Source organism: Simochromis diagramma, unplaced genomic scaffold, assembly GCF_900408965.1.
Source record: "Simochromis diagramma unplaced genomic scaffold, fSimDia1.1 OVJJ01000487.1, whole genome shotgun sequence".
Lineage (NCBI taxonomy): Eukaryota > Metazoa > Chordata > Actinopteri > Cichliformes > Cichlidae > Simochromis > Simochromis diagramma.
This window is the reverse complement of record NW_024387305.1, coordinates 1,766,318-2,037,363: the sequence shown is the minus strand read 5'-3', so window position 1 is coordinate 2,037,363 and position 271,046 is coordinate 1,766,318. Positions and strand designations below refer to the sequence as shown.

At 40.5% G+C, this 271,046-nt stretch overlaps 15 protein-coding genes and 2 long non-coding RNA genes across 24 annotated transcripts in view; 8 read left to right on the top strand and 9 right to left on the bottom strand.

The window, feature by feature from the left end:
* Nucleotides 1-8,340: 8,340 nt before the first annotated feature.
* LOC120717082 (basement membrane-specific heparan sulfate proteoglycan core protein-like) lies at nt 8,341-12,275 on the bottom strand. The gene is made up of 8 exons (XM_040004917.1): nt 12,146-12,275; nt 10,846-11,001; nt 10,629-10,763; nt 9,876-10,048; nt 9,583-9,769; nt 9,312-9,491; nt 8,945-9,211; nt 8,341-8,851 (listed from the first exon to the last, which is right to left on the bottom strand). The coding sequence occupies exons 1-8, from the start codon at nt 12,192-12,194 to the stop codon at nt 8,847-8,849; spliced, it is 1,152 nt and encodes a 383-aa protein (XP_039860851.1). The 5' UTR covers nt 12,195-12,275; the 3' UTR covers nt 8,341-8,846.
* A 5,034-nt stretch (nt 12,276-17,309) lies between these two features.
* LOC120716887 (pre-B-cell leukemia transcription factor 1-like) lies at nt 17,310-19,079 on the bottom strand. Its single transcript, XM_040004580.1, has 5 exons — nt 18,766-19,079; nt 18,445-18,635; nt 18,204-18,339; nt 17,973-18,120; nt 17,310-17,759 (listed from the first exon to the last, which is right to left on the bottom strand). Exons 1-5 carry the CDS (start codon nt 18,937-18,939, stop codon nt 17,716-17,718), a joined length of 693 nt encoding a protein of 230 aa, XP_039860514.1. The 5' UTR covers nt 18,940-19,079; the 3' UTR covers nt 17,310-17,715.
* Nucleotides 19,080-28,432: 9,353 nt separating this feature from the next.
* mvb12a (multivesicular body subunit 12A) lies at nt 28,433-33,139 on the top strand. The gene is made up of 10 exons (XM_040004579.1): nt 28,433-28,566; nt 29,690-29,779; nt 30,831-30,914; nt 31,002-31,101; nt 31,185-31,314; nt 31,429-31,569; nt 31,755-31,867; nt 31,960-32,018; nt 32,119-32,169; nt 32,252-33,139. The coding sequence occupies exons 2-10, from the start codon at nt 29,690-29,692 to the stop codon at nt 32,336-32,338; spliced, it is 855 nt and encodes a 284-aa protein (XP_039860513.1). The 5' UTR covers nt 28,433-28,566; the 3' UTR covers nt 32,339-33,139.
* A 2,287-nt stretch (nt 33,140-35,426) lies between these two features.
* On the top strand, nt 35,427-46,662 carry LOC120716888 (transcription factor AP-4-like). Its single transcript, XM_040004581.1, has 7 exons — nt 35,427-35,922; nt 37,863-38,028; nt 38,237-38,332; nt 41,108-41,278; nt 41,900-42,046; nt 42,244-42,408; nt 44,837-46,662. The coding sequence occupies exons 1-7, from the start codon at nt 35,834-35,836 to the stop codon at nt 44,990-44,992; spliced, it is 990 nt and encodes a 329-aa protein (XP_039860515.1). The 5' UTR covers nt 35,427-35,833; the 3' UTR covers nt 44,993-46,662.
* A 1,045-nt stretch (nt 46,663-47,707) lies between these two features.
* Nucleotides 47,708-65,338, top strand: LOC120716885 (sarcalumenin-like). 2 transcript variants are annotated; one of them, XM_040004577.1, is made up of 8 exons: nt 47,708-49,234; nt 55,283-56,227; nt 59,504-59,593; nt 60,305-60,400; nt 61,942-62,058; nt 62,614-62,847; nt 63,235-63,584; nt 64,037-65,338. In XM_040004577.1, exons 1-8 carry the CDS (start codon nt 49,150-49,152, stop codon nt 64,535-64,537), a joined length of 2,418 nt encoding a protein of 805 aa, XP_039860511.1. In that variant the 5' UTR covers nt 47,708-49,149; the 3' UTR covers nt 64,538-65,338. The 2 variants fall into 2 exon arrangements, with proteins under 2 accessions (XP_039860511.1, XP_039860510.1); XM_040004576.1 differs by having other exon boundaries at nt 59,501-59,593.
* Nucleotides 65,339-69,605: 4,267 nt separating this feature from the next.
* On the top strand, nt 69,606-113,863 carry adcy9 (adenylate cyclase 9). The gene is given in 12 exon segments (XM_040004785.1): nt 69,606-72,949; nt 72,951-73,689; nt 94,348-94,547; nt 97,301-97,408; nt 97,612-97,850; nt 98,288-98,390; nt 99,470-99,678; nt 100,631-100,790; nt 104,059-104,210; nt 106,248-106,277; nt 108,402-108,669; nt 108,976-113,863. Coding segments are annotated over 12 exon segments (4,323 nt in total). The 5' UTR covers nt 69,606-71,848; the 3' UTR covers nt 109,990-113,863.
* LOC120717004 lies at nt 79,349-98,420 on the bottom strand. The gene is made up of 3 exons (XR_005692072.1): nt 98,407-98,420; nt 96,021-96,023; nt 79,349-79,459 (listed from the first exon to the last, which is right to left on the bottom strand). It is a non-coding gene; the product is annotated as an uncharacterized LOC120717004 (long non-coding RNA).
* Nucleotides 113,864-114,633: 770 nt separating the features above from the next.
* Nucleotides 114,634-156,532, top strand: crebbpa (CREB binding protein a). 5 transcript variants are annotated; one of them, XM_040004783.1, is made up of 31 exons: nt 114,634-115,557; nt 126,607-127,325; nt 135,686-135,862; nt 136,056-136,317; nt 140,111-140,224; nt 141,492-141,761; nt 141,874-141,973; nt 142,159-142,296; nt 142,444-142,561; nt 142,739-142,910; nt 144,006-144,068; nt 144,355-144,476; nt 144,639-144,851; nt 145,157-145,465; nt 145,820-145,999; nt 146,411-146,582; nt 147,025-147,143; nt 147,294-147,533; nt 147,862-147,950; nt 148,804-148,884; nt 149,450-149,506; nt 150,456-150,533; nt 150,639-150,706; nt 151,110-151,260; nt 151,896-152,042; nt 152,154-152,267; nt 152,402-152,567; nt 152,737-152,904; nt 153,258-153,419; nt 153,582-153,863; nt 154,087-156,532. In XM_040004783.1, the coding sequence occupies exons 1-31, from the start codon at nt 115,470-115,472 to the stop codon at nt 156,361-156,363; spliced, it is 7,416 nt and encodes a 2,471-aa protein (XP_039860717.1). In that variant the 5' UTR covers nt 114,634-115,469; the 3' UTR covers nt 156,364-156,532. The 5 variants fall into 5 exon arrangements, with proteins under 5 accessions (XP_039860717.1, XP_039860716.1, XP_039860715.1 ...); XM_040004782.1 differs by having other exon boundaries at nt 136,050-136,317; XM_040004781.1 differs by having other exon boundaries at nt 136,047-136,317; nt 145,160-145,465.
* Nucleotides 156,533-159,338: 2,806 nt separating this feature from the next.
* On the bottom strand, nt 159,339-161,438 carry LOC120717066 (myosin-2 heavy chain-like). Its single transcript, XM_040004880.1, has one exon. It carries the CDS (start codon nt 161,293-161,295, stop codon nt 159,508-159,510), a length of 1,788 nt encoding a protein of 595 aa, XP_039860814.1. The 5' UTR covers nt 161,296-161,438; the 3' UTR covers nt 159,339-159,507.
* An 83-nt stretch (nt 161,439-161,521) lies between these two features.
* LOC120717062 lies at nt 161,522-165,922 on the top strand. Of its 2 annotated transcripts, none has more exons than XR_005692076.1 (4): nt 161,522-161,995; nt 162,776-162,836; nt 164,187-164,279; nt 164,644-165,922. It is a non-coding gene; the product is annotated as an uncharacterized LOC120717062 (long non-coding RNA). The 2 variants fall into 2 exon arrangements; XR_005692075.1 differs by having other exon boundaries at nt 161,522-162,339.
* A 3,864-nt stretch (nt 165,923-169,786) lies between these two features.
* LOC120716878 (myosin-2 heavy chain-like) lies at nt 169,787-171,950 on the bottom strand. Its single transcript, XM_040004563.1, has one exon. It carries the CDS (start codon nt 171,741-171,743, stop codon nt 169,956-169,958), a length of 1,788 nt encoding a protein of 595 aa, XP_039860497.1. The 5' UTR covers nt 171,744-171,950; the 3' UTR covers nt 169,787-169,955.
* A 15,057-nt stretch (nt 171,951-187,007) lies between these two features.
* Nucleotides 187,008-201,941, top strand: slx4 (SLX4 structure-specific endonuclease subunit homolog (S. cerevisiae)). Its single transcript, XM_040004562.1, has 14 exons — nt 187,008-187,307; nt 187,559-188,070; nt 189,166-189,373; nt 189,819-190,049; nt 190,123-190,349; nt 191,053-191,348; nt 191,512-191,758; nt 192,127-192,296; nt 193,343-193,489; nt 193,872-194,041; nt 194,844-197,122; nt 198,173-198,272; nt 198,499-198,801; nt 200,316-201,941. The coding sequence occupies exons 2-14, from the start codon at nt 187,602-187,604 to the stop codon at nt 200,653-200,655; spliced, it is 5,187 nt and encodes a 1,728-aa protein (XP_039860496.1). The 5' UTR covers nt 187,008-187,307; nt 187,559-187,601; the 3' UTR covers nt 200,656-201,941.
* Nucleotides 200,914-206,124, bottom strand: mcrip2 (MAPK regulated corepressor interacting protein 2). Its single transcript, XM_040004564.1, has 5 exons — nt 205,549-206,124; nt 205,318-205,387; nt 204,378-204,511; nt 202,695-202,802; nt 200,914-202,009 (listed from the first exon to the last, which is right to left on the bottom strand). The coding sequence occupies exons 1-5, from the start codon at nt 205,601-205,603 to the stop codon at nt 201,939-201,941; spliced, it is 438 nt and encodes a 145-aa protein (XP_039860498.1). The 5' UTR covers nt 205,604-206,124; the 3' UTR covers nt 200,914-201,938.
* Nucleotides 206,125-208,055: 1,931 nt separating this feature from the next.
* gde1 (glycerophosphodiester phosphodiesterase 1) lies at nt 208,056-218,671 on the bottom strand. 2 transcript variants are annotated; one of them, XM_040004668.1, is made up of 7 exons: nt 218,546-218,671; nt 218,124-218,428; nt 217,223-217,398; nt 215,471-215,576; nt 212,999-213,091; nt 209,969-210,180; nt 209,496-209,643 (listed from the first exon to the last, which is right to left on the bottom strand). In XM_040004668.1, the coding sequence occupies exons 2-7, from the start codon at nt 218,376-218,378 to the stop codon at nt 209,496-209,498; spliced, it is 990 nt and encodes a 329-aa protein (XP_039860602.1). In that variant the 5' UTR covers nt 218,379-218,428; nt 218,546-218,671. The 2 variants fall into 2 exon arrangements, with proteins under 2 accessions (XP_039860603.1, XP_039860602.1); XM_040004669.1 differs by lacking the exon at nt 218,546-218,671 and having other exon boundaries at nt 208,056-209,643; nt 218,124-218,378.
* Nucleotides 218,672-218,797: 126 nt separating this feature from the next.
* Nucleotides 218,798-221,060, top strand: tmem186 (transmembrane protein 186). The gene is made up of 2 exons (XM_040004672.1): nt 218,798-218,912; nt 219,677-221,060. The coding sequence occupies exons 1-2, from the start codon at nt 218,910-218,912 to the stop codon at nt 220,340-220,342; spliced, it is 669 nt and encodes a 222-aa protein (XP_039860606.1). The 5' UTR covers nt 218,798-218,909; the 3' UTR covers nt 220,343-221,060.
* A 1,566-nt stretch (nt 221,061-222,626) lies between these two features.
* hmox2a (heme oxygenase 2a) lies at nt 222,627-225,776 on the bottom strand. Its single transcript, XM_040004671.1, has 7 exons — nt 225,649-225,776; nt 224,985-225,096; nt 224,750-224,867; nt 224,189-224,356; nt 223,719-224,042; nt 223,473-223,605; nt 222,627-223,173 (listed from the first exon to the last, which is right to left on the bottom strand). Exons 2-7 carry the CDS (start codon nt 225,074-225,076, stop codon nt 223,046-223,048), a joined length of 963 nt encoding a protein of 320 aa, XP_039860605.1. The 5' UTR covers nt 225,077-225,096; nt 225,649-225,776; the 3' UTR covers nt 222,627-223,045.
* Nucleotides 225,777-259,716: 33,940 nt separating this feature from the next.
* Nucleotides 259,717-271,046, bottom strand: part of cxcl12b (chemokine (C-X-C motif) ligand 12b (stromal cell-derived factor 1)) — a 13,003-nt gene continuing 1,673 nt past the window's right edge. The window contains exons 2-4 of the mRNA XM_040004723.1: nt 269,920-270,037; nt 264,845-264,928; nt 259,717-262,946 (exon numbers count right to left, since the gene is read on the bottom strand). Of these exons, the coding sequence (XP_039860657.1) occupies nt 262,907-262,946; nt 264,845-264,928; nt 269,920-270,037 (242 nt within the window). The 3' untranslated portion in view covers nt 259,717-262,906. The remainder of the gene's footprint in view (nt 262,947-264,844; nt 264,929-269,919; nt 270,038-271,046) is intronic.

The following is a 271,046-nucleotide window of genomic DNA, read 5'->3' as shown; positions in this document are numbered from 1 at the left end:
GAGGGAACATAAGGAAGCAGGGTTGTATCTACTGAGAAGAGTGACTGGATACAACACAAGCGTTACAGAATGGGGTTGTTTGGCTTTTAAGATTATATAATACAGCGGTCTAGGTTAGGAAACTAACATTTCTTGTAGCAATGAAGGAAGCTTTGGGAATGTGTAACCCTTTAATATTAAGCCAGAGTCATTTGATCAGAGCAGCTTTAATAGCCTTTTGTCATGTTTAAATGATTGATTAATTAACAGCTTGATTGTGAAAGAAAACCAAAGTGCAACATGAGCAATAAATAGAAGATGTTATCTAAACTTTATTTTAAATATAAAATTGTATTTGCGTTTATGAAGGATATGTGCATAGATGTATGTGAAAGACTGAAGTAGCCATTGCGACATCACCCTCTGGTTTTTGAGAACCAAAACCTTAAGAAGAGTTTGGTCATCTCCATGACAACTGCATAAACTTAGCAATTGTGGTTTACTGACAGAGAAATCTAGATAAGCAGGCAGATGAATATGAAAATAAAGTTTTAATTCATTTAAATTTTGTCAGGAAATCCTGAAGCTTGCAATTTGGTCTGCAGTCGCTATAACTGAAAAATAGAAAGTATCATAAGTATCATAAGTTAGGGGTTTGAAAGCTTTGGCAGCTCACTCATGATGATGGGAGAGTTGTATTTTAAAAACATATCTCTGAAACATATCTTATATGCTGATCACAAATTTTAAATAAAAGAAAGCATCAGCGGGCATTTGGGGTCAAAACAGAATTCACTGCCATCCAGTCTGAAAGTAGAAGCTGCTCGAGTCTTACATCACAGTGGTGTGGTGGAAAGTTTCCTGTGGAAATTTTATAACGGCGTCCACTTACTCACACACACAGACACGCACAGATGCAAGCACACACGGGATCTTTCCATATTGAAACAGACCAAACAGATCATAATCATATAGCTGCAGTTGCTGTTTGCATCCTGAGACACATATCCCTTCTTTTTTTATTTCCCACCAGTCCACAGTACCTTTAGACCAAGTGTGTCTAGTTTGTCTTCTGTTTATGAAGCTTATAGTAGTATGGTTTTTAAAAAGTGGTTCCATATTGTAGTGCTCAGCTAACAATGTGCCAGAAAGGGCATCAGGCTTAAAAAAAAAATAACGCATCAGCCACATCAAACATGCAAAGTTACCCACTGTGGCAACCTCTTGTGAAAAAGGCAGCTGCCAAAAAAGCACCGCTGCATGAAACCTGAGTAAAGTCAAGAATAGTTCAAGCTAATGTGAGCTTTAACTTTAGAGCTTATCAGACTGTGCAAATTGTTACATATTGTAAAAAGTTTGGTTTAAATACTGTAACGTTACCTGTTATGGGCAAATAAACTTGTTTTTTCACGTGTCAGTATTGTAGATGATAGTTCAGTCCATAGCCATTACTTTAATGGTAGATATTCTGATAATAGCTGTAACAGTGATTGCAAAGAAAATAGCAGATTCCATTCAGTTCTGATTTTATTTTAGTGTTGCATTACACTCAATAATCAGAGCAATTTACAAAGTGCTTTGTAGTGATTTTAAAAAGGGTTATTTCTGTCTTAGACACAAACTTGTTTACCTGAATGTTGCTGAATTGGACAAGTGCAAGTATGAAAGCATGTAATGTACTGAACACGTTGTTTCACACTGACTGTGACCATCATTCTGTGTGCCTCCGCTTCTTTTGCTTTTATACCGTGTATTTTTAACCAGAAGTGCACCAACTTTTTTTCACATCTGTGGTTTCCTTTAAGCGCCACAGACGCAAGTGAAAGGAGGCAAGGTATACTGACACATACGCACACAAATATACACACTGTTGTGGTAAAGGTTCTGCAGTAATGTTTGTGTTCGATCTCCCACTGCACACGCAACGGTTTAGCCAAGTTATTGCTATGCAGAACGAAGTGTTGTCAAATTTGATGCGATTGAGAAGACCTTTTATGTGGTTAGAGTTTCAAATGAAGACGCAAAGGTCGTGATCACGGGTTGCCTTGACACCGGTTCGTATTTACGGAGCAAAGAGCACCAGCGCCAACTTTAAAGCGCAGCCGCAAGGAGCTGGTTGTGCTTTAATTTAAACCACTGCTGGCTGCTGCTGACAACAGCGGTCTCATTTCGTGTTACACCCACCTATGGTTGCCATAGTGTTAAATCTCTTCGACAAATATAATCTAGTTGAAAAGACGTTTTAATTCATCTTCGTTCAACTAATACAGACATGTGTTTTCTGTGTTGCTGCACAGTATTTACTGAAGTCTTTTCCTTGACTAAGTAAACTGGATGACTAAATTTTTACTCTTTATGATTAAACAGAGTGGAATCACATCTTGGTCAAACATTAACAACCATAAATGCTATTTGCTTTACTAGTAAAACGATTAAAGCAGATCTCAGAGATGTGCACGTAGGTCTTGTCAGTCTTAAGTCTGAATGTGGGGTGACTGAAATGTAAAAACACTTCTAAAACCGAGAACAGGAAGCGCTAAAAGCTGAGAAGTGTGGATAGAGACAGGGCACATGCAAATTGGGATGCAAATTAAACTATTAGTCATTATTCAGAGTAACAGGATTGTACTTTATAGTCCTTTGCAGTTACTGTACAGCCTGTTCGTTAAAACCTTTATCCCTACAAACGATCGCCTCCTCTTGAAACCAAAGCTGATAAGATCCGTGAGAGAAAACCAAAACATTACATAACATTAAAAAAGTTTAGTAGAGTATGTGTTCTCTAGGCTTCATTCACCTAGTTATTCACTGAGAGGACTTTAACATACATAACTTAAATTTGCTAAATAATGATTTCTGCACACTATGAGCCCCAACAAGTCAACAGATCTACCAAAAAAGGCTACTTTTGGCTTGGAAATTACAATAGTAAATGGACTGGTTCTTATATGCCACTTTTCTACTTTAATAAGCAACAAATTAACAACAAAATTAAAGTAAATAGGCCACAGTTGCACAGTACGGGCCTTATACTGTGACAGAGAGAATGCAGAAATACGTGGGAAATCATGTGCCTGACTGGTGTTTTTGTTCTCTGACAGGTGGATAATGGAAGGAGTGAACAGAAGGATTGATTTCCTGAAGCAGGCTTGAATTAGTCTGAGGGAGAAGGAGCTCCGCCACCTCAGTAGTGTGGGCTGGAGCGGGTGAGCTGGGTGCTCCCTGATGGAGAGCAGTTTGTGACATACTGTCCCTCACAAATGCCTCAAAATTCTGACCAGTGATGGTTCCAGTCATGTGGATTAGTTTGTTGATCCTGCTGGCATCTCTGGCACTGATGATGTTCCCTGCTGTTCCCCAGCAGACAACAGCAAAGCAGATGGCACTCACTACCACAGACTTCCAAGCATGTCGCTTTTACTTTATACAACGTGTCTCATTCAACCTTTCACACACATTCATTCATTCAAACACTTTTTTAAAATATCTGATTGTTTTCTATTCAAAATTCACACTCAACTCAGGACTCATGGTTTTATTATCTTGCTCATGGATTTTTTGGCATGCAGACTGAAGCATCCAGGGATTGACCCACCAACCTTCTGATCAGTAGATGATCTGCTCCTATCCTTAAAATGTTTTAGTACCTTTTCTAAATTGGTTGGATTAAACTGCTGTGTAGGGATGGTAATCAAGAACTAGTTCTTGTAGAGAACTGGTTCCCAGTAGTCCATTTCCTTGGAATTGTTAGTCTGCTTGTCTGTTGATCCCACTTATTAGTTCCAGTCACACTTAAATCAGTGTGTGTTCAGTTTTGTGTCAAATAGCAAATGAAAATAGCAGCACAGTCTACAGCGTGATATGGACATGACTTATTATAACATTATGTATTTTTAGTGCGCAAAATGGTAAGAGTGTGATCATAAAGTGCAAACTGCAACCAGGACAAAAATATCTGCAATCTACTAAATGCAACTTTGCCTTATTGCAAGCATGTGCACAGACAGCTTTCTAACGCTAAGCTAGCCAAACAGCATGCTAACACTAAGCTAGCCAACACCCCGAGTGAATGCCGACCACAGCCGAGCAGTTAGACCTGAACTTCAACATGTAACAAACTGATGAGCAGTCAAGTTGCTGAATCTGTTTACAAACTAAACACCAGCAACATGCACAAACATCAACACAGCATGCAATCATTTTGTACAAATGTAATGTTTTCGATATGCTGCTTAGCAATGGTGGTGACTGTCAAAGCAGAAACCAGTGAGACTATAAGAGAATTGCTAAGGTGTTGGATCTATAAGTAATTTTTATAATGGAATCAGAGTCACTAAATTCTTATTAATTCCTATCTCTACTGCTGTGTAGAGATATTTTAGATGGTGATGGTGTTTACCAATTGCCTTTTCAAATTAAATACCACAGTCACTGATATAATCATTACTTGATCAGACCTCATTTAATTTGCTTCTGATAGCATTATTATCAAGACAACTTGACATTTCCTGCACAGGGAGAGCAACACTTTTCATGCTTCTGCAAGTGCTAACATGGTGATAGTCAACAACACAGCAGCCTAACGCACTCGTGTTTTTACAGCTTTACTGTTGGAACACCAAGGTCAATAAAACACAACCTGAGCAGGTAAAAATATAATGGATCACACATCGAACAACTCAACAAATTCATATATCATTCATCTGGATCAGAAAAAAAAGAATTATTATGCAGTTTACAGGACTAGTCTCTCTACAGGGATTACTGATTTTTCCTCAGAAAACATTTCAGTTCATTTATACAAGATGATTTAGTGAGATTAGCATACACAGTATATTGTTGTAACATCCTGTTGTACAAACAGGAATGTCTTATTGACACTAAGTGAGATCAGACAGCGTTTGTTAGTCTGCGCTCTGGTATTCATCCTAGCTCTGGAGCCAACACTGTACAGGAACTCCATTCATTATCGCAACATTAGTTGGCCTTCCTATGCCCTAAAGAAAATGTTTTTTGTTTATTTTTTTTCCCTTTCCTGCTAACTGCAGCCACTTTACAGCTTATCCAGGTTCACCAGAGGGAAACCCTAGCAACAAACTTGCCAGGCACCCCTTTTCCACCTATTATTTCCTCTCCCGTCATAGGTTCCTTCCTGAATGAGAGGGATTTACAGCTGGAAGATTAAATTTCTCTATCCAAAACCAGTCACATTTCTCACTGTTGAAAGGAAAACTAATATTTGGGTGTGTTTTCTTCTCTGTGTGCACTGCTATAACCTTTTTGTTTTATCCTCTACTCACCTCTTAAGGCTAGCATAAGCAATGTGTGGTCCAGGATAGACGTAGGACGCCTGTCCAAGCCTCCTCGAATGTAAACCAATATGATGCTTCTTAAATTGTGACAAACTCTCTGTTTGAATGTGTGCGCACATCACTTTGGTGGGACGTCAGCTGGAGCCCTATGAACTTCTCTGTTTATATCAGGATCCATTACGTAACATGTGTCTATGTCTATTTAGCATGTATACAAAGACATACAGAGAAAGAGAGGGATAAGATTTAATAGAGAGTTTGCACTATCAGAGTTTGCACTATTTCACTAAAGATGTCTTCTCCTCTTTTCCACCTAAATGAATCTTTATCAGCCTGCATTTGAGGGGAAAAGTCTTCCTCAGCTATCATGTTTATTGCTTTTATTTTGTCTTCTTCTTATTCCCTCTCTTGGCCTCTCTGTGAAGTGAGGGGGCGGAATGAGATGATAGAGGGCAGATGTTTCCTCCCCAGCTTTGAAGAAGCTTGTAAAGATCAGGAGAGAAACTATCACTATCGGGGTATACGCCACAGAGGCTGGGCGTTTTTACGAGGGATACCAATATAGTGTGCAGCAGATAAAGAGTTGATTCTGGCAACAGTTTTGGAAATGGTAGCTCACTGCTCAACCTTGTGCTGCAGCTGCAAAACCTAAATGTCAACCTAACACCTCATTACGCAAGAGCTGCTTTAACGTTTTTATAACAGCGCAACCACTGATGCATCCTTTTGCAACATGTGTTTGAACACACAGCACTTTGTTCAAGAGGGAGTGGCAGTCCTTCTGTACACAAAGCGCTGCCATGATCAGGCTGTCTTCTTGTAGTCATACGGAAATTAATACTGTGATAGTGCAGTGCGTCACCTAGCACTCCTTTGGCTAAGGGTGCGAGGCCTCAGGTTGCTCTTAATTGCCCCAATGGAGATGTATGTGTGCAGTAAATCCACATACTACCACATTGTGGTCAAGGAAGTGACTGGGAAGTGATACCATGGTCACAAGGCAACCTCATGCCAAAATGATGACATGAAAACCTTGTGGTTAGGGATTTACGTGAAAACCTTGGGTTTCACAATTTTTTAAAAGCAAGGTGCTGCTATTATAACACTTTCTTCTGTAACTCGCACTATTAGTGATGAAACATACACAAGTGAAAATACAAAATGAAGGCGAACAAGCCCAAAACTCCAGAATACTGAAAAAAGCTGCCAAGCATTCCAAAAGGGGAAATACATGCAAAAAAAAACACATAAACAAATATGCTTCCCTGGAAATGCTCCATGATGCACAAGGGAGTCAATGACACAATATGACCTCGTGGCAACTTAGAAACTTAGGAGTTCAGACTCAAAGGTCTATTTACAGTTGGTCTTGCAATTACGCTTTAACACAAGCTCAATGTGCTGTGACAAACTAATTTGAATTGAAAGGATCAAATGTTTTTTTTTCAGGAACTGATTTTGTAATTGACAATAGGTAAAATAAAATAGTAATCAAGTTATCCCAACATGCAGCTCCTCACAATTACAGATGTTCAGATATGAAACTGAGCATGTTTTTTGCATAAATGTTGCTAACACATGTTGAAAATTTATGTTTTTACTTTTTTTATATATTAATATCAAAAATTAAAGTAACAAAAGAGCAATTTTAGAATTTAAAAAAAAAAAAAAAACACTGTTCATGTGATGTCCAAATTAAGCACATTGTCACTTCCTCTTAGGTCCCAGAAAAAGGAGATGCAATAGTCATGCTGTCATTGCTGAGAGCATTTTTTATATAGTTGCATGCTCATTCTTTTTAAACTTATGACCATGGCATCACTGAAACAACTGTGGGAAGCTCTTTAGATCTGGACACAAAACTAAACTGATGGGAATTCACCAAGCAAAGGTCACGACCGTGTGACATTACAAAAACACATTCTTGGCCCAGACTCGTGAGAATTCATATGCTAACTATGACAAATCTGTGCCACTGGTCAAGTGGCTCAAAGAACAAATAATGACGTGAAGACATTTCATGTTTTAAAATGTTAAAAGTCCACCTCTCTCCGACTTTGTCATGGTCCCCGTGTCTGCTCGGCCAGCTCCAAAAGGCCACATGTGTTTGGTGTACATTCTCCTCTCTCCTCCCCGCCAGGGCGGAGCTCACTGCAGGTTCCCGCCCTTGGCACACACCTGCATCTCGTCAGGCTCTGATTACGGGTTGGACTCTTAAGGCCGGGACGCAGACGGCCTCACCGCTGGATGATTATGCTAGACACGTTAGTGAACCTCTGCCTTGAATCCTTAAGCTTTGTAAACTTGCTGCGATCTCTGTGTAACCTTATTTTCTCCTGTGCACAGTTTTCCCCGGACCCGTGACTAACCTGTTGTTTCAACCACTGTAAAGAAGAAGAGCTAGCATGTGTGTGACTCCAATCCCGGACTTCCCTTTCGGACCTAGGACCCCCGTTCCCCTCACTGTATATATCTGCACCTGGTGATTGTGTAAATAAACGTTGTTTTCCCCTGAACTCTGCTCTGCGCCTGAGTCCTACTACACCGCATGACAGACTTCGTAATACTATGAAGAAGAAAAAACACGTTACTGAACATTATTAAATCTTTAAACTCTGTAATGGAAGATGACCAGATTTCATATTTGGTCGGTTATGAATTAGTGACATCTTTGGTACTTACTTATGAAATTTCTTCCACACTACATATAGTATGAGTCTGGGAACACACAGATGTGAACAGGCTGCTGCACAGCTGCTAGGTTGTAATTTTACTTTGGGGGTTTTTTCAGCTATTTTTTCTGTGCATTTTGGTATTTTTTGTCATTTGTGGATCTGAATCTGAAATATATTTCCTCCCATGTGGTTGTCTTGTATGTTTTTCCCCTTCAGAAGGCACCCTAATGTCTACACGATCATTTTTACAAGCAATTTTTAAACTCGTGGATATCAAATGAGTGGTTTAACTGTTTATGATTGCATTATTATAGCTCAAAACGTGCATAGTCCTAATATAAGTACACTTCAGAAAAAAAATATTTCTTCTAATACAGATTAGACAATTTTGTTTAATATGGTATACAGTGATTTGATTCTTAACAAAGGCTTTTATAATGTTTTGTACATTAGATCAGGAACGTTTCTATCTTGTATCGTTGCATTTTGACAGTGTAAGCTAAGGAGATGACAAGAAGGGAGGAGGACAGTGTGCAGATGCATTCCAGTGGAAGAAAAAACTCCCACACATACATGCTGTTAGCTGTCAGTCGATGCAGAGTTCCAGTAAAAGCTTCCTGAAAGCTGATACGAGACAACAACAATAGTAGGAGTAAAAATTTTCTGCAAAATATGAAAATTAACCCAACATGCCTAGTAATGCCAAACGTTTAAATCTCAACATAATTTGCTTAATCAAACATCAATGTAGATGAATCTATTAATTATTTTCTCTGGTTTCTTTCAATTAAACGCCAGAGCGTCGACAGCATTACGATCCATTCTTGCACAAGGTGTAAGCACTGCATAGATGTTTACCAACGAGACACGCTGGATTTTCTTAAGCTGCAAACAAAACAAAAAAAGCAAGATAGCATTAGAATCTAAAAGAAAGAGATCATTTGTAGTCATGAAACCGCTCACTTTAACTCAGCTCACCTCTTATGATCACTCTGGTTGTAGCCTCAGTGGAGCCAATGTGGTTTGTGGCCACACATTTGTATGTTCCACTGTCGCTTTGTTTAACTTTGGCTATCAGGAGCTTTCCGTCATTTGTGAGCTCTGCTGTCGGGGACAGGCTGGGCCGGCCCACCCGACTCCATGTGAACTGAATGGGATGAGTGCCGTGGGCAAGGCATTGCAACTGCAGTGCATCTCCGGGTTGGAGCCTTACCTGATCGGGTAGGATGGTGGTGTATGGGGGTGCTGTGTGGAGAGGAGAAAGATACAATTTTGCTTACCATGAGCAGTGGCAAGGACTCTGGATGTGTGGGATCTGTGTTTAAATATCCTTATGTCCACTCACTCTCCACCTCCATATCTGAGTAAGCTTCACTGTAGCCATGTATGTTAGTCGCGTTACAGATATATTGTCCCGAGTCTTGGCGCCCCACGCTGGTTAGTGTTAGAACTCCACCATTAACTGTGTGTTTCCATGGCAGTGGAGCTCGCAGCTTGGACCAGGTAATAAGAGGAGGAGGGGAACCTAAAAGGGAAGACCAGATTTGAAGGGCAGAATGAAAACTGAGAAGCAGAACTATGAGTCATCTAAAATATGAGCATTATAGGCATCTTACCACTGGCCTGACACTCTATTGTGACTGTATGTCCCTCTACTGCCGTAATTTCAGTAGGGGTCACTGAAGCTACCGGCGTCCCGGGCTCCCTCTCGACAATGATTTCGATTTTGGCCTCAGTCATCCCCTCAGTGTTTTCAGCGAGGCAAATATAAACTCCCGAGTCATCTGGATGTATCGCAGGAAACTGAGAAAACAGAATATCATTTTCTTTTTCATTCATTTGAACTATTTTTCTATCCTAAATGTGAAAATCAGTTTAACCAAAACTTGAGCACAAGTTAGTATTTCACCTTGATGGTGTTGACATCATTTTCTTCAGCGGTAACCAGCTTCAGGGTGGAGCCTTGGCGTTTCCAGGACAGCGTGGGATTTGGCCTGCCTTGGGCACTGCATTCCACCGACACGGCCTCACCTTTCCTGACTCTCAGCGGCCCCGAAGGCGTTAGTCGTACTTTAGGTGCGTCTAAAAGCAAGAAAGGGATACACTACACATACTGAAAACTCTAAATTTGCCTTTTTTTTTTTCTTTTTTACAAAAGACTGACAGCAAACAGTTGGTTATGTATGCCTACAGCACCATAATACGTAGTTTGCTCCTATATGATGTTGGTGCCTGTGCAGAACCAGGTCTGCTTTGGTTCCTTTAAAAGAACCAGCCCACATTTCAATATAATGTTACATAGAATTCAATAGCAGAGCTTAAACTAATTTGGGAAGAAAATCATGGCGTATCTTTGAGAGAATTTGTGGAGATAGCGGTTACCATAGCTACTGTTTCCAGCGTCGGGTCCCAACGCTGTCTGATCTCACCACCAGCACCGGTCTTTTTACTCAGTGAAACCCTAAACATTTTATTTTTAAACATTATTTTTTTTCCTAAAGTTTCATTAAATACTAATTTACCCTTCATTAACAAAAGTTATAGTAAATTTTTACAGGGTTATGTGTTATTGAAAACATCTGCATATAAAATGTGTTTCCAGGGAACCCACGCTTTCTGGTTTTGCACAGTATTCAAAACTGGACTTTGAATACAAGCTCACATTTGACGGTCAGCATAACGCTGGCGGTGCTGCGGCCGGCAGCGGAGGACACCATACAGCGGTACTGCCCGTGGTTTCCAGGTACAGCGCTAGTAACCGTGAGCACAGACCCATCAGGACCGACTTTTATGTTGTCTACAGGGAAACAGGGAGACTTAAGTTAGACCTTACAAATGCTGTACAACAGTGATTGTTTTAACATGTTGTCTGTCCTGACCTGGTAATGCTTGGTTGTTGGCCTTTTTCCACTGTACCTCGAGTGGCCGTGGGTTAGAGTCTGTCAGTTTTACATTGCACCTAAAACTGACAGACTCTCCTTTGTGCACAGTAGCAGCTCGTGGCTCCACTGAGATGACGGGAGCCTGACCAGCCACTGCACAGAGAAACACAACTATCAGCACGCACAGTAAATACATACTTTAATTAAATAAACTTTGTGGCCACACACTTTATTTATTATTTTAAGTATTTTAAGTAATGAATCTGCAATGACTTATAGTTCAGGCAGTCTTTTTTCTCAGAATATAAACATAATAGTGCTTTCATTGTTAATTCAGTTATATTCTATTTAGGAAATACTTGGCTTGGACATTAAATGTAGGTTGCAGTGTTTGTGCTGCTTTGCGGTCATATTAGCAACAGGTCACTGAGGTTACTGTAGAGTTTAATGACTCCTGGCCAGTGTTAATGTTCACAGTTCAGAACACAGTTCACATTCAGTGTTAATTAAATTGCTGTTCCTGTAGCTATACTAGCTTTTGATGTAGTGTCAGCATATTGCAAAAAGCTCTAGATTTTATTACAAAATTCAAAAAATAAACCAGGTTATTTATAGTCACTTTGTGTGAACGATTAGTTGTTATTATTATTAAGTCATCCAAACTAATATAAAGTGCATTTATAAAGTGCAGATTCTCTGTCATGTTCATTTTACTGCTCAATTTAGGTAATGGCTTATTTCAATTCTTCATTCTTGCATTTTTCTAGGAACTGAGTTTGAATACTTATACTGCGTGTAAGAATACACGTACGTCTTTGTGAGCCTTTTGACACATCTGGGTAAAACACAGAGTACACAAACGCGAGCCCAAAGCAAACAACCCGAACAAATACTCAGATTGAACGGGCAGTCGATGACGAAACAACAATGTTCAAAAGATGAGGTATTTTTCTCAATGAAGACTTTGCTGAATAACATCAGAACATTGTTAGATGTGTTTAATTTATCTAAATCACACGTGGAGTTTGAGATAGCTGTCCCTTATATTTAAGTCTGGGGAGAAAAAAGTCTGTTTCAACACTTAATGCCTTTCAGTATTTTGCTTAGAAAGTACTTTTATTCCAATGGGAACTACTGCAGTCTGTGAATAATCCCCAGTGAATCTTGCAGGTATTTTTATTCCAGTGGGTTCAATCTTGTTTCAGTTAGGCCTTTAAAGTACTTAAACAGACATTGTGTTGCCATCTTCCAACAAATGCCTTTCTCCTCTTTCATTAAATCAAATGAAATGACTCACCTGAGTATATTAGAGAGAACAGGATCAGAGCCCCACGTGATAAATCCATGATGAACACAGAGCAGACTAACTTTCTCTGCTGTGCAACCTCGCTGTCTGTCTTTCTGTCTGTGCCTCTTATCACTTTCAACCTTTAACCCCTTACCAACCCCTTACCCTATTCAAATATCCTCTACAAATGCCAGTTAGCTATTAAACGGTTATATTTTTACAATCTTTTTCAGTTAATTCTTTTCTGATTCTGGTGACCTGAATGATATATCTTTTGAGCCAAGACCACGCCAACTAAAACAACTAATTTCACACAGTTGACAAGCACTGAACTTGCAGGAGATATATGGGGAAAAGCACCGAAATTAGATTTAGTGACTGTTTTATTAATTATTTATAAGTCTGTCGAACTATAGGAGGACTGTGATTTTACTGCTATGCTTTAGAGGATTATTCTGCTTTCCAAAGAAATAACATTCCTGCAGTGAAAAGCCTCCGTGTGTCTGTATTGATTGGTGAGCTTGGTGATAGTGATGAAACTGATTTTTCAGGACTGTGAAAACAGAGCTGCCCTTGTTTTTGTACTGTGTGCAGATAATGACAGTCATTTATATGAAATGTCACCAGATATCACTCATAAGAACATTATTGTTTGTCATATTAGATAAGCTCATATCAACATTTTAATATGTAACTCTAATAGAACTACTGTTGGAATAATAAGCTGGTGGTTTTTATTGGATAAAATATAAAATGCCATGTAGCAAATAATGAGTAACATATTTACAGATCAACAAATTACTGTAACTAAAGAATAATAAAAACTGTTTTAAACTACTTAAATACTAAAAAACTAACATTCCACGGTATCAGCATGGTCATTTATCATACAAATTATTGATTACACTGTGTAGCACTCACTTCATTATCAGATATTTCACAGAAACAGCCCACCCTGGCAGCTCTCACTCTCTAACTTAATCAGTTTGTCCTCTTACTCAAATGTCTTTTGAGGACTGATTTTCTAATCCTGGAAGAAGAGATTTTCACAACATTCTCCTGTTTTAAAATGAACATTAAATTAGCCAAAACATTAAAACCGGGATCAGTATACAGTTCTGATCTGGATGATGTGATTGCAGTTATATGGGAACGTCTGATTCACTTTTTCAGTGAATTCAGTTCTGCAGTTAATCAATCCGTATGCTTTAGTTTGGCACAAAGAAGTCACAACTTCTTTTTATACTAACCTGTATGTGTTCAGCTGAAATCCTTGTCAGACAAACACACTACCAGTCAAAAGTTTGGACACACTTTCTCATTTAATGGTTTTTCTTTATTTTTATGACTATTTACATTGTAGATCCTCACTGAAGGCATCAAAACTATGAATGAACACATATGGAAGAATGTAGTAAACAAAAAAGTGTGAAATAACTTAAGCATATTTTATATTTTTGGATTCTTAAAAATAGCCACCCTTTGCTTTGATTACTGCTTTGCACACTCTTGCCATTCCCTCGATGAGCTTCATGAGGTAGTCACCTGACATGGTTTTCCAACAGTCCTCTAGGAGTTCCCAGAGATGCTGAGCATTTGTTGGCCCTTCTGCCTTCACTCTGCGGTCCATCTCATCCCAAACCATCCTGATCAGGTTTAGGTCAGGTTACTGTGGAGGCCAGACCATCACTCTCCCTCTTGGTCAAATAGCCCTTACACAGCCTGGAGGTTGTCCTGTTGAATAATACATGACGGTCCAACTGAATGCAAACCTGATGGGATGGCATGTTGCTGTAGGATGCTTTGGTAGCCATGCTGGTTCAATCTGTCTTCAATTTTGAATAAATCCCCAACAGTGTCACTAGCAAAGCACCCGCACACCATCACACCACCTCCTCCATTCTTTATGGTGGGAACCATGCATGTAGAGACCATCTGTTCACCTTCCTTTTCTGTGTCGCACAAAGACACGGCAGGTGGAACCGAAGACCTCAAACTAGGGCTCATCAGACCAAAACACAGATTTCTACTCGTCTATGTGTTTCTTGGCCCAAACAATTCTCTCCTGCTTGTTGCTTTTCCTTAGTAGTGTTTTCTTAGCGGCTATTAGACCATAAAGGCCTGATTCACGCAGTCTCCTCTGAACAGCTGATGCAGAGATGTGTGTGCTACTGGAACTCTGAGTGGCATTGATCTGGGCTCTAATCTGAGTTGCTGCAATTTCTGAAACTGGTTACTCAGATGAATTATCCACAGCAGCGGTGGTGATTCTTGATCTTTCCTGGGGCGGTGTTCTCTTGAGCCAGTTTTGTCGTAGCGCTTGATGGATTTTGCGACTGCGCTTTGGGACACACTCAAAGTTTTAGCAATTTTCCAGACTGACTGACCTTTAGTTCTTAAAGTAATGATGGACTGTCATTTGTCTTTACTTAGCTGACTGGTTCTTGCCATAATATGAATTATAACAGCTGTCAAACAGGGCTGTCAGCTGTGCACCAACCTGACTTCTGCACAGAACAAGTGATTGTGCCCATCCGCTATTTTGAAGAATCTAAAATATAAAACACAAGTTTTGAGTTATTTATCAGTTTTTTTCTTTGCTACATAATTCCATATATCTTGCTTCATATATTTGAAGTCTTCAGTATCTACATTGTACAAAGTAGTAAAAATAAAAAAATAAAAAAACGTCAAATGAGAAGGTGTGTCCAAACTTTTGACTGGTAGTGTATAAGAGATATATTTCATGATTGTAAAACATATTACCATGGTTATTTTACTGGATCAGGATAAACAAAGATCACGTTTTGGACAAGATCACTAGTCCAAAATCTATATACAAAGAATCTCCAAGAATAAATAATAAGAATTTGATTTGCTGACATTCACCACAGTGACTTTTTTTTTTTTAAGTCTGAATAAATAAAGAAAAGAGACGCCAAGAGACAATAAAATTTTGTGAGTATACATGACCTGGTTACAAAGTCCCCAGATGCCAATTTAGATGCAGTGACATGTGAATGCCCTCTAGTGGTGTGGAGAGTGGATTGCGCACAGAAGCAGCACTGAATGTTCTAGAATGAGACCACAACCCCCTTTCCTCATAATGGTTAAGTAAAAATAATTACCTGTTTAAAGATGAGAGAATTTGAATTTATTTAAATCATATTATACCAAGTTTGTGTCCAAAGCGACTCTACAGAAACTTGTTGAATGACAACGGCTTTATTTGTTAAGTGATGTTTGTCTTGTGATGTGCTTTTATAAAAAGAAAGAAAGATACAATCATAGCTTCAAAACCTAAAAAGAACAGCATGCATCTTTTGCTTTATTAATACAGCGTTAAGATGAAAGGTCCACATGGTTTAACACCACATGCAGGCTCTAGTCCTTTTAAGTTATTTTCATTTATATGATTAAAAAGATAGTAGTGTCAGCACAATTAAAATGTGAGAGGTTAAAAGAGAATCCCAGAAAGAGGTGTACAAAAGCACCACAAATCCAAATAAAAGAAAAGTTTGGGGGAAGATCTGTCCGTGTTCGTTTCTGACGCCACTTGACGCTGGCCTAGTGGGGAAGGGATAGTAGTAGTAGTAGTAGTACGTAGTACCTGGTCAGGTTCACAGTTCATCACACACATCACTGATCGCTCCCCATCAAGCTAAAGTACCTATGATGAAATTCTAATCGATACTGTAGAAGGAGTAAAGATTCTTGTAAACAACAAAGGGACAGACAGCAGACGCCACTCCGCGAAATAAGTGACGTAAGCCTATCATTCATTCAAACAGATGATCTAAAAATCCTGCTTATGTGTGTTTAAATGTTCGGTCAATAAATCTGATTCTGATACAACAAAAAGCCATAGCCATGACTTTAACCACTATTAGTTTACAGCTGACGCTTCACTTTTAGTGAAATTTATAAGTACGTTTTTGGTCGATGACACACAAGATGCCAGAGAAGTGCAGACTTCAGCTTTTTTTGCAGGGTTTCACAAATATACTGCATTGACTGTTTGGAAATTACAGCCATTTTTATACAAAGTAAATACGGAATTCATTTGTAACAAAATGATATTTCAGTTTGAGCTACGATTTTTTATGATGATGACGACTTTTTAGTCTTGATCTGTAATCTAATGTTAATACTCAGGAGCTGACACAGCAGGAACGATTTTAACATCAAACCTTTTGGGGGGGCTCAGCTCCGAGTTTATGCATTAATAAAAGAAGAATAGTTAATAAATTACTTGACTTTTATGTCACAAAATACTTGTTAAGGAAGTGAATAATGCTTCTGGCCAAAGTATTCAGCCCTCTATAACTCTGGAGAAGTCAATTTAACTGTATCTGTCACAATGTTTCTTTCAAAAGCAGCCTAATTATGGGCATTGTCTAAGATTAATAACAACGAATGACATTCAGTTATGTGGCATTATTTACACTTGAAAAATCAGACTGATTGCCACCCTGATTTTTCCAGTGTCTGTGTGAGCAGCACAAGTCTTATTTATTCATGACAAGCTTCACTATTGAAGAATCCAGTGCTTATGTGTCATGAACTGGCTGTGTGGAGGCAGATGAGGACCCAAACGCAAAACTCACGGAGACAGGAACTGAACTCAAAATCACTGCTTTATTGCAGGCCTTTAAAACGAAACAGAACTAAACTGGGAATACTAACAGAAGACCGAGGGAACACAGAAAGACACACAGGTTCGGGGAGAAGACATTGACGACGCGACACTGACCTGAGGGAGACATGCACATAAATACACAGAGGGTTAACGAGGGAAGTGGGAGCACACGGGGAACACAGCTGACACAGATAATCATAACGAGACAGGGCAGGAGTGAACACAACATGACGCATACTGACGAGAGACTCTCAAAGTAAAACAGGAAGTACACAGAGGTTCAGACAGGAGGAGAGAGAGCACGGGGAGAACACAGACATAACGGGCTGGGGAAAACGTGGAATAAAACACAAGGAGAGACGAGGGCTCACAGATACACAGGGGCACACAGGAGGTAACCAAATAAGGAACATCTTAACTAAATAACCTAGGAACCAAGGCATAAATAGGGAACAAAATACAAAAACACACAAAAACTAAGAATACTGGGCCAACATGGCCCAGGACCATGACATTATGTGTGTGTGTGCCACATAAAATCAGTATGTTACGATCACAAGACATTTAAACCTGTTTTTGTTCTAACCTGTACCGTCTCCAAAAGACTCTAGAATATAACATTAAAATAAAATGACAAACAAAATTAAAATACATGATTATTGTTAATTTTAGGCTACTGCAGTTATTTTCAGGCATGTTAAAGTGAAATCTGGGGCTTCTTGAGCACCCCCTAAAATGGGTTCAAACTCGCAGTGCAGTATGGGTAAAATGTGGCTATAGCACCTGGGACACAAATAGAAGTCTCTGCAGAAAGCAAGTGGTTGTTCTTTGACCTTGTTTCATACTGTACATCTAGTAGATGAGGCTAGAACAGCAATGTGTTAGACTAACTACTCACATGGAGGCAGAGAGGATGAAGAACAGCACCTCCAGTGACTCCTCAAAGCCTCCCATCAGGTGGGGTACATATTGCTGGGTATCCTCCTGTTGGCACATCGGGGGACACTTGAAGAAAATGTTTTCCACACATGCATGAAGAAAAGATTTGCACACACATTTCCATAATCAAAAAAAAAAAACAGACACCTGGTGGCTCTTCTTTGAAAGTGTGATAAATATTTTTATTTTTCTCATCTGGCCATCTTCTGAGGGTTTCCACATTTTCATTTAGAGAAAGGTAACCTTGAGGGTGTATACCTGAGTTTGGTGTAGCTGGAGAGTTGGCTTGGCTGGAAAGCGAAGACACACTTGTCGCTGTCTTCATAGCATAAAGGTTAGCGTCCTCCTGGAACTTAGCAATATTCTTCTTATACCGAATCCTCTTGTTTCCAAACCAGTTGGCTATCTGAAAGAATTAAGATAAGAAAAGGGAGCAAGTCAGCTGGCTTCTTTAGATTAAACCAAGTGCTATATCTGGTCTTTTTTAACCTGAGCAACAGTGATGCTGCACTTCTTGGCCAGCTCCTCCTTGACTTCCTCATTAGGGTAAGGGTTGGCCAGATGGGAATAAAAACATTCATTCAAAATCTCCGTTGCCTGTTTGCTGAAATTCCTGCGTTTCCATCTGATGGCAATACATATATAAAACACTATTTAATTAAAAAAATGCTGGCAGACACTTGAAGACTAAACTTAAAGATGAGGCAAGGAAATAAATATGAAAACCAACCTTGCATCCAGGAACCTGGAACGTAGGATCATGACAGCTTCACACGTGCTCTGCTTTAACTGCGTCTGGATAGCCCTGAACTTACGGTGGATGATTGAAACCATTCGCTCAATCTCTTTGGATGAGATGGGTCGCGTGCAGGACTGCTCCCTCAGCAAGTTGATCACATGGCTGGTGAATTCATTGCAAGCCTGATTGGGATGAAGGCAAAGAGTTCAGGCGTGAATGTGACCAAGAGGGCCAAAGACAAGAATTCTAACACACCTCAGTGATGTAGTCGACACCCTTGTCTGTTCACCCTAAAGTCTCTTAACAACACACCTGTTCACATTTTTCCAGTTCCGCATGATAAATCTCTCGAATTTGAGAGAGTTTCTCTTTGTAGTCCACATGTTCTAAGCTCCCATCATCAGGCGTTCCTCCGGCTGCTGCGGCCACCACTGCTGCAGAGGCTCCACCCTTCTCTCGACCAGCAACCCCCTCTGCTAACAGCATATTGTCCAGTCACATTATCTGAGCATTTGGAGGGTCTTCTTGTTGGACACCTTGGATACTCAGGGCTATAGAGCAGAATATATGTGATGCTGTTTTTTCTGATCACTGCCCTATTGTGTTTGACATACTTTTATCTCTCCGCCATTTTACATCTCTTATTTCAACACGTCGTTGTCGTGTTTTTAACCCATCTGCAACAGAACAATTTTCTATTGCTTTTAAAAAAGTTTTAAGATCTCCCCTTGGCTTTGGTACCGAGGAAATGACAGTTAATTTTTATGATAAATGCAAAACTGTCCTTGATGAGGTCGCTCCTTTTAAAACTATAAACTCGAAACCACGACCAGACCCATGGATAAATAAGGCCACTCGTTCAGCCAGACGAGAGTGCAGGAAGGCTGAACGTAAGTGGAAAAACGATGGGCTGCAGGTGTCCTTTCTCATGTTGAGAGACAGTCTGTACAGGTATCAGGACATTGTTAAAGCAGAAAAGTCAAGGTTTCTTTCTAATGTTATTGAGAATAGCTCCAATAATTCTCGGGTTCTTTTTTCAATTATTGACTCTGCCCTGAATATTTCCCCAGCTTCTTGTATTAATAGTTCCTCAGACACCTGTGAAAGGTTTTTGAAGTTTTTTATCAATAAGATAAAACAGCTTCGATCTATGATCGCCCTGCCTTCACATGACGTGTCTAAAATATTCACCTGCTCTGCTGTTTTTGATCAGTTTGAGCCTGTGTGTCTTGATCAGGTGGAGGAAGTATGTAGTGGCACAAAGACATCATCGTGTCCAAATGACATTATTCCAACACATCTTCTAAAAAAGATTTTTAAGGTTGTCAGTTCTGACATTTTAGCTATTTTTAATAGCAGCCTTAGCTCAGGTGTTGTGCCAGCCTGTTTTAAACATGCTGTTGTACAGCCTGTACTTAAAAAACCTAATCTTGACTCCTCCGTCCTCACTAACTTCAGGCCTATTTCAAAGCTCCCCTTCCTGTCGAAAATTTTGGAAAAGATTGTGTTTGTTCAGCTGCAACCTTTTCTAAATGGACACAATGTTCTTGAGAGGTTTCAGTCTGGTTTTAAAACTCTTCATAGCACAGAAACTGCACTTTTAAAAGTTCTTAATGATCTTTTATTAGCCACTGACTCAGGTGACTCAGCTGTGCTTCTGCTTTTAGATCTGACCGCTGCCTTCGATACTGTTGACCACAGCATTTTAATCTCACGGTTGGAGCATTGTGGCGTAAAGGGCACCCCATTAGAGTGGTTCAGGTCATACCTGTCTGACAGGACCTTCTCTGTGAGCTTTGGCAATTTTATCTCTTCCTCAGCTCCCCTTACTTGTGGTGTTCCCCAGGGATCTATACTGGGGCCAATATTGTTCTCCATTTATATGCTGCCTTTAGGTCTAATTTTTAGAAAATACAACATTTGTTTTCATTCATATGCCGATGATACTCAGATCTATCTTCAATTGAAGGGAAACAGTCCTGCCTCACTAGAACCCTTACTTCAGTGTCTCGGTGAAGTTAAATCCTGGATGGCCTCTAATTTCCTTAACTTCAATGAGAACAAAACCGAAGTGATAATTTTTGGACCAAGCGGCAATCCCAACACTTCTAATTTTAACCTGCACAGTCTTGAGCCTTTTGTCAAATCACATGCCAAAGATTTGGGGGTTATATTTGACAGCAATTTCACCTTTGAAAAACAAATTACCTCAGTTGTACAGCGCTCTTTCTTCAAACTGAGGCTTTTATCTAAGGTGAGATCATTTTTATCTTTTAAAAACTTTGAACAAGCGATTCATGCTTTTATTATATCCCAGCTGGACTATTGTAACTCCTTATATGCTGGAGTCAGCCAGACCTGCCTGGCAAGGCTGCAGTTGGTCCAGAATGCTGCAGCTCGTCTTCTGACACGTACTAAAAGATGTGAACACATTTCCCCTGGTACTTGCCTCCCTTCATTGGGTCCCTGTCCGCTTCAGAATTAATTTTAAAATTTTATTGTTGACTTACAAAGCCCTGAATGGACAGGCTCCCGGGTATTTGTCTGACCTCTTGCAGACTTATACCCCCCTTAGATCTCTTAGATCAAGTGATCTTTTGCTTTTAGCTGTACCAAGGTCGAGGCTGGTTCATAGAGGTGATCGAGCATTTGCAGTCGTAGCGCCTAAGCTGTGGAATAATTTACCCCTACACATCAGACAGGCTCATACTGTCAATCTTTTTAAATCTTATCTTAAAACGCATTTTTATTTACTGGCTTTTAATACAGCATGAGAGTTGTTTGTTAATTCATATTTGGTGTTTGCTTTTAATACTCTAAGTTGTTTTATTATGTATGTTGTATTCTTGTACAGCACTTTGGTCAACGCTCCTGTTGTAATTAAATGTGCTATATAAATAATTAAACTATTAAACTATATAAACTGTGATGGCCACAATAGATTCGAAATAAATCAATCAAGTTCAAGACATGCAGCATGTCAAGCATCTCCACTCTTCACATATACTTCATTTTTTCATTTTCTGACACATTTTTGAATAGTTTGTACTGAATTTAAAAACTACTTGAACTGATAAGATCTTAATATGTTCAAAATGTGGAGCATCTTTTAATCAGTGGCAAATAGAAGGTTGACAAAAAGTCAAAAGGAGCTGACAAAAAAAATGGGAGAATCACTCCCTATCCTGCTTGTGTAATACTGACATCAGAATTTCAACCTCCACTGTGTAGATTTAGAAAACAGCATGAACAGTACAATCAACCCCAAAGACATTCAAACTTTTTAAGATTAATCTTAATCTTAATATAAGATTTGACTAATAAGTCTCCTCTAAGCCGCATGGCTTTAAGGTGGTAATGATAGTGAAGCAATGCATTTAAATGTTGCAGAAAAAAAAATTAACCAGCACAAACCAGCAATGCTGCATCAGCAGAACACTTTAATGGTTCAATTTAATTCCATTAATGCAACACCAGTTCTCAGCAGTCTTTACTTTGTACAAAGACCCTACAGTTTTAAACTGATGACCCCAACGATCAATCGCCTATGAGCAAGCATAGTTTCAATTCAGTTTGATTTATATAGTGCCAAATCACAACAATAGTTGCCTCAAGGCACTTAGTATTGTAAGGTAAAGACCTTAGTGTCTGTTGCTATGGTAGCAATGGCATCTTTCCTTATCAAGTCCAAGGAAAAGAAAATCAAGAGACACACACACACACTCATCTTCATTCACATGCTGTTAATTAATTAACACCAACTCTTAAGGAGCATCAAAACACTCAGTGAAAAAAATTAAAGCTCATTTGAGAGGTTGTTAATGTGCACAGTTATGCAAATCAGACGGCAATTACAAGGCAGTTTCAGGTAGCATCTCCCATTCATAGTGTCTAACAAGTGCTATGACAGCCTTCGTATCTTCACATCCAGCTTAACCTCTGGAGGAATTAGAGAAACGCACCGCAGTACACCAACGCTGTGATCACTTTATAAGGCACATCAGTGAACCGTATTACTGTAGAGCACTAGTACTACACTGGTCTCATACAACAGTATTTTTAAGATGTTCAGTATCGCATAATTAAAGTATAAGTAGACAGCAATTAGCAGACCGATGTGCCACACTGACAACTACATCACATGTAATCCAGAAACGCGATATTTAACAAATTTCTAATGTAGCCCACCTGAAGTGTTTCTATGTATGTGTGTGTGTGAGCTTCTCCAAAGCCAGTAGATCACAAACAGTAAAGATCAGAGTATCCCAAACCCCCAGTTTTTCTCTGTGCCTGCACTGCTCATTTATCGCCCTCTGTGATGCTCCCTGATGATACTTTACATAATTTGCTGTGTGTAGTTGTGGATTCTGGCACATATTACTAATATGATCCAAAGAAACAAGATTAAGAATTCATACAATATAATTGGTTGGATATCATTAACAGCCACAGCTGCACACAGGCAAGCATCCTAGCTGGAGTATGAATATTTAACAGCACATTTCAAAGTGCACTTTTTTTTTGACGGCCCCCAAAAGATCTTTTTTGTTCCAACAATCCTGCTGCTAGTTCTGAACTCAGCCCCGCTATTTTCCTCTCATATTTTATAAGTTTCACTTTCAGTTTGTGTTGCTCACATTCATTTAAACTACCTCTGTAAAAAAGAGCATAAAATAACAGATAAATAACAGAAGATTAACAGAAGAATTCATGCTGGTTCATTTGATTAACAAGGTCCAAAAGGATAGTTATTCATCGCAACACTTAAACGTCATTATTGTTACTATTGTTTTACCACATTGAAAGCTGTATCCCTAAAATTTACTGGTGAGGCATAAGAGTGCATCGTTATTTGTATTTAACAAAAAGCCAGTATTTTCCAAAATCTCAAACAACTTAGTGCAGTTTATACTGACTTGGTCATACAGAAGGTTGTGAGCCTAGCACCTCTCAGGAAAACTATAGTAAAAAGAAGTATCCTGTGTTTTTGAGAAAATAAAAGACATTTTCTTAATTAATTACCTTGCTATGTCGACATAAATAAAGTATTTTCTTATCTTAAGATGAGCTGATTGGAAAGCACATGATCACTTCTATGCTGGTTTCCAAATTCTACCAAACTATTTTTGTTACACACACGCGCGCGCGCCTTTCTTTATGTCATCTTTTCCAGCCCTCATTTTCCCCTCATGTCTGATTTTGTGAATCTGGGCTCTTAGTTTGAAAATAAGCAGGTGAGACAACTACTTACCTTGGAAACTCTGAATCCTTCTTGCTGCCACCCTTAAGCTTCCTGTTTCCAAGCTAACTGAGGTAATACCAAGGAGTACGGTGCAGTTTGTACTTTTTGGGGGTGTTTTTTTTCAACAAGGAAAAAGTTGCCGACTGATATTAAATTACGAATCTTTCCTGCCTAGTTAAATATAGATTTGTTCACTTACTGCAAATTCAAAATGAGTTTGGAATAAATGCAGGATAAGAAAAGCAGGAGTATTATTGTGAGTCTAAAGTCACTGAGTCAATCTTTCTTCTTCCATATAAACAATTAGACCTATTTAAACATTGCATCATCTCAACCGCTGGCACAGATTCCTAATGTCAATCACCCAGATTTGACGATCCTGTTGCTCCCATGTATTTCTCAGTCAAAAGCGTCTGTTGTTATGACGCTCCTCCTGCAGTAGCACTTCTAGCCTTTTCACCATCTGAGCATTTGGAGGAGAGCATCATCAAAAATCATCAAGAAAGCCAGCAGAGAATGAGTTTTGGAAAAATACCATGGCAAACTGTTGGGGATAGAGTATGACACACTGAGTACAAGAGCAGGAGAGGGAGAAAGAGAGATGCATTAATGACAAGTTTCATGAGGACGGGATAAAATGTAGACAAACTAGTGTACATCCTGCTTATGTGTCTCCAATCTCTCTCTCGCTCTCTGCCACAGATGTGTTATCTGTCATGTCATGTGAGTCACTACCTAAGATATGAATAGCAAATTAAATCTTCAAAAGGGATACAGTTTATTTGCAGTCTTGTTTAAATCCCTTATCCTTACACACTGACTGACTAAGAGCCATTCAAATGTAATAAAAAGTCAACTTTAAGCCTAAAATTAACCACAATAATGAATTTGATGAGAGCAGAAGTCTTGTATTAGCATGCAATGTGTCTTTACTGGTTGATAAATATAGAAAGAAAGCTACATGTGCATCTTACCTGTCTTTTCTTTGGTCTCACAGGACGCTGAAGAGGGCAGGCTTCATTCTGTGGCAGTTTAAAGCATGTTTCCTTTCATGGAAAATCATAGAATGTGGCAGAAAGACAAAAGAGTCTGCATTAAAAAACAATTCTTTGTTATTATCAGTCATTTACAACCATAAAAAAATGTTCTTATCTAACAGATAAAGCAATTTTCCACAAATGAACTTTGACCCTGGAGTCTTCTATTGATAAACCATCAGAGGTGAGAACGCAGACATACTTTGCACGGTCACCTGCCCGATGCAAAGTTTTTGCTATGACTAATTGCAGCCGTGTGACAGAAACAGTAACAACACTGATCATTTTTCAGTAAATTCACAGTAAAACAAGCACCCAGAAGACAAAACCAGTGTATTTCTGGTTTTTATTTTTTTGCTAGAAAATGCTAAGTCTTTGGAAGCCAATAAAGGGAGAGGAGCTAAAATGTCTTGTTTCAGATGGTGGAAGAACGAATGGATTGCTGCCGAAGTCCAGTATTCTAAAGATTCATGAATGGCACTGTGTGTTGAAGGGGTTCCGGCAGTCTTATAAGTAAATTACAGCAGATACACGGTGAATACACTCATATAACAAATAAAAAAATTCAGATCAAGAACTCCTTACTCAGATCAAATCCTTTCTCATTTTTTCTCTGGTTTATTTAGTCATTATTTAGCATTACTGCCACATTGGTCAATGAATCACTGGTGACTTGCAAACTCAACTTTGTATTTATAGTGAGATGATGGATCCTGTTGGTCTGGGCTATGGGATAAAGATGGAGATATTCTGAGGTGCAAAAGGATTCAGCAGTATTGGGGATTGGTAGTTTCAGTGTGTGATGAGTGAGAAGTGGAACCACCATTCAACTCGGAGGGATACCGAATCCCTCCAATCCAGTGTCTCAAATCTAATTCTCACGTTGTACCTCTGTTATTACCTGGCCTGGGCCTCATCCAGACTCTCATCTGTGATGGCCATAATCTGCTGGAGGATGTCGCCGATGTCCTGCAGCGGTTGGCAATTGTTATGGCATTTCCTATTATTGTGTGGCTCATCCACTTCCTCTCCAGTTAAACCAATATGACACAATATCTGGTGGGCTCTGTTCTCCATACCTCCAATGTGGCACCAGTGTGGAGGGAAAGATGGGAGCAAAAAATGTTTTTTTCTGCTATTTTAATGAGCAGCTTGGTGCGCACAGGTTCTGGAGGGTGAAAAATCTCAAAGAGAAAGAAAGCAGGCTGTTTACACGGAGAGCGGTCTTGGCAACAAAATGACAACAACTGCCAAACTCGCCAACTCGTTGCTGCTTTGGAATACTCAGTCTCTTTTTCAAACGCCAATGAAATACTACAGAAAACAAAACAGATACGCCAAATGACTTTCCCACTGTGTGAAACAGTTGTGTGTATTACGTTAAAGCTGGCTATCTCGTAACCTGAGAGCCTTTCTCATGCCGTCGTCTTCGCCTGCTCTCCTTTTATCCCCAAATGCCTACTCGTTCATTAAAAGCGCAAACCCACAGGGTCAGTAAACATGCTCATTCGGAAAAGACGATTTCCGCTTGTAACTGTTTTTAATCACAGTGAATTTGGTCGTCTTGGCATAGACTGCTGGCTTTTATTACTTCTGTTTATCGGCTTAACTGGAAGCATTAGAATCATAATTTCACCACAAACAGCGTTTGCAGATGTTTGGAGTCTGTACCCCGGGGCAGGTCGTCGCTGTCTTAAGTTACCATCCATAGCACTCATTGATCGCATAGAGACATTTTTCATTTGTATATGTCGCTGTTGGAAAATGCTGCAGTGTTCTTTGTGAAGAACCGAGAGGCTCAGGCGAAGCACTAGGCAAAAGGGGGCAGGGATAGCTCAGTAGGTAGAGTGGTGGCCCCACGATCGGAAGGTTCGAATCCACTGAACGGCTACGAGGTACCCCTGAGCAAGGTACCGTCCCCACACACTGCTCCCCGGTGCGCCTGCTTAGTGCTGCCCATTGCTTTACTGAGTGAATGGGTCAAATGCAGAGAGAAATGTATTTTCCCCATGGGGATCACATTATTATTAGTAGTAGTAGCAGTAGTAGTAGTAGTAGTAGTAGTAGTTGCAGTAGTAGTAGTAAACTCATTTACATTAAATTATAATTAAAATAAATTTAAAAAGTGTAAATGCAGTAAACCCACACAGAAGGGGGGTGTACAAGAAGTTAGTCCTGCAAAACTTCAAGTCTTCCAAGTTTTAATTTGAACTCTGACACTGTGACACTGACCATCTTCCGGACTTGTTCTCTGCTTGTTCTCTGTGGCTGCCTTTACGCAGCTCTGCATCAGTAAGTATGTCGGCGGGCTCCGGGGAGTGCTGCTCTTTGATTTGAAACCGCGAAGAAGTCGTCGTTTCGCTGTGGAGACCATGTTGGCTGGCGGTGGTTAAGACGATGATACCCCCATGGCTAGTATCAGCTGGTTTTGTAGGGTTTTTATTGTGGGATCATAGTTTTACTGTAACACAGGTGGCACTAACACTAAATTATTGTTGTATTCTCACAACATCTCAAAACGGAGATGTATTATGTATTATTGAAACTGCACGTCTTTGTCTTTATATATATATATATATATATATATATATAGTCTACAACATTACTCTTTACATCAGGGGCCACAGTGGGCTCTCACACACCTTCCAGTGTTTTGGTTGTGAGTGTGTGTTTAACACTGAAATAAATGTGACAGAGACTTCATGCATTTCAGCCTGAACTGCTGAAAAGACGATTGAATCCCTCGACAGTAAGCGACAGAGTGACGCTCATACTCAGTCCATCATTTTCATATTTATTTATGAACTCTCACGCAGGTGACTTCATGCACCCCCTGCAAGCGGATATGCAAATGTGTCCATGGGACACACACAGACATGCAGTTTACCTCATCTACCCCTTGTTTTACTCTCAGCAGATTACAGCTGGCTCCTTCTCATTAATTACCTACTAATTAACTGGCCAATCAACCAATAAAGCTAAGTGCACTGGATAAGCACTGACTTCCTTCCTCGTCCACAGTCCACCTGCTCAACCCACCCCCGCTCTTGCATGCACGCACACAAACACACACGCATACTGCCATCCATTCTGCATGTTGCCATGCCAACAGGGACCTAAGCCCCTCTGGTTGATGCTTGCAATCAAGGGTCTTTTTTCTGGTTTTCATACACACACACAAACCGACACAAACACACACATTAGGATTACGAGGACTGTCTGGTAGTTTCATTATATTTATATTTTCATTTCATTATTATTCACAGTTTTAGCTTCTTACTCGCTACTAAAAGCATCTAAAAAGGGCAGACATGTGTTTTCCTTTCATTAAATTGTTGAATAATTTCATTTACAACAAATAAGAAAGGATAGAATAGTGCAACGTTAGGAAGTATTCTGTAGACTGTATGTGAAGGAAAATGTCACCCAGAGCATGCAGTGTTTTCCTTCATTCATTGATTTATTAATTCTTGCTTGTGCAGAGATAGTGGATTGTAGCACAAAAAATAAACATCTATGTTCTGTTAGGCAGAGAGATTAATAAATGAGGCAAAGTGTTTTTTCTATCGTTAATTCTAACACTTTTTTTGAAGCAGCAAGTTCAATGGAAGCTTTGAAAATCTGAGCCGTATTCTCACGCAACTGCTGCCATCTAGCGTTCAGAAGGGAGTTTGTTTTATATAGCTGACGTCATGCCTCGGAGGATGACGGGAGTTGGAGTCGGGACGGAGTCAGAGTACTTCCTGCTCCTACGAGGACGTCCAGGAAAATTTCCGTTGATACTAAGAAGTTTTTCTTTCACCTCGGAGAGCCAAAAGTTAATACATATACAGAGTAAGTGTGTATTTTTATAATTATACGAATGAGCTCACGAAGCGGTGAATATTTGGCTTATTTAACAAAGAAGCGGTGGAGTTTTGTCATCGGAACAATCGCTAATGCCACATAAGCTAGTCTTGACAGGGATGTTACACGGTACTTGTCTTTAATTTAATAATTTCAGGTGTTGTTATTAATAAACGTAACAATAAACACGTGTTACGAAAGGCAGAAGTGTGATGACGTGTGTTTAAAATTGTGGATAGGGAAGTTTAGCAGCTGTTTTAAGATACCTTCATCTGGCTGGTGTCGATTTCCTCAGCCGCTTACCATAATAGAGCTCAAGTTATAACAATAGCAAGCACTATGTCAGGAAGTTTGATCGAGTAAATAGAAGTTATTACAAAAAAAATCAATGGTGAAATCATGAATTGCTGAGATTTTTTTTCATCTTCATTTAAAATCTGAGCTTTATATGCTTGTTTGTCTTTCTGTTACATTGTGACTTTGTTGTTGTTCCAATGTGCTAGTCGGTTTTGTTTAGTCAAATGTGCTTGTTTGAACAATTTGCCACGCAGTAAAAAGTCTTTACCAGTAGAAATGTGTTTGTTTATGGGTGTCATGTAGCCAAAAGTCGAGTAAATGCTTAAAAAAACCAAAGAAATTAAAATCTATATTAAAAGTGATGCAAGTGGATTAAATACTTCTGCTGCTGTTTAAGATGAACTCTTACACTGAATAGTGTCATTCTCTGCCTTAATATATATGAACGACAGCCTGAATAGGGAACGATCCCTATTCAGGCTGTCGTCCATATATATTAGGGCAGAGAATGACACTATTCAGTGTAAGAGTTCATCTAAAGGTAATTTCGATCTAATTGAGTTCCCATTTAGGAGTCACATGAACTAAACGATTTGGGTGTGACAATGCCTCAGTCTCCAAGGGAACATGTTATTGTACACGCATTGAAATTGAAAAAAACAGATAAGCTTTGAGAAAGTTTATATTAGAATGACAATCCAAAAACATCCTTGGGCAATAAGAAGACTTAATTTATGTTAAGACCAACCATTAAAGCATTTGTACCTTGTTTACCTTCCATATTTATTAAAACTTTTGTTTGTGTCTTCCTCAGATGTCTTTGATGGAACGTGGGAATGTCCGGCCAGTAACCGCTGTGGCCTGGGCCTCCAACTCTGGCACTTGCCCCAAAGATTTCACCCTTGTAAGAACAGAGATAGATTATAGATATTTCATTTTACTTAACTCCAACCACAAAGTTAGCAGGAGAATTACAATAAAATCTCTTGTCCTTGTTCTAGGGTCGCAATCACCTAGAGACTAGTTAGCAACTGCTTGGTGACCTCCAGTCTCTTGGGAAAAATTTGCATCCCCTTATTGGGTGCAAGTAGTTGCTGGAAATTGCTAGCAGTTGGTGGGAAATTGATAAGCTCCAGCAATACATGCAATCCATTGATTGCATTCAACAATTATTCGTGGTGAATCAGCTAGGATTACAAATCCGTTGCTGTCGATATACACAGAAATTCACTTGAACTACTTGCGTTTAGAGTCCAGCCAGAATCTTTTTGATTTTAAACAGAAATTCCTCCTGATGTGATGTGGTTGCTGCAGATGCTCACTGCCCTTGTTTTTCTATAGGAATATAACAAAAATACAAGCCAGTTGAGTTGAGTCCCCTGTTCTAAAGAGACACATTGCAGTTGTGCTGAGTTGCACAGACTTGACTCAGATTGATTGTTACAAATTAGATGGGATTTACTTCCAAACCTTCGCTAATCTGTCTGATTGCATTTAGTCCCAGTCAGATCACAATTGTACTGAAACAGGTTGCCTCCACCAGGTGACCTGTGCAAAGGTGTTGCACACTCAACTTCTGGGTAACCAGACGGTCGCTGCAACAAAACAAGTCAGCGTGTTAAGTATAAATTACAAGTGACTGTGACAACCACAAGCTTTGTAGTGACACATCCAACCTGGGGTGGCTGTAGTTTAGGAGACAGAGCAGGTCACCGACTAATCGGAAGGTGGTAGTTCGATCCTCATCTGCTTCAGTCCGCATGCCAAATATCAACTCTGAAGGAGAAGAGTTAAACAAATGTGCAATGATTATTTTCTGTTGAATCCAAAATCCCAACTTTTAAACTGACTGACTCAAGCTGACTCAAATTTTCATGGTACTTGCTTATTTTGGAATAAATCAAATGTGTTTGTGATGCCACAGCTGTCTCACTGCATCTCCCTTTTTTCTGCAGATCAGCCTCACAGAAGATGGAGCATCAGCAAATTTTACACGCACCTTTGGGATGAAGTCTGGATATTACCTCTGTTATAGCAAGGTGAACAAAAAATGCGAACTTATACATGTATTACCTTTATATTACCACAATACATCATTTATTTTTCTAAATTTTCCATAAATGCAGGACTCAGCAGGTGGTATGGTAGTGTCTGACATCCGGATTATTTCTGATAAGGACTCACTTCCTCATGGTTACTGCTTTATAGCCGAACATCTTGAGCCAAGTGAGCACACACACATTCATACTTATTTAGCAGAATGCATCATATTCATTCACTTCTGACCTACCGTGTGATTGTTTGTCCAGAGGCCACAGTTTCCAAGAAAAAACGTGTGTGCGTACGCATCGTCCCAGTGGGCAGTGTGGAAACAGCTGTGTTGGATATCAAGCTGACAGCCAAAAGCAAAATGATGTTGCAGCATTACACATTTGTGGGGTACATTCAGATACATGGACTTTTGTCTTGGGCCTGTTTTATCGAAGCATTTTCATGAACTTTTATGAATATTATGTTGCATATAATTTGTCATTACATGCACTTTTTCTTCAGAGACATCCACGGCTATGTGCTGTGGTACAGAAAAGGTTACTTTTCTAAACCCACGCCTCAAGCCAAGCCCCGCAGTGTCAGCCTGGACATCCGCCAACTTTCCTTAGAGCAGCAGTCTCCTCCTCTACCCCTCAGACCTAGGTATAATGCCTATGTATAATTAAAATGGAGATGTTATTATCAAAATGTCACATATGTCTCTTATTAGAAGTGTATATAGTTAAAAATTATAGCGATGTGACATTATTACAGCAAAGTGTATTATCTTGGAGGCGTTTTACTCTTGTGGTCGACATCTTATTTGTTTATCTTATTTATTTCTGCAGCAACCCTCCTCCTCCTCAATTGCCACCCAGCAGACTTAGTCACAGACGCCACACTCTTCAAACAAAGGATGAGTTAGACAAACCTGCTGATGGAAGCATCCATGGAATTACAGGTACCACGGGTCTCTCGTCACACAAAGGGCTTCTTATTTACGCTTCTCACCGCAGAGACCCACTCACCTAGGCATACTCTTATTCTCTGCAGCTCTAGATGGAGTTCCTTTCAGCCTCCACCCAAAATTTGAAACCCAGGCAAATGAGACGGTATGTTTCAAGTTTTCAGTATTCAAGGGATGGATTCCAATGCCAAATACCGCTGACTTTCCTTTGTCATCCCAATTCTCTTTGACTATTTTTGTCTTAGAACTCGGATTTGAATATTCCCATAAAATCTCTCCAAGACATTGAAAATGAGGTAAGTTCTCATCTGATACTTTTTATTGGGTATATAAATTGAGAATATTGCCACATTGTTTTTTGATTATTTTTTCCCCCAGTATAACTACACTTTCTCCGTGGAGGAAAATGCTGCCAAGAGGATCAGACCATCAGTACAGATGGCAGGGATCCCGTCAACTCAGTGATGCTTACACTTTGTCAAAGTTACAAAATAAAATGTTCTGTTATTCTGTTCTCTCCAGAGGGCATTTGCCAATCATGCTACAAGTAAAGGATAATCATCCCTACAGTTAGGTTTATATTTTCAGGCTTTAAAAGGTCTACTCTGGAGACCCCTATTTAAGTCTTGATCCAGATTTCCATTTTCAAGCGTTTAAAGTTTCTATCTGCCAAAGACATGGCCTATTTTAGCAAGGTCCTAAATGTAAGTGCCTTTAACAGTATAACGGCTCCTTTCTGGTTAAAGATGTTGTGAACATATGGCTTAAGTTCATTCTTTTCTTTAACACGCTTAATTTCCAAATTTAGAAAACGTCTGTGCCGACATACGAAGGTGCACCTTCATTTGCTCTGTTGTGTGGTGTCCAATACAGTTTACCGTTACATATTTTTGAAGAATTGTACTAAGTGGCCTTAGTGAATACATTTTCCTACAAATGATGACTCATTAGATACACTAATATATCTCAATATAGACTATGGTGCATTTCTTATATGAAGAATACTATCATTTTTTTTATTATTTCAAAAAAAATGTGTACATAAATATAAATATGTTATTTAAAGGTGAATATAGTAAATTGGATCATTTTTGAAACACTTTCTCTGTATATTAGTTACTTAAAGATTTGTGGTAATAAGGAGAGCTCATCACTTTTTTTTTTTTTTTTTTTTTTAAGACCAAATATTTCATCAGTGTATAATGTCGTTTTACTATCTCTTTAACATGTGCTACATGGGGAAAATAAAAACCTGAGAACAATAAAGCATGTGTGTTGGTTTAAATACTATAACTTACAAAAACAAAAAACTGTCCAGAGGCACATGTGACCGGTTAAGCTTCAAGGCTTGTGAAAAGGCCTGCTGATATCGTGCTGTTCTAGATGACATACTATGGTTTCATTACAGCAGCAGTGAAGCTATTAGGAATTTATTATGTTGACGGTGTTGTGGTGGTTAGCAGTGTTACCTCACAGCAAGAAGTCTCCACCATCTGGTCGGTGCCTTTCTGTGTGGCGTTTGCATGTTCTCCCCATCTTTGTGTGGGTTCTCTCCAAGTCCTCTGGCTTCCTCCCACAATCCAAAGACATAATTAGTGGCGTTAGGTTAATTGATGGTAATACATTTCCCTTAGGTGTGAGTGTGGATGGTTGTCTTTCTCTATGTGTTAGCCCTGCGATAGACTGGCAGCCCGTTCACTCCGCCTCTTACCCTATAACAGCTGTGATAGGCGCCAGCTGAAGAGAATGGATGAATGGTTATTTTCCACTTTTCATGTAAAGAAAACAAAGAACCAGATTTTCTGGTTGGGTGACTTTCCAGCTTAATACTGCCACCTGCTGTCCTAAACCGGTGTTTTTTATGCTGAGGAGCTTCCTTTTATAATAAATTATTATCAGTCTGCATATAAGGATTTTATTAAGCTGTAATGTTTCCTTTTACTTTTCCCTTTGTGTCCTTTGTATTCAAGGTGACAAATTGAAAAATTTATTTCTTAGCTGTTAAGTGAAAATACTTCCTATTTGGGAGCCATTTAAAATATTTTTTTAAAAACAAATGCACAAGGAAATATATATATATATATATGCACATACGAGCTGCTCAGTCATGCCATGAAGCTCCTGGCATACAGTTTTTGTGCTGAAGTTAATGCCAGAGGCAGTTTGAAAGTTTGGCTTTATTAAGTCAGCAGAGTGTTGGTCATTTTAATGCACTATGCACCCCGATATTCAGTGACTCTGTTCTTTAAGGTTACGTGGTCTACCACTCCATGGCTGAGTTGCTGTGGTTCCTCAACACTTCCACTTTGCATTAATAAAACATACAGCTCACTGTGGAATATCTAGGAAGGAAGAAATGTCACACACTGGCTTGTTACAACAGTTACTGTAGTAAACCTGAATGCACTGAGTGCTCTAGAACCACCCATTGTTTCACAAATATTTGTATAGGCAGACTGTATAGAAGGTGCTTGATTTTATACACTTGTGGCAATGGGACTGAAGAAATTAGTTTTTTCTGCTGCTAAGCTTCCTACTCTGCTGCAAACATTTTTAGTAGATATTACCAATAGTAATATTGGTTTTAAAACTTTGGTTACTTATTATTTCACAGACAAATTGCATTATGGGGACAGATGATCCTCTGAAGTGATCCTTAAAAGGTGCAGGTGAAAGAAAAGGTTATAAGTATCCTGAACAGCAGCAATGATATAATGATGATATAATATAATATGATTAGATGGACACTTTTCATAATGAACATTTTTACATTGAAAGCTACTTTCAACTGTTCCCTTGTTCATAAGCAGTTTCTACAGCAGGTAATTCTGAATATTTTATTTGGCAGATTTTTGGATGCCCTTGTAGACAAAAACTACACAATTACTACACAATACCACTGAACAAATAAGCTACTTAAGTAGTAAATGTTATTACTTAAGTAAAAACATCTAATCATATGTTTTCCACTTTGTGAAATGATCATGAAACACAAATTATGTTAAACTCTTGTGCGGCACCTCTGTTTGTGTAATAAGTCTGTAATTGAGCTACACGTGAGCATTTCTCTGGATTTAGTCTTGTAATGGTCATTATGGTCATTTAAATTGTAATCCTGTTCATCTCTGTATTACTTCTTTGTTTTATTTCTGTCTCCAGTAGTTTTGTTTTTTTATAACTTGTGTTGCTTTGGGGTTTTTTTTCTTTTCTTTTGTTAAATTTTACGATGGTGACTGACTTTTTTTGTCCAACACATTTTCATGTTGGTCCTTTGTTAACTATGACAAAAATGAAATGAACTGTGGGACGGTTTGTCCATAAGCTTGATAATGCCATTTATTTACAATATTACTTAAACTTTTATCACAATCAAGATGTCAGTAGTTGATTTTTATGTGATACGGCTATTGGCAGTACCAACACTGGACAGTCAGTCGCTGCACTTGGAAAAGCAAGACGCAAAGCTGCAGTTTAAATTTACCTTTAACCCTGCTGATTCCCAGGTTATAGGTTGGCGTAGTTCAAATTATATACTCGGTATTTTGCTCACTGCTCGTAGATTTGCAGCACTGCAGTCAGATTCTTGCTGGTCTGTTTGTTCTGCTTTCCGGAAAACGAGCTCTGATTCCAACCAGCTGTTTCCCGCCTCACATAGATCAGCTGCACACACACACACACACACACTCGTAGTAGGCGGAGGCAAGAAGCCACACACACACACACACTGGAGGTAGCCCCATCAGCTGGGGAAAGCAACACAGCTTGAATTGTTATTTTTCTAACGCTTTTCTTCAGTCAAACCGAATTGAAAGCGGCTTTTTAGATGTAAGCTATTGGCAAGTACAGTGGGAGTTCTGCGAGGGAGAAACAAAAACCAACCGAACATCTATTTATTTTAACAAGGAGCGCAGGGGAGGGAGAAGAAAACAGCAAACACGGACTGAAGGTGGCTTTGAAAGCATGGAATATTTCATGATGCCGACAGAGAAGATACAGTCCTTACAACAGTTCAAGAAATCGGAGAAGGATGTTATTGGAGGTCTCTGCAGGTGCGCAAAAATGCTAACCATCGGTGTTGTTACCGAACTGCGTGAATAAATAACCTTTCGTGTAGCGCGTGTATGTGTGTGCGCTGCAGTCAGCCTTCATGTAGCATGCTGTTAGCTTCGCTGCCATGTCTTGGCAGCAGGAGCGTGGTTGTGGAAATTAGCAGCCAGTGCTTGTGCCAGTTGATGTTGTTAGAGACGAATATATATATAACATTTCACCCGCTTGCTTTTAAATACGCTGGCTGAATTGTTTGTAATAACTTATAATAAAGCATGTTTGTAACCGCCTGGCTCAGGAATATGTAAATCAGTGAGGTGAAATCGATACATTGCCGTCTAGAGCACGTGGTAGTTAACCCGCCGCTTTGCTGCTACACAACAAATCACGTTTGTAACGTCACCGTTGCCCCAAAAAACTGGCCATATTAACTAAATCGCTCGTGTGTCTCATCTATGTGTAGCTATGATGAAGTATGTGGTGTAAAATCGTGTCCGGGGATAAAAAATGCGTGTTTAAATACTGATCCGCGGCGTAGTCGTCGTTGCGTCTTGTGCTAAAATTAGCTTAGCGTGGCTAACTAGTTAGCTCTCACTGCGCACTCCCAGCCGTATGAAATACACACAGGCGTCTCATAACTCGTATTTCCCGAGTCGTTTAGCTAAAATACGTCGTTTGTTGTGTGGTGCGACAGTTATGAGTGTTTATCGGTTAATGTTGGATCGATAACTTAAGTTCTAGCTTCATGCTAAATGGGGAAAGCATTGTTCTCTATGACGCCAGGGGGGCCTGCGGCTTGTGGCGGAGTGGAGTCACGTTTCAGGGCTGCTACCGTGCAGACGCGCCCCCCGGCGGCCGTGCCGCAGGCCCGCAGCTCCCGGCAGCGTCAGCAGACAACAGCTGGTTTTATGTCTGAGCTACAAACCCCGGCGCGTTCAAGTCTGTGGGAGAAATGCGGTGTTTCTTCCCGAGTCGACGTAAACACCCCTATAATTTGTGTCAAACGTTAATATGAAACTGAATGTGTAGAAACAGATCTTTTTGTTTAGATAATTATTTTTTTGCCTTTGATATTTACAGTTTTGGTTGTTAATCTGTTATTCTTTAGTCAATCGTTCACTTTTTTGTAGCCAAAGAAAAGCCTTTGTGTGTGCTTAAACATTGGTCTAGATATGGTACAGAATTTCCGCGAATAGTTTTTCCTAACACCAAGGAAAGAAATGGCAGGCAAAAAGACAGTTTTTATCTAAAAATTAACGTTTTAGGATATTTACCTAACCAAAGATGTCTTCCTCGTGTCTAAATTTATAAAAGTGAAAGTAAATAATGCATAATTTGCATATTTCACTCTAGAACTAGACCCTCAGGATCTAATACAATATTTTAAATATGTATAAATCTAAGTAACAGAGAAAGATTACTGATTATATGTTAATATCACAGTTAATGTTCACTAAATGTTGTTAAGTTGCAAGCTTTACAATTTGATTGGCACATGCCTGCCTACTCTTTCATTTTTTGTAGGACAGACATGTTTACAACTATGTGAGCAGTGTGTTCGGTCTGACCTTTAGGCCTAGTAAAACATCACAGATCTGGTTCTTCAGGTTTGCTGCGGAAGTCTGACTTGAATGGTTCACTTATTTTTCCCTCTGAGTAAATATGTCAGAAGGTTTTGTTACCATGATATTCATACTCATGCTCTACAAGTGCTTTAAGGGGCAACGAGTTCAGATGAATGCCCTGTAAAGTTCCAGGTAAAAGGTTTCAGATTGCAGCTAGTTACAGACTTTATTGTCCCAGTGTGTCATTTTAACCCAGAATACAGATTTGCTCAGATCTAATGCTAACCTTAATTATGTTTGAAAGGGGAACTTACGCTTTCTTGGTGACTTCACGACACAGTCATGATCATCTTCTTCATTTGACCTCTCTCCTTCAGCCTGGCCAACATCCCCCTCAGTCCAGAGACTGCTCAGGACCAAGAGAGGCGAATTCGCAGGGAAATCGCTAATAGCAACGAGCGCCGGCGTATGCAGAGCATCAACGCAGGATTCCAGTCCCTGAAAACACTCCTGCCGCACACCGACGGGGAGAAACTCAGCAAGGTGCTCCAAACGTGCACACATTGACACACACACACGTGCGCGTGCACAGTGTTGTTCAATTAACCAAATGTTGGCACAGCAAGAATACAAAGTGACTCGGCACAAATGCGCAAAGAAGGGAATAAAGTTAATTTGTGCCTGTTTTTGCACTAATGTCACATCTGCTCTAGAGTTCAGCTTTTGTTTTTTTTCCCCCACTTTCAGGCAGGCCATCCTGCAGCAGACAGCAGACTATATCTTCACCTTGGAGCAGGAAAAGACGCAGCTTCTGGCTCAGAACAATCAGCTCAAGCGCTTCATCCAGGTAACAGCATGTCTCCCTGTTTTTCTTTTCTTTTTTCTTTTTTTTTTTTTACATAAAATGGGGTTGAATTCATGTCAGTGTCACACAGATGAGATACTGATCTGTTATACAGAATATATATTATCTTACATGAGTACTAATGGTGTGTTTTGGGGCCAAAACAATCCTTATGGTTTTGTCTTCAGCTCAGGTTCCTCCCCAGGAGGAGACTTGAATGTAGAATTGATCCAGATCACTGACATGTACAACAGAATTTAGAGAATATATAAGACGTATTTTTTTTCAGTAGACCTTCAGTCAAAAACATGCATTGTTTTTCTGTTAAGGAGGAGCTCTGATAGTGTGTGAGCTCTGTGTGACCATAAATCCATATTGGCCTGATTAAAAATAATAGTTGTTTATTCAACAATGGCAAAATTGTGTGTCCACGAGAGCAGATACCGTTTTTACCCCTCAGACGTAAAAGGCTGATGGGGAATTGTCCTCCTGCCGGGCAGCATGGACACATAAACATAAGTCTGGTGAATGCCATAACTTGAGAACAAGGAAATGTAGAATTTTGAAAATGATACTATAGGTGTAATTATTACGAGGCTGAGGGGTAGCACTGGCGGGCTCACACACACACACACACACACACACACACACACACACACACACACACACACACACACACACACACACACACACACACACACACAGACAGGGAATCTTTACAATACTGACATACAGCAAATGAATGATCTAGCTTTGCTTTAACCCTTTAAAGCCGGTCGGAGCGGACACGCTCCATTTTGCATAACTATTTTTAAATCCCGGTAGCACTGCAACCACGTAAGCTAGCGCAATACTTTTTTTTTGCATATGAAACCGGAGGAGTTGTACTTACATCTTATGCCATCAGCTTGTCCTAGGTCACAGTTTCCTTCCACATATAGCTTTGCAAAAACTGCATAAAAAGCGCTTGCAGCAACAAAAACATAATATTCCAGAAACAGGCTTTGCCGATCCGATCAGCTGTTTGTAACACTTCCTACGTCCATCACCGTGAACTGTCACATGTCCTCCATGTCCTGCCCGAAACCGGAAGTGACGTCATTTTGCGGAAATGTAGTTTTTTACCATCGTGGCCTTATGAGCCTATACTTGTGTTTTTAAAAGTTATGTTTGACTTTATGACTTTCTGTGTCGTTTCTGGGATGCTGAGGACTCATATTGCACTGCTGGAAATATTTTATTTTGATGCATATGCTGTTATTTTGCAAATTTGCACTATAATATATTTTTTCATTTTTCCTGCAGTATATGAAAATTGGTGTATCTCAAAAATAAAACTATGAAGACACTTAAAATAAATTTCCTTTGGTGGGAAACTAGTTTGTGCAACTTTTTTGTATTTACAGTTTTGAGGGATAAGCCTCTTAAATTTCTCTAACTAGAAATATATGTTAAAAAATCAAAAACGATTTTAAATTTTTTTTGTAGTTTATTGCACTTTTTTGCAATTTATGTAATTACTATGCACTTAATGCAGACATATTATTAAAATTTGGGCTAAAATGGTTGTATTGATGTATAGCAACTTGAAATGCTCCAAAAAATGGCTCCACAGCATGTAAAAATATACTATAAGCTCTGGCGGACTTGGTTCTATGGTAGGTCTTAAAGGGTTAACTTGTTAACGGAAGTAGGCTGACAGCTATGTTAAATCTCAATATTTGATGGTTCAATATTTTATTGTACCCTCCACACACAGTCAAATTTTTCACCCAACAGAAACAGCTAAGTTAAGGGGAAAACGAGTGTCTCTGCAAGTGCACTCACATTATGTTGTAATTTAAAGATTAGCCCAGTGGTCGGAAATCTCCTCCCTTTATTTGATGGATCAGTGGATTTAACTCACACAACCAGTTGGTTGTAGTTGCTCGTGCACATCCAGTCGCGTCGGTTGCAAACGTGAAGAGATGCAACATTAAACTATAGTGAGGCAGAATCGGGTCATTTTGATTCTGATTAGAGATATTAATTTAATGCATGAAAGGGGAAATGAGCTAAATGTTGCTTTGACTGGAGAGCTATTGACAATCACTTTGACCATCATTGATTGCACAACACAGACTGGTCATTTTCTTCAAAGGTATTAGACAGTAGTGTAAGCAGACAGTGTATTAGATATAGTGTTAGTAATAGAGATGGGAGGCAGTCTTAATTGAGTCCCTCCACCAATTTCAGTTACTCGAGTCACTATTTGATGACTCCTGAAGTGAAGATTGGCAAATAAAGCAGGTGGAAAAAGTTAACCTACTTGAAAATGCTCAGTGAGAGGAAGCTAACCTGAGAGCTAATAAATAAAAACAAAACATTTCATTTTATAAATACAGATGCACACTGACAACACAGAAATTCAGCTTTTTGAGTGTTGCAGAATCACTTCAATTATTGTGAGCAGCAGATTACACCAATACCGAGTTGGTCTGTGATTCTTACCTATAGTCAGTTGTTAAGTTTTTCATCTTACACGTTTGTCATTACAGACAAATTGTAACTTCCTGTTTAGCTTCATGGAGTTACAGTTGTAGCCAAACTTAGCTTGAATTAGTTTTTTGCACATTTAAATGTATGTTTACTGAAGTCATTTTTTTACCTTCCCGTTGGTTCACACTGCCTCTTTGTTCAGGTCAGCATAGGCACCATGTGTTGTTTTAAATGGAGAAGAAAATTACACCAATCGTGTTGTTTCACATTTAACCGAATGTGGTTTCCATGTCGTTACAGGAGTTAAGTGGCTCATCGCCTAAAAGGAGGCGAGCAGAGGAGAAGGATGAAGGGATTGGGTCTCCAGACATGTTGGAGGAGGAGAAGGTTGAAGAGCTGAGGAGGGAGATGTTAGAGCTGCGGCAGCAACTAGATAAGGAGCGCTCGGCTCGCATGCAGCTGGAGGATCAGGTGAGGTTAAAGCAGGGGGTTGGAAGTGAAGGTGGAAAAGAAATATCCTTTTCCTTCCGTGTTATTATGTGTATTTAAAACACATTTCACTTTCTTGCTGTCATTACAAATAAGAGAGAACGTTTGATTCGAAAGAAAAGGTACAAAAATAGGACTGTTAATTTACCCAGGTTATACAAATAAGTTAGTTTACACCTTCAGGCTACAAAATAGTCTCAACTACTGGTCATGATATCGTATTATAAGATCTTCAGCTTGTGGGGCTGACAGATTTTCCGGTACTCGAGTCGGTTCCTCATAAGCTCACATCCTGGATCGACCTGAAGAGCAGGTTGAGACAAAGGAGGTGGGACAGGTGCAGAAGACAAACAAGACTTTAATTGCGTTGTTTAAGTGGAAGGTAAACATCAGAGGAATGCATGGCAGTAATGTGTCTTGGACACTTTTTTTCTTTTTCAGACAGTCATTATGTTTCCAGTGGAAACACTGTGTTGATATTACAGTGTTAAGATGAAGTTTCCCATTAGAGTATTTATTTGACAAGAATGCTGGGATATATTTTCTGTTGCTCTTAAAATTGGCAGTCTATCTTTGGTTGATGTAATTGTGTGCATTGTGTAGGTGCGCTCTCTGGACACTCAGCTGCACCCAGAGCGTCTGAAGGTGATCACCCAGCAGGTGGAAGAGGAGCATGCACTCATCCAGAGCCAGACCCTGCTACGGCTACACCAGATCCACGCTGTGGACAGACAGACACACAGTCCACAGGTTAGAAACAAACATGCTCAAAACCTAATGTGTACCTGCGCTACTGTTTCTGAACTGGAAGAGGCGGCAGATTGCTCCAACAGCCTCTGAAGTGGCCAATATTGTATGGAGCTCAGCTGTGATGTGGGCATATGTATTTATGGAATGGAAAACACACTTTGATGTCTGTTTTATAAATATTTTGTGTGTTCCTCTAGGTGTTGGCTTCTCCCCCTGCCCCCACCCACCACCCCACGGTGATAGTCCCAGCTCCAACACTAACCCAGCACCCCCACCATCACGTCACAGTGGTCACCATGAGCCCATCAGCCCACACCAGCACGGTGTCCACCTCTAGACAGAACCTGGACACCATTGTGCAGGTTTGAACTTTTTTCACTTTAGAGGATCCTTGCTGATTAGGCATTGACATTGCATTACTTTACATTACATTTTCACACTGCAGTATTTACTGGGCAGATTTTGGGTGTCTGGCATGTTCAATGTGTGTTCAGCAGCCCTGAAAAACGTCTGTGTGGTGCTCGATGTTATTTGAGTAGACTCCAAGGCAACCGAAACAAGCATTTTCCTCGGCTCAAATAATGTTTCTGCAGTGGTCCTACAGACAGGTTTGAAGACCTGTGTCTACATATTATAGTTTACTGTCACCAGGGGGCAGTGTCACAAACAACTGGTCTGCGGTAGGGATGGGTGCCGAAACACCAAGTATTACTGACCCTGAGGCAAAACTATTAAAGACCGGTGTGTCAGTAAAATCTGACGTTATTGTTATTTTACATTTTATCTGACCACCATCATTACTAATTGAGACATTAATCTGACATGCATTTTGGCTATTTCCTATCCAGAAGAGAATTCTCTGCCTCTGAGCTTAGATGTGAAGGGTGGTGTAGCTCTGCGTCACACATGCACACGCATGTGTGACGCAGAACTCACTTCACTAGAGTCCATGCTGACAGCGATTGTTGCCCTGGAAAGGAAAAAACATGAAAACACTAAACTAATTTGTGTCACATTCAGACAAAGAAAAGCAAAGTTTTCTCCTTTTTAGCTCATAGTTCATCTGCTGCTGTCAAGTTATGTAAGACTAGCACCCTGAAACATGCACACAATTGTCTAAGTTACCAGTTATCTTATCTAAAACATGAAAGTGGTTTAATGATTAAATGATCAAAGTAATTACTAACAAGCTGATTGTTACGCATTCAGTCCAAGGTCGTCAAAACATCCTCTGAGCCATTACTTTCAATTCCTAATCCCAAATCCTCAAATTCAGTTTCAGATCACTCAGTGATTTGGAGGCTGCACTCAAACTAATGTCACTGCACAATAACTTGTTTTAAAAAGCCCGCAACATCTGTTCAGTGCAGAGGTTTGAAATTTTTAAAATATTGGATACAGTGTACATGGACTTAATTTACAGTGTATTGTTTATCCATCCATCCATCTTTTTCCACTTTATCCGGGGCCGGGTCGCGGGGGCAGCAGCCTAAGCAGAGAAGCCCAGACCTCCCTCTCCCCAGCCACCTCCTCCAGCTTGTCCGGGGGAACACAAAGGCGTTCCCAGGCCAGCCGAGAGATATAATCTCTCCAGCATGTCCTGGGTCTGCCCCGGGGCCTCCTCCCGGTGGGACATGCCCGGAACACCGCGCCCAGGAGGCATTCTTGTCAGATGCTCAAACCACCTCAGCTGGCTCCTTTCAATGTGGAGGAGCAGCGGCTCTACTCTGAGCCCCTCCCAGATGGCTGAACTTCTCACCCTATCTCTAAGGGAGAGGCCAGCCACCCTTCGGAGGAAGCTCATTTCCGCCACTTGTATCCGCGATCTCGTTCTTTCGGTCACTACCCACAGCTCGTGGCCACAGGTGAGGGTAGGGGCGTAGATCGACCGGTAAATTGAGAGCTTCGCTTTTACTCTGAGCTCTCTCTTCACCACAACGGACCGGTACACCAATCCGTCTGTTGATCTCTGGCTCCCTTCTCATGTTTAATTATTATAAATTCATTATATTTTATGTTTATATTTTGAGGGTTCTAGACAGATGATAAATGACAAAATCATATATGATCTGATAGGAGTTATGTTAAAGTACCGGTTCAATAGCATTACCACTAAGAGTAGTAATGCTATTACAGTGGTGTCAGTCCTTAGTCTGTGGGCTGCTTTTGCTTGTTCTTGGTCCTTGCCAGCTGCAGCAGAGAACATACAAAGAGCTGAAGTGAAACCGACTGTTTGAAAACAATGAAAAGTGTCCGCTGCGGTCACCATCTGTGCTTCTCATGCTCCATTTTATCATCTTCTGACATCCTGTTTGGAAGGAACTTGGCCATCGCTCCATTCCTTGTTCCAGCCCACTTCTCAACCAGTCAGCATACACATACTGTCATGCTTGTCGAGCTACATGCTGTTGCGTCATTGGAGGACTGCATGCAACCACATTTGTGCTGGTTGCATACCCCTCTGCACAGTCAAAAACCTACAAAAAATAAACACACGTATTACCATAAGACAAGCATTAGCCTGATTGCCAATGTTGGGTTAAGTGAAGCCAGATAATAGAAAGAGAGCCTGGGTTTGTTGAGCTTGATTCATAGTGCACGACCCAGGTCTCTATGCTTTTCTGCATGTTAAAACAAAAGGTTCAAGCAGACTAACTAGCCTGATCTTCATGGGTCTTTACTGCAATGGAGAGGAAAAAATAACTTCTGTGTACTTTGTATGGAAAGCTGCTTTTGCTTGTTAGTCTGTTTATTGCCTCATATTTAAAGTATACTTTTTTACCTTCCCAGGCCATCCAGCATATCGAACGCACTCAGGAGAGGAGAGCCAGCGCTGAGGAGGAGCAGAGAAGAGCTGTCATTGTAAGCCCCGCCCACATCGCCATGGACACCGCCTGCTCTGACACAGACACTGACACAGAGGGGGAGGACAGTTCAATGAATTGATCCATCCCATGAACTCTCTCTCTCTTTTACTCTCCCACACACACACACACACACACACACACACACACACACACACACACACACACACACACACACAAATACCTTTTCACTGTAAGATTCCCTCCAGGAGGTTGACTGCTTTTTGACAGAAAAAAAAAAAAGAAAAAAAAAAGTCGTCTTTGGCATTATCCAAACTCCTAAAATCCAATGGTTAAGCTCTGTGTCAGTCTTGTACTGTAAAATCTCTTAATATTGAAAACATAGGATGGTCAGCGTGCAGAGGAGACACTGTGGGATCTCTCGAGGCTGTCTTTCAATGGCAGAGCCGGTCTGTGACTATTATGAAACTTGAGGGTCTTCTAGTGTAAAAAGCTATCAGCATCAGTCCGCCCTTCATTTTGTGTTTACGCGTCGCAGTAATCCATCGTCACTGGCACACCGGCAGTATTACTTGTGCTTCAAACTGATGGGAGTCAGTGTAACAGAGAGCTGAATGTATGATCGCAATAACCGAGCAGCTCTCAATTCTGAAACTCAAACTACAGCTGAAGCAGTTTCGAAATGCCAGAATTTGGAATGAAATTCACCTAATTACAAGTTTAATTTGAGGATACTCGCTTAAAGAAATTGTCTGATTTTACTTGAAAGAAAAAATGCTTTTGATGTCTAAATAAGCCCTTAAAATAAGCTCTTGATCAATTTACTTTGGTCGTCTTTTTGGTTATGTTTTTGTTAACTTTATGTCAGCGTTACTGAATACGGAAGGTGAACAATTTCTTAAATTGAATTTATCAAATTGGAGGTTTATCAGGTTTTTACAGGGAACCGGGGTCCCTGAGGGGATTTTTTTTAATTTTATTTTATTTTTTTAAACAAATTCTGATTTCAGTTTTGAACCAGCCGCCATCAAATGTTGGTTTATCGCTCGAAAAATATTAACCAACGTTCACGTCTGGTGTTAATTTATGATCGCTCCCAGACAATTTGACTGAATCAGATTTTTTTTTTTTTCTTCTTTTTTTAATTGTAAATGAAAATATGTGAAGTTTAGCTGATGCGATTTGGATGATTCATATGCTTGCACTGCATGCAGGCTTCTGGTGTTCCTCCAAAGACTATCTAAGTCTCTTTTAGTCCTGGTTTATTAATTTCAGTGACTATGCACTAACGTTTTTTGGTATTTATGCAATTCCATCTTCATTACATTTGTTGGTGTCATTTCTACATGAGGTGAAGATCTCTATGCACCGTCAATAGGTGGTCACGCGCCTACAGTATATGTATGAAACTTGATGAGCTTGTGTCAAAGAATGTAGTCTCTACTTGCAAGGTGCTCTTTTGATAACCCTGGTGCTCTGCTGATGAGCAGTGAGCTGAGGCCAAAACCCTTCATGTAACCGTTAATCACATTTCCTACAGATCCAGTTTTGTTTGTTAAATATTTGTCATTTACACACTTTGAACATGCTCAGAGTGTAGAGCAGGGATGGGTTTTCAGGGTTGCTCACACGCAGAAATGAGCAGCTTTAGGTGGGGAAAACTGAGCAAATAAATCAGATCATTGTCAGTTTTCAGGGCATCAACATTGTCTACAAAAAGGGCAAAAACACTGTTTGGTAAAATGTAAAATTGATACAACACCCAGCTACAATCCCTCCATTTGTCTGTCTCAAAAAAGCACCAAGTCTGTCCACCTCATGTTACTTTGTTCATATTTCTTGGGAATTTGACTGGAAACCCCTGCTACAAGCCTCTCTCCTGTCATACTCAATTTGATACGCTGACTTGATGCTGTAAACATTCCCTTTTCTTGGATTTGTATCTGTCTTTTGATCTCTTGTATGTTCTGTTGCCAACGGAATGCATATTACTAATCGGCATTTTCTCTCGTCTGAAGTAATCTTTTGTTATGACATTTTGTTTATTTCTTGCGGGTCTTTTTTTTTTTTTTTTTTTTTTTTTTTTTTTTTTTTTTTTTTTTTTTTTTTTTTTTTTTCATGAACACATGACTGATGCGTTCAGTGACACTGTCTTGTGTAGGATGTGTGGACACTAGTCACTCCCAGGCATCAGGTTAGACTAGACTAGCATTTTCATGCCAAACGTGGGGTATTTTTCATATTCTGTTTGTGAAACTTTGTTAAAGGGTTTGGTGTTGCTCTGACATATGACAACAGCCTGATTTTAATCTGGGCTGTTGTTGGTCAGAGAAACTCTTACGCCCAAATGTTTCTGTACATTGTGTTGCAGCACTGCTGTTTTTTGGTGGAATTTGACATATTTGATATGAAGCACTTGCTGTTCTTTAATGCCTGAATCAGCTTTCAGGAAGGGTTGTTTTGTTTTGTTTTTCTCCCCATACGCTCTTTGCTGTGACGCAGTTCAAAATCTTTAATTTGTCTTGCTTTTCATTTTTTAAGTGACAAGCCTTTTATATTGTGATTTTAAGTTTTGTTTTTTGTTCTGCATCAGTCCAGGTCGATGAGAAGCTGTTATATTTTGTTTATAAAAAAAAAAAAAAAGAAAAACCTTGGGTAAACAGGCCTTTGTAAAGACGAAAAAATAAAAATTTGTACTTTTTTATTACACTCCCTCTGTTTGGTTGCTTTTATTCATACATACGACCATTTCTGCCCACCAGGTGGTGACAATGAGTGACTATTACTGCTGCGCAGAGTTCAAATTGGTGATAGAAGATGTGGCACACACACATGTGCACTGCAACAACGTGCAAAAATGATAAAATATTGTAGTGTACTATTTGTTTTGACAGATTTAAATGCAGTCCACTACGTATTTGTAGTAGGACAGTACTATTTGTCATTCTATTAAAATAACTTTATAGCACCATTAAAAGATGCATAGTGTACAAGAGCTTTGTAGTCTATTTGAAGGAAGTCAGTGAATCTGAGTGGCTTTTCTGAATGTTTAAGTTCAAATGAATTATATTAATTTTGACACAACTTTTAGGGGTTGGTTATTAGTGGCAGATTGGCTCGTCTGAGTATTTCAGTATTTCTGAGATTTTGCCACACAACCATCTGCAGGGTTTACAGGAGATAGTTTGACAAAGAGGACAAAATCCAGTGAGTGTCAGTTCTCTGTGCAGAAATGCCCCATTGATGTCAGAAGATGGCCAGACTGCTTTGAGAGCAGTAACTTGAAAAGCCACTTGTTAGAAGCAGGGTATGCAGAAGAGCATCTCTGATCATACAACACATTGAACCTAGAAGCAGATGGGCTACAGTAGCAGAAGACCACACTGGATCCCACTCTTGTCATGTAAGAACAGAAAACCGAGGCTACAGTTACAGCTTCACGAAAATTGGAACAATGTTTCCTGGTCTGAGTCTCAAGGTCTATGTCAGCTGGATGACAGAGTCAGGATTTGTGTGTAAACAACATGAAACCCTGGATTCACCTTGCCTTCTATCAGCAGTTCAATCTGGTGGGGGTGTAAAATGGTGTGGGGATATTTTTTTGGCACACTTTGGACGCCTTAATAACAAATGAGTGCTGTTTAAATCATTGTTGATGCCAACCGTGTCCATCCCTTTCTAACCACAGTGTACCAGTCATCTGATGACTGCTACCAACAGGAAAAACACACCATACACAGAGCTCAAATGATGTCAAACTGGTTTCTTGGGCATCATAATGAGTTCACTGCAGTCAAATGTGCACCACAGTCTCCAGAACTCAATCCAGTAGAGCGATGTTCGGAAACAAAAGTTTCCAAAATCCCAGAGGAATGTTTCCAGGACCTCCGTGACTCCATGACTGTACCTAATAAAGTGGCCACTTACTTTTTGCCCCCAAACCCATGGTAATCCATTCAGTGTTTTTTAATCTGAGCTAAAGCAATGAAGCAAATGAAAGGCATTACTGCTGCACTATAAATGTGACTCAAAAAAAACTTGTCTCATCAAAATGTAAAGCTTCTGAATTTTTCTTTTTCAGTTTTCCGAGGTGCTTTTCTACAGCCTGCAAACCAAAGCACAACATGATCACTTAGTCTCCCTCTTCTCTCAACATTCCCGATTAGAACCGGCAGCTGCTCTGACACACAATGGCCGACATGGGTGCAGCTGCTGCCCCCCCCCTTCACTGGCATGCCCTCTGACCTTCAGCTAGAGCAGTATATATAGCTGAGGGAGATGAGCGGCAGGTCCCTGGCAGCCAAAATGAAGTCTGTGGTGTCTGTGTGCTGCTTGCTGTCTCTTCTGGCCTTGGCTGCTGCAGGTACGGTGGAGGGTTGAAGCTGGGATTTTGTCAAAATGTCTAAGTTTTGTTAAACCGCTTGATGGGTGTGTACTTCAAGCAGGCATGTTTGAAATGGACCAGCTGATCCAATACATTTAGATGGCTGTAGGTGTATTTCGCCTGTGTCTTTAAGCATGTGGGTTTTTGCACATCTTGCTGGAAACTGAAATGATAACGAACAACAAATGGAAATTTTAAATATTTTTTAATAGTCTTTATTTATTATTATCATGATTTGAGCCATGAAACTATAATGGGGTCACTGCTAACTGAATGCATTCTCAGGTTTGACTTTTAGGTGTGTACTATATGCTTCTGTGGTGCAGTGCAGAATTTTTGGTTGTGTAAGTGGAAATGTCAGGGCTGAGGTGTGACTCCAGCTGATGGAAACTGTCCTGCCTGCTGCTTATTCTCTGTGCCCTCCAGAGGAACACAGTGACAGCACTGACGGAGTAACTTGGACATACTCCAAAGAATCACGTTCTCTTCTGCATCCAAAGTAAACGCAGTGATTGAAAATACAAATACAAATCATCTGCATTAACAGCACCGTGCGGTGCCCGAGTAAGGATTTACAGATATAGGCATGACACTTAATCAAACTTGTTGCGAAAGTTGTTTCAGAACGTTATAGTTGTTTTTAATTGATTTCTTTACTAAAGTTCAGGCCAGGAACACCCTTGTCTGCCCTTGCATTGTTTCATTTTGGCCCCTACAAGCTGCTGTAGTCAGGTGTCACAAAGTCGTCATCAGATACTGTAGTCACCAAAGCCGGGGATCAGTATATCTCTCTTTCAGAAATGCTCACATATTTGCGCTGTGTAAATAGTCACATACAGTGACTCACTCATCATAAAGTCATACATGAGCACAGACAGTCAGTACTTGATTTAATGTCTCAATAAAGCTTCACCACTCCCACTCTGCAGAGCCGCTAATCTGTCATTCCAGTCAGCGCTGTCCAGTCAGGATGTTCCTTCTAAAACAGGCACGAGAAGCTCGGCACAGGGAATATAAGACCTGAGCCGAGAAGCCCAACAGTTGGGCTGTTTAAAATTACATAATGGGGCATTAAAAGTCGAGGTGAATGAAAATAAACTGTGGTGATAGAGTTGCTAACAGAAAGCACGCTGTCTTTGGAGGGTTAAATGACTGTATTTAATTAACTGTTTAAAGATGATGCTAAATGATGTATTTAAGTACTTGTTAACTGCTGGTGGCCTTCTAGCATATAAGATGGCATTTGCCAATGTCAGGACTCGAATGAAGAAGAACAAAAGAAAAACACACATATCGACCCAAAATTTAACAGTCCTTCCATCCTGTATGCGAATAACTGTGGTTGTTATGCTCAAAGTGCAATACATAGCTGCATGTCATTGATCTCACCACTGATGCTTTTATTGTTCTTGGTCTTTAAAAAGAGCTTTGTGCCGTTGCACACTGTTGCAGGGGCTGCGTGTAATAGTGCAGCACAGATGCAGGCCTGCCTCATGAGAATCACATGGAGAAGAAGAGCGTCACACTTCCTGAAAATAGGAGTGGAATTATCCCTCCTTCTTTTCACCCTCTGACTCATTGTGTCACTATTTCTGTCTCAAAGTTGTACCATCCAGCACCCAGGCACCTGTCCCACTCTATCCCCACAACACCACGGTCTGCCCAGGCTCCACTGCAGCAGCCGGCGGTGCAGGGATTAGGAGCACATTGCTCCTTGATTTTGATAGCTTTACAAACTGAATCATTACCTATTAAATTATTGTTTTTAATATACTAATATCACAATAGCACATTAGTTTGCTAAGATTAATACAATAGAAGCTTTATTTCTAAATCCCATATATTTTGTTCTGGACCACTGATCACTGTATTCATGACCTTAGTAAGGCTCCAGTCACAAAGACCATTCTTTATATTTGTGTGGCTAACCATCAGTATCCAAAGAAAAGACCATTTGGGGAGTGGTTGCCAGAGGTTCCTGGCAATCACATGGTGAAAATTGCAAAACCTCCCTGCGATTGCTCTTGTCTGTAGCAGGTTTCCGCAGTGAGCTTCCATGAAAGACGCTGGTTTGTCTTGCAAGCAAGTGGTAGTGAAACTGTGAAAAGCGCAATACGAACTGGAAATGGAGACCATTTGCTTTCAAAGTAAAAGTTGAACCTTTTAAAACGTCTAGCCTATAGTACTAAGGCACAACTTTTACTTGAAGGTGAATATTCTCTATTTCAAGTTTTTATCGTGCTTATTGAAGTTTTGCTACCACCCAGCTAGTAGTTAGTAGGTGTTTGCAGACCAGCCAGCATCGCCTACAGGCAATCTGCTAGCAGCCAAAGCAATCACAAGGAAGGGGTTTTTTTCCACTTTGTTTGTGACTGGTTTCTGTACATTTTTCTCTATCAGATGGTCGCCAGCTGGTCTGTGAGACTGAGGCCACCTTTGTTGATGAGTTTATGGTCGGAAATCTTTTAAATTTTTTTCATGATGCTCACTTTTTATCTAAAGTAAAATAAATACAACAACAGTAACTTTTAGCTCATAGCTACCCTGTACATCAGGGGTGGGCAACTCCAGGCCTCGAGGGCCGGTGTCCTGCAGGTTTTAGATATCACCCTGGATCAACACACCTGAATCACATGATTAGTTCATTACCAGGCCTCTGGAGAACTTCAAGATGTGTTGAGGAGGTCACTTAGCCATTTAAATCAGCTGTGTTGGATCAAGGACACATCTAAAACCTGCAGGACACCAGCCCTCGAGGCCTGGAGTTGCCCACCCCTGATGTACATCAAGTGTATATGAGTAGGTGATGCAACCCTTGCTCGTCAAGCCTGGTTTCAGAAACTGAATCAAAATGATGAGTTTGAGGTTTCAGCAGAGGACTTCACAAACCCATGGGTATCATAAAAGTGGCTACATCCATCTAATATGTACAGCAGACCAGCAGCAGACCCTTATTACCGTTCTCACAGCTATGCTGTAAAAAATGCTATAAAAATGAGAAAAACACTTATTTGGGTTTCTTCTAAATGTTTTTTTATATTGGAAAGCTGTGTCTCTGAAAGCACAGGGGATTATTTTCACACATACTATGTCTCATATTTTTTTCCTTTCACACTGGCACGTCATTCCCATTTTTAATTATGTTAACTTTAATTTAATTTGGCCACTGCTGGCAACTAGCACAGCAGAAAATGATCTCCCTGCTTGATGTGATCTTGAGACCAGCAGTTTCGAGAATAGCGTGTGCATGAAGTTCAGACAGCGTCGCTGCAGTGTTTGCAAGTTTTAAAAACTACATGTAAATACCAGGTTCTTTAAACATGCACTTTCAGCAGTTAGTGTGATAAAGAGCCTTCCACTAAATTAGCATATCAAGGATTTCAAATAAATGTTTGGTACATACGCTTTGATAATTGATCAGATGACAAAAACAGCGGATATTTAATCTGTTTTGTATTACATAATTAGTGAATGATCTTTAAACAATGACCTTGGTGTGAAATGTCATTTAACTCTGGAAACCTTCATTCACTAACTAAACTCAGGATTGCAGCGCCTGCTGCTGTTCATGTTACTATGCAGACAATGCTGTAACAACATGTCTATGGACGGCATCCAGACCTCCCCCAAGCTTGATCAGAATCTCTGAACCATACACCCTCCTCACTTTTCCTCTCACTAATCCCCTCTCTTTGAGTCACTCATTTGCTGACACCCATCGTGCACTTAAGTCTGGCCAAGATGTCTTTTATTAGTCTTGTTACACCCAAAATGACAGAGTCTGGACAAGCATGACTTAGCCTCCTTCAGTAACAGCGAGGAAGCATCTTCGCATCCAAATGCTGTCTCTCTGATGCTAATCGCACTCAGAAAGTGTGATAAAGTCAATAGACTCTTCTGCTTCGAAAGGAATTGTTTGTGGGATTTTCAGTCTTTTTGTGTGTTAGAGCTGAGGATTGGACAGTGAAGCCAGTTAGTGGGTTGTGCATCAAAGCCATGTTTAGCGATGGACCAGTGAAACAAATCTTGTTGTGTTCACTTGTATGAATGGACTGAGTTCCAGCACATAGTGTCCAAAACATTTTAAATTATAACCTTTATAGTTCGTGAACAGTGAGGATCCTGTGGGATTAGAAACCTTCTCTGGTCACAGATGCTGACAGCAGCTCAGTAGGTAATAAGCTAATGAAGCTTCCAAGAGGTGATAAGCAGCATCATGAGAATAAAGTTCATGTGTGGTGTTTGATTCAAGGTCTTAAAATAGGGTAAAGAAAACATAAATCAAAGCTTAAAGTCCAAGTATACCTGACTAGGAGGGAGCTACTGGTTACTTTCACATCCACCTTTTAGACAGAAAGTAGCCGATAGCTGCACTACTCTTTGCCCACAGAGACGAAATGGAAAGGCATCTGCATTGATACTAACCTGGTAGTTTGGCTCACTCAGCATCTGGATTTTCTTTCATGAACTAACCTTGGATGTGCACACTGATTCAGAGGTTTGGAACTAGCCAATCCTGATACAGCAAAACAGAGAAAGTTTCCTGTGTTGTGGATTTTATGCTGTTGTTACAGTTTTTCCCCCCAGCAGCCTTTTAACTTGTCAAAACAGGAACAGCGCAAGTGAAACAAGTTTGGATAATAATGATTTCATTTCATCAAGTGTCCCAGTAAGCCGTGACAGTGAAACGGAAATATAAAGCTTTAGATTGTGAGTCTAACCAAAGAAAGTTTATCGAGCAAAATAATTCATGCACTGGATTAAATTAGTAGAATTTAAATACATTTATGTTGGAAGTATTTTGTGCAAAAATGTAAATGAAATTATCACAAATTACTTATCAGCGTAGGACAATCTAATAACCATGACAGCTGCCTGAGGCTATTAGTCTTCATCCATTACACTGACCCCATCGTGTAACATGAACCGTAGACATGTATTTAACTCCCTCACATCACACGTTGTACCACTGTGCGTTCCTCCTCACGCGCAGTTATAATTAAACAGAGGTCGTGGCCTTGTGCTCTCTGGTCACTGTGGTAGTGAAGCGTATCTCACGCACATGTATGTAGTGTAATGTAGAGGGAGAAGCTTGTTTATAGGTATGATTGTTTAGAAGCCACGGTAACTGTAGAACAATGCTGATGTCTGTTTACCTGAACGGGTGCGAGCAACTTGGTGTAGTCTCTGCTAATAATGTCATATTGACCTGTGAGAAACATTTAAACCATTTTATCATCGATCACTGAACAAATCTTTGGCTTTAAAGTTAAGAAAACATTATTTAGTGGGGAAAGGCAATGTTTGGGTTAAACAGCATGTTTCTTGGTCTCTTCTACAGTTGCAAATAATCCTTGTTTTTTTATATACCTGGTCTTGCTGCAGCCTGTCAGGTTATCAGTTTTCTTCCGCTGCCTAATCATCCAAACAGAAGATTTGAATGGCATACATCACAGTTTTTGATTCAGTACTAATCAAGTGATGCTTCTATTTGTCCTTATTAATGATAATATAATAGAATTTATTTGAAAATCAGGAAACAAAGGAACTTATTTATTCATTCACACTTTCGGCCAGAAATTTCATGTTAATTAAAAACACCAAGTGAGCAAAAATGTGTACCCTTACATGAATTAATTTCTGTTTGGCGTCCTCTGCCACTGTCCAGTGTTTGTAGCCTTAAATAGTCCATTCCTTCATTTCACCATTCAAGGAACTGAAATCTGAGTCAGAAATCCAAGAGGTGATAAACCTGTGATCTGCTCTGTTCAAGCATCCTGATTGAATGCAGGTCGAACGCTGACGTAGCAAACAAGGGTGAACTTGTCTGTACACCTCTACTTGAAGCGAATTGCATAACAGTGATTTTTGACTATGAAATGTGAGGCATTTCATTGCACCTTTTCAAAGTCTGAGATGACAATCACTTCTCTTTCTTTACAAAATTTTGCTGTCAGAGATATTTCAAAGGTTTCTGTCATGCTGAAAGGTAAACTTTTGTAAAATCATATTTCCCTCTCTTTTCAGATCTCCTGACAGACTCCTCTGTCCAAGATGAGGATCCTCGGATGCGTCTGAAGCTCCAGCGGCCAGAGGGAGACCTCTTTTCCTGTGGCTGTGACACATCAGAGGAGCATTCCAGCCAGAGCTCCTCCAACGACACCCCAGCCCCAGAGAGGGCCGTGTGCCATCCCTGCAAAGCCCCATCGACTGCAGATGCTGAAAAAGACCCATCCTCCTCAGAGGATAAGGAGGAAGAGGAAGCACCACAAAATGATTCTTCCACTGAGGTGGCAGCAAGTGAAGAAGAAGATGAAGAAGAAGTGACATCAGATGAAGAAGCTGAGGAGACAGTAGATGATCCACCTATTCCTGAAAATGAGGAGGAGACTTTGGCTGTGGCTGAGGAAGACAAGGAAGAAGCCAAAAATGGAATATCCCAGGAGGAAGAAGAAGTGATTGAACCTAAGGATACTGATGGAGAAGATGCGGTTAAAGAGACTGAGGAATCAGAAGATGAAGACGTACAGGAAGAAACACAGGAAGCTTCTGTAGAAATGAAAACTGTGGAAACAGTCCTGCAAGACGATACAGATGTGGAGGATGCAGCTGAGAGGGAGGCGGTCGAATTGACCGAATCAGAATCACAAGAGGAACCAGTGGTGGTTCCTGAAACCAACCCTGAGTCTGAAGAAACGGAGCCAGAACTGATAGAAGAACCAAAAACAGTATCAGCAGATAGTTTAGATACTGAACCTGAACCAGAAGTCACTGCAGAGTCTCCGGCTGGAGTGATTTTAGAAAAGCAACAAGAGCCAGGAGTCACTCCACAGGTTCACCCAGAAGCTGTTACAGAGGAGATAACACCACAGTCGGTTGAGGAAGCAGGAGTGCAGGATGTAACTGAGGAAATTACAGTAGAGGCAGTGGAGGAGGTGACTCCAGAGGAGCCTTCACAGTCTAAATCCAAAGGTACAAAAACATGATGTCCCTACGATTTGTATATCAGATGTATATGCTCAGCTTTATAAACTTAACAAAAAACAAATATATACCCATTTCAATTATTTATTTTTACCAGTGAAGCCAATATAACATCTCCACATTCACAAATATACATTTCTGACATTCAAAAACAAAACAAAAACAAATCAGTGACCAATATAGCCACCTTTCTTTGCAAGGACACTCAAAAGCCTGCCATCCATGGATTCTGTCAGTGTTTTGATCTGTTCACCATCAACATTGCGTGCAGCAGCAACCACAGCCTCCCAGACACTGTTCAGAGAGGTGTACTGTTTTCCCTCCTTGTAAATCTCGCATTTGATGATGGACCACAGGTTCTCAATGGGGTTCAGATCAGGTGAACAAGGTGGCCATGTCATTAGTTTTTCTTCTTTTATACCCTTTCTTGCCAGCCACGCTGTGGAGTACTTGGACGCGTGTGATGGAGCATTGTCCTGCATGAAAATCATGTTTTTCTTGAAGGATGCAGACTTCTTCCTGTACCACTGCTTGAAGGTGTCTTCCAGAAACTGGCAGTAGGACTGGGAGTTGAGCTTGACTCCATCCTCAACCCGAAAAGGCCCCACAAGCTCATCTTTGATGATACCAGCCCAAACCAGTACTCCACCTCCACCTTGCTGGCGTCTGAGTCGGACTGGAGCTCTCTGCCCTTTACCAATCCAGCCACGGGCCCATCCATCTGGCCCATCAAGACTCACTCTCATTTCATCAGTCCATAAAACCTTAGAAAAACCAGTCTTGAGATATTTCTTGGCCCAGTCTTGACGTTTCAGCTTGTGTGTCTTGTTCAGTGGTGGTCGTCTTTCAGCCTTTCTTACCTTGGCCATGTCTCTGAGTATTGCACACCTTGTGCTTTTGGGCACTCCAGTGATGTTGCAGCTCTGAAATATGGCCAAACTGGTGGCAAGTGGCATCTTGGCAGCTGCACGCTTGACTTTTCTCAGTTCATGGGCAGTTATTTTGCGCCTTGGTTTTTCCACACGCTTCTTGCGAAGCTTCTTGACTATTTAAATCTATTTGTTTGGGGGAGTTTTTTGAAGAAGAGCAAGGTGACTTGTATGTTTTTGCTGAAACCAGAGCTAAATGTCTTGTCTTCATTCTGACCTGCAAGTAGACTTGGAGGGATCGTGTTACAGAAAATCTGTCCCCATCCAGCTGGTGCTTCTGTGATTAAGGAAGCATGTCATTATCTGGTATCCGGGTGTTGACACCTACTATAAAAGAGGAAGGCAAAGTCCTAAAGGGATTCCAATCTCTTACTCTGATCCCACTTCATTAATTTGTTCATTCATCATGTTTGGTGGGGTGTATGCTGTCTTTTTTTTAAAATCCTAAATGAAAAAGACCTGTTTCTTTGCCTGCTTGTAAATATTAGATGAGAACCCTGACAAAAATCTCATATTTAAATATGACTAAATATGAAAGTGCAGCCAGCTGGGAGAGAAACTGAACCCAATGCAAGCAACGACATGTGGTTTTTAGACTTTGTTCGCTTGCAAGCATAAAACAAACATTATTTATGGTTTTAGTTAGTGGACCTTATGGGTGATATTAGGGAGATTATTTTTTATATAACCAGTGTAGCTATATCTATTTTCAGTCTTTGTGCTAAGCTGATCTTCTAGTCATTTCATAGCTGTAGCTTTTTAGCTTTCAGACCTAAAATCGTATGTAGATGGTGACTATAGGCATTGTGGTACCATCCATTGGTTTGTGGAGCAGTATTTTGAAGTTTTATGGCATCCGTGTGACTTTTTTTGTCTTCTTTGGCACCAGTTTCTCAAGTGAAATCATGCACACAATAGTTGGGAGTTGCTGAAGGCACATTTTCTGTTTCCGCTTTGTTGTTGAAAGTCAGATAGTAGTTGGTGAGAGTTTTTGCAGGTCAGGGAATATAAATTATCCCCACATGACCGATGGTTGCCAGATGGTCTGACTGGGACCTTATTCACTTAACCTTACAGGGTCACACATCTAAAATGGCAAACAAGTTACTCTCACATGGTTAGCAGTCACATGACTGCAAAACCGAAATATTCCACAGACTCTGTGGGTTGCTGGCCACACAGTAAGCCAGTCGGATAATTACATTAAAACTGCTTTAAAAGTTTCTGGTGACAACCACCTGTCAATCAAAGCTTCCGGTTACTAAACTTTAAGTCTTCACACTGTTCATAAGGTTAAAGCTGAAGGCCTGTGATTGAATCTCACCTCTGGTCTCTCTCCTGTTGTCCTACTGCAACAAAGGCTAAAAAGCCAAAAAAATATATTTGAAAAATGTAAAAGTTTTACTTTTGTTACGAAGGGGTAAATTATCTACAAGACTAACATTTTTTAACCCATTGGAAACACGTTCATTTCACTGTAAGTTGGCCTTTTTTCACATTGGCTCACTTTTGGAGGCAGACTCAAGTGGCCACTTAAGGACCTGGCATATTTGGCACTTGTGCTCTGGCTTCATTTTTCAGCCTTGGAGTCGCTTACTATGACATGCCTGCTGATTTTCTCATCGAGCTTCTGACAAGAAGGAAATAAAAATTGAAAAATGAGTCCCTTAATTTAAAGAACGCCTCACTGGAACATTTCATGCTTACCCTTTGGAAATGTTCGGTGGAGCACCCAGAAAAGAATCTATTGATAAATGAAAACAACCCAAGCTTTGAGGAGATGAAAAGATTTTGATTTTTATTTTTTTACAAACGCTGTAATGTGCAATTTGCTTATTTGGCAGCTTATTGGTCTGTCGCAACTTTAATAAAGACATTGTGTTTTGTGTTTTGTGTATATAAAATGTGCCTTATGACATAAATTCTGTTTGGTAATGAGATATTTGTGTCACTGGGCATTTAACTGAGACAGGTCATGAAATGACAGCAAAGGTCTATGGTATCCGGCTTCTCTCTTTCTTTTGTGCACATGCCAAATCCCCAGAATATGACACTGTGTGTAGTTAAAGAGGAATCAGAAACAATCTCTGGTACAGAAATAAACAGCCGGGAGTAGCTGTGGAAAGGAATAGACAGATAGATATATAACAGCATGACATAACAATTTAGGACATTTTACATTGAGTCCACGTTTGTTTTCCCACCATGTCAGCAGTTGTGTATATTTTTCGCAGATAAAATTCGATTACTTGCTGTCACCGTGTGCCTGTTTTTCCATGTTAATTGTCACGTGTTAACCTAAACAGCTGGTTCTTCCAATTTAAATGCACAGAAGGAGAGACATTAAGCGTGGCACTGAGGAACCGTTCCCACATTGAGGATACGCTGCGACTGGCATCTGCTGAACCATCAGCAGAGTTCTCAGGTAAGGAAGGAACAGCGGCGGTTAAGAATCCCCCTCTTTAAAACTCCCATAAAACACATCCTCTCAATAAAAAGCTGGTTCTTCAGTGAGCGCATTTGCTACGCTGCACACTGTTTCAAACATCTTTCAGACTTTTGCTGCAGAAATAACGCCTGGAGTCATGTACTGAAAAAATGCAGGAGAATGTTTACAGCTACTTTGTCAGTGGAAAAGAAAAACAGATGCTTTTCTGCATGCATATGAAAGGAAGTTTGAAACAATTTTGGAGGTTTTTTTTCTGCAGAAACTATGCTGAAAATTGCTTCCCGATGTCTGGGTCCTGAGGCCTTTATGTGAGCGTGTGTGTGTGTGTGTGTGTGTGTGTGTGTGTGTGTGTGTGTGTGTGTGTGTGTGTGTGTGTGTGTGTGTGTGTGCGTGCGCAGACGTGTCTTAAGGGAAGGTGATTAATCAGTGAAAATGCCTAACTCTGTCCCCGGCACAAAAAGCCCCTCTGTTCTGTTGAGCTAGATTGTTTTGTTGCGGTGAGGCCAAAGAGCTGAGCAAAGCCAGCCCCTAATCACCTCAGATCCATTCAGTAAACTTTAAGAAGCCGATTCATCACATACAGCAGGAGCAATTGGTGTCGTCAGAAAGGGTAGTAAGAGCATTCATAATGCTCTTTTACATAACCATCCCAACTGTCCAGGTTGTCTTTCCTTTACTCCCCTCCAGGTGCCGTGAAGACGCTGCTGAACATCTACCACAAGGCCGTCAAGCCAGTAGAGCAAGCCTTCAAGTACAATGAGCTCAGGCAGCATGAAGTCACAGGTGATTTAGCTTCCTGCGGAGTTTAACTGCACTTACCAAAGCACTAACAGTTTGTCTGTACAGTCACAAACAGGTTTTACAGGTCCACATTAGCAACATGGGAAGAAACTGTTGGTCATGATCTCTTCACGTCTATTTTTAACTTCAGCAGCGGCCTCTTGTGTTATAAAGTTCACTCTTAATTTCAGGCCGTTAGAAATCAGAATTTCACATGCTTCCCTGTCACAGAAATACTGTTGCTGTGAATGTCAGTCAGAAGCCACAGTTCTGGTAACTTGTCAAAAGAAACACAAAGCGTACGACACGACTTCAACACATTGCTTTTCCAGCCGTTTACTGTGGTGTGTAAAACCAAAGCAGCACACCCTACCCACATTCCTTTATCAGTTCACATGTACACAGTGCCTGGTTTAATGAAATGGAACAGCACAGCAACACTGAAGTACAAATAAAGTCATAATTATAAATGAATATGAAGCCAAGATGTGACATTAATCAAACCAGGCACACAGAGAAGCACAATAAGGACTCTGTCTGCTGAAATTTAAAGGGAACATTGTGTGGGCCAGGAGCACTGCAACTTTGTTCCATAGCACTTCAGGGCATGGAGTATTATTTATGCTAAGGAGCAGGATCGAGACTTCACACTGTGCCATGTGATTCTGGGACACCTTGTGTTCCAGAATGGAAGTACACAATTACAATCAATTCAAAGGTAGTTTCATTTATTATTGTTATTATTATTTTTTACATTGGTGAGTATATATCACAAAGTGTACCATTAAGGTCTTTTATATTAAGAGATTCTATGCTTTGTTTTCTAAGTTTATTTTCTGAGGGAAGAATAAATGTGCTTTGAATTAAATGTCCCCATTCATTTTGGTATTTCCTTTGTCCAACGGGAGGTTTTAATTTAAAGACAAGGACGCCACAAAAGAATAATCACAGGGATTTACCAAAACTTTAAGTGGTCACCTTCAAAACTTTCTAGCATTCTTGAAAGTCTTTGCTGACCTGGGTTGCTCTGAATTAAAGTGTCAGGGGTGCATACCCACTGTATACTGGCAAACCAAACAACCAGTGTGTGGTGTGGTGACATGAGCAGGATGGCTGCAGCTGTGGATTTACTGTTAACTCTTTCCCCAAAAAAGAGAACATTTGGTGACCTTTCCTGTACCCTTAGTGATGAGTTTTGACACTTCAACATATATCAATATATCAATATGTTGAAGTGGTTTTTTTCAAAGGGTGATGCTAGCAAGCTGTAAAGGCAGAGGTCACCCTCACTAGCTTCTGAAGCACAGCCAGTCATTTTGTTCTGGAAGCAAGCCTGAAAAATGACAGAAACCAGGATTAGCTCTAGTAAGCACCCGAGGAGGGAAAGATGTTTTAAAAAAAAACAGTAGTTAAACAGTAGCATAGTTTAAGTTTTTCAAAAACAAGAAAGAGGAGGGTTTGATGTGTTTAATGACTTCTTTGTCTTTGTCTTTGTTCCTTTTTTCTTCATCCTTCTTTTTTATGTCTGGCTCTCACATACTCAGAGGGCGAGGTCACATCCAAGCCCATGGTTTTGTTTCTGGGACCCTGGAGCGTTGGCAAGTCCTCTATGATCAACTATCTGCTGGGTCTTCATGGCACCCCCCAGCAACTCTACACAGGTTCATACAGATAAAGCATGATTGTTAGTTTGTCAGTGACAGCTTCATCTTGACTTGAAGCTATAATGTAACAGTGTAAATAAACAGAATAGTATTAATAGTAATAATAATAGCTTGATGCATGCTCAATAATCCAGGTGAGGAAATCCCAGAAAGTGGATTATGTTGTCCTGGATGCGATGTTTTCAGTGGGACAAGAGTTTCAACATGTCCTCAGACTATATAACATATTATATATTATTTCATTATTAAGGAAGGTTCATTGCCACTTTGGCCCGTATGACACAAATAAAACAACCCTGAATATCTACCAAAAGTTTTATCCCTTCTTTTAAACATGTTAAGAACACATTTGTCTAGAAACATTTTACAAACAAGGCTCAAAGTTTAGTTAAACATTTAAACAATAGTTTATTTTTACAGTCATTAAACATTAGACAAGCATTTTGTTTTAGTACTAAAATTATATGTTGGAGTTATTTTGCATTAACAAGTTATTATTACAAGTTAATTAATCAAATTAATAAAGCATTTCCTTTTCCATCATTTCAACAGGTGCTGAACCCACGACCTCCGAGTACACTGTCATAATGCACGGCGAGAAGTTTCGGAGTGTAGAGGGCATCGTCATGGCGGCAGATAGCTCGAGGCCTTTCTCGCCTCTAGAGAAGTTCGGCCAGAACTTTCTGGAGCGACTGGTCGGCATTGAGATGCCACACAAGCTGCTGGAGAGGGTCACCATAGTCGACACACCGGGCATCATTGAAAACCGAAAGCAGCAGGAAAGAGGTGATGGTCACATTTCTTCTATTAGTGCAGCAGTTGATGAAATATTTAGTGTTTTTGTTCTAATTCTCTAATTATACATGTAAAATGTAACTGCAGGCTGTTATTGCTGGGGTGATCCACTACAATGACATTTCCACACTGGTTTATAGAGAGAGTTGGATTAAATCAGTATACAGCACTATCGGATATCTACACTCTTTATTAAACCTATATTTTCTGCTAGTTATTTGTTTTTTATGTTTTTTTTTAACTAAGCCTTTCACAGAAAACAAAGAATAGCTGTTAATAAAAAGCATGCTGATTGGTTTATCTTCTGGATGCAATGAGAGGTTTCCTTGAAGCTTTCTGACTCTAAAACACACATAAATTGTCCTCTTTTTCCTTCAGGATACCCATACAATGAGGTGTGCCAGTGGTTCATTGATCGGGCTGATCTCATCTTCCTGGTCTTTGATCCTACTAAACTGGATGTGGGAGGTGAGCTGGAGATGCTCTTTCGGCAGATGAAGGGCCGTGAATCACAGATCCGCCTCATCCTCAACAAGGCAGACAGCCTCTCGACCCAGAACCTGATGAGGGTCTACGGAGCCCTGTTCTGGAGCATGGCACCGCTCATCAATGTCACCGAACCTCCTCGAGTGTACGTCAGCTCCTTCTGGCCTTACGCCTATGCTCCAGACACCAGCCGGGAGCTGTTTATGAAGGAGGAGATCTCACTGCTGGAGGACCTCAACCAGGTGCAACTTCTACAGCAGTTTTTGTTGACTCATTAGTTTAATAAGCAGGATTAAACTGGAATTAGCTTTCAGGTGGATGCTGGAGTAGAAGTGGGGGCTTTTGAAACACTGGAAGCAAAAAGCAGCAGCAAATCTTTTAAGTGAGAAGTGTGGCAGCACAGATGCAAAAGAATTACCGAAATACAGCTTAAACCTGTGTGATTACAGAGAGGAGGTTGTGTTTTACTGAGAGCAGTATATATGTCATATTAAGTGGACTGATGTTGGGTATGAGCTTTCAGACTTTTTCAGAAGTCTACTTGTTGGTTCAGTACTACTGGACTTCATGATGGTATCATTGCAATCAAAGCACACGTTCGTGCTAGTAATCTATAATTCATTGTTTCGGTTTGGTCCTTTTATCTGTTTTGTATCACCCGCTCTCTCTCGTTTCTCTTCCTCCTCCCTTGCAGGTGATTGAAAATCAGATGGAGAACAAGATCGCATTCATTCGGCAGCACGCCATCCGTGTGCGCATCCACACTCTGCTGGTGGATCGCTACCTCCAGACCTACTACGATAAGCTGGGCTGGTTTGGTGACCCCCATGAGGTGTTCCAAGACATTGTCAATGACCCCGACAAGTATTACATCTTCAAGTCCATTCTGGCTAAGACCAATGTCAGCAAATTCGACCTGCCAGACAAGGAGGCCTACCAGGACTTCTTCGGGGTCAACCCGATTTCCAACTTCAAGCAGCTCTCCTATCACTGCAGCTGGACTGGAGGCTGCCTGCTGGAGAAGCTCGAGAAAGCCATTTCACACGAGCTCCCGGCTCTGCTCAGCAGCGTTAGCAAGAGGACAGATGCACCCGCCCCTGCGAAAGCTGCAACAACACCGCCGCCTCCCCTCCCTGGTACCTGTGAGGGCCCTGCATGTGAGGAGAAGCCCAAAAACCGCTGGAGGAGACAGTGAGATGGAGGAGAAGGGTGCAGGAGGAGGCAGATGGTGGCTGGGAAGACAGAGAAATGAGACGGGAAATGTACCACGAACTAGAGAAACTGGAAGACCCGAATCAGAAGTACTTAAGTTTATTTATTAGTGCTTGTTTGTGTCTTTATGATGTACCAAGCAGACAGAATATTTAGGCTCGTATAATCTCACAAGATATCTGAATGAAATCTGAGAGACATTCTATCTCACATCTTTCAAGTTTGTATATTATTTATTGGCTCTGCTTTTCATCAGAGAAAATTTGCTGGCAGTGACTCTACTCTTCCAACGATATTAAACGCTGCGTCTTTTGTGTGCAATGTCTGAAAATTCAGTGCGATCTGCTGTGCTGTGTTCTTATGGCCTCTACTCACCTAGCCACCAGGTTAAATGTCCTAAAATCAGAATACGTTTATATTAGTACAATGGAAGAGGGAATGGTGCTCCTGTTGTGTTTTCAAATGTCCCTGTACCACATTTAGTTGTAATTCCACTACCCTACTGTAAACTGTACTGGACTCTGTATTTTACTATACAATGTTCATTATACAAACTATTTTTATTTGAACATCTCTGGTGATTTTCTGTTTATCCAATGCAAAAACCCATAATAACACGTGGCCTTTTCAGCCGTCCAAACTGATACTAGTGTTACCTCAACCACGGCTGCAGACCACATGGGCATTTCCTTTAAAATGTAATCTTCTTCTCATTCTTTTAGGCCTGTTTCTCATTGTCATTGTTTTGTGTGATTTCTTTTGAGTAAACACCAAAAATCAGGAATCGTGCCTGTTTCCTTTGTGAGCCTTCAAAGACATTACCGACGAAATCTCTCCCACTGAAACGATTTATAATTCATATCATTTGGTTGTTCGGCTGCAAAATTTAGAAGGCTTTGGGAATACACAAGGTAAAAGCATCAGTTCTCGCAACATGCTGTTTTGGGACTGTCAGTCGAGAGGAAGAAACTGCAGTCAGATTTATTCACATATATCCATCCGGATACATGCTTTATGGATCCGAGGCATAGCTGAGCGTGTAGCAGCTGAGTGAGCTCACAGCAGCCCAAATCACAGCAAAATAGAAACGCTAAGCTTTTTTTATAAGCTGTTGGTTAATTATCCTTTGCAGTGAGGGAAGACAGACACCAGGTGGCGCTTCCATTCAATGTGTTAATTGATGGTGAAAAGAAAGCAATAGGTTGGATGTATTTTTATAAGCTGCCCGTTTTTTGCAGTTTGTTTAACAGCTGCACAAACTTGGTATAGACACAGTTTTTATGCTTGCTCACGGTTTGTCAGCAGCTTATCGTTTTATATAGGCTCAAATTTCTTTAAAGCAGTGCATTTTTCATCAATCAAAAGTTTGTGTGTGCGTGAGTATAATTATATATCTATGTGAAGTGATTTAGATGGATCCCACTACAATCGTGTGCCAGACAATGCTACACAGTCAGCACAGAAGTGTGCAGGCAAGCAACATGAGATGCGTTCTTAGTTGTAGGACAAAAGTCTGACAATGTAGACAGTCAATGATAAAAGATCACACTCTGTAAATACGGCATATGGTGGCCTACACAATTAGCGCGGCTTTTCTAAATCACCGCCCACATCGCAGATCTGTTCAGCGATGAATGAAATTAAACAAAGAGGCAATTCAGGCAATTCAAGCGACAGTGTCTCGCTGCTTCAAAAGCACACAATGAAACCTTGAAACTGAGCTGAATAATCAATGCTCTAGACCACTTAGACACTACTTTAAAAAGTGACTCGACAACACACTCCAAACAAACTCATCTTTAGTGTAGATGGTGGCATACAAGCAACATTTCAAGTTACTTGTCGTTCATTCACTTATTTTTTTCGCCTTTCTTTTATTCCAGACTGTCACTCTACATGTTTACTTGTGATTCGGTGTGTTTTTACCACTATTTGTCTGAATTAGATCAAATAAATGATTTTTCGTGCTAGGCGCCTGAGTGTGATTGTTCCAACATGGAATTGCTACCATACTAATGCAAAGAAAGCATGCTTGTCATGTTTAATATGTTAGTTTAAGTTGGCTCATTCACTCTAAATGGTAAGGCATATGGAATATTTGATACTAACCCAAAGAATCACACAAATTACGGTTATCTGTCAATTAAACTTCATTTTTATCTGTATAGTGCCAGTTCATAGATCATAGAATATTAGAGGAAGAACTCCAACAATCAGGCAATCGTATATGAGCAAATACTTGGCAACAGTGGGGAGCAAAATGTCCATTTTAACAGGAAGACCATTGGTTGCACTGTAGGACCTTGTACTGTCTCTTTATTGTAGAAGTCTGTCTTGTTTGGAGTGGTTTTCAGTTTTGCAATTTTGCACTCAGACTGGGAGAAACACAAATTTATCCCAGTGTGTTTTAATACAGTTGGAATGACAAATAAAGTGAACTTGAAGTTGAACTCAGTGGAACTGTAGTCAGAGAGGGACAGGCATCTGCTCTTTGGGGGTAAGGGGGAGAAAAAGACAGAAAAGTGGAGCACAGACAGACCACAGTTTGATGATGATGAAGTGAAAAATCAGGGGATCACTGCGTGTGCACTTCACTGCAACAGCACCACACATTTCCTTATAAAATATCAGGATAATCTATCCAGCAGTTGCTGAGATATTTCGAGTCGAGCAGTGTGGTGGGGTGACGCAGATTAATGGACTGACTTTGCCATATGACAATAGCGAGGCTAAGAATGTCTTTATTTTAGGCTTTTCAAAAGTGGGATATATTTAAAGGTAAACGTTTACATCATGCTGATTGTCACTGCAGTTTTAGCACCTTGCTGTGAAAAGTCACAACAACAAAAATGTGTTTTCACCCTTCCAGGCCTGCTGAGCTCTATTTAGAAGAGCTTAATTTCCCTGCTGTGGTCAATATGCAAAAGCAGCCATGTTTACGGTACAGTGCAAACTCACCTATGCATGTGCTCCACATCCTCATCTGTGTTTGAGCATAATCTGTGTTTGCTGAGTTGACAGACGGGGCCGTGCACAGTGTCAGCGCAGACTTATCAGCGTAGCTTTATCAGCTCTTCAAACAGGCCTCTCTTGTAAGCTCTTGAACACAAGCATGCACACGCCACCCACATGCCATACACACACACTTCAGAGGGCAACTTGCTTCAATTCAAAGTTAAAACGTTATTGCTTCTTTAAAGATTCACAAATGCATTAAATAAGCATAATAAACATTTATTACCTTGTTTATCATATTCTTATTCACGTGCGGCTCAACGCTTATTTGATTCAGCTGCAGTGAACACAGTGTGGTGCACAATAGCAAAGCACACGTTACTGATCCTTGACAGTCAACACACCTTAGACATAAGAAAAATACATTTGATATTAATCCACAAACTTGCCGTGGATAATTGCTATTGTGTCAAATGTCAAAGTTGTGGAACCACTTTTCAATGACTTTTGCAAAAGTCCTTAATTCCCTAATTCATACATATTGTAGTCAATTTGATTGGTGTGAATTTAAGCCCTGCTACTGTGGTTACACAGTTGCCCAGCATGGTATCAAATTTAGCATAACTGTACTTCTTAACTTAAGACGAATGTAATGTGATTCTGATCTGATTGCACTGCAAACATTAGTAATTTACAACTGGAAAAAAGTGCTAGATATCATATTTTCCTACACATCAGACTAATCTGAAGAGTTTGGTTGCTGGACTCTACAAATATAGATGTGGATCAGGATGCACAAGTTAGGCACTGAGAGCAGTTCATTTGTTTCAAAGACAAAGTAAGACGTTCTGCTACTATCAGACAGGATGTACAAGGTCTAACCAGAACAAAAAAATGTTGTATTTTATAGTATAACCCAATACTGAATACGGGTTTTAGTGTCCCACATGCATACCGTCATGTCAAACCCATTCCCCCCTATTTAAGGCCAGCATTGAAGTAATTAACTGTCGGTTTAATCAATGGTAATAATAGGAAAGACTGCCATATTTGATCTTCTAACCTGAAAACTTGACTCATCTGAAGTTCCAGTTAACAGACACATCAGATATGACGGAGTGTGGTGCAGGATATCCACAGTCAGGAAATGATATTTCAAGCTAAACAAAAAAGGAACCACGCCGATTAATATCTTGTTCTTCTGTGGATGTTACTGTAATTAATGCTTTATAAGCACAAACTGTTAATTTAACAGCGCTTGTTAAGCATTCAGTTATTCCCTCTGACCAGATGCAGCGAAGCTTCGTACTTATTTATAGAAACCACCAATCAACAAACACTGATCGAGGAAGGTAACAGAGTCTAGGTTAAAGTGATCAATCTGGTTTGGCAATTGTGTCGTATTTTTTATGGTAAATTAAGATCACTTTTAAAAGGTTTGTTGCTGCCTGTAACCTTGATATGAGGTTAATTATACTTTAGCTTTTAGCTTAAGGTGAGTGCTGACTAATATTGGAAAACTTATGTTATTTGATTAGTTATTTGAGTTACTTATTTTCCAGTTAAATACATAAAAACCAAGTACTTGTAATAAAGTGTTACTGTAGCTATATATATATTACATTTATAACATTTTTGTATGGTTCCTTTTAATGAAGAACATTAAAACTGGCTTAACTTGCAAACTAGGCCAGGCAACGACAGCATACCTTTCTGGGTTTTTTGATAAATGATATTTCTGTTTGTGAATAACAAATTGTTTTTTGTTTTGTTTTTTAACTGAAACCGCCACAAACACTACCATGGACAAAATACTGTTAAGGTACTATATTTATTTAGGTGTAAGTGGTGCGCTGCTTTTATTGTGAAAACCTGCTGCCCCCCACCCCTCCCCAGCTTTAAACGTTTCTTCTTTTTTTAAAACTTTAACTTACAAAATGCTGTTCGTGCGTTTTTAAGTGATCCTGTTTCTATCCCGTGTTTTTTTCGGAGTCACTATCCTTTACAGAGCAGCGAGGTGAAGTTTTTTTTGGAGGGGGGGGTGAAAAATGTTTTACTGTCTTTGCGTTTCTTGAAAAGCAAGACCGGAAACCATGTTTTTTAAACTGTGGTTTGCTTTACAGGCTCCTCGGTCACAACCAGCACACCAGCTGGGGCGAGGATTTCAGTCACAGCGAAGACCCCTGGAAGCTGCAGGAGAGGAGATACCACGTTCGCCTGGATAAGACCGCGAAAGCAGCCACAAACCTGTATGTGTTTATATCCACCACACCAACTCCAGCAGAGAGCTTTATCAGGAGGGGGGAGAGAAAGGGTGGCACCAACGACGGACGGAAGAGGACGCACCACAGCCAGAGCGCACAGTGTTGTGTTTGTTGGACACACACATGCCAGCGAAAACTAGCACTATCCAGACCTAAGGAATTGCTTGAGATTAGAAGTCACCGCTGTTTGGTGGGTGGGTTTTTTTTAATCCCACCGAGGAGATCCAAGGGTTTTCTGTATTGCTCTGGGGATTTTCGCCTTCTTTGCTCTAAGGGAATGCGAGGGGAGGAAATCCAGCCTCAGCTCCAAATATCTAGAGACTCTTAACTGGGTCTCCTCTCCAAACGCAGGAAATACGGCCTGGGATAAAAGTTTGGGAGCTTTTTGGAAAGTGGAGGAGGTTTGTGGCTGACGACTTGCACACGTTTTGCGACTTTTTAAAACCGGGAACGTTTTCTGCTTTTGGCGCTTCTGGTTTTCTACAGAGGAGGTAGAAGAAAAGCATTAAGATGTTACACGCTGTCGGTGTTGTTATTTGCAACAGTTTTGATCATCACTATTTATAGACCAGCCTGTTCCGACCGAGGGTGTTCCTCATAGCTGTATGTTTTGCCAACTGCGCGCAACAAGTTGCAGACACTCCCAGCAGAGGCAAACCTACGCTAATTTGGGCCAGCGGATGGTAGCCTATTTTCTGCTCTTCTCTGTTCTGATCATGCGTCTTTGAATAGCGCATACCCCCTCCCCGAGCCCCTCTTTGGAAGGCAGAGGGGAAACAAACGGTGGAGATCCGGAGAGGGAGTTCAGGAAAGGACGGGGCTGGATCCGTGGGAATAGGCCTGCCTGTCAGGCCTCTTATGATCTGGGTTTTGGACTGGACAGGACTGCGAAATAACTCGGTGTGGAATATTTGCAAGGGCCCGCTGTAAAGATAAAAGGGGAATATATGGGAATAAGAAATGCAAATCCTTAGCAGCCTGAGCCATGCAATGACAGTGGATGTAGTGGAAGGTAAAGCCGCATTCATTACAGAGCTCAAACTTTAAAAAGGAAATAAGGGAATTAAACGTTTGCCCTTATTTTAGGCAAACAAGAATTCAAATATTTAGTACTTAAAAACATACATTCTGTGTAAAGGGAGAATAAAGCTTATGCATTACTTTTTTGAAATCAGTTTACTTCTTTTGATCCTTTATAATGAGGGAATTTAAAGTGTCCACGCGTTTTTGTGTCAGCACTACTTGTTCATAACACAGATTTTAGGGTTTTTTGTTGTTGTTTTTAAACAAGGAGTGTAAAGGGATCATTTATCCGCATGTTGTGGAGATAAGAAGGGACAGAGTAACTTTTGTAGCCAGACGCCTGTTGACAGTCTAAATCTAGCATCTGCTCACACAATGAAACATTCGCCTTGAATGCTTTCCCCCCCCTATCAAACAAACAGTGCTATTGTGGAATGAGGGAACTCGTAAGGGTTTTTTTTCCCTAACGGCATCTAACTGTAATGTCAGTAGTACCGAAATATTGCGCACACTCAGAGGAGGTCATTTCCAGTCATGTAACGACAGGGCCGACTTGATAAAGGCACAAAAACAGATGCATCACTAAAGGCTCCTTTCCGAGAAGGATGTTCTATTCAGGAGGCAGAAAGAGTGATGACGGTGTTTTTACCGCAGCTGGGGAGAAAGCCGGGCTCATACCCAGAGCCTCTTTGGAGAACGATACATGTAATGTGAGTACTGACGCAAACCCGGGGTCGGATAATGGACTGCTCAAGAAACTGGAACGGCGCGTCTTATGTGAGTGAGTGTGCGGGCTGCTGCGTGCGTAGCAAATACGTCTGTCCCGTGCTCACCATTCATGCAGTGTGATTATTCCAACAAACACCTTTGCTCTCGCTTCCCCTCTGTCTGCCTGTTTGTCACTCCATCACCGCCGCCTCCTCCCTTCTCCGCGTGCCACTTGTGCACACACGGCGCCCACGCACCGCGTCTAATTGCCTGAGCAATCATCGGGAGATATCAACATAAAATATTAATATCTGACACCTCGTCTCCGCGTCACACCAGTCAATATGGCCACTCTACAGCATCATCGGCAGCTTCTTATGCGTGACACGGAGGTGGCATGCGACTCCAGCGGGGACGGCGCCGTGACAGTGCGGATTACCAACAGCGCGCCACGTGTGCATCAACATGAGCCCCTGAGGGCTGCCAACAGTGGAGGAGGAGGGGCTGCTGCCCGTGGGGCTGTGAATAAAACGAACCCTAACACCCACAAATGCAGCATCTCCTCCAGCTGCAGCTCGGCAGACTCCAGACCGGCTGTGACCTCCACATCCAGGGTTCACAGGAAGGTACCGCAACTGTTTGAACGCTCTGCTGCTCAGTGCTGGGACCCCAAGTTCGACTCTCCCATCCTGGAGGAGGCGTGCCAAGAGAGGTGCTTTCCTCAGACCCAGCGGCAGTTCCGTTATGTGCTGTTCTACCTGGCAGTAGCATCTGTGGTCTGGGGGGTGTACTTTGGGGTCAGAAGTGACTGCTGCAACCCCGTCACCTTCCTAACCCCTACAGCCTTCTTTTTAGTCTTACTAGTGCTCCTTTTTTTGTTTACTTTCACAAAGTCATACACGTTGCTGTACAACCAAACCTCCTTGCTCCTGATAGCGTTTACCTTCGCCATCACATTAGCTCCACAGATACAAACCGATGGCTACACTGGGCTGGAGAGGGCCGGTGGTGGGAATGCCTCACATCCCTCACAGGACAGCACACCAGTATGTTCATCCCCTTGTATTTCCTCTGTGGGAACCTTTTCTTTGTGCATGGAGGTGCTGTTGATTTTATATAGTGTCCTCCATGTCCGCCTGTATGCCTCTGTGATGTTGGGGCTGCTGTATTCTATATTATTTGAGGCATTAGGATGGCTGCCGTTCCTTCAAAAGACTTCTGACACTCTCCGTTGGCTGGGACCCGCCAAAGCTCTGCTCCATTTGTGTGCCCATGTGATTGGCATCCATTTGTTCATTATGTCAGACGTGCGTTCTCGCAGCACGTTTCTCAAAGTGGGCCAGGCTATCATGCATGGCAAGGACTTAGAGGTGGAGAAGGCCTTGAAGGAGCGCATGATCCACTCAGTCATGCCGCGACCGGTCGCAGACGAGCTGATGAAGCAAGGGGGACGATGAGGGCGGTGGTGAGAACTCTGGAAAGAGATATTCCTCTGGTGCCTGCTCAGCCTCAGCAGTTTCAGTGAGTGGCGGAGGGGGCAGTGGAGCTTCACAATCCCAAAGTGTCACAAACTCCAAGAATAACCCCCACAACAATCACAAACGCAAAAAGACCTCAATACCTAGTGGGCAGATAATATTTAGGCCTTTCAACATGAAACGCATGGACCCTGTCAGCATCCTTTTCGCAGACATTGTGGGTTTTACCAAAATGTCTGCCAACAAGTCGGCACCGGCCTTGGTGGGCCTTCTCAATGACCTTTTTGGACGTTTCGACAGGCTCTGTGAGCTAACCTGTTGTGAAAAGATCAGCACTCTGGGTGATTGCTATTACTGCATAGCAGGCTGCCCTGAGCCCAGACCGGACCACGCCTACTGCTGTGTAGAGATGGGCTTAGGCATGATCCAGGCCATCGAGCAGTTCTGCCAGGAGACACGTGAGACGGTCAGCATGCGTGTTGGAGTCCATACAGGCACCGTCCTGTGTGGGATTCTTGGAATAAAACGCTTTAAATTTGACGTATGGTCAAATGATGTCAATTTGGCTAACTTGATGGAGCAACTGGGTGTGGCAGGAAAGGTTCACCTATCAGGAGCCACTGTGGGATTCCTGGATGACCGTTACCTGAGAGAAGATGGACGTGTGGCAGAGAGAGCCGGGCCGAGCGTGATGGAGAAACTGAAGGGTAAGTGGTCGTTCAACTTTCTTTGCATGACAGTCACACGGAGAGGGTTGCTGCCTTTGAATTCTGCTTAGACATGGATTATTATTTTAAAAGATACATTAACAAATTAAAGATTACCAGTTGGTTTATCTTCAAAGTTCTTTGAGTTTGTAACATTTGCACTGAACACTGGACTGGGATAAAGAGCTAATTAGCTGCTAAACAGCAGGAAGAGCGGGCTATCACATTTCAATAAATTCATACAGGTGGAAGCTTGAGAGCTAACTAATCTTAGCACTTGGTCATTGCGAATGAGTAGGGTCAGTGCATGTCTAGACAGCACTAAAATATGTTATCTGACCAGTTATTCCTGTTGAAACAATCTACCAGCAGAAGTGGGAGATCAACCTTAAAGACTAAGAGATTAGAGCACCAGGAAGAGAGACAAGTTTTGGTTTCTATCAGTTGGATGTCATTCAAGTAGTAGTCAGTTAATATGTTGTCTCTGCACGGGGGATTTTTGACTAAACCACTGCAATACATTTAAACTCTTATACAGCATTCAATGCATATTTATAATGTCACGTTGTTGCTCAAGGACATATATCACCCTCTCCATCAATACCCTAATTATGACAGTAATGGTTTTGTGGGGATAAAAGTGCTATTTGGGAGCACAAGTCTGCAGACAGAGTCTTGTGTTATTGTGATTAGAACCTTTTAATCTCCCAAAACAACAAATGGATTTGAAGTCCTCACTACAGGCAGGAAACTTGCATAATATTGACATAAATAGATGCTTGTGGCACAAGGGTAACAGGATAAGTATTGGCATATACAGCAGAGATGGCTTAGATTTGTGAGCGTGACTGATACACAAAGTTTATGTTTGATCAAGCAGTTCCCATGAAGTCAAACAAAGTCAACGTGGCTGCACAAATCAGGCACTCTTTATTTAAACCCAGTTTCTAACCATCTGTTTTGTGCTCCTCAAAGTAAAGAACCTCCATACGTGACTTTTGTTTTCTCAGCGCTCTCAGTCAGTGGTGTGTTTGCTGCATATTTCTGCCTGTGTTTGGGATTTGTTGTCGCGGTCGGGCAGCAGGAGCTGGAGATAGCGGTTGATAATAGCAGGACTGGCTGGCTTTACTGTTCTGAGGCAGGTATTCTGTTGGAATCCTCTGGATTAAGCAGGTGTTCATCGTCGTGTGACCACCATTTGTAGGAAAAGGAGGTGATAGGATGGAAAGACTAGACAGACAGCAGAGAAAGGGTTAAAAGTATGGGACGAAATTGAAGCTTTATGCAACCTGTTCAGCATTTACAGGGTTTGGAGTCCATGAGTAAATGATTCATAAAGTTTGCTGAGGAAAAAAATGTATAGGAATTTTTTTGTCCTTGGTGGTTTAGGAATCTCAGCAATTCATACAGTGGGATTAGCGGGATTAAAGAGCAGGATATTTTATTTAGTCCAGTTAGTTGCAATAGATTGCTTAGTCATTCATCATGTGAAAAATAAACAGTGATTGTCACAGCCTCCCAAATACCAATGCTCGAGCCTTTTCTCTGCTGGTGGTGGTTTGATTAAGTTAGGGACTCTTAAGACAAAACATGACAGACTTCTTTCATAATTTTTGATAATTAAAAAATGATAAATTGTGATAATATGACACATAACCACCGGACATATCTTTTCCTATAGACACACAGAGTGTGTCTCAATAGTCTGCCGAAAGCGGCATCGGTGGAACTAATCTATCCAGCAGGGAATTCCTCGTGGGCCGTCTAATCTTGGGTTGCTTGTGAAAAGAGACTGTCTGTTCTATTGTCAGGCCTTATGTCAGAGCGTATTCACACTTGGCTCTAAATGGTGCCATCACTTTCTATTTCTAGACTGGCGAACAGTGACAACATGAGATATTGACAAGCAGCTTTTGTTGAGGGAGAGAAAAGTGGAGAATGACATCTAGTTTCCTTCTGAAACAGAAACCGTTTCCTTCCTTCAGGGAGAGAGATGAGAATAACAGTTTGCTTCTGTTGCATAGAGAAAGAGATGGGGTTTTTTTGTTTGTTTTTGGTTTTTAAAAGAGCAAAAAACGAGAGCCTAGATCCAGACTGGATTTTTAGAGATTGTGCTGATATGGATAAACTGACAGAAATTGCATTTGTACTTAATCAATATGTAATTTTAAAAAGGGAAATGCGTTAATTAACGTCCCAGCTATGTATTTTACAAACAGCTTAATGAATCATCTGCTCAGCTGTGATGCATACTCTGCTGCCGACAGTGCCAGGTGAAATGCATTTGGAACTACTCAGATTACAGCAATTTTCACGGTTTTCCGGTACATCCGGTTCAGGATCATTTCCACAGTTATCCTTTCTCATGAGTAGCACAGAGCAGGGAGTAGTCTGCTTAAGATGCAGTCACATTAATGCAAACAATCCATGTGGTTTAGGGAGGGAGGGAAGGGAGCTGCCTGGATAAAGCGTGCAGGAAACGCCCGCACGCTAGCAGCAAATGTAACAAAATTCACACCTTTGCACATCTTCTGCACTTTTAAATCACTTAGACTTGAGAGCTGGCAAGATGAAGACCAGCTAATCAGGCAACATTTGACATTTCTGTTCTCATCTGCATGTTCGGAGCTGCAGTGCATGTGTGATTGCAGAGCAGTGATACTATTTGTAAATTACCCACCAGCATCTTTTTATGCATTTTGTTCTGTGCAGCGGTGCACATCGACGTGTTTGTGTTTCAGAGAATCTCAATGTAGAAACTTTTATTGAGAAATATTGTGTGAATATTAGATTGGAGAAAAAGGCAGGTAATGAGAAAGGTAAGAATCGGCAAGCTAACCAACTTTTGTAGCTTTTCCCAGTGTTAGTTTTCTCACCTTAAACCAGAGATTTGTAAAGCTGCCAGAATATTGTGCTCTTTAAGACATCTTTGACTCTGAAGATAAACTGTTGCAACTGCTGTAGCCAAATGTTCCCATTTGGACATTTTTCTCAATTTATTGTGTAGTTATGGCCTCTCTCATCTTCATTCGGTCACTGTCTCCAAGCTAGCTTTTTCTGATATACTGCTTATTGACTTACTGTGAAATGCTAACTGAGCTGTCCCATTTCTCAACGTTCCCTTTGTTATCCATACGCCTCAATTTCAAACACACAACCCTAGTCAGTTATTGGGTTTGAAAATAGGTTACAGAGTAGTTATTAATCCCTTCACCTTTAAGTACCTTTAATCTCAGACAGTTGCGAAACTGAGATTTTATGATTCACGGTGTCCGTTCTCCTTGTCTGACACGAGTGATTAATTCTGTGCGTTTCTTCGGTGTTCTCTGTCTGTAAGCTGCGTTTCCCCCTCCTCTTCACCCCATGTCGGGGTCTTCTTCCCTTTCATGTACCGCATCTCTCCCTCTGCTTAGCCTCATCCTCACTGTGTAACACATTCATTGCCTCAGTCTCCCACCTGTCACCCAGGCCTGTACATGTGGTCCTGTTGTGTAACAGTGCTTTAGTGCTGTCTGCTGTCTGTCTTTAGTCACAGCTTTGCTATAGATCCTTCGCTAGGCTGAATGAGCCGGCTCCGGTGTCATGCTTCCATTCATTCTCTCTCACTGAAACACCACAAGCCATTCTCTCCTTTACAAATACACAGCCTGTATCAGAAATGCAGTTTGTGCAATGGATGACGCAGCTGCAAATCACATCTCAGTGCACCATGAGGAATCTGTTTTCTTTGCAACTTGCCTTTCTTGAAAGAAGAAGAAGAAGTCATAATTAACTATGTGGTAGTTATAGCAGCGGTTCTTAAGTTACCAGTAATAAAGCTGAAGCGCTTTCACGTCCTGCGTCCTGCATCCTGCACTTTGGGTCCAAATCCTCCCTCCAGCTCAGTGGTACATGACAATTTCCATTTACCTTTGCTCATTTGATGCATATCTATTCACACCCACAACTGAAAAGCTCCAAATCTACAGCAACTTTTTATTAAAGCCCATTAGGCCTGTGTGTGTTGCTGTATTTCTTTCCTGTGCATGTGTGGTTTTTTTCTGCTTGACCCTTTTGATGTTATTGTTCGTGCTGTCAGATTTTACACGCAGTTTATTTCCAGCGAGATGATTTTTGCATTCTCAATTTTCCTGCTTCGCCTCGTATTTAAATCCTGCTTGTGTCACTGATTGCTCTGCTCAAATGCTCGTGTCGCCTCCGTCCTCTCTAATCCAGGCCTGCCATATCTCTTTTAGCTTCAAGCACACAAACACACTCAGATTTCACTGCAGGTGGTGAGGGAAGCACATTTCTGTCGCGTATTCGTGTTTAGCCAGTTTCTATATCCCTGCTTTATCTCTTGCGCTAATGCGCAATGTTTTTCCTTTACGGTACAATATAGCAGCCTGTTATACGTCTGCTAGACTCAAGGTATCAGCCTTGAACCGTTCTCATGGTATCATGGCGTAGCACTAGCGCCTTTTCAGTTTCGATATGCGTCTAAACGTGGAGCCCGTGTGTATACATATTTGTGTGCTTGCATGTGTATACATGCAAGCTGCATGCATTTGGCTTTTTTCCACACACGCTCGCACACATATTTACAAACTGGTCCATCCTACTCTTGCATGGAGTTTCAGTGGAAAGTCCATGCCCTCAGGCTGATTAGTCTTTGCTAAATCAAACATGTCACCTAAATATGCAGTTGCAAACAGCAGATCCTTAGCCGTACCAGGCCAGCCCTAGTGTGTCACGGGGCTGGCCGTTTGTATTCTTTTCACTATATTTGGCGTCAACCACTGTTTTCTGGAGGTAAAGGTGACTGGCTCATTTTCAGCATTTCTATTAATCTCAGATCTTACATGCTAGCAAAATCATTTACTGTGAAAGCCACCGTGCACGTTCCTCCTATCTGTCTCAACACGATCGGGGTATTCATGGGTCAAGTGACAAAAGAAGTTCCAAATCTCATGCAAATACATTCAAAAGCTGCTCAGACAGTGACTTTCACACTATGTCAAAACAAGCTTTCCTTGGCTCATTAATTACATGTAATGTATATGAACTCCATTTGAGCTGTTTCAGTTTAAAACCATGGTGTTTTCAAGCCTTACTGGAACACTTGAACAGTGATTTAATTAGTTAGAGTTTTGCCAGTATAAAGAAGTATATTCTGGATTTGCTGATAATTTAGCTGATCAGTAAAATAACACACAAAAAACCCCAACAACAACCAACACTAAAACCCCCCCTAAACAACATCACTGAACATTTATCAAGCACGCACATGTATTGATGAAATGTCTGGTTTGGTAGATAATTAACCATTAAAAACTGCTTTATAAATTGACAGTATGATAAAAGGATCATTGTTGAAACCAGTCTTTGCACAAAAGAACCACGACAGCTGCATAAGGCCAAAGAGTATTTTATGCTTTCGCTCTGTAGCTGCAGTTTCTCAGCTGTTAATCCTGATTTTTTTGATTTTTAACAAAACCTGTCAGGAGGAGATGATCAGTAACACAGAGACAGAAACACACAGCAGTGCGCTCGCTGCCACGTTATAATTTGCTCTGCTCTTCAGATCTTCACCCTTCATTGGGAGCTACACCACCGCGCTAGCTAGCCAAACAAAACGTGGGCTTGTGCTTCCGCCTGTGTGTGTTTTACAGTAAAGATAAGAAATGGCTGATCAAAGTCTTTGTGTCTTATGTACACAGAGGTGCTTTTACTGTACACATCAGTTTATCACTCACAGGTGAACTCAGGTTGCCGGGGTGGCTTTAAAACTCTGTGTGTTTGTTCATCTCTTTCTCTTAGAAAATCTTTTTTTGTCTCATTTCATCTGCTTTTGCAAGGCTCTCTCATGGTATTGTCACGTGCATCACCTCGATCTGTTTGTTTGGAGGAATGCGTTCACTGTAAGGTTCAAAGGTCACTTGAAATCACTTCTCTAGGTGGTCTTCCAAGCGGCTCCGTGTCTTTTGGTATCCACCGCATATGATAACTTAGTGATAAGTACAAAAGTACAGTAACGTTAGAGCTGAAAACAAAGGAAAAACTAGGTCTATATATATTTTAATAAACGTATGGGCATGATTGGGCTTTTATAACCACTTTTACTACTTAATGTTTTTACTCTAGGTGTGACAGACATTGCAGGCAATTAAAGAGGACCAGGGCTTATGCTTATCACTCACTAATCCTGTAAGTCCCATAAAGCGCAGTATGAAACGCTTTATGGGACTTGATGGTGGTAACATACTAGTAAAAACAGTTCTGATTTAATTCCTCTAGCTTCTTTATATGCTAATCTACTGAAATCCTTGGCAGCAGCACTATTTTGATACTTATATTATTACTTATAAGATTTGCACATTCGCCTAACAAGAGAAAAGATGCTCTGTTTGATCCTGAGAGGAGCCACAAATCCCTTTGGGGTTGTGTGAGGAAGAACATGTGGCATAAAAGTCTGCCAAATCAAATCAGTTACCTGCAGTGGCGACCACATTTATGAAGCAGGTAAAAGTAGCTTCTTCTTGTTATTTAGGACTGTTTGTTAGGTGTGGTGTAGTGTTTGACCACAGGGGGATGTAAGCAGTGACAAACTTGTAGTTTCTGTATGTAGAGCTCTTTTTTTTTTCAGACACAGGCTCCAAAATCACTCTTTTTAATAGGAAATATCAAACATTTCACTTATTATATGTTTTTTTCCTTTGAAAAACTTTACAGATTATTTGTTATGTTTTCATTTTAGGAAGTTTACATTGATTTCTGACACGTGTTCTAAACTGCTTAAAAAAATAATTTTCCAACTATTTCATCAACTCTTTTGTTTGCTGATTGGCTCTCATGCAGGAGGTCGGTCCCTCCTGGATAATCTAACCTCAAAATAGTCATGTTTTACGTCACGTTGGACCGCACTTTGGTGGTTCAAATCCACCATCAGGCCGGGGCCTTTCTGTGTGCAGTTTGGATGTTCTCCCAGTGGCTGCGTGACTTCTCTCCAGGTAGTACACCTTGTTCCCAAAGTCTAAAGCCATGCCGTGAGTGGGTCAGGTTAATCTGTGACTTTAAATTGGCTGTAAGTGTGAATGCGAGTATGAGTGGTTGTCTGTCTCTTTGTATTGGCCATGCAACAGGCTGTCGACCGGTCCAGGGTGCACCCTGCCTCTTGCCCCATGGTAGCTTTAATTGTATAAGCAGAAGAAAATGAATGGATGGATGCATGAAGCTGGACATGACTGTGAGATGTGTATCTGACTGAGAACCTAAAGAAAATATCTTCGATTCATATGGTAGCAACAGTCAGTCACAAAGTAGTGAAGCCCTCCTGTTTTACTGTAACTAGAATCATAAACTGCAAAATGAGATCATACTGTACTGAGGAAGACTCTAAACTTCTAAAATTCATTTTAAAGATGTTTACTGAAATAATAAAGCAATTTTCTCATAGACTTCCGTATAGTCAGGGTTCTTTTTGCAGCCTGTGGTGGCCTTTAAAAAGAATTTGATCTTCTCCATCGGCTTCATTTTTCACACCTGGAGTCAAATATGTACATCCTTGAAATATAGTATGGAAGCAACACTGCAGGCATGGATGGGGAAAAATATGATCCAAGTGAATCTAAGCTGAACGAGTGAGATTTTTGTAGGCGTAGCAAATCAGTTTGTCCCGATAAAGCTGTGTGTGCGTGTTTTAGTTCATATTACTACTTTTTTAAATTTAAAATGATTTTCAGTTGACACCTGATGAAGTTTAGCATAATGTGAAGACGTTCAAAGTCGAAAAGCATTACCAGCGTGACGCTGCTCTGCTCTCCAGTCTTGTACATGCACAAATTGCTCAGAAATGACTTGCAAAATGGTCTCCTGCAGTATTATATTAAGTACATCCTAATTCCATTACCATTAATGCTCTGTGTGTCCCAGAGAGAGAAATGATGTTGTAGATCTGATAGTAAATCATAATGTAACTCTGACTGTCAGGAGCTAATGAACCAGCAGAATATAATAGGAGCAGGACCTTTCTACAGATGGTCTTCTTTGTCTCGATTCTAACAGAAACACGGTTTCCCTTCCTTCTAACGTCTGAATGACCTGTAATAACGCTCTGTTATCCTCTGCATCTGTTTCTTTAAATAGATCTGTAGTAACAGTTAGTTTTCCCTCACCCAGGCAGCTGTCTAATCACCTTGCTGTTATTCAAACAACCGGCTTATTTCACTAGAAGTTTGTCATTTCCATTGCCCAAGAATGACATGACTCAAACGTGTATGTGTGTGTGTTCAGTGTTGATAAGCGTGCCCGGCACCCTGTCCTAGTCTGATTGCAGATGTATAGCAAACACAAACATGCATCTGTACATGTACATGTAATTAAATTAAATTATGAAGTCAACCTGTATTAGAAGTAAATAAATCTAATTCTAACTCGAACCATTATAACCCAACAGCGAGATGTTTGAAAGTAGCCAAAACTGCTTCCACTCTGTGTTTTAAAAATCAAACTGGTCCTCAAGAAGACTACACACACAGACACAGACGCACACGACTGCATTTAATCTATAACTAGTCTTTTCTACGACCTACACCTTACTCGGGAGTCACCTGCATAGCTCTGTCCATCGTGAGGCCATCATGTATTTGTGTGTTTGCACATGCTTGTGTTCATATTTGAGCTTCAGTGAGCTCCACTCCACCTAACAGCGTTGGCACACGTTGCGCTGTCTTTACATTTGGTGTATGTTTGCCTGCGTTTAGCTCATATCCAGAAGTCTTCAGCATGATCACATGAAGCCATGTGACGGTGCTAGAATATGACTTGTTGATTGTTTTTTTTTTGGTTTTTTACTTCACGCAAAGGTGCCACCCTTTGTGTGAAGTACAAAGGGTGGCATATAGTGAAATAGCTAGCACAGCTTAAAGTGGAGACTAAAAATGTCAACATTAGGTAGAGATTGATAAAGCTGGCTTGTGTAAACACAAAAATCGTGTGAAAACACAATAAAAATCCCGCTCTTTATCAGTCCGGGTGTTTGGGGACGAAATTCCGATGAATTCGTTCAGAGGCACACAAGAAATGTGGGAGGACTCGGAGAGTAGATGATAACATTTATTATGGTCTGTGACCGGGTTTAACCCATTGATATCATGGTTATGTGGTAAGATGCAGTTCGTGCAATCAGACCCTGAGAGTTTTTGCCTTGTCATGGTCATCCCTTTCACCATTAAATGGTAGATTGCCATAATAATTCACTTTCTGGGGGCAAAGGCCTACCTGACACTCCTGCCTCGCTGTTACTAATTGACCAGCTCAAAGAGATTTTATGACTGGTAGAATCGCAAAAATTGAACGTGTGCACGTTGGCGCGTGGCTCAAGGTTGGGCCATGGACATCTGCGGACTTTCATTTAGGCTTTGCACACGACACAATAATATGTCTAATTTACCTGCTAGTTATTCTGCTCTTTACAGCTGTTTAAAATTCCACATTCGTAGCAGCTGCGCGTGTCAGTTTGGCAGCATCGTGGTTTGCCTCTACTGCCCTGTGAGTGTGTGTGTGTGTCTGTGTGTGTGTGCCGGCTATGGTTTGCTGGAGTGGTGCTGTGTTAAACGGCTGTTCTGAATAATAGATACGGAGCGCAGCCCCTAGCCTGTTAAAAAATCCATGAGCTTCCGTTGCACTGGTTTATAAAAGCCGAAGTGCTTGGAGAAAAAGAGTTTATAGCCTGTGAGGGGAACAGGCAGAATAAGATTTGGGCAGTCACATCCCAGATATGTCAAGGCATGAGCAAAGAATGGAAGACAAACACTTTGCTCAAATGTTTGACTGGCACATTGTACTGCAGGCAAGGTTTTGTGTAGATGTGTATTTTTTTCCTTTTTAAGTGTATAAAATGTTCTTTTTAAATATCACAGCTGCAATGGAAAAAGACAGGGAGGCATTACATTCTGGCTTTTACAGTTTTCTGTTTTAATTGAATGAATTCAAAGAAGTTTTGGATTTGACATATTAGGACCGCTGTGTTTTACTTTCCACTGTATGCTACATACATAGTGTTCCCTATGTATGCAATGAGTCATTTGAACGACCACATATTATGAGATGTTGTCACAGACACATCATTCATTCGTTTAAAAAACAAAAATAGCAAACACCCCTGGATGCAGAGCCACTAACTCAGTTAAAAATAGCAAAGGAGTTGTTTAAGGTTAGGCTACAAACAAAAGCATCTATAAGCTTGAGTCTGACATTGCCGCGCTATAAAGCCACTGGGATGAGTCGCTGTTACTCAATGTTTTCAATGTTGTAATTAGTGAAAATAAAGTAATTTTTAACAACAAAAACAGATTTTTCGTGCCTGGGGTTTGTATGTTTCTGATGGCATGTGGGTCAAAATGACCTGCAAGCATAATTATAGAGACACGGTGCAAGCACTCCACAACACAGTTTCCACAGTCAGAATAATTTCACTGAGTAAAAGAAGGAAAACTCGCATTAGTAGTTACAGTTAAGTAAAAAATGGCAATCTGTTGAGGATTTCCAAAGGGGGGTTATCTGTTCAACAAAGGATCTGATTTGCTGGGTGTGGCGACTTTTCGCTAACCTGCCAAGTTCAGTCAATAATTTCCTTTGTTTCCCAACATGCCCTTTGGTCACATAGAAGACGTGACTGCAGGTGTGAGACCTTGAGAATTAGCATATCCAATTAAGGAGAAGCGAGAAGTGCATACATACACATAAGTTATGAGTTACTGAGTGTTTTCTTAAAACACTTGTTTGTTGTACCCAAAATAGCCAGTGGTTCATAGAAAGATGGGCCTAGCTTCTAACCCAGCCATGGCCTTTCTGTATGGCGTTCACATGTCGTCCTTGTTTACAGCTTTGCTCAGGTTTCTCCTGCCATTTAAAAACACGTTCATGCCACGTATAACGGTGCCGGACACTCCCACAAAGGAGATTCTCAGTTTTCAGAGTTTCACTTTCTGGTTACCTTCACAAAGGAGGTTCTGTTTTTGCATGCATGTCTTTCTGTCTGTAAACAAGAGATCTCGAAAATCTTTGAATGAAATCTGATGAAACTTTGTATGAATATAGAGTGGAGTCATGTTAACAACCCCTTCAAATTCTGCTTATATCCACCAAGGCCTTTAGGGTAAACCTAATGATCTATTGGTAGAAAATGGATTAAAAATCATTATAACTTAGAAACTATGAATTTTACAAGTGTGGTGTGTGTTGTCAACTATATAGAAAGTACCATATAAAGATGTAAAATATCATGTCACATTTGACCTCTGACCTTTCCTTTAGTGTCAATAGATATATCTGAATGTCAAAGTGATAATAATGTTATATAAGGAACAATGAAATGAATGCTACAGATGCATTAAATGCACATAAATCATGAAAAAACGATTATCTATTGTTTTTATTGAGCCAATAACAAAAGCCTACAAATATGTTTAAAAAGAACAAAGAAGACAAATTGATTGTACACAAAATACAATTCTTTTTCCTTACAAGTAAATACTGCCCAGACAGTGAGCTGTTTTAGTGGAGATTTGCCACTGAACAACAACATGGCAGAAGTTCTTTTTCCAAATATCTTTTTAATAGCCTTCAAAAACCTGTATCAGTAAAATCATACTATAATAGGAATGCAAAGTGGTGTCCCTTGGTGGTCTGTGGAAAGAGAGAGTTGTGTGACATCAGTGGAAAGAGAAAAAGAGGGAGGGGAAAAAGAAGAGAGGGAGCATATTTTGTGGTTATGACCTTTTCCCAAGGATTTCCCACAAACTAGCTTTGGGCAGCAAGGAGGTGTGTATGTGTCTTTGTGACTGTGTGACTGGACATTGTGAATCTATGGCAGATAGCAGAATGATTCACTCTGTGCAACAGTTGTTCTCTATAGTGTTGCAAATCAAGTTCATTTGCACAAGAAGCAGATAAGATCTGATGGAGACAATAAATATCTCTCACCGCACTGCATGTGTTTTGCATTAGGTTTAACCACCACACTATGGAGTCAAGATTAGTATGTGCCCATCCGTGTGCGCATGCATTAAAAAAAACACACACAAAAAAGCGATGCATCAGTCGTCATCAGCTCTCCCGAGCAAGACCAAGGTTGGTCATTTCTTCCTCAAGGACTTTCCTCTGCCGCTGAACAGCAACCTCCCCGGGCGAAACTCAAGAGACTCTGCGAAGTGAGACACTTAAATGCCTTTTAACAGCTGTGTGTGCGTGATTGTATGTTTATCAGAGTGACGCAGTGGCAGTTGGAGTGCGTCACTTTTCCTGTCAACCCGCTGTACTGCATGCCGCGCACTCACACACTTGTAGGACCTCCTGATTGTGGCGCAAACAAACTGCGGGTGATGAAAATGCTAATATGTTTTCTTAAAACACGATGTTAATAGGAAATTCCCATGACCCCAACCTTAATCCGTTAATGCCAACTCCAAAATATGTATATGAAAAAACAAAGGCAACATTTTGTGTTGTTTTACAGACTTTTACAACTTTTCCTGATTAGACCAATTTAGAAATATGCGAACAAACCCTTGGGCGATGGGACCAAGGTCTCGTGTTTGACCAAAACCAGAGAAGAAACCCACCAGGGTCCCTATAGACGCTTTATTAAATCCCAGCAATGACATTTAAAAGATCAAGGAGGTGGTGCAAAGGAAAAGAAATGGATGAAGCAGAGGGAGAGAGTGAGGAACTCCCTGGACTAAAATGATGGCACAAAAGAGGGAAGGGAGGAGGGATAGAGGGATGGATGAGAGGGAGGAATGGGAGGGTATTTGAAGGAGGATCGTGTGAGAGCCTCATCCCTCGGTTCCATCAGCGTGTCCAAATATGGAGGCTTCTGCTATTGTCGAGCCCTGTTCTCAAGACCCGCCACGGACCAGGGAGAAAACTGGAGGATAGGAAAGGGAAGGGCTGGAGAGGGGAAGAGTGAGCGGTGGGAGAAAGTTGAAGGCAGACTGCTGAAAAAAAAGGGAAAGAACAAGACAGCAGAGACGAGGCAGATCAACTATAAAAATAGGTAGCGAGAGGTGCTGCGAGATGTAAGGTCTGGCGAGACAAAGGAGAAGAAGTTGAAGGTGAACGTGAATAAAATTGGACAGTTGGAAGGATAAATCTATGAAAGGGGGAAACAAGTTTAAATCTATTTTTAGCTCTGGATTTGTTTATTTCTGATTGTTCAAGCAGCAAGATGAAAGAATGAGAAAACAAAGAACGATGGAAGTTCTTTAATTAGTCTGCTAAAGTGTCTCCATCCCTCTTTTGTATTCACATACGTTCACTTCTCTGTGTGTGGGACCAGAGGGGAGTCAGCGACCTTTGGGTCACTGTTTTGATCATGTGGTTGGAAGTTGCCATAAAGTCAAAGGTCATTTGTCAGGAAGTAGTGAGTTGGGAATGAGCCATCTCTCTGGGGATGGTCTGAAATGTCAGATGTAGTTTTAAAACATTTGCCCAGACATTTGTCTCGGTATGCTTGTTGCACACTTGTACACATTTTTTGGATCAAGTCTGTCTCGATTCATGTTTACGTTTGTGCTTACGAATTGTAGAACTACCTTTCAGGAGTTTATCTTTATATGTACTAAGGGTGTGTATCAATGCAAAGCTGCAAAATCATTCAGCCTGTATGTACGAGCAAATCATTGTGCTGTATGACATCGGAAAGTGAAAAAGGCCATCACAATTTATCAAAGCTTTCGAAATTATCTGAAATTCATTTATATTAAAGATAAAGTAAGTCATTTTTAATATTATTTAATTAAAAAAAAGAATGTTACACTCATAAATATCTATTGATTATTAAATCTTGCAACAAATTGATGAATGCATCATTATAAAGTTTGATTTAATCTATTAAATATGCAAAGGAGCAGCTGCTGGTTTTTTGGAAGTCGCCATGTTGGTCTCCACTTTGAAAATAGTGGCCGAAACTTATTTCACCGTCCTGCCTGATCGCATTTTATGTATGTGGCTCGAGACCAGCCACGTAAAATAATTTAAAGATTACACATATCTCTAGCTAACCATTTCACATTTGTACATGTGCATTATCTCTTTTGAATTACGTCTTTCTCATCTTCCTCTTCCATTCCTGTCCCCCTCTCCTTCCTTCCACATCATCCTCTTCCTCCTCACCTCAACACTCATCTCCTGAACTGAAGTCAAGGCTCTAACAAGCAAAAATTTGCACAAATATGCTTATTCATCGGCCCAATCACTTAGTGTCAGAAGATTATACATCTGACCCTCCTGTCACCAGCTTGTCAGGTACTGTCAGGCCAAAGCAGCAACTTTTATCGACACAGAAGTTCAGGAGGTCTTCAACAAATCACCTTAGAAGGATTGTGCACTTGAATTGGTTGGGGTAAGAAGACAGTATTCACTTGACTGCAATCTGACATCTAGCAGTGGTATTTTACACATTGTATCTTTAAAATTAGGCTCTAAAATATTTGTATTTATATTCCATATAATTATTTGTCATTTAAATTGTTAAATTAAATACACTGTGCGTCACATCATAGGAGAATTCCCCTGGGATAAGCATTGGTTCCTGGTCCAGGTGTTTTCAAAGAAGGACTAAATTCCTGGGGAATTTGCCATTTTTCCAAGTACTACTAACTGCACAGGGAGTAGTACTTCTGGAGTACGTCAAAGAAATCTCTTCTCTTCAAAGGTATACTACAGGACTTTATAAACACAAAATTCAAACTATTGAGCATCCGCCATTGTAACAGTATATATAGTGTAAATAATGAAAGAGTGCAGTAGGTGCTCTTTAATGTTGATAGAGTAACGCGTTTATATGTGTGTCAGTTTCAGGGAGTTGGGAGTCCGTTTTCTGGAGAGTAATTTTCTGTGTGTGCATGTGTGTGTTTGTGTAGCACGTGTGTGTTTGTGCAGCACGTGTGTGTTTGTGTAGCATGTGTGTGTTTGTGTAGGTGAGTATGTGTAGCCATGATGTGTATGGGCTTCAAGTGTGCATGTGGAATGTGACGACTCAGCTTTACTTCCTCTCCATTCATCTTCGTGTCTCACCGATTGATTAATTGATTCATGCCTGTGTGGATCTGGTCTGGTAAAACCAGCCGTGCACGTGTGTTAAGAAGTTGGGAGATGGTTTCTAATGTATGAGACTATAAGGGAAAAGAGCAATCATACTGCATTGCATTACCTTCGATGAGTCATACGCTTAGAAAATGGTACTTTTGTGTGTGCATGTTAGTTTGATTCATCCACTTTATGTGTCTCCCACATGGAGATGCTGCATATTTCCTGAATACGGTATACGCTAAGGAGGTAAGATATGCAAAAAAAATAAAGTTGTTTTTGTTTTTGGTTATTATAATTGTTATGAGTGTTGACATTAAGTGTCATCTGGTCAGTTGTGTCATTTTTAAGTTAAAGTTGCGTGTTAATACAGCTGTAAAACTAAGAAACTTGTCATAAACAAGGCATAGCAGATAGCAAACTGAAAGTAGCTGTTGCTTTATGTGTCAACACTACCGTCATATGTGGTTAGTTTTGACATTGCGTGTTGCAAATATTTTCCTTGACCACACTGGTACATTTCGGCCTTCTCATTAGGATGTCCATTCATTCTTAAATAATTTTAGGGTCCAAACAAAAGCCACAAGGAGCTTAAGAGACACGTTATACTGTTACAAAACATAATTTAATTAATAAAGAAGCTAGTCCAGCTAATACAGGAGGAGATAACATCGGAGCTGCTAATGTAAAATCTCATTTGCTGTGTTGTGATTTATTTATTTGTGTGTTAGTGTATGATTTAGCAGTCTTTAGCAGGCTTTAACCTCAATAAGTGGGTTCAATGTGTGTTAAGGTCATCTAATGCAGATCTATTAAATAAAAAAAACAAACATTATGAAACGATGCATGGACAGATTGTGAAAGGATGAATAATAATAAAGTAGTAATTATTGAAAACCACAGTTCGGTTTGTGTCCTTTTTTTAACCACGGGCCTGAACATTTGATCGCAATTAGAACATGAAGCGAAAACAAACTAGACTATTCTGATGTATTCCCAATGTATTTACCAGTTCTGTTACCTGAATGATCTGAAAACATTGCAACACAGCTTCACATGGCTATCACGGAAGATGTAATCACGACCAGCTCTGAGTTGTTGCATCTCTGATGTGCGCACGCGTTTCTCTGTGCGTTTGTTCGTGCTTCGATAAATTGGAAGTTTGTGCAGAAAACAACAACAACTGGGTTTTATCCTACATGCAGTGCCAGCACGTCTTATCTTATCTGGCTCTATAATTAAAAAAAAAAAAAATCTTTTGAGTCTTGTAACATACATCAAATGTTGTTTGATGTTAATTGACAAAGAACAGACAACATTCTTGGGAGTTGGGGGGCGGGGGTGGTTGCTGGACAGATGTAATTTTCTGTTGCAGCAATGCACGCACAGAGTTTGAAATGTTTGTTATGAAAATCATTGACGATGGCTTAGTCTGGAAAAATGATATGCGAAAGGAGACTAAAGAGGAAGAAACTTTAAGATATCCTGCCACGTAATTTAGGTTGGTCAGGTTCTTAACTCTGTTAGATGTCTAGGTATATGGCTAAGTGTTTACAGCATGAGCATTGTGGTGTTTTTGTATGTGTGGTTGTAGTATGTGTAGCTGTCCCCATCTGAACCCTATCTGCTCCAGGCAGCTGGTCTGAATAAATCAATAAAGCCCGTTGAGCTGCATTGAGGCTTAGAGTACTGGTGTCAGTTTCTCCCAGAGTGCTGCCTTTACAGAGCCTGTAGAAGATCAATAGACAGACACGTAGTAGTGTGCTGCCCTTAGAAAGCAGTAGATACTCATACCTTTGAATCCATGCGCACAACTATCAACCTGCTGTGCACTTTACTGCTGGAAAACTTCATCTTTTCACTGTCTGTTATGTCAAGCGTTTAACTGCCTCAAGGTTTGTTTTAGACTTTCAAGCACGCTGTTGACAACGTTTGAAATCTGAAATGGAAGAAGACAAGGAATGCGGATTATGCCAGGCATTGTGAGGCTCAGTGGCCTTCAAAATACTCTAGGTCGATTTCACCATCTTTACAATCTGTGTGCCGCTTGCTAGTGCCTGTTTTTGGGTTGTCCGTATCTTTGTCTGTAGCACGTCAGCGTTTTTGTTATGAAGAAGGCACGTCGGAGTAAGAAGGAAATTCACAAAATAGATGTTCGTCTATCTAAACTCTTTAAATTAACCAGTTATTAACACTAGTGCAGTTCCTATTAATACAAGTCAAAATGTCTCCTTCTTATAGATGCAGATGGAACACAAATTTTCAAAGTTTCCACCGAGACCACTCTTGTTTACCGGTTATGTAATCAGATTTACTGACTGGTTTCTCTGCCAATTCAGTACAGTTGGAGTTTTCTTGGTGTCAGACTGATGCATCTTAAGGAATTTCTTGGCTTCTCATCTATGAAAAATGAAAGTGTGTTACTAAGCTTGTGGGCCAACTGCCTCCAGAAGAGCTTTTAGCCTCATTGACATAGATTCTGGGCACAGGCTTTTAAAACCTCACTAGGGTGATGAATGATATGTTTCCAAAAGGCATTCCCTCATTTGGTGTTTTGACGCAAAGAGTGCTTTCTAGTATTGCAGTCAAAAATCTTCTTTAGTTGACGTCAGGTTACGAAATGTTGATTGCGCAGTGCAAAGCATTTAATTCACATAATTTTAATCCACGAAACCATCAGTCATTGTGTTTCTTAATATTTTTTCCATTATTTGGTTCCGATTTAGGCTCGTTGTCTAAATGATCCATTTAAAACAATTACTTGGATATATTACATAAAGTAACACAGATTCTTGTAGTTGAGTAGCACAGGGTGAGGACACTGACTGGTTCAAGGGCCCAAAATAAAGCACAGGACACTCGAATGATTAAATTAGTTTAACAGAATGATTTTTATGGTGATAAGAAGCTTAATAACAAGTTTTGGTGAAACTGCAACTCACATCTGTTGGTTCGAATCTCTAAATAGAGAATTTTTGCATCTTACAGTGGATTAAAACCCTATAAAGCTATTATACATCTAATAATAAAATTAGTTCAGCCAATACCGTTATCAGTTGGAAGTTTTCTTAGACTTTTATCGAAAGCAACAGGTTAGAAAAAGAAATTGATACCTAGGTATTAGTGTCAGTTGTACCAATACAGTATCTGTTACGGCCCCAGCTGGGCCTGCTGTGATTTTGACTCTGCGTGGGTGTGTCCACCGTCTCTCCCACCTTAGGTGCCACGCTTTTGTGCAGCTGACTCTACTCAGAAATTAGGCCAGAGTACTTAAGGCCAGAGAAAGGCGAGCTCTAGTACCAGAGAGTTTGTGCAGCTTGTGAACTGTGTGTGTGCGGCTTTTGTTTGCTGGCCAACTTCTGGGTTTCGTTTTTTTTAAGAGTACTGGCTATCAGCTTGTTCGTCTCTTTCATTTTAATTATTCATAAATAAAAAACTTGAATAATTTAGCTTTACTTTACACCATCCCTTGGACTTTTTAGAGGAACGTAAAAATTTTGTATCCACATTTCGCTCCATTAGACTAATTTAATAAAAGTACAAAAACTGGAGAGAGTAGAAGAGTTAACTCCCTGCAGGAGGACTGAAAGAGATGGAAATGTGTGTGTGTGTGTGTGTGTGTGTGTGTGTGTGTGTGTGTGTGTGTGTGTGTGTGTGTGTGTGTGTGTGTGTGTGTGTGTGTGTGTTTGATAATCTTCTGTAGCACACAGACCAACTTACAAACACTCCCACTCAGCATCAGACTGACGCACGAGCTTTCACATATAAACTGGATGCTCATCAGTCACACGTATCAGACTGACACATGGTTACATATCTTCCTCTTTTTTCAGTTAAATGAAAACAGTACATTGGCATGCAGACAGATCACGAGGAATTTCATAGAACGAGCACTCAGATCTTTATTTCAGAACTCTTGAATTATGCTTTCGTTCCTCCCAAGTAGAGTAATTGACTGTACAATAGAGTATCTGTCAGAAATGTGATTTCTTAGGGCTGTACAGATTCTCCAGATCCACAGCTTGGTTCGTAGCTCAATTCTTAGGCCAGAATTACAGCTCATACCTCAGTTTTGTCTGTTTTGTTTTTTCAAGAACAAAACAGAAAAAAATCTAACATTTATTTTTATGACAGGGATTCATTACTTCATTACTTCATTACTGTGATGTATCCAGTTCAGTCTTCACCTGAAATGATTTTTGGAAACATTAAACATTAAATCTGTACTACATGTGTATGAAGCATGCAAGCAAGTGTTTGCACGTAGCACATGCATGAAGCTGCAGGGACCACAGAACCCCTGAAAAGGTCTCATACATAGCTGAGCTAGGCATGCGCTGATAATAATGTGTATTTGTCCTAAGAGCTCTTATCTTGCATACCTGGAATAGCACTTATGTAGAATAAATGATAGTTTATTGAAAACATATCTTTTTGCAGGCCATCAAGTTCAATTTTACTAGTAAATAGTTCACATTTTAATGATAGTAACTTCATCAGTCAGTTTACAGTAGAGAGCACACGACCTGTTATAGACCATGTCACTGTAACCCTTTAGATGCTCTTCCAGTCACCCCCCTTGCTAATATGGTTAGCGTCTTTAGCTGTTTGAACAATGAGGCCAGCTAGCCAGGTTACTGTATGTTTGGACATGCTGATAGTAGCTGGCTATGGGCCATCTCTCTAATCCACTGTTTGTATATTTCCTTGTTGGCTCTTCAGCGGGGTGAATAGGCCTGAGCCGTGGCCTGATATGCAAACACAGTTTGTGAAACACCCAATATTGCATTACCGTTGGCTTGTCAGCATTTGTGTAAATCCAATAAGCATGGATCATGTGTGCTTGAAGAGTGTGTGTCTACACCTAGCCATGATTTTTACAAGTATAAAATTTCCTCCTCAAATGCCATTAATGGCTAACGGTCAGCGTTGTGCTGATCTGGGAAGGGAGGGTGTGTCCTTAGCGCTTCCTTGTTGTACCCACACACCTGACACAGCTACAAATGACTTTTTTCTATCCTTTCATTATTAAATTAGTTTATTGACAAATCAGTTACAGACCTGCCTGAATCATCAGATTTTTGGTTACATCCAACAGTGGTTAACATTTAAAACCCAGGTGGATCATCTCAGTACATACCACCATAAAAATGACTTATGTCAGCAGTTCATATTCATATTCCTGAACATGACCATCTGTTTGTTCATAATGGCGAAAGAAATTTGCCCAGAGTCCATATTTTCAACATAATCCAGTCCATTTTTATCAGCGACATGTGCAGTGGTGCCTCTCAGGGAAATAGACCCTAATTTAAAAGTTACTACACCATTTTAGTTGATTTTTTTTATGTAAGTAAGAAAATTTGCTTTCTTTGGGAATTCAGAGGCACATGATGACTGGTCTTTACAAATTCTCGAGTAATAATTTAGCAATTGCAAACCACTGCTGTTAAGATTGTGCTAAGTGACACCGCTTTGAAGAAATTATCATCGGTTGTGCTCTGCGATTCACTTCTGTTTAATCTCACTCAACCAGTAAAGTGAAAGTTATGCTACACTCCTCTAAATTGATTTTTGTTCTCTTGTTAGAACTGAAAACCTACCTGATATCAGGGAGGAAGCCGGATCATGATGTGCAGTGTGGCTGTTCTCAGATGGCACTGCCAGGCGAGGATTTTGAAGGAGTCAGCCGCTCCTCCTGTCCTCCGACCCACACACCAGACCTCATCCCTGGAGGGGCGAAAGCCGCTGAGCCTCTGCTGCCACACCAACCACCTGACCGGATTGGGGTAAGAGGACAACCACATATGAGGAACTCAAACTGGCATTGATGCTTGTTGTCCTTCTGATGAATGCCTCACTTAAAGCAGTGGCTCTTATATGTGTCATATCAAGAAATGGAGAATACTTCTCACTCTGCATTGTTTTAATCAGGCATTAACAATAAAAAGGATTCCCTTGGTCATATTCTTTTTTTTCCAGCTCTGTGCCCCAGCAGTCAGAACCACTTGTCTATAGTAACATACAAAACTGAAGTACAGGCTGGGCCATTTATATGGATACACCGTAATAACATGGGAATGGTTGGTGATATTAAAGTCCTGTTTGTGGCACATTAGTATATGTGAGGGGGCAAACTCCTCAAGATGGGTGGTGACCATGGTGGCCATTTAGAAGTCGGCCATCTTGGATACAACTTTTGTTTTTTCAATAGGAAGAGGGCCATGTGACACATCAAAGTTATTGGTAATGTCACAAGAAAAACAATGGTGTGCTTGGTTTCAACGTAACTTTATTCGTTCATGAGTTATTTACAAGTTTCTGACCACTTATAAAATGTGTTCAGTGTGCTGCCCATTGTGTTGGATTGTCAATGAAACCCTCTTCTCCCACTCTTCACACACTGATAGCAACACCGCAGGAGAAATGCCAGCACAGGCATCCAGTATCTGTAGTTTCAGGTGCTGCACATCTCGTATCTTCACACCATAGACAATTGCCTTCAGATGACCCCAAAGATAAAAGTCTAAGGGGGTCAGATCGGGAGACCTTGGGGGCCATTCAACTGGCCCACGATGACCAATCCACTTTCCAGGAAACTGTTCATCTAGGAATGCTCGGACCTGGCACCCATAATGTGGTGGTGCACCATCTTGCTGGAAAAACTCAGGGAACGTGCCAGCTTCAGTACATAAAGAGGGAAACACATCATCATCATCATCTAAGCAATTTCAAATATCCAGTGGCCTTGAGGTTTCCATTGATGAAGAATGGACCCACTGTCGTTGTACCCCATATACCACACCAAACCATCACTTTTGTTGTTCCAACAGTCTTGGAGGGATCCATCCAATGTGGGTTAGTGTCAGACCAATAGCGGTGGTTTTGTTTGTGAACTTCACCATTCACATAAAAGTTTGCCTCATCACTGAACAAAATCTTCTGCATGAACTGAGGGTCCTGCTCCAATTTTTGTTTTGCCCATTCTGCAAATTCTGTGCGCCGATCTGGGTCATCCTCGTTGAGATGCTGCAGTAGCTGGAGTTTGTAAGGGTGCCATTTGTGAGTAGCTAATATTGGCAGAAGGGATGTTCGACTAATGCCACTCTCCAGTGACATCCCATATGGAAAAAATATATATATAAATCTTATAAAGTTTGCATCTGTCTTGTGTGAAACTTGTATGAAAAGCATACAAGAGTGAAAACAGATATAAGATCCCTTGAAAAATTATATAAATGAAACTTGTATGTTTTGGATACTTACTAAAACAATATATGAAAGTAATGAGGAAGTGGCCACTTTCATGAGTAAATCATATAAGTTTTTACTATTTCTTTTCCATATGGGATGCGGCGAGTGCTACGCTGTGGGCTCTTGCTGAATGAAGCTAGGACAGCCACTGATGTTTCTTCATTAGTGACAGTTTTCTTGCGTCCACATTTTGGCAAATCCAACACTGAACCAGTTTCACGAAACTTAGCAAGCAGTTTGCTAACTGTAGCATGGGAGATGGGTGGTCTCGTAGGGTGTCTTGCATTGAAATCTGCTGCAATGACCCGGTTACTGCGTTCACCAGATATCAACACAATTTCGATCCGCTCCTCACATGTTAACCTCTTCGACATGTCAATGGCTGTGAACAAAGAGAAACTTGTAAATAACTCATGAAAGAATAAAGTTACGTTGAAACCAAGCACACCATTGTTTTTCTTGTGACATTACCAATAACTTTGATGTGTCACATGGCCCTCTTCCTATTGAAAAAACAAAAGTTGTATCCAAGATGGCCGACTTCTAAATGGCCACCATGGTCACCACCCATCTCGAGGAGTTTCCCCCTCACATATACTAATGTGCCACAAACAGGACTTTAATATCACCAACCATTCCCATGTTATTACGATGTATCCATATAAATGGCCCACCCTGTACTTTTGGTGCATTATTGAACCAGTCAGTGATGAAGGGAAGCTCATTTTGAACAGGGGCGATTGTGGCTCAAGAGTTGGGAGTTTGCCTTGTAATCGGAAGGTTGCTGGTTCGAGCCCCGGCTTGGACAATCTCGGTCGTTGTGTCCTTGGGCAAGACACTTCACCCGTTGCCTACTGGTGGTGGTCAGAGGGCCCGGTGGCGCCAGTGTCCGGCAGCCTCACCTCTGTCAGTGCGCCCCAGGGTGGCTGTGGCTACAATGTAGCTTGCCATCACCAGTGTGTGTGTGAATGGGTGGATGACTGGATGTGTAAAGCGCTTTGGGGTCCTTAGGGACTAGTAAAGCGCTATACAAATACAGGCCATTTACCATTGTGTGACTCACACAGAGTTATTTTGTCTCGTATTCATTGCTAAGTCTTAATTATTAGGGGGATTTATTATAAAACTGAAACACTCCAGCTCATCATTTCACTTTTACTTAAACCTAAAACATGCCAGTGCGCACAGCTCAGTCATATATAATCTGATGCTGTTATTGCACAAGCCGCTTCTGTATGATATGTTTAATTTGTCAAAATCTCCCCCTGCTGTCTTTTTCTCTCTCCAGCCTCCCTGTGTGTTTCATAACACAGTCCTGTCTTCAGTGGCAGAGCAGGGTGATGATGTGGCTGTGCTGAATGGCTGCCAGGAAGAGCACAAGACTAGCAGTGCCAAGGTACAACACGCACACACGAGCAACGACAGCATCGGTGCACTTGTCAAGCACTCGATTAAGCATTTGTCTCTAAAGCTACTTGACAGTCGTGCCCCGTGCTTATCGCTTTTTGTGTCCTTTCTTCTTTTTCACCTCCGTCGTCTCTCCTCTGACTCTGGTCCCTCTGTCTTTGTCATCGCCTTTATCTCATCTACTCATCACAGTTTATCCCAGGTCACAGCCCCAGGGCAGTCAACGGCCTGCTGAGTCCACCGCTGGAGGAACCAGTGCGGGCCAGTCAGAGTTCTCTATGTGACACGGGAACTGGCACCAGTCTCGGCATGGCCGGGGGCACGGGGGCAGCAGGTACAGGCATGGATCACTCTGCCTTGATACAGTTGCGTGCCAAGAACTACAGACAGAAGAGCGACGCCCATTTCGTGGATGTTATAGGGGAGGACAGGTGAGCAAAGTGGTTAAAGGTGGAATTTATGATCTGATAAGGTCACTCAAGGGTGACTAATTATGCACCCTTATCACTTTGGCATTGAATATGATGCCATGTTTTCATAATTTTCTAAAGGTTTATTAAAAATAAACCTTTGTACTGAGGGCTCGACTCGCCAGATCACAGAGATAAACGCACAAACTCCACACACAGAGTTCTCAGGATGCTCTTAAAGATGAAATGCAAACATCGTATGATTACTTGAGGACTCAAGGGTTTAATGCTAATGTAGGAGCAGTTGTTTCAGACTTACAGTTTGTTTGTTTTGTCCTGAATCACTGGATGAGTTGTTACAGTTGTTGCATTTTTTTCGCACAATAAAATAATAAGTGAACCATTTGACTTTTTCTGACCTTTTGTCGTATTTTTTTTTTCCTTACTCTGATCTCCAGTCTAATGAAGGATTACTTTTTCAAACCACCCATCAATAAGATCAGCCTTAACTTTCTAAAGAGCCCTCTGGAAAAAGCCTATCGGAGCAGCTACAAGGAAGAGGTACACACAAGTACACAAACACATTTTTCTACTCAACTTTTTGATGATCCTACCAGCGATTGTGATTTTAACACTCTTCGCTGATTAACTTGAGGCTTAACTAAAAATAGCACCCAGCAGAAGAGAGGGCTTCCTACGTGGATAAGAAAAAAAGAACCACCCAAAAACCTGAACTGTTAAAAAGCAGAAGGCAATAAGGAGACGAATGACAAACAGTAGTGTCCTAATGCATCTTTTGAATCTGAGGCAGAGCGTTTGATTCTCTCTGTGTCACTGCGTGCTTGTCTCTTTGACCGATGGGGTGGAGTTGTTGTAAGTTTTTCCTTGTACCCCTCTTGTTTCCGAAATTTTATACCACATGCTCTCTCACACAGGCACACACACACAGGACCAGTTCCAGTTGGCCTGCATTGACCTCAAAGTCTTGTAGCCACCTGGTGTTAAACCAGTGTTACTACAAAAAAACCAAAACCCCACAACACTAGGATCACTTCACGCAAAATGTCTACAGTATGTGATCATAAGAGTTTGCACATGACTATGACTTTTGGGTTTAGCTGTGAAAATATATTCAGTATGTAAACATTTATATAATATTTATTATTTGCTAAAGCAGCACAAGTTTTAGTTTGTCCATTCGTGTCTAGAAAGAATTGTTAAACGATTGGAAGAATTCAGGGGATTTTTGCATTTGTAAAAAAGCTTCTATTTGTCGCTTTTACTGTCGTTTTGCACCCCCCCTTTAAGGATGAAAATAGGATTTAGTTGGGGGGTTTTAACACCCACTGAAGAAGTGTGATTAATTTAAAAATAATCTGGCAGTTTACAGAAGGCAGTAACCTTTTTTTAACTTAAATCAGATTAGGAAACCACGTAAAAACAACGCAGATCTGGATACGACTGCTAAAAAAAGGTAAAATAAATATTTTGGAGGTGTCATTGTGTCTGTACTTTGTTTTGCATTTAGATTTACACATTTTAGACCTGATTGTAAAACATCCATACATTTATGTGTGCATTGCAAGGTGTGGGTGTAGTTTCTGTAAAAATGAGCAATTGCAATTACTCTTCCCATTTAGGTCAGAAACATGGTTCCGGTGCAGACGTTTGCAAGCACTACCTTCAGCTCCTTATTGGATGTCCTCCTCAGCTGTTTTGTCTTCCTGGCCCTCACCCTGGCCTGCTTTCTTCCACCTCTCATGAGCTCATCCACTCTGGCTACCGCTGCCCTGGCCTTGGCTCCCCTGGCTGGTCTGTTAGAGCTGGCCTCCTTGGTGCTCTCCATACGGTGAGGATGTTTAGGCAGCTGATGCAGATGGAGAGTGTTTGTGGGTGTTAGTGAGTGTGCACACATGTTGTATATCAAAAATGTTTTGACCGATATGCCAATAAAAACATTTGTATAACATATTTTATAACGTAACACATTCATTGTCTCAACATTTGACCTTTTTACGAAACAATGACAAGGCCTCAGTGTTTTCCCCAGATTTTATTTTTCCTGGCGGGATAGCGAAATCGCTCAAGTGTTATTTATACCGTTGCTCTCGGTGCGGTTCCAGCTGGGCGTAAGAATACGCACTTGTTTGTTTTCAAGTTGAGTGCTGTCACAGTCGAATAAAAATCGGTATCTCTTGGGCTTCAGTGCCACGGAACTGAAACTACTGATAGACCAACATGCAGGACTGTGACTTTCCACTGAGACTAGCATGAATTGTTTTACAGTGTTTTATGTTTTATTTGGCTTCCACACCACGGATAAATTTCCCCAGTCAATTACTGGCTTAGAAACCGGCACAATGACAAACTCATACCAGGCTAAAAGAGAAAAAAAACAAACTTATCCTTGGATTTTCCAATACTCTGAGTAGTGCTCGGGATGTGTTTTCTTGTGGTACTTACTTTAATGACTGTGCATGGAGAGTATTTAAAGATTAATTAATTTTCACTTATTGTCTTGCCTAAATGGGCAATAAATCTTCATCTTCTTGCTGTGACTTGGACAGTGTTATTGTTTTAATAATGTATCATAATTAAGGGTAATGAGAATCTGCTGCAGTTTTTTCCCAGACTGAGCAAGGATTGAGGAAGTTAGAGGAGAAGAGGCGGCGTGTTTGTCTCTACTTTATTTTCTGTCTAACGTTGATATTTTTCAGTTATGGTTTAAAGTTTTTGTTCATTCTGATTTTCATTAAGACAATAAATGATTCCCCCTTCTCTTCTCCACTCCTCTCGTGCAGCATGGCCTTCTACTTGGAGAAGGTGATGAGCTGTACTCACTCCCTCCTCCTGGTAGTTTCTGGCTGGGTCTCTCGTCACGTGATCGGTGCCGTGTTGGTCTCTCTCCCTGCCATCTCTGTCTTGTCCCACCTCACTTCAGGCGTCCAGCCGGAACCTCAGGTAAACACTAAAATTAAACTCTTGTCGTGATCAGAGAACAAAACTTCTTAAACATCCCAAATATCTTCTGGTTCACAGCCTCAAAATATTTCACACATTTCTTATCTGAAAGTATCTCAAGGAGAAGTTTAAAGTAAAAATGTAACCCTACTAAACTTGCACCGTCATAGTTGCTGCTTCTTGGTATCATTCAGAGAGATTGCAGTTGACGCTGCTACCAGGACTACTACTAAAGATGCCATGCTGGGACTAATAGTACTTGTATTGCTGCTGATTTAACTGCAACTACTGTGCCTCTGTTGTCCCTGCTTTTGGAAGTATCCTTTGTAGCTGTAATGGTTTTCTCTGACTGTTATCTCTAAGCCGATTTGAAACTCATCATGGTCTAAAACAGCTCATTAGCTGGTGTTAACCCGTTATAGGACCACTAGAATGAACACGCATGGATTTTGGCACCAGAAATGTCGACTTTTCTTCTTTGAGTCCTGCATGTGTGAAGATTGATTTGCGCTTGTTTTGCGGCGTTTTAAGTCAAGTGCATTTCCAGCTCTGTATACGTATGAGTCTCGTATTTCATGTTGGAGCCAACGGCTGCTTGCAAGATGTGCATTGGTTTCATATCTTGTTTTTCCAACACCTGATGTCTTTATCCATTTCTCTCCCACCCTGCTCACTCTCTCGCCTCAGCTCTCGCCATCGCTTCAGGGCTCGCAGATCAAAGCGACAGTCTCAGGGAGAGTTGCTAATTAGACATGCAGTTTTCTGGACTTTAATGCCTTTGAAGATGTTAAGACCCAATAACAGTGCTGAGTGAGCGTTGTGGGGTGTTAGGGTGGGGTGGAAGGGCATGACAGGGAGAGGGGAGGACATGTGTAGTGATGAGCTGGGAAAAGATCTTATCTTGTCAAAGTAATCGTTAACAGCGTGAAAATGTCCCCAAATTCATTTTGCTGTCTGCATGTTTTTGCATGAAAAGAGCTCTGCGTGTTTCTAAGAGCCTAAATCACTATGTTTTAGACTTTTACAAATCACATTATATTTCGTTTATGTTGCTTTTGAAATTCAGGCTTAGACCACTAAGACATTTCCCCAAAACTATGACAAAACAGCTCACTTTATCGGGTCAAGGATCCCTTTACAAAGCTAAACCTTATGGACAAAAGTACTGGGCCACACCTCCTAATCACTGGCTTCAGCTGTTTCAGGCCAATTACCACAGGTGTATAAAATCAAGCCCCTGGCCCTTGTAACCTGCTTTGGCAAACATTTGTGAAAAACTGTGCTGCTGTGAAAAGCTCCCTGAATTCAGGTGTGGCACTGTAATAGCATGCTGCTGTTGCAACAAGTCAGTTTGTGAAATTTCTGTCCTCTTAGATATTATATGATGAACTTTAAGTGGTATTATTATTGCGAAGTGGAAGTGTTTAGGAACCACAGCAACTCAGCCATGAAGTGGCAGACCATGTAAAGTTGCAGAGCAGGGTTGCTGAGTGCTGCAGACTTATCAACATCAGCACAAAAACTGTGTGCCGGGAGTTTCACTGCATGCGTTTCCATGGCTGTTCAGCTACATGCAGGCTTTACAGCACCAAGCACAATACCGAGCATCGGATGGAGTGACATAAAGCAAGCCACCACTGGACTCCTGAGCAGTGGAAACATGTTCTGTAGGGTGACAAATCATGCTTCTCTGTCTGACGAGTCCGAGTCTGGAACGTTCCAGCGAAGGGGACTCTTAATGCCTCAGCTTACCAACACATTTTGGACTTTGCTTAGGTTTTCTCTTCCAGCATGACTCTGCTTTAGTGTAGATGGCCCAACACTTGCTCACGTGGTGGATTTCAATTTGAGATTGAACACACTACAGTTTGTTCAGTGCTAAATCTTCAACATTGGTGAAAAACTCATTTTGACAGCATTGTTTTGAAATCCATCCAGTTATTTTCATGCTATATATAGAAGTAATCCCTTCAAGCCAAAGTGCAGGTTTCAGACTGCACTAAACACTGTTGTAGACAGTTTTTACCCCTCAATCTTAAAAGGTTGATGGGGTATTGTTACTGTTGATACCCAAGTTTGTGAATATGACAACTCAAGATTGAGGTGATGTAGGATTTTTAAATTCATCCCTTGGGTGCGCCTACTAAAAATCTCAAACAAGTTTGAATCTCAAGGACCCTGACCTAGAGTTCAAGACCAGAGTCAACTTTTCTCAAAATCGCCTGGGATTTTCAAATTAAGGTGCATCTAGCAGGAAGCTTTTTTTTAATTTTATTTTAAAATTTTTCCTGCTCTTGGCTCTATAAGAAGTCTGTGACCGAGGATATTCCTAATAATGCCACCTTAGGCTGGGAATGCAGCAGCACCACAGCTCCACCCCCCTGCTGTTCTAATCGTTTGCAATGACCAGCCAATGGGAAGAAAGCTAGTTTAAAGAAAGAGGTGCAAAAAAAATCTTGCTTCACAGTGTGCATGAAGTGAGGTGTCGCACCACAGCCCAGGTTAAGATGAATAAGGATTATTTTGAAATCAGAATCATGCAGAGATACTATAGTAAGGTCCAAGAATAAAATATGGAGAAAATTGGAAATGAGCAAAATAGAATCCCTTTGATTGTCGTAAAGGTCTATTTGTGACAATAAACAAATAAAATGATTCATTAATTAAAAAAAATGTTCCATGAAATTATAGAGCTAGTCCTGAAAACTGAAAGTGTGTGTGCACTTATTCCCTGAATTGCTCTTGACATTTTAGGATATAATATTGCAGTTTTGCTGACACAATCCAGGGAAATACCAAGGAAATGGCAACAAGAACTGTAGAGAAAAACGTTTGCCGTGGGGGAAATGGGAAGCTAATTAATTCAATTTTATTTATGTAGCAATAATTCACAAGGGTAATCATCTTAAGGCACTTTCTGGTTGCAGTTATCTGAACTGAACTGTAGTACTTTGATCCAAAAACCTTCAAGCTTTTATCATATTTTATTCAATAAGCCTATGGATTGTCTTTGGGCTACAACATGCTGGCTTTGGCTCTGGTGGTGAAAGATGTAGTATGATGCACTTGTGTTACACAACATAACCACTAAGTGCTTAAACAGAAAACCTGGATTTTACAGCTGAGGAGTAGCCAGTATTACATCATTACATCACTACGTGCTTAGTAGGTGTTTTTATAGCACACGCTTCAGTTGAATGTGCAAGAATTCTTTGTTGCTGTTGTATTTGCTAAGACATTCGAATAACTAGCTTTTGTTTTTCCTCAGGTGACCGCGTTCCTGTGCTGTGCCACCATCCTGGCCATCATCCAGTTTTGTAACTTCTGTCAGCTGAGTTTCTGGATGCGCTCAATCCTGGCCACTGCTACAGGGGTTGCTTTGCTGCTGCTGCTTTTGTGCAGTCCTCTGGCTGGGGAAAGGTGAGACGCTAACTGCACATACACACAAACACTAAGTGCAGGGTACTCTGTGGGATGCTATCATGAATCCCTATAAAAGACTTAAGTAGTCAAGGGTAGAGTAGGGTAGAGCAGTGATTTCTAGCCAGCCCTTATTGTAAAACAAATTTGCACCTTTTGTGTTTAGTCTGTAGATCTCATGCATATATTCACTACATATAATCCTCAATGTACAATGTACTGACTAAAATGGCACAGTGTAAGTGGAGGTATTCCACATTTTCTCTCCAGAAACAGCAGTTCAGATCAGTGAGAGTCAGCGGGAGAATAATCAATGTGTTTTGATAGAAAAGGGAGAAGTCTTCTGTTAGAAACCGATGGAGACTTTTGCGGAGGGGAGAGCGGAGAGCTCGGGTGAAGTGTAGGAGTCATCCAGAGATTATTCAAGCATTATTCAGCTTTATTTCAAACACAGCACCTGTGTATAACAGCTGACCTGCAGGATGTAGAGAAGAGCATAAAAGGTTATTTGCAATCCACTCTTAATGAAGTTACTGCAGCTGTGCCTCATCTGTAAATGCACACATTGCTCTTGCTTTTTTCTGCATGCTTCCAATCCGAGTTGCATTAATAGCTGCACATTTCATTATATTATGTGATTGATCTGATGGAGAGGAGGGAAAAAAGCAAAATACATGAGGGAGTTTGTGACATTGTGGGCATCTGTGTATGCACAGAGACACCGCAGAGGCTTTTGTGCTCCATTATGAACTGATCTGTGTGTACAGGATTAAAAATCTACGGCGCAAACTGCTCTGCTCGCTGTAAAAACGTAACTTTGCTGCCTTTAAAACATCCATAGCATGCATGCATTTTGTATTTGCAGTGAGATGACTTCTTCTCAGTTTCAATGAAATGCCACTATTACAGAGGACCAGAAAGATGTGGGACTCAGATCTAAACATTCAGGACAAACGCTCAGTAAAGAGCTACAGGAGCGAGCCAAAGTTTTACATTGCGCTTCCATGCCAACCATTCTCTCGTGCCAATTATCACTCCGATAATATCTCCCCCTGGCATTCCAAATTAACACTTTGAGCTGCAACTATCACCTCCACACCAGGCACAAAAGAAGGCAGGCTTTTTCCTTTCTTTGGTTTTTTTTTTTTTTTTTAGCACTTTTTTGCAGTTAATTGCCTCCTGCTGACCTTTTTAAATAGCATTTGTATTGTTAATTTTAAATGCACTCACCTGCAAAATTTGCACTTTGGGAAAAAATACATTTCTAAAAAAAACAAACCATCATGTAATCAATAGAACTACAAAAATTATTGCAATTATGGCTTTTTAGTATCAAAATTAACACTGAACTTCTTTAGTACATAATAATAATTCCTTTTTTTAATGCTAAAGAAAGAGGTTTGCATTGGTGCACTAGAGTCTGCCCGGTTTGTTTGTGGCTCAGATTTCAATTGGTAGTTTTTAAGCACGCTACCTGTAGCAGATTCTGCAACAGAAATAAGAATATCTACATCATATGCAGGAATTCAAATGGCACTCAAGATCCAGTGAAGCAGTTCATCAGGAAAAATGTCTTTCCTCAGAATAATTTATAATTCATTTGTTTTGTGAGCTCAAGTAGATTTGCTTTCTTTCTGGAAAGGCTGTGATCAGCTGACCTGTGATGATGCTATAGAGTTTGGCATTTTTAACCACCCATCTACTATTTTGAAAATAAGTTAGCATATCGCTAGTTTGCCAAATAATGATGGGGTGATGTTACTTTTTGATTTCTTGAGTATCTTCCTGGCATCAGCTAGAAGGAACCCCATACTATAGCAAATGAAACATGATCCTGCTTGATATTGTGGTGTATTAAGCCACCTATCGTATTTAATTACTCTGTAATTGAAGATATCGAAACACCATTTTGGCTTGTTCTGCCCACTTTAACCCCTGATTATATGCTGTCATGCATGCGTATTGTTTGTGTTTGTGTGCATGTGTGTGACTGCTCCTGACTGGTCTTCTGACTGACACCACTCTTGTGTCTTTCAGCTCGAGTAATAACAGCTTACCAGTTCAAGGGTGAGTGTCTCCGTGGAAACAGAGGGGTTTGATTGATGACTGACATTTGAAGGGTTAACAGGAGCGACTGCTTTTTTTTCTCTACTCATAACTACAGCTCTCTCTAGCTTTAACCTATGCTCACACGGTCATGCTTTTTATTCTCCTATCCATCTCTCTCTCTTCCTCTGTTTTCCTCTTTGTGTGCTGCAGTAATAATGCCTGCAAATGCCAATAGTGGTGGAAATGACTCATGCAGCTCATGCTGGCTTAAATCTTGTATGAGGGCTACAACTAAGCCTTAATCAAGGCCGCAGTAGAAAAAAATGAAAGTAGGGAACTGTTTCTTTGTATTCTTTGGTCTTTGTTGGCTCCTTTTCTGGGCATTCACGATACACCTGTTTATATTACAGTTGGATATGTAAACTTCAACATTGCATTTTTTATTTTAGTTTTATCAGGGCAATTACAAAAACAAACTGAAACAGAGAAATTCTCCGTAATTTTTTCTCTCTCCTTCAGTGATGGATAAGTGTGGGCCACAGCCTTTTACTGTGGTTACACTGAATGCCTAAAGTATGCATTTTACTTCTATTATAATCAATGGAAGTGGCTACACCAGACATGAGAGTATGTGGCACGGAGATCATCTTCTTTTTTTTTTTTAATCTTTGCGTGAGATGCATGCAGTTATTGTATACAGACATGGGTCATAAAGCGTTAGTATGTTTTTTGCAAGAAAAACTTCAGCATCCACCTTTGCCAGTAGCCCAGCAGCTGGTGGTTACTTAGCAACTTAACATTAAAAAAATCTGGGGATAGAAACACCTCTAGACCGTTGTTAGGTCAGCTATTTTGAAGTTTTATGCAAATTCACTTTAATTTACATTTTCATCAGGACATAAAACTGCATGTGTAGAATCACCAGTCAAATCTGAGTTAAAAAGACGAAAAAAATGTTTAAAAACTTATATGACTTTGCCCAAAAATAAGGTTTTAAAAAGCATTTTTCCCCAGGATATTATACTTAATAGTTATGCACTTACTGGCCACTTTATTGGGTATACTTTGATAGTACTAGCTTGGATAAAGGGATGGGCACAGTCAGCAAAAATAATCAGGTAGGCTGTGGCATTTAAACAGTGCTAAACTTGTACCGTGTGAAGAAGAGCTCCCCACACCATTACACCAACAACAGATTGAACAATCTGAATGTTGCAGCAGAAATTGAGACTCATAGGAAGGCAAAGCTGAAAACAAAGCACCTCTTGTTTTGCCTGTTACTCACATAGCCCTATGCAAAACAATCTCTGCAGGTGTGGTTACTTAGAACAAATACTGTGCTGCACACCTGCTTTACAAACTGTTCCCATGCGTTATACATTCAATGTATTCACAGAGTTTGTGTAAGATGTGACACAGATCACACACAAGAAGTTTTTTCCCTCATTCTTTCGTCTTGATAAAATAACTGAATTTCAATTGTACATCAGAACATCTCGACATCATCAGTTCACATGTTCTGCATTGAGGTGATGATGATAAATAACCCCTCAAATAATATTACATTGAGGATAACTTTTCTTATTCTAGTGCTAATTACAGTTTTTAGCTAAAGTGCATTATCAGATAAAATTTACCAGGCATAACTCCTTGAATTTTCTTATCTGTCACATAAATCCATAAAGTGATTGGATGAAAATCACTTTCAATCAGCCTTCATCTTCTTTAACTCAAGTCTAGTTTCTAAATCTTCCAGAATTAATTAAACTGCAGATAAACAGTGGTTGGGAAGTTATAACTGGCTGCTCTGCAATAAATCAGAATTTTAGTGCAAGTCCAAAATTATACTCTTGCTCTTTGGCAACGTTTGGACTCCAAAAATCTTAAATCAAATTTGATTAAGGCTAAACCAAAATTTCCCAGCATTACTGCACGTTATCTGGATTAAGCACATGTAACTTAAAAACTGGGCTAAGAACTGCAAGATATATGTTAAAACTTTATTAAGATGCTATGTCGTAGATTCTCCAAGAAATGGCTGCAGAAATCGCCTTACCATCTTTTGTCTTTCAATTCTCATCTGATCATTTCTCCCATATGTCCCTCATTCTTTTCTGATTCTCCCATCATTTTCTTCCACAGACCAAACACCTCAACATTGATTGACGGCAGTTCAGAAAATGGTCCTAAGATGTTTTCTGACCTTTTGATCTCAGAGGCCATCCTGGCCTTCTTCTTGCTTCTTCTCCTGGTGTGGTTCCTCAACCGCGAGTTTGAGATCAGCTACCGTCTCCATTACCATGGCAACGTCGAGGCTGACAAGCACCGCACCAAGATCCAGATGATGCGAGATCAGGCTGAGTGGTTACTCGGCAACATCATCCCCATCCATGTCGCTGACCAGCTCAAGGTTTTGTTGCCATTTAAATGAACTATTAAACTTGAACTTAATCCTCTAAATACTGATCAATAAATAAACATTTTCTTGTTTTTTATTCTTTGTAATCAACCATTATTAAGCAAATCCTGGCTAAATACAGCAGTAGTAGTTTTATCAGTTAATGAGCAAAAAATGGCAGTTGTGTTCATTTACAATGAAATCTAAATTCATTCTGAATCTCATGTATACACACGTTCAAACTATTGACTACAGTTGAAGATAGTTCTCTCTTGTGAGTTCATTATAACGTCAGCCTCTTCTCTCCATATATTTCAGGTGACCCAGAGCTACTCCAAGAACCACGACAGTGTGGGTGTGATCTTTGCCAGTATTGTGAACTTCAGTGAGTTTTATGAAGAGAGCTACGAAGGTGGAAAAGAGTGCTACCGTGTCCTGAATGAGCTGATTGGAGACTTTGACGAACTCCTTCGCAAACCTGAATTCTCAAGCGTGGAAAAAATCAAGACAATCGGGGCCACCTACATGGCTGCGTCGGGACTGAACGTCGAGCAGATGGCTGAGAATGAATCGGATTCTCCGCATGCTCACCTCATGGCCCTTTTCAACTTTGCCCTTGAGATGATGGGAGTCCTGGATGATTTCAACAAGAACATGCTAGGCTTCGGGTTCAAGCTCCGCATTGGATTTAACCATGGTCCCCTGACGGCAGGGGTCATCGGCACCACAAAGCTGCTCTATGACATCTGGGGAGACACGGTTAACATTGCCAGTCGCATGGACTCCACCGGCGTGGAGTGTCGGGTGCAAGTGAGCGAGGAAAGCCATGCTGTGCTCAGTGCCATGGGTTTAGAGTTTGACTATAGAGGTACTGTGAATGTTAAGGGCAAAGGTCAAATGAGGACTTTCCTTTACCCAAAAAGTGGGGAAAGTATATACCAGGATCAAGCGGAGCAGGCTGTCAGAATTGGACCCTCGTCCGTGGTATTACCTGCCAGTGAGACTTCAGTTGCCCAGCCTGTGGCTGCCCCTTCCACCTCTTCCACTCCTCCCTCCTCCTCTCTTTCCACACTCTCTACTCAACCCCAATATGCTGTAAGGCCTCCAGAAGTAGGCCCTGAGCCTGTCTCAGTTAAGCCCACAGAAGTGAGGGAGGAAGGATATAGGGACGCTGGACAGCCCCCTGCCACAGACGTTCACACCCCTCCCCATTCTGAACTAGGCCCCTCCCAGGTGCAGCCAGCTCCTCTCGCGCTTCAAGAAGAGGAGGATGAAGATGAGGAAGCGAATGAGCTAACTAAACTCAATGAGGAGTTTTATGCTCGCCTCTGATCCCTTCTGTCTCCTCCCGCTGTCTTCTATTCCTCTTACTGCCCCCAGCTGCTGCCTCCCCAGGACTGATTACCGATGTTGGCGGGATGTCTTTTCCTTTAAGCAAGTGTCTTTGGCATGGAAGACAGACTGGTCACGTCAAAAACAAAACCAGTGGATCCAGTGGCTATAAGATTGTACTTGATGTCTTTCATGGGAGTGTTGCCTGAGTCCTGGGGCGGGTTTTACCTGTGTTGAGCACAGCAGTTTATGATGGCGAACAAGCTGAAATAGGGAAAGAGGGATCTGTTGGTGTTGTTGTTGTTGATGCTTTTGTTATTAAGTGCCTTCAGGATTAGAACAGTGAACAAAAATATGAATACTGAACAAGTTTTAACAATGTTAGACTACAGAAAATGCTGTGGTTTCTTTTTTCATGCTTTTATTTTGAATGCAAGTATTTCTTACAGAAATCATTATTGTCGTGCCATATCAACTGTTTTAACTTGATCAAAGTCCTGACCTTACTTAAGGGAAAATTATTTTAGATTTTATATAAGTGCCAATGCAGAATGACAGGCGGAGCAGGAAACTTTGGGAAGAATGAGGGAATCACATGAAGCAGTGTTAATTTATGTATTGTGCTTTGACATCAGGGCTTAATACAGTATTCATTTGTGCCAGAGTCTCACTTTCAAGGGACATGCAGGCTGCAGAGATTTTAGTTTGTGTAGCAGCTCAATGCACATTTTAAGCACAGGTCTTGCACAGTGTTTTTCTTTTTTTCGACCACTTGTATTCAGTAGTTATTACCAATAAATAGCTTTTAAGAAACTTTAAACAGAGCTGAGAGAATCAAAAGGACAATAATCAGATAAGGGACTATAGATCTGGAAGAAAGGTGGTTTGAAAAAGTGAGACCATCACAAATGCAGGAAGGCACTTTAAATATAGTGGGATCTGTCTTTCAGGTATTAAACGCTCACCTCTCGCACACATGTCCAATTTTACAGGTAGTGTAAAATTGTCTCGATGCGAGCTAGCTGATATTTCAGCTTTTTCTTTGATCAGAACCACTCCTGCTTGGAAGACCAAATATCTGTCTGGTGATATTTTGTATTTTTGTTTTGACCAAATGAAAAGAGTGAAGAGGAAGCCAGCAGAGGCTGTTGGCCTGTCTCTGAATACAGCCACTCTCCCATTTGCTCCTACTGGAATCCTGATAAATAGCCAAAATACAAGAATCACTCATTCAAACTACCATAAATTGAGTACTCCCATTTACCGTACTAACATCCACACCAACAACACAGATTTCACTCATTATTAATTATAAGAGAGTCCTAATAATGCTGGGAGGTAGTATGATACTTGCAAGTATTGGCAGTATTGGCAGCTTTAATGTTGTTTTCATTGGAGTCAATAAGTCAAATGCAGAATATCACCATTCCTGTCTTCTGATGAGGTGAGCGCTTGATACTCGAAGGATTTCAGGTGAAGTATAACTTTAAATGGGACTGTGAGGGACAATCACTGCGTAGTTCTTGGTCAGTGATGGGGTGGTCCACAGGCTGTTGGCGTGGGTTTAAATTTAGAGATGAGTGACAGTTTCCACAGTACTGTGTGTAAAACCTCAGACTCAAATCTTGTGACTTTTCTTTAATTTCCGTTGCCTTCATTGCTAAAAGAAAAAATATATAAACAATGGTCAGGCCATCCGTGCAAATTACCCAACAGATCATTGTCGTCTGCCTTTATCTTTGTGATTTGCTGTTGAAAGATTGGGACGTATTACCTTGATCGTGTCACAGTCTTTTCACCAATCGGGGCCTCTACTGAATCAATAAAATTGTGCCACTTTAATTGAGTGATTATAGGTGCAGTGCAGCCTAATCTAGCTGATTGTTTGTGGTGCCTGAAAGTATGACTGTATTTTTTTTTTTTTAGTTTTTGGTTTCCAGAAAGTTTTTTTTCTTTCATTTTTTTTTTACCAAGCTGTCATTATGCCGAGGATAGATTGTGATTGTATATTTGAGAAAATTAATGGTCATTGTGTGCAGGTTTTGTTTCTTTTTTGATAAATTCCAGATATTTTTTTTGTGCTCCTTTCCAGTTCTTTCCTCCTGACACAGACCAGCCATCTGGAAAAGTGTGGTGGTGCTCCCATTAAATCGCTTGCTCATTTTTCTCTTTCCTCACTTCGTGCTTTGTCTTTTCTCCTGAAAGTACGTGTTTCTCTCTTATATTTCCTAAGTGTGTGAGAAATATAAGGTTTTACGTCAACTCAATCATATAAAAAAGATCGAAATGGGGACAGTTTGCTATTGCCTTATCCAGAGATTATTCATTTTCAGCTTTCACCACCACATGTTTAAAAAATTAGTCAGCAGTTGGGTTAGATGGACTTTCTCTGTTCACATGCAAAAATGCCAAAATGACAAGAAGGATGAGTTATGTAGCTGTCGGGACCTGTAGCAAAACATGTTTATTTACCTCTTTCACTCAGCTCTCTGGACGTACACAGCCTGTGCCTTTTGAATGTGGACTATGTTTAATCATAGCATCAACTTTCATAATCGTTGCAGCATTAATACCCTGAAAATCCAAAGAGGTTTCTCCAGAAGCCGTCACTGCAGACGCTGAAATAGTTAAACGAGTCCTGCTTTTGTTGCCCAGAATCATTACTTTTTGAAAGATTTACACTACTTGTACATTTTCTCCACTTGCTCTTGTTTGCCAAATCTAATGAAGCATAGCACACAATGTAACACAAATAAAGGAGAATATCGAGTATCAGCTGTGAAGGAAAGTTCACCGTCTTGTTGCCTTGCGTTGTTAGATGATCTATGGGATTTTCAGGCCATGTGCCTGCAGCCCTACCATGCACAGCAGTGACACTAACTAGCCATAGATCTGAGGTGGCGTAGGAAGAACTCCACAGGTTTGTGGGTACACATCCTCTCCAGTAGCACTAATCTGTACACACACATATGAATAAAATATTACACGCTGCTGACTTATGTGATCTGGGGTGCAGTAGGGGGAGATGTGTGTGAGTGAGACTTGTTTGCATGTGAGTAGTTTCCTTCTTTGCTAGTCTCCCTATTTTTTGTTTGATTCTGTACTATACTGTCATCCTATTTCATTTCAATGTCATTCTACATATATGTTAATTATTATGCATATATTTCCAGTATTCAGGAAATTCAAATCACTAAGCTTTGCTCATTACCTGAATACTGTCCTTCTTTGACAGTGTATTTATAAATGATTTCTTTCAGTTTTGGCAGAAGCTAGTTCTCCCGTTTTAAAAAAGGATAAGTTCATGGCATTCAGTCATCTCTTTTTTTTCCTTTTCCTTTTGGAGAAGTGTGATTCTGCTTTATGACAGAGAAATAAGGGAAATACATAAAGGCATAGAGTGTCAGCACTTAAGCATCACATTGTCACTCATTTTAAATTATGTCAGCTGCACGTCTTTTCATTATAATTTGCAAGTAAATTCTACCCGTATGTGTTCTAAGTTACACTGGGACAGATTTTAAACAGTGTTGTTTGATTTGAAATGTATTTGTTTTATGTTCATGAATGAGATGTATAATGTACGTTTTGTGCACATTACCCATGTATCATTTATCAACACGTGATAGTAATCTGTACACATTTGCACAAAGCACTCAGTGTTTGTACATATGCAGTTATTTTGTCACATATGATTTTTTTTTATACATGTGCATGTGTCAGATTCTGTCCAAAAACAATGAATAAGAGACACGTATTATCAGATTGATTTTTGTGTGTGTGTTTGCTTATGTGTGAGTTATATGACTTTATTCCTCTTTTTTTCAGAATGAGAGAAATAAATCTCCAAGCGGAAAGCTTGGACTGTCTAGCATACTGTAACGTGTAAAGTCACGTAGAGTTGAATTTCTGTGCATATAATGAGTGATGACAGACTGTACTGTCATTTAGTTTTGTATTATTAAAACTAAATAAGAGGTGAGGGAAGCAACTTAGAGATTCTCAAAAAGGCAACATGCAAATTAGCCAGGTTATGGGGAGGATTAGGCCTAACCTAAAAGGTCTCAAAATTGGAGACAGGGTTGTGATCTTCATCAGCAGCCAGCTGATGACTAAAGTTGGGGCGCAGTTTATATTAACCAAGTGCATTTTAACTGCAAGAAGGTATGTTTTAATAATTTGTTGCAAACTGTTAACAAATTTAAAAGAAGGTTAGTAAAACACGATTTCAAAAATGACAAATAAGTGGCTAGAAACTGACAACTTTTAAGTATTTTTTATTGTAGACGGAAAAACTCCTATATCATACAGAGATTCATATTTTTCCAGTTATTAAAGGTATATTCAGATCCTTGAAATGTACATTTCATATCTAATTTCTTTTTTCCAGAAAAAATCACGTGAGTTTGTAAAAATAAGGTAAAATATTTAAGTTAACATCTTAAAAAAGATATTTTTATTCATTAATGTATATATTTTGCCCCGAGTTTACAAAAAAAGATGGGATCAAATGGGTTGTAAAGTGCATGTGTGAATCACTGGTTGTGCTGTAGCGCCCCCAGCGGTCAGCGGTGACGGTGTTTTCACGTAGGGCGTGAATGCGCGGCCCCTCCCCCTCTACAGCCGATCTGGAAAAGAAAAAAAAACTTTTTTGTACCGAAGGAATCAACAGCCGCCATCTTGTCGTGGCTCGGAATTAGGATTTCGGTCCAACACTGGGTTTTACGTAGAAATCGAGCATCCTTCCCGTGATATGACAGCGGCCTTCTGCCGAAAACGAAATCGTAATATCGCTTCGGAGACATTTTGTGCGAAAAAACGGGAATTGGATTGGTGGTCGTCGGGCAGAAAAGCTCCGTATATCTGATTTCCCCTTCAGAGTGCGGTGATTCAGCCCCTGTCGCCGTTCGGGAGCAGTATTGTTTACCGTGGGCAAGCGGTGAGCAGATCGTGACTTTCGAAGAGATTTGCAAAAATACGGCATTTTTATGCAATTGTGCATTTTTGTGGAGCTTCGCGCGATTTTTGCATGAAGAAATTTGACGTCACGCAAAATGGGTACTTTGAACATCTAGAAATTACGACTTTTCTCCCGGAATGCAGCAATCCACCTGATTTAACTGGATCGTCAGTGTGAGGCTCGATTTTTACATGGGGAATATTTTATTTTGGGGTATTTAACGATAATAATGTGGGTGTTGGGTGTTGGATTATCATGGGGTGAATGGCGGTGGCGAAGCGGGGCGCTATTGCATCTCTTTTAAAAGACACCGACTCTCACGGCGAGGAGTAGCTAAACGCTAACAGTTACTTTAGCTGGTAGCAGGCAATTAGCTAGCTATTAGCCAGTTAGCCAACGTTAGCAGGCTGTCAGCTTGCTAACGTGCTAACCGGGAAGGTTTTTGGTGATTGAACAACTTTCTACTAATAAGCTAATCAGAATCATCAACTTAAGCGACCGGCCAGGCAAGATTTCAACTATGGCTGAAAACCTGCTGGACGCCGGACCTCCACTCTCTAAGCGGCCGAAGCTGAATTCACCTGCACTGTCAACGTCTGATGGACAAGGTAAAGGCCTCGACACTGTCGGCACACACAAACCCAAATGTAATGAACATTTGCACTGAAACTTCTCTTTTACTACTTGGCATTAAATCAACCAATGCCCGTGTAGCAACGTTACACGTTATCCAGTCGGTTGGGTGTTCTTTCGGTAGCAGTTAATGTGGTTTTACCGCAGTGTTGTGGTTTCATTCTGAGGTGAGCCTTTACTGCACCTACCCTTAATACGCTAATGCCAGTCTTTTGGTACACTCGCCTTAACTTCTGCAGCAAACCTTAACACAATACGATCAGCAGAATAACTAACTTGAGCGTCTAAAATGGTCATGGCTACAACAACTGTAACTTTTGTTATCTTCAGAGGTGTTGCATTAGCTTTGCATTGCTCTACTGTAACGCTTTCGTTAGTAAAGAGAATTTGATGGGTTATAGTTGAAAAATCAAAAGACTAAAATGGTAATTATTTCTCGAATCAGGTGCAAAGTGGTGTCTTTTACCTGTACCTGTGCATGTGCAATGACAATAAAGTTGAATTCTATTCTTGAATTCTATTCTATTCTTTTGTGGTAGCCTGATACTGCATTAACAGCAGGTACACATGGCGTGATAGACTCACAGAGGTAACCTAGGCCCTAATTAGCTTAAATAATATTGTCTTCAAAATCACAAATCACATACGACTTAATGCCAATGTTTGTACACCTGTAAATTCTAAGTCTGACAATGTTTGCATCCATTTCCATTTATTTCAGGTACGATTTTAGGTGTGTGTAATCACCAGTCAGAGAAAACGGTAAATGTTAACATTTACCGTTTTGGTAGTAGTGCCCACTTGGTTCAGCTTGTGGCTATAAAACGAAGTGTTAATAGGCAAAAAAAACAACAACCCAAAAACCTAATCTCAATGGCCACTCCATCTATCCCCGAGTAAGCCTACATAGCCACACTCAGTCTCGATGGTGCTATTTTCCTTTAACTCATTGAATTCTTGCAGAGAGTGCAGATAGGGTTATAACGTCACACATCTCAGCAGACGTGTGCACTGCTGAAAATAAACGTGTAGAAATGCAAGATAGAAATCTGTATGTGTGCTCTGAGTATTGGAATCTGAGTGATTAGGAAATGTCTGTCATATTTCTTGTAATTGGAAAGCAAAGATTGGGGATGCAAGTTCCCACTTGGCCCTTAAAAAGTTCATTTGTATTATAAAACAAGACTAGTGCTTATTTTAAATCAACTTTTTGACTTGTTCTTCCAAACTTTATAGCTGAAATTATAAAGTCATCTGGAGACTTTAAAAAAAATCCCTTGAGTAACATGTCTTTTTTCTTTCACCTGGTAGACCGTCCCTGCTTGTTTTTGTTGAGGTGGTTTGTGAGCCCTCAGTGAAAACCCGAGTTATTGCAGCACTCTTAACTCATCTGCTGTACTGTGTGGCAAAAGTGGAGTAGCTGAACTGCATTTCTGCAGCGCTCGCTGTTTCTGTGATGGGAAAATGCTGCTCCTGGTATGAAGATACAAAAATGAGTTGATTTCATATTTTCACCATAATTGGAAAGTAATGTATGCTTTACCTGCAGAAGCACCCCCAATTAGAGTTAAGCTACGGCTCAGCAATTAACCAAGTATAATTTCAATTCCAGTTTTTGTATTTCAGTGAAAACAAAGTGTTAGGGATAAAACTAATTTTGACTGCAAAGCTCTCTCTCTTATCTTTCTCCTGTGTGCTGTACATCAAGCACAGACCTTTCATTTATAGTGCATATTTTTGCTGTTTGGTTCACTTCACGCCACAGTGACATTTTAGCTGGAGCCCAGCATTAACCGGATCTCTCTAGAGTAAAAAATCTCATTGTTTCCATTGGTGAACTTGTTGAATGATCATTAGCAGTTACTTTTGTCACTGTATCACTCAAGGTCCTTCATCTGGTCTGTTTTCTGTGCAACAATTGCACTTCCAAACATCCCCTGGGGATTTTCCACAAATTTACAGGCTTTACAGTCAAAAATACCCATTAGTCTGGACCTAAAATGTATTATCAGACTCCCATGTGTCCTTCCTGCTCGCTTTACCCATTGTTTTGATTTTATTTATTTTTTTAATTTTAAACATATGAAAGGCTTCTGTGAAAATACACTGCATCCAAAATCTTTTTGATGTGGGTAGAAACTCTGGCTTACTGTATTAATCAAAGTCATCTTTATTATGATTTTTGCTGTAATCGAGGCACATTAGATTCCGATGTAAAAAGTCCTATTTGTTTAGCTGGTGTCTTGTATGTTTGCTTTTTAACCAAGAACTGAAACTTTAGAGCCCAGATAAGAAACATTAAACTAATGTGTTTTTCAACTGTATCGTTTACAGCGTGTGGCACATTAACGTCTTGAAAACAAAAGAAAGCTGTTTTTAGTGTAGATGCTATTAAGGGTAGCTGTTGGCCCTCTGTTAGTGAAGTGCTGCTGTTAAGCCTTGAGCGGAGCATTTTTGTTTTGACCACCTTTAGCGTTTTCGAGACCAGACTTGACTTGCAAGGAGCGAGTTTAACTGTCAATCTATGTGATTGATAAGTTGCTAACTAATGGGCATGTCCTGGATAATCCTTCTTTCTGACTCTTAGAGTGACCATAATTTACACAATGAAGTGACTGAGCCCTTAAAATGATCACTAATGTATGTTCACTGGGAAAGAAAGCCATGGGATTTCCTTTTTCTCTTCTGCCATATATAAGTGGACGTCTTTTGCAAGTTTGGGGTGTCCCTGCTAACCATTAAAAAGAATCAAGGCACTTTTGTGTTGGCTTTACTCTCACGGTTGCTCTTTTTTTCCGGCTGTGGATTAGGGAAACGAGACCTAGGACAGCAATGTTTAAAGTTGGGACATGTGTGACTAGACAGATGTTGAAATGTGGTTACTACTGCTAGTTGGCTCCAGAAATATTAGCTGGGTTAAATGCCGTCTAGCCATTGAATAGTGCTGCACATTTCTGCTGCTAACACAAGTAACAATAATCACAGTAGTTTAGAACCATATACAGTGCAGAATAGGTTCAATATAACGATATATATCGGATGACAATATGAAAACGCCTATCATTTCATATTACGCTATCGTTTGTTTCGTGGTGTCGCAAAATAAACTGTTTTCGGCAATTTTTTTTTTTTTTTCATCGTTTTGATGGTCACTGTAGAAATTCTTAAAGTTCTCTCTTTTTTCTTCTATTTAATATAACCACACTACGGACGGACAAGCGACTGTTTTTATGCATTGTCGTTAGCAACAACGACGGTAAAACCATCGCGTGTCTCCACCGTCCGCTTGTTTATTTTCCACATAAACCTTTCACAATAAAGCTGAAGATCCTGTTGAGATTTTTCAAAATAAACTGAATCACGTGAAATAGTATGCAGAGTGTTTACGGACGAGAAGCTAAAAAGAGCCGTCAGGTGCTTAAAAAAAATAAACCTTAGAACAGGCTTTTCCCCGCAGCACACTGTGTAATAAATACTCCCAAAGAAAATTGCGGCTGGTTCAACTTCATGCACTTCATGCAAGTCGAGTTGCCCGAAATTCACAGAATTTACAGAAAATGTAAAATTTTTGTGATATGTATCGTTGTTGGGATGATAAATGTCTTATATCGACATATGAGATTTTGGTCATATGGCACAGCCCTAGTGCAAAAGATATTTTAAATTTCCTATGATAGGGATTTGTTCAAAGCGGAAATACTCATTGAGCAACATAAGTATGCTTACTTTTGATTCTACATTTGTTTACACTGTCATTAAAGGCATTACATATATAAACTGCCAAAAAAAGGTGTATGGCTTACTAAATTTGTGGTATTTATTATTTGCTGACTTTAAGCCCAGCCTCACAGTCTGCATGTAGCCAGAAAAAATAGTTTTCCTATGTCTGTCATTTGCACATGTGCCTCATTGTGTTTGATTTTGTCAAGTCTTCAAGGAAAAATGAGCTGGAAGACCTTTCAGGAACAATGGCAGTCACAACATCAGTGATTATAAATTACAAGAGCTATAACACATGACAGAGGCACCACATGTCTGTAATCCATCAATAAACCTGCCACACCCCCTCTTTATACTTTTTGCCAGTTGCAGTTGGGACTCAATGGACCCCCATGGGACAGCGCAGGGCAGCAGTAACATCAGCTGTAAATTACTGCAGATAAAGAGCTGGCTTTCCCTCTTTGATGACAGTCATGCCTGGAGCTTTATATGCAGCACCCATCTGCCCTAACATTTGGCCTTTCCTCTTTCCCTTTTCCTAACATATAGCCTGGCTTCTTGTATGAGAAAAATAGCCAAATTTTAAAACGAAATGACAGCGTTAACATACGTTGTTGTTCTCCTTGTGATGTCTGTATGCGTGAGCAGTCCTATTTAAACCTTTGTAGCAATGGGAATTGAGAACCAGTTCCAGCTGAGATCAGATTCCAAATTGTTCACTTAATTGCAATTATATGACGCCGTGTGTGTGTGTGTGTGTGTGTGTGTGTGTGTGTGTGTTTAATCACCGCTGGCATGTTTTCTGTCATACAGTGTAAAATTATGTCACAGTTATGGTGATGAGGCTTTTCCACACCTAAGATGAATGGTAGTAGTATTTTTTTTTTTCTCTCTCATGCAGAAAACTGGCTAAGATGAAAAGTCCAGCCTATAAGCAGAATTAGTAATGGTATTTGTATTGGCATTATCCACACCCTCAATAACGGCAGCTGGTAAGGAAACAAGACCAGAGTATCTCATGGTATGATTTAGTTTTGTTTCACAGCAGATAACAGGTCAGAAAGACAAATGAGTTAAAAATGGTTTTAATAAAGAAAAACATTTTTGCAGTTCAGTGAGAGGTAGAACATTACGAGTAGTCAAGTTTTTTGTGCACTTGGGGAGTTGTTGTTTTTTTTTTTTTTTTTTTTTTTTTCTCAAATTGGTGGGGCAGAACAAACACGAGCCCCTGTCTTTCTATTAAGGCCATCTGTTATCCTCCTCTTCTACCCCTTTTATTCACAAAAAAATGTGGTTTTGCATGCACTTTATGTGATCTAACCTTTTGACTATTTTTAATGAAAGAGCAGGTTTTTTTCTTTTTCTTTTTTTTTTTTTTTTTTAATTTCATTGTTTAAGATTCATAGTCACCATGTTTGAATTTTTTAACTGTTCCCTTTGGATTCTCTCACATTCTCTCTGTAAATATGTAGGTAGGTTGGGCCTCAGGATATCTGTGTCTGTCTTAGGTTAGAAAAGCTGAAATTTGCGCTGAAACCTAAGAAAAATTAGTATTTGGTACTCGTTTGCGTCTTAGTTCTGTTTCAGTTGTCAGTCAAAGATTTGTCAGGGACCTCCCAACCCCCAGACGTCCAGTTTCTTGTTCACTCCTGCACAAATGGCACTTCTAATATCTAAAAGGACAGGCGGTAAGCTTGCAATGCAGCCACTGATTGAGGCATTTATGCCTGTACCTTGGGGCAACCAGAGAAATCATGAGAGAAAGATGGCGAGGATCAGCAAAATGGTTAAAGGCAGATGAAGGGAGTTATTACCACCAACCTACTGCTTTTAGCTGACTTAATAAGCATCAAAAAAATGGGCGACATGGTATTTTAAACGCCACTCATTTCTCATGTCTGTGCTTGTATTTAAGCTTAAACAGACCATTTGACTGTTCTATTTTTGCTCATTATACTTGGAACAACTTTAGCTTCATGAGGTAGAGAAGAGTTAGACTGAAGCTCAGTATGTGTTTTGTGTTTGCAGAAAACCTAGAAAACTAAACTAAATCCCCAAGAGGAAGTAGGAGTACTTGAGGAGCTCCACATGACTATAATTTTACCAATGGATGATGTTTCTGGTTGTATTTTCTTAAGAAAAACAAAATCCACAAAGTTTAAAGGTGAACAATACCATCTCTTCCTGCTGATTCAAGCAAGCCAAACTAAAGCATGTAGCTGTGTTAATGCGATGAGGAACACAAACGGTACAGATCACTGGATCATGTTGCAACCACAAACGAAATAATGAGAATGCATTTCTAAACTGGGTGCAGACTTCAAAAACTTGGTTTCCCCTGTTGTCATCAAATCTCCCCCAAAGCAACCCGCCTAGAGGAAACAAACCTGTGGGTCAGATGTCATGTATCCAGTTGCAGATTCCATGCAGGTGTAAATGGATCTTAACTGCTGTTGCTAAATTAGTCTGTTTAAAAAAAAAAAAAAAAAAAAAAAGGGTCTGTTCACCATAGATGAGATGATGGTATTTGTTAAAATGGGGAGGGAAGAGAAGTCTTCCTGTTACAGATCCACATTTACTCCCTACCAGAGACAAAGCTGAGTGTGCTTTAGATAGAAGTTCAGCATTGACCAATCATCACCTGCCGCTCTATATTGAAAAGCCAAAAAATAAAATGATATATTTCAGAGTTTTTCTGGCACCATTTGGCAAGGGAAGCAACATTAAAAGTCTGGTTGACTAGTTGCATGCACACTTATTGCTACTGCCTCTTGGGATAACTTGCTATCTAGTTAATGCATTTGATTTAATAAAATGAAGTGTCATTATTACTCTTAAAATCGTCTTGGCTGTACTCTGCTGTTTTTTTACTTTTCTCAGTATGTTTGTGCTTGCCTTCAATGTAGAACTGGTGATTTCAGCTACCAGCACATTTTCATACAAAGGAGGAAAGACACGTCAGATTTTTCTTTAAATGACAATTCTGATATGGCTGAGTACTAGTGGTGCAACGGATCAAAAATCTCACGGTTCGGATCGGATCACGGTTTTAACTCACGGATCGGGCCAATTTTCGGATCAGCAAAAAAGACAAAATTTTAACATTTACTTATTAACTTTTTAAGTATTTTTTGCCTATTTAAAAACATTCAAATCAAGACTCATTCCACGCAATTATATAAAAACAAATTAAGGTGCAATATAGGGCAGTACAGGGCTTTATATCTACCACTCCGCTGTGATATAATGAGCGGTCACGGTCACGTAGCTTTCCGTTGACCTGGAGGTCCACCCGTTTGTAGTTGAGCAACAAAAGATGTAGGACAGTTCAGCCATAACTTTAAACTTTTCCTGCTCATGCATGCCTGGGTACGATCTTGTCACTGAAGTGGACGCGCAACGGGATATCATAGCGTGGCTCAAGCACGTTCATCATAGTTTAAACCCCTTGTTTTGCACAACGGAATACGGCCTCCCGTCTGCAGCTAAACACCCCAGTAGCTTTTGAAATAGCTTTAGCCCGGTCGGATTGGGGAACAAAGGGCTGCTTAAATGCCGCAAACTCCTCTGCTCCTCCACTTGGACCGCTAGCGCTGGCCATAACTATCGCTTGACAGACTGACCACGTGCACCATACATATACTTTTTTCCCCCTTCTTTTTCAAATCTTTGGATCACGTGCGTGCTGAACTGTGGAGTGGGATTGGTTCGGATTACGGATCAACCGTGATCTGTTGCACCACTACTGAGTACTAAATTCAGCAAACAATTATTTTCATATTTTCTGTTTTTGATTTGGCACAGGCTCGCAAGGTGGACTGTAAACAAAGCTATTGCAGTTTAACTATTGTCTGTAATAGACGTAGTCTTGTTGGATTTAAAAATGTTTTAAACTGAAGGTCTGTAACTTTTCTTGATTATTTTTTTTTTTTGAGTGTCTCTGGGTACAATCAGTATTTATTTACTCAGTGAAGTAATTTTCCTCTGCTGTTCTTTCCAACTGTTGCAATGGCATACTTTCTTGGAGGATTTATTACTGCAGAAAGGAAACCTAAAATAAGAGTCCCTTTCCATTATTAAGTGGATTTGTTTTGCTATCCACCATATTATATTGAGCAACAATTAAAAGAATGCCAGTAGCAATGTTGCACCTGTCCCTCTGAGAGCAGACACACATGGCTTTAGGGCAAGATGACAGAAATCTCCAGGCGGGATCACTGCTGGGGCTGCTTTTGTAAATATTTATAGCCATCACTTCAAGACAGTGGCCAAAGGGGGGCGGGGGAGAGAGTGATAAAGTCAGCTATGGGAGGGTGTAAAGGAGCTTTATGAACAACTATGTGAAAAGTTGACACACTGATTTGTGTGTATCCACTTTTGAGTAAATCACACATTGTTTCCTGAGTTATGTGTTTTTGTGTTCATATTTGCACTCATGTAAGTGACCCTTCTTTACCTGTGGATGTTTTTCTTCTGCCTTTGAGACAGTGAAATGATATGGAAAGTGAAATGTAATCGACGTTCCCATGTGAATTTTTCGATGAGAATTCTCCGGATGGTTATCACATCAATTCGCACACTGGTTCAACTTTATGCAGACTCTGTCCAAGGGAGCTTTTATTGTAAGGTCCGATTTAAACTTTCACATTCCTACATACAGCTCCATGGATTATGTCTGAAGAAAACTTCAGGGCTGCAGTGCATATGTTAAAACGGTTAATGCCCACCTTCCCCCCTCCTTCGGGTTGGGGTTCCCCAGACTGCATGTGGCCATACCCAACCAAAACATTGCTTTGCATTTTTGGTATCCAGCCAACAAGCTTAAGGGCAAGGTTACGGTGTGTTTAGATTTCCATTTTTGAAATGAAAAATGCAATGCCAGGCTTTAGCGTATGTAGTTGAAGTGAATACAGCTGCTTGGAGAGCATCCATGTGCCTGCCTGATAGATGGCATGGGCTGAGAGGAGTGAGAGAGGAAAAGATGGATTGTCCCTTCAGCCTCAAACAAGCTTCCTCCACATGGAGCACCTGCGTGCCTGATGCCAGGGACAGACAGCGAGCTAGCAAGGGAGATCTGCAAGCCTGTGTTTACTCAGGGAAGTGTGTAGGCCAAGTGCCCTCATTAAAGCCGGGATCCTGACTGAATCTCAATGAAGACATCCAGCAGCAGTGCTCAGTCCTGTAGCATTAAGGTCTTGTTCGTCTTATACTGAAAAGTGATTTGCTTAACAGCGCCTTTCATACAGTGACATTTCTTGGCTTCATTACTTTCAGTTGCACAAATTCAGTAAATTTGCGCTTTTGTGGAAGAAATTGTCAGTTGCATACATTCCAGTTATGTCCTCCACTCTTTACAGAAGACCAACAAACCGCTCCACAACATGCTTTTGAAGAAACAAGTTAGCCAAATAAGATTTCAGGTAATATTTCTACTCTCGTCAGGCACGTTATACTGAATAGGCAAGTTAATGTCACTTACAGAGGGAAATGAAAACGGAGAGCTGCAGTGTTCAAAGCTGTTTCTTTGGTGATTTTGTGCCGTTAGGTGAACTCGTGATCAAGGCTGTGGAAAGTGATCTTGTTTCAGTTTGTCCAGAGAGTTGATTCTTCTTGGTGATTCAAAGCTGTAAGGCATGCACAGCTCCTGTGCTTTTGTCACCATCTTAATCACTAATTCTCAAACAAATCGTGGCTCCCTAGGCTCTCACCATTATGCTCACACCTCTGGATGGTGTGACACAAATATTCCTACGCCACCCAGCAGGAACCCCGAGTGCTGCTGGATTCTCTTGTCACACTGTGTTTGTCAGCCAGTAGCGATGCTTTATCACGCTTTATGCTTATTTTGTCTTGCACTGCAAGGGACAAGGCCACAGTGCAGCAGCATTTAGCATGTTGGCTCATTAATATTTCATAATTAGAATGTTTGTGAACACTTGGACTGAGACCAAGGGTCAACTGAGGAGTAAGAGCCCTTTTTTCTTTTTTCAAACACAGCAGGATTTTTCATGGCTCAGCCTTTGGGTGGTGACTACAGTCCATTAACTAAATGTATTGAATCTGTTATTTGATAAAAAATCACGTTTTTTTTTTTCCCTTTTCTGATCATTTGATAAGCAAATGCCTCTAATTCTCATAAAAATGAAAACCATAACTGACAAAAATGGTTACAAAGTTTTATTACCATGCTGTTAGGGCTGCTCAATTAATCGAATTTTAATCTCGATTACGATCTGGGCTTTCAGCGATCATTAAAAATGACTGAGCCAATTATTAGCCCCTCCCTCGTGCTTTACTCTCGCGCTGCTCCGTGTGGCAAATCGAGCGCACCTCTCTGCATTTCGAACACATGTCACAACAATTAAGAGCAGCGGTCCCCAACCTTTTTTGCGCCATGGACCGGTTTATGCCCGACAATATTTTCATGGACCGGCCTTTAAGGTGTCACGGATAAATACAACAAAATAAAACTAGTACCGGTATCGGAAAATTTTTTTTTTTATTCATAACACACGTGAAAAGACCAAAGAAAACAGAGTTAACGATAAAAACGATAACAAAATAACGCTGAAAACCGATAAAAACCCTGAAAACTACATTTCACACCTGAGCCTCAACTCTCGCGGCCTGGTACCAAACGACTCCGAGGCCCGGGGGTTGGGGGCCTGCTGATTAAGAGGACCCGAGGGAAGCTCGGAAAGCTAAGCAGAAGTTATTTGGAGAGGAGAGTGACTTTATGGGTTCGCGGAGTCAGACGTGGATCAAGTAGACATAGTGTGTAAACTTTGCTACAGTGTCGTAGCTGCACCACAGAGCAACACTGCAAAGTTCACTAAACATAGATGTTTACATTTTTCATTTATTTTTTATATTGCAAACATTTGCACTTTTATCAGTATTTGCACACTATTTTATATTATTTTTTGACAATCTTTAAAGTCATTATTCAATACATTGTTATAAATGTCGTCAAATAATCGAGATCTCAATTTCAGTGAAAATAATCGTGATTATCATTTTTGCCATAATCGAGCAGCCCTACATGCTGGCTGTTTTTCTGCTGTGGTTGGAGTGTTTATGGTGGGGACTCAAAACTGTTAAAAGGTAGAATAAAAATCTTCCCAGTGTCATGTGTTGCATTGTAGAATAAGTTGCTAGCAGTAGATAAGAAGATCTAGATGCTCTGGTACTCAGTGATTTGAGTACAGGCTTATTTGAAACAGAGGAGAATGAATGCTTGGCACTGAGTCACATGGTTGTATAAAACATTTTGTGACATTTTGCTTCTCTATCCCTTCTCATAGATCTTGGGTCACTCTCCTGGGACGATTTGGAGAATGACCTTCCAGATGAGTTGATCCCCAATGGAGGTGATATTAGCCTGATGGGCGGGATGCCTTCAAATGGTGGAGCAGCACCTGGAGCTGGTGGACCAGGAGGCACTCAGTCAGGACTTGGCGGTGGCAGTGCCTCTGCCGTCCCAGATGCAGCGGCCAAGCACAAGCAGCTCTCAGAGCTGCTTCGGGCTGGTACTACTTCTAATATAGGCACAGCTAGCTCTCAGCCAGGCAGCATGGGGCCACAGTTAGGAGCACCACTGGGTAAGAGCCCTCTTGGCCAGGGCTCCCCCAACAACCACCCGTCCCCTCAGGCCCAAAAAGCAGGAACCCCAACTGGAGTAGCAGGACAGAACAACAACAACAATACTGCAACTATGGGCTTAAACACAACTGGGTTCAGTCAGGCCATGATTAACAACAACCAGGGCCATACTGGACTCCTGAACCAGGGAGGGCAGCCGCAGCCTGGGCAAGTGATGAATGGTGGCCTCGTACCTGGAGCTGGGAGAGGACGTGGGGCAGGGGTAACAGGCATGCAGTACCAGGGACAGACAATGCAGGGAACTGCAACAGGACAAGGAGGATCAGGTAGTGCATTGGCAGAGACGCTCACACAGGGAGGGCAACAGATGGGAGCTCACACTACCCTCAGTACTGCTCAGCAAGCAGGCAACATGAACAAGGTGAGTGACACTTATTTTATTATTTTTGTTTGTTTTATATCAAGTGTTGGCACATGCAAATTGTGAGCCCCAAGTATTTTTTTGGCACACACGGGATATTTCTCTGGCACTGATTTTTTTATTTTTTTTATTTTTTTTTGTTTTAAATTGCATTGAAGTATTCATTTTTGATTAAAGAAAAGGTGTGTTGGAACAACTTTAACACCAGACACAAACTAGGTGGTCACTCATTGTATAGGCGAAGTCGAAAAGCTTGTTAATGTGGCATTTTTGCATCTTGTCATTCTGGGCCCAGTTTATGCTGTGATCCTCTATTAATTGACGCTAAAATTTAAGCCAGTAAAATTATTTTGTAAAAATTTTAAACTATGCGGAGGCCGGATTTGTTGAGCCATGCACAAATGTTTGCACTTATTTGGGAGTGAAAGCAACATTATTGGAAAGCAACATCCTTTTATGTGATCACCTGGCACAGCTTTAAAACTGTGCTCATGGAGTAAAAAATAATTTATTTATTTTTTTAGCACTACAGTGACACAGCAGAAATTAAAACTGCTGTTTGAAGTTTATATTGTAAACAAACAAAGGTTTTGTTTCTCCCTAAATATGACATGTAAAGATCCACCACAAAACTATGTTAAATGTTCTGCTACCTCAGAAAACATCTGTTTTAAAGCATTTTACATGTTTGTGCCTTTCTCTTCAATTTTTTTGGCACATACTTAAGATCTATACTGTTAATTTTCATTAATAACCTTTTGGATAGAAATCACATTTAAAAACTCCTGAAACACCTTTAATTAAATTGAATTGAAATTGCTGTGTTTTTTTTTTTTCTTTAATTCCTTTTTTATATGTTTCTGCTAGTTATCCGTTTGACCTGTCAGTGCTAATTAGGGTGATTTTTATTTTTAGAATCTCATTCACAATTTATCTTGTGAAATATGGAGAATTGTTCAACTTTCCTAAAATTTGTGGCAGATCCTAACTGAAAAGGAACTAGCATTAAACGAGGTCTATGAAATTATGTTTTTATTGCATTATATTTCAGTTCATTTTTAATATAAGACATCTTACATTTTCCTTATTTCCCAATCCCATTATAAATGTTGTTTTACTTTGCTTTGTGTAGCAACCTTTCATAAATGGCAAAGTTACAAATCTAGACTCGTGGAATTAATAGCTCGCAGTAGGACAGGGCAATATGGCCAAAAATATTCATAACGATATATATTTGAAAATTTGCGATAACGATATAACTGACGATATAATTGACTCGAGACAAAATACTTAACAACTCCACAACTTTATTAGTGCAACACCCCCCCCCATCAATGTATTTTCACTTAAACAAGCAGCTGTTTTTTATGTGCACTAAAGTTATGTAAAAATTCCTTGCTGACAGTTTAACCAAAAGGCATTTCCAGTGGAAAGCATAACCATGTATAATATCCACAAAACTTCAAAAGAGCTTATAAACACACACAATGCGGTAATATTATGTTGAAGCACAGTACGTATCACTCCGCGAGGCTCCTGACTACGGTAGCCGTAATGCCCCAGCAATCCATCAAGCGGTGTGGCTTCGTAGCTTACCAAAGTCGTACTAAAACTTTTTTTTTTTTTTTTTTTTTTTGGGAACGATTTTTGAGCGCCGCGTACCACATAAAATCGGTTCAGTAATAACGGCGGCCTGCTTGCATGCTCTACCAAAAAAAGTGCTTTGGTGTGCATCTGCCGGACAAAAGCCAAACCAGTTCCACACCACTGAAGTTACATCATGTTTACAAACCAATTCTGATTCATCTGTTTCATTCAACGATCCGCTTTCGCCCTTATTCTCCGTCGCCGCCATGCTTTTTTTCACCATGTGCGTATGAAAACAAAGGCACTGCGCATGCACGTTTTACCCATATTCTATCGCGATATTTCATTTTCTTATCATTGCCTAACATTATACCGGTATTACCGTGAACAGGATGATATGGCCCAGCCCTAGCTCGCAGTTATTCTCAAATTATATAGGACACAGTTTGACTTGCATAGACAGAGTTATTTTGAAATGCTTTTTGTGCATCTGAAAAAATAACTAGAGCTTAGCTTTATATATAGCTTTTAATTGGCTGTGTAATGAGCTGGAGATTCATCTCAAATGACTTTTTACATTCACTATAGCAACACACCAAAGCTTTTGTTATCATTGATTAGGAGCTTAATTGAAGCCCCTCCTCAACACACACTCTGTGTGATGAAGGTAGGCACGAGTGCATCTGTATCTATACACTTCGCAAGTCACGTTTATGGTTCATCTAAACAGTTCTTTCTTCCAGTCCACTTGTTTATAGCACTCAAAAATGCATACTCCACTGTTGGCAGGGAACTGGTACACTGCTGTCAACTGTTCAGTTGTTGTTAAGATTAGTCTAGGGATGCATAATTATGTGTGTGTCTATGGGAGAGTGTCATTTGCGGCTTACACGTACACTTGTCACCAATGTGGTTTTGCAGGAAATCACTAGGAAGCCATCTATTTAACTGGCTGTGTCAAAGCCAAGACACCAAATTTGTTCTTAACCACAGCACACATACACAGAAGCTCCAGTCTTCTGAGAAGAGACTTACTGAGATAGTGAATGTGTGTCGAGTCATTCCCAGTGTCTGTAGACACGATTTAACCACAGAAACAATTAAAAGCTGATGTCGAAGTAACAGCGACGGGGCTGTCAGCATTTACAGAAACGGGCCTGTTTTTTGTGTGTGTGCCTCTGTCAGGGATTTTTCCTGCACAGATTTTGGTGCCTCCCACAGCCAGTTAATGCCAAGAAAAACCAAAAGCGCCTAAATGATAGCAATTGAGACTAATGTAAGCCGGGCGTTGCTTCCAAGCTGTTTTCGAAACTGTTTAGCGTATCCCAGTTTTATAACTAAAGTCATCTGATAGAGTCACTATTCACATGTTAAAAAAAAGCCTAGAATGATCTTTGATTTCATAATTTTGTTCTGAATCATTATTTTGCATGAGAATACAGATAAAGCTACATGTTGCTGAAGCTTCCCGTTAGCAGCTACACTGACAGTTTGTAGCCCTCAGGTCAAGAGCTGAGGTTACACAGTTAACGGCTTCATTTGTCAAATGCCAACTTTCTGGAAGGGGAAAACAGGAGCTAAAGTGGAGTGGTGTACACGGAGAGTCCAGGGATATTCTGCAGGTTTAAATATAACCCAAAAAGGTGGTTGGTTTTTTTTGGGGGGGTTTTTTGGTTTTTTTTTGTTTTTGTTTTTTTGATTTTTTTGATTTTTTTTTGCTCTAGCTGCCCGTCATAATTAAATTATGGGCCAATTCACTTTAAGTCAAACTACAAACCCCTACTTGGTAAAAATTGAAAATTTTTGTTGAAAATAAAGAGACTTTTAATTTAAAAAAGAAAGAAAGAAGGAAAACCTTATTTTTACCCCATGACTTACGGGCAAATATGAATCATAGCTCAGCGTGTCTAATCATATAGGGTTTGTGTTTAACCCTTTAAAACCGGTCAGAGAGGGCACACTCCGTTTTGCATAACTATTTTTAAATCTCTGTAGAACTGGAACCATGTAAGCTAGCGCAATAAAAAAAATTCACATATGAAACCGGAGGAGTTGTACTTACAACTTGTGCCATTAACTTGTCCTAGGTCACAGTTTCCTTCCACATATAGCTTCCCAAAAATTGCATAAAAAGCACTTGCAGGAACAAAAATATAATATTCCAGAAAAATGCTTTGCTGATCCGATCAGCTGTTCGTAACACTTCCTACGTTGGAATAGATGTCAGCGCGAACTATCGCGTGTCCGCCATTACCTGCCCGAAACTGGAAGTGACGTCATTTTCGTGGAAAATGTAGGGGTTTTTTTTTTTTTTTTGCCTTCAGGGCCTTATAAGCGTGTACTGGTATTTTTAAAAGTTATATTTGACTTTTATGCTTTTCTGTATTGTTTCTGGGATGCTTAGAACTCAAATTGCACTGCTGGAGATAGTTTATTTTGATGCACATGCTTTTTTTTTTTTTTTTTTTTTTTTTTTTTTTGCAAATTTACATTATAATATTTATATTTGTTTTTCCTGCAGTATATAAAAATTGGCGTATCTCAAAAATAAAACTAGGAAGACACTCAAAATAAATTCCGCTTGGTTGGAAACTATTTTGTGCAACTTTTTTGTATTTACAGTTTTGAGGGATAAGCCTCTTACATTACTCTAACTAGAAATATATGTTTAAAAAAAACCCAAACGATTTTCAATTTGATTTTTGTAGTTTATTGCTCTTTTTTGGAATTTATGTAGTTACTATGGACTTAATGCATACATATTATTAAAATTTGGGATATACCTGTTGTATTGATGTATAGCAACTTGAAATGCTCCCACAAATGGCACTACAGCATGTAAAAATATAAAGATAATCTCTGGCGGACTTGGTTCTATGGTAGGTCTTAAAGGGTTAATCTATTTACTTATAGTATTTGCTTATTAACAACTAAATGTATAGTTTTCATTCAAATAACACAACACAGACTCATGGTGGGCTGATTGCATTTATGGCCATGCGTAGTCACCCACTCGAGGCCCGTTCTGAGCCAGGAGAAACCTTGTCCGTGTGCATGTTTTAGGCTCAGCTGGTCCTCTGTGATTATCATGTCACCAACTGCTCTGAAGGAGAAAACCACCAGACCCATTCTTTGTATGCGGCTTCCTCTATTGTCCTTTAATCGCAGGTTGTAAATCTCTTTCTGGGCATTTGTGTTGGTGAGAAGCTCCTTACCGCCACATGCTCCTTTTGTTACTGTATACGCATGAGCACTCGCCCAGCCTTCTCCAGCTTATTGGGTGGCTGCTTACCATTTCAGTGATGCAGAGAAAGACAGGTATTGTAAACCACTTAATAAGTTGAAATGACAGAGGGGGAGTACACTTGGGATGAAGGAGGGAGGCTAGCTCAGCTGAACAGTCTCGCCTGGCAGCAACGTGGTGAGATGATAGTTGGCAACTGTCCTGCCTGTCGATGTGTGGAGTGTGTCAGAGAGCGGGGGACTGAATGGAGAGAGTGAAACGAAGGGGGTGGGTGTGGGTGTGTGTCCGTCTGCTCAGCTGTGTTGAAAGCCTGCCATTGTCTGGTCGTCTCAGCTGGGTCTTTTTTATCTGGTCTGTTGGAGCGGTGTCAACAGCCTGAGGGGGATACAGCCTGGCCTGGCATGGCAGAGTCTGGTCTGGTCTCCCAGCAGCTCTCTGGATGAGAGAGCAGCAGCAAGTTAATCAGTGTATAATGCAAGGCACTAACAAGGATTTTATTCCCTCCAGCGGCACACATCTTAATGTATGCACTCAGACTTCCTGAGCGTGAGCGCTATTTTGGTTTGGATGTATTTGGATAAACCCTTCAGTCAAACTTTGAAACTTATGACAGTCATGGCTGCTGTGCTGATTTGGTTTGTTGTGCTCTCTGTTTTAGGCTCTGCTGACAGCTGTTTGGTTTATCTAGCCCATTCAAGTAGATTAAGTTGTGAATGCACTAGAGCTCCAACGATTCGAGTAATCCAAAAATAAAAAATTCTCGACAAACATTCTTTGCTTCGATGCTTCGTTTAACACGTGGTTCTGTGTTATTTCGCACACATTTGCGACGGAAAACAGACCTGCAATAGAAATGTATTTATGACAACATTAAGCCCACGCAGCCCCCAATTTTAAACAAAAACCAATAACACAACAGCAACAGTGATGATGACACTGGCACAGTTTAATGTGGAACTGTTTACATACCGCGAAGATGTACTCACCATTAAAACATTTAATGGGAGGGGGGGGGGGGGGCATGTGGTGTACTAGACCAGATTAATTTAAAAGCTTTGGGAACATTTTTCAGATTAAAAGTGAAGTAATCAAAGATTTTGTTCATTAAATTGTAATAATATGTAAAAACATAAAAATAAAAGTATTTTTCACAAGCCAATAAAAATGGACATGGACCAGTAAAGCTCTGGACGCTGAATTATTATTAATATTAATTAACATCTAAACCATTATGCATCTGTTTTCAGCTGCACAGAAACTTTGCGTCAGAGCGCAGGACAAACTTCAGAATGCTGATATGCTCGCTTTTCTTCATTGCAGCCACCACATTCTCCTTTGAAGGCTTACAGACGCAAACTCACTTTTCGCTTGACTTCTTCACACTTGGACACACATGCACAAAAACCCATAAACATGGACACACAACAAATCTGCCTCATCCAGGATATAAAACTCTGCCAGAGAGAACTTGAGTGTTTATATATTTTTGCATTCAAGACAATGTTTTCTTTAAAAAATAAAATTTAATATGGCATGTAAATACAATCAAAGGGTTTTTTTTTTTTGTTTTTTTTCTTTTTCTTTTTTCTTTGGACAGATGTTATATGCAGTTAAACTTACAACATTGCAATTTCTAATATGGAAACCACTTTATCTCTTATCCGATTACTCGATTAATCGGAGGACTAATCAATAGATTATTCGATTACTAAAATAATTGATAGCTGCAGCCCACAATTAGACCAGTAGTTGTTTGAACTTTGCTGCCTGCTTCATTGTGCACCAGAAGAACATGTTTATTAAATCCCTTATTTGTATTTTATAACTATGATGGTTGCAGTTGATTTGATTCTAACTTTTTGTGCCCATTGAAGTTGCTTAATGTCATTAACATTTCGGTTGCTGTAACCAGAATGTTTTCCTGTTTGGATGCCTTTTAAGATGTTACACAGATAGTAAATGGCAGCAACTCTGTCTCTGTGATGGGAAGTTGTAAACAAGGAATGTGAGACAATCTTAAAAACCACAGAGCAATCTCTGGAGCGTAAAATAATGGCAGTATGGAAGTGTCAAAAACTGCAGTTTCTCTTGTAACCATTTGAGACTGGCTCCAAAAGCAAGGTATCCCCCTTAGACTCCTATGTTAAAATGCACAATATTACAGCATTAAAAAAGTGTATTTACAGTCTGGTACAAGCTAAGTTTTGGCATCTATGAAGGGTTTTCAATTCAAATTCAAATGCTTGGATAGTAGAGTTGGCTGCATTGTTGGATGGTTGTCCCAAATAGGAAGCTGGTGCTATCACTAGCACTTGGAGAATTTTTTAATGGTTCATCTGATTAAAGTTATGGCTTGTTGTATGATATATGGTACATTTAGGCTTGAAAAACAAATATGCCGTATCACATCAAAAGTTGAGAATGTAAAGTCCAAAACCAATAGGTGGCGTCAGAGCGGCAGTGTCCATCTTTTATACTGTCTGTGCTTAAAAACCTGTGCAAACTTGGAAGAGGAATGACTGTTTGCGGAGTTAAAGTGGCACGTAACCACCTTCTCCAAGGGTGTGTGGATGTTAACCTGCAGGTGAAATATGTTGGCATTAACACAAGCTGCCATTGGGCACACTGATGTGAAATTGTGTGTTTGATGCCACACATTTCCAATTTCAAATGGTGCTTAACCATGCCCTTTAGACTGTGGCATTGTTTTGTTTTAGTTGTTGAGGGAAATTAGTTGACAGGAACACCTCCAGTTTAAATAACAGGTGCACAACCTCCACCCACATATGTGATAAGAGTCGCATATGTGAGACTGCGAAACTGGGTCATAATCTCTTAAGATAAATTGTGTTCCTGACAATTTGTGCAGATTTGTTATTATACAAGCTTTTCTTAATAAAACTTAGTAACAATTTCTCCTACAACCCAAAAGGATCTTGAGAACACAATTTATGATTAACTACCTGTTGAAATGGCTAATTAAAGAAAAAAGCCAGAGTAGAAGAGCATTTTTCTGGTGACTCATGTTAATTGCTGCATTGTTAGTAAAGTTTTCAGTTGTGCCATGTCTACTAACTAGCTTAAGTAAAGAAGGGAGCAGGAGGAAAAATGACTCAGTAGTCAAGAAGTCTTTCCTGGCAATAGCTTGTGTCATGCTGAGTTGACAGGATGCCAGAGCATCACTGTGCTGCTTAGAACAGGACCAGGCACAATTATCCTGGCACAGCTACGCAAGTGCTTGTCTTGGCAGAGGGGGTCTTGTAATGACAAATTGGCATTGAAATTGAGGCAGAACCTTTTTTTTGGCATGTTAAGGCTGTAAATGAGGAACTAACATAATCCCTCAGGTAAACATTTAACCACATTAAATCAAATGTTTTAAACTTGTGAATGCTTTAATCAATCTGAGTCTGTTCCTTCAGGATTCTGGACTATAAGCAGTTTTGTTTTGGGGTTTTTTTCCCCCCCGCAGCTAACAACACTGCTCAATTACTGTGCTGACTTATTGGTCATTTGTCCGTATTTTCAGATGGGCCTGGGTAGTAATGGTCCGTTCGGGGCGCAGTCCTATGGTCAGGGAGCTACAGGACCTGGCCAGCAGCTAAACCCTCAGCAGCAGCTCCAGAACAAGTCTGCCCTTGCCAACAGCCTGCCACCCTTCCCTAATGAGCTCAAAGGAGCTGCTGTTACTAGCGTGCCAAACATGGTCAGTACTTTTTAGACATATTCAGATATTACTGTACACAAAACATTTATTTTTCTTGTTTTTCTTTATAAATACCATTTACAAATAAATTATCTCCTTTTTGGCACCATTTCTGAGTCACACTGTTGAATTGCTGATAACTTATCACAACTTTGACATTTATCTGCCTGTTTCGTCCGTGCAGCAGCTCCAGCAGCAGCCGCCTCAGCAGCAGGCAGCGATGCTCCCGCTGGCCGGCGGCGGAGGTGTGGCAGTGTCTTCGGCAGGCCCCACAGCCGACCCTGAGAAGCGCAAGCTGATCCAGCAGCAGCTGGTCCTGCTGCTCCACGCACATAAGTGCCAGCGACGAGAACAGGCTAATGGGGAAGTGAGGGCCTGCGCCCTGCCTCACTGCCGCACTATGAAGAACGTCCTTAATCACATGACGCACTGCCAGGCTGGCAAATCCTGCCAGGGTGAGTAGAAGCATTTGAAATGAAGTGAAGGAAATGAACGATAATTTCCAGATGGACAGTTCATGGAAGTCGACCCCTTTTTACACTGATTGAGACATTAAAGGGTCAGAACAAAAATAGCTTAGCTCTTAGTAAACACCCGCAGCTTTTTATTCAAGCTGCTTTTAACAAAAAATTGTTTTATTTTATTTGTTTATTTTGCATTTTTTAAGGCCTCTACTGCCCTTAACAACAAAAAACATGGTCTATTTTATCTATAACTGTGTCTATTTAGTATTAACTTGTTTTTACCCCTCCTACCCATAAGAGTAGTAAAACAAATGACAAAACAACATACAAGCTAGAAATTAAAACATCATAACATCACTTTTTTAAGCCACAGGAATTTGAGCTACATAGACTGGACTTTCCCCAGGGAAAGAATCTGCACTGAGTGAGATTTCTTTGCTAAGATCCAATATTGGTAACTGAATCTAAGGTTTATTTAATTCAGGTTGCGTTGTGTTGACAGCTGAATTTGCAGATTCAGTTGCTGTGTTACCATTTCTGAAGGAAAAATAGTTTCTTGAATAGATTGGACAGATCACCGTGCTTTCTCTTATCCTTATCAGGGTCGCAGGGAGGGCTGGAGCCTATTCCAGCTGTCATAGGGCGAGAGACAGGGTACAGCCTGGGCGGGTCGCCAATTTGTCACAGGGCTAACGCATAGAGACAGACGATTCACATTCACACATATGGGCAATTTAGAATCATTAATTAACCTAACCTCACAAATTACATGTCTTTGGACTGTGGGAGGAAGCCAGAGTACCCGGGGAGAACACACAAACACAGTGATAATTCTACTTATTTTACACACAAACCTGATCAGTAACTGCCTCAAGAAGAAAACTGCTGACATTTGAGCATGCATTTGGGATAACGTTTTTTTTTTTTTAGCAGCAGCTTTCTTTTCATTTATTCTCGTATTGTGGCCATCTGTGTTGCTATTTTTGGTAGAAGTATGCCTTTCTGTCATCATCCTGAAACAGCGATTAGATTCATGGAATAAATTTAAAATTGGATTTCATTCACAAACATTTTCAGATGTATAAATCTCCATGTAGGAGCCTCTTTGGTAGGAACTGCTTCTTTGAACATCATTCTTGGCCAAGTTTCCACAAGCTCTGTGCACCTTGATCTTGGCAGTTAAACTAAGAACACTCACAGAATTGTCCCAAAGCTACTCCAGTTGCATCTTGGCAGTATGCTTTGGGTTATTGTTGTGCTGAAAGGTGAATGGAACAGTAGAAGTGGGTTTTTGGTTACCAAAGCCGTTCTTGTTTTGTCCAAATTTAGAAATTCAGAAATTCCTGCCTTCATGCATCTCATGGTTTCTGAAGCTAGTGTGCTTCTAGAGACACCCAAAGGTTTTATGGTTCATGCCTCTCCATCATTTTTAAAGAGAGACACTGAACTTGATGTTTTGATTTTTGTCCTCTCTATTTGTTGGATCCATCCATCCATCCATTCGCTTCCGCTTATCCTTTTCAGGGTCGCGGGGGGGCGCTGGAGCCTATCCCAGCTGTCATAGAGCGAGAGGCGGGGTACACCCTGGACAGGTCGCCAGTCTGTCGCAGGGCCAACACACAGGGACAGACAACCATTCGCGCTCACATTCACTCGCACATTCACACCTAGTGACAATTTGGATTATCCAATTAACCTATCCCCACAAGGCAGCACAGTGGCATGGTGGTTAGCACTGTTGCCGCACAGCAAGAAGGTCCTGAGTTCAATTCCAACATCAGGCCGGGGTCTTTCTGTGTGGAGTTTGCATGTTCTCCCCGTGTTTGCGTGGGTTCCCTCCGGGTACTCCGGCTTCCTCCCACTGTCCAAAGACATGCAGCTTGTGGGGTTATTTGTTGGATCATGAACATAAAATTGAGCTTCTCAACCCTGTCCCCCTTTGCCTCAGGTACTTTAGAATTTTAAAAATTCTACAATCGCCTACAGGTTAGGTTTTCTTCCTCTTTGTTCTGTATATGTTTGAAATGTATATTTTGTGATTAGGTTATTTGAGGTAAACTAATGGACGTGTCAGCTTTATCAATTTAGCAAATTTGCAACACAGGGGAACAAACAGTAACAACATCTCCTAACTCAATATATCTTCATAAGTATTTTCATACATCTCTATTGTGTGGTTTGTTTGTTTGTTTGTTTTTTGTTATTCATAGATGATATATTAGTTTTTAAGTTCAATTTATGTCCATTTTTATCATATGCAAGTTTGATTGTTGCTGCAGGTCTATTTATCTTAACCAGACTTTGCACAAGGGAAACTCCCACACGTATCGTTGTTTGTGACCAAGTCTGCTCCTGCTCCTTCCAAAAGTTGATTTCACTCTGTTGGTGAATTTTTCCTTGTTTGTTTCTGTCTGCTCCTTTCTGTGTCGGCCCCAGCATTCCTACCATGAAAAATTCCCCCAAAGCTACTCTCATTTAAATTTGGCTCTGCGCCCTTTGCACAGCTTTTGGGCTTGAATGCTTAAGTTCAGTTGCAAGCCAAACACTCAAGGGGCCAAGGTGTGTTAAGTGTAAAGGAGTCTGTGTCTGCTCTCTCCATACCAGCTCATTTCCTTTTGGTTTGGATCCTTGCCTCTCAGCACCACTGAAATAACTGTGTAGTGAGATTTTGTTCCCCGACACACAGTTATCACTAACGTTATAGATTTATCTGAAGTCTGTTGGCTCCATTTATTCTCGAGTGAGAAACCCCAGAGTCTATAGTGTGAGCAGTTCGAGTCGTGCTTGGATTGGCAGTGGACTTAAATATGAGAGCCTTTCTTTGCATACTGAATTTATAAAAAGATACCAGTATGATAGCAGTACTTTGAGTCTTCGCCAGCTCTTTTGGCTTTCTTACAAAAATAATAAAACATAATTATGTTAATTTCTGCCTAGCTCTTGAATCCATGTAGCAGTTTAATGTGGACCAGCATTTACTTAGTGCCAAGGAGCAAGCAAGCGCCAGGTTGTGATTTCTTGTCAGATTAGCTCCTACTACATTAGCCTGGCCAGAGATGAAATGAAGTACCCCGGTTTGTTCAGTTTCCCATTAGGAAATGCAGTGTAGGTCCCCTCTCCACTAGGCTCAACCAGCAGCCTTTCAAGAGGGAAAATTACTGCAGTGGGCTGAAATGGTGAGCTAACTTCTTGGACTGTTCTCCAGTGTCTCTCATTTACTGTGTCAGTATGTTGTGATTTTCTTCTTATTTCTCAGAGGACAAGTAAACAAGAGTGTAAACAAGTTTTTGTGTGTTAGTGTTCTGTGTAGAATTTTCTTATGACCAGTTGTTATGCAGTTTGAGGAAGAAAAAAAACTTTCCCAAAAGAGGCAAGCTTGAGGTTAGATGCGCAATTAGCCAGTACATTACAGAACCCAGTAACAACTGTGAATCATATGTTAAATCAATGATCCATCAAGAACGTCCGGTCTGAATTGTTCAACCTGGGTATTTTGAAGTGATGTAATCTACCACAAGTGCCTTGTCTGTGATAGATGTTATTCAGATGAAGTAAAAACTGCAGCTGGGGATTCTTGGTAAACATAAAAAAGGAGGAGGAAAGAAGCGATGTTGGTTACAGGTTGACTAGTGTGGAATAAAATGAAATTTAATTTAATTTTGTCTTACTGGAATAAATGCAACAACCATAATGAGTTCAAGTTAGTCAGGTTGGATGTGACCAAATATGACAGATGGTATCACAGTTTTCAACCTTGTTCCTCTCTCATCTTCTCTTCTTGCAGTGGCTCACTGTGCGTCGTCCAGACAGATCATCTCCCACTGGAAAAATTGCACTCGACACGACTGTCCCGTCTGCCTGCCGCTGAAGAATGCCAGCGACAAGCGCACCCAACAGCGTAAGTAGCTAAGTAGCGATCTCTGGCCCACCATCGCCTAAGCATTGTCAGGACACTTATATCTGCAGAAATCAAAAACTAGGCTGAAATTGTTTTCAGAGATTGTTTTTGGTAAGCAAGATATTGAAACCTGGTGAGCTTTCTGTCAACGGCCTCAATTTGTATCTCAGTCATTACAGGATTGGTATATTGAGCTGTAATGGTCACAGTAGTAGTTTTTAGAAAGGCTCGCTTTCGAAAGTCAGGAATGTGTGTGTTGGAATTATGTATATCTTGGCATTCAGAGTCAGTCAGGCTATTTATTTCTAGGCCTTTGCTTCTCTGTGATGACTAAAAGCACTCAGCGAATAAGAGTGTGGTCCTGCTGGGCTTGTAATCTGACACACAGGAGGTATAGCAGTGTGATCGAGGGTGAGAGAGGATGCAGAGAGCGTGTGCTCATGGAGTCTGACAGAGCAATTGGCTGTTGGGTTATTTACTTCTTCTCTCTACCAGAACAGAGCTGAGTTTGACGCGCTTTCCAACACATACTGGAAGCTTCTGTTGTTCCTGTTTAGTGTTGATTCTCTCATGTACCTGCTATCATCTGGCTGGTTTGCTGTATTTTAGGTCCTATCATCTCATTCTTCTGCCTAGATTACTTGGATTTATTTTATTTTATTTTGGCACCTCATATTTCAGCACTTAAAGCATTTTAGTCTTAGTCTTCCCTAGTTTGGCTTAAATGTTAAAAAACATGATGTTGGGGCTTGTGCTCCTGCCAATGCAGACGGTGTAGTTTTTCTTTGTTCTGCCTCATTTGATTTGAGTCTTTGCGCATACTAAGAGATTTGGTCTTTTAGCCCAACCAACACCTGAACCCGGAAAAATATGTGAACACTCTTCCCCTTAAAGGGATTTATAGATTTATTCAGTCCCTGGCTTTATAAAGCATTTAGCCTTACACTAATGTTCTGATTGTATCATGCTGCCGTGTTGTGACTTAATCTTGCCCGAAGTCAAAGCATGCAGATGTATGTGTGTTTTTGTTTTTATCTGTTGAAGTATTCTTTTTAAAATGATGACTGCATTTGAATTATTTCTATATTCAAAAAATGTTTCTATTCATGTCTTTGTCACTTGGCTAGTAGTATTCACATGTGCATTTTGTGTACAGACTTAACTTGTTGCAGTATTAGTGTAGAGACAGTTTGCAGGTTGTTACCAATATAAAACAATATGATGTCATGTGGATGTTGTGGGCTGACTTTTTGATATCCCTCCCCAGCCATGCTAAGCTCCCCGAATACAGGCCTCCAGAACTCGATGTCCTCTGTAGGCGTGGGCCAGCCCAGTACTCCCACCATTAGTACCTCAGCCCCCATAGACCCCAGCTCAATGCAGAGAGCTTATGCGGCACTTGGGCTGCCCTACAGCAGTCAGGCCACTGGACAGGCTCCAACCCAGCAGGCTCCAGGCGCAGGACAGACAGCAGGTGCACCGAACACCCAGGCTCAACAACAACTTCCACAGCAGATGAGACCCATCAGTGCACTTGGTAAATTAATTTTTTATGCTTAAAAATGACAGTTCATACCCATATTTTATTCACTGAGTTTGATTTTTAAATCAAGGGAGTGCCGTTTGCTCACTGTATTCTGTATTCACAGGTAACCAGATGGCTCTTGGAAATGCAGCAATGGGTGTGCCCACTTCAGAACAGACAAACCTGCACACAGACTCCCTTCCCAACACACTCAACACTAACAAGTCAGTCTCTGTCAAGTATAATAAGAATAATTACATTCATTTATTAAAAATACTTGTTGGCCTGTTTGTTTGGGTTTTTTTTTTTTAAGGTTTCTTTTTAAATTATATATTTTTAAATTGAGTAACCACAGGAATAGATATCCATGGATGTGGGATTTCTAAATTTTCTTCATTTGCACCTGCAGTCAGCTGCTGTCAGATGGGTCAGCTGTGGGCTCAATGAGCAGCCTACCCACAGCAGCACCTGTCTCTGCCACAGGCTCCAGGAAAGCCTGGCATGAGCACGTCACTCAGGACTTGCGCAATCACCTCGTACACAAACTGTAAGTGTATACCTCTGCTGGAGAGATCCTAACCTGTTAGTCACCTTTTGATTTTGTTTGAAAGGCTGGATATTTAAGGCAATGGTTTGAAATTAAGTAGAAGTTATCAGAAGTTCTATTTGCTTATCTTGTGCTTTCCTGCAACAGAGTACAAGCCATATTCCCTACCCCTGATCCGGCAGCTTTGAAGGACAGACGAATGGAGAACTTAGTGGCCTACGCCAGAAAGGTGGAAGGTGATATGTATGAGTCAGCTAACAGCCGGGTAAGTATCCTGAAAAACCGCATCAGCCAGGGACTGACTTGAATTGCTCAACTTGACACATTCAACATCAAACGCTTTTCAAAGGCTTTTACCATAGTTCAAAATTTCACAGAACATGCCTTTTCCCTCAATGTTTCATATTGCCTTTCTTCATCCCTCCAACCTTCTTCCTTTTAGGACGAGTACTATCACTTCTTGGCTGAGAAAATATACAAAATCCAAAAAGAGTTGGAGGAGAAGAGGCGTTCAAGGCTTCAGAAACAGATCATCAACCAGGCACCTATGGCTGCCCAGGGAACCCAGCAACCAGTCCTAGCCCAGCCCAATGCCTTGGGCCCACGACCACAGAGTAAGTGTAAGATTATATGAACGTGTTTTGGGTAAAATCACATTGTTTTCAAATTGATTTAATTACCCAGTTATGGTTATATAAAAATACCAGTGGTTTACCTGTACAGCCCTCTCAATTTGAAGGGCTTATGGCAGAATTATAAATTGTACTTTTAGTCATGTTTGTATGCCCAGAGGCTTTATCCATATTGCCCTATTATTAGGGCTGCTCGATATAACGATATATATCGGATGACGATATAAAACCGTCTATCGTTTCATTTTACGCTGTCGTTTGTTTCGTGGTGTCATAAAATAAACTGTTTACAGCAATATTTTTTTCATCGTTTTGATAATCACTGTAGTGGCTATATTAATTAAAGTTCTCTCTTTCTCTTATATTTAATATAACCACACTACGGACGGACAAGCACCTGTTTTTATGCGTTGTCGTTAGCAACAACGACGGTAAAACCATCACGTGTCCGCTTGTTTATTTTCCACAAACCTTTCACAATAAAGCTCAAGATCCTGTTGAGACTTTTCAAAATAAACTGAATCGCGTGAAAGATGCAGAGTGTTTACAGATGGGAAGCAAAAAAGAGCCGTCAGGTGCTAAAAAAACAAACAAACCTTAGACTCAAACGTTAGAACAGGCTTTCCCCGCAGCACGCCGTGTAATAAATACTCCCAAAGAAAACGGCGGCTGGTTCAACTTATGTCTAAAAATGTGTAGTTTCATGCATCGGTAAAACACTAGACTCCAGATACACAACGCCCAGCTGGAAACACTTCAGCTACCCGAGATTCACAGAATTTACAGAAAATGTTAATTTTTGTGATTTATATCTTTATCGGACAATAGATGTTTTATATCGGGATATGAGATTTTGGTCATATCGCACAGCCCTACCTATTATATATGTGCCTTAACAGGTCTAATCACTTTCAAAAGGTCGTTTCCCCCCCAGTCTAAAATTGAAAATGGATATATGAGCTGAGCTCAGTGAGCAGCCTGTCCACAGCAGCATCTGTCTCTGATGTTGCAATGTATTTATTTTTAATTGTTATTGTTGTTTTCTTTTAACTGTACAAGTTTGTTTTGTTTTTGCAGATGGACCTATTCCTCTTCCCAACATGCCAAATCAGATCATGAGTCGCATGCAGGCTTCACAAGGTACATTTTTAATAATACATATGGGAGTTTCAGAGTGCACAAAAAGTGAAATAAAACAACTGGTAGAATAGACAGGATAGCCAGACATGCTTATTAACACTGCATAAAATGTATGGTACAGGAAATAATGAGCTGTATACAAGACAAACAAGAAGAAGAATGGGGAAGTTACAATTGAACTAAATCAGGAAAACATCTCTCTCTACCAGCTTGGCTTTGGGTCATATTTCTTTATTCCTATTTGTTGTGCCAATTTCTAAAGTGTCTGATTTACTCCTCTGTACAGGAATCAACCAGTTCAACCACATGACTCTACCCAATGCCCAGATGTCTCAAGCAACAATGGGACCCCGTGCTGCCTCACCCATGAATCACCCTCAACAGATGAACATAAACTCAGTCCCAGCGGTAAGGGGGCAGACCGCGGGCCACAAAAATCACACCCACACATGGGGCAGGCGTGTAACATGAGCTGGCACCCAGTTACACGCTCTCAAGGAATGCATAAGCTAACTTGGGTGTACAAATAAGATTACTGCACCTAGTAATATCTTCTTTCCTGCCTCGTAGATGGGAATGTCTCCCTCTAGGATGCCCCAGGCCCAGGGCATGATGACTGGACACAGTGGAGGAAACATGGTGGGTCAGACTGCCAACCAGGGTCAGTTTTTGCCTCAGAACCAGTTTCCTCCAGGATCTGCTCCAGCTGCTGCAACGGGTGCGATGAATGTCACAGTGGTGCCAGGCATGGGTCAGCCACAGGCACAGGCTGCTGTCACTCAGGTGAGACACGAAGGAGGTGGAGCTGTAGTTACCTGAGCCGCATAATGGATTTGGATTGGCTGATTTCTGTACAGTTGTTCAGAGTTCGCCTAATTGCAACTAGTTGCTGAAGAACTAAACTCAAATTACTTCACCATTCATACAACACACTAATTACTCTTAAATTGTTTTTACCAATCACAAGGTGCTTTCTAAACCCCAAATTGTGTGCTATGTTGTGTTTGTCTGTTTGACCTTATGACTGTATGTTTGTCTGCTTGTCGTGTGTGTGTGTCTGCCTGCTCTTTGTGTGTCCTTCTCTCCAGCAGCAGCAACAGCAGCAGAGTGCTAACATCCCCATGAATGCACTTGGCCCCTCGCTGGGCCCACAGCTAGCCTCTTCCCAAACCCCCTTGCACTCCACGCCTCCGCCTGCTGCCTCCTCTGCCTCTACGGCTGGGGGGGCCACTAACCTGCCGCTCCCCCAGCCCTCCAGCCGCAGCTCTACCCCCACCCTCCCTGCCCCAGCCCCAGCCCAGGGTGCCACCCCGCCCTGCCCCACCCAGTCCCAACCCCAGACGGAGCTCCCTGCAGCAGCACAGACGCAGCCCCCACCTCAGCCCCCTACCACGCCGGTGAGACTGAGTCTCTTCGCATGCCCTCCACTTTTGACTCCCTCCCGTGCAAACTCCCATCCCTCTGCCTGCCATGTACCAAACCATCCCATCCACATCCACCTTTTCTATCTAATAACTTCATTTTCACCACTGTTTGTAAGCCCCCCCAATCACAATGGGAATATTACACCTCTCATCGTAAGGGAGCAATGATATGTATGCGGGAGGTGTGCATTCGTGTCATAGCCTCAGAGCCCTGCATGCAAAACAAAACAAACAAAAAAAAGTTGTTGCAAACACATCATGACTGTATTTTTTCTCCCTCTTTGCCCCTGTCCTTCCCTGTCCTTTTTCCCCTCTTTTGTGTTTCAGCTGTCTCAGCCAGGAGCCAGTCTGGATAATCGGGTGCCCACACCAGCCTCAGCCGCCAGCGCCGACCTGCACTCGCAGCATGTTGGAGCAGACCTGCCTACCCAAGAGGTCAAAACGGAGACGCACCATGATCAACAGGAATTTGAGGCTACTGGTGGAAAAACTGAGCCCAAGATGGAGGTGAGCTGTGACTGCAATTTAAAATGAGTAAAAACCTAAACTATAACTTATTTATGCTTATAATTTTAATTAATCTTAATTAAGAGACACCTTATCTGATAGTTGTTCATTAGATCACGACCTGATTTGGATTCACTTTTTTTGTGAAGAAAACAACATGCCGCCTACACCATTGGCTGGTTGAAGCTAGTGAGCTGTCCTTGGCTGTCAGCATTACAAAATGCCTTATAAAGCATTTAGTCAAATTAAGAGCTTAGAATAACAAAGTCAAGGGATTCGCAAATAATTGAGCTCATGAGGTTATAAACAAGAAAATCATTATTCGAAAGAGTATTACTGTCATGAGTAGACGGCTATTTCTATTGTTTACATGACTGTGGTATGAAATGTCTTTTACCTATATGTTTATAGACTGAAGATGAGCCTGCTTCAATGTTGGCCAAGAAGGAAGAGCCAGAGGAAAAGCCGGAGCCCATGGAGGTGGAGGAGAAGAAGCCGGAAATTAAGACGGAACCCAAAGAAGAGGAAGAGGGTGGAGCTAACAGCACAACCACCTCATCCCCATCTCAGTCACGGCGGAAAAGTGAGTCTAGGGCCAGGGGAATGAAAAACTCTGCGTAACTCTGACTGAGGTTTCCTCAGTAATCAGGGAGGGTTTTAGTTATTGCTGTTAATGTATACAATGATAAAGTCAAAATGCCATCAGTAGTTGCGCTGACAGAATTATGTCCAGATACTTTTGAGATACTTTGAACTTTAATAATAAACTTTGTAATATAGAAACCTACAAAGAGCAGAAGTGCTGGGAAATGTAAGTGAAATTGTAGAACTCTGGTACGGTGGGAAAAATTGTTATGCTATTGGTTATAATTTGGAAAGAAGTAGATTTCCCTTAAAGGCAAGTAATTTGGGGTAGTGTCAAGTAACTAAACGTACAATATAGAAACATTTTTGTTTCATTTTTTTTCTCTTCACCTTTACCCAAAATTTCCCCTTACCTTGGCTTTCCATTGTATATTTTTCAGTTTTTAAACCTGAGGAGTTGCGCCAGGCTCTGATGCCAACTCTGGAGAGTCTGTACAGGCAGGACCCCGAGTCCCTGCCCTTTAGACAACCAGTAGACCCTATGCTCTTGGGTATCCCGGTATGTAGCAAACAACAGCTGGCTGCTTAAACACAGCAGCACTTGTAGGTGTTTCAAAGTGTTGCTTGTTCTTCTGGTGTGAACAGATAATTGAGATGCACCATCTTAACTCTTAATCGTGTAAAACTTTCCTCTTCCTTCTCTCTTTAGGATTACTTTGACATTGTGAAGAACCCAATAGACTTGTCCACAATAAAGCGCAAGCTTGACACAGGTCAGTACCAGGAGCCCTGGCAATATGTGGATGATGTCTGGCTGATGTTCAACAACGCCTGGCTCTACAACCGCAAAACATCCCGTGTCTACAAGTACTGCTCTAAGCTGGCTGAGGTGTTTGAGTCAGAGATTGACCCTGTCATGCAGGGCCTGGGCTACTGCTGTGGGAGAAAGGTGAGATCCAGTGGGTGGACAATAGATTTTTGAATGCCTGCAGTTTTATTTCAGGATAATATTCTTTGTCTTCTATAAATAACTGTTTGGATATTTTTTATATTATAAATGTAGTGTTAAACTCTGCTTCTGCTCTCGGTTTAAATTAATGTTTCATTAGGATGAGCCCAAGTTTTACCTGCCCACATTTTGAGTTCTCACTGAAATTTGGCAAAGATTTTCCAAACCAAAGCCAAAACTCTAAATTCTAATCTTCAGACTCACTTTTTCTTGAACAGTTTTATTTGGACCTTCTTGACCTTTCTTGTCGTCTCACTTGTGTTTACAGTACGAGTTCTCCCCTCAAACCCTCTGTTGTTATGGCAAGCAGCTCTGTACCATACCTACTGGAGGCACATACTACAGTTACCAGAACAGGTATCTTTTTATGAATAAATGTACTTAATGTGTGTGTTTTGTTCAACTAGGTCAAAAAACAAATGTTGGGTGAGCACATGCTTAATCGCACCGAGGAATCTCATTTGCATTGCACATTTGCATGCACAGTTTTGATGGACCAAAATTGCAGCCATTTGAACTGTTGCGCATCCCCCCGTGAGCCCGGGTTCTGATCATCTGTAGCTGTAGTGGGATCGCTGTCATACCAGTAACGGTTTTAATGGCTCTGCCTTCAAGTCCTGGCACAGTGTGAGACTTCAGAATGGTTTTGCTCCCATTTATTAACTGTCAGGTTCCAGCATCATACATTAGAAGAAACACCCAAATGACCATCAGACAAAAAAAACAAGCCATGTGTTAATTGTTTTTTTTCTCTCGGCATCTGTCAAGGGGACTATGTGAATTCATTGTCGCTGCCCCCTGTGTTGCGTGATGACTGAAAATATAACGCTTTAGTTTAGGCCACAAGCTGCCTTCCCCATCATTGACTTCTCTTCTCAGTAGAATTTAGCACATTGCTTTACACAGTGTACCTTGCACCCCCTCCTGTATAAACTGTGGAACTGCAGCGTTTTTGAGCAGCGCAGCAGCAAGGAATGAGACTCCTGCAGCGCAGTCCATTTACACTCTCAATAGGAGTTCAGGGAATCCCCGCTCTACATAAAAACCTAGTGTTATTTTGCACAATTTGCCTGGGCACACTCAATCCTATAGCTTAACATCAACTTTTGCAATATGACTCACATTTGGATACAACGATAATCTTTTATCCTGGTATCTTTATCATTTTTAACGTGCTGAATGTGTGTTTGTTTTTTCTTTTTTCTTGCAGGTATCATTTCTGTGAAAAATGTTTCAATGAGATCCAGGGGGATAGTGTGACGTTAGGAGATGATCCTGCACAACCACAGACGTAAGTAAAACACTGGCTTCTGCAGATCTTTAAAATCCTACAACACTAAATTCATTCTAATAGAAAAACAATCCTTTAAAATGTCTCTTAAAATACAGAAACTAAATCTACATCAAGATTTTGCTTCATGGTTGAAATCTGTACCAGACATGCATAAAAGGGAGATTTTTTCTGATGTTTAGTGTTTCGAACTTGGGAATCGGCACAGTGTAATCCCACATGATGTTTCCGGACTCCGATATTTCCTGTTTGGATACATGCAGTTTGTTGCACACACCTTGGTCAAACTACAGAAAACAACTGCAATCCAAGATCATAATATTTTTCTTCTCAAAATTTAAAACAAGTGAAGTTAACAATTTGTTTCAGCAGAATTGCTTCATAGTTAAGATGCGAACATCCACTGAAATATTGACAACATCTCTAGCTTTAAAACCATCTTAATGTGAACACATTGCTTGAAAAAAAGATTTCTTACTATTCAATATCTGTGTTATTTATCTGCTATTTTATAGTCACGGTATTACTTGGTTAACTTTTTCTGGTCGTTTTGCCCACACTTTAGGAGGATATCGAAAGACCAGTTTGAGCGGAAGAAGAACGATGTCCTCGACCCTGAACCGTAAGTCAACACAAACCACACACCCTTCAGTGAAAGGAACTCAGAATGGTCGGTCTTTGCTTCTTTTCCCAGAGTTGATCTCTGATGCCTTTTTCTGCTCATGTGTTGCTGATCACGTCTTTAAACATTTTTTTCCCCTGCCACCCACATCTGGCTTTGTTTTGGTGTGTTTTTTCTGCACAGTCTGCATATTTTCTCTCTGATCAATCTCTTTGGTTTCAGTGAAGCCCAAGGGCAGCTCAGCAGCACCACCTGCTGAGTGTAACTTGATGTCGAAGTTCTCTCTTTCTAGCGAGGGCTTGGATTAGAGAGCACAGGTCATAAAGTAGCTGTCTTTTAGATTGGCCACTGTGATTTTTAGATATGTTGCACAAATGTTATGCTAAACCTCCCACAAAGGCGCTCTTGTATTGGCTGGCTTGCACGAGCGTAACGACTGGAGGAACATTGACGTGAATGACGATCTCTATGTTGCTTGCTGCCCGAGCAGTAAAGATATCAACATTCATACAAATGATAACCACGGGGAAACACGACTGGAATAGTGTGTATTTTGTAACGATGTGTGAGAACTGAGTGATATTTTAGTTCTGTTAAATTTTGTGTGCGTTTCTTTTTTTGTATTTGCATTTTCTTTGGTTTTAAATTTGAAAAGTGAAAGCATCCCATGCTAACTCCACACAGAGGGTTCTCTCTCTGTACTCTGGCTTCCTCCCAAAGTCCAAAGATATGTGTGTTGGGCTCGTTGGGGATGTGAAATTGGTGATTCAGAATTAGCTGTCGATGAGAATCCACAAACGGTTTTCCATCTCTTTGTGATTCCCTGCAACAGACTAGTGATGTGTCCAGCGTTAAGCCCACCTTGTGCCCCGTGACAGCTGGAATAAGCTACAGCCCCACTGATGATGATGAATATTAACGATTTTTTTGTATGTTTTCTTTTTTTAAGGTTTGTTGAATGTAAAGATTGTGGACGGAAGATGCACCAAATATGCGTCTTACACTACGAGGTCATTTGGCCATCTGGGTGAGAATTTTGACCGCCATTGCTTTTTGTACATTTTTGCAAATTTGTATTTCCGCTAACAGTGTGTTTAACCTCCCCCTGTATGATATGTTGTTTTTTCCTCAGATTTATCTGTGACAACTGTTTGAAGAAAAGTGGAAAAACACGAAAGGAAAACAAGTTCTCAGCAAGAAGTTAGTACTCCTTCCTGTTTCAGATGTGAAGTCTTTGGTTCATCTTTCACGGCTATTTATTTTTGGATTTTTCAGAATGTCAACAGATTATTGAAGATTTGTCTTAAGCTAAGACTTCCTCCATGTGCCCATGGTCTGCATACATCTCAGTGTGGTGTTAGCCTTGTAGTTTAATTATCAGTTTAGGCCTGGAGGACCATATCTGACTTTGATGGAATATGTTAGTGACATATTGGTGATCTGAAGTTTTATAGTCTCACATAGACCATCAATAGTGTCCTAATGTTGTTGTTCTCTCCATGCTGCAGGTTGTTGTGTACTTTTTCCTGGAAAAATGAAGCTCCTGCTTCAGGAAACAGATTTGACCCTTTTCAAACTTCTGCCTTGTGCTTGTCTGTTGTAGGGCTGCAAGCAACACGACTAGGAACGTACATAGAGGACCGTGTGAATAAATACTTGAAGCGACAAAACCACCCAGAGGCTGGGGAAGTGTTTGTACGAGTGGTGGCAAGCTCTGATAAAACGGTGGAGATTAAACCAGGCATGAAAGCTAGGTAAGACCATCATTAACAGAGGAGAAAGAGGGATAGGATGTTTGGATATTAGAATTTTAAAAACAATGTTTTCCATTGAAAGTAACATATTTTGTACTTGTCTACTAGGGTTGCCTTAGTCAAATAAATGAACAACCAAAGAGTCAACAGTTTGGGTGAGGGTAGCCAAACCTCCTTAATTTGTAGATAAGCTGGCAAGGCTTGTGTTTTTCCCTAGCTTATTTTAATTGCCATAAAGAATGCAATGTCCTCTATAAAGATTTTATACCCACTCAGAGTAATTGTGAAACATGCCTGTTTGATGAGATGTTGTGCACACCCTCCTAGGAGGCCTTACGGTGTTGTTAGATTCACCATGGGATCAAAGTCAACAATGCGTGTCCTATCTTTGCAGGGAGGAGTCCCTACTCCAAGAGCCTGTTATCTTAAAGTTAAATGATTTAAGGCTTTTAGCTTTTTATTGACTAAAGGCAACTTGACTTGAATAGTCCCATTGTGTTCTTCACATCTGCTGAAAGCTACTGGCTTTCCACGTCTGTCACTGATTTTAGCAGATGTGAAGAACACAGTGGGACGATTCAAGTCATATTTTCATGGCTATACATTTTAATATTTCCTTTTGTTGGTTTCAACAGGTTTGTAGATACAGGTGAAATGCCAGAGGCCTTTCCTTATAGAACCAAAGCACTTTTCGCATTTGAGGAAATTGATGGTGTAGACGTGTGCTTCTTCGGCATGCACGTACAGGAGTATGGCTCTGAGTGCCCATTCCCCAACACTAGGTCTGTGCGTTCAGTTATGTCACACAGCAATAAATAATATTAACTTTTCTTTGCGGTTTTCTGTGGTTCACATAAGATTTAACTTGTCTTCTTTCTTTTTAACCTTTGCAGACGGGTCTACATATCATACCTTGACAGTATTCACTTCTTCAGACCTCGGATTCTACGAACAGCCGTTTACCATGAGATCCTTATTGGCTATCTAGAATATGTCAAGAAACTTGGGTAAGGCTCACTCTATTCTTTGACTGTTCTTCCTGACGACTTGCACAACTGGCAAAAGCCTCAGTAGATCCAGGTCTCGGGGTAACGTCATCACTGTCTCTTTGGCCTGACTTACTGTTCACGTGTGTTCACAGATATGCCCAGGCCCACATCTGGGCATGTCCTCCCAGTGAAGGTGACGACTACATCTTTCACTGCCATCCTCCTGACCAGAAGATCCCCAAGCCTAAAAGACTGCAGGAGTGGTACAGGAAGATGTTGGACAAGGCTTTTGCTGAGAGGATCCTGCATGACTACAAGGTAACAAGGCGGAATGAAGGATGCCATGTTATTACCACATAAAAGCTAAAGTGACCAAATTGTAAAGGGCAGATGATAATGTTATTGACTACTGAGGTCTTTGTTATATTAATCAGATGTCTCATAGCTGTTGTTGGGATTAACCCAGTGTTTTCCATCCGTCTCTCAGGATATCTTCAAACAGGCAACTGAAGACCGACTGACCAGCGCCAATGAGCTGCCTTACTTTGAAGGTGACTTCTGGCCTAATGTGCTTGAAGAGAGCATCAAGGAGCTGGAGCAGGAGGAAGAAGAGCGGAAGAAGGAGGAGAACACAGCTGCCTCTGAAACTCCAGAGGTATGATTATTATACGAGGGTTTAATGTACTAGAGCAGCAGAAACTCCACTATCTTGTATTGTGTTACTATCTTTGTCTTTCCATTGCAGTTGAATGATTCGATATAAGGAGTTTAAAGAATTAAAAAATGTATTTTTATGTACTACTACCTTAAACATAGGGATATTTGAATCAAAATAATTTCAGTGGAATTTAATAATGAGATTAAGGTGACATCAAACAAAGGCAGAGAGTAACTAATGAACTGTGAAAATTTGTGCACTCTGTGCTAAGTTTTAGCACTGGAAACAGTGAGAATATATAATGATGGAATAATTCATACATAACATGTTTTCTTTAATATATTTTTTAGGGAACACCAAGTGACAGTAAAAACGCTAAGAAGAAGAACAACAAGAAGACCAATAAAAACAAGAGCAGCGTGAGCCGAGCCAATAAGAAGAAGCCTGGGATGCCAAATGTAGCTAATGATTTGTCTCAGAAGTTGTACGCCACCATGGAGAAGCATAAAGAGGTCAGACTTGTTTCTTGTTTTTTTGTGGTAGTGAAAATTGGGAGGTGATGAACAATAATTTTATGGATGTGATCAAAAGGTTAACTAGTGGGAAACAGTCCGAATAACGAAAGTAAGTCATACTTTATTTTGATTTTTTTTCCCCCCTCTCCTTTGCTGAAGGTGTTCTTCGTGATTCACCTTCATTCTGGGCCCATGGTCAACACTTTGCCGCCCATCGTGGACCCCGACCCATTGCTCTCCTGTGACCTGATGGATGGCCGTGATGCCTTCCTGACTCTGGCAAGGGACAAGCACTGGGAGTTCAGCTCCCTCAGGAGGTGCAAGTGGAGCACCATGTGCATGCTTGTTGAACTGCACAACCAGGGACAGGATCGCTTTGTCTATACTTGTAACGAGTGCAAGCACCACGTGGAGACACGCTACCATTGCACTGTGTGCGAGGTTAGTTTCCACTGCACTGTTGTTTTTACACTCGATTATTTTGTGTCAGTTTGGAACTAGGGAGAAAAAAAAAGAAAAGAATGATTGGAAGTGGAAATCTGTCAGATACGTGGAATGACGTACATGAACTGAGTCAGAGATATCATTTGTTAAACTTTTTAGTTTACCATCTTTGGTTGGACTTTAATTACTATGTCCCCTTTTCTTCTTTTTCCCCTCTTAGGACTTTGATCTTTGCATTAATTGCTACAACACAAAGGGCCACGAGCACCAGATGGTCAAGTGGGGTCTTGGCCTGGATGATGATAACAACAGCCAGAGTGGGGAGGCCTCCAAGAGCCCACAGGAGAGCCGGCGTTTAAGTATTCAACGGTGCATTCAGTCCCTGGTCCATGCTTGTCAGTGTCGCAATGCCAACTGCTCTCTGCCGTCCTGCCAGAAGATGAAGCGAGTGGTACAGCACACCAAGGGTTGCAAACGCAAAACCAACGGTGGCTGTCCTGTATGTAAGCAGCTTATTGCTTTATGCTGTTATCACGCAAAGCACTGTCAGGAGAACAAGTGTCCTGTCCCGTTCTGCCTGAACATCAAGCACAAGCTTCGCCAGCAGCAGCTGCAGCACAGGCTCCAGCAGGCCCAGTTGATGAGGAGAAGAATGGCCACCATGCAATGCAGAACCATGCCGCTACCATCCCCACCGCCATCAGCTGCCCCTAGCACTCCTACTTCCCACACTCAGCCCAGCACTCCCCAAACACCCCAGCAGCCTCTTTCCAACCAGCCGCAGACCCCCAACTCAGCAGGCGTCATGTCCCCGTCTTTCTCCAATGCACCTCGCACTGCCCAAGCTCAGGCACCGGTGTCTCAGGGCAAACCTGGGCCCCAGGCCTCCCCTCTACACCAGCAGCAGTCCCCTCTCCCTCAGCCCCCCCAACCATCACAGCAGCTATCTCAGCAGCCACCTCCCATCGCTGCAGTCAAGATGGCACAGCGCATCGAAATGATGGCGCAGGCCCAGCAGAACCAGCGGAACTACCGTGTCAACGTGAATGGTTTGCCCATGAATCCCCAGCAGCCACAACAGCGCATGACGGCACCAATGCAGCCAGCAATGCAGATGGTGCCTGGGCCCCGGGGACCACCAGTCATGCAACCTGGTATGGCCACTGGACAGTGGGGTGGAGCTTCAGGCCCCATCCAGCCAGGTCAAACTCAACAACCAGGTCTTGTTCCAGGCCAGTCCCCACAGCAGCCCATGACCATGCAGCGAGCCATGATGCCACCAGGGCAGCAACCCCAGCAAAGCCAGAGGATGCTGATACCACAGCAGGCCGGTGCCCGGCCACAGACCCCCCAGAGAGCTGGAGCTATACCTCCAAATGCTCTGCAGGACCTCCTCCGCACCCTAAAGTCTCCCAGCTCACCCCAGCAGCAGCAGCAAGTTCTAAACATCCTCAAATCAAACCCTCAGCTAATGGCTGCGTTCATTAAACAGCGAACAGCCAAGTACCATGCCAACCAGCCGCAGCAGCAACAACCGCAACAGCAGCAACAAGCAGGCCAACAACAGCAGCCTGGCATGCCAGCAATGCAGAATATGGCTATGTCTGGAGGGGCAGTGCAAAGGACGGGGATGCCACCACAGCAACCACAGCAGCCTCAAGTGCAGGGCATGGCTGCATTAGGGAATCAAGGGCAGCTGAACACCGCGCACAATGCAAACCCCCAGATCCAGGAGATTTTCCGCAGGCAACTCTTATTGCAGCAGCAACAACAGCAGCAGCAGCAGCAGCAGCAGCAACAGCAGGGAGTGTTACCACAGAGCCACCCGGGTCAGTTTGCTGCTCAGTCGCAGGGTACAACGCCCACCTACTCCCAGCTCCGACTGCAACAGCAGCAAATGCAAATGCAGGCAGGGGCACCTGGGGGCCCCATGGGTCAGCTCCCACCAATGGCTCAGATGGCCCAGTCTGGCATGGGGATGGACTCAACCCAAAATTTACTGCATCAACGACTGCTTCAGCAGCAGCAGCAACTTCCCCAGCAGCAGGCTGTCCTAAAGCAGCAGATGGGCTCCCCTGGCCAACCAAGCCCCATGAGCCCTCAAACCCACCTCCTGGCTGGGCAGACTCAAGGCGGAGCCCACCTCCCCAGCCAACCTGCTTTAGCCAACGCCCTCAGCAACCAGGTCCGCTCCCCAGCACCAGTCCAGTCCCCTTGTCCACCCTCGCAGCAGCCCCCACATTCCAGTCCTTCGCCGCAGGTCCAGAACCAGCCCCAACCCTCACCTCAGCACCCACCCCCACCCCACTCGGGTTCACCCCACACAGGGCTTGGGGGCCCACTGCAGTCGATGGAGCAAGGACACTTGGGGACACCAGAACAAAGCGCCATGCTACCGCAGCTTAATACGCCCAACAGAGGAGGGCTGAGCAATGACTTGGGGATGGTAGGAGATGCTACAGGGGACACTCTGGAGAAGTTTGTGGAGGGATTGTAGCATTTCTGCTGGGAACTAAAGAACATATTGTCACTCCCACGGACCTGTCCTCCCACTCCTCTTCCTCGTTTTCCCTCAAACTCTTTATCCCGTTAGAGGGCTTTGTTTGTTCTTTGTAAGGCTGACAACGGTTTTTGTACTGACATGTAAAAAGTTTCAAACGTTGCAACAAAACAAGAAAATTTGGTTCATTTAAAATAAAAATAAAAAAATAAAAAATTCAAAACCTTTAGGGAATGTAATTGTTTCCTAACCCTAAATGGTAGGTATTTCTTCCTTGGGATGTTGAGGGATTTGCAAGTTGCTTCTTAAAATGAAATTAAAGTCACAAAGAATATATTTTTTTGGTTGAGACCAAATGTGTTCAGTACTCATTTTTTTAAATTTTGTTTGTTTTCTTGTTTTTTGGGGGGGTTGTTTGTTTATGGGTTCATGCCTTTCTTTCTTTTTTTTTTTTTTTTTTTTTTTTCTTTTTTTTTTTTTTTTTTTTTTTTTTACAAAAATGTAAAGTTGCATTATATTATTCATATCTTTATTTTGTACCTTTTGAGAATTTTTTTTTTTTTTTTGTTTTTTTTTTTTTTTTTCTTTTTTTGGAAACTGTAAAATATTTTGTCTCTGAATTGGGCCAGGTTTTTGTTATCTTCACAAGCTGTCATTCCTGGCAATTGTAATCTAGTGTTGTACTATTACTGCAAGAAGATGCGTTCAGGGACAATGACCGCTCCCATTCTTTTTGTGTGTATGAAGAGCACTCATTTGTATTAAAGTAGGAAATGGCCTGCAGCAGTTTGTGTAAACAGGCATGTATGCAGGAGCACATGAAGACACTGACACAAACCCTCACAGTCACTAAAGCCGCGTTTCCACCACAGGAACTTTTACCAGGGACTAGGGACCATACTTTCAGTTACGTTTGGGGTAATTATTTAACCCCCACCAAAAAGAAGGTCTCTGCTTTGGGTGGTTTTGAAGCGCTGAACATTTCTGATTGGAGTACCCGTCTTTACCACCAACTCCAGGGTGTAAAAGCAGCAGTCTCTTTTTATTATGTCAGCGGATTTTTTTATTTTTTTTTATTTTTTTGCTTAATTTTCACGGGCCTTTAAACATTTTTTATTTCCTTGGAAACAAAAATTTCTGTGACTACGACTTCCGGGTACTTTTGGGTGGACACGCGGCTTAAGAGATATACAGCTGATTGGTTCACCAATAAGGACTGCAGCCTACAACTCAGTGGCCTGGAATTTGGAAACGTTGTCTTGCAGGTGTAGAAAGTTGTTGCTTTGACATTAAAAAGAATTTGTCATACTTTTTTGTCATACAAATGTTGTAAAGTGTAAAGAGAGTGCGAGAAAGAGACCAGCCCCCTAAGCTGAGGTGGAATGAGCAGTGGTTGTTTGTAGGCAATGTCTCTGATGATGCCCAGTTCTCCAAATTTTACACTAAGTTGTGTGCTATCAGGGGATGAAGGGCACATTTGAGATTCACCTGGAGAACTAAATGTCATCAACCCTCATTCCTCTCACAAAAAAACTTGAATTAGGGGGATTTACTTTTTCTCCTATTGTAAATCAAGTTATTAAGCAAAATACTATAGATATAAGGAAGAGCAAATGAAATCACTGTATAAACTGGTAAAAGACTCATTTCTTACTTATATACCATATTGTTAAATAAACTGTGTGCAACAGAAGAACTCCAGTACTCTGTTGACTAAATAATGAGGCATCACTTCCTCCTGTTGGTGTGTATTCATTTGTTTCCGGTGTTACATTACCAGCAACGACTGTTTGGTTTTCATCTCACCTAAAATAACATTTATTTTAACTTTAGTCCTCATCCTGAACTTTTAAAAAGATGGAGTTGAATTGTTGTGTTTAGTAAAATGATATTTATCGATGCAGCACTTTACAAATAGTGACCGATGCCTCTTTTCCACCCATGTGAATCTGGTGCCTGAACTAGAACCGAATTCATGCATTTCCACCAAAGCCAGACTATTGTCAGCAAAAATTGGCACTTTGTTTTATTATTAGCAGGAATGTAAGACCTTTATAATGTGCATTAACCTGCTAAAATAGCCATTAGAAGATGGAAACACTGGTCATAAAGACATGGACATAACGAGCAACAGTAGTTCAGGTTGGCTGTACCATATAAATAATGGGTGATTGGTGCTAAGCAGTCCAATAAGACATCCACCACACCATTCAATCAGCATCGAGAGTTGTTACAATGCCGCATGTAGCATAGGCTACATGCATAAAAGCGGAATCCAGACACTGATTTTACCCATTTGTTTGTGTTTTGGCTACCACCTTATTTGTTCTTTGCAAACAGAAGTGGTGGAATGATGGATTGGAGGTGGGTGCAAATTAATACCGGTATGTAGCCTTGCGGAGCCGGCCGGGCAGACACAGAGACAGAGCGCAAAGATTTTATACGTGACAACACACACAAAAAAACACACACAACAAAAATCAGAATGTGTTTGTGATTTGGATTTTTATTTAAAGGTGAAACCTTTTTTCTTTTCTTGTTTTGCCAGATTAGACATTTTGATTCATTTCATTGAAGTATACTTTAGTTTTTTTGTTTTACTTTGATGCTATAATAGATGTTTTTAAAATGTAGTCATATTTAATACTATATTGCATCATGGCAAAACAACAGTCTCCTCAAGCTGCTTTATACTGTAAGGTGAAAACATTACAGTAAAAGCCAGAAAACCCCAACAATCCAATGATCCCCTTTGAGCAAGCACTGGGCGACAGTGGGGAGGAAAAACTCCCTTTAGGAAGAAACCTCCGGCAGAACCAGGCTCAAGAAGGGGCGGCCATCTGCTGCGACCGGTTGGGGGTGGGTGGGCAATCTCAGTCCACGAGGGCCGGTGTCCCTGCAGGTTTTAGATGTGTCCTCGAACCAACACAGCTGATTTAAACGGCTAAATTAGCTCCTCAACATGTCCTGAAGTTCTCCAGAGGCCCGGTAACGAACTAATCATGTGATTCAGGTGTGTTGAGCCAAGGTGAGATCTAAAACCTGCAGGGACACCGGCCCTCGTGGACTGAGAATGCCCACCCATGATATAGGGAGACAAGATGAAGTATACTTCTAATGGCCTATTTTAGCAGTTAATTTTTAACAATCAACTGGTGGTAATCCATCATCAGAATTGAGGAAAGGTGGTGTTGATGGAGACTCTACAGGAGGATTCACTGGGGAAGCCATACCTGCACTTCTGCCAGGGTGTCTTGGACGTACCTGAATAAATGTAGTTTTCCCTGGAAGTGGACGAGGATTAATCTGAGACGGAGTCTCCTCAGAACATCTCCCCATCATGCTTCTATGGTCCAACGATGCCAGCTTTTGTCCTTTCTGTTTTTCTAATTTAAGCTGGAGTTGAGCGTCTTTCACTCTAGATTTTAGATGACCTATCTCTTTTTCTTCATTGCAAGCCTTTTGAATAATCTGGTTCACTGGTCCAATGAGCTCCTCTCTTTGTCGGAATAAAGCGTACTCGGAAGACTTTACCATGTCATTGTACTGCTTTTTAAATGATTCCAGCTGCCGTGTTTTATGTAGTAAAGCTGCATCTAGATCCTTGCATCTGATACGTAGACAGTTCAGCTGTTTTTCAAGAAACTCCGTTGTTCCAACAGAGGGGGTGCCTTCCACTCCGTCTACGTATTTCTTTTTCAAGTTGTGGAACATATCCCTACATTCCACCTTTTCTTTTCCTCTCAATTGACCTGCATGTGGAAATGCCTTTTCAAAGGACAAAACGCACTGGCACAATTCCTCTTGGTAGTAGCGCTCTTTCTTCTCCAGCCAATTCACTTTGGATATAAATCTTTCCCGTTGCTCTTTTGTGGAGCGCAGTTTCTCTTCCAGCGCCACCTTTTCAGCCAGTGCCTGATTGTGTGCCGCTTTTACTTTATGCCGGTCCACTGCTGTCTTTCTGTGGTTTTCCTGCTCTGTGCTTAGGGCCTTTTTGAGGTCTTCAATTTTCTTTTTCAAAGAATCAATTTTGTCTTCGACCATAGCCTTCATTTTCTTGTCCAAGGCCAGAGCTCTAATATTACTCTGGCATTTCAGTTTGAGCTCCATATTCTGGGCCTTTTGGTCGTCTATTACTTTGCCCATTTGATCTTTCTCCTCTGTTAATTCTTTCATGGTTTTATCCATCAATTCCTTTTCATCCAGTAACTTTGTATTAGTTGTCAGAAGATCCTCAATCCAAGACTGCGAGGATTGATGGTGTTCCTCGCGTTCCTTAACCGCATTGACGGTCACACCTCTACTAGTTTTTACCTTTCTCTTAAGCTTTTCTAGTTTGGAGTCATACATGTTGATGACCTCTTCTAACTTCCTGTCTGCAGCATTGGCTTTGTTTTCCAGTTTTTTAGTATTTTCCTGGTAAAACTGCTGCATCTTATTTTTTTCCTCTTTGTGGCGTTTCAATAATAATTCAACAACTTGGCTGTTGTGAAATTGCTGACGTGCCACCTTTTCTTTCTCTGTTTCCAGCAGTCCTTGCAGGACTTCGACTTCGTCCTCGTGTTTTTCTTTAAGCTCAGCCAGAGTTTTCTCCGTCTCTGCGCGGAACTTTACCAGAGCTTCGTGGTCATCTTTTATCGAGTCCAACCTGTCTGCGATGTTTGTCCTGTCATCCAAGACCGAACCCAGCAGCTTATTATTCTGCAAAAGTTCATTGTTTTCTTTTGTTAGATCCTCGATCTGTTTCTTATTGACTGTATGCAGGTTTTTGAAGTAGTCAAGCTCAGTTTTAAGCTTTTCAACCTCGTCGATCATTGGCTGCAGTCTTTGCTCCAACTGTCTGGCATATGTTTCTTTTTCTTTTTCACTTTTTTTAACCATTGTTTTCAAGAAATTAACATTTCTGTCTTTGTTAGCTTTCGAACTCATTTCTGCTTTTTTATGTGCTGTATCACTCCAACAAAACGATAGCTTAATGAATTCCCTTTGACAGCTTTCCTCTATTTATAGACTTGAACATCAAAGGATGAAAGGACTGTCACTATGACATCACCACGTTCTGTGACGTAACAGGGCTTTGGAGCGTGATGTCATGGGGGTGGGCGTGGAAAGGATTTTGGGGGTCTAAACAAAGCGTGTCTTTTTTTAAAAACTTTATTTAACAAACAATGAGTATACAACATACGAACAGATGAAGTATACAACAGAACATGAACACAAAAAGCCAAGGGTAAAAGAAAAAGGTAACAATTATAAGAATACACGCAGAAATTCACATACATACACTGTAAAAAGTCTAACATGCAGTCATTCATTCAATCTAATAAGTGCCATTCAAAACAGAATAAAATCATTGATTTGATTGTGAAACCCTTTCTTTTTGCATTTTAAAATACCACTTTTGATTTGGATGAAACTAAATATCTGTACAAAGGACACAACGCAAAGTTTTTGATTTCTCTCAAAACATATATTTCTTTTCATGTTGAACAGATAATATCTTTAATTTGAGTCAAAGTGATTTGCACTTGAACACGCCCACCAGAAATAGACCGGGACCCATTTTTATTCTGCATGGCTGCTGGAAACATCGTGTCACATCTTTGATTAATTTCATCTGAAAATAAACGTAAGTAAAGCCAAGTGTGTTACAAAAGCTTTTATAATTTGTATTGCCAAAATTGCAGAAAATAACCCCATTTAAGCTGGGTCGACAGCCACCCCCAATTTTTGCATGATTGTAGCTGCTAGCTACAAGCTAGCTAGCTATCCGGCGCGACGTTAGAACTGGTTACCAGCAACCGACCATCACAGTCGGGAATGCAAGTTAGGCAAAAAGCCGTTTTTTACCAGTATACTAACTAGCTAGCGTTACCACGATGCATCGGTGGTGGATACAGCTAGCTAGCATAAGTTCATAGTTCATAACATTCATAGTATAACTCCGTGCTCCGCTTCGTTTGAGTTTTTCTGGTGAGCTCGCGGTTTCTAGACACAAGCTTGTGTTTGTGCGCGCACGTTTGTCTCTGTCTCTCTTCATATAAATATTTGTTTGTTATGTTTGTGTACACCGAGCGCAAAAGATAATTATTAATGTGCATGATTTAGAGACAGAAATAACACGCCAGCATTTAAGATCAATGACATAAGACTAATTCCTTCAATTGACTTTCAGGCGCGGCTCGGGAAAATGTGCATTTTCTGAAGAAATTTTAATTTTATCAGCAAAAAATTGACCCTATGCCAAACTTAGTCGCTAATGGCTGGTCTGTAGACTGTTTGGTAAACCTAAATCAAATTATAGTACTAGCTTTTTATAAGGATGTGTATGTCATGTATTTCTTGGTTTTTCTGTGTTATGTGTTTTATAGAGAAGTAACATTATTCTTTTTTTTCTGTATGCTTTCAGAACCACTGATTGCTCCATCCATTCCATGGCTGAAGCATACATTTTCATTTAATCTGAACAGGTATCATTTTGCATTTACACTGCACATCCTTTCTAAACATTTCATAATAATCTAGACCCTCCCTCATTATCCTCTCATTCACCTTGCTGATGTGTTGGCACTATTGTGTGCAATAATTGCTCTCTCGGCTTCACCCAGGTGTGTGCTCAGTGCTGGTTGTGTAGGGAGATGTGCCCCATTTCCCCTTTTCTAGTCTTCGTAATTGAAAAGCACTCTGAAAATCACTTTTGTAGTAGTAAGTAATATTGCTATTGCATTAGTTACATCCGTTGTGTGAGTTAGTAAGAAATCCTTGTCCACTAATTTCCTCTGTCCAGTTATAAATGCAGCAACATTTTCTATGGAGGGCAAAGGGAACATTTCATTTTGGTTGTGTCCTGTTATTTTGGAGTGTAACTACTTAAAGAGTAACTGAAGCCTAACAACTTGTTTTGCTTAGAAACTGTTATAATGGGTTTTTACAATGCAATCTTTCAGTTTTGGGCAGGTAGGGTGTATATAATTAACTATTAACATGACAGTTAGCATTTTAACCCTTGTATCTAATGAGAATTTGTATCCTGTTACAGTTTTATTTTGGTAACGTCAGTGATTATGGCTGTGACCTTTTAAAATGTTGAAAGGAAGTGTGGGCTTTGTCCTTGAATGAATGAAGAGATTTATTGTCATTATACAAGTACAGAGCACAACTGCAACACAATTTATTTTGGAGACACATTTTCACTCTCACTCGCCAGATACACATACATACATATATACGTATAAACTTTTATTTAGGGACAAGAAAGCATATGCCGCTTTTCCACCGACAGAACACGGTGTGGCTCAGTTCACTTTAGCCCCTTGCGGACGCTTTTCCACCGCCTTTACACCTGATTGGCCCGGGTGTGTGTGGTGCCCACGTGATGTGATATAGAAGCGCTCCCACAAAAGGCTTTAAAAAAAAAAAAAAAAAAACTCCCAGCAACCATACTCCATTGACTTTGGACCATGGCGACTTCCTCCACAAGAACCAAAAATCAAACCAATCAAAATGAACCACAGACAGAGCAAAGTACAAAAACACACATATCGCGATTGTTGTTGCTCTTCGGGCTGTGACGTTGCGGACAAAGACTTTTGCGCGCGCCAGATGGGTTCGCCCCTGTTCCCAGTTACGTCCGCTTTATGTTTCCACCGCAACAAGCGAGTTCATCCGCGCTAAACTGAACTGCTCTCAAGCGCACCGTGCCGATTTGTTGGTGGAAAAGGGGCATTAGTCACCTCATGAGGATAGAGAGGTGAAAAAAAATTCCTCTCACGCAGCATACTCTCCATATTGCATAGTAACAATTTGAACTGTTCCTGCAGGATGCTGATGCTGACATTAGGAGGGAGTGTATACTTAAATCTCTCATTATCTACCTTGGAGAACGTGTTGAGGACTTGATAAAAGAATACATGGTATGTCCATATCTGTTCTGTCTCTACATGAGATGCAGTCTCTTGATGTAAATTTGACAACTCTGCTATTAAATGCAGTGATTAATGTAGGACAGCAACGATTAATCAACTCATCAAGTTAATATCTTAGGGTTCTGTATTGTTTTCTTTTTTTTCTTGGGCTTTGTGGAACATTTATGAAAATGTTCCACCATTGATTTAATTTAATGATTATGCAATTCACAATCTGATTAGTCAAATAATTGTTCTAATAGTCTGTGACCAAACAACTATCAAAATAGTAGTTTATTATGGTCAAAGATTTATCAGGTGTGCCAGACTTCAGTTCTTCACTTGTACATTTTGTTCCATATTTTACCTCAAGATATCCCAGACAGATGAAGCTGAGGAAGAGCTGCAGAGTACCACCATGGCACTCTTCGTCTTCAGGGACAACTCAAGCCTCCTACATCAGCCTCGAGACATCGGGATAATCATTGATGGTGTGGAAGTCCTGAATGAGTTGCCTTCTGTGGCAGCTGGAGTGGCAATGGTCTTTGGACTCTGTTATGCTCTTAATATGGAATATCCACGAGGATTCAGGTTCACCTTTGAGGCTCTTCAAAAGATTATGATGGAGCTTGACTTTAACAAGATGACCTCTAAGATTCGCAAACTTAGTTGTGAACTTAACACTGCACAGTAGTGTGTTTGCATGCATGTGTATGTGCACATACATGTGCATGTGTGCTTGGTTATTTTGCTTGGTTGGCCTGCAGTGGTATTCTACATTCAAAAATTATAAGAACACCCATTTGAAAGGGAGATTTAAGTTGATTTCATTGATACATGTGTAGATTTTTTTTTTACATTGTACAGGCACAGTGCACATATAAACATTTTTGAGTACTTGCAAATTGGTTTAAAAAGAGTTTTTATAATGGTTTTATGCCAGTTTTAGACAGGTTGCAGGTTTTATACCAGTTCTAAAAAGATTGCAGGTTTTATAAAACAAACATTTCTCTAATCATTTCTGCCGCAGCACTAAATCTGTATATTACTAATCCTCTCTATTGATTATAGTTAAAATGGTTTGGAACAATAAATAATTTTGAAATAATTGGTTGGCCAACTGTCTTGTTTTTTATAGGAAATGCAGAGCATTTTTGAACTGAAATAAAATGAAATGTAAAAAATATAGTTTGAATATATGTAAATCAATTACCTGGCTTCAACACAAACATATTAGTTCATGTTAATTTGGTTCGATGTGAATACATTAGGTTGGTTAAATTTCAATATATTAGCTTGGTTCAATAATTAAAATATGGTTCTATGTAAAAAAATCAATTTGGATCAATGCAAAATTTAAAGTTTCAGTCAAGTCTAGTAATATTGTTTATATCAACATAAAAGTATCAGGTCATATCAAGTGACTCAATATGGATTCTATGAAGTCAAATATTTTGGATGTGACAATTGGACATCTTTTTTTATTTTATTTGAATAGGGTTATTCTTTTTACAGTGTATATTGTTGTGAGAGCCTTTTTGTTGGTGCAGTCTGATATTGATTGTATGTGCATGTGCACATCCTTAAAATAATGACAGAAATATGGTGTTTTGTTAGTAAACTTACATTTATGGATCAAAAATTTAGCTAAAAGTATTAAGAAATTTATCATAAAAAACATTTCTCATACTTCTTGGGGAACTTAAAGAAACAGAATAAAACATTTTCCCATCGTAAAGAAAACTCCCTTAAAATATGGACAATAACAAAGCTGCTAAATTCCTTCCAGAATCTCTGTGTAAAAGAACAGTACCAAAAAAGATGTGTCACAGTTTCTGGATGATCCCCACAGAAAGTACAATTAGTATTGTCCCTTTTAAATTTGACCATGTAGTGACTGGCTGGATAACATTTATGTCGAATTTTAAAATAGACTTCTTTCACCTTATTTACAATCAAATATTTATGGGGGACCATCCAGACTGTCTTCCGCTTGATATCTGGAACACTGATTGGAAAATGATATAGTGCAATAAAGTGGTTGTAAGTAAGTAGTTGTCCCTCTTTACTAACCAGCTGAGCCACCAATAGGATCCCATTTTGGAGCCAAGTTTCCAGGAAAAGTGATTTATTTTTCTATAAAATATCTCTGTTGTTCCAGATAAGGTATTTGTGAGGTGAGAAGTTGTGTTTATAAATGAGGGTCCACGCTAAGAGGACCTGCTTATGGAAGGATGAAAGCTTTACAGGGACTTTCTCAACATTGTAATTACAATTTCAAATAAAAGTAAAGCCACCAAAACGAGAGAAAATGTGATATGGTATAAAGTTCCAGATAGAGGTAGGGTTTTAAGAAAATGTTTGGCCCAATTCATTTTGAAAGTGTTATTTAAAGTAGAAAAGTCTAAGACGTTAAGCCCACCTGATTCGTACTTATTCATCACAACAGTTTTTCTAATATAGTGCGTACGGTTTTTCCATATAAAATGAAAGAGCATACGGTCAATATCTTTACTACTTTTCTTATCCAGATGTAAGGAGAGAGCAGCATATGTTCATCGGGATATCCCTTCAGCTTTAGTAATTAACACTCTACCTTTCAAAGACAAGTCCCTTGTTCCAAGATGGCGCCGCCGCGTATGGATGCCCTGGTGCTTCAGTGCGTTACTTCTGCTTTGTTTTTGTGCATAACTTCTGTGTCTGGGCACTCCTCTGGATATTCTTACACCAGAGAAGAGCTTCTTAACTACAGGACTACAACACCTGTGGATTTACTTCCAATATTTGTGGCATCTGCGGCAGATTTACTGCAGACTCTGATCAGGAAAGTGAGACGCCGAAAGCGAGGAAAGCGAGCCGGCGCACTCGTGCGTCTGAGGAGACGCGGACTGCGAACTGCTCTTCCTGGGATCTTCCTTTCCAACGTACGCTCACTCAGGAATAAGATAGACGAGCTGGCCCTGATGAGAAGCATGAACAGAGACGTTGCCTCCTCCTGTGTCTTATGTTTTACGGAGTCGTGGCTCTGTGAGGACATCCCGGACAGCGCGCTCAAGCTGGAGGGCTTTCATCTGCTGCGCGCGGACCGGCAGGCCTCTCTCTCTGGTAAGACCAAAGGTGGAGGTGTCTGCTTCTACATTAATAGTGGCTGGTGCACAGATGTAACAGTGATTGCTCAGCACTGCTCTTCCTCTCTGGAATACCTTTTTATTCACTGCAAACCGTTTTATTCTCTTCATTCATCTTGGCCGCTGTTTACATCCCGCCAGATGCGGATGCGCAGGCAGCTCAGTGCGCACTCGCGGAGCAGATACTGCACATGGAGCGGACATTCCCGGACACTCTCATCATTGCTCTTGGGGACTTTTACAACACCCCCCTCCTCACCCCACACAAAAGAGGATTTCACACCACCTCCTCCCACCACAAGCCTTCATATTCATGAAGCAGATGTGAGGAAGCAGTTTAAGAGTCTGAATGCTCGGAAAGCTCCCGGCCCAGACGGTGTGTCTCGTCTACTGGACGCAGCCGGAGGGTTCACTTGGTTGTTTGCTCTCAATAGAAGCTGAGCGCGTCTCCGTGTCTGTGCTGGTAAACGATACTGAGTCCCAGTGCTCAGTAAACTGTACACCTGACCGTTATTCTCCCACTGAATCCGGTGTGTCCACGGTCCAACACGTGCACGCAGATGGTGCTGACCGGTGCCCAAACACACCAGAACACCAAATAAGTAAAATAACACAAATACGAACTTCTCCATGGCTCGTCGGGATGGCAACTGCTCCAAAAGTGACACATGAAATAGGCTGACATTTGAGTTTGACACGGGAGGTGAGGGGGTGTTTTGAATATGCTTGACTCCGTCACGAGGTTGCGCACAGCATCACCGGCAAGGGGGCTTGGTTTGAGAGGTTTTTGGCATCTGTGATGTGATTTACAACCATCCACCCATGTACAGCAAGAAGCCGCACTCACAACCGTGGGCATCAGCAAGTTGGTGAAATTTAAACAAAACAAAACAGCATTCCATCTGAAACTCTCTTATTGTACCCAAAATACAAATTTTAGTGATTACATGTGGCTTCATTAATTATGTTCAAAAGGATGAATACATAACGCAAGTAATAACTTTATGATCAGTCAGTGAATGAAGGAGCTCAAGAGTGCAAATATAGTTGCAATAAAGTGACAAATATGCCCTTTTATGTCAAACAAAGACCGAAATAAGTGGCATCAGTGTGAGGATGAGAATGAGCGATCCAACCTCACACTGCAGATATCAGGGCAAAGCACAGTGGGGGGGTTGCAGTCTGCACGCACAAGAGGGCTAACAACGCTGTGAGTGACGGAATCCACCCAAACTGAGGAACAGCTTCTTCCCCAGAGCTGAAGCCTGCACTGTTTGCACTATAATATAATATAATATAATATAATATGTTGCTATTTAATGTTTTTTGTTCGTGTTGCAGCTGCTCTGTGAGCCAAGCTTTCGTTGTCTAAATTCAATGGCAATATATCTCTGCACCACACGATGGCGATAGATTCTCACAGACAGTCTGTGCTCCGCTTCCGCCACCAGTCATCTTTAAATCTTTTTTTATTCAATGAAACCTTTATTTAACTGTCCATCTCGTGGCATTACTTAAAAAAAAATCATATTTAAATACAAAGAAAATTAAATACATGAACGACAGTAAATTGATAAAATAACAGCAAATAAATATATTTACAAATGATAGCAACATCAATGGAATAAAAGCATGAACACCAGCAGAAGGAGAAAGAGGCCTGTATCTACATTATTACTCTGGCAGCTCTCAGTCTCCATACAGACAGGACACGTTGCAGCGTAATTGCAGACAGGTGCGTGGGCCTGAGCTCCGCCCAGGCAGAATGACGAGTGGAAGAAAGCAGCAACACAATAAACATATGTAGCCTTGCGGAGCCGGCCGGGCAGACACCGAGACAGAGCGCAAAGATTTTATACGTGACAACACACACAAAAAAAACACACACAACAAAAATCAGAATGTGTTTGTGATTTGGATTTTTATTTAAAGGTGAAACCTTTTTTCTTTTCTTGTTTTGCCAGATTAGACATTTTGATTCATTTCATTGAAGTATACTTTAGTTTTTTTGTTTTACTTTGATGCTATAATAGATGTTTTTAAAATGTAGTCATATTTAATACTATATTGCATCATGGCAAAACAACAGTCTCCTCAAGCTGCTTTATACTGTAAGGTGAAAACATTACAGTAAAAGCCAGAAAACCCCAACAATCCAATGATCCCCTTTGAGCAAGCACTGGGCGACAGTGGGGAGGAAAAACTCCCTTTAGGAAGAAACCTCCGGCAGAACCAGGCTCAAGAAGGGGCGGCCATCTGCTGCGACCGGTTGGGGGTGGGTGGGCAATCTCAGTCCACGAGGGCCGGTGTCCCTGCAGGTTTTAGATGTGTCCTCGAACCAACACAGCTGATTTAAACGGCTAAATTAGCTCCTCAACATGTCCTGAAGTTCTCCAGAGGCCCGGTAACGAACTAATCATGTGATTCAGGTGTGTTGAGCCAAGGTGAGATCTAAAACCTGCAGGGACACCGGCCCTCGTGGACTGAGAATGCCCACCCATGATATAGGGAGACAAGATGAAGTATACTTCTAATGGCCTATTTTAGCAGTTAATTTTTAACAATCAACTGGTGGTAATCCATCATCAGAATTGAGGAAAGGTGGTGTTGATGGAGACTCTACAGGAGGATTCACTGGGGAAGCCATACCTGCACTTCTGCCAGGGTGTCTTGGACGTACCTGAATAAATGTAGTTTTCCCTGGAAGTGGACGAGGATTAATCTGAGACGGAGTCTCCTCAGAACATCTCCCCATCATGCTTCTATGGTCCAACGATGCCAGCTTTTGTCCTTTCTGTTTTTCTAATTTAAGCTGGAGTTGAGCGTCTTTCACTCTAGATTTTAGATGACCTATCTCTTTTTCTTCATTGCAAGCCTTTTGAATAATCTGGTTCACTGGTCCAATGAGCTCCTCTCTTTGTCGGAATAAAGCGTACTCGGAAGACTTTACCATGTCATTGTACTGCTTTTTAAATGATTCCAGCTGCCGTGTTTTATGTAGTAAAGCTGCATCTAGATCCTTGCATCTGATACGTAGACAGTTCAGCTGTTTTTCAAGAAACTCCGTTGTTCCAACAGAGGGGGTGCCTTCCACTCCGTCTACGTATTTCTTTTTCAAGTTGTGGAACATATCCCTACATTCCACCTTTTCTTTTCCTCTCAATTGACTTGCATGTGGAAATGCCTTTTCAAAGGACAAAACGCACTGGCACAATTCCTCTTGGTAGTAGCGCTCTTTCTTCTCCAGCCAATTCACTTTGGATATAAATCTTTCCCGTTGCTCTTTTGTGGAGCGCAGTTTCTCTTCCAGCGCCACCTTTTCAGCCAGTGCCTGATTGTGTGCCGCTTTTACTTTATGCCGGTCCACTGCTGTCTTTCTGTGGTTTTCCTGCTCTGTGCTTAGGGCCTTTTTGAGGTCTTCAATTTTCTTTTTCAAAGAATCAATTTTGTCTTCGACCATAGCCTTCATTTTCTTGTCCAAGGCCAGAGCTCTAATATTACTCTGGCATTTCAGTTTGAGCTCCATATTCTGGGCCTTTTGGTCGTCTATTACTTTGCCCATTTGATCTTTCTCCTCTGTTAATTCTTTCATGGTTTTATCCATCAATTCCTTTTCATCCAGTAACTTTGTATTAGTTGTCAGAAGATCCTCAATCCAAGACTGCGAGGATTGATGGTGTTCCTCGCGTTCCTTAACCGCATTGACGGTCACACCTCTACTAGTTTTTACCTTTCTCTTAAGCTTTTCTAGTTTGGAGTCATACATGTTGATGACCTCTTCTAACTTCCTGTCTGCAGCATTGGCTTTGTTTTCCAGTTTTTTAGTATTTTCCTGGTAAAACTGCTGCATCTTATTTTTTTCCTCTTTGTGGCGTTTCAATAATAATTCAACAACTTGGCTGTTGTGAAATTGCTGACGTGCCACCTTTTCTTTCTCTGTTTCCAGCAGTCCTTGCAGGACTTCGACTTCGTCCTCGTGTTTTTCTTTAAGCTCAGCCAGAGTTTTCTCCGTCTCTGCGCGGAACTTTACCAGAGCTTCGTCGTCATCTTTTATCGAGTCCAACCTGTCTGCGATGTTTGTCCTGTCATCCAAGACCGAACCCAGCAGCTTATTATTCTGCAAAAGTTCATTGTTTTCTTTTGTTAGATCCTCGATCTGTTTCTTATTGACTGTATGCAGGTTTTTGAAGTAGTCAAGCTCAGTTTTAAGCTTTTCAACCTCGTCGATCATTGGCTGCAGTCTTTGCTCCAACTGTCTGGCATATGTTTCTTTTTCTTTTTCACTTTTTTTAACCATTGTTTTCAAGAAATTAACATTTCTGTCTTTGTTAGCTTTCGAACTCATTTCTGCTTTTTTATGTGCTGTATCACTCCAACAAAACGATAGCTTAATGAATTCCCTTTGACAGCTTTCCTCTATTTATAGACTTGAACATCAAAGGATGAAAGGACTGTCACTATGACATCACCACGTTCTGTGACGTAACAGGGCTTTGGAGCGTGATGTCACGGGGGTGGGCGTGGAAAGGATTTTGGGGGTCTAAACAAAGCGTGTCTTTTTTTAAAAACTTTATTTAACAAACAATGAGTATACAACATACGAACAGATGAAGTATACAACAGAACATGAACACAAAAAGCCAAGGGTAAAAGAAAAAGGTAACAATTATAAGAATACACGCAGAAATTCACATACATACACTGTAAAAAGTCTAACATGCAGTCATTCATTCAATCTAATAAGTGCCATTCAAAACAGAATAAAATCATTGATTTGATTGTGAAACCCTTTCTTTTTGCATTTTAAAATACCACTTTTGATTTGGATGAAACTAAATATCTGTACAAAGGACACAACGCAAAGTTTTTGATTTCTCTCAAAACATATATTTCTTTTCATGTTGAACAGATAATATCTTTAATTTGAGTCAAAGTGATTTGCACTTGAACACGCCCACCAGAAATAGACCGGGACCCATTTTTATTCTGCATGGCTGCTGGAAACATCGTGTCACATCTTTGATTAATTTCATCTGAAAATAAACGTAAGTAAAGCCAAGTGTGTTACAAAAGCTTTTATAATTTGTATTGCCAAAATTGCAGAAAATAACCCCATTTAAGCTGGGTCGACAGCCACCCCCAATTTTTGCATGATTGTAGCTGCTAGCTACAAGCTAGCTAGCTATCCGGCGCGACGTTAGAACTGGTTACCAGCAACCGACCATCACAGTCGGGAATGCAAGTTAGGCAAAAAGCCGTTTTTTACCAGTATACTAACTAGCTAGCGTTACCACGATGCATCGGTGGTGGATACAGCTAGCTAGCATAAGTTCATAGTTCATAACATTCATAGTATAACTCCGTGCTCCGCTTCGTTTGAGTTTTTCTGGTGAGCTCGCGGTTTCTAGACACAAGCTTGTGTTTGTGCGCGCACGTTTGTCTCTGTCTCTCTTCATATAAATATTTGTTTGTTATGTTTGTGTACACCGAGCGCAAAAGATAATTATTAATGTGCATGATTTAGAGACAGAAATAACACGCCAGCATTTAAGATCAATGACATAAGACTAATTCCTTCAATTGACTTTCAGGCGCGGCTCGGAAAAATGTGCATTTTCTGAAGAAATTTTAATTTTATCAGCAAAAAATTGACCCTATGCCAAACTTAGTCGCTAATGACTGGTCTGTAGACTGTTTGGTAAACCTAAATCAAATTATAGTACTAGCTTTTTATAAGGATGTGTATGTCATGTTACGTATTTCTTGGTTTTTCTGTGTTATGTGTTTTATAGAGAAGTAACATTATTCTTTTTTTTCTGTATGCTTTCAGAACCACTGATTGCTCCATCCATTCCATGGCTGAAGCATACATTTTCATTTAATCTGAACAGGTATCATTTTGCATTTACACTGCACATCCTTTCTAAACATTTCATAATAATCTAGACCCTCCCTCATTATCCTCTCATTCACCTTGCTGATGTGTTGGCACTATTGTGTGCAATAATTGCTCTCTCGGCTTCACCCAGGTGTGTGCTCAGTGCTGGTTGTGTAGGGAGATGTGCCCCATTTCCCCTTTTCTAGTCTTCGTAATTGAAAAGCACTCTGAAAATCACTTTTGTAGTAGTAAGTAATATTGCTATTGCATTAGTTACATCCGTTGTGTGAGTTAGTAAGAAATCCTTGTCCACTAATTTCCTCTGTCCAGTTATAAATGCAGCAACATTTTCTATGGAGGGCAAAGGGAACATTTCATTTTGGTTGTGTCCTGTTATTTTGGAGTGTAACTACTTAAAGAGTAACTGAAGCCTAACAACTTGTTTTGCTTAGAAACTGTTATAATGGGTTTTTACAATGCAATCTTTCAGTTTTGGGCAGGTAGGGTGTATATAATTAACTATTAACATGACAGTTAGCATTTTAACCCTTGTATCTAATGAGAATTTGTATCCTGTTACAGTTTTATTTTGGTAACGTCAGTGATTATGGCTGTGACCTTTTAAAATGTTGAAAGGAAGTGTGGGCTTTGTCCTTGAATGAATGAAGAGATTTATTGTCATTATACAAGTACAGAGCACAACTGCAACAAAATTTATTTTGGAGACACATTTTCGTGCATTTCGTTGCCCTGTACCTGTGCATGTGCAATGACAATAAAGTTGAATTCTATTCTATTCTATTCTATTCTATTCACTCTCACTCGCCAGATACACATACATACATATATACGTATAAACTTTTATTTAGGGACAAGAAAGCATATGCTGCTTTTCCACCAACAGAACACGGTGTGGCTCAGTTCACTTTAGCCCCTTGCGGACGCTTTTCCACCGCCTTTACACCTGATTGGCCCGGGTGTGTGTGGTGCCCACGTGATGTGATATAGAAGCGCTCCCACAAAAGGCTTTAAAAAAAAAAAACTCCCAGCAACCATACTCCATTGACTTTGGACCATGGCGACTTCCTCCACAAGAACCAAAAATCAAACCAATCAAAATGAACCACAGACAGAGCAAAGTACAAAAACACACATATCGCGATTGTTGTTGCTCTTCGGGCTGTGACGTTGCGGACAAAGACTTTTGCGCGCGCCAGATGGGTTCGCCCCTGTTCCCAGTTACGTCCGCTTTATGTTTCCACCGCAACAAGCGAGTTCATCCGCGCTAAACTGAACTGCTCTCAAGCGCACCGTGCCGATTTGTCGGTGGAAAAGGGGCATTAGTCACCTCATGAGGATAGAGAGGTGAAAAAAAATTCCTCTCACGCAGCATACTCTCCATATTGCATAGTAACAATTTTAACTGTTCCTGCAGGATGCTGATGCTGACATTAGGAGGGAGTGTATACTTAAATCTCTCATTATCTACCTTGGAGAACGTGTTGAGGACTTGATAAAAGAATACATGGTATGTCCATATCTGTTCTGTCTCTACATGAGATGCAGTCTCTTGATGTAAATTTGACAACTCTGCTATTAAATGCAGTGATTAATGTAGGACAGCAACGATTAATCAACTCATCAAGTTAATATCTTAGGGTTCTGTATTGTTTTCTTTTTTTTCTTGGGCTTTGTGGAACATTTATGAAAATGTTCCACCATTGATTTAATTTAATGATTATGCAATTCACAATCTGATTAGTCAAATAATTGTTCTAATAGTCTGTGACCAAACAACTATCAAAATAGTAGTTTATTATGGTCAAAGATTTATCAGGTGTGCCAGACTTCAGTTCTTCACTTGTACATTTTGTTCCATATTTTACCTCAAGATATCCCAGACAGATGAAGCTGAGGAAGAGCTGCAGAGTACCACCATGGCACTCTTCGTCTTCAGGGACAACTCAAGCCTCCTACATCAGCCTCGAGACATCGGGATAATCATTGATGGTGTGGAAGTCCTGAATGAGTTGCCTTCTGTGGCAGCTGGAGTGGCAATGGTCTTTGGACTCTGTTATGCTCTTAATATGGAATATCCACGAGGATTCAGGTTCACCTTTGAGGCTCTTCAAAAGATTATGATGGAGCTTGACTTTAACAAGATGACCTCTAAGATTCGCAAACTTAATTGTGAACTTAACACTGCACAGTAGTGTGTTTGCATGCATGTGTGCATGTGTATGTGCACATACATGTGCATGTGTGCTTGGTTATTTTGCTTGGTTGGCCTGCAGTGGTATTCTACATTCAAAAATTATAAGAACACCCATTTGAAAGGGAGATTTAAGTTGATTTCATTGATACATGTGTAGATTTTTTTTTTACATTGTACAGGCACAGTGCACATATAAACATTTTTGAGTACTTGCAAATTGGTTTAAAAAGAGTTTTTATAATGGTTTTATGCCAGTTTTAGACAGGTTGCAGGTTTTATACCAGTTCTAAAAAGATTGCAGGTTTTATAAAACAAACATTTCTCTAATCATTTCTGCCGCAGCACTAAATCTGTATATTACTAATCCTCTCTATTGATTATAGTTAAAATGGTTTGGAACAATAAATAATTTTGAAATAATTGGTTGGCCAACTGTCTTGTTTTTTATAGGAAATGCAGAGCATTTTTGAACTGAAATAAAATGAAATGTAAAAATATAGTTTGAATATATGTAAATCAATTACCTGGCTTCAACACAAACATATTAGTTCATGTTAATTTGGTTCGATGTGAATACATTAGGTTGGTTAAATTTCAATATATTAGCTTGGTTCAATAATTAAAATATGGTTCTATGTAAAAAAAATCAATTTGGATCAATGCAAAATTTAAAGTTTCAGTCAAGTCTAGTAATATTGTTTATATCAACATAAAAGTATCAGGTCATATCAAGTGACTCAATATGGATTCTATGAAGTCAAATATTTTGGATGTGACAATTGGACATCTTTTTTTATTTTATTTGAATAGGGTTATTCTTTTTACAGTGTATATTGTTGTGAGAGCCTTTTTGTTGGTGCAGTCTGATATTGATTGTATGTGCATGTGCACATCCTTAAAATAATGACAGAAATATGGTGTTTTGTTAGTAAACTTACATTTATGGATCAAAAATTTAGCTAAAAGTATTAAGAAATTTATCATAAAAAACATTTCTCATACTTCTTGGGGAACTTAAAGAAACAGAATAAAACATTTTCCCATCGTAAAGAAAACTCCCTTAAAATATGGACAATAACAAAGCTGCTAAATTCCTTCCAGAATCTCTGTGTAAAAGAACAGTACCAAAAAAGATGTGTCACAGTTTCTGGATGATCCCCACAGAAAGTACAATTAGTATTGTCCCTTTTAAATTTGACCATGTAGTGACTGGCTGGATAACATTTATGTTGAATTTTAAAAGAGACTTCTTTCACCTTATTTACAATCAAATATTTATGGGGGACCATCCAGACTGTCTTCCGCTTGATATCTGGAACACTGATTGGAAAATGATATAGTGCAATAAAGTGGTTGTAAGTAAGTAGTTGTCCCTCTTTACTAACCAGCTGAGCCACCAATAGGATCCCATTTTGGAGCCAAGTTTCCAGGAAAAGTGATTTATTTTTCTATAAAATATCTCTGTTGTTCCAGATAAGGTATTTGTGAGGTGAGAAGTTGTGTTTATAAATGAGGGTCCACGCTAAGAGGACCTGCTTATGGAAGGATGAAAGCTTTACAGGGACTTTCTCAACATTGTAATTACAATTTCAAATAAAAGTAAAGCCACCAAAACGAGAGAAAATGTGATATGGTATAAAGTTCCAGATAGAGGTAGGGTTTTAAGAAAATGTTTGGCCCAATTCATTTTGAAAGTGTTATTTAAAGTAGAAACGTCTAAGACGTTAAGCCCACCTGATTCGTACTTATTCATCACAACAGTTTTTCTAATATAGTGCGTACGGTTTTTCCATATAAAATTAAAGAGCATACGGTCAATATCTTTACTACTTTTCTTATCCAGATGTAAGGAGAGAGCAGCATATGTTCATCGGGATATCCCTTCAGCTTTAGTAATTAACACTCTACCTTTCAAAGACAAGTCCCTTGTTCCAAGATGGCGCCGCCGCGTATGGATGCCCTGGTGCTTCAGTGCGTTACTTCTGCTTTGTTTTTGTGCATAACTTCTGTGTCTGGGCACTCCTCTGGATATTCTTACACCAGAGAAGAGCTTCTTAACTACAGGACTACAACACCTGTGGATTTACTTCCAATATTTGTGGCATCTGCGGCAGATTTACTGCAGACTCTGATCAGGAAAGTGAGACGCCGAAAGCGAGGAAAGCGAGCCGGCGCACTCGTGCGTCTGAGGAGACGCGGACTGCGAACTGCTCTTCCTGGGATCTTCCTTTCCAACGTACGCTCACTCAGGAATAAGATAGACGAGCTGGCCCTGATGAGAAGCATGAACAGAGACGTTGCCTCCTCCTGTGTCTTATGTTTTACGGAGTCGTGGCTCTGTGAGGACATCCCGGACAGCGCGCTCAAGCTGGAGGGCTTTCATCTGCTGCGCGCGGACCGGCAGGCCTCTCTCTCTGGTAAGACCAAAGGTGGAGGTGTCTGCTTCTACATTAATAGTGGCTGGTGCACAGATGTAACAGTGATTGCTCAGCACTGCTCTTCCTCTCTGGAATACCTTTTTATTCACTGCAAACCGTTTTATTCTCTTCATTCATCTTGGCCGCTGTTTACATCCCGCCAGATGCGGATGCGCAGGCAGCTCAGTGCACACTCGCGGAGCAGATACTGCACATGGAGCGGACATTCCCGGACTCTCTCATCATTGCTCTTGGGGACTTTTACAACACCCCCCTCCTCACCCCACACAAAAGAGGATTTCACACCACCTCCTCCCACCACAAGCCTTCATATTCATGAAGCAGATGTGAGGAAGCAGTTTAAGAGTCTGAATGCTCGGAAAGCTCCCGGCCCAGACGGTGTGTCTCGTCTACTGGACGCAGCCGGAGGGTTCACTTGGTTGTTTGCTCTCAATAGAAGCTGAGCGCGTCTCCGTGTCTGTGCTGGTAAACGATACTGAGTCCCAGTGCTCAGTAAACTGTACACCTGACCGTTATTCTCCCACTGAATCCGGTGTGTCCACGGTCCAACACGTGCACGCAGATGGTGCTGACCGGTGCCCAAACACACCAGAACACCAAATAAGTAAAATAACACAAATACGAACTTCTCCATGGCTCGTCGGGATGGCAACTGCTCCAAAAGTGACACATGAAATAGGCTGACATTTGAGTTTGACACGGGAGGTGAGGGGGTGTTTTGAATATGCTTGACTCCGTCACGAGGTTGCGCACAGCATCACCGGCAAGGGGGCTTGGTTTGAGAGGTTTTTGGCATCTGTGATGTGATTTACAACCATCCACCCATGTACAGCAAGAAGCCGCACTCACAACCGTGGGCATCAGCAAGTTGGTGAAATTTAAACAAAACAAAACAGCATTCCATCTGAAACTCTCTTATTGTACCCAAAATACAAATTTTAGTGATTACATGTGGCTTCATTAATTATGTTCAAAAGGATGAATACATAACGCAAGTAATAACTTTATGATCAGTCAGTGAATGAAGGAGCTCAAGAGTGCAAATATAGTTGCAATAAAGTGACAAATATGCCCTTTTATGTCAAACAAAGACCGAAATAAGTGGCATCAGTGTGAGGATGAGAATGAGCGATCCAACCTCACACTGCAGATATCAGGGCAAAGCACAGTGGGGGGGTTGCAGTCTGCACGCACAAGAAGGCTAACAACGCTGTGAGTGACGGAATCCACCCAAACTGAGGAACAGCTTCTTCCCCAGAGCTGAAGCCTGCACTGTTTGCACTATAATATAATATAATATAATATAATATGTTGCTATTTAATGTTTTTTGTTCGTGTTGCAGCTGCTCTGTGAGCCAAGCTTTCGTTGTCTAAATTCAATGGCAATATATCTCTGCACCACACGATGGCGATAGATTCTCACAGACAGTCTGTGCTCCGCTTCCGCCACCAGTCATCTTTAAATCTTTTTTTATTCAATGAAACCTTTATTTAACTGTCCATCTCGTGGCATTACTTAAAAAAAAATCATATTTAAATACAAAGAAAATTAAATACATGAACGACAGTAAATTGATAAAATAACAGCAAATAAATATATTTACAAATGATAGCAACATCAATGGAATAAAAGCATGAACACCAGCAGAAGGAGAAAGAGGCCTGTATCTACATTATTACTCTGGCAGCTCTCAGTCTCCATACAGACAGGACACGTTGCAGCGTAATTGCAGACAGGTGCGTGGGTCTGAGCTCCGCCCAGGCAGAATGACGAGTGGAAGAAAGCAGCAACACAATAAACATATGTAGCCTTGCGGAGCCGGCCGGGCAGACACCGAGACAGAGCGCAAAGATTTTATACGTGACAACACACACAAAAAAACACACACAACAAAAATCAGAATGTGTTTGTGATTTGGATTTTTATTTAAAGGTGAAACCTTTTTTCTTTTCTTGTTTTGCCAGATTAGACATTTTGATTCATTTCATTGAAGTATACTTTAGTTTTTTTGTTTTACTTTGATGCTATAATAGATGTTTTTAAAATGTAGTCATATTTAATACTATATTGCATCATGGCAAAACAACAGTCTCCTCAAGCTGCTTTATACTGTAAGGTGAAAACATTACAGTAAAAGCCAGAAAACCCCAACAATCCAATGATCCCCTTTGAGCAAGCACTGGGCGACAGTGGGGAGGAAAAACTCCCTTTAGGAAGAAACCTCCGGCAGAACCAGGCTCAAGAAGGGGCGGCCATCTGCTGCGACCGGTTGGGGGTGGGTGGGCAATCTCAGTCCACGAGGGCCGGTGTCCCTGCAGGTTTTAGATGTGTCCTCGAACCAACACAGCTGATTTAAACGGCTAAATTAGCTCCTCAACATGTCCTGAAGTTCTCCAGAGGCCCGGTAACGAACTAATCATGTGATTCAGGTGTGTTGAGCCAAGGTGAGATCTAAAACCTGCAGGGACACCGGCCCTCGTGGACTGAGAATGCCCACCCATGATATAGGGAGACAAGATGAAGTATACTTCTAATGGCCTATTTTAGCAGTTAATTTTTAACAATCAACTGGTGGTAATCCATCATCAGAATTGAGGAAAGGTGGTGTTGATGGAGACTCTACAGGAGGATTCACTGGGGAAGCCATACCTGCACTTCTGCCAGGGTGTCTTGGACGTACCTGAATAAATGTAGTTTTCCCTGGAAGTGGACGAGGATTAATCTGAGACGGAGTCTCCTCAGAACATCTCCCCATCATGCTTCTATGGTCCAACGATGCCAGCTTTTGTCCTTTCTGTTTTTCTAATTTAAGCTGGAGTTGAGCGTCTTTCACTCTAGATTTTAGATGACCTATCTCTTTTTCTTCATTGCAAGCCTTTTGAATAATCTGGTTCACTGGTCCAATGAGCTCCTCTCTTTGTCGGAATAAAGCGTACTCGGAAGACTTTACCATGTCATTGTACTGCTTTTTAAATGATTCCAGCTGCCGTGTTTTATGTAGTAAAGCTGCATCTAGATCCTTGCATCTGATACGTAGACAGTTCAGCTGTTTTTCAAGAAACTCCGTTGTTCCAACAGAGGGGGTGCCTTCCACTCCGTCTACGTATTTCTTTTTCAAGTTGTGGAACATATCCCTACATTCCACCTTTTCTTTTCCTCTCAATTGACCTGCATGTGGAAATGCCTTTTCAAAGGACAAAACGCACTGGCACAATTCCTCTTGGTAGTAGCGCTCTTTCTTCTCCAGCCAATTCACTTTGGATATAAATCTTTCCCGTTGCTCTTTTGTGGAGCGCAGTTTCTCTTCCAGCGCCACCTTTTCAGCCAGTGCCTGATTGTGTGCCGCTTTTACTTTATGCCGGTCCACTGCTGTCTTTCTGTGGTTTTCCTGCTCTGTGCTTAGGGCCTTTTTGAGGTCTTCAATTTTCTTTTTCAAAGAATCAACTTTGTCTTCGACCATAGCCTTCATTTTCTTGTCCAAGGCCAGAGCTCTAATATTACTCTGGCATTTCAGTTTGAGCTCCATATTCTGGGCCTTTTGGTCGTCTATTACTTTGCCCATTTGATCTTTCTCCTCTGTTAATTCTTTCATGGTTTTATCCATCAATTCATTTTCGTCCTGTAACTTTGTATTACTTGTCAGAAGATCCTCAATCCAACACTGCGAGGATTGATGTTGTTCCTCGCGTTCCTTAACCGCATTGACGGTCACACCTCTACTATTTTTTACCTTTCTCTTAAGCTTTTCTATTCTGGAGTCATACATGTTGATGACCTCTTCTAACTTCCTGTCTGCAGCATTGGCTTTGTTTTCCAGTTTTTTTGTATTTTCCTGGTAAAACTGCTGCATCTTATTTTTTTCCTCTTTGTGGCGTTTCAATAATAATTCAACAACTTGGCTGTTGTGAAATTGCTGACGTGCCACCTTTTCTTTCTCTGTTTCCAGCAGTCCTTGCAGGACTTCGACTTCGTCCTCGTGTTTTTCTTTAAGCTCAGCCAGAGTTTTCTCCGTCTCTGCGCGGAACTTTACCAGAGCTTCGTGGTCATCTTTTATCGAGTCCAACCTGTCTGCGATGTTTGTCCTGTCATCCAAGACCGAACCCAGCAGCTTATTATTCTGCAAAAGTTCATTGTTTTCTTTTGTTAGATCCTCGATCTGTTTCTTATTGACTGTATGCAGGTTTTTGAAGTAGTCAAGCTCAGTTTTAAGCTTTTCAACCTCGTCGATCATTGGCTGCAGTCTTTGCTCCAACTGTCTGGCATATGTTTCTTTTTCTTTTTCACTTTTTTTAACCATTGTTTTCAAGAAATTAACATTTCTGTCGTTGTTAGCTTTCGAACTCATTTCTGCTTTTTTATGTGCTGTATCACTCCAACAAAACGATAGCTTAATGAATTCCCTTTGACAGCTTTCCTCTATTTATAGACTTGAACATCAAAGGATGAAAGGACTGTCACTATGACATCACCACGTTCTGTGACGTAACAGGGCTTTGGAGCGTGATGTCACGGGGGTGGGCGTGGAAAGGATTTTGGGGGTCTAAACAAAGCGTGTCTTTTTTTAAAAACTTTATTTAACAAACAATGAGTATACAACATACGAACAGATGAAGTATACAACAGAACATGAACACAAAAAGCCAAGGGTAAAAGAAAAAGGTAACAATTATAAGAATACACGCAGAAATTCACATACATACACTGTAAAAAGTCTAACATGCAGTCATTCATTCAATCTAATAAGTGCCATTCAAAACAGAATAAAATCATTGATTTGATTGTGAAACCCTTTCTTTTTGCATTTTAAAATACCACTTTTGATTTGGATGAAACTAAATATCTGTACAAAGGACACAACGCAAAGTTTTTGATTTCTCTCAAAACATATATTTCTTTTCATGTTGAACAGATAATATCTTTAATTTGAGTCAAAGTGATTTGCACTTGAACACGCCCACCAGAAATAGACCGGGACCCATTTTTATTCTGCATGGCTGCTGGAAACATCGTGTCACATCTTTGATTAATTTCATCTGAAAATAAACGTAAGTAAAGCCAAGTGTGTTACAAAAGCTTTTATAATTTGTATTGCCAAAATTGCAGAAAATAACCCCATTTAAGCTGGGTCGACAGCCACCCCCAATTTTTGCATGATTGTAGCTGCTAGCTACAAGCTAGCTAGCTATCCGGCGCGACGTTAGAACTGGTTACCAGCAACCGACCATCACAGTCGGGAATGCAAGTTAGGCAAAAAGCCGTTTTTTTACCAGTATACTAACTAGCTAGCGTTACCACGATGCATCGGTGGTGGATACAGCTAGCTAGCATAAGTTCATAGTTCATAACATTCATAGTATAACTCCGTGCTCCGCTTCGTTTGAGTTTTTCTGGTGAGCTCGCGGTTTCTAGACACAAGCTTGTGTTTGTGCGCGCACGTTTGTCTCTGTCTCTCTTCATATAAATATTTGTTTGTTATGTTTGTGTACACCGAGCGCAAAAGATAATTATTAATGTGCATGATTTAGAGACAGAAATAACACGCCAGCATTTAAGATCAATGACATAAGACTAATTCCTTCAATTGACTTTCAGGCGCGGCTCGGAAAAATGTGCATTTTCTGAAGAAATTTTAATTTTATCAGCAAAAAATTGACCCTATGCCAAACTTAGTCGCTAATGGCTGGTCTGTAGACTGTTTGGTAAACCTAAATCAAATTATAGTACTAGCTTTTTATAAGGATGTGTATCGTATTTCTTGGTTTTTCTGTGTTATGTGTTTTATAGAGAAGTAACATTATTCTTTTTTTTCTGTATGCTTTCAGAACCACTGATTGCTCCATCCATTCCATGGCTGAAGCATACATTTTCATTTAATCTGAACAGGTATCATTTTGCATTTACACTGCACATCCTTTCTAAACATTTCATAATAATCTAGACCCTCCCTCATTATCCTCTCATTCACCTTGCTGATGTGTTGGCACTATTGTGTGCAATAATTGCTCTCTCGGCTTCACCCAGGTGTGTGCTCAGTGCTGGTTGTGTAGGGAGATGTGCCCCATTTCCCCTTTTCTAGTCTTCGTAATTGAAAAGCACTCTGAAAATCACTTTTGTAGTAGTAAGTAATATTGCTATTGCATTAGTTACATCCGTTGTGTGAGTTAGTAAGAAATCCTTGTCCACTAATTTCCTCTGTCCAGTTATAAATGCAGCAACATTTTCTATGGAGGGCAAAGGGAACATTTCATTTTGGTTGTGTCCTGTTATTTTGGAGTGTAACTACTTAAAGAGTAACTGAAGCCTAACAACTTGTTTTGCTTAGAAACTGTTATAATGGGTTTTTACAATGCAATCTTTCAGTTTGGGCAGGTAGGGTGTATATAATTAACTATTAACATGACGTTAGCATTTTAACCCTTGTATCTAATGAGAATTTGTATCCTGTTACAGTTTTATTTTGGTAACGTCAGTGATTATGGCTGTGACCTTTTAAAATGTTGAAAGGAAGTGTGGGCTTTGTCCTTGAATGAATGAAGAGATTTATTGTCATTATACAAGTACAGAGCACAACTGCAACAAAATTTATTTTGGAGACACATTTTCACTCTCACTCGCCAGATACACATACATACATATATACGTATAAACTTTTATTTAGGGACAAGAAAGCATATGCCGCTTTTCCACCAACAGAACACGGTGTGGCTCAGTTCACTTTAGCCCCTTGCGGACGCTTTTCCACCGCCTTTACACCTGATTGGCCCGGGTGTGTGTGGTGCCCACGTGATGTGATATAGAAGCGCTCCCACAAAAGGCTTTAAAAAAAAAAAAACTCCCAGCAACCATACTCCATTGACTTTGGACCATGGCGACTTCCTCCACAAGAACCAAAAATCAAACCAATCAAAATGAACCACAGACAGAGCAAAGTACAAAAACACACATATCGCGATTGTTGTTGCTCTTCGGGCTGTGACGTTGCGGACAAAGACTTTTGCGCGCGCCAGATGGGTTCGCCCCTGTTCCCAGTTACGTCCGCTTTATGTTTCCACCGCAACAAGCGAGTTCATCCGCGCTAAACTGAACTGCTCTCAAGCGCACCGTGCCGATTTGTCGGTGGAAAAGGGGCATTAGTCACCTCATGAGGATAGAGAGGTGAAAAAAAATTCCTCTCACGCAGTATACTCTCCATATTGCATAGTAACAATTTTAACTGTTCCTGCAGGATGCTGATGCTGACATTAGGAGGGAGTGTATACTTAAATCTCTCATTATCTACCTTGGAGAACGTGTTGAGGACTTGATAAAAGAATACATGGTATGTCCATATCTGTTCTGTCTCTACATGAGATGCAGTCTCTTGATGTAAATTTGACAACTCTGCTATTAAATGCAGTGATTAATGTAGGACAGCAACGATTAATCAACTCATCAAGTTAATATCTTAGGGTTCTGTATTGTTTTCTTTTTTTTCTTGGGCTTTGTGGAACATTTATGAAAATGTTCCACCATTGATTTAATTTAATGATTATGCAATTCACAATCTGATTAGTCAAATAATTGTTCTAATAGTCTGTGACCAAACAACTATCAAAATAGTAGTTTATTATGGTCAAAGATTTATCAGGTGTGCCAGACTTCAGTTCTTCACTTGTACATTTTGTTCCATATTTTACCTCAAGATATCCCAGACAGATGAAGCTGAGGAAGAGCTGCAGAGTACCACCATGGCACTCTTCGTCTTCAGGGACAACTCAAGCCTCCTACATCAGCCTCGAGACATCGGGATAATCATTGATGGTGTGGAAGTCCTGAATGAGTTGCCTTCTGTGGCAGCTGGAGTGGCAATGGTCTTTGGACTCTGTTATGCTCTTAATATGGAATATCCACGAGGATTCAGGTTCACCTTTGAGGCTCTTCAAAAGATTATGATGGAGCTTGACTTTAACAAGATGACCTCTAAGATTCGCAAACTTAATTGTGAACTTAACACTGCACAGTAGTGTGTTTGCATGCATGTGTGCATGTGTATGTGCACATACATGTGCATGTGTGCTTGGTTATTTTGCTTGGTTGGCCTGCAGTGGTATTCTACATTCAAAAATTATAAGAACACCCATTTGAAAGGGAGATTTAAGTTGATTTCATTGATACATGTGTAGATTTTTTTTTTTACATTGTACAGGCACAGTGCACATATAAACATTTTTGAGTACTTGCAAATTGGTTTAAAAAGAGTTTTTATAATGGTTTTATGCCAGTTTTAGACAGGTTGCAGGTTTTATACCAGTTCTAAAAAGATTGCAGGTTTTATAAAACAAACATTTCTCTAATCATTTCTGCCGCAGCACTAAATCTGTATATTACTAATCCTCTCTATTGATTATAGTTAAAATGGTTTGGAACAATAAATAATTTTGAAATAATTGGTTGGCCAACTGTCTTGTTTTTTATAGGAAATGCAGAGCATTTTTGAACTGAAATAAAATGAAATGTAAAAAATATAGTTTGAATATATGTAAATCAATTACCTGGCTTCAACACAAACATATTAGTTCATGTTAATTTGGTTCGATGTGAATACATTAGGTTGGTTAAATTTCAATATATTAGCTTGGTTCAATAATTAAAATATGGTTCTATGTAAAAAAAAAAAAAATCAATTTGGATCAATGCAAAATTTAAAGTTTCAGTCAAGTCTAGTAATATTGTTTATATCAACATAAAAGTATCAGGTCATATCAAGTGACTCAATATGGATTCTATGAAGTCAAATATTTTGGATGTGACAATTGGACATCTTTTTCTTTTTTTTATTTGAATAGGGTTATTCTTTTTACAGTGCATGTCGCATGCCAAGTCACTTAAAATCACCTTTCTTTCCCATTGTGGTGGTATGGTTTGAGCTTCAGGTCATCTTGACCATGTTGACATGTGTAAATTCATTGAGTTGCTGCAGTGTGATTGCTTTAAGGAACATGTTGATCAAGCCTGGGTCTTAAACTGGTTTTAAAAAAATCATTATTTAGTTTAAAACAATTAATAAAGTGTTGGAAATCTTTAATAAAGCGTTTATAAATGATTATATTAAACTGTTATTTACGGATTCCGTCCAAAGTCACTCGCTTTAGTCACATGACCTCGACAGCAGCCAGTTATTCGTTGCTTTCACCGTCACATGGCCGGAAGTTTTAAATGAAGCAGTTTGGGGAGTAGCTTTGAAATGAAAACAAGTGCTGTTTGCTGTCTTCTACGCTTTTTAGTTAATAAAAAACTCTATAGCACTACATATGGTTTTAAATGAATGAAAATATACTCTTCGGCGGCCTCTGTAAACAATGAGGCAGAAAATTAAACAGTTAATTCATCAAATATGGGTAAGTACAGAGGTGCTAGCATAAGTAGCTAGCTGTTGTTTTCACTCCATACCTTTTGTGGCATGATTTGTCAAACATCTGTGCCACATATAACTATTTCCATTTGTCTCAGTGTGCATGTAATTATAGCATCGCTGTTTTTATTTGAATACAGAATTACCCGCGCAAAATTTACTTGCATGCAAATTAAACCTTTTCCCTCCATCGTCTCACATCAGTGGATCCAGCTTAAACTAGTTGTCTTTTTGCAGGGTGATCGTAAAAGCCTCTTATTGCGAAGAAAAATACAGTATAATGGATGACTCGGACCAGGATTTTGAAGATTTCAGCTCGAAGCATCTAAGACGAGTCCGCAAGAAACCAGGTGAAGCCAGACAGGCGAGGAAAGCAGATAAGCAGACCTCCAGTCAAGCAAGCGAAGAGGATAAGAGAAGGAGAAATAACAAAAAAGCTCTTAACTCTATCAAAAGGCTATCTTGGACCCAGCCTGCTGGTGGTGGTGGTGCTGGCGATGATGGTGGAGGAGAAACGCGTGTGGTCAATGGAGAGGCTGGACATCAGTCAGGGGATGCTTGGCCATCAGCTGAGCCTTTAAAGGAAGCAGGGCCAAGTCCTCAAAGCGGCCTAAGAGCAAAAGATAAAGTGCTCCTGAGGATGAAGCAGTTCAAGAGAGATAGTCCACAGAAGATGGTGCACAAAACTCACATCCAACCAGCAAACCACGAGAACAACTGTACTCCTTTTACACAGCAAAAAAATCAGGGTGAGATGACACAATCCTCTCCAGTCTACTGCATCCCTTACTTTGATGTGCTCTCTTTTCCTGCTCAGTTTTTGTTTTTTCATTAGTTTTGTTTGTGTTGTGTTTGTGTTTAGAGGCAGTTTAGAGTGGGTTAGTTTTTATAGTTAAAATGTTTAGCTTTGGTTTTTATTATATTCAGTTTTCCTTTGTTATCTAATGGGTGGTATTTGTCAGGGGCAAGAATTAACAGGCTCAGAACTGCACAGTAGGGAAATACAACAATATAAAAACTCATCTCTGCTCTCTGGATTAACAGATGCACAAGAGTCTGACTGCAATAACAAATTTGATCAAACTGACAAAATCTAAAGACATTTGCTTTACATTCTTATTTTATTTTACTTAGTTTAGATTTTATTTTTATATTACATAATTAAAAGTTTTTTTGCACACCAAGTTTTAGCTTTTAGTTCAGTTTAGTTTACTTAACTATAATAAGCATACACCTACTTTCTTATGCTTGTCCAATTCAGGTTTATAGGGTTGAAGCTGTTTCCAGCTGTTATAGGGTGAGAGACGGGGTACACCTTGAACAGTAGAGGTAGTAATGGTGAATGAGTTTAAATACCTGAGTTCAACCATTAAAAGCAATGAGCAGTGCACAAAAGAGCTGAAGAAGACAGTGTTGACAGGATGGAGTGTTTGATGGTGAGTGTCAGGGGTGATTTGTGACACAAGGATAGTATTAATCTGCCTGACAGTCTAAACATGGCAAAAGCAGCAACATTATGAAGACAAAGGTAGACCTTATAAACACTGTAATATTTTATGTAGGGTTTTCTGTGTCTGTATTGATCCGAGACATATTTTTTCCCAAATTTTACACTTTAAATTTGCATCATTATATTTCAGTATATGCCATATAGAATTTACCTTGACTGTTGACAAACTACTAACAACCTGTTACCCAGGGACTGAGTTCTATCGTTGAAAAATAGGAAATGTGGCCCATACCTTTTCCTTATTTTGAAATCCTGTTTTCTGAAATGTTGCTGTGTTATTCTTGCTATCCCTCACTTTAACCCGTATATTTCTCTGTCTCCGGGCTGTTCGCAGATACTCCAGATACCTTCAGCTCTGCTCTTCCTCCAGAGCCTCAAGACAACGATGAGGCTCTTGCTCTGCAGCTGCAGGAGGAGCTGGACAGAGAGGCAGCGCAGGCCCAGATTGTGGACTTGGAGGATGGAGGGCTTTTCTTCTGTCAGATTTGCCACAGAGACTTAACACACATGACAGCAGAGGGTCGCACACAGCATCTTAACAGGTCTGAGGATTTTGATTGCATTTTAGATGATAGCTTTACATACTAGTGGACACACAGGGAGGCTAAATGACATTAAAAAGTTTGTCTTCACTGTTACAGCACTGTAAGAGAGTGTTTATTGGACAAGTAGCCTCCATGTGGAGTTCAAGGATTCCACTCATTGAGTGCACCAAGTTGCATTTAAATGATTTGTTGGAAAATAAAACAATACCTTTTCTAATTTTCAGGTCATAACTTCATAAAGTATAATGACAAACATCTGATTAAAATAATGAAATCCTGGGGTTATAAGAGTTTTCCACAAATAAAAAAAATCATCCTCAGTTTCTGTGTTTTACAAAATGTTTGATTTCTTTGCAGATACATGAACTCTTACCTAAAGTGTCTCTCTGAATAATCAGAATATATATATTTTTTCATTTTTGTCAAAAATCTCTCTGTACAGGTGTTTGGATGAGAGTGAAAAGAGTGGCCCTGCGGCTCCTGCACCTCCTCCTCCACCACCTTCTGGTGTTCCTGATTGTCCCATCTGTGGTAAGAAGTTCAAGTCCCAAAAGAGCCGCTCGGTCCACTTGAAGCGCTGTTCTTCAGATATGGACGTCTCACCGGCTGTGCTGATACAGGCTCTGCAGAGACAAGCTGAGGAAACCCAGAGTGCTGCCACTGCTAATTTACTGTAAGTCAGACGATAACTTTGTTGCATAACTAAAAGATAGATGACATCTAACTCTAGCCATTTTCTTCTTCAGCATTCAAGCTGTGGGCACCAAAAGGAAAGGCCCAACCAAGCCAGGCCTGCAGGCACGGAAGAAGCCCAAGAAAAAGCCCGAAGCCCTGGATGAAGAGACCATGGTGGCTTTGGCTCTGTCCTCCTCCCTGCTGGAACAAAAGAAAGAGGAAGAGAGGCAGTATCACACAAAGACTGGCACTTCTCACACGTCAGTGACTCAAGATCTGAAGTGGAGGCCAGACGCAGGTATCTGTGTTTTTCAAAAAGCAGGGACAGGGGAGAAGATAAATAAAGATAGATAAAACTCGAGTACCAAATTCAAATCTTCTCCTACAACAATTTCTTGTTCCAGCTTCTTATTCTGTCACACCTCAGAAACCTGCAGCTCCAGAGACAGAAATGCCTGCATTAAGCAAGGTCACAGGAGGAAAAGCCCAAAGTACAGAAGAGATAAAACACATTTACATTTACTGAATTCCCAACTCAGTTTTCAAAGTCAGAAACTTAGGTGTGGTTTATTAATTTGACATTTGAGCTTTAGTTTAATATTTAATTATCAACACACCCTGCAGCCAGGATACCCTGCCTTTGATCTTGGTTTAGCTTTGTCTCTAATAATGATAGCTGATCAGGACCGGTCATTTCTCAGTTATCAAACCAAGTCAGAATAAATACCAGTAACAGCTCAAGAGCAAACGTGAGCAAAGAAAAGGTTTAACAAGGAAGGTTTTCGTCTTGTTTTGTCAATGAGCAACAAATATTTAACAGTACAGTTGGTAGATTGTGGGTTTGCATACCTGTTGCTGTTTTAAAGCCCTGCAGCAGTGTATATGTGACTGTATTAGATATTTAATAACTAAAAGGTTACATTAAGTTGTTTTTTACTCAAATTTAATGAGGAAGTTTTCAAATAGCGGCAGCACCTAAATCCTCTGCTCCCCTCGTGCAGGTAAAGGGCGTGGAAAGAGAAAAAAAGGAGTCGTCCCTCGCCCTGCTCCATTACTTCTCATTCAGGATGCTGAGGGGGCACTGAGGAGGTTGCAGGAACGTGTTTCTGCTCTTCTCCTGCGCACCCCTCCAGACTGTCCCCCAACCCCGCCTCGCAGCCCCAGCACTCTGCATAGCTGGAGCGGTGCTGCCCCCCTCTGGGAGAAAAGCCGACTGCTTGACGGAGACTCCAGCTGTCTGTCTGATTTCTACGTTCCGGAGCTCAGGGAGTTCTTCTCACCCTGGGTATCAGCAATGGTGAGTGAGACCAAAGACATGTTTATTTTTTATTGTGTTATTGCGTCAGTTTTCAAATAAATGGAGGATTTAATCAATTCGATTGAATGGAAGCTACTCTTTTGTTCATTTGTTTTAATCAGATGCAACTTTAATATCTGACCAAAAACTCCTCCACTTCTAGACTGATGCAGCCTCAGAAGGCTCCAGCGACAAGCCTGAGTCTTGTGTTCAACCTGTGGCCAAAGGAACTCCCACCACTGGGCTCAGGACCTCCATCCTACCATCCTCTGCCAAGACGGCTTCCTGCTCCCCAGCTCCCTCCACGCCCGGCACAGGGCAGCTCTCAGTGAGCAGTCAGGTTCTTCGAGACCTGATGGACCTGGCTGACGAAGGCATGACACTCACACAGTATGGATACACAGCCAAAGGTAAAACACGCGGACAAAAATTATGTCCTAAAACATTTTTTTTATTTAAAGTGGAGCAGCATTAAAGCCTTACCTAATGTGAAAATTGTACCAATAAGTTAACTGACAGTTTGATATTTTATATGATATAAAATTATGATGTTATTACCTGTAGAGTTTAATTTGAACATTTAAATAAAAGGCAAAGCGCCTAAAATATGGTGAACACATCACATACACACCTTTGTTCACTGTCTTCTGTTCTTGCTGTGTATGTTGAAGAAAAACTAAAACTGTAGGGTGTTGGTTATATAAGTTTTATAAACATTTTATAAACATTTGAACATCGTGCTAAACATGAGGCTAAACTATTTAACCTTTTTTTGCAGACAACGCCAGCGAGAGCGGCTTCATCCAGGAGGAATCAGAGGAGCAGGCTGACCTCTGTGCCAGTGGCTTCCTGCCAGAAAAGGCCCACACGCATGCTGAGGAAAGACATAGCCAAGCGATGACAGCAGCTGAGCAACCAAGGGAAAAAGTTGGAGACAGCCACCTATCAGTAAGATGCTTCTTAACATTTCCATTACGTTCATTAATTTCATCTAACCAAATCTTTTAAGTACTATTTTTGTAGGACCGCTTTATTTTCTTTCAGTTAGAACTGTAGTAAGGTCCCTAGATGTTTTCAGGCCAAGTTTAATCTGGCCCTCTTGTTCTGGAGTATAAACAAGGGTTTGTTGTAAAAAGCTGCCAAATATAAAGAATCGCCTCCAGATATTTTATTTGAGTGAACAGTCATACGGCTACTTGTCAGTCAGTTGTCCAATAAATTTTGGAAAATTCTGGTGAAAGCCGAACACAGCACATCAGAACAGACACGTCATACGCTGGTACGAGCCGCTGTGCTGGTGAAGAGCAGCCACACGACCTGGGCACCTTGCAGTCATTGATTTGACCATAAACTCATCTCAATAACAAAGTATTTGTAGAGTCAAATTTGAGCCCACCTCTCTCGCTCAAACTGGGTCATGCAGCAGGACAGTGATGCAAATCTGCTAAAAAAAAGAGTCAAGGTGTTGCAGTCGGCCCAAAATTCAAATCTCAACCTGATTTAAGTGCTGTGGCGGGAACTTGCCAACTAATTCCCACAAACCTTAATGAACAGAAGCAATGTTGTAAAGAAAAGTGGGACAAAATTCCTCCACAGTGATGCGAGACAGAGACACTGATACAGTCACACATATAAAAGAATTATTTCAGTTTATTACTGGTAGATATGCTTCTACAGCCTACTGAGCCATGGGGTGTAATTCGTTTTTTCATATGGTTGCACAGAGTCCTATAACATGACTCATGATGTCATGTTTATAAACGATGTCATCTTTTATAAACTTTCCAGCAATGCACAGTTTGGCTCAACACCCATCTGCCCAGCTGTGATGCAAACCGTTCTGCATGCTGCAGGCTAACTTTGTGATGGCACAGTTTTTAAATCACCTTAATTCATCGTGTTCTTTTAAAGCAATAATTATAATAAAATAAATATCAGGACCTAAATAACATGTTAACTTACGTCATTGTATTGTGATGGTTTTCCCCCTGTAGGTAGCGCTGTCCACATTGGCGTCAGACCTGAGCAGCATGGTGAACAACCCTCAGCTCAGTGATGTCCAGCTCCAGGTGGACAGTGGAGAAGTCTTCTTTGCACATTCCTTCATGGTGTATGCTCGCTGCCCCCTGCTGGCAGAAATGGTAAACCAGTTATTACTGTGTTGCACATCAAAGCTCTGCTGATGTGCAACACCAGGGACGCATTATTATGCATATTGTTCTGGCATTTTTTTGCAAGTATGAAATATAATCTAATTAGTGTAAAAATTGAAGCAAGTAGTATAAATAATAATAGTATGATTGTAAGAGGTAATTAAAGGTCTACACTGATGCATACTGTAGTGTGCGATGCTCCAGGTTGAGATTTCATTTTGCTTGAAAGAATAAGCCGTGTGAATATGATTTTATTTCAACGCTTTAAAAACAAATTGGGAATTTTGTTTTGTTTAAAGTTGTTTCTTTAGTTTCCTATGAATTAATTCAGCTTTTTCAGAGTCGATTTGCTCTTCTGCTCGCGTCACAGATGCATGAAAGTGGTTTTGGGGTGCAGGAGGAAGGCGTGCCTCCTGCTCAGAGGGTGTTGATCAGCGACGTCCCGGCCCAAGCAGTGTTTGCTCTTCTACAGTATCTCTACACAGCCCACTTCTCCTTACCGGCATCGCTGCAGCCTCATGTGCTGGAGCTGGCACAAAGGTACTAGGAGATGGAGGATGTAAAGTCCAAAGCACAAAATACAAAGCAAAAGTTCATGCGTGCAGCAGTGGCATAAATACATGCAGACTGAAAATGAGAGAGAAACAAAACAAAAAAAAGAATGCCGCTTGGAGTTCCCCTAGTAGCCCGGGGCAATAGTGTCATAACGATAGGGCGGTTCAGGGTCACCTGAACCAGCAATTACAGTATGCCTTATTAAAGAGGGAAGTTTTAATGCCAAAACCTAAAACTAGAGTGGATGTCTGCTCCCACCAAAAAGCTCAAATGCCTTAAACAGTCGATATTTCATCCTATAAACCAGGATCTTGTTTGTTGTCTAGCTTTGTTCTTTATTAAACAGAGCTGGTTCTCGTAATTGCACTTAAATTAGAAGCCCAGATGTTTGTAAACATATACACATGGGAAACATCTGGAGAATGCAGTCAGGATGTGGTTCGCAGTTGTTCTTTCTCACATGTAGGACACACGAGGAGACGGCGTACATGTGAGGGAGCGTGTTGGAAGCTGGCAGGTTTGACTGTGATGTGACTGAGTCAGATATTTGACTTCTCTCATACAGCTGCTTTAGATAAGCTGAGAAAGGTTCAGGGCTCCAATGCATGTGTGAAAAGAGCTTCTGTTAAGAGTTTCCATTTTTTTAAATAAAACATTAAAATCATATAAAAAACAATACTTAAAAAAGTATTATTCTTTTTGATGTTTTCTGAATTTCATGTAAGAACTCTTAAAATTTGACGCTGTTGTGAAAGCTTCTTCCTTTCGTTTCTCTTTCCTGTTTCAGGTTTGACTTGCAGGAGCTACAACAGCTTTGTCATCTTGGGCAAGAGGAGACTCTGAGAGACGAGGGCAACTACTTAACCCAGGAGGAGGAAACAGACCAGGCCTTCATCGAGCTCCTCCGCTCCATGTGGAACGAAGACGATGCTGACGGTGACAACGGGGAAGATTCAGACAGAGGAAGAGATGAATGCCTGGAAGTGGATCATCAAGCTGATGAGGTCACGTCAGGCGATAGAGAGATTCACGAAGAGAAAGTGAATGAGGAAGAGTTGGAGGAGATCTATGAGTTTGCGTCCACGCAGAGAAAGAGGGAGGAGGAGAAGGAGGACGAGGCGCTAGATGAGGAAGAAGATGGAGAAACTAAAAAAAGCTTAAGTGACAAAAAGCTGCAACCTGACTTTCAACGTGAGCCCGACCCCAGCCTGGATCGCAGCTACAGCCGTCTCTTTTCAGATTCGTGGGGGGTGTACGAGGAAGCAGAGGCTTCCTCCTTAGCTTCTACCTCTGGTCTGCCAAAGGTGCACCTTTCTCAGCAGTCCCCCTGTAAACCATCATATGAATTTTCAGGGAGAGCTTTGCTTCAGTCTTCAGCAAGTGTAGTTAGTGACCCTTCCATCAGTCCTCCACCAGGGACATCCAACTTGCCGGTTCCAGGTGTGTCCCCTGGACAAGTAGGTGACATGGGTGGCAGTGGAGACAAGGGAAAAAATCCAGTTGAATTGAAAATGCCCAAGAAAGATCTATTGGAAGACATGAAGCGAGAAAGCCAAGGTCCTTATAGTATTTGCACCCCTCATTCTCCTGATTCAGCGCAGAAAAAAGACGAACCTGAGCTCATAGTTTTGTCAGACTCCAGTGAGGAGCTTGAGGGGGATGTTGCTGTTCTTAGTTCCCGTAGCCCCTTACCACGTTCTCCCGGTTATACAGAAATCAAATCCAGGCACAACTCAGCACCCAATGAACCAGCTTTGAATAAAGAGGCCAGTAGTTTGGGGCACAGTGCTGGTGATCAATTAGACTGTTCTCCAGAAGTTTCCTGGCTGATCCCGTCCACACCTGTCCGTCCTGGCAGCGGCACCAGGAGCAGCTCCACTCAGACCAGAAGCAGCATGTGCAGGACGCAGCTGTTTCGGAGAAGTCAAACATCCCCATCATCACCCTCTGTTTTTTCTTCTCCTACTCTTAAGAGCACCCTTCACCCCTCCAACAGTGAAACCAAGGATTCTGCCGACACCGACCAAATGAAGGGCAGTGTCTCCAGGTTGAAGATAGAAAGGAACTTCAGCTTTTCTCCAAAAAGAGAGAATAGTGATGATTCAAGGAACGATGGAGAGCGATTCAAAGTTCCCCTGCCTCAGCCTAAACTGTCAAATCTCTCAAGCTCGACTCACCTTGATTCTCTCCAAGCTTCTTCAAAGCGTGATATTCCTCTTCAGCGCCACCCCCAACCTTACAGCAGCACTCCCTTACAAACGGAGCTTCAACATTCCCCTATGCGTCTTGCTTCCTCCCTGCTTCACACTCATCCCAGTAAGCAGAACTCAATGGGTCAGAAAAGGGAGAGAGCACCATCAGATAGCCCAGAGAAAACAGACCTGGGGAGCTTTCACCTCTCCCCTTTGTCTGACCCTTCAGGCCCACGCGCTTCGTCTTCTCATAGTTTTGAAAGTTCACCGAGGCTCACCGTGTCTTCTAGTCAGAGTCGACGTTCTCTTAATTCCAGCATTAATGAAAAGAGGTTAAGGAATGAGAAGGAAGGAAGAGAGACAGATTCCGATGATACTGAAGAAATGTTCAATGAAGGACAGGAGGGAGAAATAAAAATAGAGGCAGATGTTGAAGAATCTAGTTTTCAGCAGAGTTTCATGGCCATGGATGAGCCTCCCATAGCGTTCAATGATTCATGGGGACTCGATGTGTGTGTAGACGCTGATCCAGGATGCTTCAGTCTGAGGCTGGAGGACAGCGGGCAGCGAGAAACAGCCCAGTCGTTAACCTCTCCCACCAGTCGACCTGAATCGTCCAGACACAGCAGCGAGTCTTTAAACCGCTGTGGTGGCGTGACTACTCCTTCCACACCTAAATGTCACAGCTCTCAGGTGCACGCAGGTCCCTCCATCACCACGTCCCCACCTAAAGCCAAATTGCTGACCACACCAGAGATTGACAACGGCCTCCTGGACTCCAAAATATGGGACAGCTGGGAAGAAGAAGAAGAGGAGGAGGAACACCTTCCTCTCTCTAAGAGGGTGAACCCCTCAACCTATCATAAGACCCCAGGTAAGTATTTCTATTGTGTAATTTGCCAGCATAAATATAAACTGCATATTACTAAATAATATTTGTTTTAGCCTAAATTATAAAAAACATCCCAATATGTATCAACAGGTCTTAATTTTTTATTAAATATCAAGAAGTATTTTTCCTCTAATACATAATTTATACTAGAAAGTTGCCTCAAAATCTAATCAGATTCTTCACTCTACCAGACAACCTGTGCCTGAAGTAGAAAGTTATTGTCTGTATTCACAGGGTTGTACATGCTGTACCTTTGTGGTTGGGACGACAAGCCTGCACAGGGCTACACATACTATAAAAACCGAGTGACAGGCTTAAAAACATGCTCTTCTCCACCAAGACAGAAAGAATGGAATAGAATAGAATAGAATAAAGCTTTATTATCCCAAAAATTAGAAATGTTAGTGTTACACAGCTCTTATAGCAAAAGAAATATAGACAAAGTAGTCCTATATACATAAGCAACCAACACATTCCAGAGCAATAAAATCACAAAAAGACCACAAGTTCTCAAACAACCTCCACAATTAATTCAGTTTGTTTTTATTTAAAAAGCACCAAACAAAAAAAAAATAGGCATCTCAAGGCACTTTATATTTTAAAGTCGAGACTCTGCAACATTAATTAATGTTGTGCTCGTTAACTTTAATAAGCACGAACTTGTTAACTGTGAAAGAATGTTATATCTGAGCCTCATTTCAAGGTTAAAACCAAACTGACTGGTAAAAGTTTGAAGTATTGATTAAATTCAAGTGGAAAACAAGGAATAATGTGTTTTTTGGGGGCTTATTGCTTTATCAGGTTCATTTTATCTATATTGTTTAATATCACCAATTCATTCAAATGCTTTACAATTAGTATAACTTAAGATATGATTGCGGGCTATTACAGATAAATTGCTTAATTTCTGTTGAATAAATAATTAGTTGGGATTTTTTAAAGGACTGCACGCACTTGTCTTCTATTTATGAACTTCTAGTGTAGAAATTAGACTTTATGCCTAAACAGTGTCTTCTTCTTGTGTTTCATCAGTGTCGTCTCACAGCAAAAGGCGGCGCACCTTGGTGCCCATCACTCCCATGCCCTACTACTCTGACATGGACACGCCGGAGCTCAAGAACAAGCTCAACAGGTCAGTTGGTTCACTCTCATCCTCTCGTTAAAGATTAGATACAAGGCCAAGTTTTTTTTTTCTAACTAATCACAGCGATTAAGTGAGGTATCTATCCGATTAGCTCCCCTGGTGTCACTGTCAACGCAGTCTGTCTGGCTCTGCTCGCTGTCAGGCTGTTTTCCTTCTGTCCATCTGTTAGTCCGTCTGTGCCTCGCAAATGCCTTTAACTTTCGCCTCTGTGCAGGTTTGGCGTTCGGCCTTTACCGAAGCGCCAGATGATCCTAAAACTGAAGGAGATCCACCAATACACACACCAGCTGGTCAGCTCAGACTCTGAGGATGAGGCCTCAGTCTCAGGAGCCACAGCTCAGATGAAGCCCCCTGCCAGCAGGCCAGTGTCCTGCGCCCAGACTGTGAAGTTTAAAGAACCCCGAGCACCTGCTGATGTGTGCCCTGTGAAGCACAACGGTGATGAGGTGGCGGAGCCTCTGTCCAACTCACAGGGCTCCAACACCTCCTCAGCTGGAGCCAGTGAAGAATCGGAAAGGTACTCCGCAGTGTGTAGATCATCTTAGGTGTTACATAACAGAGCGCTTGACTATAGACTCAGTCAGTGGCCTGTGTTCTCCAGGAGCCATGTTTCTGATGGATTCAGAGTTGCTCGCCTGTGTGCACCTGTACTAGTGTTGGTAACAAATCAAATGACATCAAAGGTTCACACCAAGTCATCTCTTGGCAGTCGTGAACATTCAGAAGATAATGTCTTAGTTTAAAGATGTGAAGTCCATCAAGAGTCGACACAGTGCATGAGGATTGTGAAGAGGAGGATGTTAGACACCGGTACCCTCCTTCACAGCTGAATAGCACCAGTTTGTAACCTGCTATGGTAATTGTGTGTAATTTGCTGTGCTGTGGCCTCAGAATGACACCAAAGTGTACACCTGTGTGTCACAACCCACAGCTATACAGAGGGTGCTTACATTTTTAGTGTTTTTAATAATTGAGCTCTAGAATGTTGTTCTTTGTTCCTACCTGGGAAAACAACAATGAATTCAGTCAGTAGTGAGTGCACAGCTATAAAGTCAAGATAAACAACCTTTATGAATGAGATTCTTTGGGGAAATTTGAAATGTATAAAAATGCCATTTTGTGATTTAAAATACTTCATCTAATTATGTCCACTATTTAAAATTACATTAACAGAGTGGAGATAACAGCCATATAACGATGAGTCAAAGACACGTGATGTTAGCGCTCCTGAGAGAAAGAGCTTAAAATGCACAGAATGGGGAAAAAGTTCAAAATGATGCTGATTATATGTGATATAAACTTTATCAGCAAATGTGTTGAACGCTACTGTAAATTGCTTTTATATACTATGAAGCATTAATTCAAATTCACACACAGATATTCTGTATCTTGAGCTGATGGCGCTGATATGAACTAGAATTTAAGGTAACTTGCCTGAATGCTGTTTTTGTACCAGGTAACAGATCGGTGTGTAGAAAAGCACCACTACTCACCCGCTCAGTTCTCTTGGAAAATGGGATTACTGTAGTGACGCTTGGTGGTTGGATTAGCAGGGCAATAGTATTCAGGGACCTTTGGCTTCCTTTTAACACAATTACAGTGTTGCACAGAAAGAACAGCAGCAGCTCCAGTAATGCAGGACAGAGAGAGAAAAAACAACCTGCACACATCCATCAACTGAGTTTCTGGATCAGATAATTTAGCCAATATCAGGAGTTGCTTTTAGCCCATTTTACAGGTGCAATTCCTCATATTTGGGAGGTTAAAACTTGATTTCATTAATGTTTTGTGATTGATCATTTGGTGCCAATATGACCCCTTACACGCCTGGCTGGGGTCACACGACCACACAACTACTGACATGTGGCTGATTGGAGACATTTTGGAACCATTGAAGTAGCTTTCCAGTTCCAGCTGTTGCTTAGTGTGTGCACGTTTGACCCTCAGATATACAAGTTAGATACCTGACACTCATTTTAAAAATCAGACACTTAGTAGAGTCTATAAAATTAACCGCTTCCTTCTCCTCAGGTCCAATCCAGAATTATGCATCTCGTCCGACGGCGACTCCGACAGCGATGGCGGGATTTCTGCCTCTCAAGCAGCGTCCCGGCTCCAGGATCGACTCAAAGCCGTGCGCTCCTTCATCTTGTCCGACTCCAAGCTGTACAGTCAGATCCTCCAGTATAAGCCTCTGGTTCTGTCTCAGCTTCAGGAGCAACTCAAAGCAGCGGGTATACGCCTGGGGGCTGCCAAGCTCATGGACTACCTGGACTCTCAGTGCATCACCTTCACCACAGCCAAGCCAGGCCACGCCGCACCGAGCCGCAGGCGGGTCAAGAGGACAGGCAAGGCGGGCAAAAGTAGGTGAAAGAGAGGCAAGCGAGGAAGGAGGCATTACAGTCGCACTTTTAAACTCACTGCAAGAATGGTTTTATGTAGAAACTGAAAGATGGCAGATTTTATTTCTGTGCTTGGAACGTTTGTCTGATAACCAAAAAGGCCACAAGAAAATCTAAATGATCAAGACAAAGACTGATTATTCCCAGGTGAGAACATCTTTAGTAAAAACAGGTTTATAACTATGTAAATATTGACACCGTTTCTCCAGGACCGGGTGTATTTTAACTGTTTGTTTTTTTTCAAATGTTGCATTTATTAAGAAAATAAATCTGATTAATGACGGCTGTAGTGTGGGGTTGACAAATGGCTGCTTTAGCCCCCTTCAGACATGCACTCCTGTTGCACCTTACAAGGTGTCCGAAATGAGCACCTGGGTCACTTTTTCCATAAAAGTCATGACAGGAATTTTAAGAAAGAGTAACATTTACACATCAGCTCAAAGAAGAACAGCCTGAACAGCTCTCATCAGCACAACATGTCACGTACACCCTGCTCTTTGTTCTCCTCTCCATTGTCACTAACATTAAAAAGTTGCCATCCACTAAGTTTATACTGATTATAGTCAGTCTTTCCAATACTGTCACATGTCTGCCTGAATGACCAAACTGTCACTTTAACAGCCAGTAAAGTTATATCTGAAAAGGGCTTTTGATTTAAAAATTTCAAAACAGCAAAACCACTTGATGTAATAAAGTTGATATTACACTTTGTCAGCCCAGTGATACAAAGTTAATCCTCAGCGTGTTGTATTGCACAACAGTCAGGTGTTATGTGTTGCAACAACAAAATATGAGCCAGTTAAGCGCAAAGAAATGCAATCTCACAGAAGTTGTTGAAAAGGCATTGTGTGTGTTTTTTTTGTTTTTCCTTATCCAAAGATTAACCAAGATGCTCGCAGAGCTGAAAACACTTGAGAAAGGAAGCAGGTTGTTGAACAAGGGGAAGATCTCATAGCTTCTGATACATCATTCAAGTAGAGAGAGAGAGAGGGGGAGAGAGAGAGATCCGTTAGAGCAGCACAACATAAAGTCAATGCTGTCAAGAGTTCCCAGTCAGGTCGCTGTGTTTGCATCGTTGTGCACTCAGGTTTCTCGACAGCAGTTGTGAAGCACGAGGCATCAAATCACATTCCAAATTAGACACAACGCTACAGATCCCGGAGACGGGCTCGCCTCCTTTCCACCCGTGTGGCAAGTTCCGGATGCATCAGCGCGGTGCATCTCCTCGTCCCGGCTCGATGCCTCATCACAGTCATGAGAGGTTGGCAATGTTGGCAAGGAAGCGCTGAGCCCACCACTCCTCCAGGTCTATGGGCACAAAGTCTGCACAGAGGGGAGGACGGCAGGAGAGACAAGAGACGAAAGCTTAACTTCAGATTGAATCAAATGAGCAAGTACGTTTTCTACACGTGAACAAAATGTTACATTAACAGCTGAAGAATTCCAGCCTGCGTCTTTAATCGATTCATTGTCCTTCACTTGAATGGAGAGCTCCTTTTGTCATGTTGTTAATTTCTCAGATTTGAAAAGCTTTCGATCTTCTAAAAAAATAACAAAAATATAATATTTTTTTTCTTCACATTCTAAAGAATTAAGGACTAGAAACCGGTTTGGTTTAAGCTTTTCGGGGTAGCGATACACAATGGAAAGCGGAAGAGGCAGGTAGGTGTGTGCACTACATTTGGTCGTCACGGCTGGTTTATCTGGAATAGCCAGGTTCTCAAATTAAAGGAGGTTAAAAATTAAAGCAATACTATTACAACAGTTGCCCTCTGCCTTGCATGCTGTTCATTCAGAGAGATAAAAATAGCCAATCGGTTCAGGGGTTTAAAGGCCCAGACATAATAAATGCATAGATTACAGGTTCAAAAGCTGAGCAGCTTAATGAGTAGGAAGAGGTTTATCTGTTAGGATGCCATAAAGACATACGGTAAGATTACATTGAATGAGTGTGGTCACGTTTAGTTTCTAAATGACTGGAGGCATTTTAAAAGTCATGGGAACTTACTCTTCATCGCAGCACTCGGGGTCTTCTCGGAGTACTGAACGGGCCCTTGGCTGCCAGCCAGCTCCCCTCTGCCGCCGTCCTCCAGCTTCTGCTCCACCTCCTGCCACACTGCAAACAGTCACACACACGTGGAGTTGTAATTACCATTTGGATGTTGGATGGATACACTGGTGTATATTTTCCTGTAATCTTTGAACTCATACAAAAAGACACTAAAAATAAAAATAAATCTTCAACCAGCAGCTGAGCTCAAGGGCACATCTACACAGCTCTGACCACTATTTATCTAAATTCATTTGAAGGCTGCAAACCTTGAGAGGAGTGGTCTGGTAGGTGGATTGTGTTTATCAGCTGAGGGTGAAGGTTTTTCCATTTAATAATCAAGATAAATCTCAAGGTTTAGTTTCTGTGGACATGTCTTCTGCTTACTTGGAGCTCCAATAGTCAGCCAAACATTTAATGTCTAACGGCTTTAAGGATGTTAAACAATAAACCAGTTGAACGTGTGCATGCGGGTGCATAAAACGCTTTCTAATCATGTCTGCAGGTTACATTTGTTACAATTTTATCTTTTTTGTGTGAACATGTTCAACTGGAATAAACCGCAGCAGGTTTTCTCTCTTCGAACAACTCGACAGAGCGTGAGAGCGGTTCCTCCTTGTGTCTGAGCAGAGAACAAAAGTGAAGCGCTGAACTTTGTGGTCACAAAAGGACGCCACAGAGCAGTCTTTACTGGCAGCAGCCCAAGAGTAACACAGATAGCTGGCTCATGCCGATTCAGCTCCACAAATCATTCAATCCGAGCACGGCATGAAATACTGGCCGGCGCTGAGGTATGCTGGACAATCTTCCAAGACGGGGGTGAATGTTGCAGGGCCTGGACTTAACTCATTGTTAGGGTTTACTGACTAGAAGCAGCACTCGTCTGAGACCTACTGACAACTAGTTGAATTTTTGCAGTAGTTCAGGTATTTGTCATTTAAAAAAAAAAAAAAGAAAAAAAAAAAAAAGAGGGTTATTAGTATGCAAAACAACACCCAACATTACTGAAAACTACCTTATAAAAAAGGATATAAATTCTGAACCTAAGCATATGAAGAGAAATTTACCAACACGGTAAAAATACAAACAGTAAATATTAAAATTTTGCACATCTGTATATCCAAAGCTTCTTATGCAGAGGAGGACGTGTATTGCAGAAGATCATCTGATTTCCAAATTATCATCAGCCTATTAAAGACGCTTATTAAAGATGAACAAAGTGTCAAAAAAGTGAGATCACTGATTGTACAAGTACCAAAAAGCTTGGGCTCTAAGCTGCTTGGTTTCAGACAGAGTGGAAAGCCCCAGTATGATCCCCTCAGGCAGACAGCTCTGCCTCTGAGCACTGCAGGTCCACCACTTGCTGTGCAAACTTTTGTGAGAGGCCGCCAATAGGAAGTATTAAGAGGTCTTAAAAAGAAGAGGAACTGGAGCTACAGTGGTTTAAGAGATGAACTGAAGGGCTACACTAGTACCCAGAACAGGTTGAAAAGGCTCATTATAAACTATGAATCATGTAAAGCTACTCTAGTAACTAATACCACGTCCCCTTTCAGATAAAGATCTCTGACTTTTTGTCTTGGAGGGCTCACTTTGCACTGACTTACATCACCACCCATCTATTGGTCCCCTTATCCTCACCTTCGTATACAAATCGGACATTCTCCTCGTGTGCAGGAGTGAATCCCTCCACTGGGCTTTCAGACTTCTGTGCGGCCGCACTGTGGTACCGTTTCCCGTTGAGGCGATTGAACACGATCTTTGGAGGAGGAGAGCTAAGGAGAAAACACAAGAGCTAATTGCAGAGGAGCGGCTTTTTGGATGAAGACAGTCACAGGAGTCACGTTACAAAGTGAGAGTAAAAGTCTTATGTTCATTTAGCAGCTTGGATTACTTGGTGAAGGTGTGGCCACTTTGATTATGACAGGACAGACTGACTTGGTTCTTCATGGGCAGGGTGAACATGAGCTGAAAAGGGCATCCATTACCTACTTGGTGTTTTCTTGAAAGTGGGGTGTTATATATATTAGTGCAAATCTAAAGTGTAAATCTAAGTCTTGCACACTTTCACACAAGAAAGTTTTCTTAAAGTGGTCAATTTTTTTTCCTGGACATTTTGGAGACTGCAGCTTTGTATTGGTTAGTCCACCTTAACTATCTCAGTACATTAAGTTAGTTTTGCCATTTGTAGATGAAGTTTCAATCAAGGCTAGATTTAGACTTTTCTTTATATTAATATTTATTTATATTATTTTCTTTATATTTCTACACCTTAATAAATCACAGCAGGAGAGGTGGGTTGGCCCCTCAGGTAGCAGAGCTCTCGGCTACACCATGCAGTGTCACACCTCAACTAATGGCGCCTCTGATTGGCCCGAGAAACTGACGGGCCGTCATAGAAGTTGTGTCCGATATTGGAACCAAGCCACGCCTACGTGTTATATGATCGCGCTCGCGGTCCACGTGGAAAGTATTTTGAGCTCGCGCTGCTCAAACAGCAGCACGCCCAAAGCAACCCTCAAAAAAAAAAAAAAAAAAAAAAAGTAAACATTAAATAAAAACACAAAGTAAACATACTCACTTTGACGTGAGCCAGGACGTCGGCTTCAGTTTCAAGTCGCCGAACTTGCTCTCGACCTGCTGAGTGTTACCTGGGGCAAAAACGGAAAAATTACGCGTTTGTAGACTCGATGTAACCCAGCACTCAAACATGTCACCTTACGAAACAACCCCGAAACTTTCGCTTTCTTGAGCCAAAAGCAGCCTGACGTTACATTGCATCACGCGTTAGGTAATGGCCACATTCACTCACCTGTCCTCCGTTGTGTAACGAGTTTGCTGGGACCTCTGGTGATTGTGTACATCATGTGAACGCCGAAACCCTCGAGAAATTCTGCACTGCCCCTTCTCCTTAATTGTCGGCCTCAAGCATTGAACGCTGACTCTGAAACTTCTAGCTCTTGTCCGGTCCTTCTGAGGCTGCCCCGAAATGATTGTTGTCCAGGTCAGCTGCTCCACAGTCGGCTCGAGGCCTGCCAGAGACTCGCTTCGACTTGTTGCCCGCTGTGTAGACCGCCCGCTGCAGCTCCTCTCCGGCAGGTGGTTCAACTGAGATGAAACGACGTCCAGGACTCGTGCAATAGGTTGTGTGTAGGTCATTCAAGGAGAACGCAGTTCCACATGCCGGGGATCATTAATGGGAGGCGGGGGCAAGCTTCCTGACGTCCCTGAATTGTGACACTCTAAGCCGGACACTCCTACCCTCTCTCCTCTGCTCTGCTGGTGCTCCGGAACCGACTGTACCACCTCTGATTTCTGACAGGTTACAAGGGCGCTGCACACTTTATTCTCTGCAGGACTAAAAGCGAGCATGCTGGGCTAGCGTCAAGCAAGTCCAAATGCAGAACAGGGCTTCCGCCTGAACATTTCAAAATAAAACTAATTTTGGAGTATACAAGCCTACAGCTACTTTAAACTGAAGCACCATTTAAAATATGATAAGCACAATCTTGAGATGACACCATATGTACTTTTATATCACATTAAAAACTACACAGTTATATACTATTGATTATCATGCAGCTAAAAATACTATGCACTTAAACACTGATTAGCCACAACATTAAAAACCCAGCCTAATGTTGTAAAGATCTGGACCAAACAGAGCATGGACTTCTAGGGATATCCTCCTCTAGTGTCTGACTTCTTGTGGTCATTGGGCTTCTTGTCATGTTCCATACGCAGTTGTTTTCAAGTGTTTCTGTTTGTGTTTTGTCTTCTTCTCATCAAACATCCCTCTAGAATTGGTTATTCACTGAAAATGAGTCAAGGAGCTGCCACTATCCAAAGAAAAGATCTAAAAAAGCCCCGAGAAGTATTGCTCAGGACCAAAAAAAAAAAAAAAAAAAAAAAAAATAATAATAATAATAATAATAATAATTACAAGAAAACCTGGGTCCTTGGAAGCAAAATAAAGTTTTGCACAGCACTGTATTTTATTTCAGATTTTCCATTTAATTATTCTCTTTTGTATTACTTTAACAAAATAAATAAAACGTATCATAGTTTAAATTAATTAATAGTTTTAATTAAGTTGGAATTAGTTATAATAACAACATAAATTATACATAGTTAAGATTTACACACAACAACACCTTTCCATTATTTTTATTATTCATTTTTATTACATAGTCCATTATTATTTAATGGTGAATTTAGAGTTTAAATGTACATGTATATTAGACTTTTACTATATTTATTTTACTTATACTTTATTCTTTAGTATACTTTTACTTTATTGTATAGTTATTTCAGATTAGGTTTGTACCTTTTTAATATTTTTTTTTTCATTGTTTTCTAGTTCACTGAGCTTCATGCTATTTTAAGTATATTTTTGTTGTGTTAAACTTAATATTTACATACTGTTTCCCAACCTTGCGATTAATTAATTACATTCATTTCTAGGGATCTTAAAATTATTCCACACTTTGAAAAGCCTTTTATTTTGAAGTCGGAGCTGCTGTGTTTCCGGTCGCGTTGTTTCTATTTACTTCTGGTTAGTCCGCCTGTGCGTGACGTCACTAAACGCCCCTCAGGCCGGGTTTTAGGAGCCGCGAAGCGCTCACCTTTCACCTATTAAACCACATTCGCAGATCTCCAGGCGCTTTGACAGTAATAAAGAAAGCTGACAGGAAACTTACATTTTGGTGCAGTTTGAAGGTTTGGTTACACACTTCAAAAATATTTATTAGACAATTATTAAGAATGTTTGACCAATTGTGAGCATTAAAAAAAAAACTCTATTAACAAGGATAGGGCTTTAGTTTTTAAATCAGCTTTTGGCACTCACCATAATCTCTCTGGGGACTTATCGTCATTGTTATCCTTTGATAATTTCTACCTGAAATCTAACATTTCTTTCTTTTCTTTTTTTCTTTTTTTTTTTAAACACACAGGTAACCTGATTCTTTTGCTCAGATAAAAATTAGCTGAGTGCCTCCAAACTGCCTGAGCTGAAATTCTGCATTTAGCAACTGAAGATCAGCCGGGACAAGAAGCGGCTCAGACAGGCTTAACCAGGGTGATATCCAACACTACACTTCTCACTCAACCCCCATTCATCTGCTCTATCTGGGTCAATCGCCTGACTCTGCAGTCCCAAAAGCTAATAATCAACAGTCCCCACTACACAAGCTTAGCATTAACAGCAGGGCCAAACAGTGAATGCATGAGCTTTTACACTACACCTGAACAGTTTTATGTTCTCCTGAGACAGTAAGTCCAGGTTTTTGTGTTTACTGAATGATGCGATGCAGGATATCAGCTCAAACCGTTCACCTTTATTGATCCATTTTAGTGTCCAGAGCCGTCACATAACGACACAGAACATGACAGACCAACATTTTCAGTCTGCCAAGCAGCTCTACATTCCCACAACTATTACAAAGAAATAAAAAAAAAAATCAAGTAGTTATTCACAAGAGAGTCCGTGTCACCTTACTTTAAACTGTTGATGCATTTTCCTGTTATTTGGAGCAATTTGATTAGTAAAAATAGATTTTATGGTTGAGTAAAAATTTTATATCTATTTTACCTCCAAAACCGTTCCAGTTTCTAATATGTCCACCTAGGAAAATTAATCGTCCACCTCTGTTGTACAGTAATATCTACAGTGTATAGATATGATATCATCAGATACTAGAACGTGGTGACCACCAAAAGCTGGCAGTCATTAGCCCCAAAAATCTAGAATCAGTCAGGCTTATTAAAGTCATTTAAAGCCTTACGGCAACACCAAATTGTGTAATTTACATTTTGAAATTCTACACTCAAGTTTAGGGATGAGAAAAAAAAAAGTAAAGCCAGCTTACTTTACATTCAGCATATATGAAATGCAAAAGCACGAGGTTGATTTTCCAGACAAACAGCAACATCAAGCAACGTCTAACTTTAGTTTTTACCCATTCAAGTAAAGCAGTTACAAAACTGTCATACTGCTAAAAAATGGTTTACTCTTTAAAAACAGGCACTGTGTTATTGGTAACACTTGAGCCTTACACAAAGCCATGCATTAACTCCATTCGTGTATTTGTGCCACAATTGATCCCTCATAAATGTCCTTGTGGTTTCATATACAGTACAGTACAAAAGTTTGTTTTCTCCCATACATTAACAACATAAGTAATCACCAAGCCTACTTATTATTAGTTTGTCTATGCTGCTCTATAAAGCATTTATGTATGTTTCTCTAATAAGTAGTATTCACATGTCATAAATGACAAAAAAAAAAAAAAAATCTCCTCAAGGTAGATTTCTTCAGATTTTAGTGAGTAAAAAGTACACACAGTGCTCTGCATTATCTGAAAGACTGTATAAACACAACTAACATGACAAACATACAAAAAAACCCCAAAAAACCCAAAACCCCCAATGTAGTCCTGAGTGGATGAATACATCATGTTGCTGCAGGTCTATTATAGACACATATTACCAGCACCTTGCATTAACAAGTCTGTAAATATAACAGGCGAGTTCATCATTATTCATTATTAAAGTGATTTCGTCGTAATAAAATCTGTTACTTTGTATTTTGTTATGGCGCCCAGTTAAAATTCTTCAGGAAACATACACCCATAGAAAAAAACAGTGTTCTTGGAAATAAAAGGAGTATATGATCTCTTGCTTGAGCTTACATATGGGTGACAGTTTCTTTTATCTTTAATAAATGCCAACATTTTGTGGAGTGGATTTATGTGTACGTCAGTAATGAGGGTCACAGTCTTCCACCATGCTGTCTGTGATGTAGTTGACTTTTAGCACCTCCTGGTAATACTCCTTCTCTACTTGTGTGTTGACGGTCCAGGCTACAACCTCGACACCCCTCTGGGCCCAGTACTGCACATAGTCCCTGCAGACAGGACACACAATCGGGTGAGTGATGTTCATCTGGTCTGAATGACCCAAAAAGAACTTTTTAAGGATGAGTACAAAGCAACGATAACTTTTTTGGTATAACTTAAAAAAATAAATAAATGTAAAAGTGAGATACTTAATATATACAAATATATGTACTGTTTAGATTTCCTCCTATTGATGATCCACAACAATAAACCCGAGCATGGAATAAGACAGTTAGCAGTGCCATTGAAATGCACCTCTAACACATCTGTATTCTAATGAAATCTAACGCATATATAGAATATATGACTGTATGTTCCAGCTACAAAACTCACTGTGAGACAAAGTTCTTCTGTATCAGGAACGCCGAAACGCCACAGAGCTTCCACAAAACATTATGGTGTGCCCAGTCCAACAAGATGTCCATGACAGTCATCCAGTGATGTTTCCACAGCGATGAAAAACGTGGGGCACCGTCCCCGAACCGGCTCAGGCTCCAAGGCCGGTGGGTCAGTGCCGTGACCACATCTGGGTCACTCTGTCTCATCTAGACACAAAGTGTTGGTGAACATTAAAACAGCAGCTACAACAGAAACACTTATGTGGGAGAGATAAGCATGCTGTTTTGTTAGAAAGCAATTTGTGTATTTGTTTTCCCCCACTCTTTCTGAGTCAACACTATTTACAGTGGGGCAAAAAAGTATTTAGTCAGCCACCGATTGTGCAAGTTCCCCCACCTAAAATGATGACAGAGGTCAGTAATTTGCACCAGAGGTACACTCCAACTGTGAGAGACAGAATGTGAAAAAAAAAAAATCCATGAATCCACATGGTAGGATTTGTAAAGAATTTATTCGTAAATCAAGGTGGAAAATAAGTATTTGGTCAATAACAAAAATACAACTCAATACTTTGTAACATAACCTTTGTTGGCAATAACAGAGGTCAAACGTTTACTATAGGTCTTTACCAGGTTTGCACACACAGTAGCTGGTATTTTGGCCCATTCCTCCATGCGGATCTTCTCGAGAGCAGTGATGTTTTGGGGTTGTCGCCGAGCAACACGGACTTTCAACTCCCGCCACAGATTTTCTATGGGGTTGAGGTCTGGAGACTGGCTAGGCCACTCCAGGACTTTCAAATGCTTCTTACGGAGCCACTCCTTTGTTGCCCGGGCGGTGTGTTTTGGATCATTGTCATGTTGGAAGACCCAGCCTCGTTTCATCTTCAAAGTTCTCACTGATGGAAGGAGGTTTTGGCTCAAAATCTCACGATACATGGCCCCATTCATTCTGTCCTTAACACGGATCAGTCGTCCTGTCCCCTTGGCAGAAAAACAGCCCCACAGCATGATGTTTCCACCCCCATGCTTCACAGTAGGTATGGTGTTCTTGGGATGCAACTCAGTATTCTTCTTCCTCCAAACACGACGAGTTGAGTTTATACCAAAAAGTTCTACTTTGGTTTCATCTGACCACATGACATTCTCCCAATCCTCTGCTGTATCATCCATGTGCTCCCTGGCAAACTTCAGACGGGCCTGGACATGCACTGGCTTCAGCAGCGGAACACGTCTGGCACTGCGGGATTTGATTCCCTGCCGTTGTAGTGTGTTACTGATGGTGACCTTTGTTACTTTGGTCCCAGCTCTCTGCAGGTCATTCACCAGGTCCCCCCGTGTGGTTCTGGGATCTTTGCTCACCGTTCTCATGATCATTTTGACCCCACGGGATGAGATCTTGCGTGGAGCCCCAGATCGAGGGAGATTATCAGTGGTCTTGTATGTCTTCCATTTTCTGATGATTGCTCCCACAGTTGATTTTTTCACACCAAGCTGCTTGCCTATTGTAGATTCACTCTTCCCAGTCTGGTGCAGGTCTACAATACTTTTCCTGGTGTCCTTCGAAAGCTCTTTGGTCTTGGCCATGGCGGAGTTTGGAGTCTGACTGTTTGAGGCTGTGGACAGGTGTCTTTTATACAGATGATGAGTTCAAACAGGTGCCATTCATACAGGTAACGAGTGGGGGACAGAAAAGCTTCTTACAGAAGACGTTACAGGTCTGTGAGAGCCAGAGATTTTCCTTGTTTGAGGTGACCAAATACTTATTTTCCACCTTGATTTACGAATAAATTCTTTACAAATCCTACCATGTGGATTCATGGATTTTTTTTTCACATTCTGTCTCTCACAGTTGAAGTGTACCTCTGGTGCAAATTACTGACCTCTGTCATCATTTTAGGTGGGGGAACTTGCACAATCGGTGGCTGACTAAATACTTTTTTGCCCCACTGTATTACAATACGTTTTTAACTTAACTCTTAGACTGTGCAAAAATAACTACAATTAAAACTGTAAACTACTTTGAGCCACATGTCAGCTGATGTCAGGTCATCTTAGCGTTCACTTTAATTGGTAACAAATGAATGAAAATAGGAACCAAGAGCTCAGGCACTAAGAGCTGTGTGCTCATACTGTTTAATTAGTCTTGTAATCCATCACCTAAATGTGTCTAGGAGGTGCAAAGTGTAACACACAGATATCCGCTTATCCTACTCAGGGTTGCGGAGCGGCTGGAGCCTGTAACGGCTGCCACAGGGCGAGAGGTGGGGCACACCCTGGACAGGTCTCCAGCCTGTCGCACTGCTAACACAGAGGCATACTTACATCCACACCTACGGCCAATTTAGAATCAGCAATTAACCTACCCCAAAAACTATGGTAGGAAGCCAGAGTACTCAGAGAGAACCCACAGAGACATGGGAAGAAAATGCAAACTCCACAAAGAAAGGCCCGGGCCAAATGCTTGATTTGGACCCAGGACCTTCATACTATGAGGCAACAGCATTAACCACGTTGCCAATGTGCTGCAAGTTTAAAAAAAATGAAATAAAAAAAGTTCTGAAAGTGGTCAGGGTTCATAATCATGCATAGAGAACTTTGAACTTCTAGTTTATAGCAGAAGTTAATTAATGTAGGATAAATAAGATAAGCTGACCCACACAAACTTGTTTCTACATTTCTTCTTTTGTTTTTTTTGTTTCACTGTGTGCAGCCAAACTGTCTGAACTTTGTGCATCTTTATCTTTTGTACTTTTTCAGGGTGTGTAATTGCAGCGTTGAAATTACCCCTTTGGGAACAAACGGTGCTACGTGACCTGACAGTCACCAGAAACTCTTCATGTCTGGAATTTGATTCTTTATACTACATATTAGTTTACCTCGGTGTATTTTCTTCTAAATTGTAATTTTCCTCGAGTTGGACTAGATCGTATGAAGAAAACCATAGAGAAAAATCCCCCTTGAAAAATAGTGTGTTTACTGACATGAACTAAGCTTTAAACTCTTCAGATATGAGCCGTCTTACCCTGTAGATGACTTTGGGCTCGAAAGAGCAGACGATGCTGCTGTTGTAGAGGACCGGATATTTCTTATACAATTCCTTTAGAGCTGCGGCTGCCTGAGTAGGAAGAAGAAACAAATGGTTATCGTAGGTCATTCAGCTGTTTGCAGATTTAATGTTTTTGCTTGTGGGTGTTCCTCTCCGACCACTAGGTGGTAACTAGCAGCTGTGTATGCACAGGCATACGGGCCCGCAAATCATAAATGTCAGTACGTGAGCCTCCAACCACAACTGCAGCTTTCCCTTCCTTAAAAATGTGCAAATGCTGCACTTAAGGAGTTGAGTGAATACCCTAACTTTAAGCTAAGAGACTACTGCCCCTGGCTCAGTTTTTAATATTGCCAACACAAACAAAGTTACATTTGGTTGTTAAAGAGCAAACAAACAAGGAACGTCTAACAGCATGCACAATGTTACCACACAAACAAAACATTGCTTATCAGTGGTGCTGTCCTCAATCTGTGAGAAGCTGTGTGTGTGTGTCCGTGTGCGTTTTAGGGGTTTGTTATTTGTTTGAGTGCAGACAAACCTGGAACATGTGTTCTGGACGTCTTGAAGTGCATCAGTGTTAGTAGTGTTTCTCTTCTCTGGATATTCCCCGGTATGACTCTGGCTTGCCACAACTAATTTTAATGATTAGTTTTGTGTAACTAATAGAGTGGTGACATGTACAGTGGGGCAAAAAAGTATTTAGTCAGCCACCGATTGTGCAAGTTCCCCCACCTAAAATGATGACAGAGGTCAGTAATTTGCACCAGAGGTACACTTCAACTGTGAGAGACAGAATGTGAAAAAAAAAAAAAATCCATGAATCCACATGGTAGGATTTGTAAAGAATTTATTCGTAAATCAGGGTGGAAAATAAGTATTTGGTCAATAACAAAAATACAACTCAATACTTTGTAACATAACCTTTGTTGGCAATAACAGAGGTCAAACATTTACTATAGGTCTTTACCAGGTTTGCACACACAGTAGCTGGTATTTTGGCCCATTCCTCCATGCAGATCTTCTCGAGAGCAGTGATGTTTTGGGGCTGTCGCCGAGCAACACGGACTTTCAACTCCCGCCACAGATTTTCGATGGGGTTGAGGTCTGGAGACTGGCTAGGCCACTCCAGGACTTTCAAATGCTTCTTACGGAGCCACTCCTTTGTTGCCCGGGCGGTGTGTTTTGGATCATTGTCATGTTGGAAGACCCAGCCTCGTTTCATCTTCAAAGTTCTCACTGATGGAAGGAGGTTTTGGCTCAAAATCTCACGATACATGGCCCCATTCATTCTGTCCTTAACACGGATCAGTCGTCCTGTCCCCTTGGCAGAAAAACAGCCCCATAGCATGATGTTTCCACCCCCATGCTTCACAGTAGGTATGGTGTTCTTGGGATGCAACTCAGTATTCTTCTTCCTCCAAACACGACGAGTTGAGTTTATACCAAAAAGTTCTACTTTGGTTTCATCTGACCACATGACATTCTCCCAATCCTCTGCTGTATCATCCATGTGCTCTCTGGCAAACTTCAGACGGGCCTGGACATGCACTGGCTTCAGCAGCGGAACACGTCTGGCACTGCGGGATTTGATTCCCTGCCGTTGTAGTGTGTACTGATGGTGACCTTTGTTACTTTGGTCCCAGCTCTCTGCAGGTCATTCACCAGGTCCCCCCGTGTGGTTCTGGGATCTTTGCTCACCGTTCTCATGATCATTTTGACCCCACGGGATGAGATCTTGCGTGGAGCCCCAGATCGAGGGAGATTATCAGTGGTCTTGTATGTCTTCCATTTTCTGATGATTGCTCCCACAGTTGATTTTTTCACACCAAGCTGCTTGCCTATTGTAGATTCACTCTTCCCAGTCTGGTGCAGGTCTACAATACTTTTCCTGGTGTCCTTCGAAAGCTCTTTGGTCTTGGCCATGGCGGAGTTTGGAGTCTGACTGTTTGCGGCTGTGGACAGGTGTCTTTTATACAGATGATGAGTTCAAACAGGTGCCATTCATACAGGTAACGAGTGGGGGACAGAAAAGCTTCTTACAGAAGACGTTACAGGTCTGTGAGAGCCAGAGATTTTCCTTGTTTGAGGTGACCAAATACTTATTTTCCACCCTAATTTACGAATAAATTCTTTACAAATCCTACCATGTGGATTCATGGATTTTTTTTTTCACATTCTGTCTCTCACAGTTGAAGTGTACCTCTGGTGCAAATTACTGACCTCTGTCATCATTTTAAGTGGGGGAACTTGCACAATCGGTGGCTGACTAAATACTTTTTTGCCCCAACTGTATTATAGTGCCATTCTATTGGTAATGAATGAAAAAGTAGAAATGGTGGACTTGTGATCAGTTTGTATCAAGCCATCACTAAAATCAACACGGGCAAACTGTGACGATGATGATGTGCAATCTCTCAGTTATGCAGGCAGTTTTGTTGGCGTTACCTCATCTGGATGACCTTTGACATCAAAGTAGATGGTTAGCTGCAGTTTGATGCATTCCTCCACTGCCTCCTCCAGGGTGGGGATCTTCTCTCCTGCAAACTTGTCCCTGGTGGAAATAAAACAAGTAAGGCTCGTTTTAACTGGATTTCTTTTTATATTGTGCCAGTGATCTTTCATATGTCTCACTATACAGTTTGCCAAAGTCACTTATATACTCGTTCACTCTCATCTAGCATAAGTTTCCGGTTCTCCGCCGTTTACCTGCTCCGATATTTCCCTGGGCTATATCTTTCAGTCAGATATTTGATCCTTGGCACATCCAATCTACATGCTGTCCTCGGGCAAAATAGTGTTTATCTAGCACAGCACAATCAAACTGTCATAGAGAAAGTATTATTTGAACATGTGTGTAAATGGGTTAATTTGGGGTTTGTGTAAGCAAAAACCTATGAACTTCTTGTTAAGAGTCTGAAATTATTCGTTTAAAACGGTTATACATAAGCATGAATTATTCAGATGTGTAACCACTTTGCCAAGGTCTGGACAAAGACACACACAGTCAATCTTAGATGAGAGGAAATAACCCAGGAACCACTGAGGCTCAAACCTGTCATGAACTGGAAACTGCTGGAATACCAGTGTCACAGTGAAGCATAGACTGAGAGGGAGCTGACTAAGAAAGAAGACACTGCTCCAAAATTGACACCTTCAAGCTCAACTGCAATTTGCAGCTGTCCACATGGATAAACCAAAAGCCTTCAAAACAAAAGTTTTATGGTCTGATTAGACAAAGATTGAGCTCTTTGGTTACAATGCCAAGAGATGTGTTTGTAGGAGTGACGGAGAAGCTTTCAAACCTAAGAACACTGTACTAACTGTCAAGCATGGTGGTAGGTAGCATCATGCTCCGGGGGTGTTTTGGTGGTACAGTGCACAAATTGGTTGGAATAGTGAGCATTGTTAATATGGAAGTCTAGTGTAGTATATCATTTTTATATTTCTGTGTTATTGTAAAGTCATTTAAGTTAAAGTTAAAAAAAATGGATACGCCCCCCAGTGACTAATATATTACTTTAAACGTTGGATATGATCCAGTAGAAACTGAAATATTTTCTTATTTGTGTGACCCTGACTTTTGACCTTGAAACATTACATACTAGAATCTGTGTATTTTGTTATCTTTACCCATATGATTGGAGCAGAACTGGCTGAAATCTTTGGCATTGATAAGCTGTAACAACGTTAAGATAAGATATAATCATCCAGTGTGTGATTTTGCAAAACTTTATGCCGTCATTGTGACATCATATGGCGTCACATTGAAAAAAAAAAAAACTGTGTTGTACAGCTCTCTCCACGCGCAGTGAAGGCCAAGGTGAAATGCTCGACCACCGAGGTACTCATTTCTAACAATGCCTTGTATATTGCTTTAAAGTTTAAAGACAGATTATAAATTGTGGATAACAAAGTTTTTTACTGAATTTCACATTTGGTGTAACCTTGTAACCTCAAATTGATCAAAATAAAATTAAAAATTAAATCTTGTGTTGTGGCTTCTGTGTACGCTAGACCGCTAACAAACAGACAAACTGAGCGGATTACATACGTCCTCCCTTCGAGGGGAAAATTACCTTATTTCAGTGGATGTTTAAACCTGCTAGTATATTAGTGTGGAAGAACCTGTATCACATTAAAGCACCTCACTACCGTGTGCTTTGTTTGCGCCTTCCTGACTATATGCTTCTTTCTTACCTGAGTCGATGTTTAGCAGCTGCATCCAGTTTAGCCAGCTCTGACATTTTCATCTTGCTGAGGAATCCTGACCCACTGGTGGTTCGGTCCACGGTCTCATCATGCATCAGTATTGGGACGCCATCTGCTGAGAACTCCAGGTCCAATTCCACACCAGTCGCCCCATTCTTACTGGCCTACAACAGAACAGACAATTTTTCAGCACTTGATGTTTTTTCAGATGGAGTTGGTGGTCACAAATCTGCCCTAAAATCCACTTAGAAAAACAAAAGTCATTCCTACCTTCCTTATGAGCATTGCAGCTTAATTTGCAACTACTATACAACAAAATTAGCCATAAAGCCATGATCCATCTGAAGAAAATTTTACTTGACTAGCAAACTGATTATATCTGTTCTCTATGTGTTGACCTATAAATGGTGGTATATCACAGTTAAGAAATACTCTTCGAAAGTGTACACCATTGCAACAAAGTCTGTACACTAAAAAGCACTAGCAGGTGAATTTTTGACTTGCAAATTTCTGGCTCAGAACACTCGCACCTCATATACACCTGATATAAGCATTTGGTCTGTATTCGGTATCTTTATTTGTATTCATATCCAGATGGTATTAGATTAATTATTACTCACATATCTTTACTTTATCTCAACATGCAGATTAGTTAAACGAGGCTGGCTAGTTGGGAACTGGCTGATAACATTGTGATACAAGGTGCTGCTGGAAGAGTGGTGGCCTTAAAATGCATGTTCTCTGTGCTGGTAAGTTGTCCAGATACAAACTGGGCGTGAATACGAGAAGTTAAAGACGTCGCAGTAGTTCCCCTTGCAACCACGGCCATAACAAAAAAGGGCAAATGAAGGATAATCGCTCCAAAACCCTCCCCACCTCATTCTCTCACCTCTAGGATAGATGCTATCGTGTTCTCCGGTGCATCGTGCCCGCCGCCCCTGTGAGCGATCACCGACACCTTGCCCTTGACTGGGTGGAGTACCTTCTGGGTTCGGCTGGACGGTACCTGTGGGAAGCGGAACATTGCTAGAAAGAGGTAGAGGGAGGCGGTGAGGATCACTGTCCACACCGGGCTTCGGGTCCCCAGCAGGATCCCCACGAAGATAAGGGAGTACAGCGTGGCTTCATCTCCTAGCTGGAGCATCGTTGTCCTATTTTTGTCTTCTCCACCTGTCCCACAGCAGAAAATAGCACCTGGCAGTAAATGTTCCGCATTTAAGGTGTGGGGCGTTTACTGTCCTAATTTTAGTTTCTTTAAACGACCTAAATGAGATAAGAACATGTTTTGCCCGGCGATAAAACACTCATTACCGAGAGACAGTCCCCAGTCCGTGACTCGAAGAGAACTGCTGATTTACGCTTCCCGGTGGATGCTTCCGCATTTAAGCTAACATCCCCAAAATGAATTTGATGTATTCAAAATTATAATAAAATTGTAATTATTATTCTCACTGAGCTGTCACAGAGCGATGGTTGACAGCTTTCTCACAGGATGTCTCGGAACAACAACAAAAAAAAAGTTAAATAAACATTAACAAAAAAAACCCCGAGACGTTAAAGGTGAGCACATCCGGGTTACACCGCATAACTGCTTCCTGTTAGCTCCCATTCATATCATTTGGTGATCCATCTTTCTTGTTTTTGCATTTTTCTTTCCTTTAGCCGGTCTCTGACCATGGTAAGCCTCGTTTTATATCCAAACTCTTATCCAGCATTGACTTTTATTATCAGTAAGATTAATTTTTAGCCACAGAAGGTCATTAGTGCTGTGCCAGGGCTGTGTGTTTTCTACAGTCATTGGTGACAGCTCAGTCAAGACATGTGCACCTTCAGGTTGTTTCATTCCACACAGCGGCTACACAACAGCTGCTGTACATGTACTGCAAGTGTTCGTCTGGGTATACCACTTGTATTTTTTTAAGCAACTGCATAATATTATATTTTGTATATTACTGCAATAACAACGTACAGTGCACAAAATAAGTGAAGTAGAGAGTACAGACAGGGTGGAGTGGGTGGAGATGAAGGCCAGAGGTGATATATGACGGGAGGATAGCAGCAAGAGTGACGGGGAAGGTTTGCAAGATCAAAGTCAGCTTTATTGTTAAAGACCATATGTACAGTATTGATGAACTATGTTAGGAAATACTGACAGAGAATTTGCAGGGGTTTTTTTTAAACTTATTTTTTAAAGTTATTTTGTTAACGGGGATCTAGTCTAAGGTGTTTGTGTACGTTTTGTCTTGGTTTGTGTTAAAGTTAATTTTTGATGCATCAGTTGGCTGATCCAGGAGTTATTTTATTAAGTAGTGTAGTCAGTTTGTTCTCATAGATGTTAGCTAATCAAATATTCTATATTCTATATCATCAACATAATAACAGTTTTGTCTCCAAACATGTCATGTTGAATTTATCTGTTTGATGTCATTTATCTTTCTACAGATCAGGTCACTTCTCCGGTGCAGATTAACTCCCCACGTCCTGTCCTTCACCAGAGGATCAAGTCTGCTCGCAGCTCGAACACCTTCCAGTTTGCAGCCTTGTTCACCAAGTCTCAGGCCAATTCAGCAACACCTACATGGACCTGTTATCCCCAAAATCACAGCCCTTGTTAAATACTCGGATGTGTCCACAGAGAAGTACACTATGATTTACACCCTGCCATACATTAAGCTCCTTAGAGCTGTGTCCAGGCTCAAACTGCTCCAAACTGCAATAACTGTGGTCATCTTGCCCCCGGTGTACGTCCTCTACTTTCAGGGAGCTGCCTCCACCTTTCTTGTCGGCTACACGACAGGGATAGCTCTGTTTGCTGGTGCTATGCTGTATACTGCCAGTTACTTCTTCAGAAGGGTGGTGGGAATGATGTATCTGGATCCGTCTCAGACCACCCTCAAAGTGTCCCACCTCACTTTCTGGGGAAAGCGCCACGATATGTACCTGCCGGTGTCAGATGTCATGACCATTGGAGACACAGGGGACTCCGTAAATGAGACCATACTGAAATTTAAGAGATACAGCAGTCAGGAGACTCTGTATTTCTCTACTCATTTTGGACGTGTGGTGGATGAACAGGCTTTTAAAAAGGTGTTTGGAAGTTTAAAATGATTATTTGTTTAGAAAAAAAATGTGAGGTATTCTGAATAGTATTATGAAAACATAACATATTAAGAGATGCATCTATTGTCCATGAACAATATTCTAAATGAAAACACATTATACAGTGGAGGACACTTGCTGTTATATTTTATATCTAAGATATTTTAGCTGACATAGATCTGAATCATCCACAGTTGATAAATTACTGGTTTATTATTATTATTTTTCTTATTATTATTATTCTTTTTTTTTATCTTAATTAAGGTTGAGAAGTAAGATTGCAGATTTTAAAAAAAAAAAAAAAAAAAAAAATCTGGACTGTGGTAGGTTAACAGTTGTTTACTAAATGGTGACTATGTATGCAGCTGAAATAAAAAATCAGGTGATTTTGGCCTAACATTGTCCAAATAGTCATGTTGCATCATCAGACCATGATAAGATAGCTCCACAGGTCAGATTTTTACACCACATGTCCTTCTTGCTGCAAGCTCCAAAGAATTTGTCCCCTCCTGATGTTGATTTTTTGTGTGTTAGGTTAAAGTGTAAACCTAAAAACTGTTATTGTGTAAAATGCATTAAAGAAAGTATTCTTCAACATTGTTTTTGACTGGGCTAGGGTTAGGGCATCCTGGCTGTAGAAACAGGGAATTATTCACACATTTTGCCTCAGGTTTGGTTCAAAGAAATGTCACTTTGGGACCAGTTTCTCTTGCTGAGTTTTTAAGAACCTGTGAGTTTTCAGTTCTATCTTGGTTAAGATGTTTTCTGACATCCAGAAATAGAAGTAGAGCGGGTTAACTACCAGCTGGTGATTTGATCCAGGTTTCTTGGCTCATGTCAAAGTGATTTGCAAATATGAAGGAGTGTGTATCATAGATAAAGAGCTTTTATAAATGTTTTTCGAGTTCTCAGAAACAGTAGAAAAGCACTGCATAAACGTGTATCATGGAAATATTGCCACATATGGCCACAGCTTCACAAAGCTTTTTATTTCCTCTTTGAAAAAGACAAGAAAACAAAAAACATGTGACTCTACATGTCTCATGAAAGAACAGCTTGCACTCTGTTATTATGGACCTGGACCGATTTTAGTTTGTCTAGAAGTTCAAAATTGCAGCGTTAGCAGAGCTAGCCACATGTGGAGGTCTGTGAATGTAACGTTGGTTAACCACTTCGGTCAAGACTGACATATCTTGACAGTTCCAGATTGATTGGATTATTTTTTGTACTGTGACAAAAATTAAACAATCATGAAATTTGCAAATCATTTGGATAACGATTGTATTCATAATATTAGAACAGAGCAGAAGAGAGGCACGGTTTGTCTGGGAAAGTACAAGTGAATGTGATGGTGGATGAAAAACACGGCATGTTTTGTGTTTCAAAAGGACTAAATGTAGACAAAGTAAATGGATATTGGTGAAAAGCAGACATCTCTGCTTCAGTCTCAGGGTGAAATGAAATGACAAAAATGCAATCCTTTAAAATCGCTGACTTCAGAAAAGTTTGGAGAAGTGTGTCTCGTGCTTGCAAGAACTCAAGATCTTTAATGAAAACTGAAATAATGCATATGCTGAATTCATTTCTCATTGTGTAAGGGGGAAACAAATTTCCAAAAACGGTTTAAAAATTCATGGTGTGTGCAAAATGAATTGTTTGAACTTTAGGGATCTTTTTGCATCAAAAACCTTCAAAACTCCAAAAACATTCCCGTCAGTTTGACCATGACGATTGAGCTCAAAGCTTAGTTACATCCTGCTTAATGAAGGCTTCTTGTGCACTTGATACACAGTTAGTGAACGCTCCACAAAAGCTGTTAAGTGTGTAGAGATCGTTTTGACAACAGGTGTTTCAGGTAAAAAAAAAACATGAACATTAAAATTTGTGTCCACTTCAAATCCAAATGTCTTCAGTTACACTCATTTGTAAGAACTTTCTCAGCCTAAAAATCTGCAGAGATGTTTCCAGTGAATTCTACACATCAGCAGCGATCCTATCAACTCAATAGAAACACTCGCAATACGTGATTTATAAGCACTCACTCAGTTTAATCTGACTCATCAGTATGTGCCTCTGGGGGATTGTTGGCTTTCTCTTGCTCTTTTACACATTTGTTTGTTTGTTTCTCTTCCTTCATGTTTTTCATGTCACAGAACATGATTTGAAATTGATCCATACAAAGTATTGGTGAATTTAAACATAGCAGATGCAAATGTTGAAGAAACGATTTATATAAGAAAGAAAAAAAATCTTTAAACATTTCAATTGACCAATAAAAAGTCAAAGAACAGAATTAGTTCACAAAATATTTTAATGTTGAGTTGCTTCAGAAGGAATTCAAACAGATTTTTCTTCTTTTGTCTTTGCACACCTTACTGTATTTATCTTTAAATGTATACAATAAAAACTCCACCATAACAAAGTGGAAACATGTTTTTAGAATCTATTGCATATTTACAGTCCTCCCTGACCAAGGTCCTCTCTTGGTTGGTTACTTTGCCTCAAGTGTTCAACTCTCATAAGAGTCCTTAACACTAAAACTGTTCAAAAACATTTTAATAACATAACAGAAGAGTATGCATTTAATATTTCTACATCCATAAAGTGTCGCTTAACTCAAAGTGCATGCATCATAAAATAGCTTTTCAAACAACTGCATCACTGCAAAAGCTCTTTCACCGCCATAAGCTGTTTCTGAAGTAGAAAGCTGTGTCACATAAAGTACCAGGCAGTAAACCCAGCCAGGGCGGCCATCCAGGCAGCCAGAACCACCTGGCAGGGCGGATGTCTGAGAAGTGTCATGGCTAACTGGCACGCATGCGTAGGATTTCCACTAACAGCTGTTCAGAGGAGACATGAAGATGAGAACACAGAAAAAAGGAGGGAAAAAAAACAGGATAATTGAATTAGGTACTTCATGTAACTTTGTAGCTATGAATGGTCTGACACTTTGCACTCAGACATCCCACAGTTAAAAGGATCCCTTTTAACTGAAGTCCATGATGACACTGTCCAATCTTTTAAAGGCAAGTCTATAAACTATTATCAAACTGAGCACCAAATTTTTAACTTTCTATCTGCAGAATGAAATGCAAGAAACAAAATTTCATAAATACAGTAAAGGGGATGCATTTCTTACCCATTTTAGCTGCATAATATGGACACTTGTTGATATCTCCACCCTCCATCATCTCTGCATGACTGTGTCCAAACCCTGCATCTTGGACCTCCTCTTTGATAGTCTTTCCAAGCTCTTCAAGTTCTGTGAATACCTTTTTGTAAATAATAAAATTAAATATTTATTAACTTTAAATTTATCTTTCAAACAATGCACCTTTTTGCAAATTGCTGTACATTGTATAATTCCTATAAGCAGTTTCCTCACCATCATGTTGAAGCCAAAAGCCTGATTAGATTCTTCCACAATCCTGTCTTTGGTCTCAGCGTCCAGTTCCAGCTCATTCATCCTGCTTCGGTAAAGCTGCTTGAAGCCTTTGTGACTGTGGATTCCCTCAAACTGGTAGAAATTGAGACCTTCTCCTGTTGAGGGGAGCTTTAAAGCCCTCTGTGCCACTTTCTTAAGGATCTGTCCACCTGAGAGATCACCCATGTAGCGGGTGTAGGAGTGGGCCACTAACAACACTGGGTCCTTCTCCCCCACCTCATGGATGCGGTCCACATAAGGCTTGGTGCCTGCAGAGAGGCTAATCTGAAGAGAGAACACAACTGTGAAAGTCCAGTTGATTAAATACAGCTTTTGGGATGATGATACCTGTATAATCATAACTTAAGTGCCAGAAAAGACCAGCATTCTCTGGGACTGACATATTTATCCTCCATATGCTTCCTACTGACCTGGTTTTCCCAGTCTTCTCCATAGAAATACTCAAGGTCCTGGGCCAGGGCCTCACGCCGGTGCAGCTCTACGGGGAAATAGATTGGAGCGATATGATGATGGTCTTTGTTCTTCTCAATCTCCTCCTCCATAGCCGAGTAGACAAAATATAGAGCTGCGCTGCCTCTCTGACAGCAGAGGGAGGAAAGAGGGGAGAATAAGTGGGTCAGAGTCAGACATAAAATGTTTCATCTAGCAGAAACTGTTAGATATAATATACAGTTAAATGGTGAAATATGATTTTATTTGATAAACTGATGTTCCAGACAGCTCACATTTTGCCAGTTTCTTTGGCAGCATTTTTCTGATCATGCCTTAGAACCAAGGCAAAGCATAGATCGAGACTTTATCACACTGACAACACCAAATGTAGGCCTATGTCTCTAAGCACTTTCAATATACAGGGTCAAGCTGAAGACCTTTGTGTGACGCTCTCCTGTGTACAGTAGTTCATTACTTTCACTGGTTCACAGACACTTTAGCTGCCTTAATTCTTGCCTTTATATAGTGAAAAATCAAACCTTAAACAGCTCTCTTTTAATGCGTCCCCTGAGGAAATCTTTTACAAACTGGCAGTTCTCTGCTCTGTCGTGGGCCTCCTTGGTCCCCTCGGCCAACAGCTCAGACAGGTCTGTTGGACTTGGTGAAGCAGAAACGGACAGGAAGGGCGACACAAAAGAACACTTAGCCGTTTATCTGAATGACAAAATAGCAGCAAAGATAAATTGCTGCTTATTTACTTTGTTTTCTTCATACCTGAGAACTTCATCATCATTGTCATCGTCCAAAGCAATCATTGCCCTTCCTTTTTTGGCACTGTTGGGCTCTGGTGGGAATTCGTTTTCCATTATACTGGTTATATTTTGCCCTTAATAAGAAAAGGCAGATATTTAAAGAAAAATGTACAGGACAAACAAGTACGAAAAAAAGCAGGAAATAAAAGATTTAAATCATCAAATTAAACAACTTGTCACCAGTTAAAATGATTTATTTAAAGTAAAAAATATATATGCTTATGTAGCCTAATACGGTTACGGTTAAACAGCCTGTTTACAAGGTTACAATATCACTTTCTAACGTGACAGCAAAAGCAGTTTGTGTCCTTTAATGCACCACATTTCCCCGTTAGCTGATCAAGCGCCAGGTGAAGGAATTACTGTGTTATCCCTTTAACGCATCTTCTTAAAAACCTTAGTTTTGGGAGAAATATTTCACAGACAGAGGCCGATAGCCACAGCTGACATCTGAAGGGAACAGTTACAAAACTGACGCTGCACGTACGTGTGTTTCGTAAGTAGCTACCGTTATAGTTACACTGTGCTGCTCACACGTTAAAGACCTGCTCTGTATGTGTGAACACAAACACAAACAGCGTGTTATTACAATGTTTTAGGGATACGACAATGAAAAGCTAACTCACCTTGTCACAACACCGCCTGCACTGCTCGTCCCCAAACAGCAGCAACGTTCACGGGGCACGCGTGACAACAAACCAATCGGTGGGTTCCCTTTAGTTGAGGTGCATTCTGATTGGTTAAGTCCTCAGCTTATACACCAATCAAAGGTTCGTTTGTTGTTTTGATACTCTTGATTGGTATTTATCCTTATTGATGTACAACGGCTTAAATTTAGTCACGTATTAGTCACGTATTTCGGTTATTTGTTTGTTTAGCTCCTGTGGGTTGTGGTTTAATTGAAGATAGGTGTATATGATGGCACTTACACTCCAGCCTACTTATACACTGTTCAGAAATGCATACAGTCAATTAAACCTCTGTGATACTCATCTGGTCAGCTAAATAGCAGACTAGCAGTTTCAGCTGCTTTGGTGTTAATGAAATTCAAAGCAGATGCATTAGAGCAGCAACAAAAAGACAATGCCCAAAACAGGAATGGTTTGACAAGTGGAGGTCACTGACATTTTTTTTCTTTACCGTCTTCATCTGTAACTACTGGTAGCATAAGGCGATACTTGGAATTGCAAAGGTTGCACAGGTAGTCCAACTCCTCCAGGATGACACATTAATATGACACGTTCCAGAAGGTTCGCTGTGTCTTCCAGTGCAGTCTCAAGAGCATTTAGGAGCTTTCAGGAGAAAGTTAGTTACTTTAGGAGAGCAGGACGGGACCATGGAAGGTCCTTTGTGCAAGGAGGAACAGGTTGAGCACTACCAGAGCCCTGCAAAATGACCTCTAGTAGGCCAATGGTGGGAATATCTCGGACCAATCAGAAATAGACTTCACTAGGGGCCTCACCTCCTCTAGTGGGCCCTATGCTCATTGCCTGCCACTGTGGAGCCTAATTGGAATTTGCCATAGAATAGCGGGATTGTCAGGTCCACCACTGGCACCACTGTGCTTTTCACAGATGACAGCAGGTACACCCTGAGCACATGTGAAAGATGTGAAAGCATCTGGACAAGCTGTGGAGAACGTCATCTGCCTCGAGGCAGATGATCCATCGTCTTGTAAATCTTCCTTGTCACATATCAGCCCTGACATTTATTTCCACCCAAACCACCGTGGTTGCACTCTCCTCCTTACTTGTGGACAAGTAATCCCACTCCCACCTTGAACCCATTTCTCAGTCCTACCACACACCTCATCACTGTCTAGTTGTTCTCTTACATGGCCTGCACCACCCTCAAATATGTCTCTGCCACTCCTGACTTCATCATACAGTACCACAATCCCTCCTTTGTCACAATATCTTTGATATCTAGATTTTTAGTGAAACTCCTGACTTGGAGCAAACTCCTGTACTTCTCCATCAACACTCTTAAACAAACATCACATCTGTTGTGTTCTTTGCAAGCCTCTGTTATCAGCAAAGTCCTTAACAACTTTATCCCTTTGTAATTCCTACAGCACATCACCCTTGTTCTTGAAAATCAGCACCACACTTCACTCCATTATAAAGCCAGCTGCCCTCTCTCCTAGACATCTCCCATACCTCTATAGTTCTGTCATCTGCACCAACAAGTTTTCCTCTCTTCATCCTCATAGCTCTTCTTAGCTGCCCTCATTTCCTCCGTGGTAATTCTCATACTTCCAGATTCACTAGCTGTCCTCCATCCATCCTCCTCTCTTTCTTTTTCTTTGTTAATACAGAACACACAAAGAACACCTGTTCAATCAGTAAAATCAATTTCATCTTCATATGGCGACAAATTGAAGCAGTTTCCACATCTCCTTTATTAAACTATATTAACAGCGATGTTTGGATGTATAAATTTGAAGTTTCAGAGCTGCAATGTGCAGCAATCTCCTTAAAATAAACAACAGCATTGAGAATAACATAATTTGAATTAAACTTTTTATTTTACCCCTCGGTAAATCCAAAGATTAAGTATTTTAGGCAGCATTAATCTTTTTCTGCCCCAATGGAAAAAAAAATGCAACAGAAAGTCTTTCTCTTATCTCCAACTGGACTTCGAAGTTTTGTCGAGCCAGCTTAGGCAAAGAAAACCTGGCTGTGCAAAGGTTCCTTCATAGCATAACCCCTCTGCTAAGAGCACATGTAACTCCACTTACCGCTAGCCTTTTGTGTAGTGTATTGTCTACACCGCCAGGTGTCACTAGACTCCACGTGACGCCTCTCTGGTGTTTCCGGAACTGAATTAAGCAGCTCTGTACTGATAGAACAGCTCGGTGTGATCTTTTAATCAAGTTGTGTTCTTTTAAAATGAATCAATTAAGATTAAGATTCACTTTTGAAGAACATGATTTAAAATAAATGTCCTATTGTCTCTGGGCGGCTAATCAAGAAAAAACTAGAGAATGCCAAAAGATGCTCCTAAAACAGCACAATATGTCGAAATCCATCAGTGAAAAACTATGAATGTAAACACTATAATTCAATTTAGTATATCTAACCCCAGTGTTAGTTTTATGCTTTATACTATTTAATATTCTATTTACTTATTTTATTGCTTCTTCAGGATTTGAGAGATGCAAAGTCATAAACACATCTCTTGCATCACCCGACATTCCATGGGAAATGTATTGTTAACATGCTTTTGTCATATTCCTCTTCTGGCTGGGTTAATTTGCTGTTTTGATAATCTATACATGTGTCTAAGATGGGAACTACCTTTTGTGGTTGTAGTCACACCCTGGATAAAGAACACCCTCAGTTCACCTATGGGCTCCCAGAAGAACACTTGAGAACATGAACAAAGGAACAAAGGTACTCGATTGGAATTTTTTCCTTTGCAAAAACCTCAGGGTATTGAAAAGGATTCTGGCAGCTCGAAGCGCTTGTTTCATGTTTTGAAGCAGGTCCCGGAGCTCCACTCGATTGTAGGAAAGCCCCACTTGTACTTGTTGCTGTCCTGATCCGAAGCGTCCAACTGCAGACCCACCTCTGTTTGTTTGGTCATTGTTAACACTCTGAGACGAGCTTCCTATGATCAACAATATTACACTGACCTCGACTCCATTGCCTCCCAAGTGATTTTGTTGTTAGATTGAATACAATTTCCTGTGTTTATGAATATTTTGGCTGCTTTTCTCTGATTCATTAGTCATTAACAATATATAGGAAGGCATGCACAGCTTTTTTGAACTGATGTGTAATACGCCTGAGTATGCCAAATCGGGCTTGTGTTGTGCCAGGCAGGCATTTACCACAGTGCAACCTGGATACTATCGTGTTTGTACAACTCCCTGGAGGTGCTAAACTAAGCCCATCACTCCCTGGGGTTTGCATGACTCTACTATGATGAACTTCCAGCCACGCCAAGACCCCGTAGTCACACGTGTGTCATGCGGGTAGTGCGTGCCCCTATATTGTTTACCACATTCCAGATTGTTTTTGGCATAACATTTTGGATCTTTATTACACAAAAGGGAAACCTTCCTGTCTCTGAAGGATTTCCTCTTATTTTGAATAATGAAAAGACTCAAGCTAAAATAATCCAGAGCTGGATTCATTTTGGCTTGAATCACATTTTAGATGTTGTTTATTTCAAATACTGTTTGGGGATAACAGCAACAACAGTCCCTTGACATTTTCTGACTAACACAAACTGGCATTCCTTCCTGCTGTTGTGACATTCCTCTAAATACAATTCTGTGCAAATGTCTTGAGTAACCCCTCAACCTTTATATCTCGCTAGGAAAACTGGAAATAGGTGCAATGCTTTATTGGATTATATATTCAACCATGCATGGAAACACAGTATATAAGGCAAAACCAGAAAGTCAGTATTTGGTTGACATTTTAGAAGCTCTTCTTTGAATATTTCTATTGCACCCTTCTACGTCAATACGATTCATGACTGGCCAATCCATGACTGATGGTGTTTCATTGTCTGTTTTTCTATCCAGGTATGTTTTTACTGGCAGTGTGTTTGGGGTTATTGTCAGGCTGAAAAATGAAGCTTTTGCCAGCCTCACTTTTTCCAAACCGTAACGTATGGTGGATCAAAAATCTGACGGTCCTTTTCTGCGTTCATAGTTCCATCAACTTTAACAAGATCCTGAAAACCACTGGCTGAAATTCAGCCCCAAACCATGACAGAGGCATATATCCAGTCTCCTCTGTACATATTTATGATTACTTGAACCAAAGATTTTACATTCATCTCTCCATCAGACCTGTTGCAACTTTCAGGCTAGATTTGTGTAAATTGGTATACCTCAGCCCTTTCCCCTTGTTTCCCTTCTTCTTGATACAAACCGCTGGGAATATTTCTGATGAAGCTTCAGTGAACAGTAGAATAATCAACTGAAGGACGAGATGCATCTCTCAAGTCCTGTGTCAGGTCTTTTCTGGATTTCCCCCCCACACTTCTTAAGGTAAGGACTTTCAGATACGGTTCATCTGCTGTAGATACCTTTGGCTAATTGCTCTTTGTATTTTTGGACTCTTGCTGCTGCAAAAATACTGTTTTATGTCTATCAAACTGTGTTATTTTTGTTTTTTCATCAATTCGACTAAAGAAATGGGAGCCAATTATGTTTGTTCCCTAAAAAGCATTACTCTGAAAATGGTCAGGTACAGGTGCTACTACTGTACATTCACCCAATGTATATACTATATATATATATATAATGTTCCTCCTCTACCCCCCCCCCCCCCCCCCCCCCCATTTTTGCACATGTCGAGGAGCGTGTCAGGTTACATTTCACTGTGTGTTATACTTGTATAACTACGCATGTGACAAATGAAGAACCTTGAACCTTGAACCTTGAAGGTACAAGCACTGGACTGAAAATCGGTAAAAAAGCAGCCAAAGAAAAATGTCCAGAAACACTCGATAACTATTGCTCAAGATCACTTTAAAAATGACAACAAAATCTGGCTCCTTGGAAGGAAAATATAAAGAAACAAAGGGAATCAAGTCTTTTGCACAGTACTGTACTTTTTAAATTTTGCACAACATTCATGTTGAAAAGCACTGCACTGATATTTTTGCCAGATGCTTTTAAGTATTTAGTTCCTCATTTTGGGAAATACACCTATTTGCTTTCTTACCAACAGTCGGATAAAGTCTCAGGTCTGTTTATTATGGAGAGCTCAAAGTGATTAGCTCAGAAAAACATGGTTTGTCTATTTAGTCCTTTTTTAACAAATACTTTCTTGGGTTTCTTCATTAGTGTGAGTTGACCAGTCAAAACATATTTGCTGAAATATTTTTTCATGAATGTACCATCCTTGGCCAGAAAACTAGTTAGTAAAATAATTAAATTTAATTTACAAGTAATAAAACATTTGCATGGCCTTAACCAAATACCTTAATCTTACCATTAGAAAGGAAATAAAACCACTCCACCTTGTTTTTAGCACATTTCCAACTAACAAACAGTAACTGCCATTCAAAGTGCATTCCTGGCCTCCCTGCAATGGCCTATTAAGAAACATTTTGCGCTCACACTTAGACAGGTTAAGTTTATATTTGAGAAGCCAACACAAATACGAAAGTGATGCACACGTCTAACTAGATTTGTTGCCTTAGATTTATTTTCTCCCCGTGTGAATGACACAGCAACAGATCAGCTTCACTGCTTGGTTTCTGGGGTGAGAGCCCAAACGTTGGCACCATAAATCCTGGTTACTGCGGTGGCCAGCAGAGAGTGTGTTTAACCTGAGATCAAGTTTATAATTAGAAACATACATCCCTCTGTTTGGCTGCAGGAAACAGCCCAGGCCTCCATATGTGCGTGAGGCTGTGTGCTAACAAAGAGAGGAAAGTGTACACATGGGGCAAGCATGCAATGTGATCACAGTCTGGTATTTAAGTGCTGTGATCACCTCATTAGAATGTGCAGGTGGATGAGAGGGCAGGATGGAGAAAGCCTATGAGACAAGGGAAGCAAACAGTCATTCTTCTACTGTATGTTTCAAATAGTCATCAATGAACTGTGAGGTTATGCTACAGACAAAGCTCTGCAGCTTGACTCACATAATAGTAGTAGTCATAAAACAAAGGCTGCACTGTTGCACATCTGTGAGTTTAGTGCAGGAGAAGAACAGATGATACCCCACTCCCCCAAGAAAAAAAGAAAAGAACTGAATGAGAGTTTAGATTTGCCTCTATAATCACAACAGAAGCATTTTTTTTAATAACCCACAAAGAATCTTGCCCTGCAAATCTGGGATATTTGCCTTTTTTTAGCCTCCTAGATTTACTGATCCTGTGTACATCCTAGTCCACCATGTCGCCAAGGAAATCTAAAGCATATGGTGATGACCTTAAGTCTGATTAGAAACATTATATATTAGTGATGGAAATCCCATTTTGTAATTGAAAACAGTTACATTTGGTTGAAAGCCACAAAAAACAGGAGATCCAACTGACCCCTGCTAACGAGGAGTACATCCAGGGCTTTCTGATATCATATCATATCAGCCCTGTGCAAACTGAATCTACTGCTTGTATTCAGTTTGCAAACATTTGTCTATGTTATTAGGAAATCAAAATTAAACGCAGATATATTAGGATTCAGTATATATGTATATTATTTAACATTAACATTTTCTAAACATGACATTATATAAATATATATTCAACCAGTGGCAAATAAAAGAATCAACAGGAAAGAAAGGGGAAAAAGGCAAAGTAAGAGGAGACATTCTCTGCACAGCCTCTGTTGTACTGGCAAGCTAACTGACAGGCTTTGTGCCATCTTCTCTTTTATCAGTTGTTTTTACGAAGCCTTGAGTGTCACCACCCTGCCAATGCAGACCAAAGCCAGACAAAGGACTTGCTGGAGGGATGTGTATGAAAACAAAAAAGTTACAGATTCTCTGGTTCACTCCATGTTTTTTCCAGTAATAGTCAAATGGATGTGTTGTTGGGTAACACAGGGTGAAGCTGGGGGAATATGACAATAGACAATGGGTAATACGCATCACAACACCTATTGTGTACTCGGGTAAAATGTCTCCTAGTTTAATTCGTGGAGTCCAAATATTTCCCACTTTGAGCTGGACCCAAAATTGTTTTTCTTTCTTTTCTGATAACATGGCAGCATTCTTTCACCAGGGAATTCACAACAAAAATGTTCTATTTCTGTGTGTGAATCTTCAGACAGTACCAGGGGTAAAAATGAATTTCTTTTAAGGATAAATTGAAAATGTGCAGAGATGGAGACTCTTTATTCTGCATGTAGTATTCCCAAATGGCATTGGATTGGCTATATGCTCCAGCTGTCCTTATAAGGTTAATTAGGTACTCACAATGCATATGGTACGAGACCTGCACGAAACACTGCACCACCCTGCAGGAAGCCCAGCAGAGTTCGTGGGTTAAATGTACATCATTAACTGTTAACAGCCATTAGACACTTGGGTCGGCGGTTCCCTTCTTTGGGCTGAATCTTTTCTATGCACTTTCCCTCCCTCAAAAAACACATTGAAGCCAACTTGCAGGCCCCGTTCTCACACCCGACCTACAGAGAAAAGAATTGTGGGTCACGCTGTACATTTGAATTCTTTGAAAGCAATGCCTCACCCAGTGGGGGGTTCCTGCTGAAAAGAGGAGAGCGACTCAAGCTCGGCCTCAGAGACTAATACAGGATGGAGGGAGGAAGACTACTCTGCTCCCAACATTACGTCCCCAGTGTTCCCAGTGCCAGTTCCAGTCTTAGTTTTGCATTCCTGAATTCTGATGGGGACTAAGAGCCTAAATCCACATTAGGAGGGTGTCACACGGGCATAAAGATGACCGATTTGGTTGATTAACTCTGTTTACCTTGGCAGCACATGTCAGACTGACAGTCTCCACTTCAGAGCTAAGCGGGATTTCCTCAAGGTCAATCTCATCAATAATGAACAATGCCACATTACTGGATGAGGAAAGGAGGTAGCAGGAGGGTGTGAGGGTGGGGTGAGGTGGGGTGTCGAGTGCCCTTTGGGTGCTGAGTGATGTAATCTGGTCACTTATTGTAGCGTTGCCACTCGTGGCTTCAATTACTTACATTGAATACAGCACAATGTGCAAGAGAGGAAGTCCGGGTTTTGGTGTATATCAATGGTTGGCAGGTTTATAGCTTAAGTACTGTTATCAGCAGCTCCATTGTGTAGACTGTAGTTTATGAGATGAAGCATAGAGTATTGATATATATACACAGAAAGAATAGAATGGGAATTATTATAGATGTAGATATAGGCAATAAAGAACTTAGCATGCAAATGATGCAAAAAAACATGTATCATGCATTTTAAGCAGAAGGCTGCTGTAAGTAACCCCAAAAATGTCCACGCTGCATAAAGGGTGGCTGTCCCTTTTCATAAGTTTGAAGAACTGTTAGTGGCATTAGTAATTTGTTTGAATGAATTCAAACATAATGCATATAGAGAATAAAAAATGTATTAAATCTCAGTGTCATTGACCTTTTTATTGGGTTCTGGCAAGAGTCCTGGATCCTTGGTTTACATGCGTGTGCATAAGAGTAAACAGTCAGATGAGGTTGTTGTACAGTTGCATTGCTCATTTTAGTTCTGTTGAGTGCACTGCACTTGTGTGGCATGCAAAAAAAATGAGAGTCCTCAGAAAAGTAAACAGATGGCAAACAGCATTAACTTTATCTCCAAAAGTTGATTCTGTTCATCTGGATGCAGCATTTTCAGTGGGAGAAATGTTTCGTCACTCATCAAAGTGACTTCTTCAGTCTCAGCTGACTGCAGGTTTCCCCAATCTTATAAACAGTACATTTGTATAATGACTGAAACTAGTCCACTGAAGGAACAATGGGCTGGGAGGTCAGTTCCTTGATCATTAATATGCAAATTCTCATGATCATTGATCAAAGACCACTGATCAAAGGCCATGAGTACCATTCACAGCGAGTTGGGGAATGCCTGCAATCACAACATTGTAAGATGGTGAAGGATGCACCCTTAGGCCCCCTCCTCGATTCAGGGATGGTCTTTCCCTTTTCACGTAAATGGCCTCCTTGACTCCGCGCTCAAACCAGCGTTCCTTCTTGTCCAGGATGTGTACATCCTCATCATTGAAAGAGTGTCCACTGGCCTGTAGGTATAAATAGACTGCAGAGTCCTGGCCTGACGAGGTAGCTCTTCTGTGTTGTGCCATCCTCTTAGCCGGAGGTTGTTTGGTTTCCCCGATGTATAAATCCTGGCAATCCTCATGGCACTTCTCCCGTAACTTTACTTTTATACCATATTATTGTGCACTTTCTCTTGGCTTCACTCATTCTGAAGATTCATAACAGAACCTAGCTCATTAAATTGGCTCATCCATTTTTAAAATATTCATTCTATGGCAAATTGACACTTTCATGACTCATTCTGGTGCAATATTGTGTTAAATTCATTTGTTGAAAAAAAAAATGCATTAAAATATTTGCTCAGCCTTGCTGTAGTGTGTGGCTTTCATGTTAAAACATTTGGTGCACTTTCCTGTAATCAGTGGATTGTTTTTATGCAACATCCTCTCATAGTGTCCTCTACCTACACCTCGGCTTATCTCGATCACCCACCTCTGTCACACCAACCCTCTGCATGTCCAAATTTACTGCATCCATTGACCTCCTTTGTGGCCTTCCACTTTTGTCTGGTTGCTCTATATTCAGCATCCTTTGTCCAGCGTGTCCGCTGCACGTCCTCTGCACATGTCCAAAACCATCCCAGCCTTGTTTCTCTAACTTTGTCCCCAAACCGCTCAACATGAGCTGTCCCTCCATCGTACTCATTTCTAACCCTGTCCATTATGGCCATTCCCAATGAAAAGCTTAACATCTTCACCTCCACCACAGCCTCCTATGTTTTTGTCCGTTCCACTGTTTCGAATTCACACATCATAGCAGGTCTTGTAAACCTCCCCTTTCACTCGTCCTGCTATCCTTCTGTCACACATCACCCCTGACAGTCATCACCCTGCATTCTCTTCTTCACCTCTCTTGTGCACTATCCTTTACTTTGGATGGTTGACTCTTAAGTTTTTAAACTCTTTTTTTTTTCACCACCTGTGCTTCTCACAGCTTCAACTTTTCAGTCACACATAGACTCTGTCTTGCTCCCTTTGAGAGTCCAAGACATTGGCATCGTTTTTCTGCAGCAGAATCATATCAATGCCTTTTTCTGTAAAAGTCTATTAGAGCTGACCTTTTGAGAAAAAGAAGAAGAAGAAGAAAATTTTGTATTTTTAAGTGACCAGGAAACCGATTCTGACCGGAATGCAAATGTTCACTGTCAGATGATGGATGATGAGCCACTGTTTACGAATGAAGTTTGTACACAAGCTCACTGAGGAAGATCTTTCCTCTTGTGTTAAGCGTCGATCTCTTCTATATATTCGTGTCTTACGTATTGCTGTGCTGTCAGATTCACTTCATTCACATTTTCCTGGTCTAATACCTGTCTGACTTCTGGGGGTCACCCTTCTTTTCAGGCTGTCTGTTGTACAACTCTCCTCCTTTCCAACTCTACTACATCCAGGTTGTCCAGGCAGGTCCCCTCAGTTACCTCCTACCTCTATGATTTTACATTTTTTAAATGTTCCATTTTCTTTTTTCACTACTGAAATAAAGATCTGTCTCATTGTCCGGCATGAATCTGTCTTTTAGTTTTAGCTTGAGTTCAGTTTCAGTGCATGCACTTTTGTACACTGCACTTACTGTTAGTCATGTGACACGCACAGAGAGAAATCTAAATCTCTGCCAGAAAATCATTCCTCAAAAGCATGTTAGCTTTCCCAGAACCTACTCTTAATGACACAGCGCAGCTGAAAGGACCAAATGGAAAAATTTAATCCTTCTCATTATTTTGTTTAAGACAACAACTAAACTTTTAGTCCCTTTCCTCTTAAACTCAAGAGAAGGTGCTGACAAATGAGCCATGGCTTCAGGAACGAAGACTATCAAGGTGATACAGAGATGATTAATTTAGGGCTCCAACATGGCTTCATAATGTTGCATGTGTGATTAATTAGTCTCAGGGTGGGGTGCTATTTAGGTCTCTGGGTTAAGAAGGCTCCCCATGTGCTGTGAGGCTAATGCAATGGTCAGGATTTGAATCCACATTTAGGTGTAATTTCATAACATATTTCATAGGTATAAAATCATTCTAATGCCTACATGCACCTCATATATAGCTGAGAAAATGTTTACTATTTTCTGTATAGTGTAATAACAGGATATTATTAGATTCTAATGGAAACTTAAATTTTTATTATTTCCTTAGAATCAATAATGCCTTTTATTATTATGGTTCAGAGGAAAAACGTGGCAAGTTTCTGAGGCAATAACAGTTATTAATAAGCGAACTTCAACTGCAGTGTTTTATGATGAACTGAATATTTCACTTTGTCTAAGTCGAGAAAAAAAACCCCTCAGTTGTGTGGAGTGGATTTATTTTCAGGGGATCAGATAAAATCTTTTAGTTCAAATTCTTGGGCCATTTCAAGAATGCCCACACCCTTATTTAACTATCAGCTGGAGGCTGTTATCGTTATTTCTACTATGAACTGATTGAATGGGCTGGTATTTCCATGTGCCACCATATAAACACACACATCTGTGTGAGGCCCACACACACACAGACACTCAACTTTTAGCTAAGAATGGACTAATGGAAACAAGACAAAATTGAGGAAATTGAGGAAATGGCTGATATTATGTCCGACTTCCTCAATAATTAGTTCTACGTTTGTGTGTGTAATAAAGATTTTGGGAGGAAAGTCCTTTGCTGCAAACAAGTTAGCTTAGAAGTCACGTTAGGTGTGTTCTAATGGTCAGGTAGTTATCTGTAGGTAAGAAGCGGGCATAAACATAGCTTGGATATTTGTCCTCACAGTAACTCTACAGACCTAATTATGATTCATATACTTGATAAACAGTATTTAACTTTGACATATTCCAATAAGATGTTATGAAAACTCCTTATTACTTTATATTGGGAAACATTAGAACATTGGTGTGTTCAGTAGTAATTAGATCAAATCATCTCTGACGGATGTGTTTGTCTCATTTGTGAATTGAGCTTCTGAATTCTTCCGCAAGGTACATAAGCTCAAAAGAAAAAAGACCATCATTGTGTCCTAAAATATCCCTGTGCTATTCCCTACGACTCTGTGGCGCTCGGAGCGTCTCCCTTAGGGACCACTGGCTAATAACAGCATACAATCAACAAGTGCATCACTTTTTTGTCATATTAGGGCATATCAAGAAAAGGCGAGAGAGACGAAGCGAGCCAGAGACAGTTCCTCCCCCAGATTCTCAGGCCTCGGCAGGTCTGTCTCAGTGGCAGAATGGACGGTTCCTGTGTTTGTGCCTGTTCCTGTCTCCCGCTGTCACTGTGAGGCGCGTCGCCATTGTTTCCGCAGCGAGCGCCGGAGGTCAGGGCTGCTCCCTCTCTCGCTCAGGCTCTTTCTCGCTCGACCTTGCGGCCCGGCTCGGAGAGCCGGGAGAGAGCAGGAGGCCAGGTTCCAAACAAAGCTGGTCACACCTAAATGAACTGGAGATACAGTTGGAGAATGGGCTGCTGAGCTCAAGTGTTGCTTCTAATCGTGCATGTAGTACACACACAGTAACAAACACAGCTCACTCACACATTTACACGTCCACCTTTTGTTGTGCAGCAGGGGGATTCCAGGTTTCTTGTAAACACTGCGCAGGTAAACAGACTCCCTGTCTGGCACATTGAGATTAGAAGTGGGTGGGGTTTTTTCTACTGTATTATTCTGGGCTGAACTCACAATGCACTTCACCTGATTTTATTGAACTCTGTACCACTCGGGTCACTTTTTTGCTTTTCTGTTTTCCGATTCGTTCTACTACTTTTCTTAACCACTGACTGGCTTCTTTTTCTATACACTGCTCTGTATCATATTTAATACCCAGACTTTTGGAACATGTCTGGAACATCTGCATTCTTTAAATGACAGCAGATCTCATGCATTAACAGCACTCTGCTGCACTAGTGTTACAATCATCTCGTGTCCCTCTTTACAATGATGTAGCTGCCGAGTCCAAATTACACCAGAGCTCGACAGACCAAAGTTTATTATCTTTTTGCTCTGCATTCAGCTGTTTTCATCATCTATGAAATGTCAGCTGCACTATCATTGTAATCTGCAGATCATTACACAATAGAAATATATGAAGCCTGACAAGAATTATATCTGGGCAAAATCCAGCACTGATTTTTCAATAAATATGGACCTGACTGAGCGGCTGTGTCTTGGCACATCTGTAGGACTCAAAAATGCATGTTTATACAGTCCTCTCACCTCACAGAAAGCATAAATTGGGGGAATTTTCTCATCAAATCGCCGTATTTGTTCTGGCGCATAAATCCAATGTTTTCAGTGTGGTAGTCCGATGGGTCATGATATATTGTTTTTTAAAGAAATCATCCCGATAAGTTTGTTAATTGAGCGTTGAGGGCCTGTCATGATTGCAAAATTCATCTCTGCTGTGTATCATTATGACAGCGGCATCACTGAGGCCTTCTGAGCTGGGATCAACTTACATAAAGTATGTCATAAATTACATTTTAAACATTTGTTTATGCAAGGAAGCTACTCTGACCACATTGTTTCAGTTTACATGCTCACATCTGGGAGCTGCCAATTTAACTGCAGTCTACGGCATTACATGTGTGGCCATGAAGCAGGCGATTACTGGCTTTTTATTGGAGAAATGGTAGAACATTACATTAATGTATTCAGTGCATAATATTTTGCTTGTTTAATCTTGCAGTGTAACACTTACATGATTGCAAAAGTTCAAGGATTTACATGCGTGATGAGCGCAGAACCCATGTGTCACTGAAAAATCACAGCAGAAATATCCCATTTAGAATATTGATATTGATCAACTGTGGGATTTACTGTATAACCAATAATATACCTTGTGGTGCTGCATGTGCAGAGGTCATAAATTTGATCTGCTCAATTTTACCTTCAATAATTGTTCCTGCAAAAGAACGTGCACTCAGCAAGCAGTCATATAATAACAGACTGTGCTCAGCTTTCATGAAAGGCTCTCGCCTCTTTAAACACGACAGCGTTCACAAAGTCAGACCAGTAAAGAAATACGCCGTTATGTGTGAAAACCTTAACCGAACAGTAAAAACCTATGATTTTAAACCATTAAACACCTCTGGGGTGAACTGGAACAATGACTGCCAGCTTGGTCTTATCACCCGAAATCAGCGCCTCGCTAATCTCACTAATGGTGTTGCAGCTGGGGTTGAAGTTCAGCCAGGTTACAAAATCTTGTGGAAAGCCATCCCAGAGGACTTTGATGATGAATGGCCATGACTCTGAAATGTTCAATGCTTTTAAGCTGGCGTGATGTTCAGGTGTCCACAGACCTGCATCTGTGTAATGTACACAAATTATATTGTGTACCACTCACTCTTTTATCCATGTGTTTCTCCCAAAGCAAACAATGAATATAAATGTCCTTTATCTCCCTCCACATCCTCTGTGTTTTCTGTCCTGACCCTGCTTTTCTCCTGCGGAGTTATTTGCTCAGCTGGTAGCCGACGCCTTGACTTCCAAGTCCCTGGTGTATTAATAAGTTCTCCTGATTGACATGTTAACGGCTTTGTTGTTGCTACTTTTCAAATTTTATATTTTCTTTCAGCCCCTTAACACACATAGGCTCATTTTAACTTGCCAAATAAATGCAGAAGAGTAACAAATGAAAGCAAATCCACCAGAAAGTGTCTCAGTAAGGTGTTGGAGCACCACAGAACAGCTTCGGAGCACATTGGCATTGCTTCTAGTGTCTGGAGCTCTTGTTCTCAGACTAAACATTATTAGAAAGACATTTGTGCTGTCAAACAAGCTGGTCCAAAATCCTCCATAGGTGTTCAGCTGGATTATGTATGAAATTACTAAAATTTTCATACATTTAAAATCCTTCAGTGACCCCCTTTGTGTCCTGTGAATGGGGAAGAGAATAGTTCTATTGGAAGGGAAAGGTTTCTATCACTTTTTATTAGGTTGCACTAGCTACACAGCACCATATCCACTACTGTGGTGTGTCAGGAGTTCATGTTTTTCCTTTAATTTTTCACCCACCTACAGATATATCCATCCTGTCCCACAGCTAAACTAAGGTTAAATCACATAATGCAAAAGGTTTACTTCCACAGTGCCGTGTTCTTAATGTATAAATATGGTGTGTCTAAATAAACAGCCTAAGCTTCAGGGAAAATGGTCACAAAGATAATTAATAGCACTACTATAAACACTTTAGGGCATTTAGCTATTTTCTATTTTCACTACAAGGTGTAAAAAGCATCTGTGTCACATTGGCATCGACTGCAGGTAGCTGAGTCACACAGAGCATTGGCTTTGACCGCGAAATCCAACATTTTCCAGCTGAGATCAAATTCTTAACTAATGGCCGGTGCCATCTGGTCCTGATGAGGAAAAGAAACACACCGTAAGCCTTACGTAAAGCCGGTTATTTCACTATTCTCAGGTTCTGAGTTTCTCCAAAGTGTTAGTGATAGATTCCAGTCATGATAAGGTGGCTTGTTTTTACTAAGACATTAGAAATCTCCTGATCTCAAAGCAGACATGAGCAACTCATCTCAGTTTTAGGGAGAGGGATTTGCTCGTCTGTGAACAGCGCTGTGAGTGTTATTAATCTTAAAATATACAAAGATATTTTTTACAGCTTTCGACTGTGCAAAAATGTACCAGATGCAAAGTGCCAATAAAAATTAGACTGAATAAGTGACCGGTTACACCAGTTACCTTTTTTGATACCTTTGAAACGTATAATCATATGATTATAAGGACATTTATTGAATTCTGTTATACTTTTCTGTAAAAAAAACAAACAAAACACAGACCAACACTATATCTGACATCAGACCTGAACTTCATTAACAGCGACTTCAGCTTAGTTAACGCTCTGCTGTCTGTCTTGAGGCTGACAGTGAACAGGACTATTTCCTGAGGTCTCACACCCTGCAGCAGTGAGGCTCGAGTGACCTCGGATCAGTCACCTTAATCAAGAAAAATCACAAATACAGCTCAGATGAATGCATGTCAAACAAATGATGGATTACTTACAAAGGCTCTCATTATAAATGAAGACAAATACACATTTCCGTAGTGCATGTGTTGTAGACTTTCAGGAGAATAATTCCCATAAAACTCCTATGAATTTAATTTCTAACAGCTTGAAATTGCTTCTTCGAGGTCCAGAATGGCCTAACAGGGACCTGAACTCTTAGCTTTTGGCAGATTTTAGTCTTTGTTTGAGTAAAGAGGTTTTGAATTATCAGCAGGGTGCAGCACTCCCATGGGACATAGGAACAAAGGCTGCTGTGTAGGGAGGCTGTTTTTGTAAACCTGACTGTTTTAGGATCGTGGAAAGAAAGTCAAGGTTGTGCTTGTGATATTTTACCATTATTTGAAGTGGATCATTTAACTGTAATAGACTGTGCTTGTCATCCTTGTGTGTTGGTACAGTAAATGTAACTCTATAGGCTTTGAATAACATGACACTAAGTGAATGGGCATTTTCTCATTTACCATTGTTCCAAAATACTTAGTAGTAATTTTGTATGTTGTCACTATGCAATGTTTGCTTTTGTCAGGGTCATATCACATCACGTAATCTAAACGAACGAACACCGTAACCCTGAAACTGATTCTAACCCATTTAGTGTCTCACTTAATGCTTAAAAGGACAAGTGAAAAGCTTAAAATGCAAACGTACGACACGTGAAATGTGGTGTGAAATTTATATATAATCCCATGATATCACATTGCTCTGCCATCATTTTGGATCAATTTTGAAATGTAATAACCCTGTAGTATAAAGCTATTACTCACCCAGAAACTGTAAATACAGCTGTGTTGTTTTGAGAGAGATTTGACCGCAGTCCATGTTTTGTCTTTTGTTGAAGCCTATCCCAGTTGTCAAAGGGGAGAACTGGGGTAGATTCTAGGCTTTTTACCAGTCTGCTGCAGCATCACACAACCGTTTACCATTATATTCCCACCTACTGCAAGTTTAGACTCACTAATTACCCTAACCAATGCATTATTTTGGACTGTGGGAGGTTACTGGATGACTCACACAAGTATGAGAAGGACATGCAAACTCCACATAGAAAGGCCCCACCCTTGATTTGAACCCAGGACCCTTCTGTGTGTGCAGGCTCTCCATGATAGTATACAGTTAAGCTTAATTTATACTCCTGTATGGAATCTGTTAAGAATCTGGAAATTGGAATCTGTTGACAGACTCTCTACCAAAATATTTTAAAAAAATGGTGGAAAAGTCAAAGACTGAATGGGCCAAACACAGGGGCTCAGGGTTGTGTTGGAGAAGTTCCACATTAGGAGGTGAAGCAATACAGCTCAGAAGGGTTTGCTGGTATGAAATAACTATGGCTTAGATTTAATACAGATATTAAAAATCCCCTTTTAAGTAATGTATTGCCATCAAAAATACACCAGATATGTCTGCGTCGGTTTCTAAGTCTGACAAAATCAGAGGGTTTGATTGTGCCCGCTCAAGACAATGCTTTGGATGTCTACAGGAGGCATCGCAGCGGCATCCCAGAATCAACTCTCTGCTCAGCCATGTTTAAAATACTGCCATGACTGTTTATTATAGGCTGTACATAACAGGTGAGGACGGCAGGAATTCAGACACAGCAACTTCAAATTTCAAAATAAAAGATCCTGTGCAGATTAATGATCTGTTTCTGAAATGCTCCCGGTGGGATTTGAAGCTGTGAAAAGGACAGAAATGCGTCAGATGCAAAGATGCTGCATGTCTAAACAAATTCCTTTGAGAAGGTCAGAATATCAGGACAAAAGTGACTAAAAATGACTTTTAAGTCACAAGGGCTTAACGGAAATACCTGTAACTGTTTATTATAGCTGTTGTTTACTATTAAGGGAGAAATTGCAAAATAGTTGCCAGGGAATATTTGGGCTATAAGCACCAGATTCTTTCTGAGAAAACTCAGGTTATGTCAAAATGTATTCAGCAATTATCCCATAGCTCTTACGCTATTTGCACTTCTATTTGATACTATGTAAAGCAAAGGAATATATTAAAACATCCATACTGCTGTATTTAGTAATAGAAAAATAATTTATCTTTCCTTGTCAACATTGTAATTGGCTTGAATTGGCTTCCTGGACTATTTCTTTGAAATGCCTGTGTCAAGAGCGCACATTTACTTTGGCACGGCACTATGGCATGACCTCTGTGGGTACAAAATTGAACAAATAGTCAATTAACTTGTCTTGTGTCTTTTTGTGGACTTTGGGGGCCTCATTGTCCAATTTCATTTGAATCTTTGCTTACGTTGTTGGTCTTTGATTTGCCTTTCGTCTAAAGTGTTCCTTTAATTTGTCAGCCAAACACTCCCACACATGGAAACATTATTGTGCTGAGAAAAAACTTGCATGAGAAAACTACAGTTATTATCTCTATCTGATTGCTTTTTTTTTGTGTGCATAAAATTAAGTCACACAGCTGTTTTTCTTTCTTAATAATGTCCATTATGGTCACCACCAACCTTACTCTGTGCTTTCTCTCTGTTTTTCCTCTTCATCCACTTTTTTTAGTTATTTTCATTCCTTACGTTAATATTTAGAGCCAATTAGATTCAACAAAACAGATACCTCAAAGTCTAACTCATCTTCTCATTTTGCTTGCTTTTAGATCGCTAGCCTGTGTGTACTTTGCTGAGCCTTCTAGCTTTGTTGATTTATGAGGTCAACGCCTGCAAATTGCAAATATATCAAATCAAGACTAATGACTTTTTAAAACTCAGGGGCTTCTCTTTAGGGGTGACCACCCCCTTCTCAGTCAACAGATAAAATGCGGCATCAGTGACAAAGTTCTGTTGACAGAAGGATCGACAGACAGACTGAAGCCTGGGCAGACACCCAACATTTAGCTAAATTTCCTGTCAAACTAGCAGTGACATGCTTAACACATGTACTATACCAGACACAACATGAAGACATAACTGTGTAATTGGCCTGGGAAGCAGCAATGGACAAAACAAGTATGACAGCTCAGCGATCTGCTGCTTGGAAGGACTGAAATAAGATTTGCATTCTTACACCTGTCTGAGGTTAGGCTATCACAACAAAAGAACTTTGCCTATAGAGAGAGACAGATTGTGTTTTGGTCGAATGTTAGCAACAGATGAAGCTTGATACACTGTTGACTTGATCAGAATCATTTTGTAACCTTTACCAGGTGCTGCAAGTGCCAGTTACTGGTTTGTTGCGTGCAGTACATGACACACATTATCGTCAGTGTATTAGCTTTCAGACTGTGGACATATTAGCATTTAACACAAATCCAAAAACAAACCAAAAGTAAACAATTTATTTTTTTTTTTATAAAAATGCAAATTCCTTCTTCAAGTAAAGCTATGAGATTTTTAGGGAAAACAAAGACATTGCCTTTGCGGGGCTCACTTAAATGCAAAAAATAAAAAATAAGAAGGGAAGTAAATCATCTCAAATTTTTCCACAGCAGTTCTATCAATAATGCTATTTATTTAAGATTTTGGCACAGCGGTCATCTCATTGCCTTTTTTTTTAGCCATGTTTAGTAACAATTAATTATACTAATAAAGGTTTTAACAACGACCCAGACTGGGATGTCCTGTGTATAGATTCCCGGTGCTTCAGCTTTATATTTGACCATCCATCCATCCAGCACTGGATTTACAATTTGATGCTTCCCAGATACCATAATTCAGGTTGTGACTGCAGCCTGGCAACACAAGCTGATAGAGTCATCAGAAAAATATTTGCAATATAATCTCAATATTCTCATGGAAGTGAAGGATTTATGATTGCAATCAGATGAGTACCATACTGCCCCGCAAGTCTTCTTTTAGAAAAAGACCCCCAGACCTGTCTTTGCTCACCATACACAATCACTTTTCAGTCTGATGCACTTTGTACATGTCAAAACACTTTTTCTCAAAACAAAGAATGCGTTGTTTTCATGACTGTCACAGCTGTGACCTTTCACATTTCTCATTCAGATTTCCATCTCTATTTGCTGCTCGCAACCTGCTCTGGTCCTCCCTTGAATTTATTGAAGTGCTTTTCCTGTGGTAGCGGCAGGCAACATCTGAAATGCCGTCTCTGTCTAGCCCCAGCGACGGCTTGTGATTAAAGTTATGTATCTACCAGCTGTTTACAAGTGACCATCTATTGAGGACTGCACAAGGGCTGAAGGGTTGGGGAAAACACCAGCAGTCTTTATTTTGGTTTAGTGGCCTCCTGTGGCCTTTTGAAATCCCCTTTAGGCCAATCTTACCCTGCTTGCAGAGTCCCCCCCCCTTCATGTCTATTCAATATCTGAGAGATGGTCTGATAATTGTTCTGTTTATGTCCCGTGTTCTCTAAAAAGTACTTTGTTTTGTGCTGTATTGTTAAAAGTGCTTTATAAATACATCCAACCGCTCAGTTTAATCACGTACACAGTCGTGCTGTAAATACAAACCATACACAACAAACACACTACAAATTAATTGCATGCATTCATGTATACATTAACTGGGAACTTTATGTACCCAGAAAAGTTTCAAATAATCCACGTTAGAACAACCTAGGTCAAGCATTGATAGTGGTGTTGTTATCATTGCACACTACAGTGGTATTTTACTTATAAAATGAGGGTCTGCGTGTCAAGGACCCAAAGCTACTATTGGCCTTATTATTAGGCATTTGTGAAGCTTTTTCAACCTGCATTCACTTGGATTCCAACTTTAAAAACACAAGAGAGAACTAAAAGGAATCAGAAACTGTAAAAATAATGCTGCATTGCAGACCCAGGACCATTACAAAGCCTGTGTATAGTCATTATGAGCTTTGTCTTTTTTAAAGATATAGCCCCACACGTAGGGGTACCTCAGGGAAGCCTTTCGGTGGATTCGAAGCCCCGACATTCTGATCATGGGGTGCCCGCTCTAAATACTGAGCCATTCCTGCCCTCTAGGAGAAATTTAGGATGTTGGTTGACTAAAATCAAGTGACAGGTTCCACAAATACCCTTTTCCACAGATGTGATTTTTATATAATGGAGGATTTATAAGTAATACACACAAAGCTTCAATAATCAGGAACGTTCAACAGCTTCCTCCACAGATCAACTTTGGCTTTATTTGGATGCTTATTGATGAGCGTCCACAAGGCTGCACAAAAAAACAAAACAAAACAAAAAACTCTTTTGGACAATTTTCAGTGTGACTTGATTGGGTGTCGCCTGCACTGGCATTTGGAAAGTTGAACTTTTGTCAAATCCACATTCCAAACCATCCAATTCAAAGTGAATGAGAGATGAGAGTTGAAACCTGTCACTCATGCACCCTGAGGAATCCACGCTAAGGAATTCTGTGCATTTCCTTGGATGAGATGTGTATATTATTGTAGGGTCCTTCCCTTATAAAGTGCCTGTTGTTGTTATTTGGAGCTATATGAATAAAATAAAATTGTACTGAACTGGAAAAAAGGAAGATGAATGCTGAACATCCATCTAGCCTACCTTCAGTATCCTAATGAATTATTTTTTTCTTCACCAGGAGACATCAATCAAATCAAAAGCAGAGTAAAATGAACAGCGGTCAGGACTGAAATTTCTATGTTTTCCATGTGCCTGTGTGGGCTCCTTCCAGCAGTCCAAAAACATACTTATTAATTCGTGAATGTCCAGACTGTACCCCACCCATCACCCTGTAGCATCTGGCACGTCCTCCAGCTCCCCAACAACCCTAATTTGGATATTTGGTCAAGAAAATGGATGGATGGATGGATGTAGGGATGGATAGTGAGTAAAATAAGTGGAAAACGAGTAATAAAAATGTCAGACATATAAAATGAGTTTTTAACTAGATTCACACCGGCAAGAACATTCCTTGAATTTCTCCCATGGCTATGGTTGCCTACAACCCCCTAAACCACCATCTGCCCCTACCTCTGCAACTACAAATTCATCATAAAAATCTCTCACCAGCTTTTTCCCAGTGCACACTGATGTTCAGCAGGGGAATAGTGTGTAGATTTGAGGTCGCAGTGGTGTACTGAGAGGTCAGTGTGCGTTTATCTATCTATTCTAGGTCTCCTTATGGTTTCCCGCGGGATGATTTTGTAGAGAAAAACAAAAAAAAATATGCCACCCAAGGCTGTTCCACAACCCCTGACCTATATGACATCCCTCTCTTTTTTGTCAAATTCTGTGTCTAATCTAACCAGAGTAGGTAGTCACATCTAAGCCTATTTTCATAGAGCAAATCAAGTTATTTACCTACTGGCTGCAGGTTGCTAAACTCTGCACCATAAAATAGTAGTAACACAGTATTTATGTTGATACATTTCACGTGCATATACAGTGTGTGGTCATCTCTGTGTTATAATCAGTGTTTCTCATGAGAAGAGGGATTTATATGTTATGAATCAACTTTGACCATCAGACCCAGAGGTCTGTGTTTCACTTCATGTTAGCTTAATGTCGCTAATGTAAAACTGTCAAGCCATCAGTCATGAGAAAATTTCTCATGACTGATGGCTGAAGAGGGGGAAAAGCTCCCTTCTTATTTATAGTCAACGTTTCATGGATGCCTTGTAAGGAGGTGCCCCACCATTGTTGCTGCAAAGCCCAAAGTCAACATCTTTGCCTGAGATTATTTAGAAAGCGATTTAACCCTCTGAAGCTGTAGGTTGTAAATAGACCCTACACAATGGGAATCATCATCTTTTATGTATACTGAACTGAAGTTGAGATGTTTGACTTTAGAGAGTTTAAAATGACGGTTTAAAAAAAATGAAGGTTTATGGTGAGATTAATGGTCTGGTATGGTTAAGTTTAAGGGTTTAGTTTATGTTCCGGTTAAAATAAATGGTCCGATAACCTCTGGAGAACCTGCTCATAGGGAAATTATTTTCTGTTCAAAGATGATGCTTCTTTTCTCTAATTATCAGATCCAATTAGTTCCAAATAGCTAGGAGAAATTAGACATGCATTGGCTTTACAAACCTGTGTTTGAAAAGTTATTGTACTGACAGTTTCCAGGTGTTAAGTAGAAGTATCCAAGTTCCCAAGATTAGATTTGATGACTTTAGTAATTGAAAAAGACGTCTCTGGGCGGTAATCCCAAATGTAGCATTTCAAAAAATATCATGTGAAACAAGAGCTGCTCATATGACTGTTTCTATGTCTTTTGAGTTACCTGCCTGCAGCTAAAGTCCTTGGTTTATTAAGTGTGTAGGCTGAGGGTGGAGCTAGCTAAAAAAAAAAACAAGTTATGGGAGAAGGGAAAGGAAGGGTGGGAAGAAGTTTATTTGTAATACATTTAGTAATTGTCCTGTTGTCTTGCATTTATAATGGTTTGCTTTGCTGGCATATAGACTACATTCTCTCCTTTTTGGTTAGGTCAGCATGGTGGCAAAGCAGGTGACGTGGTGTCTAGTACTGTTTCCTCACTGCAAGGTCCAGGGTTTGAATTTGCATGTTGGATATTCTCTCAGAGCGCTCCAGCTTCCTCCCACAGTCCAAGGACATGCTGTTAGTGGGGTTAGGTTAATGATGATTCTAAAATTTCCCACAGGTGTGGATATGAGTGTGAATGACTGTCTGTCTCTCTATGTTTCCCCATGACACACTAATGACCTGTCCAGGGTGTAGGCCGCCTTTCACCCTATGGCAGCTTGGATAGTCTCCGGCCTTCCCGTGACCTGGAATCGGATACGTGGAAGAAAACGGATGTTTACATTAGACTGTTGAGCTAACTTCTTGTATTGATAAGCTGTGTTTTGAGTGGTTTTCAGTTCAGTTTGCCCCTTTTTATCTTTATTTCTTTATTTCATCAAAAGTTCCTATTTATCTTTGAAACTTTGTTTCCAGAAAAGTTCAAAACTGCAATAAAAACAAAAATCTGCAATTTAGAAATGAACTTGAATAATTATTTAACAGATAAAAGGAGAAACTAAAGATTTTAAGTGTTTGTTTTATTTGTTAAACATAAACACATTTAGAAATTGATTCCTGCAACACACTCCAAAGAAGTTGGAGCGTCCACCAAGGGTTCAGTCTTTGGAAGCAAAGATGGTTCATAGCTCAGCTGTGTGTTGAACTATGTGACAAAATCAACAACCAGTATAAAAAGCAGTTTTTCTTAATGTGAGACAACCAGAGATGGGCAGTAACGCGTTACTTGTAACGCGTTACTGTAATCTGATTACTTTTTTCAAGTAACGAGTAAAGTAAGGGATTACATTGCAAAAACGGTAATTAGATTACCGTTACTTTCCCGTAGTAACGCTGCGTTACTGCGTTACTAAAACTGTGATTTTTTGCGAGAATGTCTCATGACAGTGAGGTAAGCGAGTGCGCCGTTAGTGACAACAGCTGTGTGCAGATCAACAATGGATCACATATCGATTGTGGGAGAGAGTATGAGCGTGCAGCGTTTAAAGCGTGGAAGTACTGACCTTATTTTGAGTTTGATTCCATAAAAAGTGACAAAAACATTAGAGTCCGTTGTGCGTGGGAAGAAAACTTCTTTTTACAGCGAAAAAAATCCCTAAACTTCCAAGCAAGCACCGAGTGCGCAACGACGTAATGGGAAATTCACAGAGAAACTCGCGGATTCTTCAACTGACCGTGGCACACCTGCACCAGGGTAAACCTCCGCCTACCTCAGTCCTGCTTTACAGGTGAAAATAGAGCAACAGGACCGCTGAGTCTTTGACTTTATTTATTTTCTGCTGTGTTTTACTTGCATCTATTTGAAAGAGTGAGTGTAAACACAAAAAATATTTTATTTTATGTGCTGGAATGTGCAGAAAATAGGTTTAAATGTTAAACTAATTTATTCAAGTCAGAGAATGTTGCATATAATTAAATTTTTGCTTGATGCATAAAGTTAAAAGATTAAAACGGATAAAATAAGTTAAAAAAAGAGACTTTTCCATTTGATTACATTCTGTATGATGGATTATGTAGAAAAAGTAGAATTGGGCTGAAAGATCTATCGCTTTATCACCTCTTCAGGTTGTAAATCGTGTTTTTAAAAAGTAACTAAGTAACTAAGTAACTAAGTAATTAATTACTTTTGAAAATAAGTAATCAGTAAAGTAACGGGATTACTTTTTTGGGGAAGTAATCAGTAATTAGTTACTGATTACTTTTTTCAAGTAACTTGACCAACACTGGAGACAACAAAGAGTTTAGGCCCATCATCATCGTCATCTACGATATATAAAATTGTGAGGAGATTCGGGAAGACAGACAGAAGAAATCACTGTGCCTAAAGGAAACCACTGCTGAGTGTGCGTAAATATCAAGAAATGCATCCTAAAGCTGTACCATGCAAAGAGGAAACCATGTATCAATTTTGTGCAGAAACGTTAGAATCAGCGAGCTTTTTTATTTTGTTCCAAGCTCACCTGAGATGGAACGAGTGACAATAAAAATATAGTATCAATTTCTAAATGTGTTTCTGTTTATAAAATAGAACAAACAATTAATAAATAGAGTTTATTGAAAACACTGATAATTCTTTGTTCATTTGCCTGTTAAATGAAAGTCAAAGTGATTTACCAAATCAGGGGTATTTAATAAAAACACTTTTAAGCAACTGTTAAAAATGACAGTTTTGTGTTTTTATCGTATTTTTAGAAAGTGTCCCAACTTTTTTGAAAATCAGGTTACTAATTTTTGTGATATTTTTGGTGTAATATAAAACACACTACAGCTGTGCCTGTGTGTACATACCCAATAGTACTTTCATATGAGATATGTTATAATGGCGTCTTTGTCATGCTGGATTTTTGCCTCAGACGTGGGTGTTTTTTACAGTGTGATCCCTACAGCTTCAGTCAGTCTCTATGGGAAACACCAACAGTACATTCAAGACATTTGCAAATCACAAGCTTAGACAGTGCAGGAAGACCCACCCTTACTATTTGCATACGTTGCCTGGTTATTTGTGGTCTGTTTCTCTGAGTTTAGAAATATTTTATTCAGTGCAACACAACACCACTATCATGAATAGTCAACAATGTAAAGGTTTCTTACATTTTAGGAAATTGTTTTTGATGCCTTCATCATTATTTTTTCAGCACATGCACACCTGGCTGCCGTCCTTTACGACACACACACTGGCTCCCGACCAGCTGTGCTGTAATAGATGGGGGTTAAAAGTATTGTTGATGAGGTAATGGAGAAGTGTCTGTGTGTTTTCCACCCACATTTCTCTGGGGAATTTGAACATGTGACCTTCCAGTTAACAAACCTGCATCTCTAAATATGATGCTCCTGCTACAGCTCTGATTAGATCAGCTCAAACCAGAGCAGTAATATGAGATGAAAAGACAAAGTATTTGTGCGTTTGCAAACTAAAGGTTCAAGTTTTTTAGAAAACACTTTGCGAGCCTGGTTTTGTTTTGCAGTTTCTGCAACATGATAAAATTCGAAGTCGTCATGTAAAAAGCGATTATAACAATTTAATCAGTGTGGAATTCCATGTGTTGAACTTTGATTTGATTAAATAACTGGTAGGTCTCCAGTGGCAGCTTTGTTATATGTGTTTACATCTGGTCACTTCCTTTGGTATCTGCGTCCTGCCCAGGAGTCCATACACTGTATTTAACATCACACCTACAAAATGAGGCCATGTGAGACCTAAACTTATGGAACACATGTCAGGATTTCACTTTGCCCTTTTCCCAAGTATAGCAAGTTCACAGTCAGAGCTCCATACCGGGTATGAGAAAAGCCTAACCTCTCAAGGGTCAGCCAAAGAAGTCCAGTCCAATATAATCTGATGTCGCACTCCAACAACCACACTGAGAATAAGATGCTGGGGCCTTGTTTATGTTCCAAAGTCTTAGAAAACTGCAGGAAAAATCAAGCTTGTCGTTACACTGCTCCGATTTCTGGTTTTACAGGAATTGGCACATTCAGTAACATTAACATTCATTTAACTTGGCTTTAAACCAGATCTAACTCAAGTCCAAGCCACTTAAAGGTTTACCTTTACAACACATTTCAAAATAGCAGTTACCGATTACTTAAGAAGGGGAATTAGTCTTGTACAACATTTCTTTCCATGCATTTTAAACATTTCAGCCTCAAGAAAAGGAAAAAGAATAAAGAAAATCTGTCTTTCAGCCAACTGCAGCGTCCACAGCAACTGACAAGGAGCTGCAGAGCTTCTTAAAGCACCACAGACAAAATTGACATCATATCTGACGCTGTCAGAAAGTTGCAATCCTGTTAGAAACTCGATAGCACAACAGATTGTGAGTTAAATAATACAAAAAGAGAGATGATAAACAAGGAGTCTCAGAAAAAGCAGCGGCTGTGTTGTTTAAGACCTGGAGCAAATTATGATGTGCTTCTGAGAAATGTTGGCAGTCTTGCTTGAACTCTGTTCTCAGTGGTTCGTCAGACTTCAGAGAAAATTTGCTCCCAAAAGCTTGGATCTGAAATGTTCTTGTGCATTTACACTGTAAGAAATTGCTTTTTTTTAGTCGAAAAAATGCGATGTTCATCTTTTATCACATTCTCGGGATTTAGGATTGGAAGGAGTTTCAACTACAAATAAAGTGAAAATAAAGTGACCATTTTCTTTTCTTTTCTTTTCTTTTCTTTTCTTTTCTTTTCTTTTCTTTTCTTTTCTGCAAACACAAATAATGAGCAAAGAAATCATATTTTATTCACACGGGTGAGTTTTCATTTAAAATAATAATAGCAATTTAAAACCAGATTTGTCAGATTCCATGATGATTCCCGTTCCACCACATCCAAAGGACTGGGATCTGATGACTGTGGAGGCCAATCAATTACACTTTTTACACTGAGAATTACATGAGTCACTGTCGTGATCAAGAAACCAGTTTGCGATAACCTAAGCTTTGTGACATACTGCATATTTCTGCTGGAAGTAGCCATCAGAACAAGGTCATAAAGGATGGTTATGGCCAGCAACACAATTCAGGTCAGCTGTGGTGTTGAAATGATGCTCAACTAGTGCTGAGGAATCTAAAGCGTGCCAAAAAATACCCCACAAACCATTACACACATCTGTGCTTTTGTACCTGATCCATTGATACTAGGCAGGACGGAGCCAATGTTTCCAGCTGTTAATGCCAAATTCAGCTCTCTAACATCTGAATCTTTATATTTAAAGATTATATTCTTAAACTATGAATGACACTTTCAAATGCATGTAAACGCTAAGCAAGTTTATGTCTCAGATGTCGACTAAATCGTGCAACTGTTTGCATCCTTTTGCAGTGAAATCAGTGGTGGTTCAGTAGTAATTGCCTGCAGGGCATTTCTGCCTTCCAAAAGGAAATAGCTGAGAAGTCAGCTCTTCACTCCGTTAATGATGCTTGTCTGCTGAATGCCAGAAGAGGAGTCTGATAACCAGGCAACAAAGACACAGCCTGCATAGTCCTGCATCACAGTGAAACGACTCATTTAACAGGGGTCATTGTGAGCCTTTTGTACGTGATGTCTTCCAAAATGAGCCATGAATGATGACATCCTTTTTTTCTCTTTTGGGGCTATTTTTTTCCAGAGTATGCTAATAAACAAGGACGTATCACATCCCTTTCTTTGCTGTGGAACAATTGGAAGTCATTGCTGATAAATAATGATTATATTCTTCTCGTTTCTCCTCTTCTTCCTCTGCTTTCCTTTGTCTCTCATAAGGGATGTCCCTGTATGGAAAGAGTGATCAACCTGTTTCTGCAAGTGATGCCGGTGACCTTTTCCTTCCCTGTAAGGTTAAAGAAACACTGAGAACTCAGCCATGATGGATTTGAGGACATTCCAGAATCCCCTCGAGCTGTTTACACTAATGCCTTTTGATTTTATAGTGAAGAAATGCCTTGTGGGATATGTAGTTTCTGTGGCAGGAGGAATGGTGGACTCTTTCATCCTTATTGCTCTCCCTACACAATGGCACTGTCGGTTGCTCAAACACTCAAACATCGTCAGTCTTTTGGAGGCAGTGCTTGTTGGTTCTTGTGCATTTTAGGCCTGGAGCTGATTGTCTGCAGGGGGTAACTAAGGCTTGTGCGACGTCGAGGGGGTCGCGACACAATCAGTTACTCGAGGCAGTCAAGCACAGGTTACCAAGGAATCACATGAGTGTGCAGTGTACTGTTGCTTTGCATGGAATGATGTATATTTAATGTTAAACTTTTCTTTTTTAAATAAAAAACATTTTCTGATGAAGACTGATTTAGATACAGTCATGAGAAAACCTGACTGCTTGACTGTAAGCCTTCCTCATCACTCTAGGGAACCGTTGCATCTACAAATCACATCATTCAGCACTTTAACATCAGGTTTTGATGTTGATTAGTTGCGGTTGAAAGCTGTTGATGTTTTGCAAAATGCTACAGCTAGTGTGATTTTCCGAGACGACAGTTGGGATGCATAGTAACAGGGTGGAAAGAGGAAAGAACCATCTAAAAAACATCTATAAAAAACATCTATGACGCTAACGGGGCTCCACTGGTTTCCTTTCAAGTCAAAGATGATAACAAGACTAATATTAGTCACTGCACCTGTCCAGCACATAGCTTCCAATAAAATAAAATAAACTTTTGAATGTGAATGGAGCCAAGTTTCCTCCGATTGCTAACTTCACACTAAGCCCAATTACGCTAACTTTCCCCCTCAGTTTTCCATTTATCACACAGATACCAGAGAAGCATTTTTTATTTATATACTTTTAAGTTTAACTACTGAGAAGAAAGTGAAAAGCACATTTATATATTTCTATGGTCACTATATTTAGTTACATTTGCACATCAAAGCGCACACATTCATGTTTGTGTTTATTTGGATGTATATTGCATTTAGCCTCTAAACGTGCTAATTAGTCAGTGCTGCATGTTTACTGGATCTTTCAGCACGACGTCCATGACGTCTCATTTTCATACAGCAGCACACGCACACACACACACACACACACACACACACACACACACACACACACACACACACACACACACACACACACACACACACACACACACACACTCTAGTGGATTTATAGCCAACATGTTTCCTATTAACTCCAGCTTGGCTGGTTGGGTATTAAGTTGTTCAAAGATGAATAGATGAGAACCTCAAATCACGCTGGATTACCTGCAACCTCCGAAACCAAATCAGCCGAGCAATTTGTTGTCGAGCCTGGTTATGTTTTCTGTCTGAGGTGATTTGAGTTGAAGGCTGTTGTATGCTGAGTGCTGTTTTTAATGTGCTTGTTGCTGTGCGAGGGTCGTGATATTTACAGAAGACAATATTTTACATTTTAGGTGTTTCACTGAACATCATATTTACTGCAAATGCAGTAAAGGAATAGAAGCATACGTCAGCATTATCAAAAACAACCAGCAGTGTCTGATTAATATCCCTCCACAAGGTGCAGTGAAACAAGAGAATGGTAGAGAAGCAGGTACAAATAAGTGCAAAAATCTTTTGTCCTCACTTTCAAAATGTTCATGAACTCGAGTCAAAACAGTTCCTACAGATGTTATATACAATTTTAATTGGTTTAATTGGTTCGTCGTGTCTTGTTCACTATGTCAAAAAATCCTACAGTGCCTCCTTGAACTGTATGTGAGGCCCACTTTTCCCTGAACCATTTGAGTCAACATTTACTCTACTGCTTCATCTGTTGCTATGTCTCTCCATCAATCTGTGCTTTTATTGTTCTTGGTTGGACAACGCATGTCTGATTCAGAATTTAATTATCCCGCTGGACACATTTTATGAGTCACAACTGGCTACTAATGTTTTATCTAACTTTATTAAAAATATCTCACACGCTGACCTGAGGCCGCTTAACGTTTAGTTAGATTTTTTTTCTTGGTGTAAAAACCTTGTCAAATTCTTTAGCTGGGTTGAATGAGACCAATACATCTTTATAAAAAACTCTGTTTATATGTCAACCACCTCCATTGTGCCAGGGTCTCAGCTGAGTAAGCACAGTATAAAAATCCCATAATCATTTCTGAATGTGCCCAAAAGGCCCAAACATGTAACTATGACCCTCTAAACTGCTTGGTCCACGTCCAAACCATGTCTCATGTTCCTCATGTGTATCTACGCAGAGGTCAGAGGCGAGAGCTGCACCATGAAATTAATCCGCTCTACGTGGTTCCACTTTATTAGAGCTGACAGCTTTTTAAAGTTACACGGGCTCCCTGGTGCTGCAAACGAGTTATGAACCAGCACAAAAGAATACTTCTGAAACCTCAGGTATTAAAATATCAGACCGGGATGCTAATGGGCATTACATGCGCCGTGTTCCTAGTTATCGCTATCCAAATTTGCAGAGCATTTTTCAGTTGTAAGGTGGAAAATGTTAAATGATAGTCCCTTTGCATTATTCATTGAGACTAAAAGTGGTTGTTCTCTGCAATGCAAGGCTGTTTGTGTGCCGTTCTGGTTTTGCTTTTCCATTTGAGCGGGTTAAATTGTGGACCTGCAACAGGAAGCCTGGTCTCTAGAGTTCATTTTTTCCACTGAGAGATGATTTACGTGGTCTGTGGTTCATCTTATTCCACCTGTCTCAGGTGTGGTGCTGCCGTTTAATATTAGCATCAAACAGGGTAAGTAACTACTTATGACAGTTGTTGAGAAGAGGCAGGACAGGTTGCCAGATGCAGGACTCGGTAAATTTTATTCAGTTCAATTTATTGTATTTATATAATACCTAATCACAGCAACAGCCACCTTAAGGTGCTTTATGTTAAAAGGTAAAGATCCTACAATAGCACAGAGCAAACCCCAACAATCAGACAACCCCCTGTGAGAAAGCACTTGGTGACAGTGGGAAGGAAAAACTCCTGTTTAACAGCATGAAACCTCAGGCGAACCAGACTCAGAGAGGGGCGGCCATCTGCCACGCCCTGTTGGGATGAAGAGGGAAAGGCAGGACTTAAAATCTTAAAAATAATGTGGTATATTACTTAAATACTCGCCGGAGAAAGCAATTTGTTACACTACTCGTTCCATTACTCCATAAAATGACTTGAAATGCACTGTCTCATAATTACCAGTTAACAATACAGTTAATACACACAACACAAGAGGGGTCCTAAAAGCCGAAGTCTCTGCCTCCCTTTCTACTTTTAAATACTCTAAGAACAACAAGTAATATGTATTTTAAATTTGTTAGTCAAATAGGTTTAGACATACGGAGAAGGGCAAATGTGAACGCCTGCAATTACATCTCAGTCAGAACCTATTTTCCTGACATACTTCAGATACTTTAGACATTTAAAGCAACTGAAAATGGAGCATCGTCAGCCATCAGACAGCCACGCTAATGCCTGATTTAGACTTCTGCAGGAAATCTACCTCTTAAGTAACAGGGTAACTAGAAATCCATTTGGACCTTACGCCGTAACCTTCCACTTAAGCTGAGATGCACCTCAGAAGAAATGTAACTACACGTTGGGTTACCGCAGCCAGCTATTTTGATTGGCCTGCTCAGTGCTGTCGATCACTCCTGTGCATTTGCAGCTACTTTTTCACTTACTTTCACTTACTTTTTAATTTATCTGTGAAAGAATAACGATCCTCGCCTCATCATAAAGATTAATAATCACTGCGTAAATGTAAGAATTCACAAATGTCAGCAGCTTCCCGGAGGCACATTGTAGCAACTACCAAACTGGATGTGAGGGAATGTATGAAGAAGTGGAAAAACCTGAGGGACAAATATGTTTGCCTACAAAAAAACAAAAACTGACCATAGCAAAGAGTGAGGGCGTCAGGAGGGGAAAAGAGATGTCCCAGCATTTCAGTTTATCTGCTTATGAAACCTCGGTACATGACCACACTATTTAACAACCACATGGAAGTATAACTCTGGGTAATGACGTTGGCTACTTATCTGGGTTATGTCACAAACTCTTCAAAGGCTCCCTGCAGAAGTCTAAATCGGGCATAAGAGAAAAGTGGAGTATAACTGGTTTTGACCTTCTACCAATTAAATTAATGTATCTAATGCACACATTCAACCAGTCAGCAAAATTAAAAATTAACCCAACAACTTCTTTATCTCCTGCCCGCTGGAAATTGACACCATTAGATTAAAATGAGATTTTACAGGACTAAACTCAGACTGTATTTGTTTGCACTGCAATAATGTCACACTGTTGTTGGGGTTTTTGCACAGTATATGTTTTCATAATGTTTTATGTTACTATGATTACTTATATTGTCTATTTAAAACAGAGAAACAGAAATGCTTCATAGTTTGTAGGCAACATCTACAAAATTAGTCATGTGTTCAGAGGTTAAACAACTTTTCAGTAGCACTCATGGATAATCATCATACATAATTTAACTGCAAACATTTGATCTTTTTGGTTATGATATCTGTTTTTTCACATCATTGTGTTTTCCCATTTTACACTGAAGTTTCTGATTATCTGGTTTTTAAACCCTAACTGTATTGAAGTGACATTCATTTATTTACTCTACAACTCCAAGCTCTTTGTTCTTTTGTAAACCTCCATCCTGAAGCAACCATGTAATAATATTTTTTGTTGAAATAACTTTCATATTTCACTTTGCTCGTTCATTTTGCACCAGACAAAAACATCGCAGCGCTGGTTCTGGCTGAATTGTTTTCAGATCCATCAGAGGTCTTGCTGGTGACTAGTGTGGTGAGACCTGTCACACCAGCTGTCCCTTTCATACAGACATCAGTTCAGCTCTGCAGGCTTAAAGCTGCAACAACAATGCCCCGCAATCCATCTCAGTACTTTTAACAGAGGTGGATTGTTGGGTGAGGCAGAAGAGCAGTGCATCAGTCCCGCATTGAACAAGCTGCCTAATAGAGGTGAAACAGCCTAAAAGACAAGTGAATGCCAAGCTTTATCTGTGGGGACACAATCTCAGCTCTAATGTGGCTCCAGCTCCACCTCACCATTGATCAGAAATGACATAATGCAGCTTTAAATGAACAATAAATACAAAGAATCACTGTTGATGAGAAATACACGTATAACAGCACTTTAGTTTATATAGGTTTATTGAAAAAAAGGGTTGATATAAAAGCTAAAATACTGCCTCTTGGTTTACAATCAGTGAAAATACAGAGTAATACTCTAATACGTCTTATGTATAGAAGAACATGTGTCAGAAGCTGCCTCAAAAGAAATGAAGTCATTTCACATTGTCTTGGGGACCTAATTAAAACATACTTCAGTTATTTTAGTAACACACTAATGGCAAGTAAATGTGACCCTGAATATATATTTGGTCTAAATACAAAGAAACAAAAACCTTCTTTGAAAAATATAATTGCACAGTGATGACTGTGTTGGAACACAGCTTTGCCTGATATATATTTGATCCCACAAATTACGCTCTGTTGATGGGTTAGCGAGAGTGGCTCTGACACTGCACAGGTGTCAAGTTTCCACAGGGGCCACGGGACTAATTTAACAGCACTTAAAGTCTATTTAATATAACTAAATACTTATTACATTACATGAATCTTAATAAGGTAAATCGTGAGTGACGTAGAGCATATGCTGTTGAAAGTTTGTTTAACATATTTCTTATTAGTTTAACAAAGTTAGTCCTGCTATTTAGATAATAATCACATTATAAATGAAAAATCTGGACTTTTTTTTTTTACAGAAATATTTAATCTACTAATTATGGACTGGGTTGTGGTTTAACACACTAACCTTTATCTTTTCATATCAGTGTGTTTGGAAAACAGCACAGTTTTATTGAGCAATGGTGTTTACGCAAATTTGTATAATTATATAAGATTCTTGGCCATTAGAGTAATGAGAAATGAATTACACTTACAGGATTGTTGCACCATTAGCTCCAAATTGATAAGATTACCACCAGTAACCTGTCAGTCAGTAAATAGACCATAAAACACAAAAGATGATAGACGATAACAATGACCACAAGCACTTGGACTTCCATAGCAATTTGTGGTGGGGGGGGGGGACCCAAAACAAAACAAAGCAATTTTGCGGCATGGGAGCAGTCGAGTGAACCTGAAAAGAAAGCCTGTGGGGTGCTGGGAGTGTCCAGATTGAAAGCACATGCTGGCTGATCTAAACTCTTAGTCTTTATTCTGTTTTGGCTCAGCGGCTCTTTTGACACATCATATATCAACTTAAGTAAAACTATAAAAAACTAAATCATGAGGCTGATGGGGACAAATGGTGGGCTGAGCTGAATAGTTTCCTGACTTGTGGCTTTTGTTTTCTATCACTGCAGGCTGGATTGGGTTTTATTCAGCTCACGCGCTCTGCAGCTGATAAGCAAACAATATCAATAAACTCCAGACAGCAACATTTAAGTTGCTCAGCATTTCTGTATTCTAAAAAAAATGCAAGCAATATTAATATATGTGTCGCATACTGTGCATAACATACTTACAGACTTTTACATATATGTGAAATATTGAATGAATCCTCAAAAATGAAGTCAGATACTGTTTCTAGCACTTTAATGAACGGCCTTCATTTAGTAGCTTCTGCCTGTTGTACATTTCATTAAAAAAACATTTTGTAAGATTATCTTCAATATAAAAATAAAACAATTACATTAAAAAAAAACATAAAGTGGTTCACATATATATAAAATAACTGATAATTAAAAATGTTCTTTTGCCACCATGAGCATTCCTTTTGAGGAATTTATCTTTCAGCTATCTGGACAATGTAGTAGCTTTTCATTCCTACTAAGGACAGGTGCTGGTATGAAAACACTGCATCTAACTTCTTCTGTTGGTCCTTTTGACAAAGTGTAAAACTGTCCTGAATTGTAACGACGTCCTACCTATTTTACCTAAAATCCATGAAATAGAATTCATCTGCTTCTTGGTGGTGCATAAATATTTGGTCTCTCTTAACCAATAAGTTCAATTGGCTAAAAAACAAAAAGCTGCACTGATTGGTGTTTTCATCCATGCTCGGTCATCCAGATAAGGAAATCCCAAAAAGTTGATTCTGTTCATCTGGATGCAGCGTTTTCAGTGGGGGAAACGTTTCGTCACTCACCCAAGTGACTTCTTCAGACGTCCAGATGAACAGGACCAACTTTTTGGGATGCACTGATTAGTGTTTTATTTCTTTGCAGTCTTTATCAGTACAGTGTGGCCTTAACGTCAGCTTAGAATCGGCTTCATTTTCATTTTTCACTTCCAACAACAGTCCTTTGAGCCTTTATTTCAAAACATATCGCATTCTATTTAAGACACCGAGGGTCTCGACATCCCATCTTGCATAAAATCATCACTAAAAACACAGTTATGTCAATGGCTCTGACTCCTTAAACTGAACATATAGCACCATTGGATCAGTGCGTGCTTTTTAGTAGTTTCTGTGAGCTTCCTCTCTATTCCTGCACCAAGCTCAAAACCAACTAGACCTGTGCTAGCGAGCTCTGCGTGTTACAGTTAACAAAAGCTTGTGGATGGTTTCCCCCAATTGCCAGCCCCTGAATATATCCCATGAGCCTTCACTCTCAGAGTAATGCCACTTTCACTTCAAATCACAACAAGCCTTCTACATTTATGTTTATTCTGAGCAGAAGGATATGATATCAATTTGATGTGGAAACATTTCTTTTGATGTTTTCAAATTTGACACGTCTGCATTTTTCCAAACCACATTTTTTGATATAAAAGGGCAGGAACTGGCAACAAAGTCCCAACAGCAATTCTTCCAAGGAAGCTGATGTGAATGTTTTTTCCTCAGTCAGCAGCTTTTATTAAAAATTAATCTGACTTGAAATGATGGTGGCATTACCCACAAAGCCTTGCACGAGACAGAAAGGTAGAATTGTTCCTCTATAGCTGTGTGAAGCAAGAAAATATTATATACAGGCACACAATCAGAGTTCATGTATGCAACATTCAAACACACACACACTCTCCCATGCCATTCACTCAGTACTCAGCACATATTTTTGACATCAACATGTGTCCGTCAAGGTGAGATTGCACTTGGTGCTAAGATTTGTTGCCGGATAAGGTGAATGTGAAACAACTGGACGTCCCGAGGGATCGGTGGATGGTGCTGGGGATGGAGTGCAGCTTCTGCAAGCTGTCCAGAGAGTTGGACGGGTACATACAGCGTGTGTGCATACATCCATAGCAGTGACAGGGAGGTACAGAGGTTCAGCCTGGGAATACCAGGCTGGATGACATACAGGACTCCCTTTGTGTTTTAGTTGATCTTATTAGCGCGTCTTCTAGATTTCTTCACCCTGGAGAAAGATTCAGAAGGTATTAAGATGAGTTTATGTAACTGAAAACAACTTCGTTTTAGCTGTCACAGTTATATTTACATATTTACATTTAAAAATGTATTTATGTTCTTTCAGCTTAAATCTTTTGGCTGTTTCTGGTGTTTGTAAGAACACATTAGTATAAAAAAGGATTTTTCCATTCATTATTGCCTATTTTGAGAACCTCTAGAATAAAATAACACTTAACACGACTCTCATGCCTCGTGTGCACTTCTGGTCATTTTCATATAAAAGTGCATATGAGGGAAATGTAATTATGTCCGATGAGAGAAGACAGATCAGGAAGTTTGTAAAACCTTCTGGTGCAGTATTATATATGCCTAACTATAATCATAGATCTTTCACTTGTCTTTTATAAGCTTGTGTTTGCCATGCTTGAATTACGGTGTCTGGGAAGCATCACTTGCAAATCCAGAGGCAGTTTGCATTGGCTAAAGGTGAAGTTGGAACAATGGGAGACCATTTACAAAACTTTTGGCTTTACTGGATTGACCGGTTAATCATTAAACGAATCATTCATAAATCATTTATGTTTTTTTGTTTAATGAAATGCTTAGATTGGAGTTCAGAGGCTCATTTTTAGCATCAAACATGGTGATCTAATGGCACATTTTGCTCCCCACTGCAAAATTTGTTAAAAGACTAATTGATCATTAGAAATATGTGGTTTTAATTATGTAAGATGAGCTGAACGCTGTTCTTCTGATTAAGAAATATACTTGGCTACTGATGTGCTTTAAGTTCCTGAATATAGTATAAAAATGGCTATAAAAGTAAAACAGAACCCATAACAGTGGTGGATGTAAAATGTCAATTGTCAGCTGGTGGAAAAAAGCTATAATATCATAGATTTTTAAGCCAACAAGCGGAAAGTTTTGTTTGACAGTTATGATGTGTGATGCATATTCAACTCTTAACCTCTCGCACTTCCACCAGCTGGATTAGGATGCATTTAGCTACATGTTAAAGAAGCATAGCTACATTTTGTTTTTATAGGTTATTAAAAATAAAGATGTCGCTGGCATTAACGCCAAGTCTAAGAGAAGATCTGGTGCGTGTTAAGAGGTTAACATGCAGAAGCCCATGAGCGACACTAGTCTAAATATGAAAGGCTGATATTTGGTGATATTTGTTGTGTATGACAGATTATTTGCTGCTGCGCCACATGCCAGCTTCAGTGAACTACGACAATGCCTATAATAAGACTACATTTAAAAAAATCTGCAGTCACAGAAGTCCTTCGCTACAATAATAAACAATGTCTTGTAACTTCTCAGATATTCCTTTATTGTTTGTTTTCACATTGTGCACTTTAAGTGTTTATACTGTTTAAAGACGCAGGCATGCAGCCTGGCGAGAATCACCACCAGACATGTTGGGAACAGTTTTTTTCCTTTTATGTGAAAGGCACATATTTACTGCATAGCCCATTAAAAAGTGAAACAGCTACTGCAGTTTTTATGAATAGTTTTTACTCCCCAACCAGAAGCGTTTTTTTACAGATGTGCAATTTGTGATGATAATGTGTAAAGTTTTAATGTTAACGTAAGTGCTCTGATTTGGCTGACTATCTCAGATGTGCTTATGAGAAAATAGGAAGCAGACATACCAGTGGTGGATTTATCTCTGGTCTTACTTGATGCTCATTATTTCACAGATAATAACTCACTGGCTTACATCAACCATGTCACCAATTTCAGAGACTAATTGTCAGTAGGAAACTGAGAAATTGACTTTTTTTTAAACATTGGTTTATTTGCAAGCTCTAAACTTAGAGGAGAAGGGAACCATATTTCATTTCTGCCTTTGTCAGCGATGCTCGTGCCATTCGTAGATAGATAGAGGGGGTTCCTTACTTGTTAATGGCATTCTTTAAGTACTGCTGCAGCCATTTGGTCTCAGGGTTGATGCAAACTTCCCTGTTGCTCTTCAGCTTTGCACTGTGGAAGAAAAAAAGCATGAATTGATTTGGCTACATGACACATTCTACCAAAATGAAGCAATCTTGAAAACAAAGCTGTTTTGACTAGCTGACTTTAAGCCTCGTTTTCTGACTGCACCAGTTGGAAAAATGCAGAGCAGATTTGTTCACCCAGAAGCTCAATGTGTAGATTTTAGGTGGGATGTGGGAAAATTTCCACCAATGAAAACATGAAGGAAGGAAGCACAGGAATGACCTAGAAACACAGTAATTTTACTCAGTGAGGCAACAGTGCTGATCTCATTCAGCAGCAACACAGCCTCTCCAGGCATGTTGATAACTAAGACTGTTGCTGCTAGTTTGCTAACTACATAAAGCAAACTCTGTATACACTTTGCTGTATATATCTAAATACTATATACTGTCAAGTTCCTGTGTTTATACTGTACATTTAATAACCAGTTCTCCATCCTTTACTTATTCTGTAATTTATTCCAGCAGTGTTGCACTCTGCGCCATTGTATCACCAACACGGTGTTATTGTCTGTGTCATGTTGCTGTTGTATGTACTGTCTGTTTGTCTATTCTGTTTATACTGAGAGCGAAGAAAGAACTGAGCCCAGCTCTTTGTATGTCTACACGTAGTTGGCCAACAAAGCCAAATCTGATTCTAATCTTAAGGAAATGTTGCGTGACCTTCTTGTTTTCAGACAAACTCAATAACACTGCTGATTCCTTAAAAGCATCACAGATATATCTGACGTTGTTTGAATGTGCACAAAGGTTGGAATATGGGGGGGAAGATATCTGTGTGAGCTATTATAAACAGGGGTTTATAAACTAAAACAAAGGAATTTATCACTTGTGCCACCTTTAATCAGATTAAAGACAGAGTATAGATGTGTGTAATGTCAGGAAGGATAATATTAAATGATAAAAGTTACGTTATTTGAAAGCAGCACAGAATGCATCTGAGTCTTGTTGCGTTTTGTTGCATTATATGTTGAACAACTACCAGAAACACCTCCACCAGAAACTGATGCAAAAATAGGTACAAATTAGTGCCACAAAATTCACCAGAATCCAGGAAATAAGGTTTCTGATACTCAAGATTTCCTGAGAGAGGAACCAAACACCCCTTAATGTGTCTACCTATGCACATGCTGGTAGCTAGCTGCCCGAGGAGGTGAAAAAGGCAAAAAAAAGGAGAGCCATAGAAACTATTTAAGCTAAAGAACAGCTTAAAAACAACAATAATTTGGCATTAACTCTACTAGTTTAGCAAGTAAAAAAAAACAACTACTCATTGCCAGAATTTAAAATGAAAAAAAAAAAACCAAAACCCCCCAAACTGTCTTGTCCCAACTTTAGTTTTTCAAAGTGGGGTGCAGACGAGTGCGATGGGTTTTTATTGCCACATTCTCCCGCATGTTTACATTTGCTTCTGCAGTACATTTTTTTCCACACTCATCCTGGTTTCCACATAAAAGAGGAGTAACAGAGATAATGAGGAATCAAAGTGTTTAAGCCCAAAGCAAACTCAGAGGCAATAAATCACTTTCAAGGACATGTAAGGGTTGCAGTTTCAAATTTGGCCCTCTTGTGTAGCTTGACATCCTGCACTGTTGTACAGTACAGAGGCTTTATCTTCTTCTTCGGCTGTGCGGTTAACCAAACTGTAACAAGACCTCTCAGTAACCTCAACAAAGTGTGACCGGCATTTTAATGGATGCCTGAAGAAGCTCATCCAGCCTCCTTTTCTGCTTCTCTTGTGTTCAGGGTACAGTCCTTGCGCAATGACAACAAATCAAGCATTATTATTCAGTGGGATGCACAACCTAACATCCTTGCTTATAGCATTTAAATAGGTGCTCCTTGGCTGTACTACTTAATATTAGTGATTTATGACTAATATAGATTAAGAGCAATGTATATACCTTTAGTTTGTCTCTTGGAAATAAATCAGTAAATGTAAGTTTTTTACTAAAGCTACAAAACTCTTAAAGCATTTTTAAAAGCTAAACAGCACTTTTTTAACCATAATGGGAACAAAAATAGCCCCTCGCTGTTTATGGTTTATCGGCTGTTAAATAAATCAGAAGTGAAATGAGCAAAACATGCCAGGATTAAAAGGTCTACGGGGGTTGAGCTCAGATACACCTCAGATAAGCTCTAAAAATCTCTGCACATCTAAAAACACATCCAAGCTCCAAACTGGAGGATTACTACGCATAACAGGCTGTCAGCGTCTGCTCAGCGGTGAAAAATCACAGCTCGCTGTTTCTGCTCAAGGACGGCTGAAGGGGGGAGGCTGATATCGCAGATCACACCGCACTGTATGACTTGTAAAGCTGTCTCTGCACGGCATGCTAAACATCTTCACACATAGTCTGACACAAACTTTACACGTGGGAAGTCCTTTTGATCAGGCTGGTTTCATGTAAAACTTTTAAAAGGTGCAAAATCAGAGGATTGTTTAAGTAATCGGTCACGTTCGCTATCACTCTTAAATCCTTTTTGGTAGTATAGGGTGAAATTTACAGTATAAGTCTATATTTTTAAATCCCACTACTGTTTAAGTCTGATTTGGTTATTTATTTGATTTGTGTTTCTGTTTTTTGTCTGTAATTCACTGATTACGCTCCTCTTGAAAACAGAGTTTTTAAATCTTAGTCTTTTTTGGCAAGGCAGATGTCAATGTGTGTAACTTAAAAAAGAAAAATGTTGCTTTAAATTTTTATTCCTTGTACTTTGTTGGGTGCACATGTTAACACGTCTTTTTTGTGGAGGTTTTTTTAAACATATTTTTTTAAAATGAGTTTAGATTTAAATAAACTAGAAGTCACTAAAAATTAGCCTGAACAGAAACTGAAACATTGCTTCACCCTCAACACTTTATGTTAGGTAAAATATACAACTGTAATACTCAGAAAAACAGACATTTTTCTTCTTTCATACTCCAAAATATTGAATTTTCCTTCCCCCTCAGGATTCAGGGGTGCTGCAGGGCGGTCACAGAGTGTGTGCTGATGTCTGGTCTGTTAATAGAGAGCTAAGCCAGACATTTAGGAGAGGATTTGTTCTGTTGTCAGTCACTGACTCTGGGTGAGTTTCAGACCCAATGGGGCGATTGCAGGGGGCACGCAACAAGGTCTTACCCTGCTCCAAACATGTGGATATCACACCTCTGTGGCAAAAGGTCATGTATGAGAGTTAACAGCTCAGAGGTGTAGCGCCTCGCTGCTCCCCGTTCTCCTCCCTCCATCTCATGTCACACATCTCTGTAAGTTAAACACTGCTTTCATATTCAATTCGTGCCCCCTCTCTTGCTTGCCCCTCTGATATACCACCTCCCTTATTCCTCACTGCATTTAGAGGCAGATGAGCAAATGGCCCCTCAAACTTAAAAGAGCAATTCGGGAGCACCAGCCTGATCCCGAATCTTTCAAATGTCAGGAGGCCAAACAGCTCCGTAACTGGATCTGTGTTTGCTTTTTCTCATGGGGTCGCCCCCCTTCCTACCCACACACACAGACACACACACACTTTTTGTTTTATTAGAGGTTGCCAGCTCATCAGCTCGGAAGCTCTCTGTTATTTTGATGTTTCTCACTTCATCCTGTTTATCTGTCTGCCTGTCTGGATGACCAACTGAGAACCTAAACCCTAATTGACTTGGCAGGAATTTGGGGGCCGGAGTTCCACAAGCAGCAGGTAGTAATTACTTCACAGCAAGTTAATACCAACAGCGTGGCGGCCTGGTTTGGAGGGGTTGTTGTCAAGCTAGGGTGAAGGGATGAGGGCACACAGTGGGAGAAGGGGGGGAGGAGTTTCTTGTGGGGTGAAAGAGGGTGTTATGTTACCGACTTTCTTTCATGCTCCTCAATAGAGATATCGGAGCGCCGCTCTGCGGGCTCCTTGGCTGAATGACTTCTTGACTCCTCTGGCAGTTTTCTGGAGGGAGGTTAGAGGGAGTTTGTAGCCTAGCCACAGGACTGGTAGTCCTTCCTGACCTTTTGCCATTCGGTTACCCCTTCCAACCATCACCAGCCCCCTCCTTTCTTTGTGGAAGAAGCCTCCAGTCCTTTAGCCTTTTGGCCTTGAGGCTTCTGCCGTCCAGATTTTCAATAGCTAACAAATTAAGGAAGGTTCTTTTTTGTTAATGTGTTCCAGACCAGTGAAATTATTCTCAACGTTGCTGACCAGATTCAGGCGGGAAATGAAAAAAGAAAAAGTAGATGAGGGACACAAGGGGTCAGCAGAAATACAAAGGTAATCACTTTGACCCTTAATTATTGCTTCCTTTGCTAAACACAAATGGCCCCCTCGAGCTCTGAGCGTTAGCGCTTTCCTCTCTCTGAGTGGATTGTGTTGTTTTAAAGTCAGCCCGCTCACTCAGGAAAGCCTAGAAGGATATTAACACCATACCTCACACATACCTCACACATCAGCAGTGTATTACATTTATTTCTGTTTCCTCTTGTTAAAGAAGACTATTGGCTTAGATAGACCCCCAAAAATAGCCTACGCTTCAAACACAGCCCTTTTGTAGTTTGTACTCGCTGATATGAACTGGTCTTGAATGATATGTGTGCGCTGTTATTACTGGCATTACACTAATACAATCATAAATGAATCTGTAGTGTTCATTAAACAGAGAAGGTAATGCATGCCAGTGTCATTTTACATTTTTATTGTATTCCTATATTGTTTTTTTGTTTTCCCACATCTGGTTATTGTGACTGTATGTCTGGGAGTTTGGGGAGAACAGGCTCACTTGCAAAAGCTCAGCACAGATATCAAGTACAATCTAATCTATCACAAAATGGTTACTTTACACGATTCTGCTTTTTTAAAGCCTAAAAAATGAACCTTGACACACTGAAAAGAATCCACTTAAACAGGCCACACGAGTGACAGACTCATTCAAACAGTCATCAGATAATTACACCAGGAAACACATTTCTTGAAGTTAATCACCCCCCTGCAACATGAGACTCATCTACTTACATGACTTGGAAGGGGCAGTTGGGCGTGTGGAGAAACTTGAGCTCTTTGATGGAGCGCTGGGGAACCGTGTTGAGAGTGGATCGACACCAGCAGCGCTCAACCAGACTGATGGGCTTTGCTACAAACAGTGGACAAGGAAGATTACAAATTAGCATGAAGCTTAGAAAATGCAACAAAATCTCAAGAGACCAGGCTGTTAAAAAGCTTAACAAGTACTGACTGTTCCAATTCTGCAACACTGCACTCTTAAGCTCTGGCATTCACACAGCTATATATTTAGGAAGGAGTTAGGAAGAGGAATTTGAAAACTGAAAAATTTGCTTTGGGATCCAAAGATAAATCCACAGACAAAGCTGCACCTGCCTTATTTCAATATGTAAGAGCAAGAAAAGCCTAACAAGCTTTTTGTGAACAAAGGAGAAATCAGCCAACACAGAGACACATTCAGCATTACTTATGTGGAGCTCTGCAGGGCAGTAAAATGTGGCAGACGTTGGACTTTAAGATAAATGATTCCGTTAACTTGCCAAAGAAAACTTATTCAGATCACAGTGGATGAAATGAGCAGCGGTGTCTAATATTTCGTTTCATTGCCCGTTAACAAAAGAAAGGGTCATTTTGGTTCAAGTGAGGATTTAAATACCTACATCAACTTAAATCAAATCCAAGCACAGCAGTTTCTGATTCATTTGGATTGCGATTAAACGTACCTTTCACCTCGTTGGACAAATTAAAGGCATGTTTAATCTACTGTAACAAATCTTAACAAAGCATGGGAATGTATAAGTTTACCTGCTATGTCTGTGAACAACATCCTCATTAAAAAGAGATTAGCCCTTTCTGACCACCCGCTCGCTCACACTCTCACACACACACGCATGCAGAATTTTAGCTTTTCACTCCTGGAGCATTCAGCCAAGCCACTCTAAAGGAGAAGGGTCCTCAACATTCAATTTCCAATATTCACCTCTTTTATGAAAGCACTCTGCAGCTCAGACGGCCTCAGCAGCCTCTATGAGGTACATTCTTAAAATGATTACAATGTGAGTTTGTGTAGGCTTGTCGGTGCCCCCGAGGACTACAGATGCACAGTAATAAGACTAAATGCTTCCTTAAAAGTTTTCAAA

What these genes read in the sequence shown, in the direction of transcription:
- LOC120717082 (XM_040004917.1), bottom strand. Translation starts at nt 12,194, where the DNA reads ATGGATTTATCACGTGGGGCTCTGATCCTGTTCTCTCTAATATACTCA. An exon ending in GTTCTCTCTAATATACTCAG is followed by an intron (nt 11,002 to 12,145) that starts GTGAGTCATTTC and finishes TTCTCTGTGCAG; the next exon opens with TGGCTGGTCAGGCTCCCGTC. An exon ending in ATGATGTCAACACCATCAAG is followed by an intron (nt 9,770 to 9,875) that starts GTGAAATACTAA and finishes CTGTTTTCTCAG; the next exon opens with TTTCCTGCGATACATCCAGA.
- LOC120716887 (XM_040004580.1), bottom strand. Translation starts at nt 18,939, where the DNA reads ATGCTGTTAGCAGAGGGGGTTGCTGGTCGAGAGAAGGGTGGAGCCTCT. An exon ending in TCCAGGTTCCTGGATGCAAG is followed by an intron (nt 18,340 to 18,444) that starts GTTGGTTTTCAT and finishes TATTGCCATCAG; the next exon opens with ATGGAAACGCAGGAATTTCA. An exon ending in TCCAGCTACACCAAACTCAG is followed by an intron (nt 17,760 to 17,972) that starts GTATACACCCTC and finishes ATGTGCCAACAG; the next exon opens with GAGGATACCCAGCAATATGT.
- mvb12a (XM_040004579.1), top strand. Translation starts at nt 29,690, where the DNA reads ATGTCTTTGATGGAACGTGGGAATGTCCGGCCAGTAACCGCTGTGGCC. An exon ending in AGCCGAACATCTTGAGCCAA is followed by an intron (nt 31,102 to 31,184) that starts GTGAGCACACAC and finishes TTGTTTGTCCAG; the next exon opens with AGGCCACAGTTTCCAAGAAA. An exon ending in CCTCTACCCCTCAGACCTAG is followed by an intron (nt 31,570 to 31,754) that starts GTATAATGCCTA and finishes TTATTTCTGCAG; the next exon opens with CAACCCTCCTCCTCCTCAAT.
- LOC120716888 (XM_040004581.1), top strand. Translation starts at nt 35,834, where the DNA reads ATGGAATATTTCATGATGCCGACAGAGAAGATACAGTCCTTACAACAG. An exon ending in GCATGCAGCTGGAGGATCAG is followed by an intron (nt 41,279 to 41,899) that starts GTGAGGTTAAAG and finishes TGCATTGTGTAG; the next exon opens with GTGCGCTCTCTGGACACTCA. An exon ending in ACCTGGACACCATTGTGCAG is followed by an intron (nt 42,409 to 44,836) that starts GTTTGAACTTTT and finishes TTACCTTCCCAG; the next exon opens with GCCATCCAGCATATCGAACG.
- LOC120716885 (XM_040004576.1), top strand. Translation starts at nt 49,150, where the DNA reads ATGAGCGGCAGGTCCCTGGCAGCCAAAATGAAGTCTGTGGTGTCTGTG. An exon ending in TTCACAGTCTAAATCCAAAG is followed by an intron (nt 56,228 to 59,500) that starts GTACAAAAACAT and finishes TTAAATGCACAG; the next exon opens with AAGGAGAGACATTAAGCGTG. An exon ending in CCCCCAGCAACTCTACACAG is followed by an intron (nt 62,059 to 62,613) that starts GTTCATACAGAT and finishes TCATTTCAACAG; the next exon opens with GTGCTGAACCCACGACCTCC.
- crebbpa (XM_040004780.1), top strand. Translation starts at nt 115,470, where the DNA reads ATGGCTGAAAACCTGCTGGACGCCGGACCTCCACTCTCTAAGCGGCCG. An exon ending in AATCACCTCGTACACAAACT is followed by an intron (nt 142,297 to 142,443) that starts GTAAGTGTATAC and finishes TTCCTGCAACAG; the next exon opens with AGTACAAGCCATATTCCCTA. An exon ending in AAACAAGTTCTCAGCAAGAA is followed by an intron (nt 150,707 to 151,109) that starts GTTAGTACTCCT and finishes TGTCTGTTGTAG; the next exon opens with GGCTGCAAGCAACACGACTA.
- LOC120717066 (XM_040004880.1), bottom strand. Translation starts at nt 161,295, where the DNA reads ATGAGTTCGAAAGCTAACAAAGACAGAAATGTTAATTTCTTGAAAACA.
- LOC120716878 (XM_040004563.1), bottom strand. Translation starts at nt 171,743, where the DNA reads ATGAGTTCGAAAGCTAACAAAGACAGAAATGTTAATTTCTTGAAAACA.
- slx4 (XM_040004562.1), top strand. Translation starts at nt 187,602, where the DNA reads ATGGATGACTCGGACCAGGATTTTGAAGATTTCAGCTCGAAGCATCTA. An exon ending in CACCCTGGGTATCAGCAATG is followed by an intron (nt 191,349 to 191,511) that starts GTGAGTGAGACC and finishes CTCCACTTCTAG; the next exon opens with ACTGATGCAGCCTCAGAAGG. An exon ending in TTGGAGACAGCCACCTATCA is followed by an intron (nt 192,297 to 193,342) that starts GTAAGATGCTTC and finishes TTCCCCCTGTAG; the next exon opens with GTAGCGCTGTCCACATTGGC.
- mcrip2 (XM_040004564.1), bottom strand. Translation starts at nt 205,603, where the DNA reads ATGATGTACACAATCACCAGAGGTCCCAGCAAACTCGTTACACAACGG. An exon ending in CGTTACACAACGGAGGACAG is followed by an intron (nt 205,388 to 205,548) that starts GTGAGTGAATGT and finishes TTTTTGCCCCAG; the next exon opens with GTAACACTCAGCAGGTCGAG. An exon ending in CCCGAGTGCTGCGATGAAGA is followed by an intron (nt 202,010 to 202,694) that starts GTAAGTTCCCAT and finishes CCCTCTGTGCAG; the next exon opens with ACTTTGTGCCCATAGACCTG.
- gde1 (XM_040004668.1), bottom strand. Translation starts at nt 218,378, where the DNA reads ATGCTCCAGCTAGGAGATGAAGCCACGCTGTACTCCCTTATCTTCGTG. An exon ending in CGATAGCATCTATCCTAGAG is followed by an intron (nt 217,399 to 218,123) that starts GTGAGAGAATGA and finishes GTTCTGTTGTAG; the next exon opens with GCCAGTAAGAATGGGGCGAC. An exon ending in AGCCCAAAGTCATCTACAGG is followed by an intron (nt 210,181 to 212,998) that starts GTAAGACGGCTC and finishes CTTTGTGTCTAG; the next exon opens with ATGAGACAGAGTGACCCAGA.
- hmox2a (XM_040004671.1), bottom strand. Translation starts at nt 225,076, where the DNA reads ATGGAAAACGAATTCCCACCAGAGCCCAACAGTGCCAAAAAAGGAAGG. An exon ending in TTAAAAGAGAGCTGTTTAAG is followed by an intron (nt 224,357 to 224,749) that starts GTTTGATTTTTC and finishes CTCTGCTGTCAG; the next exon opens with AGAGGCAGCGCAGCTCTATA. An exon ending in CTTTTGGCTTCAACATGATG is followed by an intron (nt 223,606 to 223,718) that starts GTGAGGAAACTG and finishes ATTTACAAAAAG; the next exon opens with GTATTCACAGAACTTGAAGA.